Source organism: Fringilla coelebs (genome assembly GCF_963513975.1).
Source record: "Fringilla coelebs genome assembly, chromosome: 6".
Taxonomy (NCBI): Eukaryota; Metazoa; Chordata; class Aves; order Passeriformes; family Fringillidae; genus Fringilla; species Fringilla coelebs.
Window position 1 is genome coordinate 58,521,774 of NC_140034.1, and position 243,793 is coordinate 58,765,566.

The following is a 243,793-nucleotide window of genomic DNA, read 5'->3' on the forward strand; positions in this document are numbered from 1 at the left end:
TTAAGTGAATTCCATGTTTGTGGAACATCTCATGAATATATGGTTCTTTAATAAAAACAATAAAAGTTTAAAGCTCCCCTACTTTTCTCTGCTCTTCATTATTAGAAATAAATCTTATGAAGCAGATAAAAGTATTACAATTAATCCCTCCTGAATGGAGACAGTATGTACTATTATTTTCAATACGAGAGAAAATGGCTTTGACTAGAGTGGCAACAACTGGCAAGCTGATTTTATAGTTTTGATTTATTGAATATTAGGAAATAGACTTTTTTAATAACAATTCCATTTAAGTATTCATTAAAATGGAATTAGTACAAGCAGGGCCAGATTCTGATATCCATATTCTTGTCAGACAGCATTTTATTACAGAAAAGTCTCTCTGACATCAGTGGGATTACTTGTAAAAGGCCATTCAGCATGAGTGAGAACACAGAGCTAGACCCTACAAGGGTACAGAGGTTTTAGGTGCTCCCCCCTGACCCCACATGCCCCACACATCCTTTGGCAATGGCTGGAGCATTGTGGAATTGTGTGTTCCAGGGACCTCCTCCACACTAGCGTGCATCAACTCCTGATTCCCCAAATAGCTGACCCACCTTGTCCCTGCCCCAGGTATGTGGGATATGGAATAGATATCTTCACCCTCACAAAGAAAATCATTCCCAAGTGCTGATTATTTTGATTTATATTTATCTTGATAGTTGTCTCAGTCTAAGTTTGACCCAAAGAATGCATAGCACATGAAAAAAGCACTATGAAAATGAATTTTGATTTATAAGAAAAATCATTCAGAAGGAAAAAAGTAGGGGGCCACAGTAATGAATCTTACTAAAGGATCAAGGCTGTATACTCCACTTCTCTTTGCACAACAGAAGAAAAGGCCATCTTGCATTTCTGTTTTGTACACTCCTGATTTACATACAAAAATAAACAAATTCCAGTAAACCCTTGAGATGGCACTGGGTAAGGAGAACTGGCTTAGTTATTAATGTTATTGATAATTAGAATAAGCACATTGATTTTCCCACATGTAAGTTAAAATGTCTCCAATTTTGAGTTCTAGCACCTGTCCTGTATTTCTTTATTCAGTAATCTCTATAACGAGCAGGGGAGGAGGCCCAGAAATTTGACCTTTATCCATAAAGCAATGATGGATGAGCAAATGGTGAATGTCCTAATATATCTTTTGTTCAAAAGTACTTGGCAAAATATTTGGATAAATAATTTTTAGCATACATGCTGTAATTTCATATTTTCATTATTTTCACAGGTCATACCTGGAATATGCTTCTACTCCTCAACTGGGTGAACACAGAATTCTGTCCTGACAGCAGATACTTCACAGCCTGTTCCCTGTAGGTTCCTGCAGAACCTCACAGCAAAAAACTCATTTGCTAACAGAAAAACAAATATGGTCAAACCTGATTTTTTTGGATGCTTCCTTAAGTATAAAAAGAGGTCTATTCATTTGTTTTATTGTAATGTAATGTAATGTATTACAGTTATAGCATAATATAATACAGTGCAATTAGTAAACAGACTACTCCCTATTGTTTAACTTTGGTTCAAAAACTGCCCAACACTAAAGGTTTCTGTTGTAGAGTTCTCAAAGGTCAGACTTGAAAGCCTAAACTTCAGGTTCTATTGAGATAAAGGCACAGTGCTTTGCAAAGTTATGCTATTATCCCTGGTTATAATCTTCACTGACTTCAGAAATAATTGCTTTCCTCAAACAAAAAGGAAGTCTGATTCTAATTTGCTATCTAGATCTACATTCTTATATTCTTTTTATAGATTTTGAACAAGTTATCACTGGAATCTTCCTTCACTCAAACATAAGTGAAAGTTTTATCTTACTTCAGATATCACAAAAATAATTTATGGCTAAGGAAACAAAACCTTTTGTCTCACAATATATTTCTTTGCGACAGCTGTGGTATTTCACTGAAAGCACAAAAGCTGTGATGGTCTGGACTGCAATCAACCATTTTTAATAGGAAATTTTTAAAGACTTTTAATAAGATCCCCTAACATAATTTATGGGGAGAGGTTTTGAAGTGAAGAGGCATTGTTTGGCAAAGTGTTCTTCCTCTAATCTCAGGAAATTTAAATAATTGAGTGCTCATTTCCTCTTAACTTAGGATTTCTCCTTAAAAATGGTTAAGAAAAACACCTGCTACACTAGCAGCAAAATAAGTGTATCAAGAGTCAAAAAAAACCCATTTCTAAATGCTTTTCAGGGCAAAACTCCATGTCAGAGCACAAGATGATGAATAATAATGCAATACTGAATTTTGCTTCTTCAAGTCTGACTTTTTCATACATATCTTGAATGAAGATAGCATGCTGGTCAGGGCAACTGCAGCTATTTATTTTAACTGATACACTTAGGGGAATAAGTGGACAAAAGTGGAGAATTTACAGATGACAAGAAAACCAGATGAGCACCCAAAAGTCACTATAGTTATTGAAGTTATCCAGAGTTCCTCTGGCTACAGAACTTGGCTGGAAGAATAAGGATAACAGGCTTCCCCTGAGATCTCTGATATATCTTGCAAGAAGAGGCTCCAAGGGTATCTTTGCATTATGTTTACCTTTAGCCCCAACGAGAACTAAGGAGAAAACAGAAACATAAGTAGAAAGCACACCTCGATACATTGATAAAGCTAATCAAAGCTCCTAAATATGAAACAGATTTAGTTTGGCTGTCTGGCAATTCAGATGAAGTTTTAAATTATTTTTTACCTTTTTTGAGTAACTCATATGCTGTAATTCTGACTCGAACTAAAGGCTGATCTAACTGTGTTTAGGTCGGCTAGAATACCTCTCCCAAAGGAGAAAAAAAAAAAAGAAAAGGGGAGAACCTTTGAAGCATGGAGTCCTGAAGAGCTCAGGCACAGCCGCGTAGCCGGGACTCCACCAGGTCACTGCGTGTCCAAGACCTCCAGAGGGCACTGAGCACAAAACCGATGGCGACGGCGGGGAAAAGGGGAGCAATTCCCAGCGGCTGCTCATCCTTACACGGCTTTTCCAGAGACACAACGCAGCTCTCATCTCTCCTACAGAGAGATAAATAAATAAATAAATAAATAAATAAATAAATAAATAAATAAATAAATAAATAAATCTACTAGAAATACATAAATATATAGAAATATACAGCTATAATTAATTACATAAACAAACAACAACCAACACATAAATAAAGACTAAATAAACTATAACTGCATAATAAATAAATAAACTATAAATAAGAGGGATTCTGAAGAGGAATAATTCTGCCATCACAGGGTCTGAGCTTCCTTTCTGTATTGGAGAAGATCTTTTTCATCAGTGCCTTTAATGAAAGGGGATCGGCTTCCAGACTCTAACAACAAACCCTTTATTTTCACAAGCTGACTGCTGGTTTCTAAGAGCCTTCATTTTAAAAAATGCTTTTTTAAGACGTGTCACCTAAAGGACTTTGTTTTCTTCAGTCACCATGTTCAAAGCACACAGGACAGAACGCCACTTTAGACTCCACCTCTCTCTCTGGTTTGCCTGCAGAAACAAAACAAAACAATTTACAGTGGGTACCGGCCAAAATCCCTCTTTTTCCTCCAGCGGTTAAGTCTTGCTCGGCTGGTAAGACCGTGCCCATGTTCTACAGACACAGACAGAGCCTCGCACAGCCAGAGACAGCCGCGGTGACCTCGGCTGGCTCCCGCTCCGGGGTGTCGCTGAGGTCGCAGCCCTCGCCGGAGGGCACCGGGAGCGCTGGGAGCCCCGCTCCGGGCAGCCCCCGCAGGCACCTCTGGCTCCCCGGCTTTAACCCCATCCACACCCCGTTTCTGAACCGGCTGCACGGTCTGCAGGCAGGACTATAAGCAACGGCCTCGATTCCACAGGAATGCCATCATTCCAACGGCACTGAGAGCCATTCCTCCACTACAGCCTCTTTGCATCGCTACTTTCACAAAACACAGCCTGCCCCCTCTATATTCGAAGTAGCCTTCCTGATGCACAAGTTCAAACCCCAGCCATCATCTATCATCTGAATTCTTCTGGGACAAATAAAGTATCATGCAACAGACCATATGTGGATATTTCAGCAGAGCTCTTTGGAGTCATGTCCTGTCTCCTCAGTGTGATCCACAGTTATTTTATTTTACTTTCTCATATTCAGAATAATGCATGACAAACCTTCACTGCCTAAACAAAAATAGACACCGGGGTTGGGAGTTCCCTGAGTGCCTTGGGCCGTTTACACACCCTGAGGTAGCTCAGGCATCTGCAGAGGAATGTATTTCAGGCACAGCACAGGATCTATAGGACACTCATTGCAGCTTGCAGGCATGCAGAATATTCCAGAACGGAAACTGGCACCTGAAAAGTGTCCTAAAGATGTGTGAAAATCTAATGCATGATGTAGCCCTATCCCCCAGGGTGATGGATCCCAGTTACCTTTACTGTCACAGGACAGCAGTACTAGAGGAAAGTCACCTACACTTTAAAAATGCTCCAACACTCATGCTCTGAAAATCAGATCCCCTTTGAAATCAGATACACAAAGGAGAGACCTATCCCTGTATCTGTCCATAACTTCCAGGATGCTGACCTCTGAAATACAAAATACTGGTATCCATGAGCTAGTATTAAAATATCCTGGTTAAAAGATAATTAATCAGCCACAGTAGGGATAATATTTTAAAAATACTGCCCAAAGTAGAATAAGCTAATTAGGCAGGATTCATATGATGGAAAAATTAAAAGTTGAAGCTTTATTTAAAAGTTACACAAGCATGTGGATGATTAAAAGTATGCAGAATCATAACTTAATAAAGGCAGTGTGGGCCTTTTTCAGTTTCATTGTGCTCAGTGCAGTGGGGACTCAGAACCCAGTGTTAAAAACCCTGCTCTAGTTATTAGCCTCAATAAATGAGTTCAGTCATGATTTGGTCACGTTTAGAAAATAAGGTTTGTGTACAGCAGACTTTACTAACTGTGGTACTGGCTGGGCAGGGTGATTTTCAACCTTTTAACCTTAGCTATTCTGTTATTTTCTCGGCTTTCATTTTAGGTTTTGATCACTTGGGAAGTCACCCTGTGTTCCTGGTCGTGTGCCAGAGCTGACCAGGAAACTTCCTGAGCAGAAAACAGGCGGAACACGCCGGGGACACCGAGCGAGGGCTCCTCGCTTGCTCAATCCGAGTAAAGAAAAGGTGCCAGCCCCGCTGGGGAGCTGCTGCCCTTACTCCCACCGCCTTTCACTGCCGACACACCTCCACCAGGGCTGTTATCGAGCGGCTTCACGGGAAAAGTACTAGGCAAGAAGCACTTCAGCTTTTAAACGGGGAGACAGGAAGGTGGGAGCGTGAGGGGAGTGTGAGAGGAGTGTGAGGGGAGTGGGGGGGGCGGGTGTCGGTGCCGCGGCCGAGCCCGGGCAGTCCCAGGGTCCTGCCCGGCGGTGGGAAAGGCCGGCAGAACGGGCAGGGCCGTGCCGGGCAGGGCCGAGTCAGGCAGGGAGGAGCGGGCAGGGCCGTGCTGGGCAGGGCGGAGGGGCAGGGCCGAGTCAAGCAGGGAGGAGCGGTCCGGCCAGGGCCGTGCCGGGCAGGGCGGAGCGGTCCGGGCCGGGCCGAGTCGGGCGCAGGGCGGTCGGAGCGCGGGGCCCGCCCGCCCGGCGCGGGAAGCGGAAGCGGCGCGGCGTGGCGCGGTGGCGGAAGCCGCTCCGCCTTTCCGGAGCGCGGCGTGCTCGGAGCCATGAGCGTCCCGGCCTTCATCGACATCACCGAGGAGGATCAGGTCAGTGTCCCCGCGGAGCGATAGGCCCCGGGCCGCGGGGCTGGGCCGAGCCGTGTCGGGGGCGGCAGCCCGGGCCGGACCTGCCCCGCCGTGCGCGCCGCGAGCGCTCCGCGAACTCGTCCGGGCTGTTCCCTACAGAGACCGAGCAGACGATTGGAGAAACTTGAACATAGTGGTTGAAAGATAACCCGGTGCTTGCAGTTCCCTCTTCAATGTTCCCTCTCCGGCACTTCGATTTCATCGCTTCTCACCCCTACTTTTTATTTAGGAGATGAAAGCGGGTTCATATATGGGCATTACTTGGGTTTTGTGGAGTTCTCGGTACTGCAGGCTCGGGACGGGGGAATGCTGTGTTTGAGCTGCTGCTTTGTTACGCCTTTGGCTCTGTTGCCAGTGTCATTGAAGTATGTATGTGCGTATATATGTTTATATATACACAATGTGTGCGTGTACACATTGGAAATCTGCAAGAAATGGACACATGGCTACCAGCATTCAGCTCAGTTTTCACTTGCCATAATGCCGAGTACAACTTCGTCAGGTAACTGGTGTGAAACATCCTCAGTACGGCAATTTGTCCCAGGGCATTTAGCTTTTTCTTCTGGTTCCAAAATGATTTGACACTGAAGGAGATGTAAATGTCACAGCTGCCTCCTGGTCGCAAGTGCCAAAAGTTGTATGGCCTCGGATTGTTTCTGAAGGGTTATGGTTCTGCTGGTGAAGCCCTGAGTTATAATGAATAGGCCTATTGCTGAGGGAAAGGTATTTTCTTGGTGTAGGTTTAAGTCCTAACAGTGTAAGGCAGCTCATGACATTTAAAGGCTGGGCTGAATGGGGTTTTCCACCTGGTTTAGTGGAATGTTCTTGCCCATGGCATAGGTGTGGAACAAGATGATCTTTAAGGTTCCTTCCAACACAAGCCATTCTATAATTAGATTAGAAACTGTTGTGAGGTTGTGAAGACAAAGTCCTGCCCTCTCTAAAGTGCCTTTGTTTATGCCTTTTTTTCTTTTCTGGTGAACAAGCAACTAAATGGTTTTGATGTTTGCAGAGGGAGTAAAAGAGTAAAACTTCATAAGAAAGTGTCCTATAAAAACTTAATAGGGTTGCAGTGCAGTACCCAGTTGTAAGTGACACATTGACACTGTAAGAAATAGCTCTGTGACCTGATCAGTCACTGGCAAAACAGCAGGTTCAGCATATGGCAGAACAAAAATATGTAAGAAATTTAATTGCTTTGATTTTGTTATTCACAAAACAACTGTTTTGTTTAGTATGTATTTTCTTTCTCTTTTATAAGGCTGCAGAACTGCGAGCTTACCTGAAATCCAAAGGAGCAGAAATCTCTGAAGAAAACGCTGAAGGTGGACTTCATGTGGACTTGGCACAGATTATTGAAGTGTGTGATGTGTGCCTGAAAGAGGATGACAAAGGTTTGCATTTTAAGTCTTGTTAGTTTTGCTGTTTATTGCCATCAGTGCTTTCAAGCAGTAACAGTTGGCAGAGTTTAGAGATGTGTAGCACTAAAACACAAGCTGTGCATCCTCATAAAACTGGAAGTGCACATTTCCATCTTTGCCCTGGAATATTTGCATGTACTCTGCCCCTCCTTTCTCCAAACATCCAGCACTCTTTGAAGAAGTCAGAAGCTGAGCTAGACTCTGCTTGTAATGAGGGCATAGAGACTTATATGTAAAACAGAGCTTTTGATGCTCAGGTGTCACTCTGGGGAATAGATAATGTTTTCCATATGTAATGAATTTTGTTATTTTTCTTTACTTGACTGATAATTGGGCAGACTGAAAAGAAAACACAAAACTGGTGTGGTTCTCTTTGGAAAGGATGGAACACCACGCTTTAAATGAGCTGGGGAGGGTCTGTAATACACTTCAGTGTCCTTGTGCTCCTGGTGAAATGTTTTACTTTGCTTGAGCACTAGGTGTTACTGTTCTCACTGTAGAACTGTGGGCAGTTTCCTGAATGTGCAGGAGGAAGCCACTGTGTGGAACCTACAGTTCCTCTGATTTCTCCTGTGTGTAAACAGAATTCAGAGCAAGTTTGATATCAAATACCACCTTCTGTGTTGACCTTAGAGTGGTAATTCTTGTCTTAAATGGAGGTTTGTTGGTGTAAGCCCACCTGAGCCAAGTGTCTGGTACATTCTGATGAATATCCAGGTTGGTATCTTGGCATTTTCTTTCTTTTACAATTCTTGCTCATGCAAAGTGGTAATTCATATCGAAAGTATGAATTACTATTATCAAAGGTATATCCAGCACAAGGTAGCTACTGATTGCTGCTTGCAGTTTCCAACAGCTGTATGTTTTGGTTTATGCAGATGTGGAGAGTGTGATGAACAGTGTTGTCTCTCTGCTTCTTATCCTGGAACCTGACAAACAAGAAGCACTGATAGAAAACCTGTGTGAGAAGTTAGTGAAGTTTCGGGAAGGAGAGCGCCCATCTCTCAGACTGCAGCTGTAAGTGTTGGACATGGCAAAGTGAGACAGTGGTGACTTGGCCTCTGAAGAGGAAGGATTATCTTGTATGTCTTTAAATCAAAGTGTGGGGTGTTGCAGGAAGCACCCTTTTAACCTTTTTTTTTCCACTGTGTACTAATTTTTTTTCCCTTGGGTGTTACAAAGTGAAATTAATAAGCATAGTTTTCAGCTTTGCTGAAAATGATTACAAAACTGGAAGCTGTTACAGTTCCTGGGTGTAAGGTGCTGCCAGATGCTTTGTACTAGCCTGTGTGTTAAAAGAACATTGACATGCACTCCAGTAATGTTTTTTGAAGGCTCTCTAACTCCGTTGTTGGTTGTTTGTGCTTTAGCCTGAGCAATCTCTTCCATGGCATGGACAAGAACACTCCTGTGAGGTACACAGTGTACTGCAGCCTTCTCAAAGTGGCCTCGTCCTGTGGTGCCATCCAGTACATTCCAACTGAACTAGATCAGGTAATTAAGTGACCCTTCAAGTTGTGGCCTTTGTATGAACCGTGCCGCACCTAAATATTACTCAGAGCTGATACAGACCATCTCTTACAAACTGCCAGAGCCTAGAGAAATTGCCATGAAATGCTGATCAGAGAGATGCAACACCTCTCCTGTGAGGGAAAGCTGAGAGCATTGGGATTGTTCAGCCTGGAGAAGAGAAGGCTCCAGGATACCTTTATTGCAGTACTTTAAAGGGGGTCATTAAAGAGGGAGAGCAACTTTTGACATGGGCAGATAGGAGCAATGGGAGCATGAGAATCAGAAAACCTAAAAGAAATCTTTGTGCAAGATACTTTCAATCCTTTTCTGCTTGGGAGAAAATGAGGGGTATTTGTAGTGCTATTTTAATCTTTTCCTGAATGCTTCTTTTTCACTTGTATTCTACCTAGGTCCGAAAATGGATTTCTGACTGGAATCTCGCCACAGAGAAAAAGCACACTCTCCTGAGACTGCTCTATGATGTCCTAGTAGACTGCAAGAAAAGGTACAAAAGACAAGTCATACATACTAGACAACTCTGTATTTTGATGTACTATAGGTGAGCTGTAGGGAAAGTATTTCTCACAGGACTTGTAAAATCAATATGTACTGATAATTTGATCCAAATACACTTCTGGGGTTTTTTAAAATATTTTTAAGCACTCTTGCATTAAACCAGTGTTCCCAATAATATTAAAGGTAGTAGTGAATTAGCTGCAAACCACAGACTCCCAAAATAACACTATTCCTTTCTATAAATAATCATCTTAGTTCATTGTAGCATTATGCCAAGTTTATTATTTAATTGCACTTTTGACATTTTAGTGCATGGTAGTGCTATCTCTTACTTAATGATGTGGGAAGGCTTATCAATCATGCCTAACAGAATCAGTCTTTTTATGTAAACATTACCTTCAGGACAGAGCTTTCCACTAGTCATGGAAATTAATGTCCACAGAATACCTGCTTGGCCATTTTGAATTATTATCCTGGATCATAAGAAGCATCTTTGATCTAACAAACTTGGCAGACCACTGTCTTCTGGCATGTGAAGTAATCCAGTGTGTATGGTGCCTGTAAACTAATGCAGGTCTGAACTGAGAGCTGTCATCAGTTGATCTTACAGAAATGATGCAGTGGATTGACTGCCCTGGTCAGGACTGCTGTGATGGGCTGCTGTCCAGTGGCTTGGGGTGTAGTTCCACAACAGCTCAAACCTACTTAACCTGTCCCTGCACTTTGGGATGGGGATGTGCGTTCCTTCCCCCTGCCCTTCCACTCTGTTTTCAAGTTTTTTATTTTCCTACTGAGGCAGCTTCAAGCCCACTCCACTGCTGACCCACAGTGATACCAGAACTGCACTTGTGCATTTTCAGCATTTGCACAACCCTGCAGTGCTGCAAAAGGAAATTCTGTCCTGTACCCTCTGTTCCTGTCCCTTCCAGCTGCCAGTACCTGTGTGTGTTTGTGCTGCTGTGGGCATTTGTGTGACTGCTCTGGGGCTTGGCCTGGGGACATGACCTTGCTGGGGGTTTAAAAAGGCAAGTGTGAAGCTGTCGCAGGTGGAGAAGAGTTCCATCTGTCAGGACAGTTGGCTTATTCTGCCCTGCTGGAATTGTAGCCTGCAAATGCTGCGTCAGCATGGCAGGATCATAACCTCAGTTTAGGGATGATTAATCCTCATGGAGTAGTTACTCTGTGAGCTACATTACTGGGAATTCCTGTTTGTAACACTCAAATGCTTTTGCATCAATAGTTCTGACCGGCAGATTTCAGATAGTCAAAATTAATTGAGAAATGTTACAGATCTCTTCCATGGCTTAGTGCTTACCTTGTTTCAGAAATATTACACTGATAACATTCCTGCTCTTCCTCACTTCCCATCCTGTTGATTTATTGTGAGGTTTTAACTAGTTTCATTCCCAAACTTAATAGCCAACTATTTTTATCTAGTCCTGCTATGAAATCAGTGGACTAAACTTTAGTTTTTCTTTCCACTACTACCAGTACCCTTGCTATTAAATGGTTTTTTGCTTGCTAACCATAGGTGATTTTTTAAGATGGCCAATAAAACCTTCCACAAATCCTGTAAGACTCCTGCACTTGGTGTCCAGTCTGTTCACTGAGTGTTTCAGGGCACTTGCACTTCTCTCCAGAAAAGAAAAGAAGAAGTGACCCTGGCACCTTTGACCTGGTTCACTCTCCTGGATCAGTGGGCAGTGTTTGCAATAGTATGGGAAACTCACAGCAGCATTCCAGCTGTAGCACTCAGGAATGTTGCTCTATCTAGCAGTATGGGAAGATAAGTGGGAACTGAAAAGTACATGATAAAAATCATACCTCAGTTACTGTTGTTGATTTCTAATCAAAGTAAAAGAACTAGGTTGTTAAAGACAATTGAATTCTTTTGTTTGCTTGATTTCTGTTTTAACTTTGGTCAGTGTGGCAGAAGAGATGGTTTTTTTCTAGCTAATTAGGCTTAATCCCAGTGGATCTCCAGTATTGGTAGTTAATAGATTGGTAGCTCCTAAAAAGTAAATGTGCAGAGGTTGTGTGGTGTCCCTTTTCCTGCAGTAACAAGTGAAAGTTTGTTTTATCAAACCTTTTCCAGCCACCTTGATGCAGTTTAAAGCTGGTCTGTGCTGGCGGGATTCAGCAGCTTTGGCCCTGCCCAAGTTAAATTCAAACAGGTCTGGCAAGTCTGGCTATTAAACCTTGTAGCAAAAAGCTCAGCATGTCAGGCACCTGCAGAGTAATTGTTTCATTCCATTTTAGTTCAGTTTAATGTCATGTAATGTAGAGCAACTCAATTCCAGCATCTCACTAAGTCTCTGAATGCTCTGCTGTGGTTTTTTGTTCCTTTCATCTGCCATCACTCTTAAACTCTCACTGGCTTTTTGTCAAGTTATGCATCTAGACTGGCAAGTGCAGACAGGAGCACTTACTCAGGCTGGTTTACTAGGAAAAAATGTTCACATTTGCACCTTAGGTGAGACACATTTAACAACGAGCTGTGGTAAAACAGTGATCTGTATTAGTGCTTGAAACTGCCTAATTTGCAGTAGTAATCTGACGCTGAATAGAATACAAGACTGCCACAGAATATAAAGGCTGCCATATTTGAATAGAATAGAATGTAAAGGCTGCCCTATTTGCTGAGGTTCACAAGAATTTAGCACACAAAGTTTGGGAGTAATTGTCTTGTAGCATTCTGTTGTTTCCTAGAAATACAAGTGAAAAATTTCACTCCTTCCCTACTTAAAAAAAAAAAAAAAAGGCATCTGTATGTTGCCATTCCTGTATTAAAGTGATCCTTTCTCTCCTAGAACATCTAATTTTGGTAAGATTTCACCAGTGCTAAAATCATAGTCAGTCACAGACTGATTTACATGCAGATGCTTTTCTTATACATAAAGCTGCCTAAATTAATTTTTTTTTCACTGATACAGAACTGTTGGTTCCTCTGTGTCAATATTGGTCACCAGGGCAAAACATAAGCTGACCTCCTTAATGCTGGAGTTTTAAAACAAATGTGCCATTAAAGCTTATATCCCGCAATATGGTTCTGGAATGCTGGGATCTATAGAAAATGCCCCTGCCTGGGGACAATGTACATCCAGATTTTGTGTGATACTGGCTGTTGCCTATGATGTCTTAATATTTGTGCTGCACATCTCTCAGATATGGTCAATTCTCTGAGAACAAACTTCACCCTATGGAGTGGCTGCCAAACAGTGGTATGGTGAGATTTCAAATATAAAGACACTGTTATTGTATTACAGAATCCATTCAGCCCCGTGCTGCTGTATGGGTTAAACCTCTGTCCCAGCACAGAGCATACTGGGCATCTTGTGTTGGTTTGTTCTTCCCTGTGCAGTTGATGCCATTGGCCTAAGTCACTAGTGCAAATGGAAATTTTATTCTCCTAGTGTTTTGTTTTAAGACAAATTGTGTGTGCTTTTAGTCCAGGTGGGATAATTTGGTGTAAATTTTGCAACGAGCATCAGCGGTTGCTGGCCTTTATCGTGGTAAAACTGTGAAGTGAAAATAAAAAAAATCTGTTAAAATGACACAGTAACAATCTCAGAGCTGGTTTGCAATAGTTTTGATGTTGTTAACAAGATATCTGGGTGCACAAGGCTGTAGGTTTGATCAGCTTTTTGAGAAGGAGTTGTTTGTCTAAAAGGTGTCTGTCAGAGCAGTGCTGGAAGCTTCAGAGCAGCCTCAGCCAGTCTCACTGCTGGCTGCATAATTTCATCAATAAAGGGAGCAGCTCTCACTCAGAATACTTGGAGAATCTGTGAAAGAAGAGAGCAGCTTTTATACAGTCATTTTCCTGACCATAAATATTCTTTAAGAGATGCCATTTTACATTTGAAATAAACTTTGCAGCGCTACTTATTGCGCAATGATTAAATCCAGATGTGCACGAGAGGAGCATTCTAGTGAACCATATAAAGCTGTTCCTAGCTCAGAAAGCTTTTTCCATAACCAGCAGGTAATTAATCAGTTTAAGAGAATGAAATGAAGGGTGAAGATAAACATTTTGTAGAACAAGAATTGAAAGAATACATCCAGCTAATTTGTTCTCTCCACTAGAATTAAAAGGGATCATCTACATCTTTTTCAAATGTGATTTAATTTGACCTATAACATTATAATGGAATTATTTAAATATTTGAGTGCCTTGTTTGAACTATTTTTTCAGCAATCCTGAGGTAACTTTATTTTTTTTCTATAGTGACACTGCAGCAAAAGTAATGGTGGAGCTATTGGGAAGTTACACAGAGGACAATGCTTCCCAGGCTAGAGTTGATGCTCACAGGTAAGACTGACTTTCAGTTTCCTTAAAAGTAACTTTTCCTCAATTGCCAAATTATTTTGATCCCCTTACTATTAAGAGGATCAAATGGCCTGGCAGGCCAAGGGCTCTGCCTGTCCTCTCGTGTAGCATTGCTGACTCAGTCAAGAGTTTGTCTCTGCAGTCTGCTGTAGGTCTGGCTGTTTGTAGGCACAGCCAGGTTTATTCCAGTGTGCAAGTGCACAGGAGCGTTCCTGGTCACTGCTGAGAGAGATCAGCCTTGGATAAGGACTTGACATCAGCTGTGCACTCAAAATCTGTCCTGGAATCCTTTATTTCAGATAGTTTTACTTTTTGCCTGTCTTATCTGACTGTGAGCATTCTTTACAAATAGCACTTTCTCTTGAAAAAACATTGTTGCTGTCTTCTCTATGAGCAAGTACAAAGGATGTAAGCTTACCTGCTGAACAAGCTGGGACTAAACTGATTCATAACAGTGCATTTTCCCCTCTGGCCAAAATGAGTAAATGCCTGTGTTTTGATGTTCTAACCATCATGATTTTTCTTAGGAATTACATCTTTAGTTTCTGCCAGATGTGCACTACCATTAGTTCTCAAGGGAGTTGTTTATACTTAACCATGGAGGAAAATTAGTGTCTGTGCCTAAGTGGGAACTTCACTGGCTCCCCTACAGCAGCCTGTTCCTTCTGAAAACTCGTGTGCCCAGGGCTGTGTTGGTGCAGAGCTCAGGTTCTCCTGGTGTCCTGCTGTGGCAGAGCAAGCCAAGGTTTCTGATGTGCTGCTGAGAAAATTTCTTCTAGAGTTCCTGTTGCTAGTCTGCAGCTGCAACTGAGAAATCCTGGGCCTTGCACTGTTTGGTGTTGGGTTTTTCTCTGTTTTGTGTCACGTATTCAAGTATAATTAAATCTTCCAAAACAGCTTAATTCTGTGAAATTTTAGGAGCACAGTAAAAATACCTTTGTTCCTCCTAGGAACAAAGGCTGTGCTGGAAATAAATGCATAGATGAAAACTCTAGGGTGATCTGTGGTTTGACCACCTGGCACATTCCATTTGGAATACTGGACAAACTACTTTAATGCTTCCTGTTTCTTGGTTTTTCCATCTGTAAAATGACATATGTTACTTCTAATAATAATTGAAAACCCCTGTTTCCTAGAAAGCAAGGAACAACAAATTGAGTTGCTCTTAGTCATAAAGATGTGAATTGCTTTGAAAGTATCCATTTTCCTTTTCTCATCAGATGTATTGTACGAGCACTGAAGGATCCAAATACCTTTCTCTTTGATCATCTTCTTGCCTTAAAACCAGTCAAATTTTTGGAAGGAGAACTTATTCATGATGTAAGTAACTTTGTTTTTAGCGAGATGGTTTGATAACAGTAGACTGCTTTGTTTTAATGTGTCTTTTGAAATCCATTAGAACAGTTATCTGTGTCAGTAATCCTGAGCCGCAATGTGCTATTTCTTTTACAATCTTTAAAATTAAAATTGCATGTGAAATGTTTCCCTTTCAAAGTTTCAGAAACTCATTTACAAGTCCTGCCCTCACTTGAGTTCTGTAGCAAATTTTAAATCTGGGGAAAGGCAGTAAGCTCAGCACAGACTGCCCACATCTATTGACAGAAGACAGAATTCCAGCTCTTAACAGCTTATTTTTCTGTTCAATACCCATAGTTTCTGACTGTATCTGTCCAGTCTGCAAAGAGGGAAACCAAGATAATATTTAAACTGTTCTCATGTTTGTTTTCCATCTTGTAGCTTTTGACAATTTTTGTAAGTGCTAAACTAGCTTCCTATGTCAAGTTTTACCAGAACAACAAAGACTTCATTGACTCCCTGGGTAAGTTTTCAGATCATTACATTTCTGACTATTTACATGGTTTAAGGTGTGGAAGCTACAGAGTAATTCAGTTTGAATCCATGTATTGAAGCAAGGAAATTTCAAAACAGATCAGAGTTTGTAGATGATAACCTCTTGTAGACTGTGAGTGGGCCATCTAACCATGGTATGTTCTTTGAAAACAAGCTGGTTTATGGCTTTGGAACAGAACTATGGTTTTACCCACTGTTTTTTTTTTCTCTTAGAACTCCCCTCCTGAAAGGTTTAACACATTCATATCCCAGGCTAGGCCAGAGATCACAAGTACATTAAGGAAACCACCGCCTTGTATAAATCTCCTATTTTTTTTTTAATGATGAATAACTTTGTAACAGCAAATACCTCTGAGCAGTAAGATAAAGCATGCAAATTGTGTGTGTGTTTGTGTGTGTGTGTCTGCCTGTGCTGATGCATTAGACCCAGCAAACCACAGTCTGTCCCAGTTAATTTGTTTCATCACATGAAGCAATGTGATGGAATGTTAATGTCAGCACCCTCTTTATTTACACACTGTGGAAAAAAGGAGTAGTAATTAACACTTTGACACTCCCCCGTTGATGTGTAATTGACTGTTTCAAAGGAGCACTGGTTCATAAGCTATTGCATGCATTAAAATTACGTTTTTTATATTCCAGCTTTTTAGGACAGGGGTCAGTGACAATGCAGAAATTGCTCAATGATGCAGATTTTTTTATTACTGCATTAAGGTTTTGACATATTGGTAATGAATAAATGTTTCCATAAAAATACGATATTTTTTTTTATAACTTTGATTTTCAAATGACACTTAAACACTGCCTTGGATGCATGTGAGGAAAGCCATAGTTTGCTAAAACAGAGTTTAGTGCAGCTTTTTAACACATGCATTATTTTGTTTAATGGAGTGTGATGGAATTCTTAGAATAATTGCTCTCAGAGCTTTAAAATTGTGGTACTTTGGGTATTAAAATGATGGAAATACCAATGGGATTTTTTGGTGGATATAGCAGCAAGTTTTTGGTAGCTTCTAAATGTGTGTATAGGATAAGTGCATCTTTAGTCACGTGTATCTGAACATTAGTTATGCAGACATCTTTTGCTTTTCTTTTTCAGGGGAAAGTGGATTTGGGGTTTATCTTTTAGGTACTTGTCCACAGAAGTATTTGCTGAAATTGCTGTTACACCAACATTTGAATAAATTTATGGAAGATCAATTACACATCTATGTAGCGTTAATTGTATTATGTTCAGTTGTTGTGGTTTCTTTTGCCTTGCCTCCCAGTGTCTGTGCTTCCCTCCATGAATTAATTCAGTGTGTGAACTTTCAGTGGATCTAAGATTCATATAATCTTAGTAAAATCCTCAGATACCTGTGCAACTGTTTGGAAAGACAGTCTTACATTCCACTTATGGTGATTTCTCTATGGTGTGCCCAGAACCTCTCTGTGTCTTTGAGCAATGGACAAGCAGAGATTTGGAGGCAGCACAGATGGAAATGCTGAGAACTGAGTGGCTCAGCCATGGCTTTGATAAACAAGGGCAGCTTGGTCTAGACAACAATGTAGTTTTAAGATGAGGCATTCAAAAATTCTCTGTTCCTAAAAGCAATGAGATTTTAAACCATGCTTTAGACATATTTTTAAAAATAACTTGCCAAAATACTCTTTTAAAGGCTTTTTAGAATAGGATTCCAGTGGCAGTAGAGCATGGGCTGTAGTTGTAACCTTTCCTGGACCAGGATTAGTTAGAACTGGCCCAGGAAAGCTGTGCAGTGCAGGCTCCCACAGGCAGCATCAGTTTGTTACAATTTGTTGTTTTATTAATGCTGACAACTTAGGCCAGCAGTAGCATTATCTGTGTCAACTGCATCGCCCTAACATGGCCACAGTTAATCTGGTGTTATCAGCAGTCTTCTTCGCAAAGTTAATCAGCATCTCATTTGCATTTGTTAATTAGGGTTAATGTGTGCTAATTGATTTTTTGATGCTTGTAGAGTTCCATTAAACCCAGTTAGGTATAGTTGCTGGTGCTCCTCATTCGTATGAATTATGGTGATCTCGTTTTTGTTGAATCGGTGCCAAATAGGGAACCTGCATCATAATTACAGCTAATTAACACAACATGATGTCCTGCACTAATGTGCTTCCCTGCTAGTGTATGGGTGTTATAAATTCCAAACTTACATATTTACTGAAGCTATGGGAATGTTTATAATGTCATTCTAGAACAAAAAAATTGACACTCATTTTTAAGAAGCTTCCACTGGATCTTAGTTGGTACCTCGTGGACCTTGGGATTAAGAAGTGCCTTGTTTCATTTCAGTGACTTAACTTGGTTGACCTAGCTGTTTTTCCAGGAAAGTGGTCTCTTATTTAGACATGCAAGGCCTTGGCTCAGTTCCTTGTGTTGGCATCTATGCAGCCATGTGAAAGATGTAGCCTGACTTCAGTATCCGTTCCGCTGGTTTTGAACAGCAATTTTCTGAGCCACAGTAGATGCTTACATGAGCCTCATGATGCCTTTTTTGCTGTGGACAAACAAATTCAGTAGCAAAATGCTTTCTTCTGGCAGCACAGTGTTCTGTTCTGGAACCATCGCTGTGGGAGGTTTGTTTTCCAGAAACCACAGGAGAATGAGTGGTGAGGCTCTAAGATTTTTAGCATAACCAGCCATGAATTTTCCATTTTGTTGCATTGCTGTTCTTCCAGGTGACGCAACTGAAAATTTCACTTGCACTCTTACCACTTCAAATTCTGTTTAGGTGATGTTTTTACTGCTCAAAACCCAAAAATTTTGTAGATAATATATTTCTGCTAAAACCAACTGAGTCTCGATGAATTCACAATGAAACTTGCTATTGTAGCAAAAGATGAGGCAGATCCAGGATTTTGTATTTTACCTCAAAAAAACTGTTGACAATGAAAAGTACAATATATTTCAATGTGAAATAAATTTTAAATTATTGGAAGCATATATAGTAAAAATAACATGAAAAGCAAATTATTTGTATGAATTACAATTAGATCATTAATTAAACTATCAATACTTTTCCTCAGGCTTGTTGCACGAACACAATATGGCCAAGATGAGGCTCCTTACTTTCATGGGAATGGCTGTAGAGAATAAAGAAATCTCATTTGACACAATGCAGCAGGAACTCCAGATTGGGGCTGATGATGTAGAAGCATTTGTCATTGATGGTAAGAACTGTGGTTCTGCACATACTGCTCATCAAAAAGACCTTTATAGTCTTCTCAGCTCATGCTAAATTTTAAGAACAATATTAATTTTGATTGCTGTGCTTTTTACAAGTTAAAGCTGCATAACTTTATGTTTAAAGACAGGCCTAACTGTTGTGTTCTAACCAGGTTTTTCCTTCTCAGTGACAGGAACTGCATGTCATGTAATTCTTCACAGGACTAATAAATTGTTTGCAGGTTTAATTTGTCATCTGGTTTTGTTTGCTGTCATTAAAACAGGATGTGTTTGTAGGGGAGAGAAGTTCATAAAAATCTGTACAGGATATTGCTTTAATAGACTGGCACCAAACAATAGGATTCGTGCGTGACCTTCATATTGTTACATCATTTTGCATTTCTGCCCACTAGACCATTAAAACCAACAGCAAAACAGATTAGGTGAACTACTGAGTTCTTATGTTTGTATTGATCTCATTTTGAACCATTTTTGTGCAGTTTAATACCTTTGCACTATCATGAAAATGTTGCTCAAAACAGCATTGTTTTTTGCAGCTGTAAAGACAAAGATGGTGTACTGCAAAATAGATCAGACACAGAGGAAAGTCATTGTCAGGTAAGACAATTCTTCATGGCACTTTGCAGAACTTCGTGTGTTCTAATTATTTCACTTACATTTGTAGAATATTCTAACTAGAAGCAAGGTATTGTTCCTAGCAGTTGCTGGTAGTTAAATAGTTGCTATTTATCATAATTTTATTAAAGCTCACACTGAATGTGATTAGCTTATTTAATGAAAGAGTCCTACTTTCCAGGACATTTCATTTAATGACCTACTAGTGATAGGAATACTAATGACTGTTGTTGCTTTAAATATTTGTGAAGGCTACAGAATTCTCTTAACTGGTGAAGTGAAGCCCTTTCTAGAGAGAAAATTGGAATTTTCCTAGTTGTTCATGAGAGTAAAGTAATGCTGTAGAAGAATGATTAGGTGCGTGTGACATCTCTAGTAACCTTCTCCCAATTTTGTTTTACTTCTCCAGTCACAGCACACATCGGACTTTTGGAAAGCAGCAGTGGCAGCAGTTGTATGACACTCTAAACACCTGGAAACAAAATCTGAATCAAGTGAAAAACAGTCTCCTCAGTCTCTCAGACACCTAAGAATTTTTTTTTGACCTAGTAATATTGCTATAGATGAACTTTATTCAAAACTTTGATAATTTGAGTGAACGTTTCCAAAAAATGTATGCAATTGGCCCAAAGAAGCTTAATATTCTAAATTGGCACACCAAGAAAGAAAAAAAAAAAAAAAAGGAGGCAATAAAACTAACATGGGAAAATGTCTTTGTTGATTTTCTTATACAATCAGCAACAAGAAACTGTTTGGTTATGTTTCTTTTGTTCATTTTACAGTATGGGAACATTTCTTTGCGAGAGGTGTGGGGAGGAAGGGAGGGAGGTCAGAAAAATGATAGTCCAAGTAATTTTAAAGAGAAAATTTCCCTTAGACCCAAGGGAGAAGACATGTGACCTAATAGAAGTGAAGCTTCATGAAACCAGATCTGCTACCTTATCTCTGTAGTCATACCTGATCCTTCAGGGTTGAAAGAGCCCTCACTGATACAGATACTACAACAGATAGATTTAAATTTGGCAGTAAAGGTGAGCAGAATATTTTTCTGTTCTTCTGCCACTTAGAACTGCTGGAAGTAGTTGTAAATGTTTGCAGAACCCATTGCGTGCTGAAACAGTTGGAGGTGATTTTGCCTGAAAACTGAATGAGCAGTCTGTCAGAGAAAAGACTTGAACTATTTCAGCCAAAACTTTTGAGGAGCAGGAGAAGGGTACAGTTAAGTAATTATTTCATTTTACTAAACATACATAAAAACATTAACTTATGAATTTTTAAACTTTGGGCAAAGCCAATAATAACTTGAATTTGATTGCAGAACCAGAACTAACATTAGGAGTAGCAATTGTATACATTTTAGAACCTAAGAACTGCTGACATGTTATATGAAACTACACATATATACCATATTCTATAGGAATACCTCTACAAATCTGGGTTAGAGAAGTGATCTGTCTATGCCTAAAAGCATGCTTATCTCCTGGTGCTCATCTTCACTGGCCTTCTTCATATTTTCTCTTTCTTGCTGAATGAAGTCTCTCCAAATTCAGTAATTTCTCAATTCCTTCTATTTGGTTTTGTATAATGGAGTTCCTAAGAGAGCAGCTGTCCTCATCTTTGGGTGCTTTGTCACTTGCTGGAGTGACAGTCATGTGAGAAGACTGCTTGTTCTGTAAAGCAGCAAATCCTTCTTGAACCTGACAGAATACAAATGTTAGCAGTTGATAACCCAGTGAAATTCACGTACAAAGGTTCAGATTGTTGGATTCTGCTGAATATTAAGCAAGAGAGGAAATCTTAACAGGAAAATAAATCAATTGGAGAAAACACATTTAATTTGAAGTGTTTGCCTTGTATTTGACTGAAAATTTGATAATGACACTTCCACTTTTATAAACCAAACCTTAACATAAGACTTGGTACAAGAGTGTGATTTAAAAACGACAAACTTGTATTAGAATGCAGATTAGCAAAATAAATAGCTTAATTAAAGAGTTTAATGTTGCAATTGACATTTCTATTGCTAGGCAAGCATTTGATTAACAAAACCCAAAATCATGAGGTTTATAGTGTTAACTCCCTCTCCACTGTATAGATTAGAAAGCAAACATCAGTAATGCACAGTCTGTAACAGGTTGGCTTTTTTATGTTAAAGATCTTTTTGTTCTTTTGATAGTTTTAATTACTCTTTGATATATTACTGTTAGCTACTTCATATCTATCCAAATTAAAGACAGATGGCAACACAGTGGGGAAACAGGTTTTTTGCCTGATGAGCAAAACCCTTGCACTTGAATGATGAGTTCTCCACCTGTAATCTGGCATTGTGTGGCTCTTGGGGGAGCAGCGTGCAGCACCAGCAGCTCCCCTGCAGCACCGGCTCTGTGCTGCAGGGGAGCTGCAAGGTGACCTCTCAGACTCTGCTCCTGTGCAAGATTACACGATGAGACCCTCCCCCTCTGCTGAATCATTTCTTTAATATTAGGCAACTGTGCCCCAGCAGTTCTAAAGCACTGTGTCTTAATCAGGCCTACCTTTATTTTAGCACATTCATTTTGTGCTAAAGCTTACCTCCCTAGTGTATAAGCATTTCTTAAAGTTTGAAATATGAACAATAAAATTCATGCAAATTGTTCATTATTGCATTTGTAACAATGTTGCTGTCATGCAGCTGAAGGTACTACTACTTCAGGTCAGTAATGACTGGCATCTCCCTTGTAGTGAGGAAATAAGTTCTTCATTTGAGCAGTGTAAGTTTCAACCTGTTAATTCTCTCATGCTTGTCCCCAAGGCCTCAGCAACAAACAGATCATACTTCACTGCAAACCACTGGTCAGTATCTCTATGGAATAACATGTGGGGTTGAACCTGTCCTGTACTGAAAACTGCATGTTTAAACTGACCTGGGAGTGCTTATTCATCCTTACTGTGGTACTTAAGTATGGATAGACTAATGTTTAAAACAGTTCTTAATATTTTTACCAGAATTATAAGTGCACTTATACATTTTTTATAATTTTTATCCCTTTTTAGAGTACTGTACTGTGATTGAATGAGATTACCCAAATTGTAGAAGGCTTAAATCTGCTCCAGTTGCAATCATACATGTTAATCAAAGCAAAGGAAGCAGCTCCCAACAGCTTGTTTATCTTGGTCATTAAAATGACAAAAAGCTGAGAACAGAAGGCATTAGAATGACACCAACACAGAAAGGAAGGAGTGCATTACTGCAGGCTGAGATTTTGTAGATTAAGGATTTGGAAAATCTAAGGTGAAACCAGCATGACACTGTTTTTGTCCATTTCTGCTTTTTCTTAGCTAGCACAGCAGGAGCTTTAGTTTGGAGGTGACAAAGCAGATAATGAAACACAGTTTTGCTTCAGCTGTAGCTACATGGTGGAGTTCACTCAGCTCCTGGTTCCACCTCTGAGAAAAAGCATGCAACACAGAGTAAATACCACCACTGTGTTTGGTGAAAAATGCACCTCAGTGTAATTCACAAGTAGAGTCAGGCTAGGAAAGTGGTGTAATTTCAAACATCAGTATTGTGAATTTCAGGGATTGTGAATGCTGATGACATCAAAACCTGATTATCTGCTGGTCAGCCAACTCTGTCACTTGAGACCACTCTACACCTCATCCAGAGACAGCCCTAACTATCTGAGAAATAAAAATACCTCTAGAACCTCTTCTAAAAAGGAAAGGTCAGCTGCAGCTGTAAATTGCTGCATCACTTTTGAACCATACATTCAACATTGGGTCAAATTCAAATAGAGCTGTTCAAGCTCCAGAGTCTAACACAGATCTGAAAATGCAGTGATGAGGCATTGGGAAACAACAGGTTTTTACATGTTTGTGTAATGTTACCCTACAAAATAACATTACTCTAAATAGGGCATCACATAACTACAGTGTGTGATAAATAGATAGGCTCTAATTCACAGATGTGCTGAATTTTTATTCTTCCATGGATTCTTTTAAATTACATGGTCTTATCAAGTAATAGAGGAAACAATGTTTTTATACTTTAACATACTACTATTTTCCTTTTTTTTCTTTAACTTCTACTTTTACTGTAAGTGATGATTTTTATTAGGGTACACAATAGACTAGCCTCTTCCTCCCCTCCCAAACAGACTGGTTAGCATCTGTTTGATTCATATGCTGTGACTTTTTCCTGCTGCTTTCTATCAACCTTAATTGTGAAAAATGGTGTCTTGTTGCCCTTTTGATATTATTTTGGAGATTGACTCAGCCTTAAAGTATCCAGATGGGTACAGTTGTACAAATATCTGTGGAATTAGCTCACTGAGGTCTGGTCTGCAATATTTTTAATTGACTTACATGTTCTGTGGGAAAAGAAGAATCATAAAAAGCCTTTGCTGTAGCATTCCATTCTTCACTAGGCTCTCCCTGGGGCTCTCGGTGGATACTGGAGGCATTCAGAGTGTTGGCAGCTCTGTTCAAACTGCTAGAACCTGATTGACAAAAAGGAAATGGTAACAACTGCAATTTAGTCTCCAGGCACTAATTGTGAATGACTAAACTGGTTTACCTCTGATCTTAAAAAATCAAATATTTTTGTTTTAAATCCCTGGATCTTTATTGTAGGCTTTTGCCCTTCATTTTTTTTCTTTCACATGCTTCATCTATTTTTTCTCTAAAGATGAGGTATATTTCTACTTTGATTAAAAATGTTTTCTCTCATTTTCACGTATTAAGTTAATGACAGAAAAGTGATTTATAGGAAGTGTATGTATTCTAAATATTCTAACTGAATATATTTTTTCAAGCACTATTACTTTAAACTCACTGTCTGATAACAATAATAAAATGCATAATTAATGCCATTATAACATGATATTCCAGGGTGACTTGTAATAAAAGAAAACATGAATACAGAGCTTTTCAGACAATCAAAAAACACCTTTAGGAGTCTTTGTGTTAATGGCTCTATCTGATGTTTCAGGTGGTCAGGCAGTAGCCATCTACTGAAGGTAGGAAAGGCAGGTGAGTAGATTCATTACAGACTAGTATAAGCCTCCAGACCTTCAGAGGCTTCATGCAGCACCAGTAGATTCTGTTGCAACCAATATCAAATTCCTTGCAAGGTGAAAACACAAGGATGCTTTCACAGTTCCTCACAATGCAAAGAGGAGCTGTTTTGTCACTACACAGATGCCTGTGGATCACTGCATTGACAGTAAAACCTTGTTTTGCTGTGAAAATCCATGTTGCCTCATGGTTATGTAACAGTTATTTCAGAATACTGACATTTTCTCTTGGGAGGAACAGGAAAATGGTTACGTGTTTATTTTCTTTTTTAAGCATCTGCCAGGAAGATCTTTCCCATTCCCAGTTCCTTCCTTCATTTACTGATGTGGAGTGTCTGCTCTCTGGGAGCCAGCATATAAATAGTAAACTGCACTGTGGTTAGGCAGTAAAAGGAATTCCCTCAGACAGACTTACTAAACTCTTTCACCAGTTCTCTTCACCTCTAGCTCTCTCGTATGGCTAAACGGTTTGTGCTCCAGTCAGTCAAATAAAAAGATTTAAAATGTAGGTCCAGTGCCCACATGGATTCCACTGCAGGTCTGCCATTTGGGAAGAGATCTGCAAACAAACCAACACAAACCCCAAGCACAACAAACACTGGGAACTTGTAGGAGCCCTCACAGGGAGGTTCTCCTCTCTCCCAAGGAGGTGCAGCATTCCCAGAGGGCAGCAGCCTCAAGGAGGCGCCTATCTCAATTTGGCAGCGTGAGGCACATCTGGGACACAGACCAAGACCCTCACCATGAAGGTTTGCTGAAATTCAAGGTCTGGTCACTAAGCAACTCAACTGAGGGACTGGAGTTAGCTGCCTACCAATTGCTTTGGATGAATCTCTCAGAATCACTTGGAGTTCCAGCACTTTGCATACAGAAAGGTTTCTGACAAGAAGAGGAGGAGGAACTCGCAGGGAAGAAATTTAGATAGCTCTGTCTGTTCTTACAGAAAAGATACATGCAGAATATCATGTAACTAGGCATTCATTTTATTGAAACAGATACCAAAATTCACATTATTAGAAGAAATAATGTGCCATCTGAGATCAGGATTCTAGTACCATGCTACCACTACTAATGTTATAGGTACAAAGACATTTCTGAAACTCAACCTCAAAAAATGTGCATCAGAACATAAATATCCATGAGCAGGAGATCAAGGACAGAAACAAAATTACCTATAGAGCTAAACTGATAAGAGAACAATGTAAAGAAACCAGACTGCTGGGTTTCTGTCTGCCACTGGCTGCAAAAGTAAGGATGGGAGTCCACTTTGCTCTTGGTATGTTCAAGGGCCAAGGGTGAAAACACTGCACCAACAAAAACTCTACAGACACAATCACCCTGTCCCATGGATCCTGCTCTTTGGAAAACTCCCAGGGCTCCAGTTTTGGGGTAATCTACCAGCTCATTTTATTGCAAAACAAATCTAAAATACAGTTTTTCCACATCTCAGTAATGATTTAGAAACCCATGGAATAAAGTTCATATTTACTATTTTGTACATGCAAAATATTGCTCAACAAATACTAACCAAGTGTCAGTAGTAGGAGATTAAAATGCTCTTTGAGCACCTCAAGCTCCAAAGTTTTTCAAGTTTTTTTTCAAGTTTTCCAGAGCCTGACAGAATATAAAGTCCTTTCACATACTCAGCACATTCAGATGGTTTTAATGGTCCATCTAAACTGGAGATGTACAATAAAATAAAAAGTAAATTTCTGTAAGATCCATTCAAAGAAGCATCTACTGGTTCAAAATCTACCCTAATTTTGATGCAAAATGAGAACACTGAATAATTTGCAAAAGCTGCTCAGTGCTTTTCAGATCCATGCAGAGCCCTGATAGAATATGCTCTACATTAGGGTTAGAAATGCCAATCAGAATTCAGTTTGTCATTGTACTGCTGTTATTCCACAGAGGGAAATATGAGAAAAAAATATTTAATCAACTAATTGATTGATAAGCTAACAAAAGCGGTTTAGTTGCATTTATAGCATACACAGAGCAATCTCACCATTTTGTGATATAACTAAAATGTCAGGTTTACGTTTTTCTACACTAAAACCTTCACCTTCTAATAATTTTTCTAAGCACTACATGGTTCAGAACATTAATGTTTATATTTTCTTACCTTGTCCTGTTTTTCCACTGTCCCCATTTTCACTGAGATCTTGACTCTGTGTGTTTGAAGTAATGTTTGTGTTTTCCACTAAGCATGGTGGTTTGTCTTTCAGAAGGGAAGGCTCCTTGGAAGCTGAAGTCCATGTAGCTTGACCTCTCATTTGATTTATTCTTGAACAAGAACTGAGAGCTAAAAAATTCAAGTATAGTGGAGGTTTCTCAGCTTTTTTATCTGAGGTTGGAAGATCAAAGGATGACCTTACACTTATGTTTACTAAATTTCCAGATGTTCTCATGGGTAAAGAGCATGGTTCTTTCAGGTGACCCTCAGCAAGCTTCATTCCTGGAACTGTTCCACTCAGTGAGTCTTTTTTCTCTTTTAATGTGTTATTTGTTGAAGCATTAATCTCCAGGGAATGTCCAGTTTTGATGGAGTGTATTTGAGTACCATTGTTAACATTTTTATGTGGAATTAGTTTATCTGTACATGCCCTATCTGCTGGGGGGTTTTTGTGAGCAACTTCAAGCCCATCAGCCTTTACTAGAGATTTGGCTTCAGCATTGGAAGTCCATGTGTTTGCAGCATTCCCTGTTTGTTTAGTACTGCTTTGTTCAGGTTGATTGCTGTACATGTCATCTGCATTTACTCCTCTCTCAGTTTTGGGGGGGCATAAATTAAAAGTACCTAAGAGAGACTTATTATCTCTGCATTCTTTTGCAGCAGCATCATCAGAACTTGTGTTATCACAACAAACAGCTGGTGGATGTTGAGCATCAGTTGCCAGAACACCAGTGCTGTGTGTGTTTCTGGCACTGTCATAATTTCTGCCTTCAGCATCTACGTGTGTCTGTTCCAGAGGAAGTTTATCTCTATGTAAACCACTCACATTGAAGTTTTTTTCTGTTTTGTGTAATCTACTGCCTGCAGAATTGCCACTATTCAGCAAGATGAATTTTTGGTATTCTGCTTGAGAATCCTCTTTAGTATAAGGTAGGATGCCAAAACTTAACTCCTTAGCATGGTAGTTGTCTGTACTTCTGTCATACAGAGCACTCTTCTCAGTGCAAAGAACAGCTTCAGACTCAGGTTTGGGTGCTTCAGGTATAATGACACTTTTGTTGTGCTGTCTGGTGTCTGAGTTTGCATCTGCCTCAGCACAAGTTGATTCATCTGCAGTATTGCACAGTTCTTCCTTGCTGGTGTCAGTCTCCTGACTTCTGTTTTTCCTGTCAGCACCTAGAGTCTCAGCACTGCCCAGAAAGTCCTTCCTTGTTTGTGTGTGCTGTGCTGCCAAGGGCTCAGTGCTGTCCTGTGGCTTTTGATCTGAATCTGCATTGTTTTCATCTGGTAACGTTCTGTGCGCTGTTCCTTCTGCCTCTCTGCATCCAGGGACATGCATTTTCCAGGTGTGTCCTTGGGTAATTAAATCAGTATCTGTGCAGAGGGTGTTCCTGGGAGAAGCCTCCCTTTGCTTTACTTCACAAGGGCTAGCAACATTAATTTCATCCTTAAAACTGTTCTCAAGAACTTGTGACCCTGTAGAGTGAGGGTATTCTCTAGTTAGTGACTGATAACCCAGAGGTTATGTAATGCTTTATTTTTAAAGTTTAGAATTTCCAAAGAGGTAAAATCAGGATTGGTATCAATGGTGATATCTTATATTACACACACAAGCCTGTCAAAAAGTTACTGAAGGTAAGTATTGCACTATGGTCACTTGCAAAATATTATTTTATAAACTGAGAAAGCAGAGAATATATTAACATCCTGTAGATTTTAGATATGACCATTTAATTCAGGATTTAAGCCCTCTCTTGTCATATACTATTATCTGAAAACATTTATCCTTTTTTAACAAAACTACTTATCTCTATTATCCATGGAAGGTTATTACTTTGTTCTGTCTTTAATTCCTCAGTGCTTGAAGACTGGTCCCTTGTGTTTTTTACTTCGGTTTCTTCTTCATTTCCACAATTACCATATTTTCTTATTACAGACTGCATAAACTCATGGTCTTTCTGAATTTCACTGTCTTTTGAGTGTTCTTGACCACTCTAGCATAGGAAGGAACAAAAAATCATAGGTATTTTAGTAATTTACTATAAGGCAAAAAGTTCAGGACTGAGATTTAAAATTAAATTTACAATTCTGATGGAAAATAAAGACCTGAAGCATAAAAAGTAAATGTAAACAGAGGAAAAGAGAAAAGCAGACTAATACCCTAGAAGAGTAGGAAAGAATTCAGGTCCTGCTATATTACAGTGCACAAAGTTATACATTTGACAGAATTCCTTAGTGGAAGGAATTTGTGCTGTACATGTGGTGACTGGACTACTCCCTCTCTCTGCTGGCCGACTCAGTGACCTGCTCAGTGATTCCATGTGCAAAAATCCTGCATGATTGCTGTTTACACCCAAATACATAAACAGCATGCACACAAAACCAGCACATGCACATATAACCAACTTTTTTTTCTAGCAAAAACTTCATTTCACTTTTAACTTCATTTCACAAGGCTTCTGAATTTACAGTCCCTGTCATTTAGTTCCTCATTCCCTCCCAAACAGCTTTTTAACTTGAATTTGAGTCAAATTCAACAAGAATAGAAGCCTGAAAGATTTGTCTACTTAAAAGTCTAAATCAGTGGTCTACTACTGCATCTGTATTTGTGTTCAGTTTTAAAAGCTGCAGTCAATGAAGTTCTGTGGAAACTAGAGCCTTAATGGTGAAGAAACTAAAATCCCACCAAAATAAAAGCAAAATGAGATGCATCCTTTATCATCATCAACTGTTTGGCAGCTGAAGACAGGAGCACGTGCTGGCTCTTGCCCTCAAGATAGGATATAAAAGAGGCAGATGTGGGAGGGAGCTTAGTCCATAAAAGATGTGGGAACGAGCTGAAGACACTTGGGTGACTGGAAGTGTTGCAGAAGGAAGGCTGGGATGTGGGAGGGAGTTACAAGAGCTGTGCTTGGGCACTGGGTGTGTGGGGAGGACAGAGAATATTGCAGAGTGGAGGGAGGCAGCACTGCTAAAAAATGGGGCTGTTGCAATGCAGGCAGAGAAGGGATGTAGAGCACAAATCTGCTGGAAACAGTTTCCTACAGGTCACAGGAACATCCTGAGGCTCCCAGCTTTCCGGGTTTGGGGGAGGGAGGAGTCATGGTAAATAGAGGAGGGTCCTAAAATCATTTTCCTCCACCCGCAATTTGAAGTTTCAATTGAAATGTCTTTCTCTTTTCCTCATGTTTTATCATTATTTTCCCTGTCACACTTGGAAATTGTATATATTGCACATTTTTTTTCCTAGGTTTTTAATTGAAATTGCTTCTTTCCTCTATATAGCCCTGGCATCACACTTTCAAGATTTTGAATACAAATAGCAGAAATTTCCTTTTTCTTTCCTGAAATCTGTAATTATCTTACAATCTTTTGTTCCTAGGAGCTCTTTCTTCAGACAGAAACACCAAGCACCATTCTATAACTGTGTACATTAGTCTTTTCTACAGAAATAAGACAGCCACTGCAGTGGAGCTTACCACTTTTGCTGGTGTGGGCTGAGCTGGTGACTGCATCTGAAACAAACAGGATGAAATGTTCATAGAAAGGCAGAAAGGTTTCATGTTTCCTTTCCAGGTTTTCAGATGGGTTGAAGAAACCTACTTTTCAATAAATTCAAATAGCTGTTCGGCCCTTAAAAAATAGGTCCAAGATGGACAAACTAAAATACCTAAAAAGCAAAACTTTTAAACTTGGATTTTAATTTTTTGCCTGCGATTTAGTAAAATCTAACTCAGAAACACATATATCCCTAAATATCCTTTTCTGTCAAAAGACTATTTCATAGTATGAAATTCAAACCCTTCTGAAAACCAGATCTTCCTGTACATATACCCACAAAAGAATTACAGCAAGCCATTGGTGGGTGTAACCCTATTCTCTAATGGTACACAGCTGAATTACAAATTATATCAAACTAAAAGTGAAGCATGGTAAGGTTAAACTAAATTGCAATCCAAGTCTGTAATGAGGTCTGACATTGTACCTTTCTTTTAAAAATGTCTTTTGTTTAATTACTATTCCAGAGGTGATCAGTATGAAGAAGTATAAGCACATCCTGAATTTCATGCCCCACAAATAACCACAGGGATTTCAGATTGCACTTGCTGTAAAAATAAGTATAAGCATATTTCCTTAGAACACTTGGAACCACAGTCAAGATCTAAATCCAAGCCAACACCTTCCCCTTTTATGTGTCACTAGAGGCTGACTCATTAGTGATACAAGGTGAAATTCCACAAATCAGGATAACCAATATGATCTGCTGTAGCTTCAGTTTCTTGGCACTGTTCCACTCAGTCCAACCTGCCTAGCATTGGAAATCTAATGATTGTACAACACAAAGTGGTGTGGCAATTTGCCATAAGATAGTGTAAGATATATATTTGGAAGTCATCTGACTTCTTTTACATTTATGAGCATATGCTTTAAGCTTTTCTGCTTTCAAACCCATGGGGCTATCTTAGTAAGCACCAGTACTGTTTATTATGAATGCCTAATCATTTTGATTCTGCATCCTAAACAAAATCAATATTCCATTTCCATTCAAGGAAACAGTGATATTTAAGATACACAATTTGCATCATTCCTTGTAGAGTTCAGCTTTGGCACAATGAGTACTCATTGCAAATCTCATTTCCCTTGCATTATTAAGCCCATACCACAGCCATGTGTATGTGTATGTTAGCTATAAACATACTTATGTATGTGCATTGAGAAGAAATTGATTTTACATTCTTCCAAATCCTAAAATATTTTTACTGCTTGTCATTTTACTGACAATTCATGGACTATTTCTGAAATAGTTACCTGTCTTTACAATCCTAATGTCCTCCTATTTTCTTAACACTACAAACAAGATTGTATACACGAAAAATTAGTTTTCCGTTCTTTGAAGAAAGATCATTACTTGTTTGTAAAAGTTAATGGAAAATACTCAACAGAACAACAGAACACACTCAATGCACAGAGAAGGTTTCTTATGGCTTCTGACTCTGCCCAATTTTTTCAATCCCACAGAAGACTGGAATACAAATTTGCAATCCAGTTTGATGATGGGGTAACACAGAGCTGCAGGGGATATAACAGAGGGATCTGTGGTATCTGTATGTATAGCTGCAGGGACCATGGCATATAACAGAGGTGCTGTGTGTTCTTCCTTTTGTTCCAAAAGCCCATCTTTGGGTGCTTAACCACTTGTCTTCCCATATATGCCTGCACCTAGAGCTGAACATGGATTTGGCTCACCCAACAATCCAAGCTCAATTCTAGCTCAGCCTGCACTGCATAAAAGTCTTTTACCTCCTCCATTCACCACCTGATGAGCTTGCTGTGCCTTTGATGGCTCCTAAACATGCTATGTGACATAAAGGTTGGTGTTTCCTAAACTAAAACTGAAGCACTTAGATAACCTGTGTATTGATAAAAACAACCCTCTGACCTGTCCTGTGTTTCAGATTTTAGAGAAGCTGAAATTAGTTCCTCTGAGTAGAAGTAGACCTACTTCCACACCTCCAGGGAACTTACATACATGTGAAGTCAATTGGATCTGCCCCAGTATTTGAGAAATACCCATGGAAAATGTCTGTGTAATAGGGTTTAGTAAAGATAGGTTAACTGCTGTCTGTTAGGTTAAAATTTATTAATGAAGTAGTATCTCAGGTTTCTGTGATATAAGCATCTGTCTTGATGAAAGGAGAACATTCTCTGGGTACAGTAAGTTTCAGAGATACTTAGAGCCATTGTCACATAAATTTTTAGGCTGAGCCATGTCAAAGGAGAATCAGTAGACATGACAGACAAGATGAGAAGACCTGTCATATCTTCAGTTCTCTGGCATTTTTATAAGACACACTGCAGCTAGTAAAGGCACTTACCTGCAGATTTTCCATTTGCTCAGAATGCTGATTTCCTGGAGGAGGATGACAATCTTCAAGATGTCTATGAAGTCCTTTAAGGGAATTCAGCTCATTTTTAATAGTGTGTATTTCTCTTCTCATATTTTCCTCCTGTAATAATTGCAGTACACAGAGCACACAAACACTTTACTGCATGTTCAAATGGGTAAACAAGCATTTTTCAAAGGCATGAAGAGCTTAGCAAATGAAACTTCATCCTTAAAAGAAAGTATGCTGAGGAATTTCTTTGTAAAAAGTAATTCAGCTCTTTTATTCAACCAAAATTTTAACCACATTTCCATTACAGATTATATTTTTTATTAACTGGTTTGGAATTTTTTTACCATTTACTCCTTGTTGCAATACTTCAAAAAAGTGAGATTTGTATTTGTGGCTTTCTTCCTTTTTGGCTCAAAGATAAATGTAATATTCCACATTCATTCTCTACCAATATTGTCAAGAAACCACAGCAGCAAATAATTTGCTTAGCCCTTTACTTCTGTAAATAGCTTCAAGTATCCAATCTTCCTTCAGAAAATATGTAACAACTAAATTTTTGTATTTAGAACTAACTGAATGGTCCAAACTACAACTTGTAAAAAGAATCAAAGGGCAATTTTACAGAAATACCTTCACTTGATTTACAAAGATTTCTGGACCAGTGTTAACTTTATCCTTGATTATTTACTTTAGGAGACAAAATTTCTAGTAGCTGTAGCAGAAATATGAAAAGGAATAACAATTATCTTCTACAAGAACAGATGCAAACATTCATGAGAACTAAGCAGGGCAAATTCCCATGTCTATAGAGGACATTGTGGTACAAAATTCTCCAAGGAATCAGGTAAATCAAATCTTCTCAGGGAACTGAGCATCAGAACAGTTCAGCTATTTTGTGGTCTTATGGTTGCAGTCATCCTCACAGTGGCTGCACTCAAAGGAGTGAGCCTTAGCAACAGGATTACAAGGACAACTTTGCATTATTTCCCTACAGCTTCCCTGGAAATCCATCTACCAAAATCAAAACCTTTCTGTCAGCAAGTGCCAAGCACATAGAAATAAAAAAGACAGACTATTAAACAAATGCTGCTATGAGTCTGGTTTCTACACATTAAGCAGAGCTTGTCTTATTGAAGTGGTATTAATCTTTCCTACATATAAACATGCATTTATTATTGCAGACAATTTTTACAGCTACAAGGTTTTGCTAATTGTTTTGGATTAAATAATTGCCAAAGAATTCTTTAAAAGTAATGAGGTAATAGAAAGAATGTCAAATATAGAAGACTACTGTTTAGGACTACTCTGGACAACTACTGTTTAGGTGTCCAGAAAGGTGAATTCACTAGGGGGACACAGCAGACACACCTTTTCTTATCCCCTTTCACCCTCAGTCCACACTAAAGAATTCCTTTCAAATCAGAGCTGCAGGAAGAGCACTGACCTTTTAGAGCACAGAAGTCAACCCAAACCTACCTTGAAAAAACATTCTTTTCTAGAAGTATCTGTATTACTGGAGAAGAAATTAGTTGTTCTTATGGCACTATTTCTGCAGTATTTTCTTGGCTTTTAGGGATTAACTGAAATGCTTGACAACTATTCCAAAAACTTCTAATACTAAAGCATTTAATTTAATAAACCTACATCATTTTTCCAAGTTCTTAGTGCCTTCTCGTGCTCATTCTGAAGATTAAGGAACTTTTCTTCATTTTCCTTTGCCTTCTCCCTTTGCAGCTCATTATCTCTTTCAAGGGCCTGCAATAAAATTAATTATCCAAAAAATAATCAATACCACATTAATGAATTTTGATGTGTTTTATGTTGCTTGGACCTTTGCTTCTAACATGCTGCAAGTGCCATACAGATCAGTGATAATGTGCTATCTCAACAATAATTTTCATAAATTAACAGAAAGGTGCTTATAGTTTAGCTAACAGGAAACAGGGGGAGGTTATGAAAAAAGAAATGGCTATAAAAGGGTATAAAAACACTTGCCATTATTCAGTTTCACTGCATAAGTTTTAATGTGCTGAAAAAGTAATATAAAGTCCAGAGATGAGAGATATGAAATGTAGCATAATCCAGAGGCACTGTACTTAAAGAAAAAACTACTGTATACTGACAGGAAAAAAATATTTTATAATCAGTTTTTCTGTCCTGAATTGTTTATTAACCTCTCTTATAAACTATACAATCTTTACATTCTAAAACATATCTACTGCAACATGAAGTATATATCTGATTATGCTTTAATTTATTTTTATTAGGTCACTGAAATAGGAGTGCATTGAAATAACAGTAATATTAAGTTTTATACCACCATAACTGTACTTGCAACAGTTTTGGTTTAACTCTTTCAACTTTCCTGTGCTAAATTAAAGGAGTCTTGTGTAAATCAGCAGCAACTTCACACACATGTCAGGTACTCTTGGAATTTTTATCCTATCATATTTTCATAGCAAACAATATGGAAGATAAGAGTCCCTGCATTCCATTACCTGGTATATAGATGACACAAATATATTTGATATAATGTAAGCATAACTTTAATGCATGAGCTGTATGACCAGCTACATATTTATGATTCTGCTGAGCTTCTCTAAAGTTCCACTTGAAAAATGTTATGGAGGCAATACTCCAAACCAATTCCCTTTCACTAAATATTTTAACCAAAAATGAGTCCACTTTTTGATTCACTTAGCAACAATTTTAAAATGTCTATGTTAATTTAGCTACACTACTAATAAAATTATATTTTACAGGTATTAAAACTAGGAAAATTCAAACTACCCTGCACTTTGGTACACATGGGAAAAGTTGTGGATAAGAATAAAAGGGATCTTGACAGACTATGTATTTCCAAAAAATGGGAAAATTGAGCAATACATTGTCTGAATAATTCCACTCTGATGTAGCATCTTTCATCCAGTTGTATAAACCAGGAATCCAAGACCTCCTCTCTTTGATGAACCTGCTCTTAACTCCAAGGATGCTTTTACTTGCACCTGAAATGCAACTTCCTTGGTGATGGATGATAATAGTTATTCACAGCATAGCTCTTAGGACAAAATCTCAGAAGTAGCAGATGTATGGAACTGATCACATGTTAAAGCCAGTTGTACAGACAGGGGAATACCTGAATTCTTTGCATTCTTAAGTATTCTGTCATCTGTTTAAGAATATTTTTTTTAAGTTATATATTCAGCTCCCTATTTAAAAAAAAAAGGCAAAAAAAGAAGCAAACATTTTCTCATTCCTTGGAATATCATGGTAATTGTATCAAACTGAAAAAAAAGTCCATTTACACCAATTTATCAGCTTTTTAATCCATATATATAAGCATAACTTGTAACACCCATTTCATCTAAAGTATTTATGCCTAAAGTTACCTTTGAGGAGTGCACTGAAGCTTTGATGACCAGCAGTAGTTTGTGCTGTAGTTAGAACAACTGAACACAGTAATACCTTCCCAATGTCTAATACAAACAGACCCAAATCAGAGCAGGCTCTCATTAGAATTAGCATAATTACAACCAGAAATCAATTTTTGGCCTGCACAGGCTGCAAAAGAGAGACCTGTCCTCCATGCATACCTCAACAAGAAGAAAACAAGCCATACTTTAAGTCATTTATGTGCAGCCTTCCAAGAGAAGATTCACAGATACCATTTACTGTTTTAGCTGGATCTTTAAGGCATACTATAAACTTTATCTGAGAAGGGAAACAATAGCTCGGAAATGCTTCCAGAAAAAAGCACTTTAAAATACACTTGCTATTCAATAGTCCTGACACAAAGGACTAAAGGGTTCCTGTATTATGAAAGACATCACCAGTAGGGTTATATATACTAATTATCTCCAGCCTCTGTTTTAATCTACAAAGCAATTCCAATTATCTTAAAAAACAAAAAGCACATTACCTTCTTACTTTAACAAAAACCAGGATTATATGAATAGCAAGTAATCCAGCTGTTTCACTGGACCCAATATACAAATAATAGAAGCTACAGAAAATCATACTACTTTAGGCAATTCTACAGCCAAAGGGTTGTTCAGTTAATCTCTGTTAAAATGTTGCAGATGCTTTAATTCCTAGGGAGGTTTTAGCCACTTTCTGATGGAGAACATAGCTCACCTTCAACCTTACTTGTTTCATCAAAATACATTAGCCTTCTGTTTATATTGTGGCAGAAGGCAAACTATTCACACCTGTTAAGAGTAAAGTCTTAGGGGAAGTGAATAATTTCAAATTAGCATAGAAGTATTTATTTAGAAACAGAAGTATATACCCACACTGGAAGTTCAATTTTAAATTACTGAATTCCTAGTTCAAAACCTTGGCTTCAAGGAGTGGAACAGTTGTGGTTATGTCTGGGCAAACAGTAGATAATAATTTTTAATAGTCCAATCAGTGGTTGTACCTGAACTCTGCATGGTACATCTGATGGGAATGGATATGACCTTAATCTTCAGTGCACTGACAGCTATTGAAATGGGGAATCTGAACTGTTCTGAGCTTTTACACGCTGAAAGAGTGTCTTAAAGTGAGTTTATGATGCTTGCATCCCCAGTCATCTGTTCTGTTTATACTGGATATTAAGTTCTGCACCTTCAAGACTGGTTCTGAGAGCAAAGGGGGTGAGAAGCAGCACACAGGTTGTCTGCAGAAACTGCACTTGCTCCCCTGCATCCTTTCTCATCCACTTGGAGCCCTGGATGCTGAGAATTTCAGACTTTCTGTGCTGACAGGCACTGCCTCCCCAGAGAACACTGCATTTCACCTGAGGCCGTGGAGAAGGCCTCCAAAATGGAATGACAGAACTGGGATTGTGGGTGTGGAGTTTGAATAGAAGTGTGTAATACCACAGGATGGAAAATGTAGAGTTTAAGGGTTTAGAATATAGTACTATATATAAAGCAAGATGGAGGTTTTAGGGCAGTGGCTGGTCCTTCTTCTTCACCTTCTTCTCCATGGGTGGTTTTGTGTAATTGGATTAAAAAGCCCACACTGCAGGCATGGGTGGTTGGTTATTGGGTTAGAAGTAAAATAATTTAGGTGCCATTTCTTAATTGGACAGTTTATCCTTTAAAGGCCTTGTAGAGAGAGAGAGCTACCGCTCCATTTTTAGTTTGTTAGAGTGAAGTGCTGTAGAACTCACAATTTGTGAGACTGTAGAATAAGAACTAACAAACATCTGAGTCTGAATAAGAAATACCATCTCATCCATTTAATCCCAAACTTGGCAGAAAAAGGAAGCAAAGAACCGACACCCACTGTGTTGCCTGCGGCATGGACAGCAGAACAGACCTCTCCTTTGCTTGTAATTACTTGGGTTTTTTAGTTAGCTGAGGCCAGCAGTTTTTTGGAACTGTTCAGCTATTGTTCAGTCCAGTAACACCAGGTCTATCATCCAGGGCACCTCAAGCTACACTCCGGACACCAGAGCCGATCCCAGAGAGACTGAGAGAAAACTGAAAACACAGCCACAAAAAGGACTATGAAAGAAATCCTTCTAAAATTCAGAAAGACTTTCTGAATTTTCTACCTCTTCAAAACAATGAGAAGTTTCATTGTTTAATATTATTCATTTTTTCTTGTTAAATAAACAATTTTTTTCCACTTTTCTCACAGGAAATTTATGTCTCCTGAACTGGTGGGAGGCAAGGCCACTTAAAGTTGCTTCTAAAGGGACCACTTCAAAAGTTTCCTCCCAAAATTTTCCCTAAAGCAAGACAAAGAGGAACTGAGGAGTGCTGCATCTCCACACTCTCCAGTGTGACTACTTCCTACCTCTAGCATAAATATGATGCCAGAAAACACAGCAAGAAAGGGCTAAAGATAATGCTCTACCTTAGCCCTCTGCTTTAATAAAACTGAGGACAAGGTCCAGCTATGAATGAAGATCTGAAATTTGAAATGTTGCCCAGAAATGTGTACCCATATGAAAATTACAAGAAACAAAAGTTATAAAATAATTTCAGTATGTGAAAGCAACCCTGTTCTGGTTTTGCCCTCTAGAAATGGCTGCTGAGAATGGCAACCATGATTTACTTTAGGGAGAGAAGAGGGAAAGCACAGCCTGTGCTTCAAGGCTCGTGCTGACAGTTAAGGAGCTGAGGGAGCAATGGAAGTGAGGTCAAAAGTTCTGAAAGGCACACAGATGTCTTTAACAGCCCTGGACTTAAAAAATACATAACAGATAGTAACAGCTTGTCTAATTGAGAAAAATCTGACCTGATAGTCTTCTTTCAGTGCTTTTAATTCACTTTCCATTCTAACATTCGTTTGGGTTATTCGCTGAAGCAGCTCCTGCACACACTGTAGAGAGCTGAGAATTTCCTTATTAATACAAAGAGAATAGAATACACTGAGCAAGATTTTGTTTCTGGAGTTTAAACATTAGATAATTTATGTCTTTTGTATTAATTTTTTTTTAAATTCTGTCAGTGTTTGCAAATTCATGTCTGTAAAAAAAGATACTCCAACCTCAACATTGGGGCAAAATTGTAGGGAGAAATCAGACCACCTCCCATTTTTCTGACCTTTTACCTTGGAGAAGTTAACATTACTATAAACTATTATTCTTTTCCAGAAAATTTTCTTATAGTTAAAATGAAATCCACCCAATCTTTATACATTCTTCAGTGCAAATCTGGATAAAATACATTAAATCCAACCCTACTGTGATTTCTATTCAGGACAAACAGAATAAATTTATCTTACTGTATCACAGGTTAGAAAAATATGGAAAATCCAAAAGAAATTACTCCATACATGGATCACTCTAACATGAAATTGTTCTGTATCTCCTGAATTAAATCCTAATAGATGTGAACCACCAACCCTTAGCTTTTCATCATATGGTGCAGCTATACCATATTGTACTGTCAGGGTCTGAACTTTGGTGTTACCTTCCCCAAGACTATATTGTTACTACATGAAGGGGAAGTTGTAAAAAAAGAGACACCCAAAGTGAGCTGATTTGAGTTGATGAAGATGCCACGAGTGCTGCCATGAAGTGTGTTGCATTCTGCTGGAAACATTATTGAACACTACAAAACACATTTCCAAGGTTTAAAAGACAGATTAAATGACCAAGACAAGGCAATCATCACCCCCTCAAGACCACTTACAGAGTTACTAAAAGAAGATATGCACAGAAAAAAACCTGAGTTTCAGGCAGAAAGGAATCTTAGATGTGCTCAGTTGCTTCAAAATACATTGAGAGAGGAACATATCAAAACAAAGTACTTTGACATACTTACAAAGTGCTTTCAAATTATTCTAGTTTTGGTTACAAAAAAAAAAGATACAGCTATCTAATAAAAATAAAATCAATATTTTAGTGTACTCTCATTCCTTTTCAAGCATGTATAAATAATACTTTTTTCACTGAAGCTTAATTTATTTTTAATTCAATTTTACATCCAGGAGAATGAACTGCAGAGCTGTGGAATGGTTTGGCCAGGGTCATCCAACAGGTCAGTAGAAGAGTTGGCCACATCTTTTAAATCTTGGAAAGTTTTCTCTCAAATAGACCAGCCTGCTTCTCTCACAGACTTTAGTACAAATCAGCTGTAATGTAGATGATATTTCTAGCCTAAGTCCAAGAACCACTGAAGCCAAGTTAATCAAGGTGAATTATGAGTGCTCCACAACACAGAAATCCATGTCTCCAAACCCCAGCACTTGGAGGAAACATGCAGCTTGTCTCTTCATCAGAGCCCTCTCCAGACTACACCAAACCCCTCCATAAGTTCAAACTAACCTACCAAACAAACCTTAGCAATTCACACAGAACAGGAGAGAGAGGAAAACCAGAATCCTTCTCTCAGATAACACAGCAAATATGCTCCACAAATTATGCTCCATTCATCTCCACAGAAATCCTTTTAGTGCATTCAGGACTGGGAGAGTAACGAGGCCTGAGTAAGTCTCTCATTTTTTCCAGGTGTTTATTGGCAAGTATTTTTTAAAAGCAAGCCCAAAATGCAAGCAGGCTTTTATAAATTGAAAGAGTGCTGCTGGATGAGTGCTCTATGGGCAGCCAGCAAGATACTCCTTTTGTCCCTCCCTGGCACCAACAATGATACACTTCTCTGACCTGTTCCCTTTTGTGAACTGCAGAGTGAAAGTCCTGCAACTGTTCAAGAAAAGGAAAAAAACCAACCACCCTTTTCATGCTTCTGCAAAGCAGTGCCTTATGCTCTTATTACAGGGAACAAAATTTTTTTTTGCTACATTTGATAATTGACTCTGTAGCCTTTTTTTAAAAAGGATTTTTTTATGGAATACACCTGCTTTAGCAAGAGAAGACACTCCCAACTCTGTTCAGGGATGTAAAGATGTGGCTTAATAGTCCAAATGGAACATCATTTCCTTTGTGCACCATTGACACATTATTGCCATTTTACCTGGTTTCAATACCAGCAATGTTTGAATAAACTGTTGGTAACCAGAAAGCAGAATAGCATGTTATTTACTGCTTATTAATACTGAACCCACATGTAGGCAAGTGTTTCGTGGGAATAACAAATTTCCCCCTCTGAATTCAAAGACAAAATGTAAGACTTGGAATAAAGTGTCAAAGAATGGACTTTGTTCTGGTAATACTTCCTCTAAAAACTGAGCAGTAAGATAACACTTAGGCCAGTATTAAATATTTCTGAAGTGTAAACAAGTGAAATTAACTCTTTTTTTAGCTTAGTATAATGAGAAACCTAAGTATGAACTACAGCACCTATATTCTTAAGTTATTTTTAAACAGTGAAGCAGTATTATCAACTCACCAGCTTTTCTTCTTTAATGTGAGTGTTTTCTTCTTGAACTTTTTTACTGACTGCTGTCTCCTTCACAAAAAGAAAAGAGCATGAAAAACATAAAAGGCATTAAAATTACTGTCCATTTTCCCTAACAATATTGTTTTAATGTGATACAGTGAATCATCATGAGTTTATTTAAAGAAATGGAATTATTTTAAAATGTCTCCTTACCCATTTTTTTAATATGAATTTTTTTTTACTATGAAACTATATTGATATTCATAGCACATCTATTTCCCTAGAAAAGGTTATAGTGGAAATAGTTTTGTTATAATGTATATGCAATATAGTAGAAAGGAATCACTAATCTGTATCCATGAGAGATCACTGCCAGGAGGTTTGCTGAATGAAGAACAGAAAATATTCACCAAAACTTTTAATTTGTTTAAAATTTAAAATACCATTCTGATTTTCTGTTGCAGTTCTTGAAACTGTTTTTCCTTCACTGCAAGATTGATGTTTTCTTCTCCCACCCTGTACTGAGAGGTGACCTTGGACCTTATCAAGTCTGTAGTTACTTTCTTCAGTTCCTTAACACAGGAAACACATATAAATAGTTCATCCAGTATAGGCATTGCAATTCAAAACAGAGACAAATCTTTTAAACTATCCTGGTCGTGCCCCACTTTGAAACAATGTATGGAAAAAACAGAATAAATTACAGGTACTGAAATGCGTAAGACTGACTTACTAAACTTCAAACTTGTCACACGTGACTAAAAGTTTATTTTCACAGGTAAAATGTGCCAATGTTAATATCTTTGAAGTATTTACTTAATAATTTTATTATTTCTTCTTCCAGGAGGTATATTAGAAGTGGACATTGAGTTGGTATTGGTAAAACCAATGGGTTTTATGGGTTCTTTACCCATATATACAATAGGAATTACTATTCTCACTATGGTGTACGCTCTTGGGAATGAGGAGAAAAAAAAGGGAGAACAGTGATTATCTGGTAAAAACAGGAACTGGCTATAAATTTGGAGGATCTTTGCTCTTCCTGAAACATTAATTACTTAATCTCAAGAGAATGCTAAATTAATTTTATATTAGAAGGTTCTACAACATGATGCCTTTGATTTTATAGTCTTTATCCTCTTTTAAATATCCTGCGGCTTTTTTTTTTCTTTTCCCCTTTTTTTTTTTTTTTTTTTTTTTGGTATCTGTTCTGTAACCAGTTTATTCAGAGCTCCTAGTGCAGCAAATAAACAGCAAACGCTTTGATCTCATTAAATTACAACTTATAGTTCCTGGAGCCATAAATATTGTGCCCTGCTCTCCCCCTCCCCTCCCATCCTGGTGCAAGGTAGTCTGGTTAATATCGCTCTCTCCTTGAGCACTCTGACGTTTACTCAGACAAATAGCAGAGGTTATGAATGCTGCTCACAGATAGCATCAAGAATTCTCCATGATGCCATAGTGGTGAACCAAGCATTCAGAATGGTCATAGTTTTATCTAACAACTAAGTTTGGTCTGTTTAACTTTTCTTCACAAAACTGGAATTTCGGTTATCACACACAGAATTATCACAGGCTGGTGGTTTAACTGTTCTGGACAAAATCATAGAACAGTACAAAAGAAGAAAAAAAGATTACATTGCAGCTGAAATTCACAAAGTTTTATGGAAAATACAAGTAGAGGTAGCACTTTTAAATAAATCATTTTTTTGCTAGAGGCTTTATTTCTCACGTATTTTAGCCATAAATTTAAAATGATCTAGCAAGTCCTAAGTGTAACTGCAGAATCAATTACAGAACTGAAAGCCAGAAATGCTTTACAATTTTTCTATTTTGAAAGCCAGTTAGATTTTCCCCATCTTGTGCAATAAAGACATATCTCAGCTGTACTGCTTTTACTAGAATGAACCATACAAGGTTCCTGCTGTTAAGTGGCAGAAGGTGCCAGCAGCTCTAACTTTGTGCAAGTGCAAAGGTGCACGGTGGCAGCCCGCACAGAGCAGCAGATGAACGGGACAGAGAGCCCAGCTCACAGGCTGGGTGCCACACCAGCAGGTGCAAAAGCCTGCCATGGATCTGATGCCAGCTGTTTTCCAAAAGTCAGGCTTTATAGTGTGCAGAAAAAACTTATTTTGTCATGGGGAAAGCATGAGTCATGCCCTTGAGGCAGAAAAAATGATTGTATTTTCTTTTTTGTAATGGCAAGTGGGTGGGTACAATCCATCTGGAAGCAAATCCAAATCTGCTAAAACAAAGCTGTAAGCAGGAAAAACCAAAACCAACAAACAACCAGAACCCAAGACAAACTCTCAAAAAACTCTCCACAAATGAAATCACCAAAACTAATAGCAAAGTTTTTCATGGTGAATGAAATCACAAGGTTTGTAGCTGCAAAAAGAATTTTAAAAATAATTTTCTACCTACATACATGCGTTTTCTTGTACCCTGAAAGAATGACAATGTAACCCCAAAGTTTTTGCGCTTTTTTTCTAGTAGCTTTCTCTCATTATTAAAATCACAAGTAGTATCCAAAAATCTATAAAGTATGCTGAATGTGAAAAATAACTATCAGTTCTGGGGTGGGATGAGAGAGAATTATAAAGGCTTTAAACCCATTCCCTTGAGCTGTTGCTAGCAGCCAATGCTTAGGGATATGGCCACAAAAACACTTCATGCCATTGTAAGTCAAGAGTGTCCCAAAATCCCCCTCCTGCTTATATCTCCAAGTTTGTCTAAGCAAAAACTTCCGCTTTTTTAGTCGGGGTGGTTGTTTTGGAGTTTGTGGTTTTTGGTTGGGCTTTTTTAAATATAAAATCTAGGTTTTTTCAATACAAAATATGAATTCCACTCTCCCTTGAAGCCACAAAAATACATGTTCCAGCATAAAGAAATGGTGTGAGACTGGAAAAGCAGCCAGCACAGGCAGATGTAACCACTTCCCAGGACTGATACCCTATGAAAACTTAACCTGTATTCAAAATTACATCTATATCTGCTGGCTCTCATCACAGACTGCTGCAACCCTCATGTACTCTTTTAGGTCTTGAACAGCAGAGATGTTTTTTAAGCAGCAGAATGACAGAAACCTTCTTCTTGGCCAGACATCAATGCAAGCATTTTCACAGTAGTTGAAAAGAATCCTACCACACTGAATATCAAAATGTTCAGATCCAAAACCAAATGTTACTGAAAGGAAATTTTGCCACAGTCCACTATATTACAATTTAGAAACTGCACTTGAAGCAGGCAATATCAAGAGAAAATGACAACCTTGCTAAATAATATTTCTTTCCTGAAATCCCAGAAGAGGAGACCTGTGCAGAACAGACCTCAATTTCTCTGTTGTACATATTTAACACCTTCATAACAAACTTGCAATTTCATTTAAATTGGAGATTATTTTTACCCATAAATGCTAAATAGCATTCACTAACTTCACATTCCCTTTAAGAACAAATGTGTGAGATCATCCAGGTCTGAGTGAAAGTAATGGTTGTGATAAGAGCTGACAACCAAATTAAGATTTTAGTACCATGGATAGTCATTCCCATTCCAGCACTGAGGCTACAGAGGAAAGAAGTTTGAGCCCAGGAATTGTCAGAGCTGTTAGAGGTCAGTCAAGTCTCCAAGGCAGATAAAACCAGCTTTAGAAGTTGTCCCAAACTGTGCTGTTGATATCATGACTTCTTTCAGCTATGTAGCAAGTGAAAACAGCCTGGTAATCCCTTTTCAAAACTCTTCTAAATATCCCAGTTCAGATTGTTCAGAAAAGAATGGTAAAATATTTAAAACTAGTAAGAAATTCAGAAATAAATACAATAGAGGCATTTCCTGCTGAACTGAAGAAGCTGGATTAAGTTTCAGTTGGCCCCCTTTTTCTGCTTATCTAACAGTATTTTATTTAAAATTCATAACCCTTCATGACCTTAAGAATCAAGAGTACAGCTGAAAAAAAGAGTGGATCAAATAATATGTTTGACTGCTGGAGTACATAAATCTCAATTTCTCTCTCACACCTATATTACTCACATATTTCATAATGTAATAGTTTCTTAAACATTTGTTTTCTTACCTCTTAAATTACTTACCCACAGAGAATGCTAAGTAATTAATTATTCTTGGTTTTTCACCAAAAGCAACAAAACCAATTTACTGTGATGCTGTAATATTTCTAAAACTCCTCACTTGTTTATTTACAATCTACTACAATAAAGATATGGTGCATTTTAGATTAAGTGTTTCTGTCACATGCTCCTGTTTCTGTCACATGCAAATTATTTCCCTTTTTTTAACGGAATTGCTCAATTGGAGTGTACACAATGCACAGACAAAGCTGCTCTCAGACTTTCAGAGTTATGATGATACCAGCATCCTAACAAACACAGCTTTCCTACAGAAGAAAGTTATCCCCACTGACACCTTCCAATATTTTTCTGTTTCTCTTCTGTCCATCAAATATTCCAGATAAACATATACAGTTTTTATATATAACCTATCATTTGAGTTATGTAGCTAAATAAACATTTTTAAATACTTTAAGACCTAAATGTGATATAGAAATTAATTTGAGAATTTTTCCAGTGTTCTGCTGCACTGTTACTGTGGATTTAATTCTGCTTTTCTGATGGCAAGAGTTCTGAAATCTTTGGTCACATCAAAACTTGACCTTTTTGACACTGAGGTTTGGCACGTTACATTCTAGTATGTAACTAAAAAATCCAAATTGAATTCCTGATTAATTTTTACTGTGGCAATATCTCCATATAATAAATATGAAAATTAAATAAAGCACTAAAGAAGGTAAGAATGAAATAAATTTTTAAAAATCTCAAAATGTCTCTATTTCAAGATAAACTTAAAGTCTGGCTTTTAGTGGAATCATACTCCAAAGAACCTTAACAATAAGAGGCTACATGCTCTTAAGAAAAGAAGCAACAGTATATTCAGGAAGAATTTTCAAGTACTTTCATACCTTCAAATCCCATTTTTCAGGCAAAGAAAGGTAAACATCCATTTTTCAATCAATATAACCCAAATATAAAATGGTCATAGTCCCTTTTCCTCACGTACAAATTATCTTCTCCCCCTGGCCTTTTTTGTTTTCAAAAACATTCACAAACTTGGCAAAGATTCCATGGTAATTCAAAGCAATCATCTGGAAACTGAGGATTAACATTAGGCCAGAAGTTGAGATACTCAATGCTTTTGATCCCTACATAAAATCATTACAGTAAGAATCTAAAGGAGAAAAAAATATTAAAAGCAGGAAAATAAAAAGATAAGGAGATATAAAGAAGAGATGTGGTGTGGAAAGATACTGAGTTTACAGAACCATGCTGACTTTTGAACGCCCATTTGTTTTTCTCTTGTCAGCTCTTAAGAAACAGCTCAAAGGGGAAAAAATGTTATTCTTCCCACTATTACCTGTGTTCAAGAGAGCAAATCAAAAATGTACTTTGCAAAGAGTAGTTTGTGAATAGAGGCAGGAGAAAAGAGCTTAGTGACAACTTCCTTGTAAACCATAATCTAATGTCTCAGCTGCCTTGTCACAAAACTCTCCCAACTTGAGGGATTCAGTTACACATTTTATCCTGTGTTCAAGCCACCACCTTGCCTCCATGGCAACTGCTCTTCCTGTTGTACCTCTGACTAAACTGAAAACACCACTGCTACCTTCCTCACAGATAGAGAAGAGATGGCAGCACAGCACAGGAAGAAGACAGGTTATTAATAGTTAGCAGGAAACAAGGAGGATGCTGTAGAGGTAATTAAAACTTCACAGGTTACAGAAAATTCTCAGAGCTGCTCCAGTTTTAACTGAGGTGTCTGTGAAAGCCAATTTAGCCAATAATCACAGAATGTAAAACAGTTGTGTTGCTTGTCCACTACTTATATTAATACATCAACAGCTTTTGGAAGGCCCCAAGAATCACAGAATATTCTGAGTTGGAAGAGACCCAGAGGTATCATTCTCCATTCAGAAATGTGCTCTGCACTTACTTCCTTCAGATTGCTTATTTCAGTCTCTTGTCTTTTATTCACTGATGCTAGTTTCTTATTGTGCTGTATGGCTTCCTGCACTTAAAAAAAAAAATTAAAGCATGTTAACAAAAAAATTCACATTTGAACAAATATTTAATTTCTAACTTCAATATATAATTCATTTTAAAAAACAAACCTAAAACTGCAAATATGATTCAACTACTTTTTCTGTGTAGTTTGATACTATACTGGAGGATTATACCAGGGGGTACCAGTTGTCTATACCTCAAAAAATATACTGAGACTTTTCTGTATCTTGGCTTGCCTCTTTTAACTGCAATTTAATTTTTAGTGTCCTATAATGTCATTTTAGTAGGACTTTTAATCTTGTTTTATTTTTTAATGATTTTCTTGTAATTTTCTGATGAGTTTAGTTATTTTCAGACTAACACAGAACATAATGGGGCACAGAACAAATTAATACCTGAGTTAACAAATGTACAGAGTTATATGCACATAGGCCATGGAAGACAGAAAAAAAGCAGAGGCTAGCAGAGGAAAAAATTCTACGAATGACTTCTATTCGTGCTGAAAGGGGAGGGAATTTTCTCTCAAACTATATACAGGAGAAGATATAACTGGGAAATTGCTTGAAATTCCACAATGAAAAGCTGAAGAAAATTACCAGTTCCTGTGCTTTTTCAGACAGTTCTATTCAATCTTTGCACTTTCATCCTCTCAGGTTCCCCTTCATCCTTTTCTGGTTTCTGAATTCTCTTTTTTCACCCCTAATATTTTCTTTTTATTTTCCTCAATAGTTTTCTGGCACCACACTTGAACACAAGAACTGCAGACACCCAGAACGTCCTCTCCTTTTCTGCTAGAGACGGTCCATTGTGGGGAATGATGGACAACAGCCTTACAGCACCATAACCAATTTTGCAGTTTTGAATGAGAATATGAGCTTAAAAAATTAAAATACTGATGAATATAACAGCTATCTTCTGATACAACTTAGGAAAACCCCCCAGAACAACAAGAAGGTCAAAATTAGTCAAACTCTCTTTCAGCAAAAGCCATGTGCTCACTCTCTAGCTTTGAAGTACAATCAGCAGGACATTGGTTAGCCAATAATGTTCTAGATTTAAAATTTAAAAAACTGAACACAAGTAACCTGAGGTACTGAAATACCACAAATATACACAGACTATATTACCAGTTTATTGAAACTAGATTTGAAAAAAAAAATTTGGTTTCAGGCAGAAACCTGAAAAATTTGAAAAATTTAGCAAGATTCAGTAATTGAAATTTTTTTTTGGTGTTTGGGGGGTGGTTTTTTTTGTGTTTGATAGTTCCTCAATCAGTGGACACACACACCACTGTAGCAGTGGACCAGCAAAGAGCACTGAGGAACCTACCAAGATATTTGATGCTCGGCATAGGGTATCTGCTATTTTTCTGAGTTTTCAACTGTCTCCAACTCACTGCTGTCAAAGCACAGCAAAAGCAAGTTCTGGAAGGCACTTAAGACATACATACCACTGTGCTCTAGCTTGCCATGAACTCCTTTTACAATCCCAAAACGAGATGCAATAGTAGCATAACACCTCTCAACTTCATTCAGTTTCTTATGATGCTCCTCTTTCGCTGTTAAGTGCATCTGCAATTTTTGATCCTGTTAGGAACATAAATGAAGCACCCATTTAATGACAGTAAGTAGCTCTCCAGTTGCTTTTCAATATAACAGCATAAATGTAAAATCATTCCCAGAATCTTTCAGTTGTCTATTTCATATCTAATGACCTTTCCCATCTCCAAATAGCAGGAAGAGAGACACAATCATCATGATAATCAAAACATTTGAGCATCTGACATTTGAGGAGAGGCTGAGGGACCTGTGACCACTCAGCCTGGAGAGGAGCTGATAAATGTGTACGTACCAGGGGAGGTGTGTGTGTGTGAAAGGAATAAAGAAATCACAGCCAGACTCCTTTTAGTGGTGCTCACTAACACAAAGGGAAAGACAAGAAATTTCACTTGAGGGGAAAGACTTTGTAAGGGTGGGCAAACATTGGAACAGGCTGCACAGGCAGCTTACATAATCCATCCAAGGAGGTACTAAAAACCAACAGCCATGGCTCTGGGACACTGCCTCCACTGACCCTGCTATGAGCCACCTCAAGAGACTCCTGACAGCTTCATCCATTCCAGTCCTGAGCTTGTAAAAAATGGCACAGCCAAGGGCAATTAGGAGAGAGTTTGTGTATTTGACACACCTAAACAAAAGAATTTCAACACACCTGCTAAAAATCAGAAGTGCATCAACTACTTCTAGAGTAGAGGTGACTTTGATTTGGACTAGTGAGACTAATGCAGATTAACACCCCATGCTTCCCAGAAAAATAAAAATAACCTTTCAGTGAGTAATTCTTATTTTTTCAGTGTCAATTAGCTGTTCTAATATCTTGAAATATGATGAAATCCCTTTGTAGGGGAAGTTTCTAACAACTTTTGTAAGCATCTAACACTTTATCTTAATTCTATTCACATGTTGGCCTAAGTAACACCACAAAGAAACCTACATGGCAATTAAGCACAATATATTTAATGAGTTTTACCAATCTCTCTCATTTTGTGAAAACTGTTCAGTGACAATTTTTTTTGTTATCCTTGTAACAGTAAGATTTTTGTGTTCTTCTTTATAATGTATTTTTGTTACAGTTTTGTAGGTATTATTTGGTGAATTTTAAAATTAATTTTTCCGAAGAGAATGGGGTAAATTAATTCCTCAGAAAGGATAATAATTTGTTTAGATATCTAATCTATTTCTAATCTACAGTAGAGCAACACAGCAATTAAAATGAACTGGGCCAAATTCATTCCTGTGTGTAAATTCAAGTTACACCAGGATGCATCTGGCCCAGTCTGTTTGGCTTTGGCAAGGCTCCATTTCCCCACAGTAACAAATGCAATACATGTCCAGGCATCAGAGGATAATAAAAGCTGATAGTAATCAAATGAAATGACCACCATAAGACTAGCAAAACAGGATATACAATACAAATTTCTCATGTTTTATAAGGTATGAAATTAAACACACTACAGCAAATGGAAAGTCATAATGGAAGCACTGGTAAAGAAACACCACCACTTAAAGAAATCACTGCAAGGATTGTAGGTTGAAAATGTTCTTATACTTTCTCTTTTTCCTAATCATAAATTAACTGTTGAAGATCTGTGCTTAACTAATGCTAGGAGGGGAATTTTCTAATAAAAACATTAAAAGGAAATATTTTATTTGCTTTTCCTGGTAGTTCCCTCAGATATATTTATTCTAAGAGATCAATGAACTAGGGAGACAGCCCTAATTTGAGACTTGAACAGCTTGTGGCAAGATCTGAGGTGTTTTGTAGTTTTTAATATGGATTTTTCTTAATGTTATCCCAATTCCTTTCTTTAGTCAGCAAGATAGTGTTAGTCCCTCCTCCTCTCTCAAAAAGTTGAAATATGCTTTGCTACTTCATGGGGCTCTTTCAAGGGGAAAAAAGAACTGGCCTGCTCTATTTGCAGGAGTTTTATAAAGAGCCTAACACTTGCCTACATATGATTTTTGATGGCAGGCTGCTCTCCAGGCTTAATGCACAGAGAAATAAAAGCCTGAGTATGTGATTCGTCTCCTCCCAGTGAAAAGGCTGTAAAACATTCTTCCATAGAAGCCAATCAAGAAACACCAGGAGACACTGCAGGATAGGGAGTGGATGACCCTGGAGCTGGAGTGAGACCCACAGAATCTTGGTTCTTCTTCCTTATGTCTGATACTGCAAGAACAGGAATTATTGCCCTGCCCTCCACCAGTAATAAAGATAAGCTGGGATGGGGAGTGGAATTGATTGTGGCCATATGGCTTGTTGAGGCACAATGATTTCTTGGTGGAACTAGACCCGAGAAATAGCTCAGGGTCAAGTGGGTGACTGGAGAAACACAAAGAGGGAATGGCTCATATCTCAAAGATATTCTGGAAATGGAGTCACTAGTCAGAGGTACTCAGTGAAGCAGAAGGTGGTAACTGGGAGGTGAAAGTGTCAGAGAAACAAAGGACATGTAATTGCATGGAGACCAAAGGCAAGATCACATGAAAATTATGCAAAGGGCTACCAACTGTAGATCTTTGAAATGGGAATTTTTTTCATAGCAGTTCCTCCAGTTCTCACTGTTTTTCTACGTAAAAATAATTGGGTTGAATTTATACTGCCTCCTCATTGGGTTTTTAAACAACAAAGTATGATTACAGACAAACTCCTAAAATATGCAGAAAGGGAACAAAAACATCCTATCTTAGATTATTACAAACAAACCAACTTTTTTCTGGCAGTAATTCCTTTTTCATTCATTGGACAACTACACCTTATTAGAAAACTAAATGGTGGCAGGGAAGTTCCCAGGAAATGCCTGTACTGTTGTTAAAATATCCCTGACACATTTTAGCCTGCGCCAGGTAGGACTCACCTGACTGTGCCAGCAGTCCCTGGGCACCGTTCAGGTGGGAACATAGTTCCCTGTCTGCTGGGAATGATGTGGGTTATTTGGATCTGAATTCCCTCTTTTCTGTGGAAGGGTTTTATCAACCTAGACCATCTGACTGCAGCTTCACTCAATGGTATCACATATATTTAGTTTCCAATAAAAACAGTAAGGGAAGACAAGACCAGATGCCATGTGCAGAGAGTCCTGGCATTCTCCAGCGTATCATCTGACAGGAAACCAACACCTGACCATTTTCCTCCAGTTACTTCCTAATTTCAGCAGCAGGGAAACAAAAAAAATACAGAGCTCACACTCAAGTGTATTCTATCAACTGAACTGGCTTTGTAGTAATCCCTCCTGACTGCATGAGTGCTACTGTCCATATGCAGTGAGGCGCAAAACAACTGCACTGCATGCAATAATCAACACGTTAATTGTGGGGGGGACAAAAGACAATAATAAAGACAAATAAATAATAAAACACAAAAAAAATCTATTTGTTTGTCTCTATACTGTCTTCCAGTATGAAACAAAACCTTCCACTATTTCAAAATTATAGCATATCTGGTAAGAATTATATCAGCACTATAATTTTTGCATAACCTTAACTGGACAGCATGCTAAAAGACAGTGTTTATGTCAAGTATTAACACTGCATATACCATTCTAAAAGAACTAAAGGAACAAAAACAGAGTAAAAAGCTACATCAGTAAGGCACACCCAGTCCCCAGCACACATAGAAGCTCCTTCACTGACTGGCAGGGTTTCTAATGTGCCAGATATAAACTGAGCAGCACATCTGCTTACTCTCAAAACACACACCAGAGAATGATCTAATCTGTCTTTAACAAAATTGAAATAGAAATGGGTCTCAGATAAATGACTGGTTCAAAATTTCTTCCATTTGATTTTTAAACACTTTGCCATTGGTGATGACCAAGAGTCTACATGAGCAGCTAGTCCTTTGATCCCTTGAATGTGCCACTTATTTCAGTGCAACCACTCAGGGAGTAAAGTTGGTAGAATTTGACCTGGTCTAAAAATGCATTAGCCCACTGCTGCAAAAGGTTACAGGAAAAAAATTCACTTTTGTTTACTTTGTGGGGTATTTTGTTTTCATCGTTTCATATCAGAGCATTTTCCCTAAATAAGTCCCAACTGTACATATTCTATTTAGTGCTCCATGCAAAAGACAATTTCCAGCATCTTGCCCCACTCAATAGCATTTTAGATTACCATACTCTGTTATCAAACAAATGCTTTCAAAATATTCAAATGATTAATTACTGAAAAGTTTGTGAACATAAGAAATATATTTCTTTAAGCAGCATAGATGCATTTCCAGCTAAAAGAAAAGGTGTTATCATTAAATATTCTCATTCATATGGAAGACTGAGCTTGTAAGTTATGAAAGAAAGATAATATGTAAAATGACCTAAATGAAAGTCCAGTTATTCTGTATATTTTCAACACATTTTTAGATCAGCTGCATTTTAGGAATAAATAGAAGTTAAAAGTGAAGTAAGACAAAACACATTTTATGTTGCCTTTGATCTTTAACTTGTAGCCTTATCTCCCAGGTCAGAGGGCACATTATTCAATTTCACCATATTTTGTGTAAAACCACTGTAGCGTTGAAGATGACTTTCAGTACAAATGTCATGGTACTTAAAGCTAAACTGGACTCTAGTTTTTTGAGCTTCTTAATTAAAATCACAGTTTGTAATGGTCTGACAATATTATCTTTATTCTTTCCAGTTGAGCAGCAGCAGAATTTTCACAGCATTTATTCAATCAAGCCTAGCAATGTTTCTGTGGCTCACTCTTTCACTTCCTAAAACAGACAACAGGGTTCAGAGCCACTATGCTGTCACTCTGGGTAAATTTATTCCCTGTGTCAAAGGGAGTGAGCTGCACTGGATGAAATCTAAACTGTTCAGGGAAACTGATGTTAGGAACTAATTCTGAGGAGTAAAAAAGAGTGAGAAGAAAACCACCAGTTTTTCTTAAAAACACAACTAAGAACTTCTATGAATTCTCTACTACTTTTTGATATTATTATGTCAGATACTATCAGAGTAATAAAATTACATTATTTAAATGACTGTCTATTAAAAAATCTTTAATCTATAAAGAGAACAAATGTACCAATTCTACTTTAATTCAGTGAGGAAAAAATACCACATGCTGAACAGTAGCTATCACACTATAAAAAGCCAAAAACATTGCATTTGTAAGATTTTTCAGATTTGAAGCTGATACCTCTTTGTGCTACTTGTAATAATTATCATATATCATTTAACTATTAAAGCCAGTTAGTAGTGGATTATACCCCAAGCATATTTTCATCAAAGCTCTTCCTTCTTTTTGCACTTTCATTATTTTCTTACCATTTCGTTCAGTTTCTTTTGTAAAGTGTATTTTGAAATCTGTAAAACAACAGAGAGTTATTCACTAAATGGTACTTACATTTTTTCTGACAACAACCTGCACAATTAAGTATTGCTATACCAAGGACTTAATTGCATTTGTTATTAATCCATCCAATACAGTAATGGTGGTTTTGAATTACTGATGGCACAATTTCATGTGTTATTAGATTCACTTTACTTCATAACATTACTTCAATATTTAAATGACGTAAACCCGCTTTACACTGATTTGTTACTAGAGGAATTTTGAAAAAGTGCATAAATCCTTGTGTTTTCTGACAGGCATCATAAAAATAACATGCAAAGGGACCACAGTCTGTAAACTAGACCCTTAGAAATAAATAGAGAGGAAGATAAAGATAGAAATGAAAGTATTCCCTCAACTCCTACAGGAATAGAAGTGTGTTCCCTGTTGGAAAAAACAACAAAGATATCTTAGTAGGTATTCTAAATGGTAGCATATAAAGATATAATGTAACAATCTCACATGCTTTAATACTATAAGGCTGCCATTGGAAGATATTTACACTACTTAATACCCCACTGACAGAGTACTTAGATTTGCATACAAAAAAAACTACCCCAGAATATTGTCAAAGAACCCAGAGTGTACAAATGTTATACAGAAAATACTTTTTCTAGGAAAAAACCTAGAGAAAAAGAATTTTAAGGTAGGGTTCTGACTCTACAGAGAAGAGTACAGAACTGAATTAAAAAATCTTCACTCTTGTATTAGGCTCATTTTCAAACAATCTCCCTGGGAGCACATGTCCATTGTGATCTCCTGCTTCCTCAAGCCACAGCAGAATTTCCTAGATCTGAGCTGTACTGTGACACAAATGCTTGATCTGTGAACATTCAACATTTAAGATTTTTTTTTTAATTTGTGCTTTGTCTTACAAAAGAAAGGCCAGTAGGATCTTTCATTACTCTTGCTGTCCACACATTATGTTCAGCAGACCATAGAGGGATGGATGTTCTACATCATCTGTGCTATGCCAAGGTTTGAGCAAGGCAACAAAATTCTTACAGCTATTGCTCAGAAGGCCAGCCATGAGAATCAATTTCTTTTGCTCCTAAAATACATTCAGTGTTAAGTATGTGACAAATAAACAGTCTGCTACCAAATAAATGCATTCCATTATAAGAGAATGTTAATAAGCACCAACACAAGTTTCAAAATTATAGTAATAATCCATTCTAGCCATTTTGTTTTCAACAGAATTATTATTCCACTCAATTTTGGGTAGAAAAATAATTAGTGCCTGGTAACACCTGAAATCTGGCAATGCATTATAATGCTACTGATCCTTTTCAATATATTTGCCTTGGTCTTAAGGCATGGACCAAGTGTAAGTACAGAAACCTCCCAGTGAAACAGAGGAAACCACTGAAAAACACAGGGAGCGCTGCAAGGTGGAGGCTCAGGGTGAATACTTAGTTCTGCTTAGGAGGCCAAAACCAGGGATTCCAGACAGGTATGAAGAAAACAAGAATGTGAAGGAAGACTGAGGAAATGAAAAGAAAGCACATTTCACACACTGTTTGGACTTTTGTGTCCTCTTCTAGAGGAAAAGAACATTAGCTGGAAGGTTCACTTAAAGTATTAGTTACACTGAACACTGGAACAGAAACTCAAGTGTTACAAAGTGAGGTGTCCTAGGAAGATTAAACAATAAGGCCTTAAAGATCCTCTTAAAACCAACAATTTTCTTACTAGTAAAAAACTAAAACCAAAACACTTCCATTCAAAGAAAAGTTATTTTACAAAAGCAATAGTTTACCTGTAAGGCTTTTAATGTTTCTTTCAGTCCATCAATTTCTTTTTCTTTTGTTTCTACAGCAAGTTGGTATTTCCCCTTTCAACAAAAGCTGTACTTCAGGATTTGGGCAGAGTAAATGCATTTACAACAAGAATTTATCAAAAAGAATGTTACAAAAATAAAGTGTTACTCCACTATGACAGAAAAATTCATTGGTGAATAATTCAGCAAAATAATTTTAAAATGCAGATAAATATTGCTATAAAAAGAAAAGTGAAAACACAATAAAGTATTTTCACCACTTCTGACTCTATTCATCAAGTCTTAAAATTGGCTGCTCTGGGAGAGACAAGCCTGACAAAGGCAGAACTAATACATTATTTAGAACGAAGATAGTAAATTTTAAAACAACAGGTATCAGGTAAATCCATTTTTTATCTGCAGGATCTTCACATAAACAACCTGCTCATTTTTCCCAGTCCACAAAGAGTGAACTGTAACCTGCTATTGCTAGAGTCACTAAATACATGCAAGTACATTTAATATGTATATATGAGTATGTGTGTGTGTGTGAATGCATACCTAGACAAACATATAGAATTTGCACATGAGAAAGCCAAAGGACTTCAGTAGAATTAAATCTGGTGAAAATCACTGGCTGCAGTCAATCCAATGCAGAGCAGAATCTAAATACCAGAGAATATGCCAGAAAACACAAATACATCCATTCAACCACCCCTGCATGTTCCAGTCATTTCCAATATAGCGCTGACTGTGCAACCCTCCAAAACCACCCTGATCACTCAGAGTACTTATCACCTAAATTGGTGCAAAAATTGGTTTTTCAACTCTGTCCTGAGCTTAATTTACTCTTTCAGTTACTTTGGTATAAAGTACTGAAAGTACTATTCAATTCAATGGAAATAGAAGTAAAAATTAATCAGCATAAAATTTAATTCTGAATCTATCATTGAAAATAAAAATTAGAGAGTAATAAGTTGGTACACGTGGACAGATGAATTGTCTTAACAAGAAAAAATTCTAAACTCCCAATCAAGAAAATCACTCAACCAGAAAATATCAAACAAATAGCAATAAATAGCAATGCAGCAAGCAATAAAGTTTATTTTTTACATACTTTCAAGCCATTTAACCAGTTTGCAAATTTCTATGTCCTTCATTCAGAGGTGGAACTGGGAATTCAGCCTGGTATAAAAACTTTTATAGCTAACAAAATCCACATAAATTCAGGCTAAATTATCTTATTTCTGTTTAGGTCAAGTACCTTCGGAAATCTTTAGTTCAGCTAAATCAATAAAATCCATATTAAAATCTGATTTCTCTAAGTCAGCTAGGTTATTTTTCAGTACTACTTGGGCCAATTATCCCAATTTATCCCATCCCTCTAGAATAAAGTAAATTTGGTATAAATGCAATATGGAACTATCAAAGAACACTTTTTCCTCAATTGATTTTTAGCATAAGCAGCAACACTTCACAAGTTCTACAGTCTATAAACAAAAAAACAGAAATACAAAAGTTACATTTATTTTGCAAAGGCCATAGCAAAAAACATAATGTAATTGCAATAGACTTAGTTTATACATAGGATATGTTTGGTATGTTTTATATCGTTATCATTTGCTTATGCTCTTCTTTGGATGGTTAACAACAAATAATTGTAGAGTACCTTTTCTTCTTCCATGGCAAACATCCTTGCCTGCAACTTGGTTGTCAGTCACATAAAAAAAAAAACCAAAACAAAAAAATCAGAACAGCACACGGAAATAATTTTATTCATGCAATTCAACAAGACAATATACTTGTATTAACCTGCATAGTATAATTTATGGGGTTTTCCACCTATAGGAACTATTGAACTCTACAGTTCTACAAGGAGAAGTATGTGAATATCAAATTATTTTTTCAAGGGAGAAAATAATTGCTTGTCAGTTTCTTTTTTGTGTGACGAGATTGTGATGCAGCATTAATGACAAATTCTTCGTCATCATGGGCAACAGTTTCAGCTCCTGTAAATGTTGTCTTCAAGGTCTCTCAGCTCCTGTGTTTGCTCACTGTAACATGGAGACTAAAACACAAGAGTGAAACACACTTTCAAATGTTGAGCAGAGTAATTTGTGTGGCGGATCTTCTACCACGGTTTATGAATCTACCCTTGCAGAGGTCATGCTAAATTAGAGGGGGAAAAAAACAAACAAAGCAAAACAGAATAAGGGAAGTGTTAGAAGAAGCATTATCTCCTCTAGGAGGTTTTTGAAATATAAAAATGAAAAATGCCAGGAGGAGGGGCATCTGGAAAGAACTGCCAAAATACAATCATAATGGTGTGGCCAGAAGAAAGGACATGATTTTTATTAAGCTGTATATTCTAACATTTCATATGCAATAGAAAAATATTTTCATACCAACTGCTAACTTGCTATGATGCCACTGTATTTTAAAATCCCACAGTCAAAGACAAAGGCTTTATTCTGTTACCTGTTTTTTAAAAGCTGCCATAGCTTCTTTGTTTTGTTGTTGCAGTGTGTCCGTCTGATGCTGCAGAGTTTCCTGCTCATGTGAAACAACAACAGTGTGCGTAAAGTATTATCTTAGAGCAGATTACATATAAATTATTTCAAGAAAAGGCTGGCCTATTGTGACATTTATTTAACAGTAAATATGTAATATTTATTGTTAAATATTTTTAGAATGACACAACTGATTAAAAAACATGCATTTTTTATCTGGTAATTGTCATTTTGGTAGCAGCTTCTCTTTCATTCTTAACAGGTAACAGTTGTCCCCTCTGGAATACAGACCTTTTGCTAGGATTTCTGTAAGCAACTCCTACCCATCCCATCAGCCTGCAGAAACAATCCACATCCACTGCCAGCTCAAGACAGAACCTTGACACTGGTCCAGGTAGTTACAACAGAATTTTAGTACCCATTAAAAATAGAATCCCATTGAAAACTAACTACCTGTTATTCTGTTTATAGTTAGATTTTAGTCATTTAACAAGCTACTTGAAAGAGCTGAAGGAAGCCAGAAATAACTAGGTGTAAGGCAATAGTATGAGATTTTTATCACCCTCCAGCCTAGCTTTACTTCCATCCATAAAAACAAGAAAATGAGTGAAGATGTACTTTTTTGTATTATTATTTCATATTATAATCTCATAGGCTAATACTACACTCTACAAGATGGGAATCTCCAACGTCTTTAAGCATCATGCTTCTCTGTAAGATATTTCACTTTTACCATTGAAGGTATGCATGGAAAACCAGGTTCTTTCAGTTCTAAACACTGAAATATTAGGTAAAAGTAGTTAAGAGGCTCTGTTCTTGAACAGCTATATCAAAATATAGATGAGTGTTTAGCTTAGAAATACGAGTGTGTAGCAGGAAAAAATCCAGTAATGACTGCACAAAAATAAATATAAATTGAGTCTATTAAAAAGAATGAATGGAGGAAAAAAATTTGAAAATCTGTTTCACACACAAGGAGTCAAATTTCTTCTTCTGCCTTAATAAAAATTGAGAGTTTTTAAACATGGAGTCCCTCCCAAAATTGCTGTTTTCTCCAGCAAGCTGGCGTTGCTTTCACATTGTACAAGCAAGAACTGTTGCCTTTTGATAGAGACAAGAATCCATGGAGATAAGGTGTTCCATATCCATTTACTTAACTCATCATGAATAGAGGAAGTTTTGTTTTGTGTGTAACAAACAATGCACAGTACATAAATGAATATTCAAAAGCACACTAAAGTCCTGAGAAATGTTTTCCTGAGGTTGTCCCTCAGCCCTGTGTCCAAGGACAGGTTCTCCAGGGGGTTACAGGCATGTGAAGCAGCAAGGCAGAAAAGTCCTGCAGGCACAAAAAATCAACTACTCCCAGTGCAGTACTCCTGCTCACCACAGGAATAAAATTCTATATCCACAGCACTGCCAAATTAAGATGGCACTACAAAATACAGGAATTCAAGGCAATATCGTGGAATAAATTATGTAGGTATAAGTCCGGTTTCATTAAACAATCATTCTTTATATAACTTTATCATAGATGTAATGGGAAAAAACCCCAATGCTGAACTCTTTATAACATACTAGTTTCTTGTACTGTATATTCAAGTGAGGTATTTTATTTTCAAAAAGATAGGGCTTTTGCCCACAAATATTCATTTTCTAACAAGCCTCACACACACAGACTATCAGATAAAATAAAATTATTCTATTATCAGATAAAATGGTTCTATTATCTGTCAGAAATTTTCCATATATACCATGTATGTATGATGCAGTAAGACTGAAGAAAAAAGCAGAGTTTTTTTTAAATATTAAAAAAATCAGCTTTGATATTGTAATATTATAATGGATGAGTATACCCACTCGATTTAAAGGAATATTCTTCAGTTATTCTGTTTTCCCTGCTTGAGTGTATTTTTTTCAAGAGCAGCCACAGTATATTTATTAAATGGAGACAAGTTGTAATATTGTAATATGACTTAGCTGAAATAAGGCCTTGATTAGGTAAAATAAAATGAATGACAGAAATGTTGACTGGAAGGGAAATCCATGAAGGAAATGGTAAAACCTTTGATAAACCAGAGGAAGGTGTCTACTTATGAAACCACTGCTGTGGTCAGTATGATTCTGCATTCAGAAACAATCAGGTCAAGAGTTCAATTTAAAGGTCATACTTAGAATTTTCATTTTACTGGAGTCTCCAGGTTTGGAAATTTTTATTAGCTTGTTCCTTTGAAGTTCCAGAAAATTTGCTCACATGAAGTTCCCAAAATCTACCATTCATTGATCAGCTTTGCCATGTGCCAATGTTCAGTGCAAAGTACAGGAACAGAGTTCACCTCACTACCTGTAAGTCCCATCCTTTTATGAGTGGTAAATTAAACTGCTGCTAAGGTCTTGGAATGGGCGGAAATCCTCCCTTTTGAACCCAGAATATTAAGCACTGCAAAGCTAGGTTAAGAAAAGCAAAGAAGGGTTACAAATTGAAAGCACTCTTGCTTTTACAAATATAAAATGTTTCCTGTTTCTGTGTGCACATATATATCTTTCAAGAAAGAAAAGCACAGAGTTAGGATTATTAATTTAAGATGGTTAGGATGAACTCCAAGATGAAATAGCCTTCCTTTACAACTAAGATGTTAAATATCCCAAGATCAAGGATAGAGCTGAAATTATTGTTTTTTCTGGGGTTGTAAAATATACGGAGTGAAGCCTTTTATCTCGTGCCCTAGTGACAGGGGTCATGGGTTTGATTGTATTAAAGAAGGGAATGCATTTCCTAGCAAAGCATAACCTCAGGAGCCCTAACTCTGAGAAGAATGTTACACTTATGTCGCTGAATACTTCATTCTCAACATTGAAAAGCTGACAGACTACTTCTGAGTATGGATAACATACAAGTTCACGTTCAAAATAACTTTTTGGGAAAATCTCCACTTCCAAAAGATTGCAAGTGGAGTTGTTTGCTGCACTGATACTTGTACTTGCCAAAGCCAAGCATAATACAGAGAAGCTGCTACAACAGCTTCCCCCACATTGACATGTCAACATGCCTCAGATTCAGCTAAATGTCTTCCTACTTCAGTATTTCCATCTCTTTTGACTGAAGATTGCCAAGTCATACCAAATATTATTATATTTTCTTGTTAAAAACATTGCTAAGCTGGGCACAATCCAAACCAAAATAAAAGCTACAGATGCTCATGACTAAATAATAAGCTACTGGCTAGAAATTCTACTATTGAAATAAAAATAGCTCTTAAAAGAGGAATTGTAACAAATCACAACTTATATTAACACATTAAAATTAAATCTCAGCAGGTAAAACACTACAAGCACACAGGAAATTTACCTTCTGCCATTCAAGTTCCTGCTTCTCTATAACAATTTTGTTTATTTGGTCTTCATAATTATTTTCTGTTTCCTAGTTAAAAACAAACATTAAAAAAAAGTCAAAACACTGAAATGAAGAGAAGTTCAGTGAGTTGCAAAAGTGCTTCAAGAATCCATTGTAGTCAATGATACAGATAATCATAATTAGTGACTCAGAATCTTTGGGGCATCTTAAATATTCAGCTCAAAGCATTTGAATCTTTATTCTATGTGACATCTCCTAGGACAACTGAAAAGCTTTTGTCAGTGGTTACTTCTGTTATTATGGAAAAAGTGAAAGACTTATCATTATCTTGGGTGCCAAGAAACCTTCTGACCTACCAAAAGAAACTGAAACAGAATCATGGGTAATCAACACATATTTCTGATTAGATGAGCTACTAGAAAATCTGAAAGACCTTTACTAAAGTCCAAAGTTTCCCCCATGATCCACAGGAAGGTGTTACAGATCCCATTCTTGCAGAAGCTCTTTGTCAAAAATCAAACTATTACTTTTGATAACAAATGAGAGTTACCTTCTGATAATCACAGTTGCTAAATACTTAGGCAAATTCTCCTGAAACACTCTGGTATTAAAGTTAATTTTTCCCAACAGGAACCAGCTTCCCTTTGGAGTCCAATTTTTATGAGCACTGACCTTCCTTCACAAATCCAGTACTCAAAAAAATGGAAGAACAAAAGGTTTCCGTATGAACACTCACAACTTCCAGCAAGAACAATGTTCAAGTTTTTGATGCATGTCATCAGCAATTCAGCACTGTCCTGTTTTTGCACACAGTCAAAATAATGAATATCCTCCAAGGACCTGGAGAGCTCCACTAATGTGTCACTGAGCTTCAAAAGGCTGCTTTCCTGCCTTTGCTCTGCACACTGATGGCCAGCTTGGGAAAGCCACCACTTTAAGGTAAGCCTGACTTCTCTTTGGTGAATCCTTGCACTAATAACGTTTACTGAGGTCCAGCAAGAGCCAAGCTTGCTGTGTGATATATCCCAATATTGAACTGTGCATTTTGATACATTATGAGCAAATTTTATGCTGTTTTAAAGTTCAATTTCACTATAGCTTAAATCTTGCCATTTTATTGTTGGAAAAATTTAAGTACTCTTGAAGTGACTCACACCTCAAAAATTGGTTAGAACCTTAGGGAACAGTCACAGCTTGGGGAAGAAAAGGCAATGGATCTCTCTAATAAAAAATAAAAGAAGGCCTCAAAAGGTTCATTCTCTTAATACTGGAGTTTAAGTACAATCCTCCTGAACTGCAACACCATGAACAACTATTATTTGCCATGAGACTAAAAAAATCCCACCTCTGGATGAAGCAACACCTTTCCTGACACAATGAAAGAAAAAAATGGAGGCTCTTTCTCCTTCCCAAGTGAAGAAGTGAACACAAAATTTTTTGGCTATAAAATATACTGCAATTCTTTCTGAAGCCCAACATGAATAAGGGTTCCAAGATTCTGATTCAAGGATATTTACAACACTTCAAAAATTGATGCAAAACAGTTTTGAAGATTTTGCAACCCTTTCTCACTTAGTATAATATTTGATTCATAGTCAAACTACTTATCAATAGAAACAAAAGAGCAAAATATGTCCCAAGTGATTCAAAATAATTTTTGACATTGACATCTTTTATAGGGTTTTAGGGTCAAAACTGACTTTCTTGATTAGCAAACAATTTACAAGCACACGAGTTTAGAGAAGCACACTTGCTTCCACAGGAGGTTGCTCCCAAGCGTTTCAAGATTCTTGCAGAGATTCTAAATGTATGCCTCAGCTCTCATGTGAATTTTACATATAAAATACTGAATAGGCATTTAAAACTGAAATTTGGCTCACAGAGAACCAGAGGAAAGTTCTTTAGCTTTTACTTCTCTGATATAAACTAGTAGAATACAGAGGGAGAAGAGCCCTAAAGATTTCATATGACTTATGGTAAAAAAAAATTTTAAAAGAACTTAAAAGATTATCAATGAATCTCAGTTCCGCTTTAACAAACAGTGCTCCATAGTTGCAATGATTTTTTTTTTTTTCTGGTACTATTCTATAAGTACTGAAGGAAAATACATCCTCCTAATTTCCCTTGAGTGATAAAACCAAATGAGATTGTCTTGAGGCTTTTAAAAAGGTGTGATCTTCAATCCTTCCTGTTATTAGGCAACAAATGCTATGAAAATGATATATTATTAGCAAAAGTCTTTCCCAAAGGGGTAAGAAAATGGCCTTAAATTCCATTTTAAGTGAACCCTTTGCTGTGAATACTTAAGAGGATAAGAAGCCAAGTTCTAAGTGAACAACACTCCTCCAACTTACTCCCAAATTATAAAGGTGTATCTGGAAGCTATCAAAAATGTGCATGTATGTAACTATGGCTGAGAGAATAAACATCATAAATACTTAAACTGAGAATGACAATTACATGATAAAAATGTTCTCACGTGAAATCGCCAACAGTTATAAACCTTATCCATCATTTTTACATCTTCCAAAGGACATTTAAAGTTTACCCATTTTGAATTGAAAGCTTCTAAAACACTTTTTTTTTTTTTAGAAGTTCTATCAGCTGTTTAGTAAGACAAAAATGTTTTTGTTATACTTAGGAGAACAATATTGTATATAACTCTGATGAGTGATCAAAAACCCACCAAACCTTAGAAGTGTTCATTTTTTATTAGATGCCTTAGGACTACATGGATTTAAGTGTTTTTATAAAAAAAGACTACCATAACAATAAAAGAGGAGTAATTTGATGGTTTATTTACTCGTTATAACCTTTAGAAAGTGTCAAGCCTTCTTTAAAGTGTTTGCTCCAGGCTGTAGTTTTACAAGATGGGCTGTGGATTGGTCAAGCCCCCTCGATTCTTGACCCTGAACAGATTTAGGAACAGAGTACAGCTGGCTCATGCCCAAGCAGCCAAAACTGCTGCTAGGTACTTTTATTATCTTTTTTAAACTTACAGTCTCCCTCCTACAAAATTGCACATCCAATTTTCATGCAGGTCAAACAGTACTCACAGAAACTACAATTTCTGATTCTTTCATACTATAATTAGAAATTCCTTCATGAATGAAGCAGACCAGTACAATTTTTAGTAGATCTCATGGATATTGTTCTTAAGCTTTGTTTCCAGGACAAATGTTAAAAGGAGAGAAGACATTTATAGAAGCATTATTCTACCTTTAGTTTCTGATAAAACATTGTTGGATTTTCATAGTTATGACAGTTAACAAAAAATAATAGCAACCTATATTTGGAATCTATTCTCAAAAACTTGCCATTTTCAGTAGCAGAGACACAAAAATTTGTACCAACCACTATTTTTTTTTGTGAATTTCACTGGTCTGTCCTTGACTCCACTGCATAGATTATAATTACTCTATATTTGATCTCTTCTATCAAAATATATTCCTGGAAAGGGTCTGCATTTAGAACACTCTCCAAATGCAAGTAATCAGTTCCTAATCAAAAGCCACGTTATTCACAAACAGAGAAATTATGATCTAGCACACTGCTTGCTGACTCAAACAACAATATCAAGGATGTCATAATCATGAGATCAGTGTTGTTTATTCTCTTAAATCCACATACTTAATTTTTTTCCCAACACTCAGCTGTCCTTGTGTCTAAATTTACTAAAAAAATTCCCTAATTTACACTTAGGTATGAAATCCAGTTAAAAGGCTGTTAGGAAGAAAAGGCACTCAGTTGACTACAGAGCACGACTGACAGACATGGAAGTAAGTGAAGGGATATCCAGCACAAAAGGATCGGTGGTTAGCGCTGAATGAGTGGGAAAGCTAAACTGGAAAAAACAGAAGACACTCTAACTATTGGAGTGTGAAGTAATCCCTGTGAGGCAGGGGAAAGAGAAATACAATTTTTTGTGGCTTTTGATTACTTACATATTCATATTATGTCAATTCCTATGGAGAACAAAGACTGTGAATAGCCAAAGGAACAAAGTGAAGCTGCATCAAGTATAATCATTTAAGCAATTCATCTTTAGAACAAACTTGCACAGCTATCAAGGACTGGGATTTCCTCTGGAAGATGAAACAGATGAACAATCCCTTACTCTGAGCAACTCTTCTAAACAATTTTTGAGAGCTTACCTACAATATCATGACATTGAGTAAGGAGTGGAACAAATATTTCAAAATATTTTCATATTTAAGAGTTTTCTTTTTATTAGCTTCACACAGATAATTTCATCCACAAATTTATTTTTATTAATCTGAATTTGTACTGCAGCTTAACCAACCATTCCAGGCAATTTATTCAACTCAAAATGCTCAATAGGTCCTGTCTCAAAGAGTCTCCTGTTGAAGTGACAAGCAAGACCAAGAATGGGAAGAAAAACAGAAGCAAACAGAGGTAAAATAATCTCATCTGAGGCCAAGCCAAAGCTGAGAGCAAAATCCGTGGCACTGGCTCTAGTGCCTTCCTCGGGTTATCAGTCTATTCAAAGAACCTCACAAGCACCTAGGGAAGGAAGTGGAAGAAATAGTAAGAAACCTGCAGGATTTTCACTTTTACTCCACTTTCTGATGGAGCAGATTACACAGTTTTTGTGTTTCATTTGTGGCCATGGAAAAATCAGCATGTTAGTGCAAGACAAGCACTGTAATTCTCTGAGTTATCGCTGTATTTTGGTTTATGCACTACCATTCTCTCAGGGCTGACTAAAAATTTGCAGAGTAAGCTCACATTGACTGAATTTGTAAGAAATTCATAGCTGAAATGGGGAGAGGATTTTTTAGGGGCATTTTAAAGCAAAACAGCCATAAAAAATTTTACTTGAAAAGATAAAAATGAATGCCACTAGGCATAAGCCACATTACTCAATAACTCTTGTTTCTTCAGAATACCTATGTTTTATATTCCAAATTTCAAACATACTAAGCAAGCATCCCTGAACTACCAAAATCAATCAAAAATACATTCAAGGACACTCCAAGATTTCAATTTGGCTGCCTGTAAAATGCTTACTTTTTTAACCTAAATTTCGACCTAAACAGGTAAATATATATATATGTATATATATATTTTTAGGGTAAAGGAAAGCACAGCTATTTTAGAAATTTAGGACCCTGTCTTAACTGTGAAACTGGCTCTTAGCATTTGCATCAATTTTGAAACTAAAACAATTTCCAGGCAAAAAATTACTCACCCTTCTGAGACAACTTTTACAAAATCACAGCCACAAACTCTTGTAGTATAGCAGACACAAAGCAGGCACAAAAAACCAAAGGAAAATGCCAAAAGATGAAATTCCATGGGACTCCATGAACACTTTAGGCTCTGACCAAGTGTATTAAAAGTGCAACATTGAGTTAACCATGTAAATTCAGCTAAGCAGTCTTATAAAGAAAAGGATGCACTGATCATTATTTAAAAAAATTATATTATTATTACAACTATTATTAGATATGATAATATATCTAATAATAAAGTTTAATTATTCAGTCTTTATTTTTAATACTAAAATAGTTTGACTAGACTAAACACTACCATTGTAACATAGGTCTGGGGATCACACCATGGGGGCTTTAACAGTACTGCACCAAGAAAGTACCTTCATGCAGCCCTCTCTCTTTCGTTTTTTTCTTTTTAATGGCAGTCATTCCTTTGTTTATGGCTTTTAAAGAGAGGATTATAGCATTTCACTTAGATCAAAATAAGCATAAATCAAGCATGTCATTAATACTAATATTTTAAAAGTAATAATACACATCTTTTGAACAGGTCAAATGCATCAGATGAAGAAAAATACACTTTAGATCTTTCAATACACGTAACAGTTAAGAAACCCTAAGGGGAGAAATAGACTGAAATGTTTACATACACACAACTGAAAAAGTAACCACAGAAAAATACAAGTGACAAATTAACCACAAGGAAAAACAGCTGCCTTTACCAGCACAGAAGCAATTTTACCTTGGTACTACTACAAAATCATTTCAAAAACAAAACACCTCCACCCCTAATACTCAATACACTATTTATTGTAGGGGTCTAGCTCCATAGTTTAGCAATGTAAAACTGGTGAAATTAAGTGTTTTTCATATAGCTCTTTGCCCACAGAGATAATTCTGAAAAACACAAGTAAACAGCCAAAGTCACCATTTTTCTGGCAAATGGCAAATCAATTAGGAAACAAGAAAGACTTGGGCACTTGGAAGACACTTGGATTCTTTCTTTTAATTTTGTATCTAAGACTGCTCTTACAGAGAAGAATTATAATGAAAGACACTAAATTAATGTAGCTTTTCTCAATACCCTGATTATCAACTCTAGCAACTTATGTTACAGAAAAACCAAATTCATTACCATACAACCCTGTTGCCTCTGCGCTGTCTACAGGGAAATCTGTAATACACCCAATACCTAAACCCATTATATTTTTAAACAAAACCCTGGTTGGTGAATCACTTAAAATTCAGCATGAGGTCTAGCCACGCTTATGCAGCATTTTCTATGATTACTTACTGAGAGACAGAAATAAGACAAATAAAGACCAAATATAAACAAATTTACCCTTCTTATACGCAGCTCTTCTATTGCCTCCAATAAACTTGTTTTAAAGTCTAGCAGTCGAATGGAAAGTAAAGTCTCTGATGGACTTGGAAGAGTAGATTCAAGTGCCTGTGCTTTAAAGTCTTCATCCATTCCTTGAGCTCCTTTCTGCAAAATAAAGATCAGCATTTCCTCTCCAGTCCATCTGTAAGAGAATACTCAAATTGCAAAAGCTTCAAATATGGAGGCAGAATCTTTTTGCAAAGAGTAAAGCTATTACTTATAGATACTATGTAATTAACAATATTTTTATTTTAAAGTAATGTGCACTACTGTAGAAAAGAAGCCAACAGATTTATCAGTAATTTGCAATATTCCTTTGCTTCTCCTCTGTATTTCTTGGCTTGGTTTTAGTTTTAAGCAAAAACTTTGATGAGCAGACAGAAGTAGTAGAGTTTTTTCCCAGAGTTACTGCCCTGCACTGACATGAGGGTGCTGCAACACACACAGCATGCCATGAAAAAGTTGCTGCCTACCTTCAAGACGTCAAGATCACAACACAGGCCCAATTTTAAAACAGATCTTTGGTCTGAGATCAGGGACTTAAGGTAATGCTTGCAGTCTCTGCATCTGAATTTTATCAAGAAGTCTTTCTCACTCTCTTCCTACAAATCCTATATCAAAATGCTGTACTCTGAGCCAGCTGCATCAACTGCCATCAAGAAAGGAGTTACACAAACAGGAGCCCCAGATGTCTCTGTAAGGACAAAACGAGTTCGTTAGAGACACCAGAGGTGACCACAACACTCAGCACTTTATTCATAAAAATGTAACAACTGCAGATATTTCCCCTGTTTCTCCCAGATGATATTTTTTAATCCTTGAGACTGAATTTTCAGCAGTGCACTAGAACACCCAATGCCATCCCTGCCAGACACACCCCCTTGTGTTTCTGCACCAAGAATTACGGAGGCAGGGGCAGAGCACAGGAATTACGACTGACCTGGCTGCTGCCACAGAACCCTTAGGAAGGAATTCCTGCAGGAAGAGCAGAGACCTGGTCTGTATCATGGGGCCATAACAACTACAAATCAGGGCTCACCACTTTTTCTTCTGTTGTCTAAATAAAACACTAACATAGATCACATTTAAGCTGCTTGGTCATGGATAATAGATTGACTCCTCGTTTAGCTGCCCCACCACAAAAGTTACTCTGCTAATAAAGCAATGGTTTTGCTAAAACCAAAACAATCAGGCTCATTTTTGTATTTAATTTTAAAACATATGACTAATACTGAGCTGTTCAATATGAAGTATATAAATTCTTTTGTCAGTGTCAAAATGTGTATGTTTGAAGGACTTCTGAAGAGGCAGCAAATAAAGCCTGAATAAGAACCATGTACAAACATGTAGCACTTCAGGCAACAAATCTGTTGTGTCAATGTGCCAACATGAATCAGGCATCTTGCAGGCAATCTGCAGACATTGTAGACTGAAGCTGTGTGGATTTTTTTAAAAAAGCAATACATTAGGATAAAAAAACTACTATTTCTATTTTAGCCTAAGAACTTAGAAAAAAATAAGTCCAACTCTCCCAAAAGCACATTAAAAAATTTTGTTTCTTTCACTCAAGTTTTCAAAATTGTTTTCTTACTGATACATGCTGCACCACTATATGAAGAACTACCACAAACATTTGATATCAAGTACTGGGAGATGACCATAACTACAAATCTAATAAAAATGCCAATATTATGCACAATAAACTAAGCACAGAGCCATTTGATTTCACTGTTCATCATAGTAAGGGTAAGATTTTTACAAATGTAACGGTGAAACATGACATGTGGTCTAATTATATTGCTGTCACCTGAAGTTCCGGCCTTAGAGTTGGTGAAATCCTACAGTGATGAACTTTTACAAGACTGTGCTGTTATCAAATGAAGAAGCTGGTAGTTAATAAGGGAAAAAACAAGGGATAAACTTGATTTAGAAAAAGGAGTCACCCTACAAGGACAGGAGCACTTGAAGAAGTGTGCTTCAGTTATGAAATTATTCCTATTCAGGCCAACCAGTAGAAGAGTGTACATTAACTGATACACACCGGGGCTTGTGATTTCCCTTCCCATCACAGAAGCAATCAGAGAATTATTTTCCCAAGGGGATATTTTCAAACCAATGCTATACTCCAAGGAACAGAAGCAAAGGGGCCTCAGGCATGCAGGGCTTTCTCTCAGCTCAGTGATCTCAGCAGGAGCACTTGACAAACAAGACTTTCCCTCCCTAATGCGGTGAGTGGGGATAAACGCTTTGCAAGAGAAGCTCATTGAGTCCTCACCCAGCGCTTCACGGTGACAGCGCTGTTTTCTCACGGGCAATTTGCACTCAGGCTGCTTTGCCAGGACGGCCACAAAATGCTCCACAGCCTGCTGCTGAAACCTGGAAGGTGCAGGAGGGTTACACACACTCCCTCTGCCCTCCTCGGAGCTCCCCGGCGGTCTCTTCCACCTCCGAGAGCTCAAAACAACTCAGCACCTGCCAGCGAGTTTACACTGGGTCTGACTAGGAACAAAAATACACAAAATAGAATAATAAAGTTTAAAAATCATTTAAATTACCCTTCATATTAATAAAATACCTACTTTTAATATGACACATAATTACTACAATCCAGAGCTATCACAAAGACACAGAATAAATAATAAATGCCCCTCACCACAGAAAATACAAAAAAAAAATCTTGTGTCAATTCAAAGGTATTTCCAAATAATGCATTTTTACTTTAGCAACTGGTATTTGTCAGAATACCTATAAAATAATTTTTAAAAACTCTAAAGCATACATGGATCACATTTTAAAAGTGAAAAACTAAAGTCCCTGTTTTGAAGCATTTACTACATTTGCTTCCCTATTACTCATTTTACATTTAACAAAATAAGGACAAAAATTATTTTTAAAAAAGCACATTTAAAAATAAATTTTAACATAATTTTAAGTGCCATAAAGGGCTTTATATCTTTGAAAAGCACTTATTAAAAATTACATCTTAAATACCTTACACTAGAAAGTAAGTTAGCCTATAAGCCTGATAGGGGTCAGGGTAATAACACAGAATGAACAAATTACACTGTCATTCCACTTAAATTATTTAAGTTATTTAATTTGACCTGTAGATAGTCTCTTGTCTTCTCATCATGCCTGACTTTTAAGTGGGAGGTCTTCATTCATGATGATCCTTTAATGGAAGCAAAGCTTTCTCCATTTAACCCATGGTGTTATCAATCATGTACAGGGATAAATGAGGCTGTAAGATTTTGCCAGTATCACAAATGACACTGTGACCTGAGGCCAACATCTTTATTTGCTTCTCCAGTGATTCACTTCAGCAGATATTAACCAATTTTATAATCCATGAAAGGCAAAATTAAAGGACACCATCCATAAAACAGAATAATTCCTATCAGCAACAAAGTGATGTCTGTATTATCTTATAAATTATATGGCCATACAGTGTGGTAATGTAATGAAGTAAAGATGGTAATAATCAAATGCCTAGGGCAAATGCTAATATGCATTTAATCACACAGCATGAAGCCATTTGTCACTACAGTTGAATGCATGTGTACATAAAATACATGAGTCACGTCCTTATTGTTATAGTATAACAGCATCAATTTCACACTATCACTTTACCACAATAACAACTGCAGGCTTTGATATTAACTAAAACATTCAAACGCCAGAAGTGCGATCAAGAGCAATATCTTACAAAAACTGCTTGGAAATACCTTCCCCCTACTCTTTAACTTAACACATTCCAATAGTGCATGTGTGCAGAATTTGATAGTATTTCTCTACAAAAAGCCCTTCAGGTACATTTTTTGCAGCACTTTGAGTTTCTTTTTAGAAACAGGGTCATTAATGGCATTTCAGTATAGGCTGGCCCAGTTTTTGAGATTGTTTCTACCTTAATAAATAATAATTGATTTTATTTGTTTGTTTATCAGTACTTACCTACACACAGGGAGACAAAACATCTGCTCCTACATAACCTAAGCTGTTTGCAAATGCTGCCTCCAGAAAAATTACACTGAAGCATAAGTATTAAATTATGTGCTTGGTGAAACTCAGGAATGAAAATATTAATGGACAAAGTTTACCTGCTTAAGCCTAATAACTTCTTATTAAAGCATGGCCATAAAAAGATGGCTATCCTCACCAGCTGCAGGCACACAAGTTACAAGAATCAGCACTCTGTGCTTCAGATGCAGCCAACTACAACTGACATTTTACCTGTTAGAAGCATTTCTATGACTATTTGGGAAAAACAGTACCAAAGTCTATGCAGCTGAAATGAATTCATCAGGCACAGAGCATATACCTAATACACCCACATGCACAGGTGTGTCCAGTTAAGAGCTAGGATTTAAACCTAAATATGCTGTGTTACTCTATGGTCAAGATGTTAGTGCTCCCGTGGAAGCATGAAGTCAGATTACTTGGTAACAAGCATGATCCAAATTTTTTGTCATGTTAAACTGAAGAGTATAAAACATTGTTTTGCTTTTAAATGAATTTTTTTTAATTATACAAAAAATGGCACAGTATGACTGAATTTTATACAATATGTAATTACTATAAATAAATAAATAATCCCCCTACACGGGATAAGGTACCCCTTGTGATCATTCAAGACTGAAATACATTTAGGGGCTCTGCCCGTTTGGTAGAAAACAAAACAGTAACTCTTACAGACATTTTGACTTTTCAAGGAAATGTCTTTTTGATACTGTTCACACACCTTCTTGTATTTGAGACAACTAAAAGCAGATTTGTCCAGAATGCATTGTTATATCAAAAACCCCAAAACTAGATAAATCCTTAAGTTCTGTTACAATTTTCTGAAGTTACAGTTCAGATGTAAGTTTAGGAATTAGAAAACAAGCAGCCAGCTGTACCAAAGAAGCATGAAAGCCCAGACTCCATGATTCTGCTAGGAAGAGTTCACCAGAAGGAACTGGGAAAACCAATCACATCTTCATTGTTTTCGAGATTCTACACATCATATCTGTCTCACATAAACCATATTCCTAATTGATAAAAAAAACCTACTGGCACCCAGGGTCATAAAATGTGGACTGTGAAACAATTGGGTACATGGCCTCTGTAAAGACAACTACAGAAAAGACAAACTAGAGTAAGACTCATTTTTTAAGAACCATTGCTAAGAACCTGTATGTAAAGGTTTAGGTAGCCTAACATGTATTTTACAAGGTCTTACGTTTCTTGGGCTCAATTTGATTTTAAAAAATTATGATAAAATATTTAACTCAGTTAAGTTTGACCTTGCCTGAAGTTTGATCCTTCAATTTAGGGATTGATAGACAAATGTTATTTTTCATTTTCTTCTCCATCCCACATCTTTCTACAAGAACTATACCATCTTTGTTGGGAAAGCAGCTATTTGTGTGCAGCAGACATCACTCAAAGACAACCAGCTCCCTGTGTTTGCCCAGAGCGCATCTGGATTAACCCAGAGTCCATCTGTACAGCTCCAGAAGTGCAGCTCCTTTGAGCTGTGAAAGAGCCACCACCCAGGAGCTGATTTTGGGATGCAGAGGGCTAAAAGCGGTGTCATGAGGGGCACACCCCAGATCAGGGGGTGTAACACACCCTCTTCAGTGAGCTGGGCTGGGTCCAGTCTCTGGTTTGTTTCCTTTGAAGTAATTTCTTCTGCAGTTCTTTTGGGTATTAGTTGAGAGTGGCTCCATTCACATATACAAATGAAAGGAAATCAGCGAAACCTTTCACAGGATGCAGGTTCTCAGAAAGGCAGTGATACCTCTAGCAATTCCAGAAATTACGTCTCTGTATACAACACAGGGCTATTTAACAAAAATTCTTCCTTCCTAAAAGGGGATCTGCTGTGAAACTTCTAGTTTAAAGATGCCCTTCTACAGTTTTATTAAAAATATCATTGTATTTACTCATTGTCATCCACAATTATGATGATCTACTAATCATTATAGAATCATACAAGACCAAAAAAAATTTCCTTCACAGACCTCAAAAACTTTAGAAGTTAATCACTTTTCAAAATATCCCCAAACTTTTCAGTTTTCAAAAATATTCTGCCAATCTTACAAGACAATTTGTTCTAAAAGCTAAGACCAATACACTAGTGTTGTGATGTTCATTTACAAACAATTATGCTCTTCTTAAAAATAGAACACCAAGGTGGACTCCTTAAAAAGACTTAAAAACAGAAGACAATAAAAACCTACTATTTTTATTTCTGTAGTCAGATGATATTAAATCAAAAATCATTTGAATGAGGGATGAGGCAGACTTGTGGCTTTTGAAAACAGAGGATTATATGATTTTTTAAAAAATTTTACAGTAAATCAGGTACCATGGTCAATGCAAAGTTCTGATTTTAAAGGACTGCTTTACACTAATTTTATTATAAAAATTGTTTTATACTAATCTTCTATAAAACCATCTTTTATTCATACATTATATAAGCACACACAATGTAGGAACACTTGTCCCAAGTTGTGTAAAAGGTCTTTCTACCTCACTGTCTCATCAATAACGAACAAAAATCCAGTTAAAATTCTCTTCTACTGGACTAAAGTGAACAGTAATTCTCTTCCTTGACTTTGCAACTAGGGGATTTTTAAATCTGTCCCAAGCACAAATTTGGATTGTATGTTGCTTTTTCTCCTGCAATAGTCAAGTACAACATGACCAGCAGTGTGCAATTTGTGCTGGGAAAATACCTTTGGAGACCAGACTGTTTCTTCAGGGCTTTTCTGGAGAACATTCTCCAGCCTTTTACTGGTGCATTAATACTACTTTGCTGCACCTACTCTCAAAAAGTAGGTGTATTTACCTTTTCCATGTTCTTCCCTATCTATTGAGGTTTATATTTTTATTAGCTTGCCTTAACTACACAGGACAGAATCATCCAGAGGGCTCGTGACAGAAATTCTGAAACAAACAAGGTATAAAATACAAAGTAAAGAAAGCAAAGGTGATGTTTGCCACTCTAGCAGCTGAAGACTTAAAAAATAGATGTATACTCCATATAAGAGATATCCTACAATTCAGCACATCTTACTCAAGGAAAAGATTTGTGAACACACTCGTGCTTCTTGTTTTCCAAAGATAAAACAGCCCTAGTCACATCAAACTGTCCTTATCTCTGTACTAGCCGTTTCTGGCCGAAAATCAATGGCATTTGTTTAACTTTGAGATAAGTGTAAAGATTTTAAGTGTGGAAGCTGTACACTTGTTCTAAAGTTACCTTTCTCAAAGTCTAGGAAAGTATTGTGTCCTTTTGGGGTGGGAGACCAACACTGACCCCATAGGAGAGCAAAACAATTGTCCTTAAAAACCTGTTTTGGAATCTTTGCTGACAGAAGCTTCTGAAACAATCTGCTGAAACAGATTGTTTCAGGTTGCAGGAACAATCTGCTGGATGACATAATGCTTTTCAAAGCTTCAGATTTTAACAGAATTGTGGGAAAAGCATTAAACAAAGAACTCTCAGCTGCTAGAACCCTCATATTTTCTTTGTCAAGAAGCAATGGGCCTTGGTTGGCTGTTTTTCTTTTCCTGATTCCCTAGGTTTTAAGTGGATTTTTTACTTTTTTTTTCTTTTTTTTTCCTCCACATTTCCAGCTCTGTTTCAACATGTGAATTAAAAAAAAAAATAAATAAACACCCACAAAAAACAGGAAAGCTGAACAACACATTCCTGAGAAGAGCAAACTGATGACCCAGAAAGCATATGGGAAAGTCCCACTGAGAGCCCTTTTTTATGCAACCTGCAATACTTCATGTTGATGTGATAACAGGGACTCCAAGAAATTACTGCACGACTCCAAATCAGCTTCTGTGATCATAATGCAGTAAAGATCACTCCCATCAAATACAGAGCTACAGCAAATGTAATTGAAGGGTGAAGCTTTAAAGAATTTTGTCAGTTGCTCCAAAGTCTGTGTTAGCTGCCTGTTGAATTCTGGATGAAATTTAAAAGACTGGAGCTGCTTGCCCAAGTACTACACTGCTTGGGATCTGCATTTTGCCCCCACTACAAGAGGTTGCCTTCAGTAATCTGAATTCTTTTGATGAAAACATATATTGTTTCACAAGCTAGCCAGCATGTTCCAAAACCAGGTGACTAAGTTTTCATACCATATAATTTGGTTAGTAGAGCCAAGACAGATATATATTTTCAGGATCCTTACTTTCTGTAATCAAAACTAATTACTGTATTTGTCTTTTATAGGACATTACTTCAGTAAGACCATGAATAGTAACTGAAGATTTTTTCAACCACAAGTAAAACATTACTAATAAACTAGCAGAAGGGATCTTAACTCATTTCAGCTCAAATTAAAAGAGGAAACCATAAACAGCAGCCCTCTGATTAAGACTGTAAAACTGTTTTCTGCTTACAGTATGTTTGTCTGTGGGATTAAATGCTCCTCCCTAGCCTTTCCATCCTAATACTTATTTAGTCTGCATCCTTTTAGCTATTAGTATAGAGGCACGAAGGGATTGACAGAAGTCAGGTTTACCCAAATTTTACCGGCACAGGGTGAAACCAGGGGTGCTTTAGCGAGCCGAAAAGCGGTTTATGTCCGTTCCAAACACCATGCTGCCACCTAGTCGACATCCACCTGAACTGTGCTGTCCTGGGCGCACTGCAGCTACAGCCACGGCCACGGAATAAAAATCGAACTGTTCTCCAAACAAAATCAGTGCAAGACTAAGCTACCAGAAGCACTGAGAGCTCCATCTAAGTTCCCTGTCCGGCAGCAGTGCCCTGCCTGCATAAAGAAGGTACAGCTGCAGCTCTCAGCGCTGAAGCTCTCCGCAAAAAGAGCGTTTGTGTTCAAGGAGCACTCCAAGCTGCTGCTTGTTTGTAGTGATAGGGGTGCAATACCTCTACCAAGTGTAAACAAGGAAATAATTAGTACCACCGAGTAAGGTATCAGTCCAAAATAATATAATATCAGCAATTAACAGATTTGTGCTGCATCAGCAAGTTCAGGCATTACTGATATTTAACCTGTTTCCAATATTTTGGGGGTTATCTACTTTAGATCCAGAAAGAACTGATTTCTCTGAAGGCTGGTTTGTTTTCTTTTTTTGATCTTCTCTCTTCCTCTACATGTGCCTGACAAGTATTACTTTTTCATCCACAAACCATTCCTCAACACAACTTAAACCAACATTGCTATTGGTGTGGTATTGGTACTTATGTGGTATCCCTATGATAAAGCTTCAAATGAAATATGTTGTTATCTCAGTGGGGCATAATGTATGAAAATTGTTTCTTTGCTGCCTGAGCACTATAGATAATGTCAATATTAGTGACAAAAAATTGACTCTCATCATAGGAAAAATGTCCTAATTTTTTGTGTCTGCATTTCCCTCTAGGTTAGAGTAAGGATGTCCCTGCAGCACCAGGTTTGGAACAGCTCCTACAGGAGGCCAAGAACGGCAGGAGAAGGCAAGGAGCAGCCTTGCACCAGAACACAACTTTTTATGTCTCCTCTCCATGCCAGAGAATCCCCAAAATCCCAGAACAGCAGAGACCAGGCAGGAATCCTCTTCCTTCTTTGGGTACCCAGCCTGATACACGATCAACAGGTACAGAAGGCAGGATGCACGAACTTTCCGTAAGAATGCATTAGAAGACCATAATTACATTACATTGTGAGAAAAACTTGAATGCAAAAGGCAGAAGAGAGAAAAAAACCAGCAACACTTTGACAGTGACACAAATATCCTGAACGTGGTACTTTCAGAGCTCTCTATCATGTTAGCGTTCACCACAAACATGAAATATACGAATGAGATCTTCCTAGAAATCCTCAGTAAACAATGTCTTCTGCATTTGTTCTAATTCTTAAGTGAATGACAAATTAAAACTTCCCTAATTTTGCTGCTCAAAGCTCTACCGTTGTCTACACATTTAGTTTGGGGTTTTTTTAAGAGAAAACATATATTGCCCCAGCACTGAGAGAGCTGTCCCAGGTGTTCAGGTATTTTCCCCAGAGCACTGTGGCAGGATGAAATTGACCATATGCCCAGGCAAAAGCAGCCTGGCTAAATTCCAGCAGTATTCCCACACTCTGGATGGGGCATGGCATAAACAATCCATATGAAAAGCAAGTCACTAATCCCTACATATTAAAATCAAGGAAAGCCGCTGCTCTCTGCTCTCTTCAGGGCAGGCCCAAGATATTAAGAGCGCTGTGGCCGCCCAGGCCCAGCTGGAAAACTGCTTTTTTCAAAAAAGACCAAAAAAACTACAAAAAAGACATAAACCTACACCCACCTTGTGTTTCCCCAGTTCCAGGGAGGATGTTGTTCTCCGGCAGCACCAGCACCGAGCCCTTGCCCCGCACTGCGAGCAGCGGCCGCGGCTGCAGCGGAACCGCCCCGGCAGCGGCCGCGCTGCCCTCAGGGCCCGGCGGGGCACGGCAGCAGCAGCACAACCCCGTGTAACACCGATTTCACCTCCTTCCAGGACACCTGGAGCAGGACGCCTCGCCCTGCCCCGTCTAGGCGCAAATCTCCCCGGAAAGAGCCGTAATTCCAAACCCCCGCCCCTTTCCCAAAGCCGGGGCCGGCCGCGCTGGGTGCCCCGAGGGAGCGCAGCAGCGGGACGGGCACCGTGAGGGGCTCGGGCTGGGCACACTCACAAAGCATCGAAGTTAAAATCCCCCAAATCCTCCAACTGTGCCCTCAAATCCTCCACTGTGCCCTCAAATCCTCCACTGTGCCCTCAAATCCTCCACTGTGCCCTCTGCTGACACCACGTCAATGCTTTTTAAAGCGTACGGAAGCCAGGACACCGCTTAGTCCTCAATTCTTACCGGACTCTTTTATTTTTTCTCATCTCTCACGTCCCCCTGCACAGTTGTGAGCAGATGAATATTTTGCTGCACGTTTGTTTTACTTTTTCCCAGCCGTTTGTTGTTTGGGTTCGTTTTGGGGTTCAGGCTTTTTGACGTAATAAATTAGATTTGCCAATTTGAGTCTGTTTAAGCCATGACAATGTTGTTCAATTTGATGGCTGGTTAAAATGCACACAACACTAAGGAGAAGGTGATTCGAGTTTTGGGCTGAAAACAACCCAGCTTTGCTGGAACACACATGGGAAAGAAAATGCTTCATAAGAAAATCAACATTTCCAAAACACTCAAGCAGTAAAAGACATATTTTTAACGGGTTACCCGAAAGAACATTATTAAAATGATAAGCAGAATGATGATGATGCTCAGAACTGTACTCTTACTCAGTCTAAATAATTTGTCATTAAAGCTTTGTCTTCTTGGCTGGGCAGTGTCATCAACACAAAGTACCAAAGGAATATTATCTGAATGGTTTGTTGAACTCTGCTTTGCAACATTCACAGAAAATGCTAAGAGAATTAAAACTGAAATTATTATATCCAGCTTTTTTTTTAATAACACTCTATAATGAAACACCACAGTAATTCAAAATTTCATTCAGAACAATTTCCAAATTGTATGCTGCTAGTTGCTATCATAGTGTCAGCTTATGACTTTAGCCGCTGAATAGTTCTCAAACTATGCAACTGAGAATAACTTAACATTCATTACTACAAACTTAACATTCATTATTATAATTATCAACGTATCATTAATAAATCAACACTGCAAAGCTGCATGCAAGAAGGCCATGCAAGGACATAGGAGGAAGAAAGGGGATACAAAGTCATACAAGTCAGGCAAAGTATAAGAGAAGAAATATAATTTGAAAATAAGAGCTATAATGAAAAGTTATGCAGAACTTACTTATCAAGGATTTCTGTTTAACATAGAATGCAAGGTGAAGTTATCTAATAACTGCTTGTTAGGATCCATTAATTTTGCTTGATGAAACTTGACAGAGGCAAAAATAAGTGGGATAAAGAACATGAGAAATAAACAGGTTTCCAGCAATTATTTCATTTCCTGAACAATAGGGAATAGAGCTGACTTGCAAAAATATATATGCTGTTTTAAAGAAAACAAAACACAAATTTGAAGGCAATATAGGAAACCTTTTTACTTCTTTTCCTCTCTGTACTAAAATTCAAATATAAATGTACAAAAAGCTGGTTTTTATTTAAGATGGTTTGTATTTCACTGGATTATTGTAGTCAACAACACGAAAGCATCATTTCCCTGAGTTTTATGTTGCCAGTGTCTTTCAGTAAAATCCACAGCAAATAATTATGCATATTTCATGTCACACATAAATCACACTATATGGAAAGATAACACAGTCACTGTGGAATAAGTTGCCTTTTTTCCCCCCTGAAATCCTGAGATTTACTTGGCAGAGCCTGAAATAATAATTTGACACAACCCTACCTGGAAACATAACATTTTCCAAAGCACAGGTCATAAAAGCATTCCTCTGCAGAAGGCTTGAAATGGTGATCTGGATCTCCCAGACAGGGACAAAATTTGGACTGTCACCAGCAACATGAGACATTTCTGCCAAGGCCACAGCTGGAGCCACAGCTGGGCTGAAATTCACAAAAGAAAACAGATCAGCACGTATTGGCTGCAGCAGCTGCTGGAAATTGTGATGTTTGTGACTCAGCACAGCACTCCAATCCTCCAGATACACTTGGCAGTTTAAGGAGGTTAACGCACTAAGCAAACCTTCGTCATCCCTCTAATGGTTTTCACCAGGAATTCCAGGTGTTAATCATGCAAGGGTATGCTTAAAAAAAAAAAAAAAAGCCCTTTTTTGAGGAAAAAACAAGTAAATTTTAAAATCTTCAGATGTCATCTCAAATCTGTGTCCATCTTTACTGTAAATAACTGCTTTAGATCACCTCCCCATTTTTTAATCAGAATGTGAAATGTGCCAACTAAATGCTATGTTTCAATAAATTTCTTTCTCAGCAAAATGTTATTGCTAAATTTAACCCAAATTCAATTCATTTATACTTAAATCCAACAGTATCATTGTTGAGATATTTAATGCAACAGTAAAGTGAGATTTATTTAGCAATTTTGGAGTCTATCAAATCCTATTTTTAGGAAGTAATATTTACAGTTATAACAGTTTACATGGCATTGGTTGAGTTTGCTTGTTTGTTTAAAAGTTCCTTATGTACAAACATAACTCTGGGGTAATTTGAGCATAGTCCACCAAAGGAAACATTAACTTTGTGTTTTCACTTGAAGTTATTTTCAAATTAGAGAATTGAAGCACAAATTCTTACAGATAATAATAATTCTTACAGATAATACATCTGGTATTTTTTTAGTTTAGTTTAGATACACATCCAAACTTTATATATTAATATTTCCACATTCTTGAAGTTATGCTGCAATAGGAGTTTCCCATATAGTTAAAAAAACCCCCATACTGAGATGGTATTTAATGCTGAGCTTTATATAGTGTTATACAAGCAATTTAGAGATGGTGAAGATATCCAAGTGAAGAAATGGAAACAGTCCTCCTATTTGGCTTGCATTTACAAAACCCCATTTTATTGTTCCATTAATAATGGAATCTTTTCCAATAATAATTCATAATAATTTCATAATAATTTTTCTGTATCTCTTTAACATGATCAGACCAGGTGTCTGAAAGGAAAATTCCATTACAGATAGACTACAGGAATTAGGCTGTTCTTCAGCCTTTCACCTTTTTTTGTGCTAAGCTCTCAGAACCACAACAGAGCACTTGTGCCAAAAAATTTTGCTTTCTTCCAAATTATTAACTACTGCATTTATACTGTTGCTTCTTAATTCAGCATCAGTCTTTTTGTGATGATTTTGGCTAAGTAAAATGAGCTTATGAGAAATATATCTATAGAAGAAAATACTGAAATACTTTCAAATTGAAATACTGTGAATGAGATCTACCACAAATATTAAAAGAACTTCTCACTGGGATTCGTTTTTGAAAATAATTCATATAGCTGCATACAAATATCAAAATGATATCAGAGAAAAACCAGGAATACAGCCCTGAAAGACACACTGCTCCTCTCCTGTTGGAAACAATGGCTCTTATAGATAATAAAAGATAACTACTGCGATATTGTGTTGCACGTGATATGGAAGAAAAATAAAATACTCCCTTCATGAAGAGAATAAATACTTATCTCTTCCTCCCATGTTAAATGGGGCTTTAGGCCTTCCTATGCTGTTTTTGTTACTTTTGCTCAAACCAAGGGGTGGGGAAAGGAATGCAAAGAAGGAATTTTGTTTATTTCCATCATCCCAATGCACCAAAAACATGTTTATGGAATCCTATCTTTGATTTATAAATCAAATTTCAGTTGCTATGGTCTCAGTTGTTCCCAAGAAGCTTCATGTGTTACATCTCCTTAGAGCAGCTGTATTTTCAGTGCTTCTTGCTCCGGACATCTCCCCATTTTCTGAATTATTCCACATTCACATCAGCCATCCAAGCAGTAATAAAGCTCCATTGTTCTGCCTGTTGCAGAAGCATTGCTGATCAAGAAATCAATTAAATGTATACTTACTGTGTAGCTTTTTGCTATCAATGATGCTATTCACAAGCTGTGTACACAATGAGCTGCTTCACTGAACACTGCTCACCATCAAAAAAAGATTAATCCCCCCCCCAAATGTCTGCTACAAGTGACAAGTTTCAAAACTTTTTTTTTTTAATGAGAACTGTCTCCTTAAAGGAACATTTACATCACCTCATGGTTTTCTTACATTAAGGACACAAACTGCTCTCACACTCTCACTTGTGCAGGAAGTGTCGTTTAATAAATAAAGAAATAAAGCTGCTTCTATGGGTCAAAAATCTGTCTTAAGAACATAATTCTGAACATCTATCTCTCAACTACCCATGTCCAATTCCTTAAAATAACATCATGACTGTTTTTCAATTCTAAAACTCCGTTCACACATATTCCTAGAATTACAAAATTATAAGATTTTTAATAAATTAAATAAACATAAGAAAATACATTTCTTCTGTATTTTTAGTTCAAATAAAAAGGATGACTCTTTGATCACATAAAATCCCACAAATGCTACAAAGGCATTTAAAGCCCATCACAATTCCTTCATATTTTTGTGACATTTTTTAAAAATGGGTGTGAGATTAAAAAAATATTTATTGTTATTATAAACAATAATATATTGGTTTATATCTTTTTAAATATATACATTTATTTTATAAATTAAATTTCTTCTTTCTCTCTTAAAAGAAAACCAAAACTTGCAAACACCATCAAAGTCAGCAGATGATATTCCTGGAAATAGCAACAGATCTAAAATTAGAATGTAATGAAATCTGAAAGACTTAAAAGGACTTAAGTCTCTTCCAATTTTGTTTTTCATAATTGTGTTGCACAAAATAAGCTGGTGTAAGAGGTTAGGGGGAGGGGAAGAATCAGAGACTCTTTGGCTGACTGGATGCGTTACATTAATTTCTTAATATGTGAAGGAGTGGATTACCCCTCTAACAGCAATGGGAAATTAGTTCCTTTATTTCTTCATTAAGGCTGTGGGAGGGAAATTAATTTTCTACTCTGGTTTTCAAAATTAATTGAATATATCTTTATTAAAGTGATAAATATGTACACATACTTTTTGGTTGAAAGAATTCTCTAAATTAATCCTAAACAGATGTTTTCACAGCAGTTTGGTAGCATGTGGTCATTTCATATTTTTTTGTTTCCCTTTGTGATATTGTAAAAAACCCTGAAAAAACCAGATCATCCAGTGTAATAAAATAATCTGAAAAGAGTCTTTATAATAAGGAGTAATTTTAGGAGCATTAAATAGCATATTGGTAAATCTTCCTTGCTCCCTACTCCGTATTATTTTTGTTCCTATGTTCTTGCAGGTTTCATCGTGCATTTCAGTGTCTGTGCTTTCCAACATATAGATATATGCATAAAAAGAAGGTTTGGATTGCTTTTATAGGAAACCACAGTTTTTAAAAGCATCACCTACCTAGCTTGAAGTTGAGGCAAAGTACTTTGAGGTGCTTTCTTGTGTGTGTTGGCTCTTGAAGGAATTTACAGAGCATCCAAAATTTGCTCACTTTACTTCCTACACCTGCAGTTTTTATATCTGTATTGTAAATGTATTTTCTGCGGTGCACTTACACCATGGCATCATCATTTTCTTTTCTTTAGATTTTTCAGTACTCTTTTGTGCAAAATCAACCACCTCAAAGTGACTTTATTCCAGTAGTATTGTTATTTAGCCTTCCCTTGCATAATTGGTATAATCATTTTTGTAACAGCTTTCTTATACAAAAAAGTAAACCATAAGCCTTTTTCTAGAGAACTTGGACGGTTCAGCATTGGGAAAAAAACCCCAAACTACTGATGACAATGGTGATTCCACCACAGCAGAATCTAAGAGCTTATAAAGGAAAGTCAAATTTGCCAGGCCTTTAAAGCCATCACATCCTTCATGTACTTGTGGCCTAGAGGCTCAAAAGAGCAAGAAAATTCCTAACAGAATCCTAAAACTTAATTTTCCTTGTGTGCCTTAAAAGCATTTAACAGAGAACAGAATTCCTCATCCCTTGTTCAATGACAATTAAAAGTCTGTCCTATTCCGTGGGGCCTCTGTCTCCCTACACAAATAAGTAAACACACCCAAAACTCTATCAACACACAGGTTATTTAAACTTAATTTTTTATTTTCAAACTCAAACGGTCAACTTTCCAACTTCTACCACCTTTTGCATCATTTACTGTATTATTCTTTTCTTAAAGAAAAATCTAAGAAATAAATCAGAAGATTTTAATTTCTGAAATTGAACTGCAGTCACTATAAACCCAAACTCTTGGTATGAAAAGAAAAGTAGGATACAGTAAATAATTAAACAATGTGGGGAAATTCAGCTGATGTCCTCACTAGAAGGTAATAGGAAGCTATTGTTTGTTTAGTAAAACAGACAACATCTTAATTATGGACACAAAGAAGATAGGGATTAAATATGCAAGATTTAGGTTGAACAAAAGCAAGACTGTCTCAAAAACATTGACACACCATGATTCAACCTCCTGTTTAATCCATTCCACTGGAATCACTCAGCTCTTTCACAACTGCCAATCACAAACTTGCAAAATGCACCTGGGAGAGAGGCAGAACAAGTAATTTACTTGTCTATATAATTTACTGCTTGATCACTAGTTTATTAAAAAAATATTGAGTGAGCCCACAGAGCATCTTCATTAATAGGTTAACGATAATTTACAAAAACAAAATAAAATACATCTTTGTCCAGAGAAACAACTTAATATTAATGCATAGAGATTAAAAACATTTCAACTCTAGCTCCTTTTTAGGGGAGCATGAGGAAAGACAACAAAGAAGGTCTGGATAAAAAATTAAATAGCAGACAAGATCTCAGATACCTGAGGAAATGAGACAAAGAAAGCATCACCAAAACCCCTGTTCCCTAGAGAAGAAAAGATTCTGGTGTATGAGCCACACCACAATTAAGATGTCCCCTTCTGTCATGGAAACCCCTTCCAATGAGATTGGAGCCTCTCCCAGTTATTCATTGCTGTTTTAATTGCCTCATGCATTTATGGAGGAGCTGTTGAAGGCCCTGCCATCCTCCATGTCACACACAAATCCCTTCTGTCACAGGCACAGCAAACCCCACCACATTAAGTCCCTTCTCCCAAGAAATCTTTTTAAATTTAAAAAAAAAAAAAATTTTGCTCTCCAAGATCCAGAAGCAAGGAAACTCCAGAAGACTTTTCATATTCAACTCTGCAATATCTCCAGATTAAAAAAAAAAAAAAAGGAAATAAAGGATTTTATAGAAAGCGTCCTCAAACCATCTTGAGCCAGGGCTCAGTGACTTTCTCCAACACACACCAATAGGTTTGTATCAATGTGACAACTTGAGGTTCTCCTAAAGAATAAGTCAATTAATTGCTTGCTCACCTGCCCAGAGTAACACAGATTATGTTCCCAAGAAGGGACTCTCACTAAGCATTAGAGTTTGGCATCCACTGTGAAATATTTTGCCTTTGATAGCAATGTCAAGAATTGTATATATGCCTGAGATGCAGTCACTAAAACCAAACTAAATTCTAAAACTAGCTAAATTCCGCTGGAAACAAGGAGGGATCCATAAAGCAAAAAGAGACAGACTTTGTACCACTACTCCTTGCTGGAGCACTCTCCATAAGGAGACTGCTGAACTAAATTTTCTGCATATTTTCTTAGGCAGAGAGACTATTTAGGCAGCCTTTCATCACTGATCTTAATAACATTTTTCAGAAAAACTTCTGTCTAGTCTACAAGTGTTTTTAGAACCAGCTTTTACAACAAAGCAAAGAATGACTTCATCCTCAACAGAGATGGCTTTGCCTCACACATGTGGAATTCTCTCGTTTGGACTAAAACCACCAAAACTTTTGTTTGATTACTTCTTCAAAATCAGTAATATTCACTTTACTCTTTATATGAGTGTAATGTCCTTGGTAATTTTCCAGAAACTGTAATCAATAGAAATCAATATAAAAAAACAGTGCAATATGCAGGGAAAAGTACACGAAAAACAGTAAAAATATGATCTATTATCAACCCTAATAACCATTCCATGTGCTTAGATAAAAGCACCTCTGTCAGTTAAAGTTGTCTTCTATGCACCACTACAAATAAGTTGAATTTTCAAGATTACATATCTAACAAAAACTTAAAAATCCCTTTTTCACTGTAAGTCTTCAAGCAACTCTCCCACAATCACAAACAAGTTCCTTGTGATCGACCAAATCCATACCAAATAGAAACTGCCTGCATCACAGCAACAAACACAAAGTTTACAAATAGATCTCCACAGCCACCACAGTAAGTGCCAAGCATGATGGAAACATCAACATCTTTTGCATTAGTGCACATCAGAAGCTGCCCTGCTGCTGCAGCTGAGCAGGATTAAAACACAGCCAAGCTGCCAGTCTGCTGCTACACCATTTCACCAACAAACAACCCACAAATTCCATTTTGTTAGAAAACGAAACCTTTCCAATGCACAGCTTTTTCTTCCCTGCTTTGATAACAGATCCTCAGCAGGGACACTCCAAATTTTAGATGAAAATGCTGCAGGAGAAAGCTGAGAGGCCACCACGCAGGTCCCTCTACTGCCAGCCAGGAAAGGAAACTGGTGAACTCCAAGATCTCGACTCCACAGAGAAATGGGTGACTGAGGCAAACCAGGGAGCACAGCAGAAATAGCTGAGGAGCTAAATAGAAACCCCAGAGCTCAGCAACTTGAGATCAAGTGGAGACATCAGGGCTTGGGCTCTGCTAGAAGACAGTATCACAGAACCAGAGGATGGTGAGGCTGGGAGGAGGTCATTGAGTGCCTCCCACCCCTGGCAGGGACACTGCTGCCAGCTTTGCAAATCTCCATGGACAGAGACCCCACAACCTGTCTGGGTACCCTGTGCCAGTACTCAGTTGTGGAGTCTTAACTTTTTTGCCAGGGTCGGGATTAAATGTATGAGATGGTATTTCTTGCTGGGACTCTGATATTTGTCAGTTCTTATCTAATGTTACAGTCTCACAAACCCTGAGTTCTGCAGCACTTCACTCTAACAAACTAAAAATGGAGCCACATCTCTCTCTCTACAAGGCCTTTAAAGGATAAACTGTCCAGTTAAGAAATGGCACCTAAATTATTGTTACTTTTAACCCAATAACTAACCATGCAATGTGGAATTTTCTATCCAATCACACAAAGCCACCCAACCCAAGGAGAAGAAGCTGAAGAAGAAGGACCAACCTCCACCCTAAAACCTCCATCTTGCTTTATATATATATCACTATATTCTAAACCCTTAAATTCTAAGTTTTTCCCCCTGTGATATCACACACTTCTGTTCAAACTCCACACCCACAATCCCAGTTCTGCCATTCCATTTTTGAAGCCTTCTCCCCGGCCTCAGGTCAAATGCAGTGTTCTCTGGGGGGTCAGTGCCTGCCAGCACAGAAAGTCTGAAATTCTCAGCTTCCAGGGTTCCAACACCCAGTTAGAAAAAGAAAAAAGAGTTTCCTTACCTTGAGAAGGAGCCTTCTGTGTTTCAGTTTGTACCAGCTGCCTCTGGTCCTGTCGCTGGGCAGAGAGCCTGGCTCCAGCTCCTTTACGTCCTCCCATCATGGATGAGGCCAAGAGCTTTTGTCCCTGCCCAGTGACCTTAAATACCAAACCCAACTGGGCTCCTTTCACTAATCACAAAGTAGCTCACCAAAACACAACAAAACTGTATCAAGAGAAGTCAGAAGCAGATTTTCATCCTGCTGCTAGAAGGTTTTGACATTATTCTTTTTACCCTATATTTGTATTTACCCTATATTTGTATGCTCCCATATATTTGGGAGCTCGTGGTTTCAAAGGAACCAGCTTATGGTGACAGTTTTCCAGAAACCATTTTGTGGAATGCTGACATCAGGACATCTATGTAGAAGTCTCACAACCTAATAGTCCTTCTCATGGCAAAAAAAAAAAAAAAAAAAAAAAAAAAGTTTGGTCTTATTAAACTTGCTGCATCTAAAAAAATTTTGAGCAAGTGCCCATGCAGAATTTTAATCCTGTTAGAGGAGCAGCATTCTCAGTGCCTGCAGTGGGAGCTGCCAGCAGTGGGCCCATTACTGAAATCAGAATGAGGATGTTTTTTTTTGTGTCCCCTTCAGCACTGGTGACATTTCTATTCCCTCTCAAATAAATACAAAGGTACCTTTCAGGGCTTAGCTTCACGTTTTTCCTGACCCTCTTAAGCATTTTTAGTTGAATAACTTTCCCATAAAGGTTAGAATATTATGACAGTAGGCAGCTTTATTAATTGAATGTATAATTACTTTTGTTATTTGTGTTATTACAAATGTCTATGATTATTTCTGACCAATACGAATTATCTCACAGCCTAGTGGATAATAGCCAAGTATTTAAATTATGTGTAGGCTTTCCTAAAATATTTTTGAAAAACCATGCCTGAAACTTAAGTTTCATTCTGAAACTTAACAACTGACATTAACATGTGCCTGCCCCTAAAATCCTAATTATTTTGCAACTAAACCCTTATTATTTTCCATGTTTGTTGCTTTTCCCTCTACACTGCCATAGGATATTTGTGCCAGAATTTTACTTTTTCAATTGGAAAAATCACTAGCAGTCTTCTGAAGGAGGAAAGCAACAACTTCAACAGAAGTTAATCAGCTAAATTCAGTTTTTAATCATAAAGAATCTCATGATGAACACTTAAAAGATTCCATCATGTCTTGTGGGGATGAAGAAATAGCCTTAGCTAAAAATGAAATTATTCGTGTATCTGAATTTGAGGCATATTTAAAATACTACTATAACATCATTAAAAAGTAATGTTGGTTCCAAGTAAAGATTTACTTGATGATAGATTTGTCAAAGACCATATATATAGAACTTATTACATCTTTTATTAGATATAATAAGTATATTATATGTTAATTATATCTTTTATTAGATAAAATATATTTAATAAACTATATATTGTTTATAACTGCTTTATATCTTATCTAATATTAATATATTTAATGTGTAATAAAATATGTATTATATTTTATTATATATAAACCTTATTATATCTTTTATTAGACCAAAAATTTAACTGAAAAACCAGGCTTTTCTACAGGAAGTTGCAAAGGACACCAGTGAGTAGTCAAGAAAGGAAACTTTTTCAAGTATGGCCTGATCTATGAAAACCCTTCCCTCATGCATGTACTGTTGGAATGGAATACCAGATTTCTCCAAGATACTGATATGGTTCACTTGCTTGTTGACATGTTTATTCCTAAATATGACAGTCAAAGCCCTTTGATGTCAACTGTTTAATCTATAATTAAAATCTGTTACATTCAATTATCTCTAGCAAAAAACCATTATTCCTAAATCAAGCTGCCTCGACAGAAATTTAGTTAACAAACATAAGAACTTGCAATAGTTTTGTGTAAAGGACAAATCTATACCATGTGATTCAGGATATCAAATAAACTATTGGAAAGAAACCACCAGATACACACAACTCCACATATCCTTGATAAGGGGATTTGTAATTCTTAATTACACATTTATGTTATTTCATTATCAGATCAACTGATAAATACTGCATGAGAGACTGAACAGTAAGAAATTTATTACTTGAATTATGGTAGGATATATTTACATCCAAATTCCTCCTAATCAAAAATCAGTACAGCATATTATTCTTTGCTATGCTGGAATGAATACCTGAATAGTAAAAATGAATACACCACTATTTATTTGCAGCAAAATAATCAGTATATTCAAAATCAAATGATCAGTGCATAAACACAGATTGGTACCATCTTCCTTTCGTAAGAGATACACAGTCCTGGTTCAATTCAACAGCACCGTATTTAATTTCTCCAACAATATTTTACCAACCATCACAGCAACAAGTGAAGTTCTAAAATACAGGTAAATAAGTGTAGTAGCTAGTACAGCAAATATTTTTAGAAACATGAATTGTGTATTTACCCAATGTTAAAAGCAAGTGATGAAAATTAATTTCCTATTTTCCACCTCTCCAAATATTTAAAATTATGTACCTATTATACTGTGTACCAGTATTTATCTGGAAAGGTTGATGAAAGTAATGTCTTAATTGATGGCTTCATCCTTCTGAGCATCTTCATTACACAGCTTGCTAACCAAAAAGTACTTCACAAGTAGCAAAGTTACATGCAAAAGGCACTTACTGCTCTGCCATGCTAAAAACTGCATATACATGGGAAATACTCTATTTAACCTCAGCACCCTTTTTTACTTGTCATTATCTTTTCTATGATCTGCATAACAAACCAGAGCTCAGACATACTTCTAGTCATTACCTACTGCATAAGTTTTCCCACATCCATTTACTTGCACAGCCACCCTGAGTGAGGATTCACTGCCAAAATCACAGAGCTGGAAACTCAGTCTGAGCTCAGAGGGACACACTGGAGAAAGTTACACTCTCCTCCAAAGCAAAAGACTGCACTGTCCTGTTTTCCCAATGTATAACAACTTTTTTTTTTTTTTATTACATCTCAATAATAAATAAGCTAGGCTGGTTTTCAAAAACCTCCACCACACCTGCACAAACACCCATGCACGCACAGACAGAAGAGACAATTTTTTTGCTAAAAGCTGCACAGTCAGAAGCATTTGGGTAACCACTGGTGAGTGTTAAAGCTCTGAGGACCTCTCCCAGCAGAGTTCTGCTGCTGCATTGCTCCTCCACCTTCGGAGCAGGGGTGAGATACAGCAGAGAGGCTGGATGGGGCTGATCCATCAGTCTCAGTCCACACCTAGAGCCTTCTCCTCTGATAGGGGCAGGGCCAGGGGACGAATTCATATCCACTCCCCGGAAGGCATACATGAGCAATTCCTAAAATCTTTTCCCCCCTCAATTAACAGTGACAGACAATGCTGGCATAACACAACGGAGATTACCTGCTACTCGTACAGCAGAGTTTCTTCACACCAAGCTGTTGTTACCACACAAAACAAGTTCCCACATTGGCATGCAGGTGTTTTACTTACACTTAAATGCACCACAGAGCCCTTGTACATTCATGCCCTTGCACTGGAGCTGTCAGCAGCTATTTCACAGCTGGCACCACCCTCTCTGAGACGCTGAGGCAGGAACTCAGCATGAGGGTTGAGCAGAGGGACATGGGACCAAGCTGTAAGGCCCTTTACAAAGTAATGGTAGTTTCTCCTGCCTTCCAACAAGTAGCAGCTAAGTATTCGTGTCTCCTTAGTATTATCTAGATAATAAACAATCTATACTGTTTTCTTCTAAAATATTATCTTAGTTCTCCACTGTGTTATAAGCACCTACACAATCAGAATAGAGAATTTTCTGTTGAGAGCTCCACCAGCTAAAAAGCACTAGAGTCATCCCAGCTGGTAAGTTACATGTTCATCAAGTACCTCTAAACGGCAGCGTGTTGATGTCATAAAGTAAATATTTAACTACAGTCATCATTCCTCCAAACAGTTGCCCTTATTTCACACATCAGAAGATTCTGTTTTTCTCCAGGGAGCTTCTGATCACTTCCACTAGTGTTATCCAATACCCTCCCACTCTACTCTTTCCTGTTTCTGTATATACAAGTCACTCCAGCACTTAAATAAAGAGTACAATCCAAAGTCACTGCTGGAGACACACAAGCACAGACACAAATCACTGTCAGTCCCTGGATTGCCTGGTAGCAAAATCAGAGCACTCACGTATCCCCAGAGTTTCTTTGATGTACAGCTTTTAACCCAACCCAGCCTATCCCAAAATTTTTCACATAGTTCATGCTCCCAGCACGCAGGATTAAACAAATCCTTACAGCACTTGTGAAGCTTCTATCTCGTCCTTTGGAGAAGCCAAAAGAGCCGCAGATCTATGTGCTCAGCCTGGCCTCTGCTCTGGGAAGGAGAACGATGGGAGCTCCTGAATAGGTGTGTGGTGGTGCAGACCAGCCTCACGCATTTCAGGGAGCCACTTCTGCCCCCTTCTAGGCTCTAAGGTTTAGGTTTAGCGGCACTGACCCAAAACAAACAAACAAAAAAAACCCCAAACAGTAAAACGCATAAACAAACCAAACGGAAAAAGGAACAAAACCATTGTTTTCACATATGTAAAGCTACTGCTGCCTGGCTCGGAGTTTGATGGAGACAAGGCTCTCTGATGGCTAAATGCTTCCTGATAGGTAAAGACTTGCTTCACCGCGGAGCAGCAGCACCTCGCTGCCGCGCCCGGCGGGGGAGGCGCGCCCTGGCCCCGCTCGGGCTCAGCCGCAGCCGCCGTGCCATCGGCTCTTTCCTCCAGGGAGCAAAACCCCCGCCAGCTTCTCAGCCCGCCGGTAACCCAGGGCGCAAAAAGCCAGGCTTGGCAGAAGAAGGGGTTTGCAGGAGCAGAAAGCACCTGCTGCCTATGCCGGGGTCCGGGCCGCGGCTGCGAGGTCAAGCAGGCGTCTGGAAACAAAGCCCAGGGTAGCGCCTGGGCTAGAGAGAAAACTTCTGCAGCAGTCCCGGCGCTCCCCATGACCCCTCTTTCCCCACGCTCCGGGGGCGTTTCTGGCCCGCCCCGGGGCGGCCCCGGCCGGGCTCGGGCAGCGCGGGCGGGGGCGGCCCCGGTGCGGCCCCGTGACTGCGCCGCGCCCTTCGAGGGAGAGGCTGATCCACACCGGGTCCGCACAGCCCGGGAAAGGCTGTCCCACACCTGATCCGCACTACCACGGAGAGGCTGATCCACACCTGATCCGCACAGCCAGGGAAAGTCTGTCCCAGCTCTTCATTCTCTCGGATCCCGCCGCACAGCCCAGGGAAAGGCTGTCCCAGCTCCTCATCCGCACAGCCAGGGAAAGGCTGTCCCAGCTCCTGATCCGCACAGCCAGGGAGAGGTTGTCCCAGCTCCTGATCCGCACAGCCAGGGAAAGGCTGATCCACAGCTGATCCGCACAGCTGTCCCAGGGAGAGGCTGTCCCAGCTCCTGATCCGCACAGCCAGGGAGAGGCTGTCCCAGCTCCTCATTCGCTCGGATCCCGTCGCACAGCCCAGGGAAAGGCTGTCCCACACCCGGCTCCGCACAGCCAGGGAAAGGCTGTCCCGCCGGGACAGGTAGGGCAGCGCAGGCTGCTCCTTTTGTCCCGGGCGCTGCTCGGGACCTCGTCCCTCTCGTCCCGGGGCTGGCAGAGCGCTCTGCCCGGGCCGGGAGTCAGCGGGGCGGCCCTGCCGTGGCCCCCAGTGGCTGTGGCACGTCCCCGCCTCGGGTGGGGGTGTTTTTACCTGTGTCGAGTGGCTCCGTGCAGAGTTACGGGTTTATTTCACGCCCCTGACAAAACGGGCTTTGTACCTGTTCCCGTCGGGGAGATTTGGTTACCTCCTCCGGCAGCAAAGGCTCTGCGGCTTCAGAGCCCACCTGGGGCACCCTGCGGGGCTCTGTCCCCGTCCATTCACTCTGTTGGGCCGGGGGAGGAGAGCAGGAGGCGGCGAGAGCGGTGACATGTGCGGTGTTACACAACGAGAGCTCCGCAAGAGACAGGCAGGACCAGTTCGGGTCGGTGTCTCTTCCAGGACCGGAGTGCGTGTAGGTGCTTGCGCTGGATGACTTCACACAGAGTCAGGATTCACTCAGGGTTCATCGCTGACACTTCAGAGGGTTGATTGCGCTGTCGTTCCTGGTTAACTCACGTTAGTTTCTGTCTGACAGATCCCGGCCATGTTCGCGGTTTTGGTGGTGCTGTGTCAACTGCATGTGACGGTGCTGGCGTTTCCTCACTGCCCTGGGAGATTAAATAACTTGAAGCGACCGGAATGGAAAGATGGTAACTTAGTTTTAACGTGGCTTTGTGCTTTCCGAAATCGTTTCTAACTTTGCTTTGCTCGCTTCTTTAGTTGTTCAGTTATTGTTGTTTTGGTTGTTGTTTTGGGTTTTTTGGCGGTTTTGTTGTTTGTTCTTTTTGTTTAATTGTTTGAGGTTTTTTTACTTCATGACAAAATTAGGCTGCTTTATGCTTAATTTCATATTCTTTTAATACCTCTTGCTGAAATGAGCGATAATTGACTTTGGCGTTAATATCAAGTATTCATCAGGTTTTGTAGTAACTGCAGATTGGGACAACTGAAGTTTTTCCAGCCCTCTGGGATTATTGTGGTTGATACAACCAGAATCCCATCAAAATTCAAAAAGTTTGAAACCTGTGTTAAGACAGTATTGTTTTGGTACTATTTGAGCACGTCACAATTGTATTTGTATATCTGAAATTGTTTTGTATTTGAAAGGGTTTATTTGGTTGGTTTTCGAAATTGATATTTGCTCTCAATGCCAGGCCCCCTTACAACACCTGGAAAGATAAACATAGTGCTGCTTTTGCAGTTCTTCCCTGTGGAGGGAGAGAAGTGGGGAGGAGCTCATATAAAAGCAAATAAGTTCCCCTGAGAGACTTAAACACTAGCATTTAATGGTTAGCGTTTTAAGGGCTTCAAAAATAAATTTCTGGCTTAGCTGTCCAGTCTTCTCAGGGGACAAAGAGTGCTAAACCTTAAGACAGATTTTAAAAAGTCATCACATGGAGCAGGAGGCTCCTTCAGGACAGTATGAGGAGCAGAAACCATGACTAGCAGAAAAATGCTTGTGACAGATGATTTGTTAAAATCCATCTTGCTCTGGGCATAAAACACCAGGCTGCCTCTTCCCTGTGAGCTCCTGTGAAACCTCTCTCCTCACAATAGGCCCAGACCACTCCTCCTTTAAAGACAGAGTTGGAAAGAGAAGTATCCAATTAATATCAATATAATATTAATATTATAATATCCAATAATATTAATATCAATAAAAGATTGGAATATATATATATATATACACACATATATATACATATATATATAAATAATCCAATAATTTAGCAAGAAGAACAGTTTCCAAAGGCATGGGGTACCTGCATTGAGAGGTTCCCCTTCAGCATTTTCTGAACATCTTTGACCAGCAGAGCTGCTTCACTGAGGGTATTGTGTGGTTGCATTTTTAATTAAATGCTGGGCATCCTAAAACTGTGTGGTTCATTTTCTCTCAAACCAAGGACTGCAGAACTGCATCTAGGTCCCTCACATTTAGGGCTCAATTCAAATGCATCTGTTTCCTTCTTCAAATACTGTTTTAATCACCAGGTAGCAAGTAAGTTGGAGATGGAGATATGTGGCAAAGTGAAAAATGTGCAGATAAATGGATAAAAATTCTTGAAAAGAAAAAGTGGGCCATGTATCCCTGGGAATTGAGGGTTCTAGGCTCCAGGCAGTTTGATTATGCATTCCATTTTAAACAAAATGCACGAGTTCTCAAAGTTAATTCAAAGGACAGCTACTTGCATGGTAAAGAGTTAAACACTACTGAGCAAAACTGAAGATCTCTGCTTCAGAACACTGAAGTTACTTTTGTAATTTGCACTGAACCAAGAATATTCATAATATTTTTTCCCCATGTAATTATTTTCCCTTTCCACTTGTGGATTTGAAGGAATTCTGACTTTGGTTTTGGCTTTTGTTTTTGTTTGTTTGGGGTTTTTGTTTGTTTTGGTTTTGTTTTGTTTTTGTTAAGTCCTTTTCTCTGGTTACTCTTTGGGAATAGTATAAATATTTTAAGCTTAGATTTTCTTGCAATTGCTTTAGAATAACAAAAACAAATGCATGTGCACATGTGCAGCTGCTTCAGTATACAGTGTAGCAGTGTGCAAATTATATAAGTATATGCTGTCATATTCCTTAAATATTCTATCATATTAAAGACATAAACAACCAATATGTAAGTTATGCTACAGTTTTCCCAGTTTTCAGAGAGCAAAGTGTTATGAGATAGCACTGCAAGATCTGACAATGAAAATTCCAGAGCGATGTGATAATCTTGCCAAACAGGCTAACAAGAACACAAAGCTAATTTGTAGCTGAATAACTTTATCCTGAATCTCATCTCCTTTATCAGCCATCCTGCTTGGTATGTAACAATGCTGTTTCTGCATTACACTTGCAAAAATAATCCTCTTGTCATTTTGCTCAACCAAATAGCCTGAATTTCATGGACATAGATTAGGTTTTCACTAGAAATTTGGTTTTGCCTCCTTTTTTTTTTTTTTTTTTTTTCTTTTTAAATAAGAAACTGTAGCAAGAGCAGGCTAAAACTTGACTATGGAAAATGCCTAGTGAGGAAATGCATTCCTGTGTTCCAAAGCCTTCTATAATTTCACTCACTGTTCTGGAATCTCACCTCACCACTTACTCCATGAGGCCTCATGGAACACAAAAGAAGAGAATCTCTTCTTTTCAGAAGTCTTCAGAAATGCATGTTGTCAGTAAAATTCATATCATGGACAAATTCAAAACAAACTTGGCAATAATGCAACTTTACATAAAATTTAGTGCCACAATTGTGAAAAGAGAATAATTGTAGAATGACTAGGAGTCTGCTGATGTGATTTAAAAACTAAATTCTGTAAATAAAATTTGGAACTCACAGATACCAGAATATTGATAAATGTATATTTGTTTTTTTCCTTCCCCCCCCCCTTGTCTCCTTCCCCCAAAAGGTCAGGGCGTTGCTTACTTTGCATCTGACTGACTTCTGCTTTATGTGACAATTACTCTGTTCTTAAGAGCTCCACTAAAAACTGATGCTCACATCCCACCAGGGGTCACACCAAAACTTGACCAACAGTTCTCATGACAATCAGATTCTCTTGGCCAGGATAAAGAATAGCTGAGATGGCTTATGAGAAAGGCAAATACATTTATTTTATGTTACATAGTTAGAAAATATAGTAGTGAAGAAGACATTTTAGGAAGAGACCTTGGTATTTCTTTCCCTGGTATGTAGCTGAGAGATGCTAGAGAAAGAAATTATCCCAATGTGCTCCTTTAAAATCTTTACTATTCTTTAAAAATACCAAATTTAGCCTTCCTGACTTGTTTTAAATCAACTTGATTTTTTTTTTCATTAGTGTTCACATCTGCAAGGGAGGCCAATTTATTCATTGGACGACATCTTCTGAACAACAGATTCGATTTTGAAGCGTTCACAGCTGATAACCTGGAAAGGGAATGCAATGAAGAACTCTGCAATTACGAAGAAGCAAGAGAAATTTTTGAAGACCCTGATAAAACGGTAGCAGTTCAAATTGAATTTAATTTAGTGAGGGAAGTTATTGGTGAAATAACCATAGTTTTGTACACAAATTCTTGTAAGGTAAATTTTTGTACACAAATACTGTAACTCCTCTAACACAGCACTGAGTGATGGCTACTTATTTTGTTCTAAAATCAGATATCCCAATTACATGGGGTTCTTGCTTTAGATACACGGGGAATGCACTTGAATATGTTGAATAATGTCTTAATATATGAATAATGCCTTAATATATGAATGTTGTCTTAATATATGAATATTATCTTAAAGACTTTAGATGTGGACTTTAATTCTGCAAGCAAATAGAAATGAAGCTTCAGAAGTCCCACTTGTGGCTATTCCTAGATTTTTCAGACTTCTGGATTTTTAGTAACTTCTCAGCATCCAGTTTAAATGCTTCACATTATTCATTATCAATGTATTAATTGGCTGACTGCATCCTTGTGTCATGCTCAGAAGTGTTTTGTAAGAGGCCAGTGTGGAGCAAAGCTGCAGAGTTCAGCTATTGCTGAGTATTCCTGTAGCACCACATTCTAACTCCCCACCACGCAGTTAAGAAGAAACCTGGTAAATAAATATAAATAGCTATATATAGATATCTATATATAGCTATAAAAAGAAATAATGAGAAACCTTTCAGCTCAGTAAAGGAAGGTGAGGATTGTCTGAAGACTTGTTGTTGCACAAGCAGCAAGACTCTCTTGGTGATTGTAGGTGTGCTCTGCAGAAAGAGTGAGGAATGCACCCCTGTCCTAAAGGTGGAAGTGTTAGCTTGCCATTGCTAACAATTTCCTAAGAAAAAGTCAAATTGCTCAATTGAAATCTTGCTGGAGTCTTTTGCTTGGTAGCAAAAGTGAAAATTATAACTCAACACATTTAATGCCTGATGGTCATAAAACATTAAAGTTTTTCTCCTAAATTAATCCCACTATTTTTCCTAGCTGATGTGAATTCACATGTTGGAATTTTAAGAATTTAACTTTGCCTCAAATACTGTTTTGTAGGGATTTGCAAAAAAATAATTGTAAGCATTTTTTGGGGTCAGAATATACCCTAATTTCTATTGTAATCTGGCAGAAATATGAGGTAACACTGTACAGTTAAATACACTTTTTTTCTTTTACCAACTGGGATCTAAGAAATTTTAATGCAAAGTTGTAGAAGAAAAATACCCTGGGATGAGTAAATACAAATCCCTCAGCAGGAGTTATTTCTGTTTATGCCACTGTTATATTCTGCCCAAGGTACCATATTAAATATAAGTCAATAGGCCTGCAACTTATGTATCTCATATAAATTGGATTCCTTTTGGGTTTTATAGATGGATTTTTGGAAAGACTATTCAACTAAAGGCCCTAAAATAAAAATAGGTAAGTCATCTTTTTACTTTTTTATTATATTGCAATATTTTCTGGTTGTTTATAATAGTACATTCTTAATAGATCATGCAATCTCTTAAGAAAATCAGAAATTATCTTTTTACTGAAGATCACTGTGAACTGTACAAATATATTTGATTTTCTGATATGATAAAACTGAAGCATCTTAAAGTGGGATCCATTATAGGTCTGTAGTTAAAAATAATAATTTCCTTGACCTTTATTTCCTTTATTACACAATTGGTAAACTTTGCAGTGATTCTGTGGCTGCTGCTCTGGTTTGGTTTTCATTTTTCTCCCCCCTAGTTCTTTAATAGTAATATATAACAGCCTGATTTAGGCTCAGAGTAGTCTGATGCCAGATAATTTTAATAAATTTAATAATTAATTAATTAGGGTTTTTTTAATAAAATTAGTTTTATTTTAATAAAAATTTGTCAGTTTGACCTGATCAAGGTCACAAGTACATGAAGGAATATTTGGAAGGCTTTGGAAGACAGGCATCTCCACAGCTTCATGTAGAGAAAAGGGGGCATCAACTCCCTTTTAAGCTGACTGTGAATGATTCTCCTGGGTTGTGCTGCACAGATTTACAGCTTCTTACAGCAAGTTAGACATTTGTGGAAGGAGCAGCCTAATAGCAGTGCAAAAGTCGTATTTTACAGCGTGCACTGCAGGCTGGGTAGAGGGAAAGAGCCCAATGAAAATCACCGGTGTTTTCTCTCCAGGTGATGAGGCACTACAGAAGATTAATGTCACAGGACTGCTCATCAGCCTGGTTGCTGCTGGAGTGCTGTTGTTTGTAATTGCACTGATTGTCTTCTACTGCTGCAAGAGCAGATGCAAATCAAGGCAACCACCGGGGTAAGGAATTTCACGGCTTAAAATACCCAAACACACACGAAACAAACTCTTCCTTAAGAGTGGCATTTTAAAAATCAATGTGGGTCCGTCTAACTATTGTATTCTCAGAAAATCCAGTGGAAGTTCTAGTTCTTACTTGCCTAGAAGCAAAGTTAAGTGAGCACCAACAGTAGTTATGCTGCAGTTAATAACACAAAAACATAAAACAGTATTGCACACCCAACCTTTGGGTTTGCCTTTTTTTATTGTGTGTGTGTTCTTAGTTTCAAAATATTCTTACTAAGATGATGGAATAGTTTTAGTAGGTGGGAGCCTGCAATGGGAAGTCTAACATGCTCTGTTGGTGCTTTCAAATAAGCTGTATGCTCTCATGGCACGTGCTGTACCTCAGATGTGAAGCAGTTGTGGTAGTAGATGATGAAGCAGTTTGGAGGAAATGCTTTTTTTACCAAGTCTCTACTCCTGAATGCTCCTTTGTCCTAATCTTGAAAGGAATATAAAAGGATTCTGTGCTTCCTCTTCCCTATAAATTTCACATCACTGAGCTATTCTTACCCTGTGGTTTGGAGAGAGTATTTGGCTTCTGGTCTTTATGATCAATGAAGGTATGGTTTTTCTCTTGTGGGTTTTTTTTGGGGCTTTTGTTTATTTTATGCTTAAGACTTAATTGTGGCATTCACATTCTCTGAAAAATCCCTTTGCCCAGGATTATTCTCCTGGGAAGCTGAGACGCCTCAGAGAGAAAGAAAACAATTCTTATCCCATTTGCTTCTCCTGTGTTGTGCTCACATGTGGAATGTGTTTGGAGACTGTTTACCCACAGGTGATTGTTTCATTGGTTTCTGCTGTGCGTTGTTTTCACTCAGTGGCCAGTCAGGGCCAAGCTGTGTCAGGACTCTGGAGAGAGTCACCAGTTTTCATTATTGTCTTTTTAGCATTCTGTAAGTATCCTTTCTCTATTCTTTAGTATAGTTTAGTATAGCATTCTTTAATACAATACAGTATCATAAAATAATAAATTAGCCTTCTGAGAACATGGAGTCACATTCATCATTCCTTCCTTCATCTGGGAACCCCACAAATACGATACTTCATCTTCTCGCTTCCCTTTAAAGCAGAACTTTCCACTTACCTGCTGTTACCTTTGTTTAGGTACCTGGGTTATGTGAGGAGCAGAAGAAGGAATTCGGCCAACATCTTCAGGAGGCACGAGGAGTTTTCCTTGAACCCTCTCCCCGTGGGAGCCGAGGACTCGGAGCTGCCCACCTACGAGCAGGCGGTGACCTCCGGTGGCCAGCACGGCGTGCCCCCACCCCCTTACCCAGGGCCCCCCAGGCATCCTCGGCTCTTTAGGAAGTCCATGTCCCTCCCCGGCCCCTAGGCACAAACCTCCCGCCGGGCTGGGGGGGGGCTGCTGGAACATAACATGCTTTTGAAAAAAGTGCGTGCTTTCCTTGCATATTGCAAGATGATTTACAGAAATGTGAAAGAGCTTCTGGACAACGAGGAAGGAGGGAAGTTCCCATTTGGGAAAAGAGGTCACCTGGCACAAAGGCTGCAGGACTGTTCTTTGCACAAAGGCACCGTGCCGAGAGGAGAGAATGCAGAAGGAGCAAGTCTTGTACTGCTGCCCTCTTCCATATGAGCCATCCCATCAAGCTATTGATGTTTCATTAATAGTTTCATCTTGTTTTTCTTCGGAAAGAATGGTGTTTTAATTGCTCATATTGGCACTAGCTATTTTTTGTGACTTAATACTTTAAACACCATAAGAAGTTTGCTTTGTTGTTTGACATATTCACTTTGCTGGGTGAATTTTCTATTCATTCTTGTAATAGACTTGAGTGCAAAAATTATTTCATGGCTTGATCTGTCAAAAAAAATATATACATATGTGTATATATAAAATAGTACTAGTGGATTACACTGGTTTGGTTTAGACATTGCTGGTCACATGACTTAATTTTTTGTATTTTCGTGATCATAATTTTGTGCTAAAAGGAAGCATTTGTTATTTGGCACACTACCAATTCAGGCAAAGTACCCTTGCATCAAATTGGTTTGATGTGGAACAAATACCAGGTCAAAGAGAGGAAATAGAATACTGTGGGCCAGTGGAGGTTGAGCAAAAAGCCAGAGATTTGTCCCTTTTTAAAAAGCTACCCAGGTTTCACAGCTAATGTTTCTTTCATAGTTTAAAAACTGAAATGCAGAGAGAGACATTTAACTTTCAAGCCAAAGCCTGACCTACCCCCTAAAAGCACTTTAATAAGTGTGTCTTGCACTACAGGGATGACAAAATGATACCTTTAAGTAGAATGAAACATCATATTAGATCAAAAATCAAGAGTCAAATACTCCTGGGAGTTATTGGTTCACTGTGTCTGGACAGTTTCTGTATCTACAGCTGTAGCCACCATGAATTTTACATCTGATTAAAATATCAACCCCCACCATTATGATCTTGCTGAGCAAATTGCTGCCCATCACTTGTGTCCCCTCCTCAGCACAGGAAGCCAGAGCAGAGGGTCTCACAGGAAACATGTCAGGCTCTCCTCTTGTTTGACAGTGGCTGTACAGTTAAGGCACAAACAATTTAAAGAATTTGTTAAGATGAAACAAACCCACCCCTTTTTTCCCTCTTATTGAGTCAATGCTGACAACAGCAAATTGTATTTCAATTTGGTGCCTGCAATTATAAGTTAAAGGGTTAAGGGTTGAAATGAATATGAAATATTTCACTGAATCTTATTGTTTTTAACATTACTGGAAGCTACAGTGCTGTTGAGTGAGATGCAGAAAATTGGTCTGAGATTTTCAATCTGTAAATGTCTTTGTAATGATGGAAACACTTCAAATCTTGGAATGTAAAGGGGGTCCACTGACAGTGCTACACAATGAAGTCTTGCTCTTTGAAAAACAAATACAATGCAGTTGGTAGCAGTGCCATTGGTGTTCCTGTTCACAAAACTTCACCATTGAATTTGGCTTTTGGTGAATTTCTCTTTTTTTGTTGAGAGATGGGGGAATCCCCATGTTGGGATGTTTCAATTCACTTTTACCCCACTTGTGAAAGCATTTTGAAGTTCTGTAAGACTGAAATAAACAAATTGTGTGAGGTCACTGTTGATAATCAAAATACAAGGTTACAACAAGCTATGCAATCATAAGCTTGCAAAAAACATTCTCCCATCTTTCCCTTTCATTTAGCTAACAATTTTTAAATTTTTTAATGTGCATTTTGAGCTCTAGGGCACACTTTGACCTAGACTTTTCCTGGGACTCAAAAATTACTAGCTAATGGAACTGACAGGAGCACTGCAAAGAAAGGGATTTCACAGGGCTTGTGACCACTCAGAGATTCTTTAATGTTACTACAGACACCTGGCAAAGCCAAATTTTAAATGCACTACAGAAATTGTACAGAATCCCATTAAATCACTGGAAATTTGATTTTTCTACTGTTCCTACAAATTATTTGCAGCTGATTCCATGCAATACAAGCAAAAATCTCGTTCTTCATAATTAATGAAAAAACTTAAGAGGGTGTAACTGTTAAACATCAATGGTGTAGTGCTTTGGACAGTAAAGTGCCCTTTCAGTAGAGTAAAACACTCGAATTTACTCAAGGAGTCTGCACCTTAGACCCTGAGAATGCACAGGGCCTGACGTTCAAACACTGGTTGCACATAGCGCGATCATTTGGAAGCCACATCCTGCCTTTTGCAAAGAAGGAGCAAAGTTTAAAATATAGTTGAATACAGTGTAAACTTACCTCTCCTGGTAGAGGGACAGAGTTCCTTTGAATGGCACTTGTTGGGGTTCAGTTTGTTTTCCTTCTTTCGTGCACTGACTCCTGGCCCACTCTTACCTTGTATCTTGTCTCTCTTTGGAACTCATGGTTCAACAGGGTTAACAGAGGGAAAATCAACAAGAGACAGACTATGGGGAGTTATGAATTTAGATTAAAATTCAAATTCATTTATTTTGCCACACTTGCAAATCTTACATGTAGCTTCTTTTGAAAATGGAGTCGCTATTAGAATACATAAAGCAGCAAATTACTTTTAACAGCAAATAACCCTGACAGAGACCAGGTTAGATTGGATATTGGGAAAAAGCTCTTTACTGTGAGGGTGGTGACGCACAGGCTGCCCTGTGAAGAAGCTGTGGCTGCCCCTGGATCCCTGGAAATGTTCCAGGCCAGGTTGGATGGGACTTGGAGCAACCTGGTCCTGTGGAAGATATCCCTGCCCATGGCAGGGTGTCTGGAACTGGATGATAAGGTCCCTTCCAACCCAAAGCATTTTGTGATTAAGTAGGAAGAGGAGGAGGAAGATTTTTGAGGAGTAAAGCAGCAGCAAGTTAACTTAACTTGTATAGAGATGTAAACTATCAGTGTTTTGATTTTGGTGTTTCTTTCCAGGACCTTTAGGAAAGACAGTGGATTTTAAGTGATTTAACAGAAATCTACCATGACAGTTGAAAACAGAACTGTCTAAACAAAACACTGGTAAACACAAATATTCTGTTTTAAACATGTCACTATAAGTGCTGTTAGCCATTGCCTTGAACAATTTTCCAGAACAGCCTTTTCAGCATCACAGAAGATTACAGCATGCAACCTTTTACAAAACAAGACAGTTTAATAATTAGGGCAAATAATAAGGGTCAGGACAGTGATCTCTGGCTGTGTCAGTTGAAAACTAAATCACTGAACCTGCTTACTGCTGCAATAAGAAAGCCTGCTATGTGATCTATCAATTATGCATTTATAGGTCAGGGGGGTGTTGGGGTTTTTGTGAATTCATTGGAACAGCAAAACCAAAGTGCCACCTGGAAGCGCACTTCTTCACCACAGCTGATGAAAATGTGAGCTCTGAAGCATTTGATTCTGGTCCTGTCAAGGTTTTTATTGGCTGCAGCTGAACTGGGATTGGAGCAAAAAATGAGATAACTGATCACTTCAGGTAATAAAAAGTGTAATGCTCTGCCAAATTCTTTACCACAATGCTGTTGCCAAACCCAGTTCAGAGTATTCTATTGTTATAATGATGCTCACTTCTATTAACTGGAATGTTTCAGTCTGATCTGCCCTTAAAAGTTATATTTGATATTTGAAAAGCATAGCAAAATTCCTTATCATCCCTCTGATTATCAGCTGTGAATAAGATTAATTTATTACTTGCAGCTTAGCAACACTATTTCTAGCTTTAAATAAACCATCAAAGTAATAAAAAACCCCAAAACAAGCAACAAACCAAACTTTTCTATCCATAGCCTCCTGCCAACAGAAGCTTTACTGCTGCTATCCTTGCTTGTTCCATGTGTTATAGAGAACAGGAAGGAAATTTAAAAACCATTTTCAAACACTTCAAGCATGGTCTTTCCATACTGTAAACATCTTTCAATTAATTCCTGTCACTACAAATTTATCACTATCCTTTCCACAATAAAGAACTTGCATGTGTTTTCCTCTCAAAAATCTTAAGCAGATCTTCTCAAATAACCTGTTCTTTATTCAGCTATTTTTGACTATTTCCAGTCATTTCTGAACTGTATAAACAATTACTTAATCTTATGAACATATTTCCTTCTACTCATCTCTCAGAACATCTTGAATGCACTTGTCACTGGCTATATTGAATTCTAACTTTGATTTCAAGTGCTGTCATATTTTGGGTGATGGGTAGCAATATTTTAAGCTCTGCTAGTCTCTATATTATTTTGTAAAACAATTTCCAAATAAATGTTTATATAAATTAAGCATGGCAAAAGAGAAAATGCTAATTTAGCCTATGATTAAAAAATGAAAAAAACCTCTGGCAACCCTTTTGATTTCTTTTGAGTTGTAATAACTCTTCTGAAAGCACTTAAAGAGGGGTTAGAGGAAAATGGAGACAAACTTATTAGCAGGGCCTGTTGTGACAGGACAAGTGGTAATGGTTTTAAACTGAAAAAGATTTAGACTACATATAAGGAAGGGGGTTTTTTTTACCATGAGGGTGGTGAAACACTGGCACAGGTTGCCCAGAGACGTTTAGGATCCATCCCTGGAAAGATTCAAGGCCAGACTGGATGGGGCTCCATCCATGAAGGTGTTCCTGCCCATGGCAGGGGGTTGGAATGAATGACCTTTGCAGTTCCCTTTTAACCCAAACCATTTTACAGTTACATGCCATATAGCCCTTATTGGTAGAGAAAAAGGGCTATGGTTTGTTTTCTTTAACATTGGCAATTTCTACTCTGGACAAAATCTTCCTGCTCCACTGCTCCAGTTTAGCTGAGCATCTGAGGTTCATGAACTGCAGACACTAAAGATGAACTCCTCAAGACTTAACCAGGTGTTAACCCTTCCATCTTCCTTGACTTTTGTCAGGCCTTTGGTGAGCAGATTTAACACAATGGTATGACCAAAAAATACCACTTTCCTAGGGGTAGTGAAATAAGTAAGATCCTCCCAGTAAGGAGCAGGACAGGCATACAAAAGCAAGGCAGGAAGCAGGAGTTCCTCATGTGGTAATGGCAATTTCAAACTGAAGTGTTGGACACATGATGCAGTGTGTGTGGACTTCCTCAGAGAGGTAGGAGGGCAGCTAGACAGAGAAAATATGGAGCACAGTGAATTTCACTGAATTAAGCCACTCGATTTACAATCTGGAAAAAATAGTCAGAGCTGTGTTTTTTCTTCCAACCATACAAGAGGAGCTGAGCTCCCCACAGACTACCCAAATCTCCTATATTTGAACATCCAGTGAAGCTTTTTAACCAGTCAACTGAACTGATGTTTGAAATACAGCTGATGGGATAGATGCTTCATTTTCATTAAGTGTCTTGGAACAACAGTTCCATCTTTCATTCCATTTATTTAAATTAATCATGGCAAAAGAGAAAATGCTCATTTAGCCTACGATTAAAAAACGAAAAAACCTCTGACAACCCTTTTGATTTCTTTTAAATGGCGTAGGTAACACTTTCTTCCATGATATGGTTGGTAACACTAGGTGCTTTTCCATAGCACCCAGACTACTGAAGCACTGAAGCAGAAGGGGCCATCAGATGCAGGCACCTTGCTGCCTACATTCTGGGAGCCTCACATTCTAAAGGGAGCAGACAGACTTCAAAGCATCTGAAAAAATATTTCAATCTAGAAAGTGGTGCAGTTAAGCATAAGTTTTGAAATGGCCTCGTTTTAACTTCTGAAGCTGTGCCTACTTCATTTAAGAAACAAGAAACACCTCTGATTACTCAGTAGAATTCAAGCTTCAGTTTAATTTCTCTAAAGATCAGCAAGTATTGAATACATAAACATCCAACATTTCACGTTAAACACCCAGCATTGATACCATACAAAGGAAAATACCTTCTAGTAAGAGTTAAAATCAAACACTCCCTATTAATAATATGAGTTTGTTCAAGATCAAAGGTTTTATTCAGGAATTTTTTTTTCCTACATGTCATTGCACATTTCTCCCACTTACCTTATACCAGTTCTGGTCCCTACTAGATCCTTTCATAAATCATCCAGTGAAAACATAGACAGATTTCTCAGGACTGGGTGATTTGAGGCAACACAAGTGCAGTGGTGGCACCTTGGAAGGAGTGGAAGCACATAACCAGGAGGAGGATTGGGAACAAGAAGGAAAGAAGATCTTTCTCCTCACTGCTGCAGTGAGCTTTCCACCAGCTCCACTCTTTTGTCATGTCAGAAGTCAAGCATTCATAGATCAACTTTAGCCCAATAAAATGAATTCTGAAGATTTTTCTTAATTTGTTTGTACACATACTCAAGCTTTCAAATAAATGCACAGTGCAATGTAAGTGAAGAAATTCAAAGGAGAGCATTTGCTGTGAGGTTCCAAGACAAAGTGTGCTCCTGGAAAGGCAGCACTCTCTTCCCTATTCACACGTGTCTTAATGCCTAGCTTTATGTTTAAAGAGGCCACATGCCAAATTAAATGCAAAATCTAATCTGTTAAAGCAACTGCAATTTTCTGCTTTGGTCAGAATCACAATTACAACAACAAACAACGCAGTCAGTGATTAATAGCAAGCCTAACCAAAACTCATGTTATTACTGCCTATCTGATCTACTCACTCATTCCTGCTCATGCAGGATACCACAGGCTGGCAGCAGCCACAGCCTGCACAAAGGTGCTGCCTCCAGGATGTGTAGCTGTCCAACAGTGCTCAACAGAAACACGCTGCAGAAATCTTATTTTGTGCAATTTTCACAATGTGTTGATACATCAGACCAAATTCAGCTTTGGCCTGAACTTCTGCAAACTTCATCTGATTAGATACATTCAAGTTATTTGATTGTTTTATCTTTGAAACATTAGTTTTTGAAAAAGAATGTCAAGTCTCCAAAACAAGTCCTCAAGTTTCCAAACAATTGTGAAGATTCGTTCTCTCAGCACAAGGCTATTTGTTAAATTTATTTCTAAAGCTTTTGTTGAGACATGGTTAGCCACTCAAAGCTAAGCACTAAGGTGTTGTTGTATGTTAGCCAACTATTTATGATACTGTGATTGTCCTAAAATAAAGTACTATTATGTGCTGAAATACAATCCTTTTTGTCCACTTGCAACAACCAAGCTGTAATCTCAGACTTGCACCATTAACTGCACGCTCTGCCCTTAACTGCTTTCTTCCATCAACAACAGGTGAAGCTGCTGATCCAGCATGTGCATCTGACTGTTCTTCCATGATCCTTTCCAGTCCACCAAAAATTGCCCTAAAGCACACTAAGAATTTTGCTGCAAAGCCCAGTTTACAGGTTTAGCTGAAAGCCTCTTAAAGGAAGAAAAAATATTTTGGCACAGAAATGCAACGGAAGAGCCAGAACAAGACCAAGACCAGGCATCACCTGTTACGGAAAAGCAAAGTACAGGAGCAATGCTTTCTGTGAAAGAAGGGGGCACTGGGGATACAGAGACATTGGAAAAACAGCGTAGAGCCAGGTTTGTCGTACCTGCAGTGAAAAGGAAGCCAAAAGCATGGGCAGGAAGTGCTGGCCCTGTGAAGAATCACCACATGCTGCCCCAAGCACAAGGACCCCAGTGGTGCTGGCCTGGTGCTCTGACACCCATGACACCATTAAGCCTGTAACATACCTTGTAGTTCTTCTGCATAGCCAGTGATGGAGGGGCTTGACAGCTGGCCTGCAAGCAAAGCTGAGTTAATAGAAGAAATAACAATTGATGATTTTTGAGTGTATCCATAGCAAGGAAGAAGACAAGGCTGTCAGCACGGAAACAGATTAGAAAAGATACAGGAGAATTTTTGTAAGCTAGACTATGTGCATAAGTAGATGTGTATACGTGCCTTATTAAATTTCTGTAAAACTTTTGCCAATTATATTGATGCTAATTGCTTTGCACCAATGAATATAGTGATGTAGTTAATGCCTTTAAGATCATGCTTTGTTAAGAGTATATAAGCTGGAGAACGCTCAGAATAAAAACTTTTTCTTCTTGGATCCTGATCACGTGTGGGTGTGTCACGTCAGACCTAACAGTGACAGCCAGTCTTGTACATCCCATCCTTCAGGGGTGCAGGTGACCCTCCTGAAGGATGGGCTGCCATCCAGAGGGACCTGGACAAGCTCAAGAAGTGGCCCATGGAATTCTCCTGTGGTTCAACAAGGCCAAGCGCTGGTGCTGTACCTGGGCCAGGGCAGCCCCTGGTGCCAGTCCAGGCTGGGGATGAGCAGATCCAGAGCAGCCCTGGGGAGAAGGACTTGGGGTGCAGGTGGGTGAGAGGCTGGCCATGGCCCAGCAGCGTGCAGCTGGAGCCCAGAAAGCAAATCCCAGCCTGGGCTGCACCCAAAGCAGGGGGAGAGCAGCTGGGGAGGGGATCCTGCCCCTCTGCTCTGCTCTGCTCTGCTCGGGAGAGATCCCAGCTGGAGCTCTGCATCCAGCCCTGGGCTCCCCAGGGACAGGGACCTGCTGGAGAGAGCCCAGAGAGAGCACCAAGATTAGAGGGGATCCTGCCCCTCTGCTCTGCTCTGCTCGGGGGAGATCCCAGCTGGAGCTCTGCATCCAGCCCTGGGCTCCCAGCACAGCAGGGACAGGGACCTGCTGGAGGGAGCCCAGAGCACCAAGATTAGAGGGGATCCTGCCCCTCTGCTCTGCTCTGCTCGGGGGAGATCCCAGCTGGAACTCTGCATCCAGCCCAGGGCTCCCAGCACAGCAGGGACAGGGACCTGCTGGAGGGAGCCCAGAGCACCAAGATTAGAGGGGATCCTGCCCCTCTGCTCTGCTCTGCTCGGGGGAGATCCCAGCTGGAGCTCCTGGGCTCCCAGCACAGCAGGGACAGGGACCTGCTGGAGGGAGCCCAGAGCACCAAGATTAGAGGGATGGAGCACCTCTCGTACCAGGACAGGCTGAGAGAGTTGGGATTGCTCAGCCTGGAGAGGAGAAGGCTTTGGGGTCACCTAACTGTGGCCTTCCAGTGCCTGAAAGGAGCCTGCAAGAGAGGTGGAGAGGGACTTTTACAAGGGCATGCAGCGGCAGAAGCAGGGGGAAGGCTTTACAATGAAAAAGAGTGGCTTTATATCAGATTTAGGGGGAAATTCCTTGCTGTGTGAGTGGGGAGGCCCTGGCACAGGCTGCCCAGAGAAGCTGTGGCTGCCCCATCCCTGGAAGTGTTTAAAGCCAGGTTGGATGGAGCTCTGAGCAGCCTGGGAAAGCAGAATGAGTCCCTGCCCATGGCAAGGGAGATGGAACTGGATCATCTTTGAGATCCCTTCCAATCCAGGCCATTCTATGACTCTATGATATCCAACATAAAAAACAGTCACACTCAACTCAAGCGCTGGCCTACATTTTTTCTGGTAATAGATGTAAAAATTCTAGCACACTGTGCGACAAAGAAGCTAATTAATAAATATATCAGTTACAAATAAATACATTGATGCCAGTCATTAACTGGAGCGTGATTTTGGCCCTGGATCTGTGATTGCTATTTTGCTTTAATTATGATAAAATCACAGAAAATTGCCAACTACCCCTTAGCTGGATCCTGCATTTCATTTGGTATATGCTCATTCAAAACATGTAACCAGACCTCAAAAAGCAATATTGCCATTCAGCCTTGTGTAACAGTGAATGATTTAAAGAGAAACAGGAAATTTTCCTAAGGGGCAGTGTACATTAGCTCACATAGTTCTGCAACAGAGCTGGCTTGATTCTGGTTGAAGCATCACACAGGCAGAGGAGCCCAACACTGTCAGCAGAGTGCACTCCTAGACTCTACAGATTTCCATGTGGAATATACCACCAGCCAAGACAACATCTCACCATCAGGAGTAAAACTTCCTCATCATCTCCTCCTGGCTGCTCGCTACAACTGAGCCAGCTCTCAGGAAGGCAAGCTGAATCAGCTCAGCAAAATTACAGAAAAATCACCTCTACAGAAAAAGGTAAAGGTGAAAAAGGGAAACCAGCGGAGTGAATTCATTACTCACCCTGTGGCCAGAGCTCATCACTAGAAGTGAGAGGATGAGGAAGGGAAGGAGGGAGAGTCAGGCCTTCTTATTTGAGTTGTCAGCAAGCAGCTGAGGCAGCCCAGCCCTGCTGCCACGCCACATCTGGAGGCAGCAGCACATGCTGCAGCACTGGAGATCATTCCTCAGACCTTAAGCAGATGATTCCCATTAAAGTGTTACCTTAAGTACTTATATCTGTCTCCTAGCTATCAAATGATATTTTTGATTCTATAAAGGATTTATTTTTTCCAAGTGGAGACTCTTAGTTTAGGGAAAGAAATGAGAAACAAAAAAAAAAATCAGTAGTGCTCCAGGCTGGTACGCTGCACAGATTGTGTTACAGTGCTTCAACTTAAGATTTTGGTCTTAAATAGAGAGAAAAATTGTATGATGTTTCAGCAAGATATTTTTACTACATTAAATTCTTGACTTCAGAGAGAAGCACATACAATATCACTACTGGCTACAGGCACTAAGTTATGCATTACAGTTCAGAAGGCATTTTAGCCCACCAAAGCTCAGTTCCTAAACAGCAAGTAACAGCTGCATTTGAAACAAAACCATTCCTTATTAAGACAAGATCCAAGTTTCAGAATCATTAACACACCTAACATGACTGCTAAATATACATGTATAATATATGTACACTTTAATCTAAACATTAAAAAAAAGTCTAATTAACATGATCTATCAAAGGACTTTTTCTATCCCTGAACGGATCCTTCAGAAAAGCTACTTATAAGTTCCCTGGGTACCAGGATACTGTAAAAGAACTTACTCTCAACATACTCTTTTGTTGTCTTAGAGATAAGTGTTACAAAATACCATTTGGTTACAAAAAGATAAAATGCACAAACTTCCAGGACGATTTCCTAGACAGAGGACAGCAAGGAGCAGCAGGGGTCAGTTTAATGAGAAAGCTGCGGAAGTCTCCCTGGCTGATCTCAAGGACGAGATTTATCTCATGCACAGGAAAAGCAAATCACTGGATAAACTGCCCTTATGTTGTGGACATCAGTGATTAAGCTTTTAGTCTATTCCACCTCTATTAAAACCATGTAAAAGAAACTAAACAGCAGCTGTCAAAATTTCTGTTTCACTCAACTTCACTATTTGATTGCCAGAAAAAAGGATCGACTCCAGCAATGCTCAGGAAAACACTGTTTCTGTGGTTCATTTAGTGGTATGAAGGCACTGTCTATGTTTCCCTGCCTGCAAATCTGGACGGGTTCTTGTTTGTGATTTCTCGTGTACTATGATTTTACAGCCATGTACCCACCCCCACATTCTCTTTAGAGCAGTTCTGTAATGGAAATAAACAACATAATGGTACTCTTTACGGTTCATGTTGCCATTACTTGAGGGAAAAAACCAAACAAGACACTAGCAGTTTTACAATTTATTAACACGTTGTTCCAAATTTAGGACAAGAAACTCCACAGCAACATGTTCACTCTAGAAAACCAGACACTCCAACTAGATGGCACTTCACATCAGTTCCATGTATCACCCTCCTCTCAGCCCCACTTGAGGGAAGCAATGTGCTCTAAGTGTAATAATATAATGGCGATTAGTGGAGATCTTGCAGGAAATAAAACACTGTGGGTCCTTCCCCACTGGAAATGGCACTTTCAACAGCATCAGCAGCGCAAACGCTGCACTATTAGCATACAACTGGAGTCATTTTCTGTCATCAGGCCTCGTTCATATGTAAAACAGCAACCCTCCCGTTTCCCAGGGAGAGAAAGTCTCCCACCCCCCACATGGCTCCTCCAGCTGCAAGCAACACAGGTGCTAACTTATGCAAACACAAGGAAAACTCACTCTGCTGGTTTCTGGCTTTGGTGAGCTGCTGCTTCTCCCTCCACCCTCTGCCCTGGCCTCTGGGTGACTTCACTCCTCTCCTCAGTGCTGATGACTTTCACACTTACCTTTCTTTCCCTCCCCATCCACGGCTGCATTCTTGAAATTAGGCATGAGAAAAGCAGAGCCTCAGCTTTTCTTCCTGAAGTCTCATGCTTTTCTTCCTTTTCGTTTAATACAGATCACTCTATCTTTTCATTCCAACGTTAAGGTTTTTTGCAGCTTTTTTTTTTTAACATCTAATCTGATTGGCTGTAGCCAAGTTTCTAAATGCATTTCACTACAGAATTCATTTCAGTCTGTGGTTCAGTATTGCCTGGAGTGCTACAAACTGAATCTTCAAAAGACTTACGCGCTCATTAGCATACACCTTCCTCTTCTGAGCAGTGCCTTCAGGTGCAGTCACCCTCTTTTCAAGAGTATAGTCCTCATCTTTACCTCTGAGGCACATTCCTCCTGCTCATCTCGGCCTGCCTATCTTCAATCTGCAGGGAAAGCAAGACACCACAAACACTCATCATCCTGATGTCTCCTTTGCTGCTACCCTGCTCCACGCAGATGGTGCCCGTTTCCCCTATTCTTTGTTTTAACGAGCATTCAGCAAAAGATACAGGAATTTACCATCTACAAACCAGGTGGCTTAGGCTGCTCTAAATAAAAATAAACTGCTTTAGCCAGTCCTAGCTAAAGTAGTCCTCTAGAAGTTTCACCATTTAAATTTAGACTAAATAAAAATAAAGAAAGAATAAATAGATATTCTCTCTCTTCTCTTGCTAGCTGACTTTTGGCATACACAAGAAAGCTGGAAAGAGACTTTTCACAAGGGCATACGGTAATGGACAAGAAGCAATATACAAGGGGGAATTGACATGGGGAAATTGACAAGGGGAAATTGACAAGGGGTAAGGGCTTTAAAGTGGAAGTAGGTTTAGATGAGATATTAAGATGAGATTATTTACTGGAACACCCAGAGAAATTGTGTCTGCTCCATCCCTAGAATTGTTCAAGGCCAGGCTGGATGAGGCCTTGAGCAACCTGATCTAGTGGAAGGTGCCCGTGCCCATGGCAGGGGGGATCGGACTGGATGATCTTCAAGGTCCCTTCCAATCCAAAGCACCCTGCGATCCCATCACACGATTCCATTCAGGCCTGCGGTGACTTCTCGATGGTGAATGCCCGAGTCTTTGGGAAAGCTCTGACATACAGACACATAAAAGAGGCGGCGGCGGGTGGTGGCTCGGCGATCCCCGCCGCGGGGGGAGGCGGACGGGCGCGGGGAGCGGCGTCAGCGCCCGGTGACGGTGCCAGGGGCAGGGCGGGAGGGCCGCCCCACAAAGCGCCGTACAATGGGGCGGCTGCCGGGCTCCATCTTGGCGGCGGCGGCCGCCCCGGAGCCCGCGGCTGGCGGCGCTTCCCCTCCGCGGGAACAACATGGCCCCGCCCCGGTTCCTCCAACAAAGCGCCAGCGCTTCGCTTCACCGAGGAACCGGCCTCCCCCGTACCCGACACCGCCACCCCGCCCGTCCCCGCCTTCGGCCCCCCCACCCCGCCCCGGTGGCGGCTACCGCCCCCCGCCACGCTCCGCTCCCGCCGCCGCCGCGCTTCCCCCTCGGGCCGCGGCCGCCCGTCCGCGAGTCACAGACCTTCCTCCTCCTCTTCCTCCTCCTGCTCCCGCTCCCCCCGCCGGCGCTGCTGGCGGCGGCCCCGGCGGCCCCTCCGCCGCGGCCTCCCTGCCCCCGGACACGGAGCCCGTGAGCCCCAGTGCGCTGGCGGGGGAGGAGCATCCTGGGAACGCGCAGCCCGACATGGGTCCGGCGGCCGCGCAGCCCCCGCCGCCGCCCGCAGCTCCGCCCGCCGCCCGCCGCTGAGCGGGAGCGGAGCGCAGGGGGCCGCACGGGGCCGCGGCGCTGCCCGCCCCGGATGAGGCGCCGCTCCCCCCCCGCCGCCCTCAAAAACGCAGGGCCCCCACGGAGCCCCCGCGGCCCCGATGATGGACAGGAACTACCCCACGACCCCCGGCTTCGCCGAGCCCCTGGCCCCGGGCACCGCGCCGCCCGCCGCCTCCTGGGCCTACGAGCGCGGCGCCGGCAGCCTCAAGCCCAGGTGAGGAGGGTCCGCCGAGGGGGCAGCGGCAGGAAAGGCCGGGGGCCGCGCCGGGGCCTGGCCGAGGGCGGCCGAGGGGGGCCCCGGCGGCGGGGCAGGGCAGGGCGGGGGGCGAGCGGGGCCCGGCGGCCCCGGGGAGGCCGGGCCGGGCGGGGCGGGGGAGGCCGCGTCCCGGCGGGCGGGGGGCGGCGGCGCGGGCTCCCCGCTGTCCCCGGCGGCCCGCGGCGGTGGCGGCGGCGGCGGGGCGGGCGGTCTCTCCGCCCCGGAGGCTCGCGTCGGGCTGCGGCGCGGGTTCAAGAGTTCACGCGTCCCTGGCCGGCTCCCGGAGGGAAGCGGGGCCGCGGGCACCGGCGCTGCCCGGCCGAACAATGCTGCCCGCCGGGGCACCGGGCCGGCGGAGGCGGCCGCGCCGCGCCAGCATCCCCCGCGCCCTTCCATTTCTCCGCTGTTGTGCGCTCCGCTGAGCCTGGCGAACCTCTTTCCTCTAAAGCGCTGCTCCGGGGCGTGCGGAGCCTCCTCTCAGCCAAAACTTGTCTGGAGCGATTCAGTCCCGCGGAGAGTTCTGCAAAGTTCCGGGAAGTGCGGGGAAAATACAGGATATCTTATTGGCTTCGGGTTGCTTTTTGATTGTGTAACTCTGCCAACTGAAACGAGCATTCTCTAGGCGATGAGATTTTCGTTATCGACTGCCTTTTATGTCTCTAGCTTGATTTATCTGCAGTTCCCATCTCGACGATGTTTAAAGGTAAAAGACAGTCTCGGGCTAAAAATATCCCGTCTAAATAGGTGCGCTAATAGATGACTTTGCACTTGGTTCTGAAAGTGGTCAGACATGTCTGATAAGATTAATAGATTATCAAGTCAGAAGGACTGTTGCAATCATCTAGTCTGACCTCTTCATAATGCGGGCCATAGAACTTTTTTTTTTTCCCAATCTGTGTTTGAAAATAGAGCTTACGTTTTAGAAGGTGTAGTTAAAAATTTCTGATGAGGCAAAATTGAGCACAGTTCTTGGTAAAGTATGCAAGTGACTGATTTATTCTGATATGAAGAGAGCTGCCTTTAGTTTCTGGCCACTGAGTCTTGTTTATAACCTCATCAATGCTGAAAATATGTCGAGTATGAATTCTTATTAATTTTAATTATTTCTTGGTTTACTTATTTTTCTTAATAAAAATAACATTATCTTTTGAAGTTTATTGCCGCAGATTTTTTTTTCTTTTTTCTCACTGCTTTAGTTATTCTCCCAGATTTCTTTCAGATTTCCTCCAAGTGTTGTCAATTTCCCTTCCTGAATTGTGCACGTTGCATTTGAGATGCAGTTAAGGCAGCGAGCAGTGAAAAGATCTCAGGATCTCCCTGGATGTGAGGCTGTACATTCCCTGTTTCAGGGAGAATTGCAGGTTTTTGGCCAAACTCTTGCCCCATGAAGCTCTTTAGCCAGTTTCTCTGAGGAGTTGCCTGCATGGCAAAGTAAGGTCTCCATATAATTCTTTGCAATTTTTCTTCCTAATCACTGAAGTGCTTTTGGTCATGTTGCTATGTTGATTTCAGTGGAAGTCAGTGACCTGTTCTTTCTGTATTGCTTTTGCCATCATCTCTTGAGGGTCATGCCAACTGTTACACAAGGGAGTTTTGGATTCCCAGGTCACTTAAGAATAGGTAATGCAGAAGAAGAAGTGGATTTCTTTTGGATTTTATAGGAAACATAACTGCTTGATGATTTATTTTTTTTTAGTATTTGAAATAACCCCCTGGTTTTACAACACACCTTGCAGTTTTGGTTTTTTTTTTTAATGGCTGCTGTATTAATGCAATCTTAGATGTACATTTTGGAAATTCTTTAGAAGAAATGGCTTGGAGAAAAATCCCGAGATGAGTACCATGCAGAAACTCATTAGGTCACTGCCTGCTGCCTATACCAATCAAATTAGTTTTACTGCATCCCTGTATGATATGGCAATATTTATACTATGCTTCGGGAAACAATGTGGAGAAAACTTTGTTTTAGTTCTTTGAAATTTCATCTCCAGGTTCTATACATGGTGACAAATGATGCATTTAAAATGTGTTGGCTGAAAAATTTAAACTTTTTTCTTTAACAGTACCAAGAACAGGGAAAATACTGTATAATTAATCATATTTTGTGCTTGAAATTCTCCTGAACTGGCTTCTTTGGGTTCATGTCATTTTAACAAGAATTAATATACCCTGTGTTTGGCCAGATTTAAAGATTTGAACCATGTTGGACACAGTGATGAGTAGAGTCTGGGCTTTAGGTGCTTGTGGATTCCTCTACTGCTGATAGCAGTTGTCTTTGTATGGATGGAGTTGCTGGGGAATTGGGAGGGAAGAGTCGTTCCTGTCACTGCCAAGGCTTGCAGCAGCCTGGAAGGAAATTGTGAAGGTATAGATGTACTGTAAAGGAATATGCTGTCCATGCCTTCGACTTGTGTTACAGATCACATCACATTTTTCAAAGTGGTGTTTCTGATTGTGGTTGACAGGTAGTCATCTTAACAGCTGAAGCTGCATTAGCCTGATGTTAAATTAAAAAATGTGTGTCATGTTCATCTGGTACTTGCTTGAAAAGAATTCAGCCTTTAGGTGATATAGATGACAATATTTCATTCAAATTTCATAATTATGCTCTTGCAGGCTGTGTCATGGCAGGTTATGTTCCCTTTGTGTAGAGAGCCATGTTCACAGATTCAGCTCATCAAAATGATTTCTCCTCCCTACAAACACTGCTCCTGTCTTCCTGTGCTTCACTTCAGCCATCTGGTTTTTATCCTGCTTCTTATTTCTTGCAGGCCCTGTTTTGTCTGTGCAATGCCTCTATTCTTATCAACTCAAAGGAAATGTGTGGTGAAGTGTTACAAGGACATTTCTACCAGGCCTGCTGTGACATAACTGTTTCCATGGAATAGGAGATGGTGAATTGGGATGGAAGCTGATGGAAATCACTGGGATCACTCTGGTACCTAAGCAGGGACCACTCCTGCTGGGGAGCACACTGGGACACTGCAGCCTGGTAGCAGGGACTGAGGGGGTGCTCCTGACCCCCAGACCCCTTACATAGCCTGTTGTTATCTTGAAGGAATTTCTGGTGGTTCTAGAAGTGCACTGCCCCTTTTGGCCTTTTACTGTAGCTGTCAGAAAACCCTACCTCTGTGCTTAAAACCCTCTCTTTGCCACAAGCTGTTGAATAGCAGATAAGGTGTGCCATGCTTACTTGCTGCTTGCTCAGGAATTATTGAGTATTCAGAAACCAGGTGATGTGTAATAGTGTGAGAAACTGTTGTAGTTGCTTGGAAAGAGACATGGAGACACCTGATAATGGATGAGACTTCTAGTTGAGTTTCTCTGACTTGGGGGTACTCATTTAGAAAAGGAATTTTACTAGTGGAGAGATCTCACTGTTGTTGTTCTGTTTTTACCACAGCTCTAAGACTCAAATCTGCTACATGTGATTAAAAGTCAGTCACAACTATTTTGTTGTTGATTTAAATTTTATGGTGATTGCCATGGTCTCTGATGTTCCTTTATGTCTGTATCTATCTCTGTCCTACCCAAGCATATGGGGTTTTGTAATTTAATTCAATATGGTTCTTTACAGATAGCACTGACATTGTCAGTGTGGCCTGTAACAGCTAATCTAAGATAAAGATTTAGTAACTGTGATAATTCATTTGCAAAGTTACACAAATGGGAGACTTACACTTTTATGATAAATGGTTATGATGGGTTTTTAAACTCATTTTTGCATAGCTGTCAAACTAATGCTTATTGTAACAGCTGTGTGATAATTGTGTTTTAGTTAAGGCTCAATTTTAAATTCTAATGGGTAATGGGTTTTTGCATAGCTATAGGAACTCTGTAAGTGCAGAGTATTTTAGAAAAGATGAGAACACTTTCTTTCATCAAATGAAATTGTTCTGAGAGGTGAAACCAATGTTTGTTGTTAAACACATTCTACAAAAAGTTCCCTATGGAGTAGTATTTCAAGTGTTGAAAAGAAAGCTCATAATCTGGGCATATACTTAGAAATTTTGTATTAAAAGGCACAGAAACATTAAATAATTTTTAAAAACATATTAAAAGGTAGATTCCTTTTAAAATATTACCAAATTTTCTGTCATAGTTTATATCTGAAACATTTATACATGCAAAATAAACAGAGGTAGTCCATGGCATAGTGCAGTTACCTTCCAGGGACTTGCTGGCTTTTGTTGGCCTACTCTTCTTTTTCTTTTTTTTCACCTGCATTCAGCACACACTGAAATCACAGCTGTGGGAAGGCCAAAGATTGGCTGAACAGAAGCTGAATGCATTCTTGCTCTGTGTCCCATAGCTTTTCCCCGGTGCAGATGTGTGGTCATCTTGCAAAATCTTGGCTAAAGTTTCAAAATGAGCCAGCCGGGCTTGTTTGGATTTAGATGCTGCTTACCTGTGTCAGATTTAATGCCAGCTTTGCATGGAAGATTTCAAGCAGTGTGTGTCATTCTGCTGCAGTGAGAAATGGTGATAAAGAACTATCTGCAGAAGGAGTGAGCTCAAACTGAGAATGAGGGTGCAGTTACCTGAGAAGGCTGAACTGGCTGCTCAGGCTCACTGCTGCTGAAAGGGGCTCCCTTCCTCTTTCCTTGTCTTTGTTTGGTGTTCGTGTAACTGCACAGAGAGCTGGTCCCATTTGTTAATCCATGAGAAAACTCTCCTGGCTGAAACAGTAAATGGCTAGAGCTGGATATCTGTGCTGATGAACCTGTGCTGGAGGGCTGGAAGCCAGAGGTGGCACCTGGGGATGAGCACCTGTGTGGGATTGGTAGGGATTCTTCCCAGTGGTTCTGGACAGGGTTTAGATGGGCTCAGGCTTGCAATGTCACTGTCTTTGATCAACAACCCACACAAATTGTGCTGCCTGCTTCCCTGGCAGGAGCACTTGGTGTCTGTTAGCTGGGTGCCGGATCTGTCTTCAGATCACCTACAGTGATATTTCAGATTGGAGCCCTTTCCCATGGAGCCAGCATCCTCAACACAGGGTACAGAATACATTGTTCTGCAAGAAGGGGAGGTTGTATTCCACCACCTATGCAAAAAGTGTTTCAGTTCCATGTGTGTATTTTCACTTTCATCCTGTTAACTTTAATCATAGGTGTGTTTACCTTACACCAAGAGAGAGCAACCTTTTCACCTTGTTTCTTCTGTATTTTTGCCCACCTTTTATTTTTTCTTGGAGTTGCTGCTGATTCTGGCATAAAGCTGTTATAGGAAGGAGGCTGTTTTTAGAAGAATCCTTGTTCCTGTCAGGAAAAAAGCACCTATGCCTGAACTGTAGTAATTCTAAACAATACTAGGGCTCTTACGGAGTGGGTGTATTTTGCATTGATATCTTTGTTGTATTTTGTCAAAGCTTTCACAAATTTGCCTGTCAAGAAGTTGCTTTGCATGGTGAGTGTCTATTTCATACATTAAACAAACAAAGAAAAGACAAACCAAAACAAAAACCAGTCAAAGGGCAGTACATTAATAGTCTCACTTCAGACTTTCCTTAGCAGCCTTAACTGTGACAAAAATAACTTTGAGCAGCATGCAGAGTTCAGCCTTTCCAGCACGGCATTTCTTGCTGTACCATGCAAGTGGCAGAGAAAAGAAAATTCTTTGAATTTTTAAGCAGAGAGAAATGCTTTCTGAGAGGACAGAGTGTATGGTTATTAAGTACTAGATTTATTTGTCTCACTGGGCAGATTTCATAGGTTTTAGGTTTACTTCTGCTTGCTATTCTGTCATTGTTACACGGCCTCTTTTGTTTCATTGCCCTGGACAGACCTGGGGCTAAGTGGACACTTACATTCTTTAGAGCCCCCTCAGAACCTCTCTGATGATGGGCTACAAAAAGTGGCAGGGAGCTCTTATTCCTCGATTTCTGCACACTTGAAAGTTTCTTTTTCCAAAACAATTCAGCAAGAACCTACATATGTTTAGACAAGCTTTTACTTTCCCATATTGCTTTTCCTGTTTTTCATCTTCCTTCTAAATGCCTACCTGTATTGCTTGCTTAGGACTTGGAAAAGTGCAACCAATTATGCTCAGCAGGAAGAAGGCACCCTTAGGCATCCTTATCTTAGAGGAATAGTGTTTACACAGCAGGATACTAAGGAGCATTTATTCCTTAATAATCCTGCAGGAGTTCTACTTGGTGCAGTCATACAGCTAGATTTCATTGGAGATATCCCTGCTTTTTCAGCTGGCAGTGTTGTGGGAGAAGAGTTGGAGGGCTCCAGTCTAGCATTCCAGATGTCTGGCAAGCTGTTCTGGGAGCTTTTGGTCATCCAGAACGTGCCAGACAAAGGGTCACAGCGTGGGCCAGGCTGAGTGTACCAGCCTGTGCTGCACCTTCCATGATGCCCTTTTTCCTGCCCAGGAAATCCTTCTCAGAAATATGGCAGCTTGGTGTTTCACACCACATCCTGTTTACTTTCTCTCATCTTCGTGTCAAAAATTCCAGCGCTAGACAGTGAATAATCCTTCAATCCCAATGCTCGGCCCATTTCATGATGTTCTGCTGAGTCTGCCAAGAACAGGATTTCTAATAAGTTTTTCTTGAATCTGAACATTTGTTCATTTGCTGTGCAAAGAGTGATTGTAGAAAGCCAACTCCTCCCTACTCTGAATGCAGCCATGTGCTGACTACCTTCAGCAGCTGGCACTGGTGAGCTGGAGCTTGCTGATAGTCAGCACCACTGGAGAGAGATGGGATTTTCATCTTTTCCCCTTCAAAAAAACTCCCTTTTATTACTGTTTTTAAGAGAATACAGTTTTTTTCACCAATTAAAGGATATTTTTTTAGTTCATGTGTGTATGCTGTTTTGATCTGGATTAATACTTGGTTTTGTTTAGACATGATCATCATGAAAGCTCACATCAGTATCAGGGGCATAGTCAATGAATTTGTTTAACATAGTGTAGCTTTTCCTATCTCAAAGTAAATGCCATGTAGCTGTAACTGTATTTCTACCGTTTGGAACAATGCACATTTTCTGGTTGAAGCATTCACAAGCAACTGGGTTCGTCTGGTATTTTCAGCTAAATAGTGACTTGTGGCAAATGAAATGATAGCCAGGGTCCCCTTTGTAAGGTTAAAAATGTCAATTTAAACCTGTTTTAGGATGAGGAGAGCACTTGTGAAGAGGTATAAGATATAAATTCAAGAGCTATGCTAATTTTCCTTATAAACTTGGTTAATAACACCCTGTGGTGCTTCCTTTAATGTAAAGGACTCTTTGCTGCTGTGTTTTATGATGAACTGTGTTGTTAACATGTTAGATCTTTCCTGGGCACGCCTCCTAAATTGGGATGGAAGTGGTGTTAGTCATAGGGATACCTCTTGTTATGATTCTGAAGGAGCTCATATGAGCTGCTTAGCCCTTGTAGTGTGTTGTGGGATGTGAAAAACACTGTGGACACGTGGATGTGCTGGGAGGCTTAGAGCCCATCTAATGGCCCTGTATTTTTGGCTGTAAGGTGGCAGGATGCGTGATCTCAGGTGTGGACAACGAGGAGCTGCCCCATTCTGTGCCGGTGGCTCTGGGCCCTGAGACCACTGCTCTTCACAGGAGTGCATTTTAACTTCATAAAACCTGGAGAACCTGCCTTTTTTCAGCACTGGAGACTCAGTGGTGAGGGTGGTAAATCAGAGTGGGTTATTCCTTGTGCCTGGCTTTCCCTAGACTGAAGCACAAGCTATTCCATGTGGTCTGGAACTGGAAAGTGCTTCGAGGTTTGGTAATGAAGGGAACCCACTGACAGCATAAGATGGCTCTGTCAGTGTACAGCACACATGTATTGGCACTTCTTACCTCTTTCTGTGACAGAAATCTCAGCTTCAGCATCATCCTTTCCATACAAATGGAAAATAAAGGGCTTAGTAAGAAATGGGATATCAAGTATTCCTGTATTACCCTAAAGGTAAGACTCAAGCTTGCCACAAAATACAATGCTGTAATAACTGGAAGGATGAGAGTTGAAAAGCATTTCAATGGGTAAAATGAATTGTGATTTTATTAAGGCTCTGATGTGGCTAACCCACATCTTGAGATAACGCTCTGCTGATTTTTATATTTTGAAATAAAATTTTGTTATTAAGAGTAATGGAATCTTTTTGTGTGTATCTCAGCTGTAATAGAGGATTATGCTGTGTGTTCAACCATTAGTACTGGAATGATCCAGAGAAGAGTTTTGAATACGCCCCAAGTACACTTTTGACAACAGAATAGTATCACATATCAGAGAAAAAGTGTTAGATTTCCATTACTGTCTGTTACAAAAATCTTTTGAAATTGTAAGTAAAACTCTAGGAGAGAAGTATTTATAATAGAAGTATTTATAATTTAAAAAATCACAGCTGTTCTCTTTATGCTGGGTAAAGCAAAAGTTCTTTCACAGAGGGAAGGTAAGAGAAGAAGATAGATAAATAAATGTAGTGGCAAAATAATCCAGTGTCTCAAAAGGCAAGAAAATAAGATTGCAGATCTTAGAGTGGTGGAAACTACAGAGACCATAATGGGACTCCTGATTCTGCAGGCATTGATTGAGTAGAAGCTGTCAGGGAAGATGTATGAATCCCCAAAACACTGCTTGGCAAACAAATGTCTTAAAATTATTTCTGACACTGCATTATAATGCAAATTGGGAGGAATGTGTTCCAGTGTCTGCTTAAATGATACTGTCTTAATAAGGACATCAAAGTTAGTCTTGAATATTCAGAGCAGGAAAGCACTGAAAGCTCCTTTCCAGGCCTTGAAATCTTCGAACATGCATCAGGAGCTCTAGACTGACGTTGTAGAGTAGTTTAATTTTAGTTTCTTTTTTGCAAAGTTTTTGTTTTGGTTAAGTTACAAAGTTTGTTTTGTCATAGCCAAGAGAAGCAGTTCCAAATTTACCAGATCTGATTTTTAAAAAAATTATTTTGTTATATGTACTGCATTTCAGCCATAAATAACCTCATAAAGAAAGCTGGTTTAGTTTGCATGCATTAAAAAATGACATAAGGTAGTTTGTCTAGTCACTTAGTAGTAATTGTCGTTGAAGTTTATAAATAGCTCATTTTTATCTGAATATTAGTTTTCACATGCATATTTTCAAGACAGAGTTTAACTGATTTTTTTTTTAAACAGAATTATATTGTCTTTGTTGTTAAGAACTCTGCAGGTTACTTAATCAGACAAGCCAGCACTTGCACTCAGGTATTGCAGTGCCAGTAAGACTCTTTTGGCTTTCCTGTTTTTCATTTTTAAAAGGATCAAGCATAAGGAGCTCAGACACATTAACACGGGAATAAAAGGGAGATGGACCTTTTGTGTCATAAAATCTCTTTATTCCCTTAAGATGTGATATATATTCAGGTGAAGAATCACAGGAACAGTGTGAACTTTGTCTTATTGAGGCAGCTCCCTGCATGTAATTTTCTACCTCAAAATCTATTTCTTAGAAGCTCCTTATCTCTGCTCCTAGAAAGTGAGGAAGTAATGAGAGTTTCCTCTCACAAGTACCTCCAGGCAATCCTTGGCCCACATTGTGGCAGTCTCAGCCATGCTCTTGGTGGCTCTGCCTTTGAGTTGAAGAGGAAAATTAACATGATAGCTTCATTTTTAATGAAAGAGTGGAGGGTGATTGCCTTTGGTGTGTTAGGATGGGATATATTCTATACTGGATATGTAGTGTGTAATTGCATTAAAAGGGAGAATGTGCCATAACCAACAGACAGCGGAGCTTGTCAGTAAAATGCTGCTCCTCTGTGCTTTACTGACTTCCCTCAGTACTGCAGTCTGATTCTGTATTTTCCGTCTTTCCAAAAGTCATCTGCACTTAGTCATAATGCTTAAAAATATTGATAACTATTTTTTCTTGCTATAATAGAAGAACAGGCTAGGCAAATACTAAAGATGTATGCTGTTCTTAAAAGAATGCATTATGTACCTTGAGGTATTATTAGTTTGAGATGATTTTATTTTGATTTTTTTCAGCAGTGGACTTTATTTTTCAAGTAGCAATTTTTTTTTCTTTTGTTTCTTGCAGTGTGGGATAAACACATCTGTGTGCAGACAATTTCTATGTTTTTAAATACAGCTGCAAAAATATTCCACCCCTTTTGCTTCTCCCCCCTTCACTCTCAGATCTAGGTTTAAAGACAGAAAACTGATTTCTGGGCTAAGTAGATGAAGGTGGATACAATTCAGCATCACAGAGTCACCCCAGGACACATGGACACTGCAACTTTTCTGGATTGATAAATATTCTTTCTCTTGGTGCAAATATGATAAGGTTTGCCTTGTCTTATATAATCTAATGAGAGGATCAAGGGAATTAGATGCAGGGAGTAGGCTGGTTTCCTATTTTTCTTGAACCTGCCAACATTTTCAGGCTTCAACCCAAATTTGTGTTTGCACTGTCTTCCCCCTCCCTCCAGTATGTCTGTGGCTGGGAAATAGAAGTGAAAAATCACATATTGTATGCATTTAAAAAATATTTTGCACTGAAATGGGTTTCTGGGCTGAGAAGGCATTTGTTTTCCTTTGGAATTAATTATTGAGACATTCTCCATTTCTGTTTTCTGTTGTTTTTAAGGGCTTTCTGTGCTTTTAAACTTCCATAAGTGTGTTGGACAGGAATGACTTGGTGTTACTAATGGTATTGAACTCATTTAAGCAGCAGCTTTCTTCCTGGGTGACTCCCTCCTCTGCTTCTTAGGGTCATGGCTTTTTAAAAATACAAGATTAAACGTATTTCTTGATTGAAGTAATCTACCTGTAACATTGCTTTTAAATTTTAATTTTATTCTGAGCTGCAGATAACTGCTGGGTGCTGAATTACATTCTAGCTTGACTGTAGCAAACAGGGAACTCTTGCTGTTAGAATGAGCAGCTGAAGGGCCATTTACCTTCCATTTCATCTGTATTAAATTCACATGAGGTTTTCAAGTAAAGCTATTCCATTCTTTCTACAGGAGATGTTTGAGTAAAGGCAAAATAACAAAGAGAAGTATTTAAGGAAAGTAATAAACATTGTATCTAATATCAAAGCTATTATTGTAATTATATATTATAATATCTATTTTATATATACTCTATATTCTAATATCTAATATTAAAGCTATTAAATATTAATCCTAACTATGTACTTGCCAGCAGGTAATACAACCTGGAACTGCATTTTACACGTCTAAAATCAAATGCAGTGGACAAAAAGAGATGAAGCTGTGTGTCAGTTTCTGCATCTTATATTTTGGATGGCATTTTTAATGTTTAGAAGTGCATTTGTCAGTTTTATGGCTTTGCTTTCTGTCTCTGAGTGGAATTTGCTATAGCACAGCTGAATAGCTGGTTGGAGAGAGACTCCTTTGCCAAGTGTCTGAGCTTTGCGATAGAGAAGGAAGTTTGAATGATATTTCCCCTATTTCACATATATCTCAAGTAAGATAAAATGCAAAGTGTGATTTTAGTGGTATTTTGTTGCCAGTACGAGGCTGTCACTGTTCTTTTTAATCTCCTTTGTGGTGATTTCATTAGAAGGGGGCTGTGCCGAGTCATCTTCTCACAGGAGCTCTTGTTTTCAGTAAGGCAGAATGGGCAGACAAAAATGAGATCAAATTTCTGCTCTGCCTCAAATCTGATGCCTTGTGTGCATGCTGGGTTGGTGACTTTTGTTGTTTGGGCTTGGTTGTTTTGGTCTCAGACTTGTGCTGGGGCACTGAGCTCCCTTCTCAGGCTGCTGGCAGCACCTCTGGGGTCTCCTGGAGCCAGGAGTTCCCTGTGCACCCACTTGTCTTGTAGGTGTCCAGGTTCACTTTGAGCACAGCTTTGGAGGCGCTCTGGGATTTAATCTGGGGGTTTCTGTAGCAGTTTTCTTTTATGTGGGAGGCAGGAAGTGCAAGTGCCTAAGGACAAGGGATTGCACCCTGAAGAGTTCTGGTCTGCTTTCCACATAAGCATTGTGAGTTTCCCTAGTTACTTGAATGATTGCTGTTACTGGACTAAACATAACCCAAACAACCCCCCCAGAAAGCACCAAGTGAGAAATTATCACTCAATCAAACTTAAAAATTGATGAGCTGTAATGAAGATTTACCCAGAAATTAAAGTAGAAAAATGAAAAAAATTGCTTAATACTTAGTAAAAGGAGTATCATTACATGGAAAGGGGACAAAGATACTTATGTCAGGTGTTTGGTTTCTGTATTTTATTCTGTATGGATGCCTCGGAGAGCATGGTTATTTGAAGAAAGTAAAATAAATATAAATACTTACTTGTGTATCCAGTGTTTATTGCAGCTAAATTTTGCTTCCATGTAAAAATTATACTTTAATTTGAGTTTGAAGTTGGGAAATGCATCCCTCACTTGTGTGAAGCATAAACCTGATAATTTTCTTGGCAAGTGAGGAGGGTGGTGAGTGCAATGGGACTGGATAACCTTTTGCAGATGGAGACCTGAATTTGTATGAAACTATTGGATTGAAGAATGCTTTGAAAATAAAAGATTGTGAGAATAGCAATGCAAACAGATGTGTGAAGGGTCAGTTCCTGACAGATTTAATCTGGGCTAACAAAAAGGAGTTGTAAATCAAGGTTGAGGGATTTTAGTAGCAATGAAGTGCAATGACTGTACAGTTTTCTTCCAGAAATTTTACTGGAGAAGTAAAAATCTTCTATTAGCCCAGCTGATGCAGCTGAAAAAAAAATCAGATTAATACTTGAGTCATTTAACTTCCATTGTCATTCACACTTTTTGATTGCGTTATTACAGCAATGACAAATAATAGTAACTCTTTACAGGATATCTCTTACATTTAATTTTAGAGTAATATTCATCTTTTCAATAAAAAATAGTTTGGGGAAACTATTTTCCAAATTTGTATGCCAAATTAATATTATTTCCTAGCAGTAATCACACCATTGTGCAGTTCACTATGACAGTGGCAGTGGGAAATCAGTGTGATAATCAGTGATAAGGGCCAAGTGCTTTTGGAGCAGTGCTTAACAAAGTACCGAGTAATGTGAATGTTTCTTCAGTCATTTATCTGACATTTCAGGACAAGTAGCAACTTGCACAATTGTAACAAACTTCCAAACAAGAGCGTACAGAGCTTGGTAGCCGTAAGGGAGTTTGCCATGCTGGATGTATTTTTGAGATGTGAATTACATGCTGCGTAAATTCATCTGTTTAAAAGGTAAATTTTATAAAAAGAAACCTTAAGGCAATAATCTCTCAGATCGCCGTGCTTGTTTAGGATAAGCTTATGTAAACTGAAGGCATATATGCAAGGCTTTTTGAGATAAGAATCTTCATTCCAGCAAGCAGTAATTATACAATAAACAATTAACTGTTCAAATAAATACAATGTTTTTTATTGAAAGACAGAATCATTTTTGAGGTTGCGGTTGCATTAACTATGAGCTGGGAGTTTGTATTAAAAAAAAAAGCACCATCATATACTTAGAGTGTTCCAAGATGCCCAGCATTACTAGAATTTTGAGGTTCTAGTAATTAACAATGTTTCTGAGTGCTGGAGTCTAGGGGTTATTTTGTATCCCAGTGCTAATTCTAGCACCCTCCTTGTTACAAAGTCTTTGTCCAAGTTAGTTTTACAAGTTACTTTTATCTTCCAGAGAATTCTGCCGCTGGTCTGCCGGCTTGTGTTATGGTGTCTCGTGGTATTTGTGTGTACTGTGCCTGCCTTTTACAAAAAAAAGATGTTTATTAAAAGGAGTGGAGAGGGGAGAAATTAATCACAGTCTTGAACAACCAGAATAAATAGAAATTTAAAATAAACAAGAAAAAAACCAACCAAACAAAACAAACCTCACAACAAATCGTTTTAATTTTCAGGTGATTAATTAAAGTTCATCCACTTTTTGCTGATGACCTTTTGCTTTTACAATTAAGGAGGAGGAATGAGGTGATATTGCTTGATATACTGTACTGGGTTTGGGGTCTTGCCTCATCTGGAAGAGCTTTTGGTGCCAAGTTGTAGCCCCAGTTGCCTGAACACCACCAAAGTGCCTCTCACCTGAAAATGCAGAATGGGAAAAGGAAGCTGTGCTGCTGCAGGACTTTAGAGTTTGCCTTTAGAACACGTATGAAAGAGAAGTCAGCACCACATACTTTTATATAGGTGAAAGCTTTAGGTAAACTTGCAACAAAACCTAAATTCAACCTATTGCTGTTGCAGGAAAGTTTCCACAAGCTCAGCATTTTTGTGAGTGAAGATAATTCTTGCGAGCAATCTGCTGTACTTCAGTTTAGAAACTTATTTTCTCATGTAGTGCTTTTTTATTTCTTAGAAAGACCTGAAGAAAGCTTCATGTCCCTGAAGTTCTATGTTTGAGAGTTTTTTTTCCTAGCTCTGCAAGTTTGTTCAAAAACCCCAAACTACCTTAAGTTTAAAATTTTATTCTTGTGAAAATACTTGCACTTCAATTGTCTTTATTACTTGCATAATGTTTTATTTGCAAAATACTGTTGCAATTTTTTCTTTTGGTCTGGAAATAATAGAAATTGTTTAATGCTGTAAATATAAAAATAATCTACAGTGTCATGCAATCATGTCTGCCAGTTGTCCATAGCAGTGATGCAAATAGTTAGATTTCAGTCAGCATGTAATAGAAATCAGTTGCTGATGCATAGTGTTGAACTGCACAAAGATCTGTCCTCTACAGCATAAGCACAGGGATCTGCTGACTCTGAATTTAGGTTTGGCAATTCTCTAAATTGCAATTACTGCTGTGAAAGGTGTTAAAGTGCTAGACAATGAGCACAACTGAGAAAAGCAGAAGCTGAGGTTCTTTGTTTTTTCAAAGGATTTTGGTTCATTCTTTAGGCTTGTGCTGTAGCCTGGCATGCTGACTATAGAGCATTGCTGAAGTGGCAAATACATCCCCTGATAGTGCATCTCAGGCAGGAAAGTCCTGCACAGACAGGCTCTTGCTGGTTCATGATTTGTGCAGGTCACAATGCTCTAAGAGGCTCATCTGCCTCTTAATGAAAATGAAGCAAAGCCAGCAGTGTTGCCAGTTTTTATATGATTTGGTGTCTTCTATAAAAGTTTCCCATGATGTCATGATTCCTGGCATGGAGAGTTTAGTTTTGCCTGCCCCTCATCCCCAGGGATGAAAGATAAGGGAAGTCTCCCTTAGAGCAGGCAGCAGGGAGGGCTGTGGGTTTCCTTGTTTGGGTTGTTTTGGCATTTATTTATGCTTAAATTTTGAAATTGAAGCACTCTCACTTGTTCACTGGAGTAAGTAGCAGAAACCTGTAAACTTGGTGTCCAAAAGCAAGAAAAGAAACAGGTAAATGGTTACTTGGTCATGCTGGCCTTCATTTTCTTCCATTTGGCAGGTGGTATGCAGAGATGAGTGTGGGGAAGCTTGAAAGTTTGGGCATTTTGTTTTGCTTCTCTCTCTGTTTTCTGCTTTTTAAACTGGAAATCATTAGGGCTTTTGGCAAGTTCCTAAGGTTGCTTGGTGTTTAGATTGCATTTATTTCTTTTCTGCATTATTGGTTTTGCACGGACCCAGACAACGTATATTTTATGTGTGCTTCCATTAAGCCTGATTGAAACATCATGTTGATTTGGGTGACTCACTTAAAAATGTTAAATAAAAGCTGGGAATCATTAACTTGCATTTAATGCTAGGAGGTCTGAAGATGGATTTGTCACTTGGTAGTGCTTTCACTGTCAATTTTATTAAATTGTACCAAAAGTACCAAAACCTTTCTAAAAACTTGCTCCTACAACTTCCTAGTCATTTCAACCTTTTAATTAAATGAGGTCTTGTAAGTTTCAATGGAATTAAAGATGGAAATGTTAAAGTGGGCACGTATTCATAGTTATCTGCTTTGCAGACTTGCTATCAGTAAATCATTACAAAAAGTGCCCAATGAGTGTTTCTTACAGTTGAACTCTGTCTTTCTGACCTAGTCTTTTATAAACTTTTGTGCGGTGAGCTTTGATTTTTGTAAGGTTTTTCCCCAGCCTAAACCCTTTGGCTTTTTAGGTTTCAATAGTACATTCTTAATCTGCTTAACATTTTTTTGTGATATTCTAGCAGAACTAGATCTGTCTGATCTTGGGCTTTTGTTTCCCTGTTTTCCCATTTACCTGTTTCTTTTCTGTAACTTTTTGGCTTGTGATTGATACTTCATAATTGTTCTTTGTTTCTGTAGGTGTACATTTTGTTAATAACGTTTCATTTCTTCCTTAGTTTAAGCTATGGAGGAGGACATTCATCACATTCAGAAACAGACCTTCACAGACAGACATACACAGCTTCTCATCAGCTTCCTGGATACTCAACTACCCAACATCCTGCTGGTAACCATCTATATCATGAGAATACTGCTTAAATAGCTACAGAGGAAAAAGAAAAAACAAACTCATCGTTATGTGATTTAGATTAAAGTCAATGAATTTTATAATCAAAGGGAATTTATCATATAAGTGGTAGCAATTGGTATTAGAGAAGCTCAGTGTGTAGCAGGAGGTTAACAGTTGTTAGCTTTTTATCAAAATGTTGTAAGTAGAAAGGAAAATAGAAAGGGATGTTATGCTTGGTATCTTGTTTTTTGAAAAAGCTGCACTTACTTTTTAAGATGCAGCTTTTTGGGATTTGGCCTATGCGTGAGGGCAAACGTGTGCCTTCAAGCCAGTGGCAGAAATGCTGGTAGCTCCTCCAGCCTAAAGCAAACAGCAGAACTGATGTGAGCTGGAGCATTCTGCTGCTGTACTGCCACATGCACACGCTGAGACCCTGCTGGGGAAAAGTTAAAATTCATTCAAAATGTAACAGTGGCTTAGACTGTGTTACAGCTGCGTTGGGGTCTGTCTTTGATCCTGATGATGTCCTGTCTCTGGATTCCCCCAGGAGATGGGGCTTGACCTCTTCATGCTCACTTTGCAACCCAGGTTCCAAAGAAAGGTGTTTGAGCTCGTGTGCTGACTGGAGTCTGTATCTCCTGGCCAGGTCCTTGATCAGGGTGATGGAGGGTTGGAATTGCAGTCTTGGCATAATCTCAGTTACTCATGTCTCTGGTTCTCACCACTGCTTCCCACTGAGCCCCCTGCTATGGAAAGGTCTGAGCAATGGGAAACACATGGAGGTGTTTGTTGAAACAGGGAATGCAACCAAAACTCCTTTTCATGTGCCAGTCCTATAGATGTGTCCAAACTTCCATAAGAGCCCAAAAGGGAGAAACTGGATATAGAAAATTTGGACATGTTACGGGAGGAATTCTGAATGTTTAACTAAGTGAAAATGGAACAGTGACTCTTCAGATAAGGGAAGGATTTTACTGACGTACCTAAATACTGTTATAAGCATCATATTTGACATATATTTAATAATAGGTTTTAAAGTGTACACTGAAGTTTCAATTTACAGTTGTAACATTGCATAACAGTTAAACACAGAAAAATCAATGTACTTTATTTTGCTAATGTTTCATAAGGTGGGAGTTTTTAGTGAGTTATGAACATATATCTGTTCTTTGATTTTGCTTCTTTGAAGTTCATCTGAATTATCTGTTTTGTTTCATTTCTCTCTGCTTATCATCTAGGTCTTTCAGGAATATTTGATACCAGTATGCACAGTGCTGGAGGTAACACTAAGGAAACTTCTTCAGTTATGAATTTTCTCTCTGCTATTGAGTCTCGTACTGCTCAGACAGTCTCTTCAGGATCTACCCTTGTACCACAATTCAGGGCTCCTTCCTGGCAGACAGGTGAACATTTTCTCTTTAAATAAATTTTGTCATTGTTATATTGGATGTTTGGGAGAATTTGAAACAAGAATATTCTGGGTAACTGAAAAGGCTGCATGTTTTCTACCTCTTTTACATCTCCATATTTAAAAATTTCAAAATCAGTGAAATTATGTTAGCAAAGGATTTATATGAGCAGAAGTTCTGGTTGTTTAGAAGGAATTTAGATACATAGGATATTATTCTGTCTGAAGAGTCAAATTTATGTCCCCAGCTTTGTTTGGAATTAGGCTGACTAACACTTTAAGCATTTTCAGGCACACTACCTGTACCTCCTAGCAAATCTTTCACTCTTAAACTCTGTTCCCTATGACAGTTCTTCTGTGGTATTAGTACTAAAATGTATGGATAGCTTTGGCCCCTTTGTACACAGAAGTAATGAGCAAGGTGTTCCCAAAAAGAAGGTCTGAGGTGCATGTCAGATAGAAATAAGGGATCTAATTTACAACTGAACAAACATGCCGTCTCTTTTGGCAGACTGACTGCCTTCCACAAACCTCCCCCATCTGTCAAGCCTTCTGTGCAGAGCAGGAAACTGCAGATTTTGAGCTTGCTGTAGACAGTCACACCAAGATAAGTGTTGCTACTGCATCTGTGGATAGCTTCAAGTTCTAGTTAATCTTATGGAGTGATTTTGCAGCTGTACAGTGAATTGGATCTATTCACTGATCTAGCAGAAAATGTTTGAGTGGCTTTTTTCCTTTGGTGGGATGGTTTTCCTCTCTATCAGCAGGCTGATCTGTGTCTCAGTGCAGCTGTATGATTGCTGTTCTGATTTGGGGAGGAGGCACAAGGTAGCCGGAGTGGAGCAGTCCTTTTGTTGACGGTTTGCACTCATTCTGTTAAGGGTAAGGTGCAGCTGCATTCTGTGAAGAGCTGCTCAAAAAGTTGAGACTGTGGCTTTTAACTCACCATTGACAAAGGCAGAATATGTGGGAGCACAGATGAAGATGCAGACTGGTAATCTGGCAAACAACCTTAATATAAATCAGTTGTGAGTTTACAGTTGTGATGGCCCATCCTCACATCAGAATGTCAGCTGGGAAGAAATCTTTTTTCTCTTTGTCCTAGCGTTTTCTCCATTGCAGCCTACCTAACAGTGAATTGTGAAGAAGGGGGAGACGTGCTGTGGGTCAGGTTTGATGTTGGTGCTAGTGATTGGGAGACTTCTCAGTACTCATTACTAAGAACTCATTAGTAAGCCCATTTTCAATATTACCAGTTCTCTGAGTTTTCTGTTGTCCTTTAATACTTTTGCTGCTTTTCTGTAACCCTCGATTCTCCCAAGTGTCTATTGAGAGCTTTATCTTGACAAACTTCTTTGAGGGAAAGCAAGAGCTCTTCACTCTGCAAAGTGATTTGTTTTCAGAAGGGTTTCTTACTTTGGGGTTTTCTCCAAACTCCCCACTGCTGATTTTGGGGGGAAGAAAGAAGGACATTTTTTTATTTGTCCTTCCAAGTGTTCCTTTGATCTGTGTTATCAGGGTTCTGGTTTCTTAGGGTAGTTGCATGCACTTTTGTGCATGCCTTTTGTCTGCTCCTAAACAAATATTAGAATATAAAGCCCAGCAGTTCTGCCATAGTAGTGCTCCTGTGATAGGCTCTTGTCTGGTTTAAGAAATTACTGGTATTTGGAAGGGTTTTGATTTATGGAAGAAAAAGGTAAAATACAGGTTAGATGAGAAATGAACATCTGCAGTTAAAATGGGTTTAACTTCTTCCCTTTCATTGAGGCTTCCAGACGGCCCTTCCTTTGTGTTGTAGGGATCAGTAAAAGAGAGCGCAGTTGTACATGATGTTGCAGTTTTTTAGAATGGGGGGAAAAGTGCATTAAAACACTGATTATGCTTTCTCCCTCAGAAAGACCTTATTGTTGACTAAGGAAAAATACCTTGGCTTTCCTTCACTATCACATCTCTTCATATCAGTTTGTCTTGGACTGAAAGCGAGAAACAAAGAATTTATTTCTCAGCTTCACCTGAAACTTCAAAAGCAATTGTATGATTAAGTTGCAATCAGCTTAAGAAGACTTACTGTATTGTAAAATGAAATATTTTTTTAACTGAAGTATTTGTTTCAAAACAAGCTTTATTTACTGAGAGTTTTTATTTGTTCTTGAATGATGCTAAGCTAAAAAGTGTTTTAAGTGTGCAAGAAGAATCTAAAAATGTCAAATCATTCCACTGATTTTAATTATTTCTGATCTGCATACCCTGGTAAATTTCCCAGAGGAAACTGATTCCTTTGCAAAAATTTTAAGCTTCTCTGGGAATAAGCTTGTCTTCTTCACTTTTCATGGTAGACTTTGGAAACAGTACACAAACTTCACCAGTATCTGCAAGTTACAGGGTGAAAAGCAAGGTGAATGAATACAGGGTTACAGGGTGAATGATATGGATCACTGCTCTAAGCCTCAAAGCTTGCAAGGGAATTTCATACTCCTGCTTCAACTGGAGTAGTGTATTCTGTTAAGAAATCTTGTTTAAGCCAGGGTGTCATACCAATGGCTGGATGCAAATAAGAAATATGCTTTTCATTTGGATAGTTGCTACTGCACCATGCAGATAATTGCTGTCTGAGGATATTTGGGACTCTCGCTTCAGAAAGCTTACAAATTATATTTACTGCTTGTACTGAAAGTCAAACTTCTCCTTTAAGAAAATGAATTGCAGAGTGTATAAACCATTAGCTATTTCACTGTATGCTCTGAAATGTTTCCCATAAAGTGAGTTATAAAATTATTGGTGAGGGTAACTTCAGGAGATGAGATTCCTTCTTAAGCTGTGTATGTATGACAACAGCTAAGGTGTAATTTAGCCTTTTTACTGTTTATTAAAGGTGGCCCGGGCTTTTTATCAGTTTACTATGATGTTCTTTTTAATCTGAAATAAAAACTAATAAAGAGCCTTCCATTTCAAAGCAGAATTAATCTTGTACAACTTTTTTAATCAACAATTTGCATCTTAAGGATATGAGGTTTTCCTCAGCAATTCACTGCAGGTATAGAGTTTGGCATTCCAAAAAAACCTTGCACTTCCATTTTTAAAGTTATCCATGATAGTGCCTCCCTATGTATGTTTGGGGTTTTTTTAGAGGGTGGTGATTCTAAAGAACATTGCATTTGTAAATGCTGTAAGAGCTTGCAGTTAAGTGACTTAGAGAAATGCAATGTTGTTACTTTTAAAGCTCTCTTATGCTCCTTTTTCCTCCTTGTTTGTTTTTGTTTTTTCCAGGTATGCATTCCTCGACAGCCACAGAACTATTTGTTACTGGAGCTTTGCCAACCTCTGGAACATTTCCACCAACCTCTGCTTTGTCAGCGTATCAGCATCCCAACACCTTCAGCAGCAGAAACTTTGCTACTACCCCTTCTCTTACTCTTCAAGATGCCACTTTCAGTGCTACATCCAATGGTCTCTTAAGTGCCCACGATCCTTTATTACAGATTAAAACATCCCAAGGCACTGTTCCAACCCCTTTGACATTCGAGCGCCTGGGCAGCTCCGTTCTGAGTACCAGTGTACCCCCCCAGTCATCAACATATCGTTCTGCTCAAGAATCTGCACCCCATCTTTTGCAGCCTCAGTTCAGTTTGTTGCCTTCGACCCTTGGAGGAGCCCAGCAGGTGTCTCAGGCCTACAGCACATCTGTCTTCACTGGTTCCACTGCTTCCATGGACAGAGCACTTCAGCGAGAATGTAGTGTTATTAAACACCACCAGCGGCCTTCGAGTACTCAGTCTGTCCAGCCTCAACTGACTGTTTCACAGCATTCCTTACACAGCTATTTAACAAGTACAAGTGGAGTTAACTTTCAGGATACATCTAGGCACTCAGCGTTATCCTGCAGTCCAGTTGGAGATGTTACTCAGGTGAGCAATGGAGCACCACAGCAGAAGACTTCTCAAGTCACAGTGGAACTTGCTCAGTCGTACACATCTGCAATTCCATCGCCCGGTTTTCCCTCTGCTTCCACTGCAAAAGTGAAAAACTGTTCCATGAAGCAGCCTCCAAGGTCAACAAAGACCCCCAAACCTCAGAGTGTAGCTCCCACTGTGCAGACACAAAGCTATGCCAAAACTGCGCAAAACCAGAGTTCTGTCATTACAGGCCAAGCACAGATCTATTCCACAGCACAGCTCCCCAGCCTCTTGTCGGTCAGTCAGTCCCAAAATTATGTTTCATGCCAGGCTCAGAATGTGCCACCTGTCAGCCACTCACAGGATTTCTCATCCAGTAAGGTTGAGAAGCTGCCCTCACTGTATAAAACATTGACTTTTTCTGGGCAATCACAAGCTATTACTTCTGACAGTCAGACTCTAAGTTACTCCTCAGAGGAACAGGTATTGACCTCGGTTCCAAATGAGAACTACTCTGGGCAAATGAGGGAACTCTCTTCAGTCAGCCAAGCTCAGAACTACTCTTCTAGTCACTCTCAGGGTTTATCTCCAGTTACCCAGTCCCAAGTTAATTTTTCATCTCAGTCACAAGTTTTAGCAGCTGTTAGTCCTTCAGAAAGCTATTCTTCAGGGCAGTCTTTAACATTAACGTCGCCTTCTCTTTCCTTTAATGCCTCTCCTCGGGTACAAACTCTTCCAGCCTCAAGCCCTAATCAAAGCTATATTTCTTTACATTCTTCTCAGAACTCTCAGTCACAAGAATCCTCCTCTCCACAGTCTCAAAAGTTTTTGCCATCTGTCCAGTCTCCTTTTGCATCCCCAGCTCACTCCCAGACGCTGCAGAACAACAGACCTTCCTCAGAAGCAAAGTCCTATGTTAAAAGGAAGTCTGACTCTAACTTGTACGCCTCGTCAAAACAGGAGGAGGAATTATCAATGCAGGACATGCAGGCATTGCAACAGCAAGCTACTCTTGAATCTTCCACTCAAAGCCTAACAGAGGAGGAGATCAATGCTCAGGATGCATCCTACAGGGTCTCAAAAGCAAATGACAGATACTCTCAAAGTGTAATCAGAAGCAACTCTCGTCTTGAAGATCAGGTTGTTGGACTTACTCTTCAAGGAACAAAAAAAGATGAAAGAATGGTCAGTTCTGTGGAACAGCTTCCCCAACACATTGGCCATATCAGCAGCCTAAGCCATGATATCAAAAAGTCAGCGAATTTAATGAGAACAACACAGGGAGCTGTGAGTGCTAAGGAGCTAAACCAGCAGCATTCCCTTATGCATAAGGTACATGACAGTAAAGCTCAAGAGCAGCAGGGCCAAGTCATTAGCACGCCACCGCAGGTGCAGCCTCATGCTTTAAGACATGGTCATCAGTTGTGCTTGCCCAGTGCACAGGTACTGCTGGAGCCAACCTGTGACTTGCAGATTCTTCACCAGTCAATCCTGCAGTCGGGTTTAGGACAAGCAAAGGCATCACCACAAGTGCAAAGAATACAGAGTCCTCAGCAGGTGGCACATCCATTCCTTCAGATGGATGGTCACATTGTTCAAAGTAATGGGGGTCATTCTCAGCAGCAGCTTCATAGTCAGAATTCAGAAGTAATGAAAATGGACATTTCTGAGTCTTCAAAAACACTACAGCAGCATTTGACAGCAAAAGATCATTTTACTCAGACAAATCAACATGATGCAAAAAATCAATTTGTTTCTCTCAGTTCGATATGCTTCCCAGAATCTATGCTTCTCAGCGATGAGAGGAATATACTGTCCAACATGGATGACATCTTAGCAGCAACAGCAGCAGCCTGTGGAGTGACACCATCTGACTTTGCCAAATCAGCCTCTAATGAAGAGGAAATCCAAACTGTTGAAAATAGCGAGGAGTCTAAAACGCAGTTCCGATCGTTGGATTCCAGACACGTGTCTTCTGTTTTCAGTGCCTCGCCTACTGTAGTTGGAAAGCCAGCAAGTAGAAATAATATTTCTCTGAATGGAGGCCAAATTACTCTAAATCTTACCCCAGTGTCAACAATACAGACAAAAGCTGTGAACCTGGATCAGCAGCACCTTGAAGCTTCTGATCAAACTGTGCCAGTAAGAATGACCTCTCCCACCCTTGGTCCTGGTCAGGAAGAGCAGGAGGCCGTTCGAGTGAAGAAACAATCTAGCATCAGTCACGAGTCTGAAGAAGATAATGATGCTTCTGTTGATGGTACACTGAATGCAAGGGAGACAGAGTTTGTTTCAAGTGGTAGGAGCCTAAGCGAGGAAAGTGCTGCTTCGGAGAATGATTTTAATGGGGGTGGTGATGATGGTACAGTAGCAGGTAACCAGTCAAAGGTTCCCTTGCAGCCGCTGTCTGTGCCCCAAAGCGCAGATGGAGCCATTAATAGAACTGAAGAAGAATGCCAAGATTTAACTCAAGGGAACCTTCAGAAGAAAAAAAGCAAAGGAAAAAGCCAAACCAAAAATGCTGCAGAAGATGACAGTGCAACTCAGAAACAGGTAAAGAGAAGCGGACAGTGTAAACGTCAAAATTCAAGAGGAAATGATGCATGTTTCACATACTCTTCTCCTGTTTCTGAAGGTTGTTATGATACTTACCAACATCAGGAAAGAATGAGGCAAAAAATTAAAGAAGTTGAAGAAAAACAGCCTGAAGTCAGAACAGGATTTATTGCATCTTTTTTAGACTTTTTAAAGTCTGGGCCTAGGCAACAGTTTTCCACTCCAGCTGTACGAATGCCAAACAGGACTAGGAGGCCAGTCACACAAATAGTTCGTGCCCCTTGCCTGCAGCCCTCTGCAAAGCCTCAGCCAGCAGCAGCAGCACCTGTGGTTGCTGAGGTCAGTGGAGAAAGTCCAAGCAAAAAAGCCGATGAGGAACTTAAGAAAAATTTAGAAACGCTGCCTTCATTTTCTTCTGATGAAGATGATTCTGTGGGTGGTAACCATGATCTTCAAAAGAGCATCTCTACTGCATTGTCAGCCCTGGATGAAACATCTGACAAAAAGATCAAATCAGGTAAAAGGGTTACTACAGGTGCATATGTTGAAGGAGATTTTTGTAGGTGATGGGACAAAAAAAAAAAGAATAATTTTATCTCTCTTCAGGTAAAGGTTTTGATTTGGTTTGGTTTTGACCACAGTTAAAGAGTTTTCTTCAAAAGGCGTGTTGACTATGGACTAAAATAGTGTTTTCCACAATTAGAAAATATGTAAATAAACTTTTTCATGCTACTTAAATAGGAGTAATGCCAAAAAGTTATTTTAGCCTGGAGTTGGAATAATGTGTGTGTTCTCTTCCATTCTAGCTTGAAACACTAAATATGATTTTCATCTGGGAACATAACGAAACATGTCAGAGGTTCTAAACCTATTTTTAAAAAAATCTAGCAAGAGAATATATTAATAATTGCCATCAGGGGTGATAAGTTCTTGCTAGGTAAACACACATTTTCTGTGACAATGAAGTTGCACTGGATATGCGTATGAAACAACTTTCGCTTTTGTAAACTCCACTATTTACTTCTTGTAAACTGCTACTCGTGGTCCAAGGTAGGAGTCATTTGAGCCATATTGATCAGGGGTGTTGAAGCTCCATGTGTGTTGATAGGTTGCTAATAAAAGAACAAAACCTGGGAAAGATTGGTTTGGGCAGGGAGGAGCAGGCAGCAACCACTGATCACAGTAGTAATTAGTTTTTCACACACTTTTCAGTTTCAGTTGTGTTATATCCATGCTGTACATCCATATTCAGAGCTGTTAACTGATAGTGCTTTATTTTGAAGTATTTTCAGCTTACAGAATGTTTTTGCCTGGACAGGTCTCTTCAGTAAAGATTTTTTTTTTCCCTCTGGTAAGCAATTAGAAACTATCCAGGCAATCATATAATTGTACTAATTCCAGAGAATTGTCTTCCAAAATAATCACAGGGAGAAAATGGAACATTTCTTTAACTCTTCTCAGGATTCAGAACCCATGACCCATAAGCTGATTCTTAACAAAAGAGAATGAAGTAATGATTTCCCTTTTTAGATTAAAGGAGAAAGGGAGAAATTTTTTTCTCTAGGTGTGACATAATTTACTGAAAAATATATAGCAAAATTAAACTTGAATTGTAATAATCACACCTAAGGTACTGGGAAATCATTGCAAAATACGTTGAGATGCTGAACAATGCTTTATCTTAATTACTATTCTGTTTTTTTCTGTGGCTACTTCTATGTAATTATGTTAAGTGCATGCATTTCAAAAAGGCTCTTACAGAGGATGAAGTTCTTTCTGTGTCTTCCAGTTGAATATATATTTCAAACAAGAAAGCACTGATTGTTTTTCTTACCAGAAAGCTGAAATCTGGACAGTGCCAAGGCATGAGCCTCTTGCTGAAGTTTGTGTAATTTTAGTAAGCCATTTCTGTGTACAATGTCCAAAGAAATGTTTTTTTTTTGTTGGGTGAGCATTTCCATTAGTGTTTTATTTGCAGTGATTTCTTTAATACTATTGTATCTTTTTTGTTATCCATAAGGATGTAATATTTATGTCACCAATTTCTTGAATTCACCTTCCTGTTTTGTGACACACGATATTGTTTGTACAAGATGCTTAACAATGACATCTTTCTTCCTTTCTTGCTGGTGTTTTACAGGTTTTCTGGTAATACCCTTTTCTGTCTGTTTTTGCAAATAAGTATAGACAGACAAATATTAAAACATAGTCTTTTGTTGATAGTATTAAGTAGTACATGTACCTTTATCTGCTGTTCTGACAAATATGTAAATATACCTGAGCAACTAATAATGGTGAGGCTAATTAAAGCTGTCAGAGCTCTCTCTCACTGAAGAAATAGAACATATTTGCAATAATGTGAGGTGATGTATCTGGAAGAACATATTTCACATTCCAAATTAACAATTTTATTGAATGGATTTATTGAATCTTCACTTAGGTATATAGCTTTTGTATTGACACATTAATTTGACATTTAACTCATTTGTTTGGAGTCACTTTTGTTAAAATATGTTACATTATCTCTTGTGTAATTTTTCAAGTGAAAAATCAATAATTAGCAGTGATTTGTAACAAAACTGTGAAGTGGTTTAAGTTTCCTAAGTGATATTAGTAATTGTGTTATAGTTAATATAACTTGATTTCTTTTAGATCAGCAAGTCAATGTTAAAACTAATACGCATAAAACATTGTAAAGTAATATCTAAAAAGGATTCTAATTTTTTTCAGGTGGGAAAGAATAATTTTGAAAGGTGGGACTTCTCTTTGGCTCTTTGGAATAGAGAAAGAAAGGAATGTTCTTTTCCCTTCTTTGTTTTGTATCATCAGTTCTCATTGCTCACCTCTGTTAATATTAAAAATCATTAGGCTATTGCTAAAGTTTTAATCGGGAACTTCCAGTTACATTATCACAAGATATAAATTGTAAATGTCCAAAAGTCACACAGAAAACGTTTTCATATTTCATGTGTATTTCTCTTTCTGCAATCCAATTTCAAAACATTTATCAGCAGATAACAAGATTCAGTGTTGTAACCTTTACTGCTGTATTTGCTTATTGTCACAAAGTACAGCAGTATTCCCTGGTGATCACGTCTGTAACTATCAAATTATTTTCCAAAGCATTCAGTTTTGTTAATTCCAGATGCTAACAGATGTAGCAGTTTAATACAAACAGAGGTATATTAGCTACAGTATTCTGGTTTTGTTTAAGATTTAGTCGTGGTCAAATACTGCTTCTATTTTAACTCCTAGAACAGGTGTTTTTCCTAGAATAGTTGCTTTTAATATAAATTGTAACAGAAAAGAAGAGAAACCTAGCTCCATATTACATTGCTAATCCTTGATAATTTAACTGAAATTTGGATTTTTTCCTTCAGAAACTGAAAAATTGACAGTTGTTACTGCTGCTGCCACCACCACCAGTGCTGTAGTAAAGCAGGAATCTCCACAGACAGCTGCTCCTGTAGGCAATGTGCAGGAGAAAATGAATCCAGCTGACCCCTTAAAAGTAGCTCAACAGGATGCTGTGACTTCAGAACAATTGGCAAAAATGCAGGAGACTGTTGCAATAGAAGGATGTACTGATGAGGAGAATATGGACAGTGAAGGAGAGGGGATGTACAGAGAACGTGATGAATTTGTAGTGAAGATTGAAGATATAGAGACACTAAAGGTAATCTGAATATTTGCTGGGGGGGAAACACAGCACAAAACCCCTGCATATGAATTTAGCCTCAAGGAACTACCAGAAGAGGAAAGGCTGCAGATTAGTTTTCTCTTTCTATTCTAATATTCCCTGATTGCTGCCAAAATGCCTTAAAGGTGTCTCTCTAGTGCAGATTACAAACGTGTTTTGAATGTACATGACCCATTTTATGCTACATACATAATAAAGTAAATCTGTGTGCTGGTAACCTCTGTTAGAACTTGGAATTACCTATTTTAATATTAAAAAGCATAAATTTTTCAAAAGCTCTTGACTACTTTTTTTTTTTAAGATAGAAGTAGACTTTCAAGTGAAACTTTGCAAAAGAACTTGAATGGAATTGGCTTCTGATTCTTTGTAAGAGGTTCTGTTTTGTATTTCAACAAGAAATTACTGCCATAAGCAACCGGTACAACTCTTCACATGAGTTTATGTGAATTTCCTTGTTGTCTTTGATTGTTTGGTTTGGTTTTGTTGCTTCACCATTTTAATTCTTCTGCATGTTGACCTTTCCTTTTGTTGCTATCATAGCCAGCAATGTTCTTACTGTTAGAAAACTTCTAATATTTTTGATTACTTGTCTCTGTGCTCATCCTCTTAAGGTGCAGTTTTAAATTAAGCAATGCTGCTTTGTCACAAAAGACAAGTGTTACCAGTTTGAAATATTCCCTTGTCACTTATAAAATGGATTAATGTATGTTAGGAGTTATTTTGAATTTTAAATTTGTTAGTTCAGGAGTCATGAAAAAGTAATCAGTGTTTGATTACATTTTCCAAAAGGTTTATTTGAGTTAGTACTTTGTAGGATCTACAGAAAATTCTCATTCAAGCTGATAATTACAAACTTGCGTTAATAACGACGGTGTTGGAATTTTAAATGATTTATTTGCATTTTATCCTTGGGTTACTTCCTCAAAAACATGATGCACAAACACGTTTCTGGAAGAAAAATAAGCACTGCTTTTAGCAAACAATTTGTATGTTCTTCCAGGTTGCTTTGCAGACAGGAAAAGAGCCTCCAGCTATCTGGAAAGTACAGAAGGCTTTATTGCAGAAGTTTGTTCCTGAAGTGCGTGATGGCCACAGAGAGTTTGCTGCTACTAACAGTGTGAGTCCTCAGAATTCCTTGGGAAGCCTCATGGGAGCTGCTTTCCTTCATGCCCAGCTAAGAGACTAAATAGAATGCCATTCTGGCACACATTCTTAGCAATCATCCTAGAGGGGAAAACCCCCTCCACATCAAACTCTCCCTAAAGACATCCGTGGACTGATTTTCTGCTTTCCAGCACGGGGTCTTTGATATCATTTTGATATCTTTTGTAAAGGAACAAGTTTTCCTGACCAGAATAAAATCAGTGGAAAAAAGCTTGTGAACCAACTGCTTTCTGCAATAGGAGTGATACAGAGAGGATACAGTTTTAACAGGCAGCCTTTTGCCAGGCAGATAATGCATTTGGGATAACACATGTGGAGAATAAAATAAAGGGAAAAAAAGAAGCCCAGAGTACCTCCCCTTACCTTATTTTCTTCAGTTTTTAGGGAAATCCAATAGAGAATTTTGTTTAAATTATAAATGCTGTAGAGTGGCTTGTTGTATTTAAACATGGAGGAGTTTAAACTGATTTTTTTCTTTAGTATTGAAATTTTTACTTGTTAAAACTGACAAATTTTACTTAACATTAAACACTTGTGGTTTGGGTTTTTTTTCCTTTTAGTATCTTGGGTACTTTGGGGATGCAAAGACAAAATACAAACGAGTGTATGTGAAGTTTGTTGAAAATGCAAACAAAAAGGAGTATGTCAGAGTATGCTCAAAAAAACCACGAATCAAGCCTGTGCAGTCAGCAAGGTATTTTGTTTCAATTTTTTTTTCATTTTGCCATATTGTTTTCATATTAAGAACACACTCGTTTAAATACACAGGAGTTATAACTTTCAAGTATATTAATTGTGCTTTAATATGGAAACTGAGAACTGTCTGGTTTGCTTTAAGAAATTCAATATAAATTACTGCCTTGTCTTCCTTACTCTATTCTGTTTCATAATCATTTATTTTGGAGGTGTTAGGGTTCTACGTGCTGTTTCTATGTCATCCTTTGCCCTACAAGCCTGCTAGTGTAATGATTTTAATTTTCTGTGTGTTGTTTTCTCATATCCTGTGGACTTTGCTAGTTAAGTAGTTTTTTCTGGGTTGCTTTAATGACCATTCTGTCCGGGTACATTGGAAGTACCATGCTTTCTTCACAAACCTGGCTAGTAAATTTAAAACCAGATGTTCATGACAGTGCTCTTTATTCAGGAAAACACTGGGGTTTTAAGTCTAGTTTGCTCTCAAAGAAAGCAGTGCCATCAGATAATCAATTTTATTAAATAATCCTGTTCTACTAAAAATAGCTGGGATTTTGATGCTCCTTTTTTCTTGGGCTGTGGAAGGCTGTTCCAGTACCTGTTCTTGCAGTGCTCTGAAGCAGCCCCCTCTTTTAACAAAACATGACTGTGATGAGCTCATTATGCTTCTGCTGTTCTCTCTGCTTTTCTTTCTGTTTGTACTGCATGTTGTATTTCTGGAGAAATCAGTCAGATCCCACCTCTGTGTGTGTTTCACTCAGCTCTATTAAGTGAGGTCTTTCAGCTTCCTCTTTTGGGGCAGACTTTCCATTGCTCTCATCCCTGTACTGTCTGTTGTCTCCATGCATTTTGGTTTGAAATCTCCATTTCTGACAGATGTCTAGAATTATTCTCAGTGTTCCAGAAGATGTACTGGCAATGTTTCTGCTGTACATATCTCTGCTTTCCCATCTTGACAAAACTCTAACACTTCCTGAGATTGTATTCCCTACCATGCTCTCAAAACTGTATTGTGTTATCAGTCCTAAAGTACAGAACTTTGTGTTTCTGGTATTAACATTCCTGTTTGTTTCCTGTTCTGAGGCATGGGAAGAGAAAGGTGGCGTTTGGTCAAGTATTATTTAAAAAATATAGTAGTATATAAAATGAGTACAACCTAATACCCAGTTACAGTGAAATACATGTATCTAATCAGTGGGGAGTATATTCTGGTTAAATAAGATTATAGCTATTTTATTACTGGCAAAACTTGCATGGTAATTATATTCATAATCATTCTCCTCATAATATTGCAGAACTATTCACTGCAAGCCTAGTAATAGCAACATCAAACCTCCTGATCCACCAACACCAAAACCAGCAGCAACAAAAGTCTCTTCTGTGAAACCCAAAGCTAAACAGCCAAAGGTAAAGGCTGAACCACCACCAAAGAAAAGGAAAAAGTGGAAAGAAGAATTTTCATCTTCCCAGTCTGATTCTTCACCTGAGGCCCAGAGTGAAGAAGATGGTGAGTGAGATACCATTGCTAGCACCTAGGCTCTTTTGAACTTAACTGAGAAGAGTATTATAAAATTACATTGTTTGATCTTGCACATTTTTTTGTACAAGCCTCAGAAAGAAAATATAAAATCCAACAGTGCCTTGCAAAATGAGTTTCTTAAAACTTTTCAGTCACTGTTGGTGTTTAAGCAAATGTGTACAATTGAATTTATTTCAAATATAGTTTATCTACATGAGTACGTATTTTACCACTTGCTGTCTGTGATGGGTACAATTGTAGAAGGAGAAGCCAATTTTTTTTTTAATACATCTTAAGAATGAGATTCTTCATTAGTTTTCCATTGCAACTGAATGTCATGTCTAAAATAACATTCCTGTAGTGTTTGCCTGCATGCAGATGTGGGCACAATTCAGATGCTGCTGTTGTTTTTTCAGAACCCAAGGAGAAAAAGCAGTTACTTTTTGGCTTGTCTGAATCCCAGCTGTTCAAATGTAGCCTGCTGAGCAGATTTGCTATTAAGACATTGATAGAACATTGAGATTCAATGTTTGCCGGAGCTCTCCAGAAAAAAAAGGGATTTCTGAAGTTTACAATGTTGATAGGGGTTACCTGTGCTAGCAGATTTACAGTGCATTTTGCAGGCTTCTATTTCCTGTATGTTTGAAACAAAGCTGTGTGTTGCTCATACTTTATTATTGCTGCATTTCTAAACCATCCTGGTGACTTTTAAATCTAGATACAATATCACTGGTGTACTGGCACACTGTCTCTGTGAGGACAACACCTTTGAAATCATTTTCAAGCAGATTTGCCCAAGTAATCTGGTGATTATGGTCATCCCTGAGGGAGTTTAACAGCCTTTCTGGCTGAATCACTGCAAAACCCTGGTGTCATGGAACATATAAAAAGCTTCAGAATGCTTCCTAGTACTGATGTGCATCTTAAAATTGCTGTCTATCAAAAAATAAAAGCTTCCTCAGAGTAAGCAAAAGTATGCCTATATCTCTTCACTGATCCTTTTCTTTTACTTTTTTTTTTTTTTTTTTTGGTGAGTTTAAAAATGAGGAGGTGTGATTGACTTCAGTGGTATGCAGGCTTCTAGGTGACATCATTAGTACTCAGAAATTCTTTTTCCTGTTGGATTACTTTAAATTTTGCAGTTTTGGGGGGTACTTGCCTTGACGTGAAAATTAGGGCACTTAGGGTGCTTCATTGACTGAAGTTATAAATTATCCTGTTTCTTCTGAACTTTCACCTACACTAATAGGAAAATGTTTTAATTCCTTAAAGTATAATTGAAATGCTGCTAGTTAAAAATGGAACCATTTGTGCCATATTTGGTGTCTGCCCCTGTTTTTGACATGTAAGTAGTTTATTGCAATAGACTGCACTGAATTTTCATCTCTTGGGGTACCAGTAGGGGTCACTTGTGTTTTAAGAGAGAAGCTTCCAGTTTTGAAAAACACAAGTGTTTTTAGGATATTGAAGGGAAAGAAATCATTCTATGCTGTTGACTTTTCAGAGGTTGTACCTCCAGCTCCACTTGTTACTCGTTTTTTGAATACAAGAGCTATGAAAGAGACTTTCAAGAGCTACATGGAGTTGCTTGTGAGCATTGCCTTGGATCCAGACACAATGCAAGCCTTGGAAAAGAGCAATGGTACAGTATGTTTAACATTTGTGTGTTCTTACTAGACTTTAAGGTTATCAATCAGTAAAGCAAGTGTTCTTTCAAAAAAACCCCACAAATATAACAAAATTCGAGTTGCACAACTTCATCTGAAGAATCTACACATTATGTGTGTATATATATATATTTTTGCATTATCTCTTTGAACAGTCAAAGTAACTTGGAAATATTGTTTTATCTTCTTTGCTGCATTAGAATTTTGCTGTGAATGTCAGAATTCAGCTATTTATTCCTACAGTTACTGAACTTCAAACCTTAGCAAATATTTATTTAAAATTAGAGTTTCAAGTCTGTTTGCTTTCTTATGAAGAAATAGGCATGCAACTATAAGTAGATATAATTCCTCCTACTATTAAAAATTCAGCTTTTTAAACTCTGAAATCTTGAAATCCTGATCAAAGAAAATTATATTAATGCACACTTTTTCTTTGAAAACAAAATACTTGGATTTGTTTATCCTGGTAAACTCCAGGGTACAAGTCAAAACTCCTGTTTCTCAAAATTTAGTAAAACACATTCAAAGATAAAGGTTCCAAAAGATAAATCCTTTCATGTATTATTTAGTTGCAAGCTGTTGTTTTGTACTATATTCTGTTTGCCTGTGTTTAAAAAAATCTTTTTTAGCCTCTCCTCTGCTGCCTCTCTTGATTTGAGTGTGCATCAATGCACATTTATCTCAAGATTTCAGACCCATGCATTATGTCAGTAGTCCCACTAAAATCAAAGTAATTGACTTTATAAATAAAATGCTCCATACTGAGCTGTAAATTTTCAATCCTGGCCACATGCCTATGTTCAGCTGTATATTGTTCAATTCACAGTGGTTTATCAGATAACTTTTATCAGTATGCACTTTCCTCAATTTTTTTTTTTTTGTTATAAATGCCAGCAGGGCCATTTCTTAAAAATGGAATAACAAATATCAAAACCACCTACCTGTCTTCATAAAACTGCCAGCTGTTTTACACAGAAGAGGATTATCTAGGAATTGGTGTAAAATTCTCTCTAATATTTATGCTGTGTATTGCTCTATCATATTTGAAATCAGATTATGTGCCAATTGCTTTATTTTTTGCTTTCCACATTGTATATTAATGGGTCAAAGTATAGAATGAATATGAACTTCATTATTGGGCATCTCTTAATAATCAACTGCTGTGGGTTTTTCGTGTGTCTTTTAGATGAGCTGCTTTTGCCTCACATGAGAAAGATTGATGGAATGCTGAATGACAACAGGAAAAGGCTGCTGTCCAAATTGCGCTTGGATCACGCTTTCAAGGTACTCTCAAATTTTAGGCTTTGAAAAGTGGTGTTCTGGGTAAATCACTGAATTCATACATGCAGGCACAGCTTAAAACTCATTTGGAACAGAAGTGAATGTGCATTTGAAAGAGATTCTATAAATTTCATGCTTGTATGTGGCATTTGGAGAACGTTTTGGGCTGGATGAGCTCATACTGCAGAGGTGAAGTTCTAGTTTTACTCGCCATGCTTTCTGGTTGGTTCTCAAGCATTTTTTCCTTTAAGCTTTTCAAGTTTGCCAAAAGAAAATCTGTTTCCTGTCCTTCTAGAGCTTTTGGTTAAGTGATTGTATTGCCTAAAAATAAACTTTTACATGAAATAGCTATGCTGTGGAGCAGATGTCTGAACCTCTTTGAAGTAGAGAACATGATCAGAGGAGTTTAAAACCAGGACAGAGGGATGCAAGAACAACTCATTTGTGTGCTCTTTCATGTATCTTCAGCATGGAAGGTTGAGAAAAGTGTGGATAACAAGCCCATATTACAGCAGCTTTGGCGTGGTAATAAAAAAACAGGTCTGGATGTGGCCAGGGAAGAGAGAAGCCCTACCATCCCACCCACCCTCCAAGCAACAATGCAGAGCTTTGGTGTGGTAATAAAAAAACAGGTCTGGATGTGGCCAGGGAAGAGAGAAGCCCTACCATCCCACCCACCCTCCAAGCAACAATGCAGAGCTTGCAAGTGCAGGAGGAAGGTGATTTTCAGTCATGTAGGTTAAAAAGATCAGTTCCAACTGTTAACCCAGCACTGCCAAGTCCACCACTAAACCCTGCCCCAAAGTGCCACCACATCTGGTGCACGTGTTTCAGAGACTTCCAGGGATGGTGACTCCACCACTTCCCTGGGCAGCCTGTTCTAGTACTTCATAACCCTCGTGGTGAAGAAATCTTTTGTAATACCCACTCTAAATCTCCCATTTCCTCTTGTCCTGCTGCTTGGGAATGAGACACCCTTTTGTCAGTATCTGTAATCAGACTGATGATTTGTTCTTGTAGCAGTTTTGAGGCCAACAACAGGAAAGCAGGCCTGGCTATGAACACCAGCACCAAACTTGTTCTTTGCCTCAGTTTCCTGTCCCCCTTTCCTCTGTACTGTCCCACAGCACAGAGACACTTGGAGAATGAGTGCTGTTCTTTGTACTGCTGTGAGCTTATATCTGAGAACTAGGTGAGGAGGGAGATAAAAACAGACTTGAAAGTTCTGCTCTTTTCCATCATGAAACGTTTTTCCCCATTCCATGTCTGGTAAATTCTGTGGGACATAAGGTGGCTTTGTTTCAGGAAGGAGACTACCATCAACCAGAGAAACAGCTGCAATTCATATGATTCTTGAATTTTTTTAATGTTAGTTATGGTGTTTTCCCAACAGCTGAACAATTTGTACCTCATTGAACAGAATTGCTTATGGCTTCTTCCTTACAGTAAAAAGGCCTGGGGAGGGCTGTGTAATTTCAAATCCACAGAGCCTCAGAGGGGTAGCATGTGCTAACCCTCCATTTCTGTTTTTCTGTTGTGCTAAGAATTTTGTGTTAATAGTTATTTAATATAGATGCCACTTTTTGGCCTGTCTGTACAGAGAAGATAGACCAGCTAAGGGAAGATACAAATTTGTAGAATTTCAGTTACATTCACAGTACACAAAAAGTGAGAGATAGTTACACTTGATTTTTTTCCCAGTTTAAGGGGGAAAAGCTACTATAATTCTCTGTAATACCAACATGAACTCCAACATGTAATTAAGCTGGAGTTCATAGTGAATACAATAGCTTTGCTGTGTGTTCACTTAGCAGCAGATTGTGTCATATCTCTGAAGTTAACTTCAGACTGAATTCCATCATACCATCTGCAAGATGTTAATGGAGTCAATGGATGTAAGGAAGGGATCTGCTTGTGATGTCATCTGCAGGACAGAAAACCTTTTCTGTTTTTCTTCTGATGTGACAATGCCAACCTGTGCCATCCTTGGGTCAATGTCTTGGATAAAAATGAAATGTCTATTTGTATCATAAGAGTGCTTGTGTTGGTTAGGAAAATGTGTTTGATGCCCTTTAAGATACAAAAGGTTTCTGTTCCACCTTTAATGAAATAATCAGTTCAGATATTAGAGTTGAATGAGGCACTGAAGAAAGCAGTAAGTTAAAAGTATCATTTGTCATTTAGTGATACCATTCAGTTTGAATGTTTTTACTGTTTTGCATTGATAGACATGGATGAATTTAATACTGTTTTTCCACTGGATACAGTTAATATGTTAGCACTGTATCACAAACCAAAGCAGACACTGAAGTTAGCAGTCAGTGTTTGGTAGTTTTGCCTGTAACATTTTTTGTTCTACCAGTTCATTGCATCCTTTGTGTAATAGTTGTTACAAACAAAATTATTTACTATTACTGTTGCTGTAGTTGAAGATCAGTAAGTGAACCGTCTCAGCTGAAATGTGTAAACTTCATTTGAAGATAATTATGTGGCATTTGGAGAACATTCTGGGATTTTCATCCAGAAGATGCAGTAATCACTAGTATTTACTTCTTCATTCCAGTTCACATTTGTCTGGTGTAGGTCAGTGGTGTGGCCATGGAACTGTTCTTGTTCTTAGAAATTCTCCAGAGGAGGCCAGAAGTGGCCAGAGCCCCTTGACTCTCCAAATCGGCCTTGAGGAAGGCTATTATAGTGGATAGCAAAACTAAATAATTCAAACCTGTGTAAGTTGTTCCACTTTGGAAGTATTGCAAGGAAGACTGGATATGGACAGATTGGCTGGTCAAGGTTCCTGCTACTACTGTGCAAGAGATTTAATAGCTGTTTACTGAGAGGTTTGCTTAATACAGTAAAAAATGGCTGGTATAGATAAAGACCTAATAAATTATAGGCAGGGGAGGTGGTTGTAGTCAGGTACTGTTTATTAAAAGAAAATATAAAAATGGAGTCAAGCTCATATTTTAACCCAATAGTCCCAGTAAGGTCCTTAAGCTGCATTGATTCATTTTTCCATATGTGTATTTTTCTGCCTCATAGTGGAGTGTAATACAAAGATGTATGCTTATTTAATGTGAAACATATTTTTCAGGGCCAGATTATGTAGCATAGCAGGCCTATTTCAAAGCAGCTGCTAACATAATGCTGTATTTGTTCAACAAAATTGTATTCAAATTTACTCATGCAAATAATGTAGAATTGAAGCTGACAGAAATGCAGTTCACTCTCATGAGTTAAAATGTCTTCAACTTGTACTTTTTTGAACCAGCCTTCTACTTCACTGTGCATAAGCTTTTCTGCCTTACAGATCTGATGATATGCAATTAGTTTGTAATTTGCAAAATCTGGGACAAAACCTATGAAGATATTTAGGCATCCAATCCCCACGTGCCTGACTATGCATGAAATACTTAGAGATCTTCAAGTAACTTAGCCTTAGAAATTCTTGGGTAGAAATGGAATGGAAAGCAATTTAGAACTTAAAAATTGCCCTGTGGAGCTTTCCTTCCCCACTCTGTTTCTAGTGAGAGAATCACAGATGTTAATCTGACATACAGTGAAAGGATCTGCTGGTCTTGAAAAATTTCAGTAGTCAAGAGCGGGTAGTCATGCTTTCTAAACCAGACTTGGTTGTATAATCTGATAAAGACACTTTATCAGGTCTTTGTGGAAGAATACATTTTTTCCTAATAGGCTGCACTCTAATCTTTCCAAAGAAGAAAGGCCAATTTATCACCATGTGGCCATTCTTGATTTTTTTCATAATCCTTTGTCTTTATGTGCTCTGTTGAAGAACGCTTTGGAAAACTTTCCTGAACTGACAGTGGTCACTCGGGATTCCAAGACGAAGTGTGGAGGGACATCTGTGTCTAAGATCAAAATGAATGGTAAAGCTTACAACAAGAAAACACTGAGGGCTTCTAAATCAACCACTAAATCAGCACAGGTGAGTGTTCACTGGGTTTGTTACTGCCACCATCTGACCTGTGCTGTGATAACCATGCTTATATAAAACACTGCTTCATGTGTTAGCTGCTTTGTTTGGTTGATCAAAATATAAAATCTTTGAGAGAGGTGCTTTTTCTAAGGGAATGTTAAAACCCAACATTTAAAGGAGTACATTAAATCATTATTATAACTCTTATGTGAAGCATGATTTGTTAGCTTCCTGGGCTGTTGCTGGAGCAGCAACAATTTGCCTTCACCATTGCTGCTGTAGATGATAATAATAAGTCATATTATAATAATAACATATATAATAATCATAATAACAGTTTCTTACACTTGCTGCAAAGTAAATGATACAATGGCTTCTAGATCAAAAATTTAATAAAATTAGTGTTAACCCTGTAAAATCTGAGATCAGATAATACTTCTTAAAAATTGAGCTCTATCTTGTCCCATTCCTCATTTTCAATGGTGGAATGAAGCTGTGTATCTTAAATAAAAAATAAAATAAAATAAACAACTACATGGAAGAAATTTGGGAAGCACATATTGTTTATTTCTATAGAATTCCTGTGGAACACTAACTAGATTTGGCTTGCTTAGCTTCATCTCCGTGCAGTAAATAGTGGCTTGACAAATGACCTGTACATATAGCTCACACTCATATTTCTTGCCAAATTAACCTAATTTTTAGGTAAGCACAAATCAGCTTTCTCAAGCACAAAGTCTATGTCTTTTGCAGTGACAGCCATCAATCTGGTAGAATAATGGTTAAACTGTGGTAGTTCTTGGAGGACTTCTTGAGAAGGGGGTGTCTTACCCATTTTGGGTTTGCGGTGCATTCAGGATGACTGAAAGCATTCTCACACCTGATTTTGATAAAAAAGCATGGGAAGTGGAGATAGGAGATAATTATGATATAAGGGGAATCACAGTTTGCCAGGTATGTCACAATAATGATTTGAATCAAGCACTCAATTTCTGAATTTCTGAAAATTGTTTACAGAAGAAAATGTCTGTCATGTCTCCTGGTAAATAACGTGAATTTTCCTAAAATAATTGTTCTTTTTGCAGGAGTTTACAGTAGATCCAGAAAAAATACAGTTGTATTCTTTGTATCACTCACTCCATCATTACAAATATCACATATATCTAACGTGTAAAGAAGAGGTAAGTATTGCTCTCATTCTTTGCATTCATTGAGGGAATTGAGTCCAGCATGAGAGGTTGTTCTCTCATTCTTGGTAAATGAGTATGGATTGAGGCCTCCTATTTTAATTAATTCTTTATGGCAAGCAAAGGCTTCACAGACCACTTGAGTTGCCCCTAATGGGAGCTGCTGCTTAGAACATTCAGATGTGAGGCTTGCAAGGTTTGTGGGATTTCCTGAAGTGTTCTTCTTTGTTTGTTATCCAAAATAAACAAAACAAATGTTATCAGTCTATTTAACTCCCTGGATCTAAAAGGTTTTTTTTGGTCTTAGAATGCAATGTCTTTATTTCTTCTGCAAATCCTTGCTGGAAATATTTCAGGTAGCAGAAATACAAGAGTTGAGCTCTGGCTTAGTTGTTAAGAAATGCATTTTGGGGGGCATTACCCTTGTTTTTGAAACTCAAAGATTTTCTGGCAGAGAAGGTTCATATTTAACTGCAGACTTTTATAAAAATGAAAATTCTCCAATTCTGGCAGCCTAATGTGTGTGTGCATCTCTCTCCCCCTCCTTCTCTTTTTTAAATAGATTTCTTCTGTTCAGAAGACGAGTGCAGATCTAGGCCAGGAAGAGATCGTGCAGCTGTGCATGAAAAACATAAAATGGGTGGAGGATCTTTTTGAAAAGTTTGGTGAACTCTTGAATCGTGTCCAGCAGAAATGCTCCTAACAGAGATGTGTCCCAAATCCCACATTTTTCTACGGCACTAACCTGATGGAACAGAAAGCTCAGAGAGGGGCTCTGATTTCTTTCACAATGCCAGACTGCATTCTTGTTCGTAGCCATTTTTATTTCTCTTTATGGAACTCTGTGCCTTGGCTCGTGCTAAGGAAAAGTGATGCTGCCAAGGAAATCAGTCCTTTGGAGATGGAACTAAACATAAACCTAACCACATTTTTAACCTGAAGAGTTATTTTCGATTTTGTAAACTATTGGATAACTTAGTTTTATTTTCAGAAATGTTTTTGACAAGTGATGAAGCATGCACTACATATACTTTTTTCTTTTTTATTGCTCAACAGATAACAACACTTAAAATACTACAGATTTTTTCATCCCTGACTAAGTGAGAGAAAAGTCAGCGTTGGGGAGAACTAATTTTTACATGTCTGGCCACCAAATTTAGAGTTTTGTACATTTTGTGAACAGAGCTGGAGTGACATCAGTTTCTGCATACGTATATTGCCATCATAAAATCCAGAAATTTCATTATGCTTTATGGACTCCTTTTACTATTGTCATGTTTGGGAGACCGAACATGGAGTTGGTGCAATCCTATGACTGCTTTTGTGTCAAATTATATTGTAATGAAAGACAATGACCTTAACTATTTTCCCTGTTTTGAAGAAAAAAATATTTTCCTTTATACTGTGTTTTTTTTTTTCTTTTGGAAAAAAAAAAATCAATTGTACATTTTATCTCACTAATAGTTGTATTTTTCACAGAGGAAATATTGTGGTTAAAATTGTTACATGTATCTTTGTAATACACTTTCCATTGTTTTCAGTAAATCCTATTCATTTATATGTTGATTTTATATTGTAAACTATGTATCTCGAGGTAACCCTTTTGTTTATACAGGTTTGCTTCAGTGTTAACCAGAATAATGCATAATGCATACTAGACTAGTTTTGCTTTAAGTGTAGTTGTGTTAGACACTGCAATTATTTTCTGGTATGTGAAAATAAATTTCTTACTAAACTAGCACTTGATTAACTGAGAGTTTAAATGAAGAGCTACTACACTTTATCTTGGTCAACAAAGATTGTTGATTGAAAATAGACTATATGCAGTGTTAAACACAGCTTACATAATTGTTTGTAGAACTGGCAGTTGCAGAGCTGTTCTCTTTTTGGTGCCTTTCAAGTCTTCAGACATCTTTGTAGCTTTTCTCCCCCCTCCAGGTTGTTAACACTTAGTAGTGCCACTAGTCACACTCAGACAATGAATGTAATGGGCTCTGATCAGGAGAACATTTTCTTTAAATTTGCCAATAGAATGCCTTACTGAGTCATTCAGAATGGAGATGTACTCTACTGGCTTCCTAAAAAAAAAAAGTCATGTTGGTCTTTTTTCAGAAAATGTCAAAAAAAAAAAAACTTCATTCCTTTATCCTTTTACTGCCACTTAGTGCCTTAATTTCAGCCAAGAGAGCAGGGTTCACTATTCATTGGCCAAATGAAGTAATGTTCATTGCCATGTGACCTTTCCCCCATGTTTTGATCCTATTTAGTTGTTAAATATTCATTAGACGGTAGAACTATAAAGAGTTTAATGAATAGATGTGAAAATGAAATTATTTGATCTTGAGTAAGCAAATAGAGGTTTGAATATTAAAGTATGTACAGAATTTTAGCTGATTAGATTTAGAACCTTGTAGGATGTTTACCATATTTCCAAAGCTTTTCACCTTAAAAAGCAATAATTCTCCTTTACAATTTGTGTGCAGACTACGATGAACAGAAATGGGTATGTGCCCTGGCCTTTTTAAAAGCCTCTTCCTCTTGGTTTTGCTTTAAAAAGGGAGGTCACTGTCGTGTTAATGACACGTTGTGCTACTGCTATGTCTGCCATTATCAAGGAGAGGAGGTGGGTTTGGGGTTAGGCAGAATGCTCAGATAGAGCAACCATGGAGCTAATTAATTCCCACGGTGAAAAGAGGGGTAGCTGTGGGGGTAAGGGATTTCTATGGTTTCAGTCCTGTGAGTTTAGAGGGTGAAACCAAACAGCAGAGTTACCAGCCTTGGCAGCAATCAGACAAAATGATTTTAATGTAAATGTGCACACTGGAGTAGAAACGTGCCTGGTACACTCTTCAATCACGAGTGGGCATTCCCAAATTTCCATCCCCTACTGGGATGGCTGGCAGAGGCTGGAGGTTCATGACAGGGAGTTACTTGCCCAGGCAGAGTTCTGTGGTCACGTTACAGTTTGGGAATTCCTAGTCTGTGGTTTTAAAAATCATGAGGATACAGACTGAGGGAACGATGGAAGCAGTTCCTTGATGGTGTAGTAAAGAGCTGGTCAGACTTTATCTCTCTCACACCCCTACCTAATGAAGCAGAGAGTTGAGAGAGTTCTCTGTGCTTTCTAGAAGATTACCACTACTGTGTACTTACTCTGGATTTTCTAATCTAGAAGTAGCTTTAGAAAGCTGCTTTCAGTCCTTGGAAGCTGAAAAAAAAAAAAGAAGCTTTTGGAGTAGCTTGTCCCTATTAAAAAGGAAGTAATTTTAGCAACAACCATTCTAAGAAAAAAGGGGGGTGGGGGGGCCAGGATGCTCTGCACTGCCATAGAAAGTGACCTGGCTTATTTTTGGCTGCTTTGTTCCCAAGGCCAGTTAAACAAGCCTTGTGCCTGTAGAAGACAGGAAAAACTTGTCTTGAATAAAAGTAATTGCCCCAGACTAATAAAGATTAAAATAATGGAGCTTCCATCTTTGTCTTGGGGTGCAGAAATGGTGGCCGGATTGTTAATTTACCAAACCAGAATAAGTAAAACCATGAAACTCTTGAGTGTGTTGAAGGGTCATAAATCAAAGCAAAGCTTTGTTAGTAGGATTGAACAGGTTTTTTTATACTGAAGCAAACTTAATGAAAAAGTCAATGTACAAATTACTTTTTTTGCACAAATACTTTGTTTTGTTGCATTTTAGATAATGAAGTCTGCACCCACACCTCAGATTTTTTTCCCCTTGGAGTAACAATGAGGTCTTCATCCCTTAATATGACCGTGGAAATTGAGCACTGATTTGACTGCAAGATAAGATGCACTGGGAAAGAACAAAGCCCTCCTTAGACTATAAATTAGCAGAACAGGAATGAAACAAATGGCATAATCAGTTATTTGGCTTTTTATTCCACTATTCTTTCCTTTAGTGTGGCATCCCAATTTACACTGGGTTTGGTTTTATTCAAATACAACATTGCTCTTAAAGGCAGGTTTGCTTTGAGATGCTACTCCTAAAGTTTTGCTAGCAAAAAATCAGACACAAATTGGATTGAGAAATTGTTTCTGAAAACAGCTAAGGACTTTGGGGTCTTTGAGGTTCTGTGGCATGTAATGTATTCATATATTGTCAAAATGAAATACTACTTTTTAAAAAGTCAGATCTTACAGGCTGTCTTCCAAGTAAATGATTCCCATAGGAAATATATTTTAAATATTATTTAAATATTTACTACTATTTAAAACAATTTTAAAGCAGGAAAGCTAATACTGTGGTCACAAAATGTCAGTGTGTCATCAACCATTTCTTATTTTGTTGCCAGCACTTGACATTTGGTCTCTCTTACCCTATTATGAAGCTGTGCATTTCACAGTGCACATTCTGCCATATTCTATTATTTAAGCTAATATTAACATGTCATTGGTAATAAATGCATGTTTTTCTGCATATCTGTTCTACATATGGCAAAAATGAAGCTAGGGCTAATTAAGAGACACTATGCATTCTTAGTCCAGATTTTCAGGTGGTCCATAATACAATGTATGGAAATGTGAAAAAGGACAGTTTTGTACCATTCATGATGTTATTAACTAAACCCATTAAAGTGAAAACACTTTTTAAACAAAAACCTTACAATGCTTAGTCATTTGTTATTAAAATAATAAGTCTCAAAAAGTTAAGATTGTTGGAAACGAATTGGCAATTTGGAATTTTTCCTATATTTTCTGCTTGCAACATCAAGAAACACAGTTCTACAGTTGGGGTTTTTTTTTCATTATGTTGCCTGAGCTGAGCATGTCTGGTTGATCTGGATTTTTTTAGTTCTGGGTTCTAAATGTTCTGAATTAATTTGTACAATACAGCTGCCAGATCTTCAACTGCTGTGGTGAGTGAGGAGCCAGACTGTTGGGGCAAGAGAGAATCTGCTGCTGTGATTCAGGTGGGGTTTACCTGAACTTCGTGCTTTTCATTTGTTCTCTTTCTTGCTGGACTAGAATGTCATCTCTGTGTGCCTTAGGTGAAGAAAAGGTGCTCCACAGAGTTTTGGGATTTTTACTCCCGCCAGCCACAAGGAATTACCCTGGATATTCTTAGCACTGTTTTTCCCTCACACAGAGGGCTGAACCCCCATACCATGGTGTGGATATTGTCCATAAGATCCAAAGCAGCCTTTCTCTGAGCAAGTTGTTTGCAGAAAAAGGAGGTTCTGGAGGCTGGAATTTTTTTTTTTTAATGGCCCTCTGTATAAGCTTCTTCCCAAACCAAGATGAATATAAAATGAGTCATTTTCCCATGAAATTGATTGTTGTTTTCTCCAAAAAATACTTTAGGACGCAGGTAGGCAAAGAATGTCCTGTTGCTATCCTGAAGATATCAATGCTGTGTTTCAGAGAGAGCTTTTGATTTCTGAAGGGGTTTATTTTTTAAAGAAGAAGAAGCTGAATGCACACAGCTTTTTAAAAGAGGAAAGCAGCTCCTACTATCAGCAGCTCGTGGGTAAGTATCTTAGGCAATCAAAATTTCTTGCTCTGCATTAGCTATTTGCCTTTTCCATAGATAACCTAATAAATCTTTGTTTCATTTCTAGAAACTGAAGAAGAGAAAACTATTAAAGTTATTTTCATTTGATTTCTTACGAGAATACAGCACTAAATACAGAGAACAAGCTTTTGATAAAGGAGAAAAATAAATGGTGAGTCAGGGAAAACACCAAAAAACATTTCAGGGCTGTACTCTCTCATTTGTCCTGAGTATGTCTTGGGTTCTTGCTTTTAAAAGTTCCACGGCATTTTCTTTTCTTTTTGTGTGTGCTTAATTTTGGTTGCTTTTGTTGGGGTTCTTTTAGCTACCTGATGCCCAAAGGGTAGAGGGAAGCAGCAGAGCCCATGAGCAGGACTGAAGGAGCAGCTAAGGTCCTTCATTTTCGTTTTTAGTTCAATTTATGAATAAATGAAGTCTTTATTTACATGTGTTATTTGAAATTGTAAACTATATAATTGGGAATACATTTTGTAGTCTTCTCAGACTCCCAGAACACGTGACAGAAAGATCTTTTAAATAAAATTATGTTGGTTTGCATCGTCCTTTCCTTTCTAACTGTGGTGGCTGCTAGTGTGATTTGTCTGTGCATTATTTATGTATCAGATATTTTTGCTGTGGCAACGGAAGGTAAATGATATGATAATTGAATAAAAGCTGGAGCATCAATGTTTTATTATGTGGTTAGGTCAAATGAGCAGCTTGTTCAAAGCTCTGGGAGAATGAGAATTTAGAGCACTTCCCTAAGTAAAGCTGCTTTGTTGGCTTCTGAAACCTCTCAGATTTTTGTTGTTGGTCAGAATGTTGGTCAGAAATTCCTGTCCCTACAGCTTTCCTAACAAACAGCAGTAAGGGAACACTTATTTGTTTCAGGGCAGCATCTAGCAACTTTCTTTAGAGGCAGTTTGACCACAGTCAATGGACTTTGCACTGAAGGAGTTGAAGAAAGTGTTCACATGTTCTGTGAGAATCCAAGTGTTGCTATTCTGGAACCAGCTGCCTTAAATAAACCCCAGATACCAGGTAACAAGAAATGCTCAGCCAGGGACTGTCACTTTCTCTTTGACATGAACTGTACAAGTTCCCTTTGAGTTTAGTGGGGTAATAAAATTCTGCAGGATGCTTCTGAGGACATTTTCCTATCCTAAACCATGGGTCTGGCAAAATATGGCATAATTGAGTTAGCTGGCCTCAGCACATTGTACAGTAATATAAAAGGTGAATTATAGATTCCTGCTTGTAACATACATAAACAATAAGCCTGATTCTCTGCCCTAGAGCATATAGGATATGCAGCTGTTTTCTAAGAAAATTAAAACAAATGGTCAAAATCAGGAATTCAGTTTTGCTCAGCAAATCCATTTAGAGTTCTCACTTTTCTCCCCCCTCACCCATTAGCTCCTGCTATCCCATTAAGCTGGTGCCACCAGTGAGTGCTTGTGGGATTAGGCCTTTTTCTGACCCAGAGATGGGGCAACTGAGAGGTGTTTTAAAAACTTTTATTCCATTTTCAGCCTCATGTGAAGGGTGAAACCATACAAATGTTATCATTCACACCATCACAATCAGAAATTACCTATTTCCTAATTAAAATACATCATAAGTGTTTCTTAACTTACCAACTTTTACTACACCATGCTATAAATACCTTAAAACCAATCATCTAAAATTATCTCTCCTAAGTCCCACTACAATACATAAAGATGTAGTTTCATAATTCTATTTCTCTAAAATATCTAATCTTATTTATAAAACAATTCTTTAAAACTTGTTTCTAGTTCCATTTCTCTCTCAACAATGCCTATCCTATTCCATAACGTTTCTAAGTCAGCATTTCTTATCTCGAAGTTTACATACAATACATACTATGTAAACCTTCTGTCAAACTTGAAGAATTCTCTACAATTTTACAAGAGCTCACTGGGGAGGAGGAATATGGAACTTGTCCCACAGTGAAGGTACCACCTCACCGTGCTTCAGGTGAGGTGGATATCACTGCTCCCTCTGGCTCTGCACAGCTATGAACTGGTGAGAGCTGCTCCCCTAATTCTGAACTCATCCAAAGCCCCTTCCAGTAGTGTCCCGGGTTAACGTTTTGTGATGCAAAATAGCGGAGTTAACACTGGTCAGTAAGGAAATGGCCCCTCCCAGCTGGGCACAGAGTGACTCCTGCCGCCTGAATTATTCACAGTGTCTGATTGCCCTTCTGGCTGAGCAGGTTTCTGGCGTGCAGAGGACACTGAGCCTTCACTGTTCTGAGGGGACTCTTTGCATACTAAAAATCTTTATTTACCTGCCACGTTCATGGCTTGATCAGGGCTATAAAATTGGCTGGGAGAGGTTTTCTGTATGGTGCAAAAAAAGTTTTTAACATGAATAACTTATGAATAATTAAAGAACTATAGGTATTTAAATTTTCTAGTTAATATGTGTCATAGTTTGACAATATGTTATCAGTATAAGTAATACACTTTTCTTAGAAGTTAGAAATTTGTTATTGATTTTAGGAGGTGATTTTTAGGTTTTTAAAATGCTGACAGGTGTAAATTCTTAGTTAAAAGACTTTGCAGCTGAAATTTGCTTATGATATTAGTAAATGCATGTTCTATGTATGCTTTGGACCTGGAATGTTAGGATGATTATATTCTTTGAATCTTCTAGGTCTATCTAGATATATTACAAGTGGAAATACTAAGAGAAAACTTATTAACATAAATTCCAGCATCTCTTTAGTACACAGTAGCCCATACCTAAGACAGAAGTGTAATGTTTTCTTAGGACCTGTAATCCAGACAGCAGTGCCAGGACTCATTTAGGGACAGTGGAGTCAGTCTCTGGTTACAGCATCTAACCATGCTTGAAGTCCCAGGAAACCTTCACTAGAGGGAAAAGTGGGAAAATCCACTTAACACAAAATCTTTTCTATTTATTAAGACTGAGAAATGGGGGCTTGTGACATCACAAGTGTGGTGAGGTTGCTGCATTTCCACTTCCTTGCCATGGGCCACCTGGAGGACCAGTGTGTGCCAGCTGCTGTGGCTCCTCCTGGAGTGTGGGAAATGGATTTGTAGCGAGCTCATTGGACAATACTCTTTTCTTAACCTAGAGATGGGGCAACTGAGTAGTGTTTTAAAAACTTTTAATCTATTTTTAGTCTTATGAGAAAAGTGAGACAATACAGACGTTGTAATTCACGCTATCACAATTAGAAGCTATTTTCTAATTACAGTACACTTACAAGTATTTATATCAGTTTTTTACTACACCATGCTGTATATACCTTAAAACTAATAATCTAAAACTACTCCTCGTAAGTCTTACTACAACACATCTTTTATAGTTCTATTTCTCTAAAGTATCTAGTCTTAGTTGTAAAACCATCTTTTGAAACTCTTTTCTAACTCCATTTCTCTCTCAACAACATCTGTCCTAATTCTGTAACATTTCTAAGGTCAACATTTCTTATCTCCAAGTTTACATACAAATCCATACAGGGTAAGCCTTCCATCAAGCCCTAGAAGCTCTGTACAAATGCAGCCCGTGTTCCAGCGGGGGTCAGTGTGCCGCAGCGCGGCTCAGCCTGCCCTGCCCTGCCCGCCGTGCTCCCGCAGACACATCGCTATTCCAGCCCGGCAGTGGAAGGATGGCGCTCCCGGACAATGCTCCCTTTGTCACTAGAACCTTCTGTCCTGGCAGCTTGTTTATTGTTCCAGGCTCTTCAGAAAGGCCAGGGTGGGATCCTTACAGATTTCACTTCACCCTAACATTTCAGAGCTGCCCTTCAGGAGTGAGTGGTGAGTGCTCTCACCCAGGCCAGGTGTGCTCTGGAGCAGCCTCTCTGTGGTGGGGCAGGAGCTGTGGTCGCTGTGGCTTCAGCGTGGCCAGCTGGAATCACTGTATCCCACAGAACCTGCACCTAATGATGCAGGGTGACCCCAATGTAGGGAATAATGTGCTCTGGCTCCATGGTTCAGGAGGCTGAACAATTGTTGTATTAAGCTATGCTATATTACACTAATACTATGCTATATTACACACTAAAGAGATACTATACTAAAGAATACTAAAGAAAAACCTGTGACTGTCTCCAGACAGTCACGACACACCTGGATCCAATTGGCCAATCAGTCAAAACAACCCTCAGCAGAATCCAATTAACAAATCACTTTGGGTAAACAATCTCCATAACACATTCCACATGTGCAAAGCAACAGGAGTAGCAAGTAGAGATAAGAATTGTTTTCTTTTCTTCTCTGAGGTTCTCACTGCCTTTCCCCTAGGAGAAGTCCTCGGGAACTTGTGCCTGCTGCTCTCTGTGAAGAGAGCTGTGGCCACACTGTGCCGTCCTCTTTTGTAGTTCCTGTGTGGATGGGAAATGGGACTAAGCAGAGTGAGTTTGTGAGTAACCTGCTCTGCATCCCAAGGAAGAGTGTCTGTCCTCTGCAGCCTGTGGTGCTCAGCCCCAAGCAATGCTGGTGCTCTGAGCTGCAAATGGAAGAACCTGTTAGTCAGTCCTAAGGGAAATTCCCTGTGCCAGCTCTGTAATCCACCCTCAGATCTGTCCAGCTTGTCAATCAGCTCTTTGCAATCTGGGAATAGCTGTTCATATTCTTAAATTTGAGATTACCAGAGAGGAGTTTTCCCATTTTTGTAGGTCACTTTCATTACTGAAAATCTTTTGCCTTTGTATCCTGAGGCATTGAAGTAGAGCAGATTTGATAATGCCCTGATAATTGTAGCAATTTCTGTAACAGAAGCTGTTGATTTTCTCTTCCATGAGGATCTCCGTGCAACAGTGAACCATATGCTGAACTTTAATTTGTCTCGACATTTGTCAATGGAATGGAGCAACATTTTAAGGGTTACTCTTTATAATGTACTCCTTTCATCAACTTCACCACTGTAATGAATACAGGCATTGTTGATATTTAAGTGGGGAAAAAACAGAAGTGTAACTGTTCTAAATAACTGGAATATTTTTCTGAATTTTTATGGTAATTATTAATTGCTTTGCTTTTTCAGAAACAGAAAACGATTGGGTTCAACAGATCCTGATGACAATGGCAATAAATTTTATGTACATATACATTTAAGCTGTGTTGATATACACTTAATCTTTAAAACTTTATTGCTGTGGGAAGACATTTGAAATCTAAAGAATAAAGTTTGGTATAGAAGAGAGAGCCTTCTGACATGCTTGAGACTTAAGAGAGGCATTGGAAATGCAGAGTTCTAGGTTAACCATTTGAAAAAGTGGGATGTAAATTCATTTGAAAATAGGAAATTGGATGGTATTGTTCTGCAAAAATCCCTCTTTATTTCCTACTCAATTTTCAGTGATAAGTCACTGTCTATTTTGGCATTTAAAATTTGAATAATAATTGGAGCACTGAACAATTCTGGGTTTTAGAACAGCTTATGTTCCAGCTTTGGTGTCCTTCCAGGTTTTTTAACTTCTAAAAGTTTAATGAAATTAAAACTTTTTCATGTGTTTTTTTCAAGAACACATAACATTTCCCAGTCACTTAACCAAGCATTGATCTGTTGCAGATAAAACAGCAGCACCCCTATAGAACAGAATAGAACAGCACCCCTATAAAATAGGATTTTTTTCTATTGATATGCCTCTCGTGTTTTTACTATCTAAGGTCTTATATCCAATTATTTCTCCTTTGTTATCTGGAAGACTAGTGCTCAGAATATCTGGAAATTACATGTGCTGTCACTTCCCCATCCTGGTTGGCAGCCCAGATTCCAGGTTCGTTATGGGAAAAGCTTTTTGCATTTTGCAGGTGTGCATCATTGCTCCCTTTGTGAGCTTCAGGTTTCTATTTTGCCTTCTCTCCTTCCATGATCAGACAAGACCTGAACATGGGTCTTTATCCTTTACCATCTTTATCCTTGAGCAAACACTTAATTGCCATGAGGAAGTTAATCAACAGACATGCCTGAAATTGTGGCTGTTGAATTTAAATACTCTGTTTCTGCTTTATGCTTCTAATTAAACCCTGCAAGTCTTACATGAGAGTCAGAAATTCTTGAAAACTGAAATTTTTAAGTTCTTCAAAACATAACCACTTTCTTGATCCTTTTAACATAACCACTCTCTTGATCCTTTTGTAGCTGGTAGGAGTATTTCTAGATGACCTGGAAATAAATGAAAATAGATTTTTATTTTGCTGTTCCTTGCTGTAAAAGTCCTTTATAACAGTTGAAAAGAATCTGACACAACAGTGGACTTTTGTTAGGACTGGGACTTCTGTTAAAAATACATTGGTCTCAAACGATTTTTAATGAATAAATTATTTTAATTGTGTCTTTGTAATTGGCATTCCTTTGTGCATCCTGTGTTCAGCTTTATGGAGGTTAATTGGGGGAATCTGCTGTGGAAAGGGAAACCAGTTACAGGGAGTTGTACTTTTATCCTGAGCTCTTTCCACCATGGTCTGAGGAATTCCCCCAGCCAAAAACATCCTGGCTGCACGAGGCTGCACTATTTAAAGTGACTAAATAAGACTATAAACAAATGATTATATAGTCAATAATTATGTATATATTAATAATTGCATAAAAGTTTAACTGTGCTTTAGGAAAGCATTTTATAATAATATTATTTTAAGAAATAGCAAAAGATGGCATTTCTGAGATACTGTCTGACCAGCCCCTGCCTGCCCCTGTCAAAACTGGGGTGTCAGGGCTGTGCTCACTGGCATAAAACATGAAGGCAAAGGCAGAAATCCAGGGTAGGCTGTTGATCCCCTGATGTTAAAAAACAAGAATAAAACCTTACAAATTTCTCAATGAGCAGCCCTCAGTGCATTGGCTGTGGCTTGCTCTGTTCCCTGCAAGCAGTGTTTGACAAATCATTTTCCAAGGTAAGGTGCAATGTTCTGATTGATGCACCTCCTACTCCAAAATGTTTGTGGGTTTGAATTCTCTCAAGATTAGGTGAACCACAGCAGGATGATAGACTGCATCACTTTATTTCAACAACTGTGCAAAAATAAATAATTTTTTAAAATTAAAATTAATTCAGTATTTATTGATTTGCAGTTATATTTTGGCAATGCATCAAAAATTCTAGCATCAAACTGCTGCAAAAGCAGGGAATAATTAAACAGTGAATTATATGTTATTTTATTGGGTTCTTATTGGCACCTGTGAATCAGGACTACTTTTTTTTTTAAACATCTTCCCTTCTTTCCCCAGTAAATAAATCTCTGTTAGTCACTTCCTATTGTTCAAGAATCAAGATGAACTTCATTTTTTTTTTCCTACAGCTTGAATAGGTTCCTTTCTCTGTGCCCAGAGACTTAGGCCTTCCTTATCTGAAAAATTTCACAAAAACTTCCGTTTTTAGAACTCCCTTTATCAAATACTGTACTCAGGCAATGAAACATGAAGAAATGTTTGTCTGCCACAAGTCTGTGGTACCTAGTTGCCTGTAATAATTTTTCACAGCTTCAAATGCAGTGCACTGTCTATTTATTTGCAAACAATGAACAAACTTGCAGCACCCTACCTGTAAGTGTGACAAATGAGGATAGAAGAAGGCTGCCCTGAGCTTCACTGGGTAGCAAACATCCTGCATTTCCACCTGCTGACACAGAATTTGAGGCAGAACAGGCTAAAGTTCAATAATCTGATGACTCAAAGTGAATTTTTGAATCACTTGTAGCATGGTATTATTTGGTCTTTAATGTGCATTACCTTCTTCTGAGTCTGTGTACCACAGAGATCAGTTTGGCTTTGTCTGTTCCTATGGAAATCAATCCAAAAACCATGAATGTTGTTCTAATACACTTCCATTGAGTAAGAATATCAAAATACTTGATTCTTAATAGAAAATTATACACAGTAGAAAATTATGTTGGATCTCTCAGCAGTTTGCTGTGGGCAGTAGAAAAAACCACTTTTTACTCTGAAAATGAATTTATTTTTTCAATTCATTGCAATGAGAAATGCCAGCTGCCATAATGAACAGCTCATGGAAAACATCACAAGAAAACTTCAACCACATGTGCTGTTCAAGCTGTGAGTCCCACAGGAACAGCATTCAGGTGTTCAGCCATGGTCATGGACAAGGCCTGTACTCAGTTAACCCACAGAAAGAGATCTGGGGTTTGAAATGGCACAGTAAATAAGGGGGAAATAAAGAGAATTGTTGAAGAGAGACGTGAAGCTCCTGGAGTGGATCCAGCTGAGGGCAGTGAGGATGATTGGGGGACTGGAGAATCTGTTTCAAGGAAAGGCAGAGGGAGCTGGGCCGGTTCAGCCTGGAGAAGAGAACAGAGAGGGGATCTCATCCATGTGCATAAATATCTACAGCCAAGAGGATGGAGCCTGGCACTTCTCAGTGGTGCCCAGCAATGGGACAAAAATGGGCAGAAAATGATCCGCAGGAAGTTCCACCTGAACCTGAGGAAGAACACCTTCACTGTGCAGTGATCACACACTGACAGATTGCCCAGAGATATCCCAGACCCATCTGGCCACAATCCTGTGCCATGTGCTCTGGGATGGCCCTGCTGGGGCAGAGAGGCTGGACCAGGTGTCCACTGTGGGCCCTTCCAGCCTGGCCCACCTGGGATGTTGTGAAAGCCAGCATTTCGTGTTCTTGTCACCAGGGACACGTGTCCTGCAGCCAGGAGTGCAGGTGGTGCTCCCAGTGCTGCAGGAGGCGTCAGGGCTGCTCTCACCTGTGTCAGTTCCCCATCCAGGACCTGGGGTGCTCTCACACCAGACCTTGACCTGCAGCACCAGTTCTGGGCAGCATTCCACCCTTCCCACAGCAGCCACTTTCCTATGGATACTGCCAGTCTTATCTGCAGCAATGGGTCCACTTCTGGGCTCCTCAGTACAAAACAGACATGGAACTATCAGAGAGGGTCCAGTGGAAGGTCACAAAGATGGTCAGGGCTCTGGAGCATCTCACTTAAAAGGAGAAAGGACCTGTTCACTCTGGACATGACTGAGAGGGGATCTCTTCAATGCACATAAACATCTCAAAGACAGGTGACGAGAGGATGGTGCCATGCTATTTTTGGTCACACCCAGGGACCGGATGACGAGCACTGGCATAAATAAACTACAACACCCCAAGTTCCACCTCGCTACGAGAAGAGCTTCTTTCCACTGAAAGCGGCAGCGCACTAGAGCAGACACTACAGAGCCACCCGAACGCGCTCCTGTGCCCCCTGCTCCGGGTGACCTCGCTAGGGGGATTAGACTGGATGCTCTCCAGAGATCCCTTCTACCCAAGCCGATCGCTCCGCGGCTGTTCAGGGGAGCCAAGCCGCGCTCGGGCGGTGCCGGGGCGGTCGCTGCCCTTTCAGCCCGGGCCCGGGCACCGCCCCGGGGCGGGGGCGCGGCAGCTCCGCCCCCGCGGGGCCGAGAGCCGCGGGCCCGTCCGGCGCGGCAGAAGCGCGGAGCCGGCGCTCGCCATGGCCACGGTGCGGGAGAAGGCGGCGGCTCTGAGCCTCAGCGCGGTCTGCAGCCCCGCCACCCGGCCGCCGGGTACGGCCGAGCACCGGCACCGCGGGACAGGGAAAGGGAGCGGGAGGACCGGGATTGGTGGGACGGACGGATGGGACGGCTCTGCCCGCCGTGGGATGCGGCTCCCCGGCAGCGGCAGCTGCGCTCGGCGCCTTTCCCGGCTCCGAGAGGTTCAAAATTTGGCCGCGCTCCGGCGCCGGGAGCCGCTTCCGCGGGTCCCCGTCCCGGCTGCGCGCCCGCTCCGCCAGCGGCAGCGGCGGCTTCAGGCTGGGCGGCAGCTCCGGGGACCCGCGGAACCCTGCCCTGCCTGCCCTACCCTGCCTGCCCTGCCCTGCCTGCCCTGCCCGCCGAGCTGCCGCCGGGGTGGGTGCCAGGGAGGCTCGGGCAACTCCGTGGCCCCAGCGCGGCTTAGGAGCAGGTGCCTCGGTAGCGCACCGAGCGGTGAAAGGACGCTCGCTGGGAAGTGGTTTTGCTCTTTCTCTTGAGCACCTTAACTTTGTAGAGACTTGTTGATTTAATGCCGCACTTCATACGGCTTTCGTCAGAAAAGATCCGAAGGCTCTGTGTGTGTAAGGAAGCGCTGATAAGGCTGTGAGGAATAGCTAAGACATTGCAAGTTGTACGTGTTTGTGTTTGCTGTAGAGATAGAAACCAGTGTGGTTGTATGTTTGGTGCTCTCGGGTTTGGGGTTCTTCTCTCCCAAAGAGCATAGCTGGCTATTGGAATGTAGGGCTGGAAGCGAATTCTGTGTTCGTTGTGTTTGTTCTGCCTTCCTGAAGGTGTCATCGGGTTAAAGTGTCAGCAGTTGTGTACCTTGTCCGTCTTGTACTTTTAAAGCTTTGGAAACTGGAGGTTCTGGGAGACTTCTACCTTGGCTGGTTCAGTGCTGTGTATTAAAAAGCTGCTTTGCTTTGCTTTTCTTGTTTTCTTTTTTCTTTTCTTTTTCTTTTCTTTTTTTTTTTTTTCCTTCTGGCTTGAATACTTTCAGAAAGAAAAGATGCTGTGTTGGTGTGTTCAATTGGTGGTGTGTTCCTTGCTTTCTCTCCCTCTTCCCAGTCCTCACTGCCCCTCTACCTTTCCTTTTCCCCTTGCTTATTTACCAGTTTGGGCTTTCTTGCAGCTGGGGATCAGCTGAAAACTGATTCCCAAACTGGAATACACCTCTGTAACTGAAGCCACTTCAGACTAAACAGAGCAGAAAAAAACACCTCCTGCATCTCTGTGGAAAACGCTCATGGTAATATGTTCCAGAAGGAGTTGCATGTTGTTGTTTTTTTCAAACACTGCCTTGCACTGTTAATTCATTTGGTTTGAGGTCTGTCACAATCCCAGCTGGCTTTCTGTAGGATTGCTGCCAACTTCTCCTTCCATATTTTGTCCTTCAGCTTTTGATTTCTCTCTTCTTCCTCTGCTTTCACTCTTAGTAAATTATTCATCTGACTTACTGAAAAACATGTTCTAATTCTAGCCTCCCTGGTGGCTGCAGCTCTCCCCAGTTGGGTGCCACCTGCTTAAAAACAAACTTGGTGTGTTTTTGAGTCCTTGTGGAGGCTGAGTGTAGCCTCAGGTCAAATTGTTGACTGCTGGCATTTTGTTCTAATCAGACTGGTAAATGAGTAATAGTTCAGTGGTTTCACTGGGGGAGGGCAGACGGGCTGGCTTACACGGAAGTGGCGCTGGGTGACCCAGCTGAGGTCTCTGCTGGAGCCCTGCTGGCAAAGGGCTGTCTGGTGGGGTCGGTGTGGAGTCAGTGCCACCTCCAGAGAATCCGTGCACTTGATAGTGGTGTGCTCAGCGCTGATGTTGGGTACCTTGTGTGTGTGCACAGTCCTGGAGCAAGCAGGGTTCTGAGGAGCCTCTTCATCCCTGCTTCCCCGCCCAGCTGTGTTGCTCTGGTGGTGTGGGGTGTGAGGAGTGCATGCAGCTGGTTTGTGGTTGTGGGACTTGTGTGCTTAGCGGTGCTTCTGCAAGGTTGACCAAGAACACACAAAAGGACAAAGTGAGATGCTGTAAAACCTCCCGGTTGCAACGCTTTAGGCTGGTGTAGTGAGGGGAGCCACCAATGATAGAGAGGGAGGGAGACAGTGGCGCAGAGCAGGCAGACTGGCTGAGGAAGTAACACAGTGTTAATGCCTGAGCAACCCGAGCCAAAGTGGAAGTCTGAAAGATTTTTAAATCCTTTCGAGGTTGACGAAAGCTAGAAGCCAGGAAGGGGGCTGTTCTCTGCGGCTGCGGCATGAATTCAGGCTTTGTGTGTGTTCTCAGGCTTCAGCCTGGCGCAGAAGCCGTTCGGAGCGACCTTCGTCTGGAGCAGCATTATCGGCGCTCTCCAAACTCAAGTGGAAGTGAAGAAGCGCCGCCAGAACCTCAAGAGTTACCACGACTGCTTCATTGGCTCGGATGCAGTGGATGTTGTCTTCGCCCATCTCCTGCAGAACAAGTATTTTGGGGACGTGGATATCTCCCGGGCTAAGGTGGTGCGCGTGTGCCAAGCGCTGATGGACTGCAAAGTGTTCGAGGCCGTCTCGACCAGGGTCTTTGGCAAAGACAAACGCTCTGTGTTTGAGGACAGCAGCAGCAGCCTCTACAGATTCACAAACGCCTCCAACCAGCCAGAGCTTGAGAAAGATTACCAGCAGTGTACCCCGCAGAGGTTAGTAGGTGGAGGTGAAGAGAAATTTTTTACAAGGGGAAAATATTATGTGTTCTTGGGGAGAGAAGAGAAAACTTGTACGTTTAAGGGGTAAAAATAGACACTGCATAGATGTTTGTGAAGATGTGGGTGGAAGACAGGTAGGAAAGAGCAATTTGAAGAGAGTAAACCACACAGCCTACATGGTTGCTTGTTTTCTCTGTCTGTTATCACCTTGCCTTGGGGGAGGGAGGTGAGAGGGTAGAAATTAAGTGCATTTGCATACTGATCTAAATCATTATAACCAGCTGGAATTCAGGTGTATCAAACAGGCTAATGCAACAGGGCAATCTTTAGTCACTGCACATCTAGCTCTGGCATAAACCAGTAATCCAGGCACCTTCTAAGAAAAAAAAAAGTTTTTTCCTTTCACCATCTTTGCTTTGCTACGCTTCCAACTTAGCTCTTTTTTTAGCTCTTTCTTTATGCATGTATAGCTTCTTCCCAGGCTGGTAGCAGGCTGTTCTGCTATTGCACTCCATCCTAGAACCAGAGCAAAGTGCAATGGTGACGTTTTGTTTCCCTGTCTCTTTAGGAATGGGTAAAGAAATCCCTGGTGCTAACTAACCCCACACAAAGCAGAACATGTAGATGCCACTTTGCCAAATTACTTCCCTTCAAAAGTTTTTGTGTTCATCTCTTCGCCTACTCTGACATGTTCTTACAAGAAACTCCGTGGATGTATTTAATGCAGTAGTTTTAGCAATGTGCACTTTTGGAAATCGTAAATGGTATTGACCCAAAATTCCTTATTTGATTGACATGTTCATTTGAGTAGCAAATGTGAACTTGAGGGCATCAACTCTGATGAAAAAAGTAGAGGAACAGAGATTAAAAGTATTTCCTTTGTCCTGCTTCTCCCCTCTCTCCCACTAGCTCTTGTTCTGTCCTAAAGCATACTGTCCCAAGTCTTTATTTAAAAAGAGAATACATCAGAAATTAAGAGCACTTTAATTATATGTGGTATTTAAAAATATTTCCATCACAAGAGCTGTTAAAGTAAGACTTAGGATATATTAGAATAGAACAAACAGTCATTAAACAGGATTATCCCTGTTTTATTAGTGTAGAATGAAGGTGTTTTTCTTCTGGGCAGGGCATAGATCCGTCGGGTTACATTTCTTCATTTAGTCAAAGGAACAGCTCTATCAATACATGCATATCTGTGTCAAAGACAGTGGACATCAAAAAGATTTTGGAGTGCCCTAAAACAAAGAAGAGTTGGGAATTGAAATCATACAACTGTGCTTGGAGGAACAGTAATTTTGTGGCTGGAGTGGTTCTGTTACATGCAAATAGTTTTTGCAGGTATGATACATTCTCCTGGGTGACTTGGACAGAGGAAGTGTCAGGCAAGGGAGACAAGGGGGATTATGTAAATATCTATACAGGGGAAAATGTCTGATCATGGGACAGTTACCCATATCTGTATGTTGCATAATATATTTGGTTATCCATATATGTGGTTAGATATATATATAAAAGCTGGTTTTAATCTCAGATATGAGAACAGCACGTTGCTCTACTCTACCCCCTTCAAACCAGAAAGCTTGGAGGATCTTTGGGAAAACCTAAGTCTAAAGCCTGCAAGCAGCCCTCAAGTAAACATCTCGGACAGCTTGTCCCGCCGAGGTAAGCCAAATAATGTCTGTGTCAAATAATATCAGATAAGCCCTTTGTCTGTGGGAGAAGGAAAATCCACCTGCAGGACTGGGAAGACTTGTGCCCCTCAGGTTGGAGGGGAAGGTAAACTGACACTCACAGTATTTTGGTTTGAACACCATGTCATGAAAAGGCAAATTATATTTATTGCAGGCTTGCCTTACGCCTTTTTATTTCATCAGACAAGAGGCATTATCTCTTGATTGAAATAAATCAGCGTTGACTTTTGTGGAGAAGAATATCCAATGTGTAGAGCTTGACTTGAGTTAGAAATATTCATAGTACTCAGTTACCTGCACTACTTGTGCTGGTTTTAGTCAGGGCAAATAGTCTGCTGTTAGCTGGAAGTGAATTGTGTGTCTGCACATCTAGCACTCCTTTAGTATTGTGTGAAAATATTCTTGACAATTCACTGCTTGTCTTTCAGACCAAAAGATGATCTAATGTGTTTTTTCCTTTGGTTAAAAGTGCTAATGCACCCTAGAAACTGCGGTTTCATCATGGGGAAATATTCAAGGAAGCTGTGATAAGGAGAGTGTCACTGTTGTTCTTTTTTTTTTATCCCTTATCTAGAACAAAGATTGTTTGCAAATTAGAGCACAAAGAGTGTAAGGCACTTCAGACTTATTCGAAAAGCAGTTCTCCCACACTTGTAGCTAACTAAACAAATGGGTAATTCTTGCCTTTTTGTGGTGATAAAAGGTACTTCAAGCTGATAAGAGCCACATGCTTTGCTACGGCAAGTCTCTACTTTGGTAAAATCAATCTGTTAGGTTAGGCCTGATGGGAGAAAGGGGAGTTATCTTCCTTGGGATCAGTTTTTGCACATGCTGAGTCTCCCTGTGCTTTGTGTATCCACCCTTCCCAGTTATTAATGAAGTGTGGCAAGAACAAACAATTGCTCGCCTGCTGCAGCTGGTCGACCTCCCTCTCCTGGAGTCTCTGCTGGAGCACCAGGAAATCAGACCTCAGCTGCCAGAGCCCAGGAAGGCAGCTGGGTATGTCATCACCAGCAACTACCTGGACAGAGAGATCCTCAAGGCTTTCAGTGACTCTCAGTAAGTAATCATTGCTGTTCTCTGCAGCTCTGAAAGACTTTCTACTTTCAGGGGAGTGTAAAGCACAGTTGGTCTTTGGGGGGATGTAGCAAATGTAGCAGTCTCAGTCCTGCAGAAAGGATGTGAGCAGGTGCTTTTTTTCCCTGTTGGACTTAACTGGAATAACTGGTAAATAACAATTGCTTAGTGAGAATGTCTGCTGAACACTGGGATGGGTTTTGAATGCAATGACAGTAGTTGATGGTATTCAGAGGGGAAATTCTTTGCTGCATTGAGGGAAGAATCAAGGGTTTGTAATCATGAAAGTTTTTCCTGGAGACATTGCTTGTGAGGAACTAGTTTAGTTTCTCCTACTGTATTCAAAGAGTGTTGAGCTTGAAACTGTGCATGGAGTTGAAAACATTCTCAGAAAAACTTGTACCAGTCTGAATCAGATCAAGGTTCATGTTTCTGTTTATCTAGCGATAATTGTGTCCTTATCCAGCAGAGGACATGATTGACTTTGGGTTTTACTGCTTGGGACTGTTTACTTGTGGGTTACTAATTTTACATCTTGATTAAATACATAAGAAAGGGGCTTATGCCTGTGGTCTGCCCGAGTGTGTCAGGTGAAGTGTCTTGTGTGTGAATTTCCAATGGGTTTTAGTGCCTACACATGCAGTTTTCAGTGTGATGAAGGAACCAGTCTGCCTGCTCTCTGTGGAAAGCACTGCAGCCAGCTCTGAAGGGCATCCACAATTAAAGGTACAACCCCAAACCTCTCTGTCTTCCAGGACAGACGAGTGGCTCTCAGCAGCAATTGATTGCTTGGAATATCTTCCTGATCATATGGTGGTGGATATTAGCAGGAACCTGCCTGATCAGCCAGACAAAGCAGATTCCTGGAAACTGCTGCTGTTTGAAAACATTGGGAGATACTACAGCCAAAAAAAGGAGCCACTCTTAAGCCACGCATCTGAAATTCATTTAGGAATTGCAGAACTATTAGGTAAGTAAAATAGAGCTGTGTTCCAATGCTTATGTGAGATATGTACTAAGAAACTGAGTGTTTACCTCAGGAGCCAAGATTAAAAGCTGACTTCTACTAGTGGTTTCTTGTTTTGGTTGGGTTTAGTTTGTTTGGGGGTGTGTGGTTGGGGTTTTTTTAAATTTCTAGTCATAAAGACTGTTCTTTGACATTTTGGTTCTCGCTGTATGCAGTTCTGTAATCATTGTTCAGGTCTATGTAGAATGGCTGTGAAACCAGAGTGCTATAATTTGGTACTAGCTGGTATCCATGGAAGTCAGATATCCATGGGAAATGAAATATAAATTTAGCCTAATAGTAAATATTTAGGCTGTAAGAGCTAAACTGAAAGCTGTAGATGCTTGGTACCACATTGACAACTTCTAGTTTTTTCTTCTTTACTTGTTTTTTAAATTTTGTTTGAACAGCATTTTAGAAAGCTTTTGATGTTTTAGTTCTCAACATTTTATCCCAGATCTTATTTCTCATAAGTTCTCTGCCTTGATTGTTCTCCTTTTTTTATGTTAACTGGAATACTTTGCATTTATATCCCATTCTTCCCCTCTACATGATAAAGGATATTAGTGAAACCTACTTCATTTAAACAATTCACAACTCTAAAATGACTATTCTGCATAGTGAGGCAAATTAAAACTTAGCAAAGTTCTGCAAAGTAATTTGCAATTAACTCATCAAACTAGCCCATGTATCTAGGACATATTCCTCAGTTTTTGTGAGGTCTTTATTGCCACAAGCAGATGTTCTTCTTTTTTTTTTTTTTTTAATAGAACCATTTTCTTTTTTCAGTATTTCTCACCCCCTTTAAGATGGCTGAACTGTAATTGAACTTAATTACAAGGGAGCTTTAATGCCAGGCTGAAGGCCTGTGTGTGGGATGTTGTCAGAGGCTCTGCAAGCAGCTCTCCTCAGCCTGGGAGAGGTTTCTGTGAGAATGGGTTGCTGTGTTTGGCCAGTTCTCTTTAGAGAGATGGGCATCTCTTCAGTGGCTAGTTCAGGTGTTTTATGGTAACATTTATTTAAATGAATATGGCAATGGATCCCTTTCTTTCTCTCCAGTGAATGGGAAGATGGAGCAGTCTTTAGAAGCTGTTCAGCTCTATCTGAAGCTCCTAGACAGCCAAGTCAGGGAGGAGTTCAGGAGACTGCTGTACTTCATGGCTATTGCAGCACATAATTCTGAGCTCAAGCTACAGAAGGAGGTAAATCTGAATTCTTAACAGTTGTTTTACTCTTTCTGAAACCCAGACTGCCCAGGTACTGGTCAGAAAACATCTTTGTAGTTTAAATTTGTGACTACAGGAAAAGCCATGTCTCAGAAGAACAAAGGGGGTGCCCTTCTTATTGGGGGACACCAACTCTCCTCTTGGAGAGGAGACACCAACTCTCCTCTTCTGGTCATTATTTCCCTTTGTTCTTTAGAGTGACAACAGGATGGTTGTGAAAAGGACATTCTCTAAAGCTATTATCAACAATAAAAACCTATCCAGAGGGAAAACTGACCTCCTCATCTTGTTCCTTGTGGACAACCAGAGAGATGTGTTAAAGGTAGGAGCTAGAAAATGGCCAGGTTTTGTTTATCTGGTGTGTTCATGGAGAACTGCCTTCTCTAAGCTGCTCTTTCATTGTCCTCTCTTTCTGTTCCAGATCCCAGGGGCATTGCACAAAATGGTCAGCAATAAACTGCTGGCCCTGCAGAAAGGCCAGGATCCCAGCAAGATATCAGGTAACTCTTCACACTGAGCTTTGTAATCTTGTCATGTCCCCAAATGAGAAATGCGTGGTGGAGAAAAGGCTTGTAACAATGACTGATGTGATCTAAAGGAGGGTGGGTCCCTGGAACCTTGAGGGTGGGTGGAGTGTGGTGATAATCCTCTGAGTGTCTCACCTTTCCTTTCAGGTTATACCTTTTGCCAAAAGCTGGATGAGAGAGAGTATCGCTCCAACACAGAGAAGACCACAAAAGATGAGCTGCTCTCTCTATTGAAAGCTATTGATGAAGATTCAAAGCTCTCTGACAAAGAGAGAAAGAGGCTGCTAGATCAGTTTCATAGTAGTAATCCAAGTATTTTTATGCAGTATTTTGGAGACAGAGTTACTAATATGTGTAAATATTGATTACTTTGTATACCCCAGCAGTGAAAACACTAATATATTTGTACATCTTTTATATTCGTGTATCTGCCTAATAAAGTTATTTTGTGGAAATTGGTGGAATTTATGTAATTATTACCAATTCTAACAGTAACTGAGTTTGACCTTTATTTATAGCTTAGCTTTTCTTATTGTTAATTGCTACAGGACCAAAATAATACTTTCTTTTCCTCCCCAAAAGCCAAGCACTCCCTCTATTTGAGTATCAAAATCACTGAGATGGAAGACACCCTGAATGAAATCTCTCTGACACCTTTATATTTTTTTCCCTAATTTGCCTTGGATTAGGTGAGCATGACATAACATTGATCTTTGACTTGCTGTGTGCTGGAGAGAGCTAAAAAACATGATCTGCTTGATATTGCACAGCTTTTCTTCAGGCTTGCCAGCCAACTAACCCATGTGTGTGACAAATTACTGTGCTGTTTTAAGCTTGGATGGCACCATATTGAGGACTTGGCTCTCCTGGGGTGCTAAAGTCAGTCTGGAATTTTGAGTCAGTCTGGCTTTGGTTGCCACAGGATGTACTGTTAGTGGCTGGTTATCTTCATCCCTGCAGGGTTTTGCTCTGTCTGTAACTTACTGATGGCACCAATAATTAGAAAAGTGCTGCAGCGAATTAAGAGCCTTTGGCTTTTCTTGCGGCATTTCTTCTTCGTGGCTGGTCTACAGTGGAAATACCAAGATTTGCAACTCAGGCAACTGCAATCGTGTGTGTGTGTGTATATATATATATAAAACATGATCAGATATCTAATTTTGACTCTTGTGGAGTTCTCTTTGGAATGATATCACCAAAACTTCATTACAGCTGCTGCTGAAGAAAAAATACCAACCAAATTTTGTTCCGTTTAAAGTGCTGAGCTCTGTTCTTTTATTTAGGAGCGAAAACTAATTTAATTATGTTGCAGTCACATGTGCTGAGCCGTTCTTAAACAGCATCACCTTGTGTCAGACTCTCATGTCTCACTAGTGCTTCAGTGATTACTGCTGTCTGCTGCCAGGGGCCAGAGTATTTCTCTGAAATGGAGCTGAAGGACTTGGTGTGCAACAGGACAATGTTTTACTGTGTCCTGATGGGGGACAGAAGACAAAAATGTCAAAAGCTTCTTCTAGTTAATTAGAAAGGACCTCTAAAAATAATCAGTTCCTGGAACCTAGCAGGGAAGCACAAGCCTTTATAGTAGTTATTGTTCTTAGTTTTAACTGAAAGGTTTTTATTATGAACGCACTTCCCCAGAAAAATTGTCTTAGCTCATACTTTAAGATGTGGGAGTGGAAATCCCAAGTTAGTGGTGGTGTTGGACTGGTTTGCTCTTCAGCAGAAGTACTTTCCCTTTCCCCCGCCTGCCTGCTGTACCATCTCGGTTGGGAGGATGAGATTCCTGGCGGGGACCTGAGCTGCCGCCGGTGGCCATCGCCTGCCGGGGAGTCCCGAGCCACGGATCTGCCGCCCTGGGAGCCGCTGGGCTGGCCCCGGTGCCGAGCTTGCTCGGGCTACGGAAAAGCAGCCCGGGGCACTTAAAGGTGGGCTCGGGGCAGGGTCAGCACGCTCCTTCCTCTTTTTAGGGTGATTTAGGGAATCTGAGTACCTCAGATTCCTCTCTGGAGGAACCGGCGGTCACTCCGTGACCTGTATAAGGTGCCCAAGGACAATCCAGGACTGCGTTCCCTGGTTGCCGGGGGGTCGATCTGAACCAGCGCTGGGCGATGGGGCAGACCCCGATCTATCCATCCGCCCATCCATGTCCGGCCGCGGCCTGCGCGGGGCTCTGGCTGGGCTCGGGACCCGCTCCCCGTTCGTGCCCCCGGTGCCGGACGGCGGCCCCTCAGCCGCTCCGCCGCGGGGCCCTCGCTCCGCCCCGGAGCCGCCGCGGCCCGCCCAGCGCTGGGGCTGCGGCGCCGGCCCAGCCCCGCTCCGCGGCCGCAGGAGGGGCCGGGCCCGTCCGAGCCGGCGGCCGCGGCGGCTGCTCCGAGGGCGGTAAGGCGGGGCGGCCCGGCCGGGGGCGGCCCGGGGCGGAGGGCGGCGGCGGGGCCGGGGGCGGCGGGCAGGGCCCGGGCCCGGCAGCGCCGAGCGGGCGGCGCGGAGGCTCCGGGCCCGCCGGGCAGCGCAGCGCCGGGGCCCCGGGCGGGCTCGGCACCGCATCTCCCCCGCCCCCCGTTCGGCCCAGCGAGCCGCGGCCCCCCGGGCTCGTTCTCCCCCTTCGCCCGTTGATGAAGGCCGGAGCTCCCGGCCTTGCGAAGGGGAAATGTGGCGGGAGCGGCGGCGCTGCTGCAGGGCCGGTGGGGATGGGGACGGTGGCGTGCGAGCTGCCGGTAGCGATGGGCTGGCAGGGCCTCGCACGGAGCGGGCGGCGGAGGAAACAGCGGGATTGCACAGCATCCCTTCTAATCGGGACGGCGGACAGGCTGCGGCTTGCCTGCCAGCGGGTTACGAGGGAGAAGAGCTGTGGTGTGGCAGGGGAGCCGAGGAAGGGCAGAATTCAGCGCTGGGAAAGGCACTGCCGGCTGGGCCGGGGCTCAGGGCGGCTCTCAGGGCTGTCTCAGGCGCTGGGAGCCAGCAGCTGCTGCTCCAACCCTGTCTGTGTGCTGCTCCAGGGCAGCGCCGTGAAGTTGATTTCCTGCAGGTGCCCATCACGTGGTTTGAGGAGCTGTAATGAAATGAAGCTGTGGAAAATGTTTTGTTTAGATTTTAATTTGTTGCATTTTCTTCTCTCGCGTTTCTGTTGTCATTAAAAATAAACGCGAGGAAAGTGGCAAGAAGTAGAGTTTGCTCTATTAAGAGGTGGAATTGTTTCTCTGAGAGGAGGGATGACGGTCATGCTTCTGGAAGAGGTATTGTCAAGCTTATTTACCCAGTGGAAAGAGGATATGTTCTAGATGTGTTCTGGCAATAATAGCGGTAATCCATCAGAAAAGAGCAGACTATTGTAAACTAAACAACTAAACCAACAAGTGTGCCTGTTTACATCATCTGCTGAACAGTCATTTGGTAGAATGGCCCAGGAGTTCTAATACCTGCCCTCCATAACTGAAATAGGATTTTTCTAAAACAAATGGTAATTAAATGAAATTTGGGCTGGGCTGGAAACTGTGGCTCTTGAGCTGCCATTTTATGGAAGGTAACACTTTAGGGTGTAGTCTGCCTGGTAGGAATGATGGCCTGCTGGGCAAAGCTGGGGCTAGGAAGTATCAGACTGATGATCCTTGTCATTTATCTTCTGTGAGTCCTCAAGCAGCTGACCTCAAACCTCAGCTTCCCCTCTGTGAGATTTATTGTTTTTCTCTGCTTTTCTCAGGGCAGTGGGGATAAAGTGCAGTGAGAGATCGCAAAGCACTGGGAATTGTTGTGTGCATTGAAGAATTAAGTGGGGCTCGGTTGAGTCATCTTTGTGGTTCAGATTTGACTTCAGGTGGATGCTTTGTGGAGGAGAATGGATGAGAAGAACGACCATCTAGTCTGGAACGGGTGTGGAAGCCTTTTTGATAATGCTTTTATCCTAGCCAAATTCAACAACAGGTTTCTCTCTCTCTCTCTTTTACCAGTGCTATTTTATATTTTATATTGCAGTGGTTGCTATGCTCTTTTCTCTGAACAGCCCCTCTATTAACAGAGCTCCTCATCCTCTGTCTAGAGGTGGAGTGAGTCTAACAGTACCTGTACTGATGCCAGTGTGCCAAGGGTTCTCCTGTGTTACTCATCCCAAGCTTCTCATGCTGTTTTCTCTTCTGAAATAGAAATGACACAGTGCTGTGGGCAATGTGTTGCATGCTGTTGTCTCTCATGCATTGAGCAAGATGATGATCCTGAGTCATTGCTGTAGAGCAAAGCTGTTCCTTAGATGCCCTGAGCTTCCAGCTGTCCTGAGGAATCACATTGTGCAATCAATTTAAGCACTGGTGGAGCAGGGTTAGTTATTACAGCTGTTGTATGAAAATAAATCTCAGTGCTGCATTTTATATTTCTACACTGTTGCTTGCTTCTGCTGCATCCTCTTCAGTGTAGTTTTTGATGCTGTATTTTCTCTCAGTGTCTGTGAGATGCCTCTGGAGAGTGTTCCTCTTGCTGAGAACTTGGTTTATTTCAAAATGTGAAAGTGGGGATGGTAGGGTACTAAGGGAAAGAGGAAGTTGCTGTTTTTCCAGGAGCTTTCTTTTATTTTGAAAGCAGACTCTTCTGGACTCCCACTTCACAGAACATCTAACTTATTTAATTTAGAGACATCATATGCTCTCTGAGAGATTTCTGTGAAATCAAAGCCCGAGCAGCAGCTTCCTGTGTGATAGTTTTCAATGGTGGCTGTAGAAATTACATTCTTGATAGGGAAATCTGAGAATGAAATAAGTGAAGATAAGGAACCAAGTGAGACTTGGTTTTCTACTGGTAATTTTTTCAGTGTAACTTTGAGTACCCTGCAGGTATCTGCAATGTGATATAAATATTCTTTAATATGTAATGTCTAATAAACCAAGATTTTAATTACAAAAGCTATTCTTTACTGTCTTAATTAAAAAAAACCAAACAACTGTGATATTTTATGCATAAATCAGGACTCTTGAATGTAATGAAAATGTGGGAATAGAATTTTATATTAATTTCTTTCTAGTTCTTTTCCTGCTTCTTAATGCTTTTGGGTGGCTCAGAGCGAAGTTTTTAAGCTGTGAGCAGTTGGGGCAGACCATAGTTCAGGGATGTGTTATGTTCAGGAAGATTTATTGTTTGTGTAGTAAGGAAATGTTGCCTCATAATCTTTTGTGAAACATGTTTGTGACGTTGTTCTGAGGGTGTTTTTTGTTGTTCTCTTAAAAGCACTGCTAGGAAAGAAAACAGTATCTTTTTCTCTCATCTGTATCGTTATGGCAAAGGAACAGTTTGAGATTTTTGAGAACTGACTAGGACTGCAGAGTAAATAAATGGTAGCTGTATTGAAAGCATCCCATTTTGTGGGAGATGGGAAGTGAGTCACTAAGTCCAGGTCCCCTGCCATTATGGGGATGACATCATATAACTCCTCATAAGAATTCCTTCATTCTTAATTTTCTTTCTTAATCAAGAGGACTCCTGGTGATATTTACCCTCTCAGCCATGTCAGAAAATGCTTATTCATTCCCTTTTTCGTATTTTTTCTTTTTGTAAAGAACCAACTGAAAATGTCTCAGCATCCTGACAAACTAAATTCAAGTGAAGAAAAGTTGAGTGCTTTGGAGGATGATGAGGAGGAGAGCTTGGACAACTCGGATCAGTCTGTCCGAAAAAGAATACGACAGAGTGCTCCGGGGTCACACAGAGATGATACACCCAAGTGTAAGCAAAACTGCTTTATGAAATACACACAAAAAAAAAAGTCAGTTCTGTAATTGTTGTTGGGGGCAATCCTAGTGTTCTTTAGCATTTTGTGCAAGTTTGACTGTCTTGCAATTAAATACAGTGTGACTCTTGATGTTATGCCTTGAAACTGTAACCCTTTTCTCCCCATTTTCTTTTTATTTCCCTAATTGTACACACAGTGTGTATATTTTCTTAATTGTACACACTGACCACGTTGCTCTGAGCTACATGTATCCTAAATATCCCAGTATGTTTGTGCTCTTGGAATGGATGAACACCACCCCAGTGTGTTCCAGCTAAACTGACTCTGCTGTTTGCCTTATCAGCTGAACCTTCTGCGTTGCTGCAGCCCCTGTTCCCACTGCAGGGCAGAAAAGGCTGTTATCAACAAAGGGATGTCCTGTCAGCCCCTCACAAGATAGATGGAAAGTTGTATATTTAATCCTAATACTACTTCCATATAAGCAAGATTGCATATTTTTCCTAAGGCATATTTTTCTTTGCCATTCTGCTTTTAACATGAAGGTCTGGATGCAATATGGGAGCAAATATTTCTGGCAAATCTGTAGACAAAACCAAGGGAAAGTTTTTTGGCTCCTGAGATTCAGTTCAAAGAAGCACAAGTGCTCAGGCTTCTATATGTCTGGAGGGACTAATATTTTGTTTGTTTCATGCTTTTTATTTTTTGATTGTGTTCAGCGTGGTGTTAGTCAGAGGAGGTGTTCTGAGGGAGTTTCTGTTCCCATGCCTTGCTGGTTGCCTGGTGGGAAAGGGGTTTGTATGGAGAGAGGCTCTGAACACATGGAAGGAAAAAGCATGGCACAGTCTAGCACTGCACTGTACCACAAAGAGGTGGTTTGATCTCAAGCCCTTCCCTCATGTAAGGGAGCAGGTATGAGAATGAAGTGATGTGATTTAGGAGCAATCTTTGGCCAAGGAAAGAGTCTTAGCTCTTAGCGCCCCCGGTGCTGGAGTGAAGTTGTTTGGCTCTTGGACCAGAGCACTGTGAACTTTGCTGTCTGCTGGTTCTTCTCAGAATATCAGTCCTTGCTGTGTTCCCAGTGTCACTATGCAAGGTTAAGCTCCAAGCAGAAGGAAATAAGGATTTAGGAGGGCTGCATGAAAAGAGCAAGATATTGATGGAGATCAAGCATGTTGGAAACCAATTGTGTGAACTCAGAAGAGCTCTGCATGGCAGACAAGTGATGGACACTTCCTTTTGAAAGACCTCTTCTATGTAATTACTTAAGTCCAATCAAAATGGTTTATCAAATGAGATGGTCATTGTTTGCCTGAAACATTTCTCAGGGAGCCCAGCCTATGAAGATCCCTGCTTGGTTCCTTTCGCTTTTGGGATTAGTATGTTGTTCCTATGCCTGGACTGTAGCTGAAGTGAATGAGCTATAGAATGGAATGGATCCATGAGGGCACCAACCCTGTCACTAACCGAGGGCCCAGTCTGAGGCTGCTGGCCCATCCTGCTCAGTCCCAAATGCCTGCCAGGGGAAGAGCTCTTAAGCACTGGTGCTGCCACTGCTGCTGGTGCTACTGTCCTCTGTTGTTTGAGTAATGGCCTCTGGGGGAAAAAAAAGAGTTTGGAGGAGTGCCATTTGCATTGGAAGTAAGGAGAATAATTAGCTACTGGTGTGCTGCTGCTTAACAGTGATGGTGATTGTTTGTTGACTGCTTTAATGATGAAATCACTTCCTTGAAAAATGTAAAAAATTGAAATGGCAATATCTGCACAATATTTGCGGGAGTAGTATGGTGAAAATGCTGCTCTTTGTAATTAGTTCTTCCTGCAATGTGGAGAAAGATGCCAAGATGCTATTAAGCCATCCTAAAGAAGTATTGGTTTGTATGGGGGGTTTTGTTTGGATGTGGCTTTTAAAAGAGCTTGATAGAAGCAATTGACATACTGAGCCCAGAATATCAACTGGGATCCACTCCTTGGTTTTTTGAAATACTCCAAACCTGTGTCATCCACCAGATTGGGAAAGGAAGGGAAGGAAAGGAGAAAAATCTTCAGCTGATGCTGTCATTTGACCCTGTGTACTGTCAATAAGGTGGAAAGGGTCCAAGACTCTTTCTGCAGGCTTTTGTTGAGCACTGTCTGACAGTGTAATTGATGTTGCAGCCAGTCCCTCTCGGCCTGTGTCCATAGAAGAGCTCATGGAGACAGCAAAGGGAGTCACCAACATGGCACTGGCACATGAAATTGTGGTGAATGGAGACTTCCAGATAAAACCAGCTGAATTGCCAGAACACAGGTAAGGTTGGTATGAATAGTAAATAAAATTGTGTTTGTAGACCTGCAAAGCAGCTCTGGGGGTTCAGGTAAAGGCTTTGGCTGGTGCCTTGTCTGGCAGTGCCTGGGAGGATGTGGGAAAGAATATAAGAAGAAGGTGGTAACTGAGCAGTTCTGCTTCCTCAGATGTGTGTGTGTGAAAGGAGAGCCTCTTGGATTAATTGGAGATGTGTGGTGCAAATCCCAGAGTGCTGTGGTTTCTGTTGTGTCCCCTTGTCCTCATGCTGCAGCCTCCCCAGTACCCCAGGCTGGCTGCAGATGTAGGTAGTGCTTTCAGCAATTTTAAGCTTTCATTGCCTGTGGGAGTAAGAGAAAATTGGTTATTTCAGCTTTTCCTATCTGCTTCTTCAGGGATATTTTGGGAAGAGATTCCTGTGTTTTATTAGGTTAGTCCTTGCTCCTTTCAAGTTGGAAGCCTTTCCTTCTCTGTGTGAGTCTGCAGTAATTGTGGGCCCTGCTGAGAGGGAGAACAGAGGAAGCTTCATCTTCTGTTTTTCTCTCTCACACACACAGTGAGGTGTGGCTGACAGCCTCCAGGCTTGATTGGGGAAAGGGGGTGCATATTTCATGGAGGGAACTTGGTCTCCACTGGGGCCAGTGTTGAAGTTACATGTGGTGTGAACAGGAGCTGTCACTATTTTGAATTAGGAATTGGTACTGAAGCAGTGGAATTCATTTTTTTTTTTGTATACAAACTGATCTGGGTCCTTATCTCAGAGTAGGTGCAATACTTATGCAGTGAAACTGAAGATTTTGTGTCAGGGAAGTTACTTAATTTCTGTTAGGTTTACTACTGAATTTTATGTAGTGGAATTGATTTTACTTAGTGGGGCCTTTAAAAGGAACATGAATACTGGTGTTTTGAAGACAAAATGTCATTTTTGCTATTTTTGTTTGGGTCCAGTTTTCTAGATGTAGCATGTGATAAATACTTTGAAGGGTTTTACTTTGTAGCCACCTTTGGTGGTGTGTAACCTTGTATTAGGACATAAACCATTCCATATCCTGTGTCCAGTTTTTCTTGCTTTTCTGAGTAACTTTAAATGATGAATCTCTGTTAATCATCACATCATTACTACTACATTATATTCATATTCTTACATGCTGTGCTTCAGGAGCTGCAGGTTATCTTTGTAAGGGGGTGCAGAGACCAGTATCATTCTTTTAAACATGTTTATTCCCAGCTTAGAGAAGAAAGTCAGAGATATTGTGCATAAAGCTTTCTGGGACTGTCTGGAAGCTCAGCTGAAGGAAGACCCCCCAACATATGATCATGCAATTAAGTTATTGGGAGAAATTAAAGAGGTAAGATGATGTGATATGAAGGGAAATGATTGAATTTGAGTAGCTGCACTGATGTGAATGAGCAAAAGTGGTTAGAGTTTAACTTTTCATAAGAAATCCTCTTTTTCATTACTGTATCACTGTGAACATATACAAGCTGTATAATCCTAGAGGAGAAATTGGAATATAAAACCAACTGCAAAACCATGTAAGGTGATTAACAGGTAAACAATACCAGTTCCATAATTCCAAGCTTCCTTCATGTTATGGCACTGGTATTAGTTATGGAATCAGTGAGGAGCTCCAACACTGGGCTGATAAAACCAAGCACAACAGTCTGAAATATGACCTGTGCCACAGAGGGTTTACCACTTAGTAACTTCAGTATCACACAGTGTGAGGTGAAACACTTGGAGTTGGTGAGTGGTTGGTTTAAAAATAAAAAAAATCAATTATTTATTGTTTAGATAAGAATCCCTGGTAGTGTTCAAGGCCAGGTTGGATGGGGCATTAAGCAAACTGGTTTAGTGGGAGGTGGCCTTGCCCCTGGCAGGGTTTTGGAACTGGATAGTCTTTAAGGTCTCTCCTGACCCAAACCATTTTATGATTCTATAATGCTATAATTCTTTGAGAGGTGGTTTAGTTACTGTTTGGATCCTTGTAGTCTTTGATGTAGAACTAATGCACTGTTAACTTTCCATTTCAGAGCCTTCTGTCGTTTTTGTTGCCTGGTCATACTAGACTGAGAAACCAGATTACAGAAGTTCTTGACCTGGATTTGATAAAACAGGAGGCAGAGAATGGGGCCCTTGACATTTCTAAGTTGGTCAAATTTGTTATTGGGATGATGGGGACTCTCTGTGCTCCAGCTCGGGATGAAGACATTAAGAAACTGAAAGATATTAATGAAATAGTTCCTCTTTTCAGGTACTGAAATGTATTTATTAGTCATGTTCAGAGTCCCTTAAATAATTTTAGAAGTGGAGGGGGCCACTTGAAACTCCTAGAAAGAAAAGAGTAATAGGGAAAAGGATATAGCTGTGGGTGTGAAGGGCAGAAATGCTCCAGGAGTCATTAACAAGGGCCATCTCTGATCTGGTGAGTTGGAGTATTTGTCTGGCTCCTGCATGTCACTGAAGGGCATTTGCTTAAATGTCAAATGCAAATAAGCTGTAAGGTAGCAGATGAATTGTCAGTTTGTATCAGAATTGAATGTCAACAGCAGAAGGTGAAAAAAGCACAGAGGGGCTTAGGGGAAAAGCATTACTGGTTTCCAATCAGTTTGTCCTTTCCTCCCAGTCTGAGCTCTTTAGCCCAGTCCCCATGTCATTCCCTGTCAGTTCTAAAGGGAGTGTGTGCTCCACATCTGGGAGCATCCAGGCTTCTGCTTTGCCTCCATGTTCTCAGTGGAACAGCTCAAGGTCTCAGTAGTTGGGAGAAGCTTTATGAACCTTGCTGTTTTCTAATTTGAAAGGATTCCAGGAGTTCAGGATTGACTTGGCAGAAATATTGCCAGCAGGAGTTAGGTTGCTTTGAAATTAAGGTGTTTTTCTTTGGTGTTTGTTTGTTTTTTCCTTTCTGCCCCTTGGGTCTGATTATTCACTTCCCACTGAGGTTGGCTTTCCAGGCTGCCAACAGCCATGGCATGCAAGCTTGGAAACCCAGATATCTTTTCATATACAATAATGCACATCCTGGGAGATAAAATCTATGGAGCTAGTGAAGTTAATGCCGTGGAAGCTTTTTTACAGGAGATCAAGATTTGTTTCCCACTTGGAAGAGGCACATGCATGCATGTAAATGCTTGCTCCAGCTTTCTCTGTCTCATGCTCTGAAGTTGTTAAGCTGTTACTGTTTCCCATGCATGTTTTTGCTCTTTCTTAAGACAACCTGTAATAAATCTTGTAAACAGCACCTCTGAAACATCTGCAGCCTTGAATAACTTTTTCTGTTTGTTTGTTTAGAGCAATTTTCTCTGTATTAGACCTAATGAAAATGGATATGGCAAACTTCGCTGTCAGTAGTATTAGGCCAAAATTAATGCAGCAGTCTGCTGAATATGAAAGAAAGAAGTTTCAGGAGTTTCTTGAGAAACAGCCAAGTATGACTTTGTTCCTTTCTTTCTTCCCCCCTGACCTCCCAGTAAACTGCGTGTCTTTGCTTGTAGATCATGAAAAGAACTCAAGATATTTTTATAAGTTCTAGAATTCGTATGGTAAATGACATTTTGGGGCTTGTGCCCCAAAACTGTGGTTAGAAAAATTCTGCCAGAACAATAGTTGTGCCCTTGGTACGTTCAGTTTAATTTCAGTACAGCGTAGGGCATGATTAACCAGCATCATCTCACCTCTGATTTCCTGTAGCTCTGTGGTTTTGTTTTAGATGTTCTGCTTGATGCAATAAATGAAATGCATGTCATACCTGATATCATGGGCGTTAGTCATAGTAACTAATGGGATTGTTTGGAAATTATTGGTGGAAAAACCTAACTGTGAAAAGGAATTTTCTCAACAAGTGTTTTTTCCCTGCTCTTCCAGATTCTTTAGACCTTGTCACAAAGTGGTTGCAAGAAGCAGCAGATGATCTGGCAAAGCTGGGACATGAAATGTTACCTCCTCACTGTAATGATGGTGCCACTGGTGGAGCTTCTGCCTCGTGCTTCACTGCTGTACAAAATCAGGCCTATCTGAAGCTTCTGAAGTGGGATCACGTGAACAGGCCTTTTCCAGAAGTAGGTATTTAACAGAAAAATTGGTTCTGTGCTTGTTCCACTCCTCTATTCCCAGCAGACAGCAGAAGCTGTTTGGATTTGTAGCCTGGCAACACGTACAGTGCTAAACCATTGATCTCTGTCTGGGAGATGGGGCAGCTCTAACAGGTGCTTGTCTCTCAGTGCTGAAACCTGCTTAGCTGGGGAAGAGGAGCCAGTGCTTTCCACTGTGCTCCTGATGCTGGCCTGCTGTTCCCTGGGCCTTTGCTGCTGCACCCAGTGACCCTTCCCAGCCCTGCAGACTGACTCCCTGCTGTGCTGCCTTCCCTCCCTCCTTGCAGACGCTGCTCATGGACCAGACACGCTTCCTGGAGATGCAGCTGGAGCTGGAGCAGCTCCTGGTGGTGGGGACAGTGCTGCTGGTCACGTTCAGTGCAGCAGGCCCAGCTCTCGTCGACGTGCCTGGATTCGCCGACAGAATCAAAACCATCGTCAAGGTGCTGCTGACAGGAATGCACCTCCCGTGAGTACAGCACAGCCCTGCTCTCAGGGCAGCTGGAGCTCTCTTGTCACCCTGGGAAATGATCAGGTTAAGGCACTTTCTGGCTGGGGACTGCAGGAAATGCAGAGGAGGTGATGAGGGCTTTCTATGAGTCCGGTTTTTCTTCAGCTAACTCACACAGAGCTGTTTTTTCTTAATCTGCTCTTTCGTGGTTTGTACAAGCTGCTCTTTCTAGAGTGTGTTTTTCATGGTGCCAGGCTGGCACAGGAGAGTGCCAGCAGCTGCCCCTGCTCAGAGTTTGGGCCAGGCTCCCCAAAAAGCTGAGTGGCACAGTGAGCTGCCTGCAGAGTCAGTGATTACACTTCCAGGTTTTGCTTTAGTCACAGCTGTCCTCAGGCAGAAAGTCAGCTCTTACGTGTATGGATTGTTCAGGCTTGAAGTCTTGAATGTTCTCCTACTTCCTTGCTTTAGATCTCTGCTTTATTTTTCATGTATATATAATTGTATTCATCTTTATAATTGGCTTTATCTGCATTATGCTTTTCCCACAACATTTGATAAGTAAGGCAACTCTAATTGAATGATTTATTTTTAAAAAGTGGGAAAACGGTGAGTAAGTAATACAGTTATGCTGTACCTCATGTTTTCTAGCTCCTTTAACCTGAAGGAATCCCTTCTCACCGTGGGTGAGAAGGTGTGTGCTGAGGTGAACAGCTGCCTTTCCCAGCATGGCTTTACCCCGTTCTCTGCTGAGAGAGAGGCTGTGCTGAAGGGGCAGATCCAGGCAGTGGCCAGCCCTGATAACTCCATCTGCAAGCTCATAGGTAGGTCTGGAGAGCGCTGTGCTCTGCCTGTCTGTGGAACTGGGGCTGGGGGATGTGCAGGGCGCCTCTTGCCCTGTTGTTCCCACGTTGTTTCCATTTTGTCTTTCCAACTTGCTGACCACGTTCAGGCTTGTTGCATTTCACATGAGGTGACGCTGTTTCTAATTCACCATCTCTTTTGCAAACAAACCAAACCCCTTTTTTTCCAGATTCTCGAATTCAAAAGTTTCTGGAGAATTATCTTGCTTCAAGTCACCAGAAATCATTGCCTGCCATTCCTGGAGGATTAGGCCCTATTCAGAGGGAGCTGGAGGAGATTGCTGCCAAGTACATTCGTCTTGTCAACTACAACAGAATGGTCTTCAGCCCTTACTATGATGCAGTCCTTGGCAAAATACTGACTAAGGAAGAATCTCAAATTGTAGGGAAGTCAGAAGAATCATAAAACCAGTCTGTGTGCTATCAATACAGTATTGTCAGCTATTAAATAAAACTTGTACCAATATTTGTCTAGGAAAACAGCTTTCCGTGTAAATACTGGTTCCTTTTAACCCACGAGTGCTGACTGCTGAGGGAAACAGAGGAGATGCCAAAAGGGTTCTGAGGTAAAAGATGAGAGATGCATTTCTAATATAATTATGCAACCTGGGGAAGGGGATATCATGGGAGTTTTCTGACTGCAATTTTTAGATTTTTGAGCTGGTGATAGGTAGGGCAAGTTTAAGAATCAAACTTTGTATTTTAGTGGCTCATTTCAGGGCATTTAACTCTTAATTTACAGTGAAATTAGTTCAATTTATCCAGAGCTGATTAGCAATGGTTCTTCCCAGAGGGGGTGATTTGGTTTTTAAAAAAAAAATCTTACTTTAAAGAATTAATTAAAATTCAAAAGATGAACTTTAGCAGACAAAACACCAAGCCAAGCAGCACTTTACTGTAACATTATGGTGAGTATGGTAGGCTTACTAGTTTTTTCTGTATTTTACTGCATTTTTAATAGCATTTTTTTGCTGTTTACCTGCAGATGTTACAAAACATAATATATTTTTGTAGCAAATTTTCTGGTTATTGGGTAACTGTCCTCTGCTATGTACAGTACTCCCAGAGGTGGCAATCTTATAGATTGCAGCTGTATTTATATCTTGTAAAGATTTCAGGAAGGGCAGAGCTAAAACATTTTGATAAAAGTGGCATTTCTTACCTTTTTTTTTTTTGGCTAGTAATTTACTCCTTTTTAGGTGAAATACTAATTTTAAAGTAAATTCTCATTTGCAGAAGGTGGATTTAAAGTGTGTGAAACTTTAGGTTGAAAATTTTGGGCTTTTTTAAAAACTACAACAGGGGATGGTTGCATATTCAATCATGTCTTCAAAAATATCGTGTGCAAAGCACTGTGGGCAATATAAGTGATTTTAATGTACTGTGAGAGGTGAATGGTTTGATGTTAGTGTGAATATACAGGGACTATTGTAGTAGATTTTTTTCATTTTCTAGATGTGTTCTTGAAACTTAGAATATTTGTAGGTCTCAAATTTAATAAGCTACATGTTGTATAGAGGAGAAGAGCCCAGTGATCTTACATTGCAATCTCAGGCTCAGCTGAGAGGTAAGTGAAATTTTCCTCTGGTTGAGCACAGCTGTGTATTACAGTAATCAATATTTGATGGTTTTGTGAAAGCAAAGTTGGTAGTTACTCACAGTAAGTGGCCCAAGTATGAGGTTGTCCAAACCAGAACGTGCTGTCTTTAAAAAAAACAAGGTATGTTAAATGAATGAATGAAGGGCCCTTGTATTGCCAACAGGCAGGTTAATTTAGGAATCAGCCAAGCAGAAGTTGCAGAAGCACTTGATTATGATCCACTGCTGATGCTTCCCTTTCCAGTTTCCCTTGAATGTCAGTGTGATAAAGCTGCATCAACTTTGTGTTTGGAGGGGGATGGAAGAAAAGGAAGACCTTTTTTTCTATATTAGCCTATGCAATTCTAAACCAAATCTTTTCTCATTGATTACAAAGCCCCTTCCCCAAGGGAAAAACCCTGTGAGAGTTCATCACCTCAGACAAGTGATTTTTCTCTTGGCCAAATGAATGTCTGAATCCTCCTTTGAGAACTCAAAAATGAGGTTGTTTAGCCAGAAAAAAAAGTGTTTTGAGTAGGGTCTGTTTCATTGTTTGGATCAGCAAAGCATTCTACAGAGGCCTTGAAGGCTGCTGCCTCAGCTTGCTGGGCTTTGCTATTAGAGCAGGCTCTGCTCACATCACAGCCTAAAGCTCTGCAGCTGCACCAACTCCCTCAGCCTGTGCTCAATGAGCTACCAGAGCCATCACTGCTGGAGATAGCACCAGGATCGATAAGCGAGGCACAGCTGTTTCCAGCTTTCCTAAATAGGAGCTGCACAAATGAGAAGTTGCTGCTGTTGTTTTATCATTAGTCCTGCCTAGGAGCTGCCTTTAGAGGCACAGGTTAGGTGAGGTACAGGACCAGCTCGAGGGTGTGGGGAGGAGCATCATGGTGGGACAGGTACCCAGAAAAGCCCTTGAAAGCTGTGTGACTGATGGCAGGGTGCAGGGCACTGCCTGAGCGGTGGCTAAAGCCCTAACTGAGGAGATGGCTGCTCCCAGGGCTGGGATTCAGGGCTCAGGGCCCACGAGTGCCTGCTCCTGCCATGGCAGCAGGGACTGTGCTGCCAGCAGTGCTTGTGCTGCTCACAGGGCCCACACAGGGCATCCCAGCTCTCCTCACAGGATGGGTTTGATCCTAAGCCTTTGTGTAGCAGAAAGATCCTAGAACGAGGGAACAGAGTGCAGTACTCACCTGGCTCCACTCACCTCCAGGGCCCACACAGAAGGAACAAATGCCCCTGGCACAGGTGCTGGGGGCCTTGCAACAGGAAAGATCTAAAGGAACTGCAGTAACTTCCCACAAGTGCAAGGTAATGATTCTCCCAGGTTGTTCCATTTAACGAGAGTGTTTGACAAACAGTTTCCAGGGGCAGGTGCTGCTTCCCCCTTGCCCTGGCAGAGAGGCAGCTGTGCTGGGGTGGGAATGGCTCTCATCTGCACCAGGCTCTGGCTGTCCTGTAGTCCAAAGGGTTCTTAGGATCTTATCAGAGTCAATCTTCTCACAGCCAATTCCAAGTTAAAAGCTGAAATAGGCATAGAAACTGCTTGGAACGCTCACATAATGTTGCTTTAGCTTGTTTGAAGATAACAAGTGCAACGATGTAGCTGATTATTAACATTTAGCTTTGTACATTAGGTGGAAGAGCAGTGCAGGTATCCAGGGCCAGGCTGTGTGAGCCAGTGCTCCAGGACTACCCACATTGAACTGAGTTAGTCTTATGATGCTGTCTTCTTCAAACAGTCCTGGAATTACAAGCCAAAGTGTGCTGTATCCTCTAGAAAATGGAAACCAAGCTCCATTCTAATATGTATGCTCTGATCAATTTCCTGTGATGGTATAATTAGCATTGCTTTTGAAGTGGCTGAGTAATATTTAAGAAGTACCTTGTGTTTGAATAAAACCAGAATGAGGCATGATGTTATGGATATCCTTTTATTTTAAAGGAATGGTCTTTTGTTGTCGTTTTATTTTTAAATTTTCAACTACAAAACAGATTCCTTACATTCTGCCATAAATAAAAACGAACAATAAGGCAGGACACTACATGAACAAACTGAGAACAACTGTTTTCCAGAAAATGTGAATTAAAAATGCTTCACAAGTATAAGCCATCCAGTTTTTAAAATAAAACTGTTGAAAACCCACAAGAGTTCAAGTGGTAGATGTGTACACCCTCGAAGAACAAAATACAGTTTTGACATTTTGCACTTTTGGTTTTGAAAACCGAGTTTTGTTCAGAGCACATTCTAAGGTTGTTCGGGCTGTTTTCAGATCAAGAACCATATGGGAGAAGAGGCACCACAGTAACAAAACCATGTTCAAGGATTTTTTTGTTTGCAGCTGTCCCTTTTAAATGCTTGACTTTTAAGAGACTGATTCAATGCAAGTCTTTGTCTGTCACAGCAGAACTCCAAACTTGTTTCACCGGATTCTCTTTTGCTGTCGTGCTCTGTAAATGTCATGTACAGGGGGAACTACAGATCCTTTCTCCTCATCGTCATCAGAATCCTCATGTGATCTCTTCACAGCCTTGTTGAGAATGGTGTTGTTTTCCACAGGTCCATTGCCTTCCACAGCTATTTCAGGCAGGCTGCCCGTGATTATCCGTACGGCTTCGTCAACAGCTTCAGAGAGAGACACACAGAGCCACTCAGTGGGGGAAACTCAGACCCTGCCCAGCAAACAGCACCCCAGCAGGGACACCCACAGACACCTTGGGGACACTTCTGCAACAAGAGACACTTCTCTTGCCCTGTTTTACAAATATTAAGCCTTGGCTGTCTGGAACTCTGAGCTGTGGTGAGCACCAGTTACAAAGGAAATGCTGCTGCTCCAGCTCCAGCCCTCCCTTTACACAGGAATCGAGGTCATTTGAGAGCTGCAATAAAACAGGAAGGCCTTTTGGGAATCAGGGTAACTAGTTCATGATTCACCAGAGAGGCTGCAGAGCAAGTCAGTTTCTGCTTCTCAACAGAGGAAGCCTCAAAAATACCCTGTATAATTTAAATAGATATTTTAGTTTCACTCTAAGAAATGAAATCCTACATTTCTTTCTCTATGATAAATTTTTTCCTTAAACTAACAAGGAGGATGAAGAGTAGCCTATTATCATCTGCTGTAGGATCTGTGCTGTTCCTCTGTTCCAGAACCCTCCTTCCCTTCTTTGCAGGAGCTCAGAAAGCACTGCCTGCAGCTTGTGCCCAGGCACTGCAACAAGGTGCACTCAGAGTTATCCCTCACCATGCTGCAAATTTGTAATTTTATGTTACAGCTGCAGTGCTACTGGAAATGCTGCCTTTAAAGGATATCCTCAAAATCTTAATTTCTTTCTTTCAGTTGATACCACCAACATATTAAAGAGCAGCTGGTGATTTGCAGTTTTTTGACTTTTTGCTGCCTCCCTCCAGGTAAAAGTGCAAACATCTATATGCAGATTCCAGTGCAATCTCCTCTGCTCTTAAACACTAATTACAATCTGTAAATGAGGTCTGGGTTTTAGACAGAAATATCCATATGTAAACCCAAGTCTTATGCAGCACTAGTACAGCCTCCAGAGAGGACAAGTAACTTACTGTCTGGCAGTTTGCATCTTCTGAATATCTCCATGAGCTCATCCACTTGAACAAAGGGACCCTGATTTGTTACCAAAGGAAAAAAAAAAGTTTAGAAGGTTATTTTCCATGGAGTGATACACACTGTGGTTCTGTCATGACAGAATGTCTTCCACAGCTTTCTGAAATGTTGAGAGTTCTTTAAAACAAACCTGAAAACAAATAGGAGGTGGCAGGAGCTTCATGAGAACTACAGCTGCTGGTGGAACAGGAAATACCCCACCCGGGACAGGATGTAAACCTGGAGCTGTGGGGAGAAAAGCTGGGTGAATCCAGTGCAAGACAGCTGGGCCAGAGCTGCTTTTGCACTGCATTGTTATTTGATACAAATAATTAGTACCCTGCCCCTTTTGCCTCTACTAATTCCACATTGTTCACTCAGCCATCTGCTCTGTGATGTGTGTAACAGCTTATTATCATTTACCCCAAACTCCTTGTACTTATTTCCATGTGACCTTGGCATTAATTAAAACACATGTGCCTTTAGCAAGCCAGTGAAATGACAGCCTAGGAGTTAAGTACAGGTTTAGATGGCTGAGGAGCAGGAAAGCCTCTGATTAGGCTGGCTCAACAGGCAGGTTCCTAACTCGCCACAGGTGAAACACAACCACTTCCCGAAGCCTGACTTACGTGCTAAGTGTCTTGGCTGAAATGGAATCATCTGCTGGGTGTCTGGTTTGGGGTATTCAGGTTTCCTGTCTACTTCATCCTTGAGGACAGGCACAATGGAAGGTGCAACCACAGGGTCTGGAATTATTGCTGCTAGCTTGGCACGGGAGACATCCTGTGAAAGCCAATTAGAGAGTGCTGAACTTGGCAGGATCACATTGCTAGCTTCAATTACAGAACAAAACCTCGCTCTGCACCGGTTGCTTTTTCTCACTTTGTCTTCATTATCACTCAGATGGCCTCTTACAAGACCATCTGGGCAAAACTTGCGTGGTTTCATTAAAGATTTTAATCCTACAGCGACCCAATGGAATGGAATGGAAACACTTGTTTCCGTTCCTGAACGCGTGTTTGTCATTTTGGAGCGGCTCCTTTTTTAGGTTAACAGGATTTAGGTGAACAGGTGCAGACCAGTAGGCTTTCACAACTATCATTTCTCCCTCATTTCATTCCCTACGTTGCTTTAGCTGGAAAAGAAGTAAAGCATAAGGCAGTCAGCAGGCATGCAAAGCATCAGTTCAAACAGGATTATGTTTTGGCATGTTCCAAGCAGCAGGACTGCAACATCTTAGGTACACGCTGCCCTGCATGCACTCAGCAAAATGTACTTGTTTGTAAACTCACATCTAACCTCAAAACAACTTTGCCCTCACTGCATTCAAAGAAAAGTATTCAGTGGCTCAGTGTGAACATGATTTCCACCGATCAGATTGTTTTACAGCTCTGTGATGGTCAACAACGCAGCTGCTTTGATGGCATCTGTATTTTTCATACATGACTTTTCTGTGTAAGAAGTAAGCGGAAGCTGAGGCACTGTTTTAGAAGCATGGATTGAGGGTTCTCTTCCTGTCCATGCAATGGCAATCAGCTGTTTCTGCTTCTCTGGCAGCCTTAAAAAAATGTAAACCGACATCCTGTTCTGTTCTAATGATTCCCCACAGTATTACATGACAGAAATAGGGAAAAGACACGTGGTTAGAAACAAAAGAGGAGACCACCAGATACAGGGGTCTGGCCTAGACTTTGAACTCCACATGGCAGCAAAAGCACTTCAGCCCTAAGAAACAACTAAAAAAAGAGGCACCGCTGCTCCCTGCCAAGAGCTTTCCTCAGTCATTCCCAACCAACACTGGCACTGCAGCATGTGGGATTTGATGCAGTTCCCAGTGAAGTCAGGGGAGCTCTGCCACCTCAGAGCAGGACAGCCTGCCATATTTCATACAGATGACCTGATCCTACAAATTTCCCACAGAATTCTGGTTTTTGAAGGAGCCCAGATGTGGAGCGGAGGCGTGTAATGCAAGGTGATGGCATTAACACATTGACCTTTCCATGGGAAGATGGGAAGTAACCAGGAATACCCAAAATTGCAGCTGCTACTGATGGTCCTGGCTCCTTTCTGCCCTCTGGCACTTTACTGCCCAATGAGATCAGGAGGAGGAGGAGGAGGAAGAGGCCTATTTTACCTGCTTTTCTAGCAAGGGGAAGGACTATAAGGCAAGTCCTAAACAAGGAATTGCCCAAGATTCCTAGGACTGAAAAGAACAACAGTGAACTGAAGTGTTCTTACCCACTCACCTTATAACCAAGGGCCTTCAGCTCGCTGGCAGAGCAAGGGTACAGGTCCATGAACTTGTACCTGTCCACCAGCAGAGCTGTTTCTTTGCCCTCATATTCTTCCTTGAAGGCTGTAAACCTCCGTTTTTCCACTTTCAGGATGCTGGCCAGATCCCCAATGTTACTTTCAAAGGCTAAAAAGCGAGCCCAGATCTCCCTGGAACAGAACAGGACACTGAGAGTTACTGAAGGAGGAAGGATTACTGAGCACAACCCAATTAAAAACCCACAAGAGGACAGACCCAGAGGAGGCCATCAGGGAATGCATGGCCATTTCTGTTATTTGCTTTAGGTGCATCTAAAATAGGCATTGCCCTCCCAGGGCCTTCTGTATTTCTGTAAGAGCTCTCAGTCTGGTGGACTGCAAAGGAATTTGTTACAGAAAGGAAAGGAATTCTGGTGTCAAGGACTTCAGCATTTGAAGTGAGCTTTTATCAAACATTCTGCTCATCCTGTACACACAGCTTCACTCTGATGCTGATATGGAAAAGACTTTTTACCATGCATTATGATCTAGTTCCTCTGCACAGACCAGCACATTCTAACTGGCAAGAACACAACAGGCAGCGCTTCAGATTTTATACAGCCCAAAATATATATAGTTACTGCTGATTTCTCCATGGAAAATCTCACATATAACTTAAGCAACATCTGACCATATTTCTGGACTTGATTCAACTTTCATTTTAGCTTTGGAGTTCACCTTTGAAGAAGGTTCAGCTTTTAAGCTCTTGTGTTTTGTCACTTTTAAATTGCGTATAAAAATATTTCTCACAAAAGACCAGAACTGAAGTGCAGAACAAATATGCACAGCAGTGCCATATTTGATTCCTTAGTTTTGATGCTTTTGTCTACCAGAGTAATAATGGTGAAGTGAACCTCAGACTGCAAGGCTTTGGTGAGCATTTTTTTTTGAGAAAGAAACTTAAAAAGTAGTAATGCAAATATGGCAGCAAGTGGTTAATCCAAGTCCTTTCTGGTTCTTTTCCTATTTTATATTCATGGCTGGGAGATGCTCAGCACCCTCCTCAACAAATTCCTGACTCATCTTCTCAGCTCAGACCACTGAATCCTTACTGTACAGGAGGATTTTGCACTCTATCCTCAACAATCCTGCATCAGTGAGGTTTTAAAGTCAATAAATTAATGAATTTCACTAGAAGTGGGATAGGGACTTTCCCAAATCTGTCACAGCTGTTGCTACTTTGGACAGCATGAAGCAGGGAAGGAACATCTGTACCTAATTTTGTCCTGCTGTTCATGTTTCTAATTTCTTTGGGATATTTATGGTTGAAAGGGGTTATGTATCTTTTCCAGTGCAGTGAAACTGCTTTTACAGACATACCCAGATTTCTCAGGTGGAAGGCTCCCTGAAGTTAAAACACGTTCAAACAAAACTCTTGTATTGTTGTCCTCTTTAAAAATAGAAAGAAAAAAAAATCACACTGAGTAAAATATATTAAAGACAAGTTAAAATATGTCCATTCAAAGAGATGTGTACTTTGAATTAAGCATAAAGCTGACTTCCATGGATTTGAATTTCAGTAAGTATAAAGAGATCTGAGTGCCCACATAAAACTTTCCTGATGTTAAATTCCAATGTGAATTTGATCTTTGGGAGTCTGTTTTTATTGATAGTGACAAACTTATCCTACTACAGGTTCTTTTATAAGAGCAGAGCTATTGCTGGCATCTCTTCAGGATTTCTGGGGGTTTTATCCGTTTTCTTGAATTATCTCAGTAGTATATGTTGGTAAATTTAAATTTGGCCTTTTGATTCATTATTTTCCTTTTAAATCAGGGCAATATTAATATGCTTGTATAGTCCTCAGAATCCACCCAAAATTATTAGACCTGGCTGCCAGCAAGCAGTCAGTCTTTGCACATTGCTAGCTGGGGGGATGGAGAGGTTGGTGGGTTTGATCCTAAAACTGCCAACTCCTGCCCTGTGCATTGCACCACCTCCTACACTTACAGTTCAGAGATCAGTTCTCCTGGGTTTCAGGAGTTCTGCTGGGTTATTAAAATAGACCAAAAAACTAGGGAGTCCTAAGATAATTTTTTCTCATGGCAACTTATAGAAAGGCATTGCCAATATTTATGTAGACCCTCAATACCTTAGAGCAAAATTAAATGTACTTTAACTTAGATAAAATCTCTCATTTTACAGCTCACAGGAGAAAAAACCCTCAAAATCTTTAAACTCCCAGTGCCTGAAAAACCCAGGAACTGCAGTCTGACAGATGAATGAATGGTGCCTGGTGCTGCAGAATCCACACAGCAGCTTGGGTTTCCTTTTTAAGAAGGCCATTCAGCCCCTGCCCCAGGGAATCACACCCAGAGCCCTGCCACCACCACCTCCACCTCCTGCCCAGGTCCCCCAGCCCCTGTGCCCTGCTCTTTCCATTGCAGCTCCCCAGCACCTTCCAAACATGACTGACATGCCCAGCACTGATTTTACATCTTGCTGATCTCATCTACCTGGGGAGGACAAGTTTAAATTCATCCTAGTCAGGGCCAGCTAATCCCTCACTCCTCTCATGCTGACTGTAAACTGCTTTAAATCTTTTTCCTCAGGATTTAAATTCCTCAGTGTACTTCTCACTGTTCACAGCAGATGCTGTAGAACTCCTGCATTGCCAGCGAGTTACAATTTGGAAAGTTCACTCTCTTCCCTTCAGCAGAATCAAGATTTAATGTCACCAGACTTCTGGAGCTTCGGTTCAGACAAACCAGCAGGTTTTGTGTTCAGATTAACTGCTGAGCTTCATGAAGAATTTAAACACCAAGAACCTGGCCTGAGTAATGCTTCATTAGACCTCTCAAAGCTCAAAGCTTACCATTAAGGTGGGAAAGGTAGTCGATATATGCCAGTACATATTCTGGAATGTCCCCATATTTTTTCAGCCCTAGCTCAAAAATCTTAAAGGCCACAGACTTATCCTGCAAACATTGGGGGGGAAAAAAAAAAAGTTATTAGCTTCAGTGAGCTGTGCAGCCTCCTGCCACTTGTTTAGGATCAGGGTGAGCACCTGTGGTTACCTTACTACAATAATACTCCATTAAAGCTGCAGTAACATAGACATGGTGGCGGGTCCGGGCATCCTCTCTCGCTTTCTTAAATATCGTCCTTCCGGATTTAATGCCTTCTGCTCGCCTTGCAAATTTCATGTACTGGATATAAACCTAAGGTGCACATTAATATTTAAATAGCATCAGTGCTAACAAAGAACACCAGCATATCATTAAGGTTTTTACTATGTCTGAAGTAATCATGACTCACAAAATACAGCAGATGAATCCTAATAGAAACAAGGCAGTCTTGTGCCTCTGTGTTGTTTTGCTTTAAATACCGAGACAAACCTTTTTATAGATTTTTTTTTTTAATAAAAAATGGAATACACCTAAGACCGATCCCAGTAGTTAATACACAGATTTTTCAAGGAAGGGGAGGTAAGGAGATGAACGTCATTGGCATTAGCTGGTGCCTTCAGAGAACTCAAGGCTTGTTGTAAAAATGATAACTTTCCAATAAAGTTAAGACGTTCATAAAGCCAAGGAACAGCCAGAAGACCTGATGAAGCATTTTACTGTACACGATGCAAATCTTCCTGCCTGCAAATATTTATACCTGATCAAGGAAATAATGAATGTGCTACTTGATTCAGCAGCCAATATGTGATTTGCATTTCTTTGGGATTCAACCCTCCTTCCCTCTGAATTAGATCACGAATAGTAGCATTCCTTAGCAAGAGGAACTGGCACATGGTTTCCTATAAAATATGCCTTTGGGAAGCATTAGGATGTGTCTCTAAAGAATGGCAAGTGTCAGTAAATGGATACCTCTCCTCTGACACTGACCTGTTGTTTAGTGTTAGGCTTCACACCTTCTTTCGCCCTCATGCTTTGTTGTGTCTGTTTATAATAAACTAAATAACTTTTTGAGGGCAGGTTACTGCTGACATCACTTGTTCAGCACCACCACAGCTAGCACATGGGCAGCGTTCACTGTGTCACTGCAGCAGAGGTACAGCAACACTCTGCTACCTACGTGCTGCATTGCAGATTTATTTGCAAACTGCATGGTCACAGGATGCTTGTGAAATATTTTATATCTTTTATCTTCATTACTTGTTGTAAGAGACTGTGTAAAAGAGACAGAGGAGCACGTCTTAGCGTATTTCAATGGATTCAAGATTGTAATTCTGCCACCTCAGTACTCCATGCCTGTGACCCAAGGAATCCTGTAAGTGCTGCCCCACCCTGTGCATGCACTGGGTGCCAATCCATGGGGATGTGGAGGCACTGAGGATGATCTTACCAGCGTGGGGTCGATGTCCTCGATGGCCAGGAGCCGGTTGTAGATGCTGTGCACTTTCTCGTACTTCATCCGGCTCTGGGGGAAGGCAAACACACACTGCTCACTAACTCCCTTTAGATACCTCCCAGAATGCAAAACTCAAGCTGAAGACAAAACTAGAATTTTCCTGCTCCCATTTTTCCCTGGCAGAACACTGTGTATGTCAGTCCCTTTACCCAGACGCATATTCTGACTTGTGCAGACATTTTTACTTCCCACACTAATTTCCCACTAATGGTTACCTACATGCTTTGAAAAGACTCTGAAGTCTTTTTCTAATGTAGTAATGCTGCAGCAGAACTGCCATTGGAGGTGTCTGGCATACAAAGACTGTATCCTTTACCTCTGTCTAAAAGCAATGTGCAGATAGGTAGGAAAATCATCTTCTTAACTCTCCAACCTACGCACTTCCAATAGTCCATTCTGTTCCTTGCCAGCTGCAGCCCTCCAGGCTGTATTGTGCAGCCTTGAAAAACCAGGACACAGCATACAGGAGGCTGCACTGAAAACCAAGGAAGGATTTTTCTTTTAAAGGCAAAGGCTTCCCCCATCTCCCCATTGTCCTGAAGTTCTTCTGGAAATATTCTTTCATGATAAAATAAGTGGGCAAACTCTGCCCCACAGAGGATTCCACAGTCCTCATCTGACCAGTGGGAAACAGCCTTTATTCCTGGTGGTGGAATGAACACCACTGGGGCACTGCTCCTTGTGGAGGCTGCACAGTGAGGTGCTGGTCTGGAGAAAGAGATTTCTCCAGAGAGCTGCAGCAAAGGTGGCTCCCATCTTCTGTCACGGCCGTGCCAACAAAAACATCACCTCCCCAAGAATCAGACAGGAAAGGTGCCCGTGATGCCCATTTTAAAAGTGAAGAAGCTGATGCTCTGGGAAATGGAAATTTTTAAGCATTTCACCCTTATGATAATTTCAGAAATATAGTCAATACTGAAATGGAAAGACAGTGGATTTTCATAGCTCATACTATGGGCTTTTCCTCTCCCCTTTATCAGCTCCATCTCAGAAACACTGAATGAGACTAAGGCTAGAAGAATCAGTAAATTAATTCTACAGAATTTTGTGTACTCAGCATGTTTCAAGTAAATGGCAGTATTAATGGGAGATGTATTTGGATTTTAATGTCAGTACATCACTATTTTTGCTCACCTCTTCATAATCTGCATATGCAAAATAAAGAAGCATATTCTTCTTTAATAAAGTGCTGATCGCTCTTTCATAAATATTAGCAGCCTCATCACTGAAAAGTTTAGCATTGTTCATGTCCTGTTATGAAATAAGTATAATAATATTATTGTTCAGCATCTGTGACAACGAAGGCAAATTTATGGATTATTTTCTGTGTGTGACAAGCCACAGTGAATTTCCATTCAGTGCTCCAACAGAGAGATAATCATCTCCTCAGTACTTAAGGAACCACAAAATCAGGCCCAAAAATACCCCAAACCTAAAACTGGCCAAGATTGAAACGATTTTCCACAATTCTTGTCTAAAAAGCAGACATTTTTATTTCTTAAAATTTTTAGTTTCCCCATTTGAAAATTCTGAACATGTCAAAACTATTTTCCACACCCCCCTCCTTGATTCTGAGGAGAAACTGAGAGTACACCATGTCAGAGCAAGGAAATAAGAGAAAGCCAGTGGCAAGCTGCTTACCCCTTTCTCAGCCAGCAGCTTGCTGGACTGCTCAAGGTACTGAGCTGCTTCATACCAGATATCTGGGTGATGGCCCAGCACCAGGAGACACTGCTCATAGGCAAACATCACTGTGGGCAAAACATGAGAGAAACACTCCTTGGAAATGCTACCACCATTGTACAGCCCAAGCATGGAATGCAAAATTCATCAAATAAACCAGACAACATCAACACTAATTGGTTTTGAATACAATGGTCACTGCTGTAGTTCTTTTATACTGCCAGGAACTTCATGAACCACAACCAGCAGATAAAACCTGCCTCGTCCACAGAGGAACAAGCACAGCTCACTCAAAATCAGCCATTAAATCAGGCTGCAAACTACTGTCCCCTGACCAGCACCAGAGGTTCAGTGGCACACAACTATAGCACTGCCTCCCAAAATCCATTTCTTACTTTCAGCTTGGCTTTAGCAAAACCTAGATTGTTTTTTTATAAAAAACCACCCGCACAATTCAAGAAACTCCATCAACATCTGCTCCAGCACGATCCCTGAACACCAAATCACGTTGTGGCTTCTGCTGGAGCTGAGAAATACAATTCTCCACTCCCTAGAGACACCTAATTACCTCTTTTTGTTATCAGAGTTTGATCTTCTGTTCGTAGAGGGTTGCTCTTTTCCCACTGGATGTACTTCTTCCACATGTCCACCTGCTGAGCCTCCTGGGGGGTGTTTTGTGGGGGCACGGAGGGAGCGTTGCGGTCCAGGCCCTTCATCACCGTCTCATATTCCTGAAACAGAAGCAAGGCTTTGAATTTAAACACATTGAACACTTATTTCACGTTATGCTTCCTAAAACAAATGGAAATATTTTAGCATACCAGCCTTATTAGTCTGTGTACACTTTTATTTGATGTAAGAACCAACTTTAATGCTGGTTTGTGGAGTTGAATAGAACAAAGAAAAGTCAACAGAAAGTTGTACCTTTGCCACACGTCGTGCATTCATGTAATCTCTACTCCTGTCCTCGATCATCTTCTTGGCTAAGTGAATATTGATGCCCTGGAGAACGGTGAAAAAAGGAATTGGCAATGTGCAATTTCCCTTTGGACATACTGAATCTTATTTTTTGCAGGAAAGGGCTTGAAAGGGGATGCAAAAGTGAGCAAAGACAAAGTTATTTTAAGATACCAACCTCAAAATATTTATTTCACCTAATAAATATATGGGCAAGAACTTATATCAGAGGATGAACTCACTACTAAAATTCAAGTGACTCAAAGCACCTCAGCTTATGTTTAATCACTTTCAAAAATACAATGAGCTTCATATGAACTGTTGTGGGAGAAGTGGGAAGAACGTATTTGTGATTTACAATTTTGCTCTTAAATGACAGTCAGTGACAGCTCCCTGACTAGGAGCATGTGAGCAATTTGATTTTCTGGTACAAGGAGTACCAGGGATTGACCTCTAGGCTCAGAGCTCTGCCTTCTCCTCTATTCCTGAAGTAACTGACAGCTTTTAGAAGAGTTTCCATGCAACACACACCCTGCCTTTGTCAGCAGGGGCCTGAGATGTGTCAGCACTGCCTGACCCCCTCCAGGACTGCACACATGTCACACACGTGCAGAGGGCTCTGCTGTGCTGCCCTGCAAAAGCAGCAGGGGCTGGGGGCAGCCAGGCCCTGGGCACAAGGTCCTGGCAAGATCAAAACCTTGAAGAACTGCTCTTGGGCAGGAAAAGCAGCCACCCTTTGGCTGTGCCTCTGTCTGGGGGGATTTTGCTGTTGTGGTTGCCAGGACTGTGCAGAAGATGTGCACACCTTTCAGTCCAAGTGCAAAGAAGCAGCTGAGCTGGGAAGCAAAGGAAGCTTTGCCCTCACTGCAGAAGCAAAGGCACTGCCTGGGATGGCAAACTGGGCCATGTGGCACACAAGCCCAACAATGCCCCAGTTAACCCAGGACCAGGCTGAGGGAACAGCAGGACTCTCCCAGGATGCACTCCCAGCTCAGGAGCTGCTCAGGTTTGTGAGTCAGACTGTCACTTTGTCACTGAGCCACGTCTCCCTGAAAGCTCTACCCCTTTTAACCATTTAGTTAATTAAAGACTGGTGACTGACAGGCTGGTATTGTTACCTGGTGGCTACAGCTGAGCTGAAGGAAAGCTCAAATTACAGCAAATGGCCATTACCTTTCCTTACTGAGACCTGCATGAAGTCTCTGTGCTGTTGGGCTGCTGACATGGGCAATCAGCTGCCCCTCAAAGAGCCCTTTTTGTGAGAAGCATTTCGTTCCCTTTGCCAGGACACCCGTGAGCAGCAGCCCTGTCCCTGAGGTCAGTGCAGCCACAACAGGACAGGCAGATCCCTGTGCCCCAGCAGAGCACTGGCCCTCAGCTCCCAGCAGCCTGAGGGATTGCTGGAGCTCCAGGGGTCAGCCAGAGCTGCCTCAGCTGGGACCTGGAGAGCTCTGAGCCACGGCTTTGGCAGCCTCCCCATGTAGAATGGAAGCAGGAGGAACCAGCACTGAGAGCCTTTGCTTGCTGTGTGGGAGGGGAAGGGGTGGTTTATAGGGAAGTTGTGCTGGGGATTTTTACACTGGAGAAGGTGTGTCCTGGGCATCCTCCCTGGGGACAGCAGGGGTATCCCCAAACACCTATGGAGTAATGAGCTGTCATGGTACATGCTCAGGGCTGGGGATGTCTGGAGCTCTCCCACCCAGAGGTTCTCCCACCCAGAGGTTCTCCCAGCAGCTAAGCACCACAGCCTTATTAACGTGAGAGGGCACCAAGTTCACAACTTGCATAATTAGCAACAAGGAAAGAGGAACTGGCCCTTCTTTGCTGCTCAGGGACCCACAGCAACCACGCCTGTGCACAACCAGCAGGACCAGAGCTGTATGAGCATCCCTGCTGGGCAGTGCTGAGCACCAGGGCATCCACATCAGCTTTGCAGTCACACTGCTGCTGACTGGGGCTGCTTGGTCACCAGATGTGTTTAAAAATACACTCTATAGGTGCAGCTACAAACTGGCCTGAAAGGGCAGAGAGCTGAGCTGAAGGCAGTGTGGGAGCAGACTCACCTGAAAGGGTGCTGGAATGGCTTCAGGTGGAGGATGGTGAGGAGCATTTTTAAGCACTGAGACCATGTAACTTAATGCCATGGAAGAAGTCCAAACCATCCCAGCTGAATGCCATTTGACTCTGAGTGAAAGGAGGGGAGTGCCTCCTTGGGGACACAACTCCTCACTGCCAGCTGAGCTGCTCCAGTGATATCTCACTCACTCATTTACCAGAAATTCCACTGGGCCAACTGGGAAATGGGACAGTCAAATGAATCTCACGGAGGGTCTTTGAAAGGAATTTAAAAATCACTTAGGAGTGATTTTTTGCCACAGGAGTTGGTACATACTGAACACAAAAAATGTGGTTTTATACTGCTGGTCATCTCTTTTATACGTACGTGTTTAGTGGGTATGGCTTGGGCACCATATTTGATTACAGGATAGTTACTTCTTTCTGAATGTCACAAAGAATCAGTTATTGGTTACCTCTTCATATTTGTTATAATCTCTCCAGAGCTGCTCTATGTTTATCATGGGGTTGACACAACCACGCTGGTAAACCCTACGGACAGCTGTGATCCTCTGGTTTTCTGCATAAGATCCTACTGCTTCTCTAAACAGTGGGGAGAGAGAGCAACGTCAGCTATGACAGGTCACAACTGGCAGGAACATCAGCATTGCATCAACTGAGCTTAAAAAAAGTGAATTTTCAGGTACTTACACGCCTTTCAAAAAATTGATGTAATCCACCCAGATCTAGGTGAGAAAAAATATTACATATGGTGAAACCAATGGTTAGCTGTACTTGTCATACAGTTAGAAATAAAATGTGTTTTGATTAAGAAAACATACCTGGTATGACATGATTTCCATGCCAATCTTATCCAGAGCAAAATCATATGCCTGAGCCATTTTTTCTCTGAGGAAAAGAACCACAAAGACCATAAAGCAAGTGTTTAGTATTTTAAAATTTCTTTATTTAATAGTATTCTTTTGTGCAGCAAGTTCTAACCAAACATCAAGGAATCAGAAATATTCAACAGGCGAGAGCAAAAATTGGTATTCAGATAGCTTTAAATTCCTTATTCAGATTCTCTTGCGGTTTTGGTTTGTTGTTTTATTCAAGAATTATAAATTCATTGGTGGCAATCCAGCATTTTAACAGTTCCTGGCCTACCCCAAGTCAGTGCAAATCCATGAATACGACATGAAGCTGAGAAGAAACCAACTGCTCTCCACATCTTCTCAGCTGACAGATGCACCCACAGTTTCTTATTTTTTCCCCTCAGAGTTCCCCAAACCTTTTTGTAATTCTCCAGGAGCCCCAAAAGGCTGGGACAATTAGGAACAGCTCCCTTGAGTGTAAACTGCCCAGAATACTTCACACAATTTATTTCCCCAAATGCCAAGTATTTTCCCTCAAATTTAAAATGTTTACAGAATTTCCTTGGTTAAGTTTCAGTAAAAGCTCTTTTTTTGGCTCTCCAACTTTTCTCCTAGTTTCCTTTACTCAAACACATTTCAGTACCCCATTGCCTCCTTGACCACATTAACAGGAGAAACAGGAAAGGCAAACTGAATAAACTGTGACTTCTAAAACTGTTTCAAAACAGTCATGTAAAAATAAATTAAAACCCCTTGCTTATTTTCTTTGTTAATGCATTACTCATTTTGCCAATTATAGTGCAAAGAAATTATGGTGAGCTGGGGAAGAAACAGTTTATAGATGCTGGAAGTCACTGGTATTTTTTGAAACTCAACCCACAGGAATAAAAACAAGCAAAATGTAATAACTGAACAAGGATGAAGACTAACATACCCCAAAATTCTGACACCCTAAATGTTATGACTTTATTTATGCATTCCAAAATTTCCTCCAGTTCCTGAACTCTTTACTGCTACTGGTGTCAGCTGGAACCAGTGCTAACTTCTGTGGAGACTAAACAGGACATGGAGGGCAAGGACAAAGAAGAAGAAATGTGTTTCAGGTTTTTAGCTTAAGCACCAACCCATCTGCAGGGAATTGGCATTGCTACACCAGCTCCTCCACTGCTCTTATCCCATCCTGTTAGAGGAATCCAGACCAAGGAACCAGTTTGATCCAGCAAGCTCAATTAAAGAGACTTGAATGTTTTCTAAATGCAGATTATATATAACCCCCCAACAGAAAATCCCCAGACAGATTTGTCACCCAGGTTCTTCCCCATCCCCTGGTCAAAAATCAAGAAGAGATCCACAAAACTAAAATAACTCAGAGCAACTCTGGGAACTTACTTGTAACTAGGTAGCTTCCCCTTGGTTTCTCGTACATAGGAAAGGTAACATTTCCATAAATCAATGTGTAAAACCTTCATAAGGCAGCGCTGAAATAACTGTGCAATACATCAAGAAGACGTGATCAGGATTCCAGACACAGAAATTAGGTTTCTACTTTTAAAGCTATACAAAATGAATTTAAATAGCCCTTCTAATTATGATTGAGATTTATAAGGAAGAATAAGTTAAACTACTCATTCTTTTGTCTAAAGCATCTCCATGCTATGCAAGGGAACTGGAGAGAATTAAGCAGAGAAATCCCCCTGCACATTTCACTGATTAGAGCTGGCTGCGACAAGCCAACTTTAGTGCTACTTTTTATCTGTGTTTCACATTCAATGACAGTTACAGAGCTTTTTCAATCTGATTTAGCCCAATCACAAGGTACTTGTTCTTGCTATAGAGATATATTACATATATTAACATGACTCACCTTTTCCACCTTGTCATAATTTTTTGCTTTAATCTACAGGGAAGCAGAAAAAAAACAAATCACTTAAGAAACTATTTTAGAATAGTAGGAATATATTCTTCATACAGTACTATAGCATTCCAGTTTGTACTTTGTCTGCCTGAACTAATTACACCAAAACACCACATAACATTGCAAAAATATAATTAGACATACAGAAGTCATGTACTTTGCTGCAAAATTAGCAGATTTTTTTTACTTTTAATTCTTCAATTCCAAAATGTAGGTACCAGTAGGCAAATTTGGTTTCTGGTTTGAACACCCAGACTTAGCCTTTTATTTCAAGGAACCTGATGCATTCAGTGCAGATATAGATGTAGAGCTTCTAGACCAAGATTTAGTAAAGGGTAAAATACCTATTTACAAAACCACTAGGCTAATAAATGTATTATACTTGAATATTCATTTCTCAAGGTGCATTTTGCTCCAATCTGCTGATGCTGAGTAAGGGAATAATACCCATGGAGAACCTGTTTTTCCCAGCCCTGTGCTCCCTGGGAGGAGGGAGCAAAGCACACCCACATGCCAGCAGCACTTTCATTCATTCAGACACACACCACAAGGGCGGGGGGGGGGGGGGAAATTCAGACCCCAGCTCACAGGCTGCCTTTCAGACAGGACAAAGGAAAGCACGAGACTGATGAGGAGGGCACAGCGGCATCCAGGATGGATTTGTTAGCTCCAGCTATGGCAGCAGGCTAGGCAATCTCTATAGACACACCCTGATTACACAAAGAAAATCAACAACACCCTTAAAAGAGGCCTTGAAATGAAGTGCCTTTAATGAAATAAGCATTTGTTATGCTGTGTCGCATTTTTGTAAAGCATCAAACTCCCCTTTTAAATCTCACTGCTCTTTGTTCCCTTCGAGGATTCCCAGCCTTTATCGTGGTGTGAAACACAAGCACCTCTCCATCTCCCCGAGGAGCACAGTGTAGCAAACAGCACCCTTTGCACTAGGGATTCATGATTTCAGTTTATAGCATTCTCCCTCTAGAGCAGAGCAGAATTTTTAATGGATGCATCAGGAGACAGGGACTGCAGGAGATCTAAAATAAGTACACCCCGCCTCCTCTTCCCTGAGTGTCTCTACTTCTGCAACACCTCAGGACTGAGAGGCTTCAAAGAGCCATCCCCATCCCTCTTACTCCCAAAAAAAGATCAGTGAAAAAGGAGAGAACTGAAAAAATACTGAAAAAAAGCTTTACTGGCACACAAGGCAGACTGGACCCTTGTGTCTGTACCATACTTGAACTGGAGCAGTATCCTACCCAGGCTGAAAAAGGTCCACACAATCCAGGATGGCAGGAAGGTAAACCTAATTGTGTCTTGCAAAGAGTCAAAAAAAATTTTAAAAAATGGCATTTTTACTTCATCCTTCTTCTCCCACTCCCTAAAATCTCCTGCTCTCCTTGGCTGAGTGAAAAAGAACAAATGAATCTTGGGTTTTACGCCTTAGCACACAGGACAGCTGCCTGCACCTTCTTTCCCTTGTACTTAACTCAAACCTTCAACAAGATATGCTGGATTAATTATATTTTTTAAACAGAGTGAGTTAGGAGATAGTATGAATTCTTTTGTGAAAATGAAATAATTAATTCATGGCTCTGCCACTGACAAAAGGCATCACCCTCTGGTTATTCAGTAACACGATGAAAAATAATTTTTAAGAGCTCAGAAGGAAAAGCTGTAAGCAGACAGGGCAAAAAATGAGTTTGCCTCCCAGGTGCAGCCAGGAAAACAGTGTCAGCAAGTTTAGTAGCTCCTGGCAGCACTGTCACCAGGCAACATCAAAGGATGGAGCACAAGGAACACATATCAATTAGACTGCTTGCACTTCCCAGGACCAAAGACCTTGAAAAGAAAACTGCTTTGCTAAGAAAAGGAGGTATATTCTTTATTTGCATGGGTTATGACTCAAAGCAAAATATTTGCTATGTGATTATCATATATATGAAAAGCTGCTGACCACATCTGGACTTCCAAGTCAGCGTTCTATATTTGTTAAATTCACACAAGTGGCTTGGTATCTAAAAATTCAGAAACCATGGTACCAGTGAAGTTAGGAGGCTGGCAAGCAGGATTTAAGAAGAAAAGCAAAGCAATATTGGCCAAGGCTTACTGTATCTCTCAATGAAAAAGTGTGGGAGAGGTTTTACAGCAACTGCTGTGAGCCAGAGAGAAGTTTGATAAGAGGATCCATGTTAATCCCAAAAGAATTTCCTACCAAGGTCATTGACATAGAAACCAAGGAAGAAAGAAAGAAGGATAAAAAAGAGAACCTGCAACTGCCTATTCCAATGAGCACTTTGTTTGTCCTCCCTGACCTGTGAATAAAGTGTAAACTCAGGAGTTTTGTAAGAATGTATAAAAAGCATTCATGCTACAATAAAAACAGGTTTGAAGCCTTCTGAAAACGGAGTCTTTATATTGTGACTGCCTCAACTATGAGAGAAAAACATCTCTCCTGCAGGAACCTGTATTTCTTGGCTCACCACTCCCATGCAAACAGCCCTGCAGCCCTGGCTCAGGGAAAGCCCAGCACCACCCCCAGCAGGGACCCATCACACATTTCTTGGTTCTCCTATGACAGACACTGCAACAGGCACTGATGAGATGTGGGAAAGCACTAAAGAACTGACATTAATGCTGTGATTTTGTCCTTAAAAGACAAATATAAAGTCAACTGTAAAGACATTTATAGCAGCTTATCCTCCAGTTTCTAAGGCTGCCAGGATTCCTATTCTGACTGCTTTAATTCAAGCGGCAGGTCTAACCCTTACAAGCTGACACAAAGGAGTGGCTCCACCACAGATCCATCTCCTACTCAATGAGATGAGGGATATCCTCATTCCAAGGCAAAATCCATATAATGAATGTCTCCCCTCCATCCTTGAGGACTACACACCACCAGCCAGTCTGACCAGCTATGCTTGGACATTCCTGCAGCAAAACACACCTGAACCTGCCCTCCTCTGCCCGTGACAAGGAGAAATTCCACCTGCTTTGCTAGATGAGTAAGTTTAGATTTGATGCTCCAATAAGAAATTTAAGTCACTACTGTATCATCTTGGTACAAGATGAATTTGTAATATAAGTCAAATTTCTTCCCAGAACACAATGGAATCCCTTAAACAAGCTTCACAAGCATTGAAGGGCAAAACTTAATCCATAAATTACACACCACTTCATCCTTTCAAACACACTTTTACAAGCCACATGAATCATTTATGATTAGGCAAGGCAAGTGATTTTACTAATCTAGAGACTTAATACTAGTTCTGGTTGTCTGGCAACATGCAACACAAGCCTAAAGAGCATCCCTGTTTTATTTTAACCTCTTCAGCTTTCCATCAAGCTCCTAAGGAAGCACAGTTAGTATATGATAATTAAGGACCAGCATGGTTTCATTTATTTCTATATCCCAACTCCATTTTCTTTCTAGCAATTGTTACTTTCCATGGGAAAAAAATATTTTCTCCAGCAGAAAATTTGATTTTCTGTTATTCACTCCCTGTAGCTCTTCCCTTGGTGAGGTAGATCCTCTGGCTTTCTTTGCTGCTCCCACTGCCCCTGCACTACTCTCCAAGGATTTTTAGTTTTTTTTGGACCAGAAGAGAAACACTCTGCACCCCTGAGATGGCAGTAGCTGATGAGAGACAAACAGGGAGAGAACAAACACCACAGCTACACAGGTGTTACCTTTCTGAGGATTTTCCTAAAATTTGGTTTACAAACACTAAAAGGCATGCACCATCCTTATTGTTTGGGGTTTTAAAAAAAAATACACAAAATCTGTTTCACAGTATACAAAATTACAACCAGAGTCTAAATATAAGTATTTGGAAATATTGCTTTTGTTTGTTAACTGAAGGGAACTCATTGTGAAAGACCTATATATTCATTGACAGTTACAAGACTGGGTGTTAGACAAACAAAATTAACATTTTAAAAATAAGATCAGACTACACAAAATTTATCACCACTGAATCCATTTGTGTTGACCATGTGCTTTTTTTTTTTTTAACATCTTGATTGTTAGGGTGAAGTAACTCCCCACTGCACAGTGGGGTGCAGTTTGGGTCTCCAGCAGTACAGAACTGTGGGTGTAACAAAATACATCCACATTTCTCTGTTTCCAAAGTACAGGCTGGGGACCACAGCAGATCAAACTGTTCAGACCATCTCAGAGGAGTGGCATTTGAAAGGATGGAGATGCTAATTCTCTGTTCTACCTTCAGCACATTCAGCCTTTTGCTGTTTGCTGAGGCTCCCAGTCAATGAAACGTGGCAAACTCCTTTTGCTCCAGCTCAGGGAACAGCAATGGCCTTTGCAAACAGCAACCCAAGCTCTGCCCAGGCACATGAAATGCAGAAAAAAGGCAGGGCTAGCACTGCACTTCCCTGTGGTCATTAACCCAAGGAGGTTAGACTATCAATGTCTAAAGAACTGGATGCAAAACTTATTTTATGTATGCTGAACAAAGCATATGTTTCATTTGTGCCAGATATTCCAAATCCTTTCTTTAAAAGCATTAGTATGTGATTGCAGATGCAATTTCTGTAATATATTGTTTTGCTACAATTTGCACCAGATAAGGCTTGAATTATTAGATATTTCTGCTCTCTTCATACAGAATTTTAATATTCCCTGGGAAAATACAGCTTTTATCTTGCTATTAGTAAAACCTGCAAGGAAGAGATAAGAGTACACTGACCATGGGAAAACTCATTTTCTCAAAAGGCAGCAAGATGAGATTCAACATATTTTCATTCAGAACTGTAATTTTTCACATTCACCTGGTTATATGTTTCAATTTCAAAGTCTTCCATAAAAGTTCCTTAACATTATTCTAAATTAAATGCCTCCAACTACTATTTACAAGGACTAGAGCTTCCAGAACCATGGCATCAAAATTTAAAAGTCTTGTTGTTTCCACTAGATATATCACATGAAAAACAGGATTCACTCACAGTGGCCAAAAAACCCCATCTCTAATGCAGAGGGGGGAAATCCCCACTATTTTGCAATCTGCTTCTGAGGAAACCTAAGAACAGAATATTTCAGTGGGAAGGAACCTACCCTGGTCACCCAGTCCAACTTAAGGGCTGACAAGAGGCTCAAGGATGTTCTTAAGGACTAAGTGACACTGAAATGTAATTTGCATGTCCAAATGACACTTAAACCCCAGCAGGCTCTGGGCACTGGCCACCTCTCTGGGAAGCCTGTCCCAGTGTTCCACCAGTTTCCTGATCCCCATCTTCCTTGAGGTGTCACATACACTCTATTTATAGTTAGATACACTTTCAGTTTCCTCACAGTATTTAAGAATAAAAAACATTACAGTAACTGACAATATTGGCTTTGCTAATGAAGCAAAGCTGCAGTTCTGTAAATCCAATTACCAGCTCGTATCCTGCACACCAAAATAGTTGAACAGGCACTTACTGAACAGATAGTGAGAAAGCTGACTTTTAATAGCAAAATTCTGAGCCACATTACCATTTTCAACAGAAAAAGGCGGTCATGACTACAGGAAAAATGATAATTAGGAAATGAAGGGCAACAATTTTCATAGGGAGTTAAGTGGCAGCAGGAAATGAGGACAGGGCAGTGGCAGAGACAGAGCCACTGCATGAATGGTCAGTAATATGTAAGACAGCTTCTCACTCTCTTAACTTCTTGAAAATTCTCATTACAGTTTCATCACCCCAAGCCTTTAATAAAACCTGCAACAGCCTTGAGAAACAATTAACCACAGCATATCAAGTTAACACACTCTACCAACATCTCTCCTCTCAGAGGGAGCAGCCTGGAGAATCTCTGCCTGAACATCTCCCTCACTGAGTAACTGCAAAAATTAAACTGAAGACTTGAAAAGGCTATTTCTGAAACTGCAAACATAAAACTAGATTTATCTGGAAGTCTGGGAAAGAAAGGAATACAGGGGGCTGAGGGTGGTGAGGGAGCAGCTCAGAACAGAAGGCTTTGGAAAAGGGTGCAAAAGAAGAACTTGTGAAATGTCCCTCTGCAGACAGAGTAACATTCCCCAGTTAAAGTGTTAAGAGTCATTCTTAATTAGAAAAACTATGTGAACAAATAATTAGAAATTTTAAAAAATCTGCAAGTGGAAGATATCTTTTTGTTTAATCTAATAGACTGAAAGACCCAGTACCTTTAATTTTCAGATGCATCAGGAAAGGAGTCAATCCATACAAATACTCAAATAGAAAATGCTTAGGTATGAGCAAAACTGCATTCCAGAAGTGCAGGAATACAAGGCCTGAGGACATGGACAGCCTATTTGTTGCTTAGAGCAAACACTGATCTAGAAGTGATGAAGGTTAATGCACTGCAGTAAATAAACTTTGCTACTAACAATATAGTCCAAATTATAGAAAAGAACTACCTATCTAATTCCTAAGTACCTACTTTAGTGTAAAGGGCAAATGCTTCACTAACAAATAAGAGCTCAGAGACAGAGCGACTAAAACTAGCAACTGTACTTTGGTTTACACCTTAGTGCAATTTGATTAATTTTCTATTAAATAGAACATTAGAAATAGAAATAGGAATTTGTCTACTTCTATTAAATAGACAAATCTGCAGGAGTAGCATCTGCCCCTTCTCCCTTACAAAAACTGCTGGCCTCTTGGTCCTGCAGGGAGGGCCTTCCTTCATGTTAATATTTTGAAAAGAATGCATAATTTTCAGGCACCGGTCTCAAGAGACTAGACAGAGGGTGTATAGAGAAATATTAATTTATAGGCTGCCTTAAAAAAAATGCAGTGACAAAACTCTTCAGTGATTTTTCTGTCTGGAGAATGACTGCAATCAATGATTCACTCCCTACTTCATTTATTTCAGACATCAAATACATCTCTTTTGTTTTTAATCTTAGTATAAAAAAGAAGGAATTTCTCATGTGTCTTTTCTCTTTTTTCCTATCTACAGCATCCTACTGTTATCTCTTCTCATTTTGAAATTTTACTTTCTTTCCAGAACACACTTTCATTAAAAAAAACCCAAATACACCCCCCACCCCAAATGGGAGTTGTTTAAACACCAGACCCATCTGTTATTACTTGCACTGCTCTTCTTCCTGACTAACTGAGCCTCAGTACTGCAAACATCTCTCACAGATTAGGAGTGAAGCTGCAAAACCAGCCCTTTTAAGGCATGATGAAAAGCACACACTATGCTCTTCAAAACAAAAAGACAGTGTCACTTCTCTTTTACTTTAGCACCCTACAGCTCTGACATTTCTGCCCAGAAACTGGGGGTGAAGAAGAGAACTGCTCCATGTCAAAGTTCTCTTTTCCTGGGAGTCTGCTGCACTGGCTGTTCTTTGATGAAGCTCCCAGACACACAGCTCACATCAGCACTGCCAGCTTTTTTCCCTTGCTCTGTTTCTACCCACTCTTTAATATGTTCTCCAGCTCAGGAAAACCATTACCTTTTTGATTTAGGCAATCTGCCCATTATGAAATGGAATGTAATATTAGCCATATGAAGTAATTTACAAATGCTAAGCACCCACTACATTTTAGCCAGATTCTACTTCATACCCAGATTCTCAATTCTCATTTTAATGAAAAGTCAATTTTCAATATGCCCTGTGGCTTGTAATTTCCTCTTCAATTTCACACTCCCTTTAAGCCACAGTGGAAAGAAAACACCACCCCACGTTCACAGCCCTGCAAACTTGCTTCCTTCCCAACTTAGGCATTTTGGTTTTTCCTGTGTGCTTTAGTTCACTTCTGCTGCTTACCCCTTTCTCAAGGTCTCTTGTAGGATGTGTTTTTGGATAGCTAACATCCCCAGATCTACTGGGATTCTTTGCAGTTCTTAGGAAGTATGCAAAGCAGCAGTGATTTTCCTCCTCGAATTTATTTTTTATCATTTAACTCTCAAATTATAGGACTCAAAAGCACATCTAGCACCCATGGATTGCACGATAACCTCTATCTAACATGGCAAAATGCAATGAGATAAATTAAAGATTTGCAGTCTCAGCTGTTGGCCAGATTACTGAAGTTTAAAAGTTTCATTAAGAGGGAAGCCTAAAGCCAAGACATTTGGCCCATTTCACTGGGCTACAGATCCCTAATTTGTAAAATCAGCCAAAGTACACCATTTGTCTACTTCAATTGCTTTTCAAAGAGAACAGTCCCTCAGCAGGACCCACTGCAATTGAACACAGGCACTCCTCTAATGCTTTTTTCAGCTGATTTAATAAGATAATAGGCACCAGTGCCTATTATCTGAGGAGCACAGACCCACTGCAGTCTGCCAGTGCCACCAGACAGGCTCTACCCCAAGAGAGCTGGAGTAATAATAATAATAAGCACCCATTACATTCTAGCCAGATTCGACTTCATACCCAGATTCTCAATCTCATTTTAATAAAAAGTCAATTTTCATAATCATTTAATCCAAGCTGGATAATAATCCAAGCTGGAAATTCCTTGCAACAATCAGACCTAAAAACAAGGCAGGGATGAGACCACTGCAACAGATTACATGGAATAAAGGGTATGTGAGGCATCACTACCTAGGGGAAAAAAGCCAATTGCTCCTCTCACACCTTACAAGGCTGTGACCTAAGATGTAATTTATTAAGAATCATTGTGTTTTCTCATGCCTATAGTGTCCATTACAGTAAGGTACAGCTATTTAAAAAAATCATTCCTGCTTTCATTCTGCTATCCTCAAATTCTTTAAGAAAGTGGCAGTTCACTATGTCATTTGAGGTTATATCTGGGGAAAATGGAGTGTTTTAGGGGGCACAGAGCTCCCCATTAGGTTTATGGTTTTACAATTTCTCACTATAATCATCACATGCCTACAGCTTTGACACATTCTTTTCAAATGAAAAGGGTTAGCATAAAAGGGCAGAAAAGAGTAAGTTTGATAAGCATATTTCTTTCCAAACTGTAATTTATAGTATTTCAGACAATTTGTTTTTAGTAAAATATGGCTATCAGATAATAATAATTTTTATGGAAGAAATCTTTTGTTCATTCACCAAGCATATGTTAAAAGTACACCTGAGCAATTTACAATTTCGAAGAGATCTTACTTCTTAAAGAGATCCTAGAATATAATTTTTAAAAAAAATCTACACATCTGTAAGGCAGCCTCCACAGGGACTTAGCAAAAAGGGCTGATAACCCAAATGAAGATATCTTAAGACCAGAAAGGACTGCTGCCCTTTTGAGTGGTCAAATTCATTCAGTGGCCATGCATTCATGGCTCACATTTTCTAGCATGGAATTGGTCTCAGAAAGGTTCTCCCCAGTAAATCCAGCCAAACAAGCAATTTTCCTAAGGAAAAGGAATACATGTTATTCAAGGAGTTAAAAATAGTACTAGAAGATGTAATTATGTCATAGAGCATAATCTTCTTACTCCTGTAATATTAGCACAAGACCAGCTTGGCCTGTTAGCAGAGAACAAATTGTTCTTAATATTTTGCCTCTGTTCTTAGATCATAAAGAGCAATTTTCCAATAATTTGTAGCAGAAATGGCACAGAGAATGGTTCTCAAAACCATTAGACTGATCCTCAGCCTCCAAAAGTGCCTGAGGGCTCTCATGTCTGACCACAGAAGCCACTGTCTCATCACAGGAAACCATCAATCAGAAATTTCAAAGTTAATAGTGCAGAATAATGCTCAGGCACAAGCAATTCTCTGCAACTGCAGCCCAGCATTGATTTGCAGCTGACAAGATGTTGTATGTTGTACATTGCATTACATAATAAACCCTAGCAAAGGTAATCCACTAATCCCAAATGAAGCACACTTCAACTGGAGGGCCATGAAATGAATCTTTTAAGGAAGGGATGTGGTTCCTGGCTTTGCCATGGATTTCCTATAAAATCATTAACAGGATTAGGTCAATCATTTATTAAAGTAGGATAATATTCTGCCTCAGAAGATGATTGAGCTGCTTTTGGTTTACATGAATGAAGTATTTCTGCTGAAGTTCAGGGAAGTTATTTTTCTAATATAGGCAAAAATCTTTCACATGTCTGTCAGAAATCAAGGAATTTCCCCCATGTCTTTTTTGAAAATGCATATTCTTAATCATAATTACTGGGAAATCTCCTCTATAATATTAAATTTATATTGGAAAAGGAAAGACTATATCTGAAGAGTCAATCACAGAATTAAACACCCAGATTTCTGTATTTTGGCTATGAAAACAGACTTCATTATAAAAACAGCATTCAGCAGTAAAACAGTCTCCTTCAAGATAGGAGTTTTACTGCAGGGTCTCCTCAATATCTAGCAACCACACCTGGACTGATCACCAACAGCCTCATCTGAAACCACGTGAACAATGCAAATCTTTTTGGTAAAAACTTGCTCCAAAAACTTTCCATGGATAGGCTCTGCATAACTATTCTGGATCCTCTTTCCAGAACAGTTGAATTTGAGTGTAATTACTGTCCTAGCTGACAAGACTGCTTGTATTACAATCCTCTTAAGTTTCTAGAATATTTAAATGCTATACTGCTTTTCCCCTTAAACACTGTACAAGTGGGTTCCCCTTCTCCTTCCCTAAATTTCAGCTTCATGCCCTCAAAGGTTAAAGCTAAGCCTACTCAACTTCCATTCACGGGAATTTAGTCAAAAAACAGGATCAAGACAAAAATATTTGTATAGCTACTTTTAAATCTACGAGTTGATGTTAGTGCTTAGATAACTTAATAAGTGACTTCACACTTGAATAACTGGCTATGTAGAGATGCACTGAAGTTGGGAAATAAAACCACAGATCACACATTCCCATGTTTAGGTGACACTGCCACTGAAAGGTGAGAGGGGATAGCTCTACACTGAAGTCTTTTAATTTTACAGGTCAACTCAAAATGACTGACACTTTATGTGAGGTTCCCGTTTGCTTGTGGGCTTTTTCCTATGCACTCTGTGCTATCAGAATTATACGATTAAAACCCATTTAAGTCAGCTGCACTTCTAAGACAAAAGACTTGCAAAGACATTTCATTATGTTGTTCCTATCTGAAATTCACTGGTGTTGAGTTAGCAGAGAGAAGAGCTGCTCTGATGTCAGAGTTCAATATCACAGTGGTGCTAACATTCATTTCCCATGCAGCCTAGGTAGGTGCATTTGCAGCTTATTTCACCTCTTAGGAGGAAGATGAAATGCAGAAACCCATCACAAAAGCAGTACAGAAACTCACAGCCCTTGTAGCCTAAACAAGAGAGCTGGAACACCACTGACCTCCCAGCTTCCTCCCACCTATCCCCTCTCAGTATACTGAGAAGAAATACCAGGAGTTAGGGCCACATATTTAAGTGAAAGATTCTGATTTTGGGGTCATGAAGAGAAACCGGCACAGGTAAACCCCTAGTCTTGCCAAAGGTCAGCATTGACCCATATGCTAGAAAGAACACCTGCTGACCAGAAATGTGCTACTTTGACAGACACCTGTGCACAACAAATAAATACCACTGGCAGTTCTGCCCCCCCACTAGAGAACACTCAGATGAACTACGGCTTCTCTGCAGTAAAGTCCTGTTTGGTCCTAATCATCTCATTTTTTTGTTGCTTTTCACAGGGAAAAGTGTATTTTCTCCTGCACCCCACCACCACCAAGTGCTGGCCATGCAGAATGAGACACATGGTAGGGAACTGCTGTTTTGAGAGAGCAGAACATCAGTTTGATACTTCTCTCTCCTACCCCTCAAACCAAGCATTTTGGGGTTCTTCTGCTATAACGGATCATTGGTAAGCCCGTGGTAAAGTGTTCTAAAACTTTCTACAGAAAAGAGCCTCTTCAGTAGATGAACAGCAGGCAATTATTTGATTCAGGACTTGACTTTGACTCCTAGGTTAGGTGCATTGTTATGTAAATACAGAATACTTTCAGACAGCACTTGCATTATAGAATGCAGCAAATGCCTGCAAAGAGAAAATTAAAGCATAGTGTTAAAAATGGTATGTAGGCTGCCAGCTAATTTAATTTGCATAGAAGCACATAAGGGATCTCAGAAATCCCAAGATAGCTCTTTTTTCTTTTACTTGGCTGCTTTAAGCTAGAATGCCAAGAGCAGGTTGGATATAAAAACACCAAGCACACGTCAATACCAAAGCACTCTGTAAAAGGGACACGTAACTAACACAGCAGCTTAACTGGAAGAATTTGCTAAGTACAAAACAGAGACCTGCCACAAAACATAATGTAAGCCCTCGAAATTGAGAAGGTGCAGCTCCCAGCAAGGCAGCCAAGGTTCCCAAGAAAAGATGTGGATCTCCCCAGGTCCAAACTTGAGGCCAGTTCTGGAAGAGAACGGGCTTGGCAATAGTGCTTGGATCGGTTTGGGTACGTGTCATCATGGTGATAGAGCAGCCTTAAAAATCCACTCTGAAGGCTCAGCAACATGGTAAAGCATCACCACAAAACCTCTGCGATGGACTGAGTCAGGCAGCACCTGAGAACTGACTTCCAGTACTGACTTCAGCAGAAATTTCTGCTCACAGGTGAAAACCAGCATTTTCTAGAGAGTTACAGCAACTCTGCCAGCCTGGGAGGCAAACACAGCTGCCAGTACAGGGTTCAAGCACCTAGAGCAACTCAGCAAGATGCTCAACATTTCTGTGCATTAGAGGCACAAAGGCACACTCCAAGAGCAGTGAAAAACTTTTGATTGTAAAGTTTGTGCAGAAATTTCAGACTGCTAGAAGTCTGAGTGCAGGGTCTTCATTTGAGTCTGACAGAAGATCAACCAGAATTATCAAACTTAATTATTTGAAAACACCAGCGTTTCTCACTGGCAAATTAAAAAACCCCCAGCTGACCTTATTAATAAGTTTTCTAGAGGTAAACCCAAACTTTGGGAGCATCAGTAAAATGACAAATATATAATCTCTTAACTTCGCGCCTTTTTTCTTTTGTAAATAGCTGATAATGCAACAGTAATTTTTTTAACAGCTAAGACTACTAGCACGAAACTTACCTCCATTTGCTTAGTGCCAGAAAAAATACTACTGAATTCAAGCCTGTCAGCTAATTTTAAAGTTCTACAGTATTTCCCTTTTAACACCCATCCTGTACACATACAAAAAAGCATGTGCTTTTGTGTATCAATCTGAAAATCTGAAATTGAATTCCCCCCCACCAAAAAAAGTGAGGCCTGAATTAAGTTTAGTCACATCTGGGAGAACCTAAATTTTTATCCTGTAACAATAAATCATACAGTCTGTTTCCTGCTCAGGCTTACAAGCACTGATATTTTATCAGGAGGAAATACTGTGGAATATTCTGAGGTGCTTGCCCATCCTGCTCAAGGACTTCTGTGCAGAATTTCAGTTGAGCTACATTTATTGATAACACTGCCCTGGGGAATGGTAACTGGTGGACAACAATCATGGGCAAGTAAGGTACCAGGGCAGCAATTTCTTTCTCAAGGGGTGGAGTAGGGATGAGGACCCTGCTCTGCATTTAGCTTGCACCCACTGCACTTCTTTGGGTGACTTGGACCAACAAGTCATGGATTTAGGACTATTTTAAGAGTGCATTTTTACAAAAAAAAACCCAAACCCTTAATAGCTAGTAGGGTTTTCCAGGGCATCTATGTGTGCTTTTAAACACTTATCCCTGCCTATTTAGAACCAGCCCATTTGAACTTTGCGTTCTTTATTATAAATAAACTGTACTTTCTCCTAGTCACTTTTTATCCAACTATTGGCCATCATCACATGGAGGAAGAATATCTAGCACAATCCTGCAACGAGGCAGAACTCAAAATTCCCAAAGGCACAGTCAGTCAGGACCAGAATGACGAAACTCCCCCAGAAATGAAACCTGCCAGCCTAAGGCTCTCAGTGTAGGGCCTGCTGCTCTGATCTGGTATGAAGGAAATGTTTCCTCACGGAGGAACCTGGCTGCGCTGTCAGGCTGTGCAGGAACACTTCCAAAGCACACTGCTGGGAACTAAAACTATTAATTACTGCAGCACCATGGAAAAATCTTGGGAAGGGGTCAATTGACAAAGCTGGTGGAAGGAAAACTGCAAGCTAAGCTTCTAAAAGCAAATGTGTTACAAAAGCAATTTTTTGTGAACTTATTCACTGTCACTCATCTTCAGCTTGTATTAATTGTATATTAAAAATGCTTAATACCTTTAAGTAGCTGCAAGCCTATACATATTAAATTCCCATCATTCTATTTAACATCATTAACACCACTAGCAAGGCTGCTTGTACCTCAAGCTCCTGCATGCTGTAATGCAATTTTCTAAGTACACAGGTACAAGATGAAAGAGTTACCTACAGAGACTAACTAAGCCATGTTTCAGGGAAAGTTTAAAAGAAATTAATTCAGAACTGTTCCTACAACATAGTGCTCATCACAGGCTGTTAAGTGTGCTTGCACACTTTACAAATGCAATGCCATTACTAACCAGCAGCTATTCAACTGCGTAAGCATAATTTAGAGATAGCATTCTTCTGCAGTAATTACAATGTTAAAAAGGTCTGTCAGGAGATTAATTTGAGATTTATTTTTTAGATCAAAAAAGTTACATTTCATTACTAGGGACTCTCCCCCCCCCCCCCAGTCCCCTTTGCTGCCCCATCTGAAATGGTCAGTACAATTGTAGCACTGAAAGAACACGTCTGAGCTGTGCAGTTACAGCTTCTTGCCAAGGCCTCCTGGGACCTCCTCATCATCTGAAAGATGAACTGCAAACGCACATTGGAAGATACAGTGCCTAGCAATACCTGAGATTCACAATTCTTACACTGAATATACTCCTGCATCTGCCCATAAAAACACACAAAGACAGTACTGTGATGGGTAGGTAGGAATGGAGAAAAGGCAGGCCAGTACTGGGTCCAAGACAACAAAAATGAAGAGGAAATCCAGCTCTATCTTCTCACTCCTTTACACACAGCAGCAAGGCATGTTTTTGCACTCAGACTGAAGCTGCAGATAACAAAATCCTTTTCACTGAAATTCTAAATATATTCTACATAGACTATCTTTCTAAGTACCTATACACTTTCAGGTACCTGAGTAAATTACCGGTAGACAATCTGCACTGATAAGCTCACCCACTCCTATTCCTACTCTATGATTTAAAAAGAACATTATGCTGTGTGACCTTATAATCTAAACATACGCGCACACACACATGAACACAGATGCATATGCATAGTCTGAGAGATTCCTCAGGAATCCACAGGCATAGAACCTATAGTAAGTCTTCATTTAACCATAAAAATTAAAATAATAAAAATCCTAAATTAAGAGAACGTTTTAAACATAGCTTGATGTTTAAATGCAGCCCCGCTGAACATAATGAAGTTAGCTAACATGCCTACTTCATATCTGTTTTATCTGCAGGACAGCACATACACAACTACACACCTGCCATCACATTTTTGCAAATCTAAATTTCAAACTGAGAGTTCATTTTTATTTTGTTTAAACAGTAAAATCTGTGTTTGAAGACCCATACTTCAAGGGCGAACAACAGCCAAAGGAAGTTCACTTTGTTGCAGTCTGGACATAGAAAATTCATAGAAAATTCATAGAAAATTGAACAACTAGGCATTATTTTAGTCCAATTGCAAGACCTGAAATGTATTTTAAGCAATGTATTAATTCTCACAAAAACCAATACAGAAGTATCAGATCGCTTATAGCAAGAATGTACAGTCATCTCTTGTTCTAATTTCACACACTGACTATTTCTGTCTATTTCAAGCACTAATGCAAACCATAAAGAACTGGACTGAGTATCTTGTCCTCATTAGAATCTCAACGTTTCAGATACATTACAGGAATTGAAGGAGGTAAGACACTTGATCCTCCCTCAAAATATTAAACTTTCCAAATTAGCTGATTTAGAGGAATAGTTTAAATTAAGGATAAAAACTATAAAATTTAAACATATGTACAAGCTGCTTTGCTGGAACTCAGAGCCAGGGTGAAAGCACAAGTAAAATTAGCACACATCCTCAGCATACTATTCTCCTTTTGGAGTATGTCAGATGTTGGAGTTTTGAAAGCCTTGAGCCCAGCAATCTAAAAGAGCACTGGGTCCAGCACCTGCCAACAGATCAGCACCGTGCGCTCACTGGAACTGGTGCAAGCTAAGACTAATGCACAGCCCCTGTCACAGGGCTTGTCCAATCTGCTTTCAAGGGAACAGAGACAACCCAGCTGTTTACACTTCAGATTAACAGTGAGGTCTTGTCTCAAGATGCAACAGGACTGCACTATAGAGAAGTTATTAATGAAAACTGTGCACAAACTCAATTTAAAAAGAACACCTTTATACTTATCTGCCTAGCCTCAAAATGTAACATTTATGATGTTCCAATGAACCCTGGAAATGCTCCCATACTTTTGTATTATATTTGTCATTACCAAACCAGCTAAACCCCACTACAGATCAGATTCAAATTACTTAGCTTATAGAAATAATAGAATATAGTAAGAAAAAAAAATCCATAGAAATAGTAGAATAAATTTTAATTAGAAATTATTTCATTAGAAATTAAGATTTCCTCATGTGTAGTTAACTACATGTACATAATGTGCACAAAGTAAATACTACCTGTGCAATGTTACCCAGTTATGGACCAATGCATATTCCTTCTTCTCACTTTTGAATTGCTTTATGTAAGAAACAAACAAACAAAAAATCATAGGATGTTAGGTACACATGTCATTGGAGAAATCCAAAACTGTCATTGGATATGGAGCACCCATCATTCTGAAGCCACTGGTGAGAAAAATCAGGAATAAAACAAGGAGGAAACCCAATGGACTCTTGAAAATGAGAAGCCCTGGTACTAATAGGACACAGGAATGCCATGAGGAAGGACTTACTTCCACAGACCTTCCAGTTAAGAAAAGTCACTGGATTTCATCCCAGCTATGACTCAAAGCCTTCTCACAGTCTGTAAAGACATTCTGCAGCAGTCACACATTATTTTACATAGTAGTACTAGCAGAGAAGATTTAACAGAAAGCGTTCTCTCAATCATCATGTTTCTCAAAACCTGAATAAAGATCAGGAAACTCAACCAGCTGGCAGCTGGAAGAGATACAGAAAGACTCAAGGATTACAATTACAGTTTCCCTCTCCCAGGCAGATGGAGAACCAATCCATAGCAAATACAGCATATACAAGAAACCTGTTTTTACTTCTGGTTCTTTCAGGTTCAGACATAAGAAGCCCAAGTTTGTGCCTGACCTGACACATAGATTCCCCCCTCAAAATATCAAAGAATCAACAAATGACTTCAAAAGAAGAAAGTACACAAAAAGTTTTCACTGTCCTTGTTACATTTGAAAGTGCGACTTCAGAACACAGCTAACAGGGATATATTTCTGTTGCCCCACATGGAAAAAATACAACAGAACAGGAAGTACTTTGTGTTTATTCATGTGTAAATAACAACACACTTCAGAAGAGGGCTCAGAGTAATCTCTTCATTAGGCAGAGCTTCCACTTCAAAAATATCCTAAAACTTCCCCATTGTATATTTTAATGATCATATACAGCATATAGAATTAAGAAACCCACTAGTGTTGTACTGCATGCATCTTCTCAAACTACAAATGTCAGTATGTGGGCAATTTTTTGATATTACACAGCTTGCAGGACCAGGGGAACTACGCAAGATGCAGACACACCTGTATTGACACTTGAAGCAGAAGAGACAGGAAAAAGGTGCATTCACTTTCTAGTGCAAGTCTACAATAATCACACAGACAGAACAACATTTATTAACAGGAATGGAACAAGTCCACACATGAATAAGAAAAGATCATAAATAATACAGTTGTAAAAGAGATTGAAAATCTCAGACTGAGGCAGTCAAGACTGTGCAGTATGGGTATTTGTACAGAGCACCTGTACAGCAGTTTCTCAAAGGAGAAGCTTACCATGAGAAATGTGGCTGGCTAGTGGGGTGGGCATGGATTATCATGGGGATGCCTTCCATTAAGAAATTCACTAAGATCAGGTGGTGATACACACAATATATTCAGTTGAAAGTACCACTAAACAGAATCTCAGGCAAGAAATCTATTCTACTTTGACTTCTGATCAGTCCAACTTCATCCTGACAGAAGTCAGTTCCCATTTTCCCCCAAGCAGAATAATTTTGGTCATAGGTACAACATTCTCCTTTCTCAATTCATAACCAGACTAAAGTAAAACAGGGGAAGAAAATGCTTTGAAGAAACACAGACATTTTAAACAAAAACAATCATTTTTCTAAATGGTTTTATTTACATTTTTCATATACAAGTACGTTAAATGATACATTCTGACTAGTAGCCACACCAGTGTGAATTACATGGATTAAAGATACTGATGTATTGCATATGATGAAATGCAAAACAACCCTAAGCTGTGGTCCCACCCCCTGAATGTGAGATGCATTACACAGCATCTGTTTGTTACCAAGACATTTAAAATTCAAAATGTCCATATGAAATAGAAGTTATCTAACAAATGTATCTGGTTGCATTTCTTTAGGACAAGCAATAACACAGGAGGAGTCTTGCAAAATTCTCAAGACAAAAAAAACATATTAACAGCCAAACCTTTTACATGTATGTTATCAGCTTTGTATTTATTGTTTCTAGACTTGGGCTACTTGTCACAACTGTCTTCTGGATATGATTTTTATGTCTTTAATTATGGCAACTTTTCAACCCCTATTAGCAATGTTCAAAGTGACCAGGATATAATGCTGTACCACTCAATAAAAAAGGTAAAAGGTGTGGTGTGAACTGGCCTGAAGCATTCAGGACAATTACAGAGGAAAGTTTCCATTCAGAGTAACTGGAACTAAAAATTCCTTATATCATTAAAAAAAAATGTTGAAAGTATGTGAATACAGTTTAATAAATGTGCCTAAGAGGATTTTCAACCTGGTGATTTTTCAAAGGAAACTAGCAGAGAAAAAAAAGGCAACTTCAAAAGCTTGCTTCAGAACTACTGAGTATTTACGAGACTGGTAAAGTAAATGTTCTTTCATGAGCATGAAAAGCATTATCAGGTCTTTCTGTATCTAAAAGATGGTTCAATCAGTCAAAGTGACACAGGAAATAGTAACAGACAGCTGGGCCTATGGGATCATAGGGTATTAAACTGGATTTATTATTTTCACATTTCTGTAGCACCTTTTAGGTAGGTGCCAAGAGCACTTTAATCACTAAAGCAGCCTCACAACAACCCTGTGAGGTAGGTAGGAATCTGTTTCATAATGGCAAACAGGTTAAATAACTTACCTAAGGAGACACAGCACATCAGCAGAGCGGGCTAGAGTCCAGATTGTGTGATCTATGGATTTAATATTATGGCACAGTGGGGCTGAGACTTAGACACTCCTTTATACAACTGTGAAAGAGGCACTGCCACGTCACTTGAGTCAAGTTTTCTGAGAGGAGGTTTTTATGAGAAAGGTATCAGAAGAAAACTAGAGAAAACAAGAGTGTGGGAAGAATAGCACTACTGTTCCACTTCCTAAATTTTAAGAGATGCAGAATAGCAAGTTAACTATTTTACTTGCTTAAATACTTATCAAATCCAAAACTCTACTCAGATGTTCAAATACTATGACCCAAAACCAGCTGTGAACTGGGAGTTGTTTCATCCACTTATATTATTTCTAAGTCCTGCAAATCTTCTTTGAAGGTCAGAAGAATAAGAAGCAGTGCAAGAATCCAAACTTTTTTTCATCAATTTCAACTTTAATAGGGTAATTCCCATTAACAAACTGTCAATGCATGCTCTTCCTAACTAATCTCCATGTTCTACTGACTACCTAACCAGTCACAATGCAGAGAGCAGAGCATATAAATCAGTGCCTGGCACACAAAATGCTAAATGTGAAGTATTTGGTTACTTTAGCATGCTCTTTGTATCACTTGTGGTGAGCTGGATGATATACTGAGAGCAGAGCACTGCTCTCCACTATATTCCACTAGGGAACACAGTCACACAAAAAGCACAGTCAGCGAGCTGAACAAACACAATCATAAAACCAAGAGGTAATCACAGCAGTAAGGCCTGCATTTACAAGTTATACATTACAAAAAGAACTGGCACATGCAGTTTTTGTTCGGATAGTTTATCAACAATTTCTACTGAAGACTGGAAGTGACTTAAGTGAACACATTTGTTAAGTCAGACAAAGGGGAATTTAAAGATTTCTAACAACTTTGAGAGCCCAACTGTTAAAGGGCTAATTTCTTTTCCGTAAGGCCCTTTCCATAACCCTCACACTGGCTCATCTTCCAATACACCGCAACAAAGTAACATTTTTCAGCTCTGATTTATGTCTTACAGAGGGCAAAATTCCCTAGTGAAAGACACCTGCCAGAAAAGAACCCCCATTTCCCTCCCCCTTTCTGTCTTTCTGGGATGCAAAGAGAAAATGTTTCCATGTTAAAGAGTAAAATACTTTTTTGATATCAGAGGAAATGCAGGTAACAAAGGACTGAAGATTTTACAATTTTCAGATTTCAATAATGAGGCAGCAAAAGTAAACCCAGTGCTGGAGATCTACCACAGGTTTATTTTACTAAGTCATGGCTAAAAAGTTATGTACTTCTGAACAGCCCAAGAAAAGTTTTCTAGCAGGAGGGGACTACTAAAATTGCCAAGGAAAAAAGCTTTTTGGAAAATACTTTCCTTATATTCCTTGTACATGTTCAGGCTGCAATAAAAAGAAGCCTGAACAGAGTTCCTCTAGTCAGCCTTCAAAAATTAACTAAGTCTTAATTTAACCACAGGGTTTAAAGAACATTTGATAAAGCATTTTGATTTGAATTCACCCAGATGGACTGCACAAATGATATGCAACTGAAAACAACACTGACAACGGTGCCCAAGTGTGTGAGCATATCTTTTTTAGAGAGGAATTTGGAAATAAGTTATTTCAATTTATAGCTATGTATGCTCACATATGCTTAAAAAAACCAGAGAAAAGCATATTGCTTCATTTTTAAATTGGCCAGTATCAGTTGTAATATGTCACTGTAACCAGGAAAGTTGAAAATTAAGTCATAACTGGGATTTTAAAAATTTGGCTGTTAAGATAAAAGATAAATTTCTGAAAATCACCTTCTTACATTTCTTTCAAATATAACCTTCTTCAGGTGTAGCCTCTACAGGAAATCTGCAGTTCCTATTTTTCCATTGTTTTGAACAGAACTATATATTCCATTTCTCTAATATTTGAAGTGTATTAATAAGCAGACACACAAGAACTAGTGATGGTTATGCCAATTCTTTCCCCCTCAGATTTACCTTGTGTTCCCTGGTACCCATAACTGCCGAGGTGCTGATCTGCCCTCCTCGAAGGAACAGGTAAAAAATTCTGCCCTACACTGTTCCAAGTTTGCCACTGTTGAGGTTTCTAAATACTCTTAGATTATAAATTAGGGGAGGTGATGTTTGCCAGATCATCTCTGAAGGTGGTTTAAGACAGGGAGCTTTACACTGGCAACAGGACTTTCTGCCCAAGGATGTACAGTAAGGCCAGCTTTCGGAGATGGCCTTACTCAACCCTTAAATTTGAAGCATGAGAAAGGTAAATGTTTTAAAAAGGCACAGAAATCAGGCAATTTAATGCAATTATGAAATAAGATTAGATTCTAAAAACTAGAACCTGTAGCAAAAATTTCAGGGTACAAGAGACTAATGGATTTGGCTGCAGGGTCCAAAAAGGAAAAATATGTACTTGCATGTTAGTCCATTTGCAATCTCCCAAACATGAATAAACATCAACATTATAACTACTGCTATAAACAAGATAGTGAAAACTCTATACATTTAATTTGGTAGCATTCAATTTAGATGGCACTATTTTGCACTGTATCTTCTTACTATAAACTGCAATATAAAAATTTCTGCTCGATTCCCATGATCCCAATTTTTCTCATCTTCAAAATTTACTGTCAGACATTTCTGGATAAGTTATTTAATGTAAAATAAGATATGATAACTATGTAATGAAATTTCACAGCAAATGGAAGAAGAGAGCTCATTTCTCATCTACAGAGTACAGGTCCCCAACCCCTGAAGTTCAGCATATAGAAAATCTGTCTCAAGGAAAATGTGCAGCCAGAAGATGCCCACAGAAACCATGTGTATTAGTATTAAATAACAGCTACAGAAAGGAATCAAACCAAAATGAACACCACCACCCCCCTCCATGATTATACAGGGAATTTCATGGCATGTCATTAGCGACAGTTCACTGACCAATGCACTTAGTGATAAGTCTTACCCAGACCAATGCACTTAGTGATAAGTCTTACCCAGTTATGGAAACAATCACAATTTGTTGGGATTTTTAAAAGCTAATGAGTTGGGCTAATGCATTTTCATTCCAGAAATTACCTTCCATCCCCACACCCTCCCTGCAAACACTGTTCACAGAAACATTCAATTCCCTAAGAAAGCAAAAAAAAAAATAAAAGAACCAAATATTCCGAGAAAGTCACTCAAATAAGTTTGTATGTGTAAATAAAAAAAAATCCTCTAAGTAAATGACACGGGAGGCAATAAATTGACACGACAAGCAAATAAAAGGCTAAAGCACTCCAATACCATTGAAACAGTTTTAATGTTGTTGCAATTCCATAATGCAACAATCATCAACTCATGAAAGACCCAATACTTTAGAATTCATTTTAATCATTCCTTTGTACCTATTTTACAAAATAAAGGCAAGGCATATTTAAAATCCCCTTTCCCCTAGATATTATGTGCCTATCTTATTCATGCTTATAAAAATATAAACTTAAAATACTATTAAATGTTATGTAAGAAAAAATGTAAAAATATTAACCTCTGCTTCAATGTACAGTTTCCAGAATCTGCCAGAACTGGGGAACTGGGCAACAAGGCGCTCATAGGTCTTCCGTGCTTTGTCTATAGGCTGATTCTAAAAATTGAAAATCAAAACAGCATTTACAGTATTATGATTTATGTAAATGAGTATGCTGATTTTACTCCAGAACGAAATAGTGTGAGTGGACCATAGATAAGGAAATGTAATCCTATATCACTAAACCTGTGCCTCTCGAATGAGAATGCTCCAAGCGTCAAGGTCATATGGATTTTCTTCTAGTTTCTTTTCAGCTTTCTTCACTTTTTCTGGGACATATTCAGCAGTCTAGAAAAATTAAAAAGAAGACATAAGAGATCACAAGCAGTGTTTGAAAAGTTCTGTCCCACCTACACAGTCGAGCTAAAGATAACATTTCAACAGTGTAACATTCCACAGCTCAGCTTTTAAAATGCAGTTTCTAAACCGGAATTCAGCTGGAAAACAAGGAAGATAATGCACACTTAGCACAAGTTCTACATGTTATGGACATCAACCAAGATGCTAGACTAAACCAACTCAATGTCTCTAAAACATGAAAACAAATTTGAGTTTACTGGAATATTTACTGCACTATGAATTTTAAACATTTTTACCAACCTGGAACTTTAAGATGCATAAAGTAAATTCAGCCCAGTATTTCTATTACAGAGCTCAGGCAAACAAATCCAGCTTATCCAGGAGTCATTCTGGACTTGGAGAACAGAGGGCATTTGGTATCACAGGAGATGATGATTTAGCAGAAACAGATAGACACTATCCGAGCACAATTTCTTTGTTCACTTTCTGATCTCTCAACCCCTACAGATGCCTGAATGTAGTTTTGGCAGTAACATCACCTTTTGTTAAAACACTCAGACATTCCTATTGAAGTTTAAAAGCTTTTTTTCAGGCTAAAACCTGTACCAAATTGAATGCAAATTTTTTAATGTAGTTACTTTCAAACACTCTTGGAAATAACTTGCTTTATGATTTTTAGGGTTTTTTTTCTAGATCTAACATTGTTAACACAAGTAGAATAAAAAATTACAGTGTGAAGATCACATACAGACACCCTTGAAATACATCCTTGTTACAACCCTAAATGAAAAGAAGTTTATTTATTAAGCCTGAAATATTGTTCTGACCTGTACTACAAACGACTTATTCACTAACTTTGAAAACCTGGCTCATTTTTAGGCAGGTAACAGCAATACAAAAACCACAACAACTAAATTCTTGCCTTTGTGAGATGTAACAATAGTAACCCTTAAGTCATTACTATAAGACTTGCTGGTGAAATTTTACAATTTCACTACAACATTAAGAATACTCATCTCCAATGTACTCTGTAGTGTCACTGATTTATTTAAAAAAAAAAACCAAAAAAACCTAAAACTTGCAGAAAATTCTAAAAAAAAGCCCAAACCCTGTAATTTGCTAAAATATTATTTTAAGGAATTTGTTTTAATTCTTAATATTGGGTCTAGGTCACAAAATCCCAGCATGGGGCAGGCTGGAAGGGATCACACTGGGTCACCTGGTCCAAGCTCCCTGCCCGAGCCGGTCAGTGCATCTTTCTGAAGCTGAAAAAGACAAACAGCACAGAGAAAACCTACACTCCTCTCTCTCAAAGGTGCCATCACTCTTTGGAATGAGAAGCAGAAGGTAACTACACTAGTTCTGAATATTTTTCAGCATTACCAGTTTTTTGTCAGCCCTACTAGCAGGATATAATTCAAAGCATGTCCCTTTAAATATTTTACTTAATAAAACTACTTATAAAATGGGAAAAGGTTCAAAAATATTGCAGAACTGTTAAATGGACATATCTGATACTGCATATACACAATAAAGGAAAAAAAAATCAGTAGGCTGGGCTTTATAGGAGTCTAAAGACCATTAGTCCTTTTGATTCACTTTTCAAGCAATTCCTAACACTAATGCAAAGCAATGTAGCTTGGAAGGCAAATATCAAATCCCACATTAAACTATTATAAAATTAATTTGATTAAAAAATCAAAGTAGCACAAAGCTGTCAACTCTGAAGTAGTAAATTTATAAACTGCCATATGAACAGCTTTACATCCCTAAGTCCATCAAAATTTTGATTCTGTAGTAGTTCAACTGACACAGGCTTAAGATGTAAAACAGGATAAAATGATCTAGTGGCTTTATTTCTTCCCAACTGACATGCATAAACATTATTCAGCTTCCAGAAGCAGCACTGAAGCTGAAATTTCTGAACTTTAAAATTATTTCTGTAAGCTACCCCTACAGGTGGCCCAAAACTGAAATGTTGCTTATTCAATAAAGCACTAATTCAAATACATCAACATTAGAGGGAAGCACTGCTTCTGACGATAACCAACCCACTGAAATTTACTTGTCTCAAATAATTTTTTCTGGACACATTAGACAGAAGGGTCTGGCAGATGTACCATTAATGTCTGCAACAACAAAAAGGACCCCACCCTCCAAAAGCACAAGGTCCTGCCCTGTAAGTACTGACTTTTAAGCAATACTAAGTATAGAATGAGCCACTGAAGCACCTTTCAACTATTGTATCAGTAGTTAAGTTGTAGATCCTCAAATCTTTCCAGGTGACACAAAAATATGCATTTCACTCAGTGGCAGCTGAGTTAAGATTTCCAGGAATTTCATTCACCTATGCAGATACAGGGTCATAAACTCAAACTCAGAAAGGCAGAAACAGCTCAGGAAAAAAATAGATGGGGATAAGATGCACAACCACAGCAATCCTAAATTAATTTTGTGTATTTGATACTTGAATCAAACTATGCAAGAAGCACAATTATTTTACTGGAAAATAAAAAGGACTGATTTTTTAAGTTGGCAAATAATTGTTTAGCAGCAGCAGACAAAGTTCTCCATTCAGTTATACAAGACAATTATAGGCACCCTACAGAATGGAAAATAAATCTATGATAATCAGTTTTGAACTGGACTGCACCTTAGGTCACATAGAAGAAAACACTCAACCTCCCAGAGCCAGTGAGAACTCCCTCTCCACCTACAGCATTGAACAAAGCCATCCACATTTCAGGGACACACTGCACTGCAGGCAAATCCATGGCCTGGTTCTACCTGAGCATAAATGAGACCTCATTGCATCTTCACAAATAATCACTCCTAATACCCTGCAGGAATCAACACTTAGGATTTTCTGGACCATTTTGTCAGAACTGGGTGTGTGAACAAACACCTATTGTGAGGACTAACATCTACAGCAAGCACACAGCAAAATGGAACCATGAGCTTGACTTTTAACCTAACTCAACCACAGGCAGGAAAACATGTGATCCTAGTTTTGAGAACTTTATGTTAACTGCAATTTGTGCTTACAGCTGCTGCTATCACAGTTCAAGGGCATACAGCTTCTGATTATGTATTTCTCATTGTACTGCCTGCACAACAGCCAATACCCAAAACTGTGAACATATAATTCTTGGGTGTTCACTGCCATTATCCTGCCACTAGATAAGCATTTCCAGGTAAGCTCATCCTGTAATAAGCCACTTCAGGGAGTTAAATCAGAAAAAAAAAATCCTTTTGGAAAAGGCATTAACTTTCTAATGCTTCAACCCCCTGGTTTCAGGATCAGATGCAGCAAAAAGGATGCAAAACCATTCGGGACTCTAGCAGCCCCAACTAAGACCACCTTAAATACCATCAAACTGAACCTAATCAGATACTAGCTTTTAACTTTTCTTCACTACCTGAAAGAAATATTGCCCACAGACTGTATAAACACTTTTTTCCTCTGCTTTTGTTAACTATGTGCAGTAGATCTCTACATCATCAGGATCCTATCCCTGAACAACTCTTTGCAGGTCATGGAATTATTTTAGCACTTAGGGTTTTCCACAGATTACCACCACCTAGTCCAGTTCACAACTACCCTTTTATTATTTATACACTCACAAATAGCAATAGAATTGAAGTTTCACAGGTACTAGAAGTATAAAAAGATCTTTCCAAAATCTCAAGAGACCTAAACCCATGTTTTCTAGGAAGGGATCTAGGAGCTCCTTCCTACAAAATACATGAACTGCACAAAATCCAATTCATAAATAATGTCTGAGGGAACAAAACCAGAGGAAATAAAGTCCACTTTTATAATTTGCTTATTTATCAATCACCTCCAAGGGAATATTCTTGATTTATACCATATTCCTAAAATCGACAGTTTCCTCAGGCCTCTCAAATAAATCTTCATGATGCTAAAGTGTCTAAGAAAATACCTAAATACCTTCAAATTATTTGCAAGACTAAATTACATCCAGTTGTTTAAAGCATCCTCCTGTTTCCACAAAAGGATTCTCTGCAGTGGAAAGCAAATGTGTTTACAACACCTGCTACATGCAGGAAGTGGCCAGCTCAAGATGCTTTAAAAACTACCACTAAACATGAAATAAAAACTTCTACAAACCAAAGAAGATTTTTCTTGCAGGATTATGTGGGTTTAACATCACAGCAGGAGCTGTTGTACACAAAAAGGCAGGAATTGTAATGGCTACTTTAGTCAAATTGCTTTAATATCCAAAAGGAGGTTTCTGGCCATTAAGACAGAAGCCAGTTTGGTGATTTTGGCTGAGTATTGCACACTTCAGCACAGCCTGGCCTGTAACAGACCCAGTGAATGGAATTTCAAATATATTAACATGCAACCGACAAGCATTGTTAGTTGTTCAGTTAGCTAAATTTACAGGTTGGTTTAGTCTAAGGCTTTTTTCCCCTTTAGTTTATTTAAAGCTGCATGTGCAGAGAAGAACAAGTTTTAAAACCCTTTCCTCAGTAACACAACCCTTCACTGGGGGAACTGTAGTTTCAGCTTTCCAAAACTTGCACTTAAATGTTTTTAAGGCCTTGACTTCTCCTATTCTACACTAAGCCACTTCAACTGTCAATAGCCTTGGAAAAATTGTGTCCTATAAGACCGGAGCAGACATAGCCCAGCATATTCATCTTGACCAAAAAAAGGTACTTCTGTAGTACTGCCCCATCCTAACATAATCTGGGCTCAAAACTCCAGATAAATTGAAAATTTTAGATTAGTAATGATTACCATTCTTTCCTCATAGGACTATTTCCCAAATGTAGGACTGACCCATTTTTCACTTGAACTTCTTACTTGCATACCTGGAACTTATTGACAGTGGAAATACACCTAAATTATAATTTATTTACAACTGTGTAAAAACTGTCATTAAGCCACTGCATTACAAACTCAGGAGCTTTCCTTCACCAATAATTATTCTGTCTACTCTTAAAGAGGTTTCTCTAAAATGGCTCCTTCTGTGATTTTAAACCCACACAATCCTGCAAGAAAAGTCTTCTTTCAGCAGTGCATTCAGTGACATCTATTTTTAAAATATTAAACTGAAGTTAACTACAACATTTACTATTGTCTTTAGCATGCAGAAACTTTCATGATGTACCACATCAAATAGACACACAACAAAGAGAGGAAGGAATCAAAAGGGACAAAAGTACCTCAAGAAACCAGAACAAACTGTTTTTGAGGCATTTTCTATAGTCACAGAGACAATACAGACATCTTTTTTTCCACAGCTTAGTCTTAGATCCATATTCATCCAGATCCATATTCATGTAACATAAAAAATGCATCTCAGACTGGGGTAGTATCTTAGAAACACTAACTGGGAGCATGAAATGAATGTTTTAACATTGAAAGATTGGAAGGCAACTAATGCAGGGAGCAAAGCAAATGTTATGGGATCTTCAGATAAAGGTGATGCCTGGCAAGTATTTAGAAAGTGGGGGGGAAAAGTGGGGAATTTTGGTTTTGTTAGCAAGCACATGGAACAAGCACCATGACTGAAATGAAACTACATTTGTACAAAGAGGACCACAAAAATGTCAAGACATCCATAGGTGCAAGCATGGTCTCTTTGTAACCCTGACCCATCAGGCTGGGAAGAGCCTGTCATGGAATTTTCTGGCAAACAGTGGCAGATGCAGCAGTCTTTCAGTCTACAAAAGTGCATTTCTGTGATACAGACAGGGCTGAGTGGTTGGTATTCCAGAAACTGACCCTGGAAATTCTGGTTTGTTAAACATCATGGAGGCCTCCCCAGAAGTCTGGCAAGGGCCTGACAGATTTTAAGTCCTCGTATGATTCAACTGGTTCTTCAGGACTAATTTGGGCCTAGCACAGTTAACACAGAGCAAGAATTTAAAATACACGCCAAGAGTTGTGACTGCATTGTATTTCTTTGTCCTCCTGCTCCAGCTTGTTCTACAGTAACATAATGAGGAGACAACCTACATAACACAGATTAGGCTCCTGATCCACACAGTAAATTGCCCAAAAACTCCCGGAGCTAAGCTTGGCCTAAAGGTGGTAAAGCCACATTTCAACTGCACTGCATCTGGTACAATAAAGCCTCCTAAAGCCCACCTGTGTCTTAAACCCTACATCCCCTTTTCCTTCCCTCTCTTCCTGCAATCAGCATTCCACTCTGTTCTTCCTTCCGACACCACCACAGCACTGTACTTGCTGCAGACAGCATGGCAATTTATTATACACCTGGCTGCTTTTTGGCAGTGCCTTCCAAAAGCTGGGATCTGGGAATCAAGATGCAGAACCCCCTGCCTGAGAGTGGGTCTGAGAGGGGGCTCTGCCTTGTCAAAGGTTTCTCACTCTCACATTTTTACATCTAATGCACAGCACAGATGCAAATTAACTGTGCAGTCCCTGTTTCACACTGATCGCTGTATGGCACCACAAACCTCAGAGCTGGGAGCAGCAGATGAAACCTGAAACAGGGAAGTCAGCTGCAATCCCACCTCTGCCCAGCCTCAGTTTCTACAGCAAGGCACATTCAGAACCCTGTGCAGCCGGTAAGGCCTGGCAGCCAGCCCTGGGCTGGCCTAGAGCCGCTGCAGTGTGGGTGCCCCAGCCACCAGGCTCTGCTGCTCCTCCCTCCAGGGCCACTGGATTTGGATCCCTCAAGCCATGTCAGGCTCCCTGCAGCGACTGAGTGGGAGCCTCTGTGCTGAAAGCTCCATGGCAGCGTTGCTAAAGACACTGGGAGCTGGATGTGGCCTGTGGCAACAGTCAGAGTCACAAACACAAGTCTGCCAGGTGAGAAAAAAGCTGTTACTGAAATTGAAGAACACTGATGGAAGAGAAGTAATTGACCACAACAAAATTAGACTTATAGGAAATCAGAATCCAGAAGCCTTCATCAGGAGGATAGGGCAATATAAATAATAAAAAAAAAATTAACCCAACCTATATGAGCAGGTTTTTTAATCTGAAGTGCACCCAACACGAACACAGAAATAATAATGGGCAAAAAAAAGAACCTTATCAAGGCCCAAAGGCCAAGTCACAGGTTGGACAACATGCTTTACACAGGCTGCAAATAACAATTGACAGGTTTGGGAATGCTAAACCCCTCTGAGATATGGCATAACAGTATTACAGCTGCCACTTTTATGCAGTATACGGACAGTAACTCAACCTTTTGCTTATCAAATTTTGCCTTGCAATAGAATATAAAGCCTAAAGTCAGCATGGTTGAAGTTAAATAGTAACACTTTACAAGGTATAGAAACACACATGCCCTTTTAACAAACAGCCGAATTAAGCCATGAAACATCAATGTATTCTTGAAAACATTCTGGAGTGAGGAGATGAAATCTGGAACATGCCACACACCAGCATTAACAAAATTTTGCTGTGGCATATTCTAACTTCTCTGCAGCCATGCATCTCATGATGAAGGGAACCATTCTGAAGAATGCTCAAACATACTCCAAGCACACTGACCAGCCTGAGCAACTTGGAGCACACAGCGAATTTTGGGACCTTACCCTAACGAGGCAGAACCTGAGTATTTTACACTCTGAGCATTACATTTCCTATACCCACCCCATCCACCAAAATAGTGATCTTACAAAATTTACACTCCACCCTTTAGGAGTAAAAGCCCAGACACACAGAAATTCACCAGTTTTGTAAGAAACTAACATTCTACAAAGAAAAAGCCACTTCAACAAGCACTAAGGCATCGGCTTGATTTTAACTATTTCTAAAGGCTACACTGGCCACTAAGATACGTGACTGTTATCAATAACTCTTCCCTCAATCAGGAATTTTCATCCACACCCCTCCAGTTAATACATACTTTAAATATAATCCCAACTACTAAAAAAAGCCATTTTGGAGAAACTCTGCCACTAAGTCAGAAATCGTTCATAGTAACACTAGATTTAAAAAGGTGACATACAACACGCCGGTAGCTCCCTATAAATGAAGGGATTAGAGTAAATACAGACTTTAGCCTATTAAAAAAAAACAATAAGCCAAACAAACCAAGCCAAATTCCGCTGAAACTGCAACTATTTCACAGAATCCCAGAAGGATTTGGTTTGTTAGGGACCTCTGGAGAGCCCCTAGTCCAACCCTGCTGCCCAAGCAAGGTCACCTGCTGGAGTAGGTTACACAGGAATGCGTCCAGGTGGGTTTTGGATGCGTCCAGAGAGGAAGACTCCACGTCCTCCCTGGGCAGCCGTTCCAGTGCTCTGCAACGCTGAACGTAAAGCTCTTCCTCATGCTGAGGTGGCACTTCTGGGGTTTTACCTTAGTTCCCTACTAAACGAGTAGGAACGAGCGCTGTACTACAAAGAAGATCCTTTATCAAATAAACACGTGCTTATCGTTTTTACTTTAAGGATTTAGCGTATTTTAGCAACGTTTTATTCTGGAGGCAGATGGTGTCCTTAGAGGCCTCCTCCATTGAACGCCTGAGCTCGGCCAACGCTCGCTTTACATAACACCGCAAACTGCCTCTGTAAACAGCCTGCCCGGGCTGCAATTTCCCCACCGAGTGCGCTGCGTTCACGACCGAGCGAGACCGTGACCGGGCCGCCCACTGTCCAGCTCGGCCCGAGCCGGGAAGGCGAGGGCTGAGAGCCGGAGCTCCCGGCGCGTCACCGCCTGGGCCGGGCCGGCTCCGCTCCCCGCTTGTCTACGGGGCACACGAAGCTCCTTCCGACAGACGGCAGGGCAGGGGAGGCCCGGCCGGGTTCAGGGCCGCGCTCCGCTCGCTCCCGCCGCACGCCCGCCCTCGCCGAGCTCACACCGCACCGCTCCCTCAGGGCGCGGCGCGGCCTGCGCTCATCCGGCCCCGGCTCACCTGGTCGCCGGCGGTTCCCTCTCCGGACATGGCGCGTTCAAAGCGGGCTGGGGCGCGGGGCCCCGAGCGGGTTAAAGCTCCTTAAAAACGCTCGTCCGGCCGCAGCCGCCGCGCCCGGAGAGCGGCAGCGAGAGAGCGGCAAAATGGCGGCGGCACCTCCGGCCCGGGGGTGGGGGAGCGTGGCTGGCGGGAGGAAGTGCGTCATCGCGGCGCGCGGGGGCGGCCGGAAGGGGCGGGGCGGCTCGCTGAGGGCGGGAGGCCGCGCTGAGGAGGCGCTTCCTCTTCCCGCTCCTCTTCCTCTTCCCGGTCCCCTTCCTCTCCTTTCCCCGGCCCTTTCTCTGTCCTTTCCTTCCCTCGCCACGTCGTGGGGACAGAGCTGGCTCCCCGGAACCGCTGCCGCCCCACACGGGCAGGATGGAGCCGCCGTGCCCGGCCCGGTCCTGAGGGTGGCCCCGGGAGCCGCTGTAGCCGCGCTCATGGCACCCGCCAGAGGGATGGAGGGAACCGCGGGAGTTCGGTGACTTCCAGCCGGTGCTTTGCCTCCGATGAGGCAGCGCCTGAGGCGGCTGCCAGCCGCAGAGCCGTCCCTTGCACCTCACAAGAACTTTTACTAATCGAGACAAGTTCAAAACACAGGCTGAGCTCGCGGTCACAAAAGATGT

The 243,793-nt window shown here is 39.8% G+C and overlaps 7 protein-coding genes across 10 annotated transcripts; 5 read left to right on the top strand and 2 right to left on the bottom strand.

The window, feature by feature from the left end:
* The first annotated feature begins 5,634 nt into the window (after nt 1-5,634).
* On the top strand, nt 5,635-19,978 carry EIF3M (eukaryotic translation initiation factor 3 subunit M). Its single transcript, XM_084208578.1, has 11 exons — nt 5,635-5,784; nt 7,085-7,217; nt 8,123-8,261; nt 8,615-8,738; nt 9,167-9,261; nt 13,498-13,581; nt 14,820-14,919; nt 15,337-15,418; nt 18,493-18,636; nt 19,189-19,249; nt 19,677-19,978. Exons 1-11 carry the CDS (start codon nt 5,743-5,745, stop codon nt 19,795-19,797), a joined length of 1,125 nt encoding a protein of 374 aa, XP_084064704.1. The 5' UTR covers nt 5,635-5,742; the 3' UTR covers nt 19,798-19,978.
* A 137-nt stretch (nt 19,979-20,115) lies between these two features.
* Nucleotides 20,116-68,473, bottom strand: CCDC73 (coiled-coil domain containing 73; the record flags this gene model as incomplete). Its single annotated transcript, XM_084208753.1, is given in 19 exon segments — nt 20,116-21,003; nt 23,612-23,745; nt 26,447-27,973; nt 28,332-28,491; nt 32,350-32,505; nt 34,039-34,149; nt 38,629-38,733; nt 41,184-41,243; nt 41,618-41,746; nt 47,175-47,254; nt 48,696-48,831; nt 54,072-54,110; nt 55,898-55,972; nt 57,567-57,602; nt 58,376-58,447; nt 61,393-61,425; nt 61,427-61,468; nt 61,757-61,828; nt 68,342-68,473. Coding segments are annotated over 19 exon segments (3,342 nt in total). The 3' UTR covers nt 20,116-20,760.
* Nucleotides 68,474-94,589: 26,116 nt separating this feature from the next.
* PRRG4 (proline rich and Gla domain 4) lies at nt 94,590-101,666 on the top strand (the record flags this gene model as incomplete). The annotated part of the gene is made up of 5 exons (XM_084207399.1): nt 94,590-94,695; nt 97,858-98,021; nt 99,364-99,412; nt 100,150-100,285; nt 101,438-101,666. The coding sequence occupies 5 exons, from the start codon at nt 94,590-94,592 to the stop codon at nt 101,664-101,666; spliced, it is 684 nt and encodes a 227-aa protein (XP_084063525.1).
* A 13,537-nt stretch (nt 101,667-115,203) lies between these two features.
* QSER1 (glutamine and serine rich 1) lies at nt 115,204-156,751 on the top strand. Its single transcript, XM_084208674.1, has 13 exons — nt 115,204-115,742; nt 132,002-132,111; nt 133,353-133,517; nt 136,790-140,488; nt 143,352-143,647; nt 144,672-144,788; nt 145,396-145,529; nt 146,824-147,035; nt 148,552-148,689; nt 149,901-149,998; nt 153,789-153,941; nt 155,018-155,113; nt 155,682-156,751. The coding sequence occupies exons 1-13, from the start codon at nt 115,627-115,629 to the stop codon at nt 155,820-155,822; spliced, it is 5,475 nt and encodes a 1,824-aa protein (XP_084064800.1). The 5' UTR covers nt 115,204-115,626; the 3' UTR covers nt 155,823-156,751.
* A 13,320-nt stretch (nt 156,752-170,071) lies between these two features.
* On the top strand, nt 170,072-178,702 carry DEPDC7 (DEP domain containing 7). The gene is made up of 9 exons (XM_084207573.1): nt 170,072-170,157; nt 172,402-172,789; nt 174,330-174,460; nt 175,359-175,548; nt 176,322-176,536; nt 177,632-177,774; nt 177,995-178,120; nt 178,220-178,298; nt 178,473-178,702. The coding sequence occupies exons 1-9, from the start codon at nt 170,085-170,087 to the stop codon at nt 178,688-178,690; spliced, it is 1,563 nt and encodes a 520-aa protein (XP_084063699.1). The 5' UTR covers nt 170,072-170,084; the 3' UTR covers nt 178,691-178,702.
* Nucleotides 178,703-180,146: 1,444 nt separating this feature from the next.
* On the top strand, nt 180,147-192,263 carry TCP11L1 (t-complex 11 like 1). Of its 4 annotated transcripts, none has more exons than XM_084208813.1 (10): nt 180,147-180,253; nt 183,866-184,031; nt 186,193-186,325; nt 187,548-187,668; nt 188,354-188,574; nt 189,612-189,748; nt 190,185-190,378; nt 190,699-190,880; nt 191,511-191,683; nt 191,893-192,263. In XM_084208813.1, exons 2-10 carry the CDS (start codon nt 183,878-183,880, stop codon nt 192,126-192,128), a joined length of 1,551 nt encoding a protein of 516 aa, XP_084064939.1. In that variant the 5' UTR covers nt 180,147-180,253; nt 183,866-183,877; the 3' UTR covers nt 192,129-192,263. The 4 variants fall into 4 exon arrangements, with proteins under 4 accessions (XP_084064939.1, XP_084064937.1, XP_084064938.1 ...); XM_084208811.1 differs by lacking the exon at nt 180,147-180,253 and adding an exon at nt 180,610-180,707 and having other exon boundaries at nt 191,893-192,261; XM_084208812.1 differs by lacking the exon at nt 180,147-180,253 and adding an exon at nt 181,481-182,195.
* Nucleotides 192,264-192,442: 179 nt separating this feature from the next.
* On the bottom strand, nt 192,443-243,299 carry CSTF3 (cleavage stimulation factor subunit 3). Its single transcript, XM_084208810.1, has 21 exons — nt 243,132-243,299; nt 234,148-234,249; nt 233,923-234,018; nt 211,024-211,056; nt 210,549-210,646; nt 209,127-209,193; nt 208,996-209,030; nt 208,761-208,887; nt 206,197-206,274; nt 205,841-206,003; nt 205,231-205,340; nt 204,724-204,840; nt 203,524-203,598; nt 202,245-202,388; nt 202,043-202,145; nt 200,548-200,617; nt 199,164-199,359; nt 197,547-197,700; nt 197,069-197,163; nt 196,878-196,938; nt 192,443-195,929 (listed from the first exon to the last, which is right to left on the bottom strand). Exons 1-21 carry the CDS (start codon nt 243,159-243,161, stop codon nt 195,727-195,729), a joined length of 2,157 nt encoding a protein of 718 aa, XP_084064936.1. The 5' UTR covers nt 243,162-243,299; the 3' UTR covers nt 192,443-195,726.
* Nucleotides 243,300-243,793: the final 494 nt, after the last annotated feature.

Coding starts and splice junctions, on each gene's coding strand:
- TCP11L1 (XM_084208813.1), top strand. CDS start 183,878: ATGTCTCAGCATCCTGACAAACTAAATTCAAGTGAAGAAAAGTTGAGT. Junction 190,379..190,698: donor TGAACAGGCCTTTTCCAGAA/GTAGGTATTTAA, acceptor CCCTCCTTGCAG/ACGCTGCTCATGGACCAGAC. Junction 190,881..191,510: donor CTGACAGGAATGCACCTCCC/GTGAGTACAGCA, acceptor CATGTTTTCTAG/CTCCTTTAACCTGAAGGAAT.
- CSTF3 (XM_084208810.1), bottom strand. CDS start 243,161: ATGTCCGGAGAGGGAACCGCCGGCGACCAG. Junction 205,341..205,840: donor AACTCTGATAACAAAAAGAG/GTAATTAGGTGT, acceptor TTTTGCCCACAG/TGATGTTTGCCTATGAGCAG. Junction 204,841..205,230: donor AGCTGCTGGCTGAGAAAGGG/GTAAGCAGCTTG, acceptor ATTTCATAACAG/GACATGAACAATGCTAAACT.
- EIF3M (XM_084208578.1), top strand. CDS start 5,743: ATGAGCGTCCCGGCCTTCATCGACATCACCGAGGAGGATCAG. Junction 18,637..19,188: donor AGAAGCATTTGTCATTGATG/GTAAGAACTGTG, acceptor TGTTTTTTGCAG/CTGTAAAGACAAAGATGGTG. Junction 19,250..19,676: donor CAGAGGAAAGTCATTGTCAG/GTAAGACAATTC, acceptor TTACTTCTCCAG/TCACAGCACACATCGGACTT.
- QSER1 (XM_084208674.1), top strand. CDS start 115,627: ATGATGGACAGGAACTACCCCACGACCCCCGGCTTCGCCGAGCCCCTG. Junction 115,743..132,001: donor GCCGGCAGCCTCAAGCCCAG/GTGAGGAGGGTC, acceptor TTTCTTCCTTAG/TTTAAGCTATGGAGGAGGAC. Junction 149,999..153,788: donor GCTTGGATCACGCTTTCAAG/GTACTCTCAAAT, acceptor GCTCTGTTGAAG/AACGCTTTGGAAAACTTTCC.
- DEPDC7 (XM_084207573.1), top strand. CDS start 170,085: ATGGCCACGGTGCGGGAGAAGGCGGCGGCTCTGAGCCTCAGCGCGGTC. Junction 175,549..176,321: donor AAGGCTTTCAGTGACTCTCA/GTAAGTAATCAT, acceptor TCTGTCTTCCAG/GACAGACGAGTGGCTCTCAG. Junction 176,537..177,631: donor AGGAATTGCAGAACTATTAG/GTAAGTAAAATA, acceptor CTTTCTCTCCAG/TGAATGGGAAGATGGAGCAG.